The 259730-nt window shown below is 43.2% G+C and overlaps 8 protein-coding genes across 14 annotated transcripts; 4 read left to right on the top strand and 4 right to left on the bottom strand.

Annotated features, from left to right (window-relative positions):
• The first annotated feature begins 84554 nt into the window (after positions 1 to 84554).
• On the top strand, positions 84555 to 129066 carry tmem121ab (transmembrane protein 121Ab). The gene is made up of 2 exons (XM_035144180.2): positions 84555 to 84989; positions 126141 to 129066. Exon 2 carries the CDS (start codon positions 127028 to 127030, stop codon positions 127970 to 127972), a length of 945 nt encoding a protein of 314 aa, XP_035000071.1. The 5' UTR covers positions 84555 to 84989; positions 126141 to 127027; the 3' UTR covers positions 127973 to 129066.
• Positions 129067 to 140835: 11769 nt separating this feature from the next.
• slc24a4b (solute carrier family 24 member 4b) lies at positions 140836 to 176710 on the bottom strand. Of its 2 annotated transcripts, none has more exons than XM_035144703.2 (17): positions 175747 to 176710; positions 168600 to 168707; positions 157527 to 157603; positions 155285 to 155359; positions 155104 to 155188; positions 154882 to 154985; positions 154399 to 154473; positions 154272 to 154297; positions 154095 to 154148; positions 151512 to 151606; positions 149254 to 149423; positions 148908 to 149043; positions 147245 to 147411; positions 146420 to 146534; positions 145214 to 145326; positions 144997 to 145062; positions 140836 to 144176 (listed from the first exon to the last, which is right to left on the bottom strand). In XM_035144703.2, exons 1-17 carry the CDS (start codon positions 175907 to 175909, stop codon positions 144027 to 144029), a joined length of 1779 nt encoding a protein of 592 aa, XP_035000594.1. In that variant the 5' UTR covers positions 175910 to 176710; the 3' UTR covers positions 140836 to 144026. The 2 variants fall into 2 exon arrangements, with proteins under 2 accessions (XP_035000594.1, XP_035000593.1); XM_035144702.2 differs by having other exon boundaries at positions 148908 to 149049; positions 175747 to 176703.
• Positions 176711 to 189505: 12795 nt separating this feature from the next.
• cpsf2 (cleavage and polyadenylation specific factor 2) lies at positions 189506 to 197333 on the bottom strand. 2 transcript variants are annotated; one of them, XM_035144138.2, is made up of 15 exons: positions 197175 to 197333; positions 196663 to 196829; positions 195944 to 196103; positions 195750 to 195855; positions 195525 to 195654; positions 195329 to 195444; positions 194784 to 194971; positions 194389 to 194679; positions 194192 to 194292; positions 193638 to 193841; positions 193405 to 193557; positions 192792 to 193014; positions 192188 to 192502; positions 191293 to 191427; positions 189506 to 189935 (listed from the first exon to the last, which is right to left on the bottom strand). In XM_035144138.2, the coding sequence occupies exons 2-15, from the start codon at positions 196809 to 196811 to the stop codon at positions 189843 to 189845; spliced, it is 2364 nt and encodes a 787-aa protein (XP_035000029.1). In that variant the 5' UTR covers positions 196812 to 196829; positions 197175 to 197333; the 3' UTR covers positions 189506 to 189842. The 2 variants fall into 2 exon arrangements, with proteins under 2 accessions (XP_035000029.1, XP_035000030.1); XM_035144139.2 differs by having other exon boundaries at positions 196663 to 196826.
• A 124-nt stretch (positions 197334 to 197457) lies between these two features.
• Positions 197458 to 199424, top strand: LOC118099489 (NADH dehydrogenase [ubiquinone] 1 beta subcomplex subunit 1-like). Of its 2 annotated transcripts, none has more exons than XM_035144142.2 (3): positions 197458 to 197604; positions 198654 to 198798; positions 199260 to 199424. In XM_035144142.2, the coding sequence occupies exons 2-3, from the start codon at positions 198659 to 198661 to the stop codon at positions 199294 to 199296; spliced, it is 177 nt and encodes a 58-aa protein (XP_035000033.1). In that variant the 5' UTR covers positions 197458 to 197604; positions 198654 to 198658; the 3' UTR covers positions 199297 to 199424. The 2 variants fall into 2 exon arrangements, with proteins under 2 accessions (XP_035000033.1, XP_035000034.1); XM_035144143.2 differs by having other exon boundaries at positions 197497 to 197604; positions 198651 to 198798.
• A 96-nt stretch (positions 199425 to 199520) lies between these two features.
• Positions 199521 to 204546, bottom strand: riox1 (ribosomal oxygenase 1). Its single transcript, XM_035144140.2, has 15 exons — positions 204418 to 204546; positions 203382 to 203537; positions 203114 to 203307; positions 202854 to 202953; positions 202209 to 202322; positions 201790 to 201896; positions 201450 to 201557; positions 201338 to 201372; positions 201049 to 201227; positions 200831 to 200935; positions 200608 to 200749; positions 200276 to 200396; positions 200023 to 200122; positions 199847 to 199933; positions 199521 to 199661 (listed from the first exon to the last, which is right to left on the bottom strand). The coding sequence occupies exons 1-15, from the start codon at positions 204502 to 204504 to the stop codon at positions 199602 to 199604; spliced, it is 1695 nt and encodes a 564-aa protein (XP_035000031.1). The 5' UTR covers positions 204505 to 204546; the 3' UTR covers positions 199521 to 199601.
• Positions 204547 to 205390: 844 nt separating this feature from the next.
• On the top strand, positions 205391 to 231706 carry extl3 (exostosin-like glycosyltransferase 3). Its single transcript, XM_035143815.2, has 6 exons — positions 205391 to 205617; positions 222136 to 224754; positions 225727 to 225854; positions 226905 to 227049; positions 227175 to 227303; positions 228228 to 231706. Exons 2-6 carry the CDS (start codon positions 222619 to 222621, stop codon positions 228435 to 228437), a joined length of 2748 nt encoding a protein of 915 aa, XP_034999706.1. The 5' UTR covers positions 205391 to 205617; positions 222136 to 222618; the 3' UTR covers positions 228438 to 231706.
• A 237-nt stretch (positions 231707 to 231943) lies between these two features.
• Positions 231944 to 246324, bottom strand: LOC118099911 (synaptotagmin-14). Of its 4 annotated transcripts, none has more exons than XM_047338226.1 (10): positions 246286 to 246324; positions 242287 to 242334; positions 239003 to 239070; positions 237554 to 238543; positions 237182 to 237319; positions 236275 to 236531; positions 235758 to 236195; positions 235388 to 235568; positions 235010 to 235066; positions 231944 to 234667 (listed from the first exon to the last, which is right to left on the bottom strand). In XM_047338226.1, the coding sequence occupies exons 4-10, from the start codon at positions 238485 to 238487 to the stop codon at positions 234351 to 234353; spliced, it is 2322 nt and encodes a 773-aa protein (XP_047194182.1). In that variant the 5' UTR covers positions 238488 to 238543; positions 239003 to 239070; positions 242287 to 242334; positions 246286 to 246324; the 3' UTR covers positions 231944 to 234350. The 4 variants fall into 4 exon arrangements, with proteins under 4 accessions (XP_047194182.1, XP_035000602.1, XP_047194183.1 ...); XM_035144711.2 differs by having other exon boundaries at positions 236275 to 236528; XM_047338227.1 differs by lacking the exon at positions 235010 to 235066.
• Positions 246325 to 247268: 944 nt separating this feature from the next.
• Positions 247269 to 252512, top strand: LOC118099836 (cytosolic 5'-nucleotidase 1A). Its single transcript, XM_035144614.2, has 6 exons — positions 247269 to 247519; positions 247621 to 247788; positions 249208 to 249337; positions 249461 to 249583; positions 250439 to 250623; positions 251147 to 252512. Exons 1-6 carry the CDS (start codon positions 247406 to 247408, stop codon positions 251510 to 251512), a joined length of 1086 nt encoding a protein of 361 aa, XP_035000505.1. The 5' UTR covers positions 247269 to 247405; the 3' UTR covers positions 251513 to 252512.
• The last annotated feature ends 7218 nt before the right edge of the window (positions 252513 to 259730 follow it).

The following is a 259730-nucleotide window of genomic DNA, read 5'->3' as shown; positions in this document are numbered from 1 at the left end:
ATGGTTCATGGACAAAGACAAACCCGGCCTTGTAGATCATGACATTATTCACCTTTAGCAGACTGGCAGTAGGCTTATCGATTTATATCTATGTTCATATCATGTTTCTCCACTTGTAGTAATCACACAGTGGGGGAGAAACATGTGGTTTCCTGACATTAGTCTTGGTTTTTGGGTGAGGTTTGTGGTGAGGCGTGCAGTCATGGTGGCTGAAGATAAGGCATGGTGGCAATAAAGATGAACCACTCTCAGCAATGATGGTGGTGAGATTGAAACAATGATTATTTTTAGTTCTAAATAGAGCTTTTTTTTTCAATATGTCCACTCTATTTCATTCACTTCCATTGTGTTCAAGTGACGGAGGAAATCTCAAGACCAGATTTCCTTTCACGCAGCCAAGAAAAATCTAAAGTCTTGGCAAGGTCAGGTACTTGTTGTTAGAGCAGGGAATTTTTTAATTTTTTTGTCTGTGTGTGATGTTGTTGAACAAATGCTTTATTAGAAAAAAGAAACACGGAGGAAAATATTTGACACAGCCACATTTGGTTGCAATATTTGAGTAAACTCAAAACCATGTCAATTTGCATGTACAAAAATACACTCTCCTTTGTGAACATTTGATTTGCAATACAAATTAGATATATGCATATATATATACAACCCGTACTGTTCGTGTTTTTTAAATATTCTTTTGGGTGTGGTTTTCATAGATGCCATTACTCGTTTCTAACACACCCCACATATATTTCTACATTTCATTTATGTATTTTGTATTTATAATATCTTTATTTATATAGCACTTCTCAAAACAAAGTTACAAAACACAAAAACAAATAAAAACACAGTCATAAAAGAATAAATGTGGGAACTAAACTAAGCTAAACTAAAACATAACCCCAGTGCAGTAAATTTCAGTTCCCAGCATAATTGAAGTGTGTCCTAAAGTCGACTTTTTACATAACTACACACTAAACACTACAGCTTTTTGAAAAGTGTATCCATATCGTATAAAATTGTTGAAGAAAACTCATCTATATAGCACATGTGAGTTGATGGGGAGGCCAGACCAGGTCATCAATCACACAGCCGTCACAGCAGCAACCGGCTTCTCCAGTAATTCAACGTTCTTTAATTTGAGATTACTCAACTGTTCCGCAGAAATTCATCAACTCGAAACTGACTGAAACTATGACACATTTCTCAACACGCTTCTTCATGTGAAGTATACGACTGTGTTTGAGTGCAGCAGCTGCTATTTAGTCTGCATAAATATCCATTTGTGACCTGAGTTGGGGTCAAGTATGTCTCTGAGCAGAAGTAAAGAGAGGCCAAGGCCTGTGTGTGTAAATGAGTGTGAATGGCTGCTGTGTGACACATAAACAGGCTTTCAGGTAGCACTTTGTTGCCCTTGAACATGTAATTTACTGTCCCACTCTCTGTGTATATGGACGTTTTCAGGCACCCTCCCCCCTCCTGGCCCCCTTTTTTTCAGAGTCACTTAAGAATTAAGCCACTAAGTAACTCGCCAAAGGCTTTTCGTTTGTTGATGCCTCGCCATCCATCTTTGAAAAATATCCAGCTTGCCTCTGAGGAGTCTCACTCCTGTGGCGAGGAGCTGAATCACAATAACAACCCCCACCTACATTCAGATTACAAATATTTTCCGTCTTGCTGTGAGGCCCCTAAAAGCGATGCAGCAGCGCCACCATGTGTTGCAAAGGACGTAGTGCAGTCTCCACAAGAGGGAATGAGTCATGACAGAGGCATTTTCTTGGTTGTGCAGAAATATGACTCAGGGGAGCTTTTAGTTTTTTGTTTCATCAACCAGGCTAATCTCGTACACGTGAAACTTATCTTTATAATTGGCCTCATTAAAAACCTCCCACCACACTCCCACCCTTCCCCACCACACGCTAGAGGGTTTAATCCGTCAGCTGTGATATCGTCATCAGTGTTGTTCTCAGCAGGGTGGAGGCAGCTCCATCACTCCTGACCTTTTCAGTCTCGGCCGACCTTTTCACATTGAGACACTGAGGTAGAGTTTCTAAAGACGAACATGTGAAGTGAAAAGCTGCAGTGGGAGGACACGGAACCAGAATAGATTTGATAGAGCACAGAGGGAGATACTGCCCATCTGGACAACATTATTGCTCCCCTCTATATAAAAAATGTCCTTTTTTGCACAAGCTGTGAAGTTTTTAAACATGCACAAAAATTGGTGATGTCCAGCTGGTCAGGACCAAATGTCCAAATGTCTACTGCCAGAGCTGCTTAAGGTGCAATGAATGTACAATTGTTGGTTATGTCTGTTGATGGTTTTTGTTGTGTTGGTGTGTGGAAAATGCTTCGATATTATTGCTGCAAACTAATTTCCCTAAGGAGACGAATGGAGAATGTATCATTCTTTGCAGGTAAAAGTTTCCTGATATGATAATAAGACTGGACGACTATTTAATTCTTAGAAAAAGTCTTTGAGATGAGCATTCTTGCACAAATGCATACTGGAGCAGGTTTAATTTTCCATGCCAGAAAAATACATCTCATGCTACGAAACAACCAAATTGGAACAGAAGAGTAAAGTAAAGTATAATTAGAGTATCATTACTTCATTAATCTATATTACACTTGGGGAGCAATGCATCTTTGTCGTACTTAGAAAACTTTGTGGATGAAGCACATATTGGGGGATAAATACATCCCATGCATTCAAAGCAGACTGTATTAGAGCAAAGCAAGATGATGGTTCAAGGTTGATGAACTGGAGGAGCAGCGATAGACTGGAATCTTAAATAGGATCCAACTGGTTATTACCTCCGCTAAGGGGGTTATGCTCTCACCCCTGTGTTTGTTTGTTTGTGAACAGGATTAAGCAGATAGTACAAAACGGATTTCTACAAAACTTGGTAGAACAATGGGACATAGGCCAAGAAAGAACCCTTTAAACTCTGGCCTGGATCTGGACAGAATTATGGATCCAGGAGTATTTTACACTTTCTTCAAAATTGTGGGATAGGGCATTTTTTCCACCATTTTCTGATATCTATGAATGTGTGGAATTTGGCTCAGCTTGAAGGAATGTAAAGGGGTATGGCCATTCTAGTACTATTACACTGATTGTTGAAGGGCATTAGCAAGCAAGCAAGGCTTAGTGAAAGTTCATTCAGGATCTCTATCTCTCATTCATTCACAACTCTCTTTCACCCTCCCCACCCCTGCTAAGCAGCTGACTGTGGGTGTTTACGGTAATCCAATAATAATAATTCAAAAATAGACTCTCATTTATATCACATTACTGTCATCTCTTATTATGCATGGCAATTAATTTTGTTCATTTTCTACTGAAGTCTCTTCAGATTTAAATTCTTTTCTGTGAGCATGCAACAATTTGTCATTTCGGTAAAGTATAAGAGACACAGTATCATGGACTGGTTCGATGCCCTAATTAACATAAAGATTGGCCTCTACAGACCATATCTCTGCTGCTATGACTGCAAACAGCAGCAGTGAAAAGCTGGACTGGTAAAAACAAGGTAAAATAATTACGCCAGGCAAACTGAGCTCGTCTTGAACAGCCTAGTGGTGTGTGAGCTCTTTTAAAGATGTAAAAGTAAATCAGTGGAATAAAGATTTCAGGTGACCGAGGCCCTAAAAAACTACTGCACCGTTTTTTGCTGAAGTTCATCTTTCGAGAAATTAGAAAAAGATGGGGGCTGGTTTGCCCAGACGGAAATTGCAAATGAAAAGTTTTAATGAATTCTGGAATGAAGTCAGGAGCAATAAGAGCCCTTCAACCTCTGGTACTGATGGTGTGAGCGGCCCAGACGATATTGGTAATCTATGGCAGAAGCTTTATTATGACTCGTTTAATTGTGTGCTGAGTAAAATGTCAAGTCTGCTGTTAATGATGTTGACTTCAGTCGGGGTATGAGAGGGAGAGGGGTACATTCAGGGCATGTGGGAAACTGTCCAGTCTAATGAAGCTGGCAGGCAGGAGAGTGTGAATTTGTGAAATGTGCAGAGATAGTTTTAACATACGACTACGTCAGACATTTGCAGGTTCAAAGTAACACAAAGAAAACTGGACTGGCCCTCAGCAGAGCGCATACCTCCGCCAATGTTAAATACAGTGATCAAACATTCCTGGAGCCGCTTCTTTGTCCACAAGATGTAATGGGTTCTATCCACGTCCCTAACCCTAACCCAAGTTTCATGGAAAACTGTTCATGGGTTTTTGTGTGATCCTGCTGATCAACCATTCATCCATCCAACCAACCAACCAGACCCACTCACCAACCAACCAACCAACCAACCAGCCAGCCAACCAACCAGCCAGCCAGCCAACTAAACTGGTGAACCCCTGTGAGAGCTGTTTGTTTTCAGGTTGGGATATTTGACCCAAACTAACACCAAGACAAAATGTGCTTAGTGGCCCAGAATTACTTCTAAACAGAGGAAGGAGAAGAACAGACACCTGCTTCAAGGTAAGGCAGCTTGCTCAGTTATGGTCTCTTAAATGTTTATTGTTGGTTTAATGAGCAGTGAAGCAGTTTGTCATGCTGTATCAATGCTTTGCTATTCGTATAACAAGCACTGGCCTCTATTTCGTTACAGGGTCAATTGCTGCTGCCAGGAAGTGTAATTAAGACTGTGAAATTATGGCTTCGGTTAAAAAAACACATTTTTCAACAAGTATTCATCATAAATGATCACAAATACACTCCCTTGTGTACAATGTGCAGGACTCCTGCAGCTGATTATACCCTGTGTTGACTACTGGGTGAAGATTTACCTGTAATGTTGTACAATCAGCAGTGTATAATTCAATGTTTCTGTAAAATGATTTTTAGCAGAATTGTATTATGATAACATGTTAATACCATATTTTATATTAGTTGGTTATCAGGGTCCAGTGTGAGGATGTAGGGGGATCTACCGGCAGAAATGGAATATACTATTCATAATCATGTTTTAATCAGTGTAGTGTATTATCATTTCAAACAAGAGTCATCGTGTTTTCGTTACTTTGGAATGAGCCCTTAATATCCATCATGGGAGTGGGACCTCTTCCACGGCTATAAATAAATATACAACAGTGTAAAAATATAAATAAACATTTATGTGTGTTTGTATTTAGATGTAATAGTAGTGAGTGTGACTTATTAGTTGATTTCAAAACTGTCACAGTTTATTTCTTACACTGGTTATATAAGACAGCTTCATAAATGAATGGCTGCTTTATGGCAATTTTTTTTTTTTACATGACTTTAATATCAATGCGATAAAAGTGTTTGATTTGTTTGTTTCTATTTCCATTTTGTTGGATTAGCATCTCAAAAGTCGCTCAGTTTAGTTTTATGCGTGTAAAGAATTTCATGCCACATTTCACGGTAAATGCAGCATGTGATTCTCGCATCTTCAATTAAATAAACACAAAGACCTGTGAAAAATCATCTTATAAAGTCCAAAACTGATATAGAAGATGTTGATCTTATAATTACCCTGCTCTTTAAATTGCTGCCAACTCTTTGAATCACTCTCACTGGGAGCAACATGTTTAGTTGCACTAATACAACCACATTGTTAGTTTTGGGAATTTAAAGTGCTTGAAATTTAGGCCACAGGCCACACGTTTGGAAAGAGAATTAAAGGGAGGTTAAGGATAAATTAAGAGATAATATATACTCATTATATTATACTAAATGCTCAGGTTAAAGGGGGGGGGGGGTTGTTGACATCACATGAGAGCGATTCTGCGGCGACAGTCATTCAAGAGTCATCAGAGTCACATGAAGTGAGTTTCCTGTGCAGGTCATGTGAGAATGGCACAGTAAGTAGATAATAATTGGAGTCACACCATGTCCCTCTGTTCAGGGACGGTTCTTCCACACTGACTCACATTGTCTCCTTCTTCCTTCTCAGTCCCCTTCTTGTCCGTCCCTCTCTGAAATGAAACAGTAAGAAGCCGAATCTTAACCCTGAGGAGGGAAATTGAAAACCACATTTTGACTTCTGGAAGCATGGATCTGTATTCATTGTCCATTTGATATATATTTAGTATTTGGTGTAACTTTGTGAATGTGTTTTTAAGTTGTAAGAAAGCAGTATTTGATTTTTACTGTGTTGATACATGTAAAAGGTCCGCATCTATATTGCGCTTTTTAGTCTGGATGACAGTTTTGCCATTCGCCCTTTTACACACACACATTCGAACAGTGCATGAGTGTGCAGCACATTGTCTAAAAAACATGTCAAGGTAACAAGGGTGCAAAGAGCATACAGTAGAGTTCAGTGACTGATATAGATGAATATGATAAATAATATGAATATTGCAAAGTGTATTTAAGTGGTGTAATAAATATGAAAGTTATTGCACGGTATGTAAAGGTGACATGATAGGTACGGGCTCTACATTGACCTTAAATGCAGTTGTGAGCCAAACCACTCAATCTCCCTGACACTAAATCTCACAATATATCGCCAGGGAGCAATAAAACAAAATCTTGGACTTCGGGTGTAATAAAAATCTATGATCTATGTCATGTTCCAGATCCATTGTCCATTCCTGGGCCCTCTGGTTCACTCTGGGTTTTCCCGACAGGCCTCCTGGCGTAGCGCAGCAAATTTTTATTAGGTCACAGTCCCCATTTATTCTAATTACACTTGTAAAACCGCTGTCACATAAAATATCAACGTTATGAACTTTATGTACAACAAACTGCTTTTGGATGTGGAAGCGACCTTTAGGAAGGTTAATATTCACTGACATTTACCTTTACTGTAATTCAATGCTCCTTTTTGCACACTAGATGGCGGAGTTACATCACATGTGCACAGTGTCTGTGTACAGGAGACGGTTTACAGGAGATGGTTAACTGCAGCAGGCCACAGCAGCAGCCATACATGTTGGTCATTAAAGTGCATGTTGCTGTGGGCCTTGTGCATGGATTGCACTCGGTGGAATCCTTAATTTTACGACGTGGATGCTGGAATCCCTTTGCTATTTTATGTCACGCTCGCCGTCTCACAAGGGATATTTAAATTAGCCCGGTGGTTAAAGTGAGTGTGCAAAGAAAGTGTCATCGTACTGTTGATGAAATTTAAATTAAATACTGTGATTACAGATTACAGCTGAGGCTCGTTGTGCTGCCACCAGGTGTCGCTGCAGTTTCCTTCGCAGAGGAAGTGGCTGAGCCTTAACACAGAAGCTCTCACTGCAGTTTCCACTGTACCTCTGAACATGCCTTCATCTTTGTCCACTGTCACCATCATCATCATCATGACACATCACCTTGTTTTTATAGCATCAAACAACAAATTGAAACCAAACTTACTGGAGACACGAACATACATAGGTTTGATAACTACCTAAAATCACAGAAACCACCAGGGGGCGATCAAGATAATTTGGCTTCACTTTTGTAGAGATGCCTTTTCGTCCTTCCTTGTACTTAGTCTATGTGTTAAAATGCAAGTGGCCTTAAACCTGACTGAAAAAAGTCCAGTAGTTGTTTAATCAATGACAAAATGAGTTGAAGTCGATTCTGATAACTGATTTAACTATCAATCAATCAAATTTATTTGTGGAGCCCATATTCACAAATCCCAATTTTACAAATGGGGCTTAAGTAGGTGCGACATCCTCTGCCCTTAACCATCAGCTTCTGAACTTGCAGGTTAAAACTTGTAAAACTTGAGGATTTGTTGCTTTTCTCTTTCGTACCATTTGATCATTGAGTTCTGGTCGAAGAAAACCAACTCGGGTAAATAATAATGACAATTTGTTTACTGGATGATAAAAATGATTCAAAAGTCTGTCACCCCCACTGTATTAATTTAGTAAAAAGCCGTGTACACTTGTTGTGGAGCCTGTCAGACACATCACCACTCATCCGTAAGGGCTCATTAATTCCACCGACTTACTGCGAGCTCCCAGTATTTGCTCACTTTCAGCGCACACTTATTCCCAGCACTTCCGCTTCCATCTCTGTCGTGTGATTCACACCTTTATTTCTCATCAGAGCTGCTGAGTCACATGGCGGCCGTTGCACTGCGGGGCTGCAGTAAATACACTGAATGACTGGGGCTGCATCTTCCAGTATCTCAAAGTAAATGGAGAGATTTCAGGGTTTATGATTTGTGATTTAAACAGCCCTGTACTGGCAGTGAAACGGACATCTGCTCGCAAATCGTGGCACCTACAGTTTCATGCTCGACGGCGAAAGCTGTGTTTACCGTCACACGCTAGTTTAAAGGACTCGGGCTCTTCCATCTGTGCCAGCGCCTGACATTTAGACTTAATGAGGAAGTAAAGCTGTGCAGCTACGAAACCCATCAGAAACCGCGCTCGGCCTGAAAATGTCTTTTGACTACATTGTTAAACAAACACATGAGGTCAAGCCTTGCACATATAAGGGCATCTCCACATCTGACGCCGCGCTCGGCAACCTGGACGTTGGTGGAAAACTCCTCGTCTCCTCTGCAGGGAAGCTTGTTCAGAGGGAAGATCTCACTCTCAGCTTGTCAAGTGGAGATTCAAATTGAATCCCGGCAGTTGAGACTGTCACACATCTGCAGCTGTCGAAGAATCTGCTGAAGAGGAGCTGCCTGAGTGACTATTCTAATTCTTGAGATAGTGGGTTATCTGGGAGATCTCTCGCTGTAAATGGGAGGTACAGCAGCAGCAGTGAATGGTTGGAGAGATACGGTTTACGTTGTGTGCAGTGTCTGTGTGTCTGTGTGTGTGTGTGTGTGTGTGTGTGTGTGTCTGTTTGTGTGTGTGTGTGGCAGGCATCAGCGTTTACTGCATGCCTGTGCAGGTTGAAGGCTGCATGAGGAAATTCCAAATCACACAGAAAGCAGTGAGCCTGGAAACCAGAGCAATTAGCGAGCTCCCATTCAAAACAACATCTCGGAGGTGGTCGGACTAATCACATCCATCCGCCACTTCCTGGAAGAACAATGAAGACGGCTGATGACGGGATGTCTGTCGATTGTGCTGTCAAGGCAGTGGGCTATGAAACAAACTGGAAGGGATATCTTGTCACTTCATTGCAAGTTTCGTGTGTTCGCGACTGTTGATGTCGACCCTTTGAAATCCGAAAAAGTTCCAGACCCATTTGCAAATGCCAATTGGCGACGCCACACTGAGTGGGTTTATGTTTATTCTCCAGAACTTCCAAAATGCCCTGTTTTTGGAAACGAGAGTGTGAGAGGATTAAGGCAAATAGAGATTTAAAAGCTAACACTCTGCAACATCAAACAAAGACACAAACATCTGAAATCTATTGGCAGAGCGAGCTCGGGGTTCTGCAAGATACGAAAACAGAAGTAAATAACAACATCTTCACCACTCAGACATATGTTGCGTGTGGATAATGATCAACAAATCAAAGGTGCATCATGACAGAACTAAAGTCAGGAGCTGAAAGTGTCTTTCATCCTTGTGTGTGTGTGAAGCTGAAAACAAGCGGCTGCAAGGTTTGTGTTCGGCCAATTAAAGAAGCTCAGCCCTGACGGATCCTGATAGAAGCTACTGGAAAGTACCTCCACCCAGGACAGGGACTGTTTGGTTCCACTAACTAAGATTGAGACACTTGATTTAGAACGTAGATCCTGTTTGTAAACACAGGAGCTGTTTCTTACTGAGAGCTCCTGTGGTGGAAATGATGCTGTAATTAAAAAAACACATCCACCACAGGCTCCACCAGTTTGATGGCACAGCGCTGCACCATGGAAATGAAAGCTTGTAGCTCAGTAGAAACGTGAACATACACAGTGCAGGTTTCATTTATAATGATGATAATGGAGAAAATCTGCTTTTCAAATGTGTTATGATGAAAACTAGAATTGCACAATACCTCGGCCAAGGCCAAACAGTCACCTTCAATTCAGACAAGCCTGAAAGCTAAAAAGCGACATTACATTTCTCAGCTAGCTCAGTTTACATTGTACATTTTTCTATTTTTTATAGTTACTTGTGTATTTTCTAACTTAAGTGGAGTAGGAAGCAGTGTGTATTTTTAAAATCCTGGATCCCTCCATAATTGTTTGGGCTGACCCATCGTTCCATCAAGTTTCGTACTAATCCATCGAGAGGTTTATGCGAAATCCTGCTAAAAAAAAACGAACAAACAAACAACATAACCTCTTGGACTACAATCCGACAGGCCTCAAGTATCCACACAACACATTCTGATAGAAGAACTGAACACAAGTAGCTGTGAGAAGAAAGCTCCACAGGGTATATAATCTGTATGTACAGGCACCATCTGCTCTCACAGTATGAAAACCTTCATCAAAACCCTCGTGCTTTAACTAAAGGAGTTCTGAAATAACTATATCTCTCTCTGGATAAAAACAGCTACTAATCCTTTAAACCTGACGACAGCATCCGCCGCCTCGAGCCCTCTAACCTGCACGAGGCCAGCTGAGCCTGAACAAACAGAAAATTAACTAAAACTGCAAGTGATTTCCTTCCTGCGGTGCAAACAGGATAAACACACTCGTGAAGAAATCCTGCCCGCTGCTTATCACGCAGTCTTCAGCAATCTGAACACACACTGAACTCTGTGACACACACACACACACAAAAGAAAGAGTTTCTGACATGGAGCGGGAGAGACAGATGCCAAATCGACGGCCGAGCGGCCACGTGTTTCATTTCCTCCCCGCTATCTGCCTTCCATTAATGATAACACACCCAGAGCGACGAGCTTGGACGCAACGGTGGCCCTGCCGGCTCCGGTCGGCTAAACAGCAGGATTGGAGACGGGGGCTCCTCTCCCACTGATATGCTATGCTAAAGAATAATGATAAGCCGCCCACCGAATATATGCAACGACAACAAAGATAGGGAGGTGTGTGTGTTCTGGGTTTTTAGTCCTTTTCATTGATTTGAAGGGAAAGTGAAACACAGGGAGATGATCAAATTATCAAAGGAACTCAGCCGACCGTCGCTTGATGTGATTTCAGAGCCAAAAACAAAGGAACAACAAATAAAAAGATGAATGGACAAACACACAACTCACCTCCGGCCCGCCATGACAAAACTAATTCCTGGTACCACCATCACCACCATGACTCAGCACAATGCCGTCAGTATGTGTAAGCGTATGCAGAGTCAGTGGAGGGTGAAGCTGTTAAGATGTCGATGGCGGCCGTCAGTGTGAAAGCCTCGTTTGGCGAGGTTGTCTCCTCCCTCTAAATGAGGAGAGAGAGAGAGAGAGAGAGAGGCCGGTCAATAAAGCTGAATGACAATCTGGAGCCTAAATTGAGTCGTGTCCTGGCCCCCGACGAGATGAACTCGCTTAATAATGGCAGCATTTAGGATTAATGGGTAACGGCGGGGTGAGCCCAGTTTCTCAGCGGTCACAGGCTCCTAAATCCACGGCAATATGCAGTGACTGGCGCCCCCTCTGGACGTCCACAGTCACACAAACAGGCCTCTTGCCAAAAAAGCAAGACGCTGGAAGAAATACTTTAACGGCTCTGGTAGAGAAATAACTCCTCTGTTGTTTTTTCAACTTCTCCACACTTCACGGTATCACAAAATTAGGATAGGTTCCCATTTACTGGCTCGCTAAATATATTCAAACATTGATTTTACCCTCAGGAGATGCATTTGGCCTGGAAAATGTTCGTTCATGCCCCAAAAAATAAAGTGTTTTTCCCCCGGAGGGATAAATCTGAGAAGTAGAGGAGACGATAAATAGGACTAGAAAGCATTAAAAACTTTAAGCAACACAAAATTTAATTTATTTTTCCAGATGTTAATTAAAACTCACTGGATAACTGTGTGATATCAAACATCTATCTAACAACCTCCTGTCCAAAGGTGAAAAAACGAATAGTTTTGTGTTCAGGGTCTAGAGGAGAGATTCCTCAGAGTGAAGACGACATCAAGGAAGCTGAAGGAGGACTCATCCTTTTCATTAATACACATAATAACCAAGTCATTTCCACTGCAAAGCTTCTGCTCCACATAATGACAACCCTCTGTCACTGTGAATGAAAGAATGCAAACACAGCAACCGCATGAAATAAGACCCTTATTACCTCCGCCGAGGGGCTTATTACCTCGCTGTTTGTTTGTCTGCCAGAAGAAATAGGTGGATGCAGGATTGTTTTCTTCACTTTCTGGCCTGGTTGTTTTTTTTTATTTGGCCTTTGCTGAGGTATGAACTCTCAAATCTAACTCAAGGTGAGAAAGAACCTCGTGGTCTGTTCTGTAAATATGTCGCCGCCGTCTTTGGTCTGGGTTGCAAAGTAAATGACAGAATATAAACTTTAAATTTAGAGGTTCATCCATTGACCAGGGAGGTCGGTGGTTCGATCCCTGGCACCTCCATTCATTCCCGGAGCGTCCTTGGACAAGATGCTGAAACCCAAATTGCCACTGACAGCTGTGCCAAGAGTGTTTGGATGGTGTGTGATTGAAAGAGAGCTGTGCTTAGATACAGGCCCTGTATGAATGTGTGTGTGAATGAGACTTGTACTGGAAAGTGTTCTCTCGTTATTATTCACGCTAACTTTTTGGAGTTTTTCTTTCACGCGGGTCAGACGCGGTCACAAAAACAGGAAAATGTCGGCAACATTCAGGTGAACGGTGGCGTCTGCGTTGAGCATGCAGGAGGCAGGACATGATGTTTACAGCACACCGACACCTACGTCGGCCCTTATCGCCAAAAGCTTGAATCTCTTTTCCAAGTTGACGTCTCCTGGGGCGTCTTCTGCGTGTGACGCCTCTTTTTCATCCTGAGAAATCTGCATTCTTCCAGTATTTGCTGCTGTGTTTCTGCTGCATTCTCACATGGGCTCACTCGGACATCGTGGCGCAGGCGGGAGAAGCTCCGGAGAATGTCCCAAAGCAGAGTTCTCAGATACAGCCCCTGAGGAAAATTTCAGGGGAAAATGTCTTCAGCGCATGTCTGAAAGCAGCTTTGAAAAGGAAATATAGCTTATTCCACCCCCCCCAAAAAAGAGATATGCTGAACTACTTCTTCAAAAGGTTCAGAACCAGTGGCTCGCAGGCTCCTTCACCATCTTTGAGGTCGAACAACAGAAGCTTCTCTTTTTGTTGCTTCCCCGACTTTGAGAAGAGATGTTAATATTTAAGGTGTATAGGAAGAGGCAGGGAGGCCACAGCAGGATTCTTCATTCATTACTGCAGCCCGGCCAGACAGGATTGGTGTTTGCTGTGAGCGGAGCGTCTTCTTCATCACATCGTGGCCCCAGCATGCACATTTCCTCTACGGCTTCACCCCATACTGCTATAAGGCGAGGCTTTGTGCTATATATAAGACAACGAGAGGCGATGAAAAGGAAATAAGACGCACTAGAAAGGATCCTATGTTGATGTCGCGGGAAATTGATGAATAATTCTGCGTTGTGAATACCGAGGATTTCATTACAAATAGATGCTGGGTTGGAGTTGAAGACTGCGGATGAAAGCTGCGGTTTCATTCTTTTTTTTTTCTTTCTTTGGCCGAGCTAAGTGCAGCTCACCCTGCCTTAACTATTGTAAATGAGTTCTCGCTCACAAAAGAAGGCCGCCCCGCCGCTCGGCCTCACCAGGCCCCGCCTCGCTCCACTGGCCCCTGGACTCGCCACTCAAAGCCTCCTTTTTCCCATTTTCCAATGCGGCCAGGAGCCAGCCGGCTTTATTGGAGTTTTTAAAAAGCTATAGCCTCAAACATTCATCCCCTCCGTCTCGACACGTTCTAGACAGCTTCCCCTTTTTCCTCTCTCTGCCTCGCTTCATCTTCATTTCTCGCTCCCCTCCTGGATTCCCTCGTTCTCTCTCTTTTTCGCAAACTTCTTTCCGATCCTCCGCACCCCCCTGCCCCCTGCCCCCGTTCTCACTCTTTCCCTTAATCCTTCAACTCATCCCCAGAGCTCACTCCACTGGTTCGGTCTGGCCTAGCTCCTTTCAAACCGCCCTCTCATACAATCAACAATGCCGGTTTCAGCCATATTAAATTCTGCTCCTTCCTTCTTTCGCGTTGAAACAAAGTCCTTTGAGTGTCGGGCTCATCTACTTAGATTTAATTTAGCTGTTCACAAAACGATACGATTCAAACTCTGCTTTCTGACTCATGTTGAATAAAAGAGCTGAGACTCCGACAGGGTGACCTCAATTCCCTTTTTCTTTATTATTTTTATTCTGCTGGCAGTTTGTCCCACATTGAGGTTGTGGTCAACAGCTCTCTGCAGTGCCCCCCCAAAAATAATGACAAACCTCAATCGACGGCAGATGAGGTGCAATAGACAGTTGATGTTTCAATTCACATTCAGTGACACTTTATCCATCACTATGGATCACTCCAATCCAATCCGGTATCGACCACACGGGGCGTCTCTCCTCCAATTGCAACGTAATTACCGCCGAACTTTGAAAGTGACATAAGGGAGAAGTGAGTCACAGAGCCTTGCACATATAAACAAAAAAGTCTCGCCAAATGAGACAGGCTCTGTCCCAGAAGAACTGCTTAGGCATGCATTTCTATATCATTAGTGGGGAATGTGTCCAAATTCTGTGCAGAGGCATGTCATTTCCCTATTGCCTGGGGGAATGAGCACATCTGTGGGGAGGGGGGGTGGGGGGGTTGTGTTCGAGGCAGTTGGCGAGGGGAACGCCACAGCATCTGTGTTCTCGTGGATGCATGTCCGCAGAAAACAAATACAGCCCCACTTCAAAACCCCACTTGAATCCCCTGCAAGAGAGAAACGAATCGGGGACGGCATTTGTAAGATAAGTTGGGACGATAATTCAGTGGCAAATTAGCTTAATGCAAGTGTGAATCAAAGCTTTGTGACTAATTTGGATTCCTTTTTTCGCTATCAGTGGTATTACACTGAGATGAGTGGTTGCCATGGTTGCTTTTCAGCCTGCTGTATTACTGTCTCATCGTGAGGGAACAGTCTTTTACTGCTGTCGCCCTGTCACTGAGATGAGCCACCGCTTATTGGACAGGAGATTCAGACCCCGAATGGCCTCCATTAGTTTTATCCTGCCACTCGTTAGTATTCTTTCATTAGCACTTGTATTTTTACTCTTCATTTTCACCATTAGTGATAATCATTCCCTCATTACATCATTTACATACCCTCAATGTATCACTTTATCATATAGTAAAAGTATGGATGGGCAATAACGACAGTATCACAAGATCTGGGGCCAAATGACCCAGTTAATAATCTACCGTAGTTTAGTGGAGCTTTCAGGGGATATTTACACAAGTAAATACTGACACACAATCACAAGTAATGCATTGTTTTATAGACAAATCCAGATTAATGGCTTGGGAAAACAAGCCACTGTTACTGCAGAGACGTGTCACTTGTAAACCTGCACAATAACTCTACTGAGTGTGAGTGCTTTGTGTATTTGTTGAAATATAGTCGTCAAAATGTCATTGAGGCAAAGTCTATATTAAAACCTGACGAGGGGGATTTTTTTGGGGGAAATCGGCCAATGTGTAAAAATGACAATGTTTCCCTTCATCTTGTCAACCATGATCAATCAAAGCCTCAAAAATAGCCCAGGAGAAAACACTCTGCCTCTCCTCACTTTGCTGCAGTCATGCTCACTTCAAGTTCCCAAAATACCAAAGCGGTGACACATGAGACAGAAATCTGCTTGTGCTGCACAAACATTTGACTCCTCGGAATAACTCTCATCCCGAGCTTGTTATTGTTAAAACCTTATTACCACTGATAACGTCATCTGAAGCCGATCCGTCGCCATAATTACCCCGACGGCACATCATCATCATCTGCATCAGCCTCATCGCGGCGGCCGCCATCATCATTATCATCATCATTATAAGTGTCGTTACTCCCGCTGTAACATCAGTATTATTACATTGTCATCATCATCAAACTATTAATATCCTCACTGCCTTCATCGCCGCCGTCGCTCGGCCAAGAAACTGACCGACTTTAGGAAATGACTATGCAATGTGCAATATACGGAGCGGCAGCGGCGGCACGGGAGGTGGAGCGGGCCGATCACCGGTTGAAAGGTTAGCAGTTTGATCGCAGGCCCCTCCAGACCATATGTGTCCTCGAGCCAGACTCCCAGATGTGTGTGCGTTTGGGTGAACGTGACCTGTAGTTTGAAAGCTCTTTGAGTGGCCGTTAAAAGTGCTGTATAAATGCAGACCATTTACCATTTACATTTAGATTGGAGGTACAAGGCTCTGTTCTTTAAGGGAGCAGCAACAAGGACTCGGTTTAGAGCAAATCCTCCAATGAAAACATGTATGAGCATCGAACCTTGGACCGGCAGCAGCAAACAGCATTTCCCCCAGCACGGTATAATGGCCGAGCTGCACACCGGCAGTAAATAAGCTCAGGAGTGCAGGAGTTTCCCAAAAGGGACCTGGGGAGGCACGTCCCAATACTGTGCAGACACATAAATATGAAAGTGGAAAATGAATCTGCAGCTATTCTGACAATCAATTCATCTTTTAGGTAATGTTTTGACAGATTAATAATCATGAAAGTAATAGTCGCAGAGCTAATCTGATTAAAATGTCCACATTATTAGGTCAAGAGAGCAGAATTAACCTTTGAAAAAAAAACTTTTAGGTTCAGTTCACACAAACAACAACAAAAACAACAAGCAGTCACGTAACCCAGCAGATAGCTTGGCTACTTTCTGCCTCTGATATCTGTTGAGTGACGCAAGGACACAATACGGCTGTTTTTGAAAGTCATTCTTCAAAGCTGTGAGCATCACAACACAAAGACATGTATTGAGTTGGAGGCCGACATCTCGGAGAAGGATGTGTCCCTCGAGACACAAAACCAAAACTTTCTGCACATCAGCTACTGGAGGCCACAGAAAAAAAAGATAATTTTTTTTAAACTGAATGAATCGACACATCCATTCTTCCTACATTAATGCTGTCAACATTGTTATGTTACCGTACACCATTAACTTTACCATGTTCATCATAATGTGCTCATCAAACCATTTTTTGCTATTGTCCTGGTCCTCGGGCTCTTCATAATCATCATCATCACCATTATCGTCGTCCTCGCCATCGTCATCATCATCAACAACTCCGGTATTGCTTTTGACAGAAGGTGCTGAAGAAAATAAAAAATGGAATGATTTTTCTTTCCTGCACCATGTAACAAGGATAGTGGTGGAAATGTCAAGGTAAATAGCCGGCGGGGGGAAGAGAACAAAACAAACAGGGGTGATAGCGAGTTTGATCTGCTATTTATGAGGAAGTGGAAAAACAAAGCAGCACTATGAAATCGATAGCTTCCTAAATCACATAAGAGATGGTGAGCCGAGGCTCCCGGGCAGCCCTCCAGCTCTGGGACTCGGGTTTATGGATCCGCCGTCGCACGCACGCATGCACACACACACACACACACACACACACACACACACACACACACACACACACACACACACACACACACACACACACACACACACACACACACACACACACACACACACACACACACACACACACACACACACATACAGTATATGCAGACACAAGATGAGCACTCACACACACGACCTTGAATCCTGGAGAGACGCATACCTTCATGTACTGTATCTCTCCAGTAAACACACACCCACATGAAAACCAAGGATGCACACTTTCTTTCTCACAACCACACACAGGCACAACAATTTATACACACACACACCACAGACACATGCAGTAATCCCCCTTCCTGTCACACAGAAGCACGTCTCTCTCTCTCACAACACACACACACACACACACACACACACACACACACACACACACACACACACACACACACACACACACACACACATGCTCAACTCCACTTTCACACAGAAGATCATGAATAAACAACCTCTCACTCTCTATCATTTCCTCTGTCACACACCCGCAGTCACACAGCTACACTCGCTTTCACACACACACACACACACACTCACACGTAAATACTCACCCACACAAAATCATGAGTGCACACATGAGTGCTCACACACTCACACAAACACCATCTTAAACACCACTCCAACTCGCACACAAACACAAAACCCTGCTGAGATTGAGTCAATTCAGTAAAAAAAGAAAAGAAAAAATCCAATTTCACCGGGAAACTGTATCACACTCATATTTTTAGGTAAAAGCCGCGTGTTGAAATAGGACACGGTGAAGCTGCTGTAAATACACACAGTAAAGTGCAGCAGAGATATACCGAGCAAATAAAAATGATGCTTTCAACTTTTGATTGTAACTTGTGTACTGTTTACTCATATCCCAGTTATAAATAGCTCAGCTGCAATTTTTTGTCCCCTAAAGTACTTTTTCCCGCTTTGCTTCGACGCTGCTTCAGAGTTTCTAGGCAGAATGAGCGCAAAGTTGAAGAAATATACCAACATGTCAACCTGTTCCTTTGTTTGAAGTATGTTTCACTGAAGCTGCTCTCGGACTCCACTGGGGGTTTCCTCTTGTGTTGGTTTGTTTATGCCGTTCAAGTTCACCGGAGCCGCTCACTCAGCGTTTTGCGACTAGTGTCACGGAGCGGTTAGAGTGAACGCCTGGTCAGCTTAGTTCAGCGCCTCCACCGAGGGGGAAAACACTTGGTTCCTCTCCGCAGCCTCATCTGCATAGATTATCATGATGAGGGGTCGACGCGCAACCAAGCACATGCTTCCACACTCCCTCAGCGGGAGGTGAATACAGACACAGCGCTTGGAGAGACGGGAGCGGAGCGACAGGTTAGAGAAGGCGAGAGGAAGGAACTGAGGCAGAGGGACAAAAAGAAAACTAGAATTAGAAAAGAAAGAAAAGAAAGCTTGATTACACAGGGAAATGCCATTCTACATAAAAACAAATGACCTTTGACCAGTGAAATCTAATCAGTTAATTTTGTGACGACTGATACAAATTTTAAGAACTTCCCTCGAGGTAGACTAGAGATGTCATGTTCAACAGGCAAAACATATGTTTTGTGAGGTCCCCGTTGCCTTGACCTTTGACCTTCGACCACTCAAATCTAATCACTTCATCCTTGAGTCAAATTGAACCAAATTTTAAGAAATCCCTTGGAGGTGTTCTCGAGATAATGTGTTCATAAGGCAAAAACCCGGGTTTGTGATGCCAGAGCGACCTTCACTTATCAGTTTGTCTTTGAGTTCAAGTGAACGTTTCTGCCGAATGTGAAGACAAATCCTTAAAGGTGTTCTCGAGATATGATGCTCACAAGAATGGGACGGACGAAAGGACGGACGGACAACCTGGAAGACATAAAACCTCGGACCTCTGGCTGTCGCTGGTGCGGAGGCATAACGATGGAAGGAAAGAGAAAGAAGGAAGGAGAGTCACAATAAAGCGAATAAACAAAGGCGGAGGCGAGGTGTTTGTTGAGCTGAGGAGATGCTGAGGAGAAAAAGCCAGAAGCTGAGCCTGCATCCTCCACATTATACAGTATACTGTCAGGTTTGTGTGAGGGCCCGCTGATAAAAGTGCAACTGTGAATAGGGAAAGGGGGGATGATGATACTGAGAGAGAGAGAGAGAGAGAGGGAGAGAGGGAGAGAGAGAGAGTTGTTTTCTCCTGGGCAGGAGGCAGGATGTGAATGCGTAATCAATAGCCATCAGGACTCAGGAGGATTTACTGTCTTGTGCTGCAGGACTCAAAGCACCCCAAGGCAAGTTGAGCGCTCAGACCAGAGCAATGGAGCACAAACGCCGTGGAGCAGGGATGTGATACAAACAGGGAGGCGGGTCCACAGAGGACGGAGAGGACGATCAACATCATCCGTCCAAAAGGGTTGTTCCAGGACACAAACAATTTGGACTGCAGCCACATGTCTTCTGTCTTCTTGAACGTTTCTGGGATATGAAACCTTCTGAATACAAAACACACTGTCGGCCAACCAGCCTGAAAACAACCTCACTTTTAGGGATCTGTCGTGTTTACGTCTATAATCACACATCAGATTTGTTTTCATGTTTACTTTCATCAGAAATGTCTATTGATAACAATTAAGTTTTGTAGGATGTAGTTAAATGATTACTAAGTTGAATTAGTCGTAGTTTGAATAAATAGTTCTGGGCGACTTTTTTTTAAGGGTGGCACAGTGATGCAATGGTGAGCACCGAGGAACCTTCTGTCCCCACAAGGCCTTTCTGTGTGGAATCTCCATGTTCTCCCTTCGTCTGTGTGGGTTTTCTCCAGGTACTCTGGTTTATATCCACGCAGCCCCCCCACCCACCACGTTCAAGTCTTCTGCGACAAAAACAGACCCTGGAAGAACTTATCTTTGGTGCAACACCAAATAGAGCAATGAGGGGGGATGGATCCAAAAGGTTCTTCTAGTAAGGTATGTTTGTTTGTGTTTATGCATCCGCCCGGCTATACGGTGCACGGCGACCCGATTGGCTGCGGCCCCCCCTCGGGAGCCTCAAAGGATAAGATAAGAAAAGGCGTATAAATAATGGATGGATGGGACTGGGTGTGATCACTAACCTGATAGCCAAACACTGCGGGCATTAATCAGTGGGTGGGTTGTCAGACAGTGTGGTGTATCTGCCTGGAGGCATGGAACACAATGAAAAGTTGATCAGAATTTAAATGAATGGGATGATTCCTTCGTGTGGAGGAGGAGGAGGAAAGGGGAAAGTGCATTTAAATAAAAATGAAACGGAAAAGTTTTACACATTTTCTAACAAAGTAGTTAAAAGCGGTGCACACACACACACACACACACACACACACACACACACACACACACTCTCATATTTAAATGTCATCTAATTAGCAGAAGACAAAGAGCTGAGCTGAGTCGCTTCATGGAAACGTCTCCAAACGAGTCAAACCCAGGTGTAAATAATACGTGCTGCTTCACTCATGTGGTGCACGAGCGCACGTAATCAGGACGCCATCATGTTATTAGTTACACTTGCGCTATTCTGGCTGAGACTAATCACAATGTCTGTTATGGGGAAGGTCAATTTAAATCAACTCACATACTCATATAATCAATTATTTATACATTCAGTGAAGTATTAGTGTCACTCAAAGGCAAAACAAATGTATATCTCATAATTTTATGAGAGTAAAGTTGTAAAAATTACTTTATTCTATATTTTGTCTTTATTCTGGTAATATTAGGATTTTATTCTCTTTGAATTACAACTTAATTCTTGTAATACGACTATTTCTCGACTATTCTTTGAATATAAATTATGACTTTTTTCTTCTCTTGTTGATTTACAAATTTATTCTAGTAGTATTATGTTTTTTCTCATTGCAACTTTATCCTTGTAACGTTACAGCTTACAATTTTGACTTTATTCTATTAAAATGTTTTTATTCTTGTAGTATAATGATGGAGGACACCATAACACCTCTGATCATACTGTGTTTATGTGTAGTTTAATTTGTTATAGTCCATGTTGTAATTACAATGATGAGACTTTGATATATGAGAATAGAGTATCTGGAAACAACACATAAATAGATGACACACGTTGGTCTTGTGTAGTTGTTCAAATTTAATGAATATGGAGTCAGATCTTGGAGGCACATTATTCATCAAACCTGAGTTGCCTGGAGACACAGTCACACACACAGGAATCTTTACCACCTCTTACATCCATCACATATTCTGTTTCACATTCCATTCATGCAACACCATCCTGAGAACAGCTCCAATTACCCAGCATCCACCTGCAACACGGATTAAGTGTGAGACCTTTAAAGATAAAAGATCCTCGTTACTGCCATTAAAGCCCCGGGGACACGAATCAGTGTAAATGAACGTGTCATTGTAGAGAAAACACACATTTGTAGAATTGTGATGTTTTAGGGCAGAAAGCCTTTTTCACTGTGACTCCAGATTTCATCATCATCATGAAGGGAAAGCTTTTATTCTGAGTTTTAGGGTCAGACACAAGAAAAAAAATGAGAAGAGAAGATTTTGTATTATTTTAAAAAGTCAAAAATATTGAGAATAACATTAAATTAAGTCAGTGGAGGAAGATTTGTTTAATTTGCATTTGTTGAACTAATTCAGAGATGATTTACTTTTTGTGTGGATGAATGAAATTGTACTTTCACAGGGATGTTTTTCTCTTCTAGTGCATGAACACAGTCACACAGACAAATGCAGGGACACACCAACACATCAAGGATCTGACAGACCAGAGGAGTTGACTTTATTCATCAAATGCAAAACATCACAAAACTTCTTCTGATTTATTTCAACTTTATCTCTTTATCATCAAAGTGCAAAAAACAAAAATAAATATTCCTCCTCTCAATATTTTGATGCCTGACCTTAACTGAACCCTTTTGTCTTCCGTGTTGAATATCAGGGTAAAGCAAGAATATTGGGATTAGTCAGATATTGCGTGAATGTTCATGTTTTTGACAAAAGTATTTATTTAAATGATCATTTATCATCATTTTGCAAACACATTTTTTTATAAATAATGGTTATAGATTATATATTGGGCCTATGCTGGAATTAACTGTCAGTAAAAAACCTTTTATTTTGAAAGCTAAGTGAACAAAACCAAGGAAAAATAGACCCACACTACAGGATATTATCTGGAACCAGCACACGTATGTCATTATGAAACTGCAGAAGAAGAGAAAACCTGTTGTTATTATGGGCTGCACAGCCGGGCTAACACATGGGTGATAATTCTGAGTAATTACAGACAATACTGGCTGTCTTTGGTTGTTTTGCATCATTTTAAGAGACCCAAAGCTTCTGTTAATTACTCTAGATTAGATCCTCATTAAGGTGTATAAAATATAAAATATACAAATACATACACACACATATATTTGTATATGTATGCACAGCGAAAAATATAAAAAAACTGGTAAATGGATTGAGTTAATTAAGCTTTCGAGCTTGATTCATGTTCACAGTTTACACTTACAACCACACACTGGCAAATGTGTATCACACTGCAAACACACACACACACACACAGACACCACATCCACAGGCACACACACATGCAGCTCTCCCAGCAGACCCCTCAGGCCATGCCAGAGTGGCCCTGACGTTTATGCTGATCCAGCATGGCACCGGCAGATATTGCTCTACACTCCCTCTTCATATTGTCTGTGCTCGGCCCGGCACGGTTCACTTACTCACCGCTGCACAGCCTGGCGGCAAATAGACTGTGAACATCCCGACTGTCCATCATGCAGGGGAGTTTGACAGTCCTCTGACAGCCACGCTGGATTGATTCCTCAGGCCTGCTGTTTATTTTCGCCTGCCGCGCCAGCCCCGTTGCTCGGCTGGGTACGGTCCCCCGCTCGCTCGCATTCAAGGTCCAACGACGCCCGCCGCCTCCTCCTCCGCCACCTATCCCTGTCACCACGTCGAACAACTGACACTGACAAAATTACAGGGGTGCGCGTTTCCCTTCTCTGTTTTCCAAAGCTATTTTCAACGCCATGCAACATGACAATGAGTTACGAATGGCAGCTGAATGCAGCACAAACTGGGCTCCCGTGCTCAGACATGGACAAATGCTGTTCACTTATATATCAGCCCAACACAGAGTGCATAGTGTAAACACGTATATATGGAGAGGACAGGTTTATAGAACAGGAATTTGCAAACTGGTCACGTGCGCGTTTGTTCTGCTAACACCAACCCTCTGCTCTTCAGGGCTCCAGCACTTTACTGCTTCCATCTCCCGAACCTCCTCCAGCATTTTTTATCAATTTAATTTTTTTTTTCTCAGTGTGGTCGTGATCGTCACAGTTGAGGTTTTGCGAGACGGACATTTGTTTCTGGAGCATCACACAAGCTGGCTAATTCAAAAGAGCCTCCACATCATACTGAAGTAAAAAGTAATAAAACTGAATTTATATACAAATTGTGCTTCAACTAAGTATTTCTGTCTTTGTAAGTTTATCTACTTCATGTTTTTGATAAATTGTTTTGTCCCAGGTTTCTTATTTTTCCTCTCCAACAATCCAAAATCGATTTCTATATTTTACACACCCCCACGTTTGAGAAGCTGGAAACGTTTGCAATTTTTCTTTAAAACATTTCTCATTCATATTCTTTTTAAATAATGTGTAATAAATCATTTGTGTGTATTCCTGTGTATTTGTTGTTGTTGGAACATATCTTCATTCTTTCTACTTCGTTTTCTTTTTCCTTCTTTTCTTCTTAATCGTCACGTAAAGCTCACACGTACATTTTCCACGGCATGAAATGTGTTATGTAAACAAAGTCTTTCCTTTCTTGCCCTGAAAATGAACGTTTTGTTGATTGGCTTCTTGATTGATTGTTTCAGCGGCAGTTTACTGCATTCTCTGCTCCTGGTAACAAGATGGTGGCTTTATGGTTTCGTTTAAGTAAATCAAAACCCTTAAATATCGTTAACGCTGGGTTAGGGAAGTACAAACTGTATTATGGTCTGCAGGATGTGAGCACAAGTTTCTGTTGAATCCTTGTGTATTGTACACGGCTAGTGGCTAGTCTGACGCACCCCCTGACAGAGCCAGTTGAAGTGATGCATTAGCTTAACATTAGAGCGTGAAAACCTTTTAAAGGGGACATAGCATGCCCATTTTACCACAAGTTGATATGGTTCCTTGGGGTCTTAATGAAATGTCTGTAACATACTTTGGTCAAAATACCACAAGGATCATATAAAACAGCACCCTTTTACCCTGTATAAAACAGCCCTCCACAGAGTGACCTGTTTTGAGTGCCTGTTCCTTTAAATGCTAATGAGCCAGCTCCCTCCCCTCTCCCCACGATTTTAAACGATATAAATTACATATTTTATATGATATAAATTATCAAATATGCATCCCATACTTTGTATTCCTCTGTTGTCCTGGAGTTTTAATTTTCCCAATCACATAATTAATGTCCCCTCTGTCCATCCACTACAAGCACACAAGCAGACAGACAGAGAGAGAAAGAGAGGGGGGGCTATGAAGACCATCATTTACCCCCGAACCCGACATTCAACGGGTACAACAACAAGCGGAGAAAGCAGAATCGCGGGCTGACCTTATATATACAGTCTATGGGGCTGACCAGCGGAGAAATGCACGCCCTGTGAACAGCCAGGCGGCTCGTGCTGGAGAACGGCGCTGCGCTGCCTCGCAGCGGCGCTCTCGCATCCGGTGTACCCAGCGTAACTACTGTAACCCGGCGTAACTACTGTACCTCGGCGTAACTACTGTACCCCAGTACAGTAGAGCTGAACACTGCGGAAGTCTTTCACACAGCTGGCAGTGTGGAAGACCGCTGCGAGGCAGGGCAGCGCCGTTCTAGGCCGCGAGCCGCCTGGCTGTTCACACGGGATGAGCATTTCTCCGCGCTGGTCAGCCCCATAGACTGTATATATAAGGTCAGCCCGCGATTCTGCTTTCTCCGCTTGTTGTTGTACCGTTGAATGTCGGGTTCGGGGTTACAGTAGCGCTGAACACTGCGGAAGTCTTCCACACTGTTGGCTGTGTAGCGCTGACACAAATTCCAGCTCACGCACGGGAGAGCGAGCGGTCGCTCCCGAGCAGCTGCTGCAGCCTCCCAGTCCCAACGATCCAGACAAATGCCACATGTGAGTGAATCGCGGGCTGACCAGCGGAGAAATGCCCGTCCGTGTGAACAGCCCGGCTGCGTGCTTGGGAACGGGCGCTGCGCTGCTCGCAGCCTCCGTAAACCCGAAGTAACGAGTGTGGGGGACGGGGAGGGGCCAAGACCATGTAGGAGACTTCCAGTTCCTTGTTACGACACAATACCCAGGAAGCGCAATCGAGTCGCCAAGCATGACGTTTCTGACTTAGAGGAACTATAACAAAACGCTGAGTGTTTTTTCCCAGAGTTTTGGGTTGGTAGACATGCCAGATACCCACATTAACCTGTAGAAGCACTAACAAAGTGGAATTTGCATGCTATGTCCCCTTTAAAGTAGTAAGACAACTTAAAATGATGAACCTGAACCTGAGCAAAACATGTCTCCTTTTTAAATCTTACATGCAGAAAGTAAATTTAGTTCTGGCAATGATAAAGTCAAACACACACACACACACACACACACACACACACACACACACACACACACACACACACACACACACACACACACACACACACACACACACACACACACACATCCTTCCCTCATCCACACAGAAACACACCTCTCACACATTTTGTTCTTTCCTTTACACAGAGAAATACAACTAAAATATTAATAGAAATACTGTATATTCACATGAGGTCTAGACAATTCACTGAACAATCCATCTCTGGCCTTCTCCCACAGTATCAGGGATGCATGAGTCATAAATACTGTATCAAAGACAGCACTCTCCATTCAGTCAGACCAGTGGTAATCAAACTTAAGGGTCAGTGCTGCGTACGACAACACCACCCTGACCTCACACTCGCCTCATGCTGCCACGGGCATGAGATCATACGTCTTCATTAGTCGAATCTCCGAATAATAAAACACTGGAGAATTTATGTTTCACATCGATGACATCACTGCGAGTGTTTGATCCTGTCAGTCTCTATTCAACCGTTGTAAACCTTATTTATTCGGGTGGGTCCATTGGAGGTAAAGTATTTCTGGCGTGTGACGGTTGCACGTTCAATCGGAGACAGATCATTTATTAATAAAGCATTTTATTTGTTCCCAGGCTGATGCTTATTAGAGTACTACACTCCTCATCAAAAAAGTACATGTGAAAATCATGTTTTCTCAGGGGAAATATTACAATTAGTGAATTACAATAAATCTCTTTTTGATGTTTCGCGACGTCTTATGTTTCACATGTGCCTGCATTAATTCAATGTATATATTTGAATAATGTCAAATGAGGTTTGAAGACTTTATCAAAAACTCGTGAATTATGAGAATGAAACGTGAATTATGGAATAGATTATGAAATATTACAGAAGAATGCTGACTTCTTTTTGTGGTTGTGCCTGTTGGGTCATTTTGTTTGGGTTATTTAAAGGGGGTTGGGTAGTTTTTGTAACGCAGCTGCAGGTTCAGAGGTCGTGTCAGGAGAGGTGCAGCCCTCCTTCAAAATCATGTTATCCACCCAGCCGCTGTGTCAACTCTGCGGTCGACTCTTTTTGGTTTTTAGAGACTTTAGACAGGACCATCAATCTGGATCTGTATTTAACTGCTCACTAGTTTGTAGTATGTGCAGTTTGAAAGGAGCGACTGTGGCTCAGGGTCAGTGGTTTGATCCCCAGCTCCTCCAGTCTGCACGTCAAAATGTGCCCTTGTACAAGACACTTACCCCAGATTGCCACTGACAGCTGTGGTGTGTGTGAATGACGTGTGACAGAGAAAACACTGCATACTGATTAGCTGTGTAAATGGGTGAATAGGACTTGTAGTGAACGTTTCACTGCAACAAAAAATTAAATCTATAAGGTAGTAGTGGTAGGGTAGGTAGGTGGCAGGCAGGTAGGAGGAGTGAGGGGTGGGTAGGGGTAGGTTAGGTGGGGTGGCAGGTAGGTGGTAGGTAGGTAGGTATATGGATAGGTGGATAGGTGGATAGGTGGATAGGTGGGTAGGTGGATAGGTGGATAGGTGTAGGTAGGTAGGTAGGTGGTAGGTAGGTGGTAGGTAGGTAGGTAGGTAGGTAGGTAGGTAGGTGGATAGGTGGATAGATGGGTAGGTGTTCCATTTTGGTTTCTTGTTCCCTTCACATAGCTACAGACTGAAATTGGCTGTGAATCGCTCTCTGTTTTGGGGCCTTTACTATTTTTACCCTCTTATCCATTCAAGCTCCGGTGGTTTCTGGACATCAGCGCTTCTATCCTGCAGTTGCAGCTTGTATTTGCTGTCAAACCTCTGTAGATACACCCCACCTATATCCACCAACTACTGCCAATACACACACATTTCTTCTTATATGATCATTATCATTAAATTGTAGTTTTCACAGAGCCTTCCCTCTGCCCTGATTTAAATAGATCTGCTGAATAAATCCCTGAAACTTCTTTCCCCCGTGTTGAGATTGGAGGACTTTCTCCGTCTCTGTCTCGGTCCCACTGGTCTGAGTCTTTGTGCTGCCTAGAACAATATTCTTTGATCTAACATCAGCTTTAATGTCTGCTCTCAAAGACTGCCTCCACTTCTTCTCTTCCCCACCTACCTTCCTTTCTTTCTTTGCCTCCCTCTAGCTGCCTCCATTCATCCTCTGCCTCTTTCCTCCTGCTCCCTTTGTTTCAGAGCTGCAGAAGAATAAGAAGTTGGGTTAACATTGAACTAAACTTGTCAAGAAATATACTGAGGAAGCCACGAAAACATACTTATACTTGTATTCAGTACCTAATATACACTATACACTTATAAATCTTTAATGTTGTCAAAACTATTGCTGATATAGCCATAGATAGTGACTCTTCGTAGGTTTAAACGTAGTTAAAACTTGTTTACTAAGTTGAGATTTAAGCATCGCTAAATTATAACCAGTTGACCATATGATCTCTTGCATAAGCCATTTTCACACATGTCCTGCGGATGAACTCCAAAGAATCGGGTCCAGACTTTCTCCAGACTTTGCCTTTCCGACATGCACAACGCAGTGGGGCGTTCTCTGCACAGACGCGTTCACAACAGCAACAAATCTTACGAAAAAGACGTGTTTTACTTGAAGATTACGCTGACGAAGATGTTGACTTGGAAAGACGACGAGATTCAAGAGTTTATGGTGCGACATATGTTCTGCTGTTGTGAAATTTCCAGACATTTTCCAGACAGCATGTCAAATGGTTTTTAATGTAGTGTCATTTCATGGGTTTAACACACAGCAGATATACCTTATATACCTTAGAAGTAGGAAAGGTTATGAAGGCCAAATCCAATGACGCGTCTCACTAAGAGCAGAGGAATCCCTGTCTGACCGTCTGTCCGCATTTCATTATTCTCGACAGCAATGTGTCCGATCAACTTCGAGCTTCTCAAGATGCTTCTCAAGTTTTTTTGAATGAGCGCTTCTGGAGAAAGCTTCAAACATTGCTAGACGTGAAGAATGTGGCAGAACAGCACCAACATACCAGGATTTGTATTTCCTGAGCTTTTCATTCGCAAAGTTTACGTGCAAGATTTAAGGGTTGATTTTATGCTATGTTCTGTCACAAACCGGGTTGTTTGAACACAAAGGTTTTTTTTTGTGGGGTTGTTGTGACACACACCATAACACCTTCGCTGTGTGTCGCCTTTAAGATACAAACCGTTAAACTTGATGGACTCAAATTGTCCCCTATTCGAGTCCATCAAGGAACCTTTACTGTGAGTCTTTATCCTCTCGCTACATTGAATGTTTCTCACTAAAGCTGAATGTCAAACAAAGGTAAAATGCTGAAAAGAAAACGTGTCCTTCTGCTGCACACACACACACACACACACACACACACACGCACACACACACACACACACACGCACACACACACACACACACACACACACCAGCATGATATTAAACCTCTTTCCATAATTGCTTTTTTTCCCTGGACAGGCCCTGATGTAAGCCTGAGGTAAAACACAAGCCGTCACATCCACCACAGCCCGATTCAGGAGAAAGCAAACACAGACTCAGTAGCCCGCATGTTTACAGTTTCTATACGTGACCTCTGACCCCTGCGTTCCGTCTCACACACACCTGTCACCTGTCTCTCCGGCGGCAGCCTCTTCATTTGTCTTCCGTCTCCCTCGCTGTCACACACTCCCCAGAGGGAGGAAATACAAACACTTCCACAACCTTCTATTTGACCACCTCCGCATCCACCTGCCATTTGATATGCCGCTCACCAGAGTAAACATTGCCCCCCCCCGCCGCCGCCCCCACACCGGCTCATGAATATTCATCAAAGCTCATTTTGTGGACTGTAAGAGTTGGACACCTTATTCTCAGGAATTAACACTTGGTTCATTTCGGTCTGGCTGTCCTTGCCTCAGTCTGACTCGCATCTTAAGAAATATTTAGTAGTGTGTGTTTCCTGTGTGCTTTTGCATGTTTGCTGTCAATTAGGCTAGATCTGTTTTTATGTCGCCAATGTGTGCCTAGGGACTAAACTGTACATGTGTGTATGTAGGAGTGAAGCAGTGGCTGTCCTCGTGTTTGAGCCTGCAGGTTTACTGTGGTTACTTATGTGTGTTTGCTGTGAAGTCCCAGATAAAAGCCCTTATTCACATTCATGGTTGTGTCTCAGAAAACGCTGAGGGGGTGAGACTTCCTGTTGTACAACAGCTCACAGCACTAATCTTTATGTTCAGATCCTCTCACGGTCTTTGTGTTTGAGTTCAGATACCCGATGTGTCTCAGCTGTGGGGCGGGGGGGGGGGAATGGGCAGCTTGCACATGCAGTACCACGACCCAGCTTTCACTGCCAGAGCGATGCATGTGTAGGCACAAGTCCATTAAAAGACAAGATGATGCACAAGCAATGGAGTCAGACCCAGGCACAGCGGGCGGATGCAGACTCCATCCATCCTGCTATAAGCTGCGCCACTTATCCTCTGAGGGTCACAGGGGACTGGAGCCAATCCCAGCTGACATTGGATGAGAGGCAGGACAGGTTGCCGGTCAATCACAGAGCGGACACGTAGAGACAAACGGCTACATCCACCCACGGCTAATTAAGAATCAGCATTACACCTAACCTGCATGTTTCTGAACTGCAGGAGAAAGCCGGCGTAACCAAGGGAAACCAACGTAGACACAAGGAGAACAAATCCAAATCCTGAACCTTCTTACCGCACAGCCCATGCAGACACGTGTACTTTTCAAAGTAAAGTTTCATACTTTTCAAAGTATGACAAGCACGAGCTTCATAAATACATTTTGGACAAATGTATGGCCATTATATAATTTGTCTCATGATTGGCATGGACATCAGCAATGTGTGAAATTCTCTTTAATCACTGATCACAGTCAACGTAAGTGTTAATTAGCACCAGCCCACATGTTTACATGTCAATCTTCTTCCCTGGATTTCTCTTGTTTTGGTTTAATCAGGACGACAGAGGAACTTTCAGGAAAGGTCGAGGTTCTATTAACAGAAGCATCAATATCCACATGAAAACAGAAGCAAGACAAACAACGATTAACGAACAAACATTATAGATTATGTTTATAAATTGGTGAAATTCATTCTATTTCACATGTTTTTCTTTAGTTTCTGTGGATGGAACATATGCTAAGTATATTATTTTGGCCTTTATTAACTCTGCCAAGGAGGTTTTGGTTTTGTTGCCGTTTGCTTGCTTGTTTGCAGGATTAAGCAAAAATTATTGAACCGATTTCCATGAAATTCTGTGAAGGACCCAAGGAGGAACTCTGTGGGGCTGCATCCCCTGATTCCACTGGTCATGAGCCACTGACTGTTCTTCTGCTTTCTTGCTGGCAGAGCTCTGACACGCTGCAGGACCGGGGCAAAGGTCTCCCTGTTTTCCTCTCAGCTTCCCACTGTAGCCTGTGGTCTCTCACACCTTGTGATACTGGAGCTGGCAGTGAAATGCCCGTGCAGACTGCAGCTGCACTGTCTTCTAATCCTGCTACAGCATTCACTGTAGGAGCTGCAGCATGAAACATTGCATATAGCTCAATGGAGCGCTAATGCCATCACTTACAGGAATTACACTGCAGCAGAACGTCTGTGTGAACAATGGCCGCTTCTGTGCAAGCCTCCCACCTACAATCATTACCTCAGCACCCTCATTCCACTCACTAATATTAATGAGCCATTTGCTAATAGCAGTCCATCCTGAGAGTCTTATATAAAACATTATTCCTTCTTTTTGTTCGTCGTCACCATGACAGAATGGACTCATAGCTCTTCTATTCAGCGCCACCACCTCGCCTGCCCTCTTCACTCCTATTGTCATCCCTCTTTTTTTTTCGCAAACTCCCATCACCTCCCCAATCTCACCATAAATTGGATGGCAGGCAATTAAGTGAGTTGTCGGAGGGCTCGCTGACAGCAATTACAAGGTGTGCAGGAATTCATGTGGAGACGCAACACCCTGCACTTTTGATTTCTAGACGGTTTTGTCTCTTTGTATCTCTCTTATCCGCTGTGGAGAATAAGTTCGGGAAGGGGAGGAGGAGGAGGAGGAGGAGGAGGAGAGAAGCCGAGAGGTTCAGGAAGGTCTCATCAAGATAGGGCAGGGGAGGGAGGGAGGGAGAGAGAGGAGAGAGAGAGAGTAAAACAAAAGGAGGGGAGGAAGGCAGAGAGCGGGGTGAGGAGAGGGGAGACAGGGAAAGTGATCAAAGCCCGGTCAGGGTTTGTCAAAGACTGGAGGGCAAAGTCAGAAGAAGCTGGAAATAACCCCCGCACACACACACACACACACACACACACACACACACACACACACACACACACACAAACGAAGGCTCTCATAGAATATGTGGGCAAACACTATTTTTTAACCTTTGCTCTTTAGGGAGTTCATGCTGTTTGAGAATAGTTAACCAAATGCTAAAAAACACTCAGACACCCCCTCACATCGCACAGTTATTCTCAAGGCTAATGGAATTTTCCATTTGAGTCATATTCACTCTGAGGACCACCTCATTTCACTATGATGATTTGAAACAGATTCAGCCGCTATCCTGTTTAAGAGAAACACACACACACACACACACACACACACACACACACACACACTCTGCCAGTGTGTCTACATGCACTTAAGTAACGAGGTCGGCTTTCTCCACTAAGCTGATTTCTTAAACATCAACCTTGTCGAGCAGGAATCCTGGTCACTAGTTAATTGGCTTAGGGGGATTTGAGAAACCGTATTTCCCAAGTGAGGTTTCTCATGGAGAATTATTTGATCCCTGTTTGTGGGTTTTTAATCTGATTTTTAAACGTACCCCGGTGCATGAAAAACACTTCAAACATGGAGCGACTGAAGAATGAGAGAGCACGGATGAAAAGACAGATGATATCTCCTGGGGATGCTTCCTTGGATTTCAAACTATAAAAAAATCAAACTAATGCCAAGTTCAGATCGACTTGAGAACTTTGAGAACTTTGTCTGAATGGATCTGTTGCCGTGGGGGAGCAGGGGAGCACCAACAGGTCGGGCTGAACCTGTGGGCTGAAGGCAGGTTTGACCTGGCTCAACTTTCCATTCAATCATCTGGTAAGAGACTGCACATACATGGTGGTGCCAGCCGTGATCGTGCAAAAAGGTTCTTGGTTCGAATCCCTGGTTCTGCTGGGGCCTTTCTGTTTGCATCTTCTCCCTTTGTCTGCGTAGGTTTTCACCGGGTACTGGACAAAGACATGCAGACTGGGGTTACGTTAACTCTAAATGGACCATAGACGTGAAGGTGAGTGTGAACGGATGTCTAGTGTCTCAGCCCCCCGCCTCTTGCCCCAATGCCATCTGGGATTTGCTCCAGCTCCCCCCTGTGACCCTCAAAGGATAAACAGTACAGATAAATGATGGATAGATGGATGTCACGATCACAAAGATAAAAATGTTGCTGCAAAGATAACCTTCCCGAGCTGTAAGATCCTGTCAGTATTACATCAGTCTACACACACACACACACACACACACACACACACACACACACACACACACACACACACACAGAAATGTTTTTGCAAAGCTCGTGGATTTACAATAACCACACAATACAAGTGCATGTCGACCCAATCTCCAGTTACCTGCGTAACCTGATTCCTCACAGTAACCTGGTTACATCAGTGCATGTAGAACTGTGATCGTTAAAAAAACAAAAGCCTCATCCCCAGACAGCTGTCCAAAAAAAAAAAGAATCCACTCATCGGTCCATTAGTGTTTCATTAGCATTGCGATTATCCTCTTAACAAAAGGTTTGTTGGGCCGAAGTGGACGAGCTCCCCTCCTCCGCTCCCCCCGTCCCGACTGCTTCGGGATACGCAACACATCAAAGGATTAAAGGAGCTAATTGATATTTGTTTTCTGTCCATTTGGAGCCGTGTCAGAGATCGGCTAACACTTTCATTACCATGTAAATCACGCTGCGTTTTTAATTTCGGTAATAGCGGCTAAGTTGCTGGTTCATTAACGGTGCCCTTGTAGCCACGGTCCACAGTTGATGAACTCAAGGCCGACACTCACGGGCAGTAAAAATTAACGCGCATGCACGGTGTTGTAAGGGGCGCTCATTTATGTACGTGCAGATGTTTTGAACAGCTTTATTTGAAATCAGTGTTGAACAATAGATTCACGCAGATACAGAGGAATTCCTGATACACCCCCCACAGAAATGCTTGAATCCGGTGTTGAATAATACATCATAAACACGGTTTAAGGACATGAAGAAGAACAAAGCAGTGTCGTAACCTTTTACGCCTGATTACATTCTGCAGCAGCAGTAACTCACACGCAACTTAATGTCCGTACAGCCTCATAATTCTTACACTCCACACACTGAAATAAAAGTGCCGCCCAGAGTAGAGAGTAAAAGTATGAATATGCATGTACAGTAGAATATATGTAAACAGTGGCAGAGGTGAAAAATAATAATCCCACCGAAAGTCCTCCGCTGGCTGATGAAGGGTTGAACGAATCCGACGTGGGCTTCATGTGAGCGCGTGTGTCCTCTGGGTTTTTTTTTTTCATGCAGTAGCATCAGGGTCAATAAAACTCGACAAAATAACGACAGAACCTCCTCTGTATTTATTCACAGTCCGTATACAGGCACCATTTTCTCCATTTTTCTTTCCACGCACACCGTGTGGACAACTCACATACAGATGGAAATGAAGGTGAAGGGATCTCAACCCTCATATTTATGCACGTTTCTCAACAAGTGAACATTTCTTCGGTTATTTAATGGATGTATATGAGGCAGCGGTGGAGTGGTGTCAAGTAGGAAACTCGTAAACTAATGATATTCCCATTAGCCTCAGCTGTAGTATCTTGTGCCATCAACAGGTTAAAAATGTAATGATCAACATAAAGATGAACGCTTCAGACATTTTAAATGTATAAATTCACCTGCGTCCTTCTTTTTCTTTCTTTCTCTGTTTTTAAAATGTATTGACTCTCATTCATTTGTGTTCTTTGTGTCTTTAAGATCACTCGTCATACTCATCATTGAACCCAAGTTCTTACATCTCACATTGTAAATTGGTAACAGTGCAATAGGGTCAGGGTTACTTGTGGGATGGATTTTTGTAAAAAGGAATCAAACTGTATTTCAGATTGTCAGTGAACACAGATTTCTGAACTTAACAAAACATATTTCAAATCGGTGAATTTATTTAAAATGTTACTTTCCAATATTTCAGAATCTTTTTCACCAAATCTGCGATGTTGGTGTTTTGGCAACAGACAATGTAACACAATGGACCTGACGGTTGCGAAATATGTTCTTGGGTGTGTGTGTGTGTGTGTGTGTAGGCGCAGCTCGGATGATAGATTTACTGAGCCACAGTAAATGTAAGCTGACAGTGACCTTAACCAGGAAGCAAAGCTTTGGGCTACGAGCTGGAACAGAGAGAGTGAGGAAGGGAGAGAGACTGCACATGGTAATGGAGAGAGTGACATCGAGGAATGGAAGACAGAAAGAGGAGGAGAGGGGGATAAAAGGAGAAAGTGCTAAAATAGGAAGGAGAGAGCAAGGAGAAGGAGAGGAAGGTAACAAGGTGACAGACATGTGGTCAAAACTTCTTGTTCTCGTTTGAACCTCTTTCATCCGAATGAAGCTGGTTATTCAGTTTTATTTTGGTATGATGAATGTTTACATGACAAAAAGAGTGTTTTTACATCATCTTCTCGTAAAACAGTAAAATATTTAGTACTCGTACATAATTGTATCCAATTAAACTTTATCAAGGATCAATCTAAAATGTAAATCATATTTTCATTACACGTCATTCTCATCGCAATGATGTCATGTGTAAACACGTTTTTGTACAGTAGGAGGAGGTGGAGATGTGTCGTCCATCTTAATATAAAGTTTATAATTTTGACGTGTCAGCGTCCCGTGTACAAAACAGCATCCATTAAAGCTTGAAGAACATTTTTCCACATGTCGTACATTTACATCAGAAACAATTTGTCGTTCACGGACCTGCTCAAGGACAAACGTGGAGCCAATCATCAACCTGATCTACAATCTCATCTGCCTCCACACTGTCCTGCACACAGGGGAGGACCCAGGGGTGGGGCCAGGAGGGGCCCTGAAGTGCCCAGTAGTAGTAAATCTTTTTTTTTAAGAACACAATGTGCTTAAACAAGGAACAATATTCAAAATGTACCCAAAGCGATGGGGCTAACAGTAAACAGTGAATTACTTTAATGTGCACTTGACTGAATCAGGAATTGTGCATGGATGTTGAAAATATAATTGACCCTTTTACGGCCCCTTAAGTTAGAAAAATCTTGAATCTGCCACTGCGCTGCACATTGCCCTGCCCTCAACCCCATTTGACACTTTTGGATTTAGTCACCCAGGTCTTATCACCCAACAACAGTACTCCGCCTCAGTAAAGCTCTTGGGGCTGAAATGGGAGAAAATCTCAACAGCCAGGTAACAAAATATTGTAGAAAACCTTCACGGAAGAGCACTGCTATAGCTGCAGAATGTTCAGCAATACACATCCCGTCCACACACTATTGGCCATGTAGCGTTTTTTTAAAAGAGAGCAGGGAGGGGGAGAGACGTGTGAGATGGTTTGAGATAGAGATGGAAGAATGAAGGAGATTGTAGGAGGGGGGGCCTCCAGGATTGTTGGGGAGAGAAAAGAGAGAGGGGCTGAGGAAGGACGGGTGAGGTGGACGGATACATGGATGGATGGAGGGAGGGAGAGGGGGAGGGAGTGAGTGAAGGCGGTGTGTGTGTGTGGCCCTGGTTGTGTCACTGCCGGGTGTAGTGCTGGGCAGCAGGCCAGCCGCCGGGGGGGGTGGACCAATCCAATCAGCTGTAATGGAGTCAAAGGTCACTGTTCACTCCAGCAAAATTGCTATGGCCAACTGCCTGGGCAAGAGACATTGAGTGAAAAAGTGCGCGCCCACACCCACACCCACACACACACACACACACACACACACACACACACACACACAGCCACTGTAGTATTTCCTGATAACAAGAAGTGTACGTGTGTGTGTGTGTGTGGGGGCAGGGAGGTGTGCGTGGGTGTGTGCTTTTGTCCTTGTGTGTCCTTATGAAATATAAAGAGGCAGCAGAGATGAAAGCGATGGTTTATGCCTTTGGTCTTGTGTGTGTGCGTTCACGGGCATAAAATGTACAACCAGGAATTATTGACGATTATATCGGAGGTTAAGAATCGAGGTTATTGAACTTTCCGCTGCAGAAACGAGTGTGAAACATCAGGGGGTCAAAAAAGGAAACCATGACGTGCATGAACGGGCAGCATTAATTCACACCACATGTTGAACTACACTTGTTGATTGTATTTTACAAAGCGAAAGGAGACAAAAATTGTTCCGATTAATAACCGATGAAGAAGCACAAATGAGCCACGCTGCTGCCAGGAGTGTTTTAAGGGACTTTGGGGGCCCCAGGCAAAAGGGACCTGGGGGGGGGGAGGGGACCACACTGATCCAGTCAAAACTCTAAACTACAAATATTTGGAGGAAGATCTTCTCTCGGGAGAAAGCTGCAGTCACAAGAATGTAAGCATCCACAGTAGATGTATCTAATAGTAGTGGATTAGTTCTCATGGTCAAAGCCCAATTTACCTGCAAGCATCTAATTGCAAAGGATTGTGGGATACTTGCTGGAATCACACGTTTTGCATTGTTGGGACGAGGAAGAGTATTACTGCCTCTTCATCATATGAGCTGAAGTGGAATTTCACTTGCTTTGCTGATACTTGCATCAGATTTTTGATTCAAGAGCTAAAAGGGAGAAAAAGACATTGTTCACGCAATCAAATGTCACTTCACACTTTTATTGTTGCTGTTGCCTCCTTCTCAGCGAGTATTGACATTTTATCGAACTTAAATTTAAATTTCATGTACATTAAAAGAGCAAAAAACATTGACATTACAAACTAAGCCCTCTGTTATGTGTATTTTTTATGTATTTGTAGTGACAAAATTCCACTTTCAACTAAATGTGTGCAGGGGCAATTGTGATGTTAAAAATTTGCGTTTAATTCAAATTTTCCATTCTAATTTTCAGAGTATATTTAAATTCAATATTTGAGTAGTGGGCCACTGTAGTACAAATGTATTTTTGAGTGACTGGTGGAGACTGGACAGCCTTACAGTCAGAGGGCAACTAGGAAAACCTTTTAAAATAATACACGTGTTATAATCATTACTCTTACCCTGGGGCCGACTGCACTGTAAAAATAACCCTCGTCAATAGTCCCTGTCCGGGCCACAGCCTCTATTCTCAGTCTGAGTAATGATCACTGAGTTGCAGAAAAAAATCATATAGCGTTCAAACCCAGAGCGCAGAGGTGTCAGGCAGCGGGTCGGCCACGCTCGCTCTGCCCTCATCCACTTTTCCTCTCAGGGTTCAAGAGTCACAGATTGTCAAGCAATTGGATACTACACACTGGCAAAGTTGTGCGTCATCTCTGATCATTATCTGGACACCCTTTGACAGGCTGATTAATGCCTGGGCACACTGCTCCCTTTAGTTTCGTGCCTTATCTGTGGCTCAGTTGCATCTCTGGTTAATCTCAGAGAGCATTTCACGCATGAAATATGGCTCCTTTACTGTTTTTTAATTAAAAGCACATTTTGCTTAATTTCCCCTCGTTACCACATGCAGGGAAGAAAGGACGAGAGCCTTTGTTTTTTCGGAGGAGCAACCAGGACCTTTGCGCTCAAGGGTGTCAATTTGTGGTGATTTAAAACTACTTTTGGATAAATGTGGGGAAAACAACATTAGAGGCTTTTTTTATGAGGTGCTTAAGGGACAAATGGTCTGTTATTTCTAACCTGTCCTATCATTTAGCAAGGAGCTAGTCCTTGAAGTACCTCAGCAGGAGCACTCACACAAGACATCACATCAACACCTTGAGACTCCCTCCGGCGAATGTGGAGGAAGGCGCCTCAATGTCGGGCCGCACCTGGCAAATTACACTTTTTTAAAATTAAATTCCAATATTCAGCGTAATTAATCTCTCCATCGTTGACCTGAAAAGCCCCCCCCTCCGCTCGTGGCGTGAATGAAAGAGACGGTGAGAAGTTGCCTGGATGAAAATCAATAGGTCTTAGCATCTATTACCAGGAGAGGAGAGGGAGTGAGGCGAGAGAACGACGAGGCGAGAGGGACACGGACGGCGGACGCAGACGCTGCAGCGAGGAGGCGGAGAGGTGGCGTGAAGCCACAAGGAGATTGGCTTCCGTTTATTCACCTCACAAATTTAAGGTGGTCGTTTAAATCGTGACACCTTGAGCGGAGGAGTGGAGCTCATCAGGTGTAATCATTGATTTTAACCAGAGCTCTTAAAGCAACAAGTCCTCCAGCTTGAAGAACCACCGCAGGTAATTTATCGCTACACACTCTCATATGTCTCGTTGGAGCGTTTCCTGAAATAGCCACTTTGCAGCAGTGGTGAACCAGACCTTCCTCATCCAATTATTGAGTATTTGAAAATTCTGTAGCATACTTATTCTGTCTGAGGTGTAAACCAGTTTGAGATGGTGCTCCTAGTTTTTGTATCCTGGAGCTGTCTTATATGATTTATAATATTCTTCATAAGCCGTAAAGTCTATCTCCTGCATCAGCGATACAGTGTGTTCTGGGAGCAGGCTAACGAGGGACGGAGAGCGGCTCCACAGAACGAATCCCTCCCTGGAGATGTGGCCGAGCTGAACAGATGATCCACAAAAGGTCAGAGGTGCGGCAACAAAGGTCAGCTCCCTCAGAAAGCTGGGTCTGCTCCTGTTGCTCTCCTCAACCACCTCGTTGACGGGAGGTTCTAAGCTACTGGAGCATCAGAGGGCTGAGGCTGCTGCATGCAGGGACATACGTGTGTGTTTTATCCCCTCTGAAGCTGGCGTGTGAGCGCCCGCGTCCGTGCACTTGTAGCATGTTCACACACTGAGCCTCTGCGGGCGTGTATGCGCAGTAGGGCTGAGTCTTTGTGCCCGTGCAGCCGCTCTGATGTTTTCCAGCTTCTCCTCATCAGCATTCTGTCCTCCTCGCTCCTGCCACCTCCTCCGGTGCCCACCGGTGTGCGTTGCTGACATTTCTGGCAGCCTGAGGACAAAAACCACACATCTCGCTGCTCTGTCACCCCACTGTTAGGGAAAAGGTGAGTCTGGCTGATGTTATTATTATTTCGCCCCCATCTCCCCCCCCTCTCTTAAACAAACACAGTGGGGTCTTCATTTGACCAGAAAGCCCCACTGTGGCTACATATTAGCAGGGGACAGGTACAGCAGTAATTCTCAGGTAGGGTCTATTTTAGGTGTGCTTGAAACAATCAACAAGCCATGACACGAACAAAGTCCGCCTGATGTTTCCATGGCAACAAAAACACGGTGCAATGACATTTAAATCAAGGCCAGTCTTTATTAGCCTCCCGTATGTTTTCATTCCAGGGCACAATGGAGAAAGTGAAACGAGGCAACGGGCTTATATTCTCCACAAGGTTTTTTTCTGCAACCTCGCAGTCTATCAACGCTCGATATTAGGTCTAACAGTAATTTGTCAGCGGCGTAAAGCTCATCAGGAACGTGGGATCCACTCATTACTTTCCTCTCGACTGTTTCATATCCGATTTGAACCTCATTTGTCTCCTCAAATCCCGGACGCTCCCTCGGGGTTTGTGTCTTAAAACGGCGAAGCAGACTGATTGCCTCTTAAACAAGACGATACAGTGGGAGTGGAGTAGTTAAGCAGTCCATTCGTCATGATGCAACGTCCCCTTCTCCGTCGCCGCCAATATTGAACGACTGCTTCCTTCACGTCGTTCCACAGCGGAGGCAATAAGATTCTCTTCTAATACCAACCAACCTGAGGAAGTTAATACGCCACAGAGCCCAACACGGCAGCCACTCTCCTCCCTCGCTCATCTCATCATTTCCTTTCTACTCGCCTCAACTTGCTCCCTTCTCTTTATTCCCCCACGATTCTTTTTTTTCCTTTCTACCTCTCTCAAGTTGCTCCCACTAAATCTGTGACTCAGCCGCTGAAATCATCTCCTTTCATTTCTATTTCGAGGAGCTTCCCTCTTTTCATCGAAGGCGTACACGGGGAGCGATGAATGGGAAGGTTATTGGGAGCGGGCTGAGATGGAACCGTCTCTTCAGATTAAGATGCCTGCTACTAGGGAACGTGCGGTGAATGAGAAAATGTTTTGAGGCTGAGTTGGCGCGAGGGGTGGGGGGGTGCACGAGCTGCGAGATGCGGCAGCTTGCTAGATTGAGGGCATGTCTGTGAAATATCAACAGCGATTCGGCTGTAATTTGTGCTACTTTATCCTTTTTCAGCCTGATACCCACTTTTTGTTTACGGCAACTTTCAGAGCGCCGCCGAGTCCACCGGTAAATGTCAAGAAGTAGAAGTGAAAGGCAATGTTTCACACAAAATTTAATCAAGGTGGGTTATTTGGCAAATGTGACTAAATCAAGACGGGATAATGGGGAGTGGGAATTGAGGAGAAGCAAACAAAACACTTGAGGAATGCCAAGGTCAACCACAGGTGAGAGAGACGGGAAAGTTTTCCTCTTGAACTGAAATTTAAGTACGCACTCGCGGCTTCGATCAAACTTCGGTAATGGATCCTTTACACTTGTGTTGACTTTTTAATGATAGCAGATGAATTCCATCAATCCTGGGACAAGTACAGCTGCTGTGACTGCCGCCTCCTTGGATGAATCACCGCTTTGACAAATGGCGTTTCCCTCCTCGTTACAAGTTTGCTCCGGACCAATCACAGCCCCGAACACTTGATTTACTCACCGGTGCGCAAGTTAACAGACTCCACCCCCCCGAAAAAATTGTTGACTCTGGTTTGAATGTTCATATAGACCATATGCTCGGGTTGCTTCGCCCACTGCTGCCTTCCTCGGGGGAGAACCACACCGCTCCCACGAAACACCGAATCCGAGCTGCCACCTGGTTAATGAGTGAATACTGGAGGAATGATTCATGGCAGCTGGATACAGGCGATCACTCTCTGACTTTGTGCGGCACTCCGGGGCTCGGGAGCCGGCTGACTGATGGATTCAGACGCATGTAGGATAATAACAACAAAATTCTCGTGTCTGCTATAAATTGTTTACTAATGGTTATGGACAACGTGCCACAGGAATTTATGACATTTGGGCCCTCGTTTGTAAGAGCGGGTGATAGTTGCAGGAGACATTAAATGCGTCCGGCTGCAGCTCACATTAATCATACTCTTGGAGTCAGGACCTGTCAGACCGGATTAGGAAAGGGAGCACAGCTAGCTTCATTACGCCTCTCCCTCACTTTTGGATCACGGACAGTTAAGTGAGGGAGCGTGGGGTTTGTGGGTTTTGGTTCGCACGGCGATCCCAGCCCACAGCGGGCACACGTACGCCGAAGATTGAGCGGGTGACTTTGTAAGCCCACGTGCTTGCCTCTGTTTATGTCTTCGGTAATAAATTGTGACAGATGCTGGGCTGTTGTGACACGAGTGGCTGGGTGGGTTCGGGCCTCGGCTGGTCACGCCCGCTGAGACGCGGGAAGGGCGGTTGACTTTGGTGGCAGTTAGCCACAGCCAATCAGCGGGGTCACCTTACCGCCGCTCTGTAAATGTCGCAGCTGTTTTTCCAGTATCATAAAGATTATATTTTAACACCAGATAAGCTGATAAACAGTGACGCCTCATAAACTTGGAGGCATCAGATAAGCCCCTCGCTGCAAGCAAGACATGTTTGATACCCAAAAAAAAAGTTTTCTCTTAAACAGAGTTCAGTTTGATTGACTGCAGGGGAAATGGAGTGTCAGCGGCATTCTTCTCGGATACAAGGAGTTCGGCCTCATCCTCAAATACTAAAAAGAATTTCTAGTGCAGTTCTGACAGATGTGGTGCAGTACACAGTGTTAAAGAGAAGAGGATGATAAGAGAAGAAGAAGAAGGGACGGAGAGGAAGAGAATTGGAGAAACAGAACAAGACAAAAGCCGAAACAAGATAAATTCAAAACTTCATCCTAACTCGCTTCTTTGTCTTTTCTCCTGCATATCACTCACTGTTGTTCAAATACCCTCCTGCAATCGATGAGCCATTCATGTCGTCAAACATCCCAAAAAATTACAGCAAAGGGCTTTCGCGCCCTCCTCCTGTGTCACCACGATGATTCAGCAGTGGGAGCTGACAGATTGGAGGAATAATGAAGAGCGGCGTGCTGGGTTCATGCGGGTTTAAGCACGTGCCTTCTTTTTGCTCTTCAAACTTCTGTGTTGCAGCTCGAGCGGTGGCAGTCCATCTCCCTTCCTCCACTGCTCCTGCTGTTCTCAGGGACGGTAGATGCTCATGCATACAGGAACTCTTCTGAGCGAGTACAACAAAACAAACAGCTATGAAAACTTTGTCTCCTTCAGAAGCCCCAGGTGACTTTACTGCCTTTGTGTGATCGGGGCGCCTTTCTTGTTCCCTCATACTTTTCTTTACTTATTAATCCATTTCCGTCTCGCTGTTGCTTTGATGCCGCTGACGGTGGAACTGTCCTGATTCTGTCACCAAAGAGCCTCCAAAGGTGGGTAACAGTCATTGTGATGGTACTACCAGGGCCTGGGAGAATCACAAGTGGCGAGATGAGAATGTGCTTAACAGCTGCGAGACCACGCAAATGATTTCCAGAGCAGCGTGGGATCTCTGAAGGCCTCCCTGCGACAAAGACGAGGTACATTAACTGACAAATTGTCAGTTGTACATAAAATTGTCAGTTAATGTACAGTGCAGCACTGCTGGGCTATTTGGAGCAACAAGGACATTTGTGGGAAGTCACGCAAAGGCACACACACACACACACACACACACACACACACACACACACACACACACACACACACACACACACACACACGCACACACACTTCAGTCAGAATGCCAAAGCAAGGTACACTAGTGCATTAGAAGTTTCTCCTCTGCATGAAATCTTTGTTCCATCCACCCCCTGCAGATAGAACAGGCTTCCCGTTGGTGGATCATGTGGAAGAAAGCATGATGGAAGCCTGGCAGGACGGAGCATATGTACTGTAAGAAGTGGCTCAGCTGTAGTCATGGAAATATGCCCCCCCCCGGGTGGATCAGCTAACACTCACTAACTCCACAGAGAGGGAGGCCTGTCATAGCTCCCCTGATGACACGGCACCTTCATGTCTGTGCACGTTATTGAACAGGATGTAGGAATAATTGATGAGGATAAGTTGTAAATGATTAATAGAGATTATTTGCTTTGTTTTTCGCTCACTGCCGACAGACAAGTCGCCTCTGGCTGCGGCTGTGTATGCCGTTTCTCTTCCAAACAAACCAAGAGGCTATTTCAGAGATGGCCGCCATCCCAGTTGTAAATTACTTTGGAGTGGAGTCAAGGGTGAATGTGTATTTGTGTGTGTGTGTGTGTGTGTGTGTGTGTGTGTGTGTGTGTGTGTGTGTGTGTGTGTGTGTGTGTGTGTGTGTGTGTGTGTGTATGTGTGAGTTTGTGTTTTGTACATGTGCGGGTAAGTAGACCGGTGACAATGTGTACCCTTCATTTAAGCTATCATACAGGCGGAAATCATTTGCTCAGAACGTGAACAGCTGTTTCTCTCAATTTACCCTGAGTTTTGCAAAGGAATACAAACAAGTCATTTGATATGATGAGTGAAAGCTTCTGCGTTTAGTTTCCCTCATAGTGACTCCACAGTTATTACACACTTCTCATCCTCAAATGCATACTATAGGTACTATTCGCAGAATGCAGTATCAAATACCTTAAACACAAGCTGTTCATCCTGGTAACTTGACTTCTAGGCAGGAAATCTTTCGTTTGGAATCAGGCTTCAATTTTCTCCATGTTAGTGGATGGGACATGGAAGTAAGTAAAAGTACAAATATACACATCAAATAAAAATATTAGTACTTTGCTCACTACTTTACAGCCACTTTTTCACATTGGTTTGATTAAGGTAGTGTACATGAAAGTATACGAAAGTGTACAGAAATGTAAATTTAAAGTAATTTACAGGACCTACAGACATCCTGTGTCCTCTGTATTTATCCTTTGACTTCCCAAGAAGGGTTTACAATCCATAAGACAAGAGTGGCTTGCTCGCACATTTAAAGTGACATTTGCTGCAGTACATGTAGTAAGAGTGGTTAATCTGGTGGAGACTGACTGACCGGGCTTGGCAGGGCCATCAGCTTGTAAAGGCTGCTCATCCGTATTCCGGGACTTAACGCCAGGTGTGCTCAAAAACTCTTCAAGAGCTTAGTCAGGCAGTGTGAGAGTGATCAAGGACACGGTGTCATGGATGTGAGGCACCCTGCAGCTGATAATCCTTCCTCGAGAGTCAGAAAAATATAAAAGAATCAAAAATCCACTAACTGCTAAAGGACTAGTATTAAAGAGAGGGGGGGAATTGGATGAAAAGAAAATGACTTTCTTTAGAGCTGAGCCACAACAACACAAGTCTCAAGTACTTTTTTCTTGTTTAGAAAAATAAGCTGCACCAAATAGCACACACAAAGATTTCAGTCTCGTAAATATGTCAGATGCTTTCATTAAAATCCATGAATTACTCCCTAGGAAATTGGTGAATATGTTAACAACTTATCTTACAATAATAAAGAAAGTGGAATTATGTTCAGTAGTTTTTGTGTCATCCTGCCAACCGATCAGCCCACCTGTCAACCAACCGACCAGCCAACCAACAAGCCAACCAACCAACCAGCCAGTCAACCAACTAACCAATCAACCGACTAGCCAACCAACAAGCCAACCAATCAACCCACCAGCCAATCAACCAACCATTCAACCAACCAACCAACCAACCAACCAACCAACCAACCAACCAACCAACTAGCCATCCATCCAACCAACCAACCTAACAGACAGTGAAAACATAAATTCCTTGGCAGAGATAAATATAAACAACCAAATCTTTAGAAAGATTAAACAGTTCAGATAAGACATTACGATTATGCATGCTAAAAAATGAATGCGGTCATGCGCCAAGATTGATCAGGCATTGATGTTTCTGATGCGTACAAAACTTGCTATGTTCTGCTTGCAAAATGCATTAGGTGCATTAGTTAGTGTGTGTTTAGTGTCCAAGCCCATTTACAGTCCTTTCATCGTGTAGTTCATCTGCTGTAGATTCTACATCAGGCTTCTTTCTCCTGTCCACTGATTTCCTGCTCATTCTGAAGTTCCCACAGATTCTCTTCTTGGACCCTGTTTCTTTCTTCTCAACCTGAGAGACACCAGCTGTAATTTACTTTCAGCTGCTGAGGCCTGCCTGCCTGCCAACACCATCACAGCCTTGTCTCCTGCTGCCACTATCAATGAGTCCACGCCTGCCGTGAACATTTTTAACTCCATGCTTGTTCTTGCAGATCCAGGCCCCATGACATGCACCGTGACTTTTGCCTGTCTACCCAGCCCAGGATTAAATAACTTTTTTTTTAGCATTCCTACCAATTGCAGCCCTTATTTTTCTCTCCATCATTACAGACATAGAGCCCCATTGTGTGTGACACCATCCATTCCTCTTTGCCCTGCCTCAGCCCCAGTGACTCACCAGCCCTGTTCCTAACTCCAGTGCCTCAGTTCCCTCCGCAGCCTGTGGTTCTGCTGCAGCAGCAACAGCCTTGGAGTCAGGTGAAACCGTCAAGCCCCTTGGATCCAATCAGGCTGCCCCTCTTAATTCATTTGGAGAGAGATGCCAAGCAGGCACAAGATGAGGCAAATTATGAAGATGCACTGTTTGCCAGAAGCCCGCTGCCAACTCATAAATGGCTCCCACTACAAAAGAAGCAGACGGTGAAGTTGATCATTTAGCAGCTTCGTTTTGACACTTATTGCTTGTAAGTTTAAGTAAAAAAAATCGAGTTAAACCAATGCATTCAGGTCAAATTTAAAACCCAGTACATGAGACATAGACTGTATATAAAGATGGACGACAAGTTTCCACTTCCTCCCCTTCCTCCCATCCCAAAAATGAAGCTAAAACATCCCAGATATTGACGTCATTTGAAGCCAGACGCTGTGCCGTCGTGATCTAAGTATCTAGGTTCCGGAAAGTATGTATGTTGAACAAGAATCTTAAGTGTGCTCCGTAAATTTCAATGTTAAAGCAAAACTAACCAGATCCAATCCAAACATGTTACAGTGACATGAAGCCTGGTTCGGACTTTCAGGTGTGAAGATGCCCTTACACCAGGTATACGCAGGTTTTTAAAAACCTGGGTAAACCAGCTAAAACAAGGCAATTGACTCCTTTTCCATTGCCAGAACAAATAAACTGTGATTTATGTAACCAAACTGTTTTTCTTCACGCTGCTCTTGACAAAAACTCTGCAGGAACGACATGAATTGCCCATTCACTGATTTTATTATACTGAGGAATATTAAAGTAGCAAATTGTTGAGTCAGTGGCAGCCTCAAAGTCTGTTCGGTCTCATATTTGGAAGAAATTTACTTCTGGAGTTCTTGTCAAAGTAACAGAAAATGAATTATGTATTTTATTAAAATATTTTCTACAGCTGAAGCAATATTCATCTATTATCTATTATACCACTACTGTGAGAAATAGGAGCGAAATGACGGTTAACACAGAGAAGTAAATGAGGTTATTGATGAAATACATCGTTTCCTGGCTGTGCTTTACCTTTTGTTTTCTCTCTTGTTGCAGTATTCATCTATCAGTCCTGCCTCAGAGTGTGAACAGTATAGATGACTGTTTCACACCCTGTCTTTTCCATTTCAGTCACAACCAGAGGCACGTACCTGGCATTAACACGCGTTTTGTGTGATATGATCACAAGTGGATGGCTCTAAGTACGTCAGCTGGCAACAGAATGGAGCTCCACATGAATCTCGAGTGAATCTCACTGCACTGCTCTATAGAATATGATGAATATGATGTTTTTAAACGGCGGGAGGCAGCAATTCACTCGCTGTTCCTGCTCTTCTGGAAATAAAAGGAAGAAGGAATCAGAACATGACAGAGTGGGTCAATTTCTTGGCAGGTTCCAGGCAAACAGCACCAGCCAAATGTTTGACACACTTGTAGTATACTGTACCTCTATGGGCTTTGAAATGATCAGATGTCATGGACAAAGCCAGTTGATGTGATTTGAGAACACACAGTTGAACACCTTGAATTCAATTAAGCTGCATCAAATTGCACACACTCAGATATCGACCCCCTAAATATGCCAGATTTCTTTTCAGCAATATCCATGAATTGGTCATTCTGTGAAGATGTCAATCACCACGTCATGCGCCCACACTTGTATCTTTCTGCTTGTGATCAGACAGTGAAGGGTTCAAAGTCAATTTCTTCGTGACTTGATTTTCAATTTAATTGGTTTGCTATCTAGACTCTCACAGACAAACTCAAAGTAATTATTTGTGATATAAGTCATGCATGAAACATCTCTACATGAAGGTAAGAATGAGTTACCTTGAGATGTAGCGGGTGAAAGTAGTTCTGGTCTATTATCTAATAACATTTCATTGGTTGGTGGCCTTGTGAACACTGAGCTCAGAGAAGTAAGGGCTCTGAAAGAAAGATAAGACGTCAATGTACTCATGTTTTATTGAGTTATGCCTGAGTTCATCTGTATTTACATAATAAAACAAGTGGGAAAATTATTATCTCAGTTGAAAATGTGTCCATCCATAGAAGTGCTGTAAAAATGTATTTCACATGTACTTGGACATGGAAGAGGGAGGGTGTATGACCCATACTGCGGCCAGCCACCAGGGGGTGACCAAGATTATGTGGCTTCACTTTTGGAGAGCAAATGAACACTGTGACATTAATCAGTGTTAGCAGAAACTAACTTTATGAAAATTTGATTAGTCATGTAATTTGACTTTGGAGATTGGCCCATGTCCTATTCACTAACATAGAGATGATAGTGGCAGGGTTTATGACTGCAGCCAGTCACCAGGTGGTGATGGAGACACTTTGGCTTCACGTTCATGACGTCCATCTTTATACAACCAGTACTTGTTCTCTGTACACTCTGGTATAGAAATGTAACAGTATAAACTCATCAAGTTAATCTCATGGGGGGGGGGGGGCATGTCCCGGATCTTGAGCTACAACAGTAGGTGTTGGAACTCCCAGTGCTTGAGGCTGATTAACACAGTGTCTCAGCATCACTCTGATTGCCAGAGGCACAGACATCATTGACTTGGAAGCGGTTGTTTGCAAATACAACAGCCAAGAGCATGATGGAGCGGCTCCCTTTGCAGTTGTAGAACTGCGACCGCAAGTATGTTGGAGCCCGAATGACAATGTGCTCAGTGTCTGTAGCCAACACAAGTGGTAGAGTTGCATCTCTCCAAGAGGCTCCCTTTAGAACAGATGGTTCACATGGTCAGTTTGTGGTTTGACAAGGCTGTGGCTCAGCAGCTCCATAAATCTATTGGCAGTTTAATCATTGCTCCTTTCCATGTGTCCTTGAGCAATACATTTCAGTTAATAACCTTATACTGACCCTAACCACGGTGGCGTCAAACCATAAAACAGACTAATCTTTCAACAACGGCTTGTAATACTTTTGGCAGACACAGATAAATGATGTTGTCCTTCAGGTTCAGGGACAAACAACGGTTGTTGTCTTTACTTTCAATGTTTTATTGCAAGTTTAGAAGGTAACTCATGTGGATTCTAGTAGCTTCAATACACCTTTTAATTTGAATAATGTAATATTGGTCCTATGATAGCCTGTTATAGCATATTGAATTTTCAGTGATTAATATAAAGTCATTATATGGAGTGTTTTGTTAATAAAGATGTTGGTCCAGACTTTATGAGATGGTCTCAGAAACACGGCCATTGGTATGGTTCAGGTCTTTTACAAGCAGAGGGCAACTCTGGGCTATGTTACATTAGAGCTACAATTACCTGGGTGAATATGTACTGGATCCTCCCTGCTTACAGCCCTCTGACGGCCGGCCGTGGCTGTGACCCTTATTAACCCAGCCACTGTACCTGCTCCTCGGCTCATATCAATAACCAGCCGGCCCTCACACCTCACAGTAATGATGTAGGACAAAGACATACAGCAACTGCGGAAAGTATATAACTCAGAAGCAGAAAATGAGAGGCGGAAAAGTTAATATCTCATCTATACCCAAATATTTTCAAAATCAGGAAATGCTGCAAAAACCTGCAGGCAATGACACACCAAGGACTTCATAATCTTTTAATTTCGTCAAGAAAAAGCTAAACTCTGAAAATGAAAATTATCATCCACCCACTGGCGGAGACAGATGGAAAGCAGAAAGAAAGGCCGACGGCCATTTACACAAGCGGAGATCGAGAGTGGTAACATTTTTTGTGAAATAATCAAGCAACGGTATGTGATGCATCATCCGAGTTCTTAGAAATGTCCAATCATTACCTCCACCAATGGGTTTTCACCCCATGTCCATGCGTATGTTGGTTGGTTAGATCACAGAGAAACATCGAGACAGATTACCATAAAAATGTTACTAGATCGTGCGGTTTTCCCAGGGAAATTATTTGTGGTCCTAGCTGAAAAAAGAAATCAGGCATATTTAGGGGACTAATATCTATTATTGTCTAAAATGTGGTGCAGCTTGATTGAATGAAAGGGGACTGATGGGCCTTGGCAGAGATACAGTATGCACTCTACTGAGTTCCATTCTTGTTTTCTTTTTCTGCAGTATACCATAATGCTCCTGTGGCTACATTTCTTGAAATAACTTGACTTGTATTCTCTCTATGTTTCAAAACCCCTTGCCCTTATCCCAGGGCATCTAATACCTACACAGTTCTCACAATAATATTTTATATAAAGTGTTTTACAAGGCCAAAAAAAGACTCACTGTCCAAGATGAAAACCAATGAAAACTGTTTACCTGCGCTCACACTGACCCGTAAATACACCCCGACCGCTCTGTGGGTCGAATCTCACATATTACATAATCCGTAATCAGAGCAACCATAAAAATCAGACAGCTGAACTCTTGTACAGAATAAATCCATTAGCTGCAGGCATGACTGAGTGTGAAAGGGACAGATGCAGGACAAAAAAAGCGAGTTGGCTGTCTGGCCTCACATTCTGGGAATGGATGCCCAGAACATGAGCCAGTGGACGATAGATCACAGGAGAAGAGTTGCCAGTGAAGTGGGCAGTCGCTCTCTTTTTAACCCCCACCATCTAAATCTTCCCTTCTTGTCGTCATCCCCCCTTTTCTGCTCCTCCACTGTCTCTCTGGGGTTTAGATGCATCTGCCTGTCAGTGTAGAGTCAGAATCCATCTGTACCTTCACACTGTCTCCCTTCTCTCTCCCTCTCTCTTCCTCTGACCCCCCTGGTTACAAACTCAACAGTCAGGAAAGCAACATCTGGCTTTTTGAAAGTAGCCGCCTCTGCATCCAAACGCTCCTGAATCATGACTGCAGCATTTCCCCAGATACTGTGTAAAGATGGCTGCCACGTTTCGTCTCTTCATTCACCGCCCCCAGCTGGCCACGCAGAAGTATCGGAACATATTCAATTAAGAAAAATAAATTAAATGGAGGATCTTCTGCCCATTCCCCCGAACAACGTGACTGTGATCCGATAACACAAAAGACTGGGGGGAAGAAGGGACTGTTGTTTATGCGTAACAGGCTCTTTCAAACCAGCACAATACAGAGGAGATGTGGTCCTTGACCCAGTTAATTAAAGTACCGGTGGAGATGTAGCACAATAATGTCTTTGAAGTTGAACACAACAGTCCTACTCGTGTTTTTTCGAATTAGCATTTCTCTCCTATAGTTTCATTTGAATTACAGAGGACTAAGAAATAACTCTTCATCTGGAACATACTGTCCCTTTGCCGCATCGAGCAGTTCACGATAAGTAGCCAGAACAGCTGTAATTACAGATGAACAGAAGCTACACTTAGTTAAATTCAGCTCATTTATTCCGCTGCCTTTATGGAAATCCATTTCAACGGATGTAACCGTCTCTGCACAAACACTTCCATGCGTCGTGTATGTACGCATGGTTGTTAGGCAACAGCATACTTATCGATGGCGAGGGAGGTTGTGATAACGAAAGGAAAGAGGCAAAAGCGTCTGTTTGTCCCTTTGCACGGAGCAGAGTGACATCATAAAGCCCAACTTGCTAAGTCTCTCCTCAAAAGGTACGGCCATCGTTAAAGTGTACTTACTAACTTACTTCTTCCAGTAAGTTTGGCTTCAATTTCTTGTTTGAAGTTTATTTCATTACTCAGCTTGAAGTTGTACATGCAGCCAACATGTGGGCTTGAAAAATGTGTCAACATTCGTAGCAGATATGACATGTGGCAGTAAACAGCGCACCATCAAATTTGTGTTTCTCTCAAATGTCTCTCTTTAGAATAAATACTACAATAGCTGCAGAAGGCTATAATAATAATCCTCTATTTCTTGAGACAAAAAGTGATGGGAATTCAAATTTCAATTGAACGTCAAGTCTCCACATGATTACCTGCTTCGGAAACTCCGAGTAATGGCACATCTATCAAACACAAGCTCTTTGTCAGAGGAAATGACGGGGTGTGGCGAAGACTCACATGACAGTGGAAAGCCATAGTTTCCCAAGCATAAGGAAATTCGAGAGGGAGTGGAAGTTGCAGCCAGGTGACAGGACTGGGGCTCAGAGCAGATAGATTTTTTTTGTCTGACAGACAGCGGCCGGCCCTCCGCCTCTCCGCTCACAGATAAATAATAGGACGAGGCAACGAGCGAAGACAGCCGGGGGAGATTGAGTCTCTGAGAGCGGCTACTCAAAGTGCAACGCCATTTATCAGTGTCACAGTGGACAATTCATGCCGGCCAAACACACAGCAAACACACAAAGCGTACATATACACAAAATGGCACGGGGCAACAAACAAGGACATACATGTAAGAGATGTCGATTTTGGCTGGAGGCAATTTCCACACCCCGAAAAAAACAAAAAAGGACCGGGCCTGGTTTGAAATGATTTCAGCACAGAATTTATGTCCTCGGGTAACCCAGATTTTTTTTCAAATCTCCTGCTGCAAGAAGACTTTCAGTATCAAAGTGAAAAAAACGAGGCACGGCTCAGAAAAACCTCCAGCAATAGATAAGGAAGACAAAAATGGAGAGAGAACCCAAATGAGCCGCTGATTATTCAGTCCCCGAGGTCAAAGAGCGTTGCACTAGAGTGGCATTTTGAAAAATTCAATTTCATATAGTTCTTGAATCAATGAGATTTTTTAAAACAGATCTATTTAATTATTTTTTATTATTAAAAGAATATTGTATCTACACACAGCACAGTGTGAATCACCCATACTTTTACAAAGTCACGGTCAGAGATTAAAATAACTTAAATTTGTTTACTTCATTCACAGAACTCAACAACAGTAAACAAAAAAAAGAAACCGACTTTGAAACACATGTGCGTGCCACACACTCTCCTGATAATAAGATAAAAGTAAGTTTTGTCCTGTATACAATGAATTATGCACATAATGGAACACTTAGCCTCCCGAGCATTGAGATCTCGATGTCAATCTGAGCTCCGCTAAGTGCAGCCTCCTGTATAGTGTGTGAACCTGATGACAGAAGTCTTTCCTCAACACGTGTGACAGCTCAATCCTCTGTGACACCCTCCTGTCTCATTGTCTTTATATGTCTACCTCCCCAGGCAACCGGGTGACAGCTTCGCAGCGGTTACAAAAAAAAAAAAAGCACAGCAACCGCACTTTGTCAAGCCAGTATGGCAGCCACTCCTTCCTCTTCGCCTGACACCCAAAGCACAGAGGAAGATTGAGCGACAGTGAGTGGAGATGGGAGGAAGGGAATTTATAGACATATTGTGGGAGTGGGGTGGGGGTGGGGGGGGGGTGTAATAGAACTTCAAGTAGGGTCACCATTTGTCTTGTGAACAGCTTCTTTGGTGAACTGTCATGTGATTCTCCACCAGCTCTTAGAGGGTAAAGAATGTGGAAATCTAACTTCTAATCAAAGTGATTATAACGCATAACAACGTCGAAGGATGCTGACGGGATTATTGTGTTGCTTTGTGGAATACAGGAGCATCACAGGGAAACAGAGTTTATAGGCTGTGACTGTTTCCTTGGCCACAGACGACAGACCGGGGGCCTGTAGAGAAGCGGTTTGGCCGACTTAACTCTAACCTGGGACCTGTTTCACAAAAGTGCTTTTCAAACTGTGTCCTCATGCTCATCACAAATGGTGGTGGGGACAAATCGCAGAAACCTGTGCCAGTGTAAGAGTTCTCACGTGTGTATATGTATGTATGTTGTTTGGATTGATGAGTGAAAGGCGTGACAAAGACTCGGAGGAAATTTGTAAATTCGATGAAAATGGCCTCTGCTGTAGAAAAGGTTCAGTCCAGTGATTCCTGATTCCTCAAGAAACTGAGGCATCTTTCATGCAGGATTCTAACATAGGCATATTGTTTACTATACACAAGTGTTTATGTGGTAAATATACCAGAGAAGTAACGAAGACCTCAGCGAAACATGACCATTCATTCTTAGATCAGTAAAAACACCCTTTTTTTACACAATATTCATATCCAAACTATTTGCAGCCCAACCAGGTGAGATCATTAGTCCACAGCTGCACATAAACAGCTGGATCCTAATCTCTTTTTGTTAGATTCGGTGGCTGCAAATAAAAAAGTTTTTCCCACTACAGGGAATAAATTAAGGTAAGAGAATGTAATATCTCAAAGTTTCAGTCGGATAAGACGAGCAATTTTCATAAACGAATCAATGAAGTAAGAAAAGATCAGATCAGATTAAACCATAATGAAACTTTGTTGCACCAGTATAAATATGCACAATACTTTTAAGCATCATTACAGGTTATATTTTCCCACACAAAAAGAATATAAAGCATAATTTCAAGTCTATTTGAATAGGCACACACTGTACTGAAGGTAACACCCACTCTGTATCTGAGTCACTGAATTACAATGAAATGTACTTGCATAAAAAGAGGATACAACATATAGAGGGAGCCTGCTGCAGACTGTAATATGCTCAGATGCAAAACCAGTTTCTGAGAATCCAACGTGAACTTCAACACCAGTAGCGTGAAGGGGCTTTGATTGATTGAAGGTAAAACACAAACTTACTGATCTAATGACATTTGACATCTGTAAGAGACTAATAGGGCCTGGGATCGTCGCAGGCATCACAGGGAATCTTCAAACAGCGAATATGCTTATTAGCGTGTCGCGGTTGTTCGGCAGGCAGGGGAGCGGTGTAGACACACAGCTGTAAGGACACTGCAGTGTCACAGTCGTTCTCCGTCTGATTTCTGGGTCCCCGTTCAGGAAAGCATCCAATTGGGAATCACTTATGAAGTGTCTGGTGATAACAAGCGAGGCTGAGGCTTCTATCAGGGCGCGACAGATCCGCACTTGAAGTCGGAGTCCAAACACAAACCCCCCGATCTGCTCAGGGAGGGGAGTGGATTCGAGCCACTGGCAGTAAAGATGGTTGGCTGGAGGGGTTTTATGCACTTGTGGAGGAAATGAAACAGAAAATCAGAGGAAAGGGATCAAGAAATGAAAGAGAAGACAAGTAAGGACAAAAAAGAAAAAAGAAACGAGAAGATGTAGAAAATCAGTCTCATGACTCATGGAACATATAAAGGAAAGGGGGAGGCTTTTATTCTTTAGAACTAAACTTCATTGCAATTATATATCTGAAACCCTGTTATTAGACTTTTATTTGTATCTTTTATGCATAAAACTACAGATCAAATAGTGATGAGAGTTGGCAGGGCCCGTTAAGGTACATGATATGTATTTTTCGTTTTTGTGTAATTAGAGCTTCGCCAAGTCAAAGTGACGGATTTAGTGCCCCCTAGCAGTGAAGATGCATATTGCATCAATATGAAGGGCTCAGTCTAAGACATTAAAAACATTAATCCCCAATGACAACACAATTATGAATATTGTGTAACACATCTGCCAATAGATCTCTCTACACAATAGACTTTTAATTTTTAAGAATCAAATCCCTCTCACAGCGCTACATACGACAGCTTCTGCTGTTTTACATGGCCGCTAATTAAGCCATCGCTTCTTGCTGTGCTTGTTAAAGAGAACAATTTCCCATGGGGGCTTTTATTTTGAAGCAACGACATAAAGTGTGATGCGTTTGTAAGTAAGTAATTTATTTATATGGCGCTTTTCAAGAGCAGAGACAAAGTGCTTTACAGAGGAGATACAAAAACATTCATACAGACATAAAGCATGTTAAAAAGAGAGTCAATGGAAAAATCTTGCTAAGTGCAACATGAGCTGCTTTTAGAAGGTTCCACAGTGTCTATAGATCTTAATTCCTTGAGTTTAAAAGACAAGGAGCCACAAACTCGTCCTTTAAGACGACCTTAAGACTTTGGCAGCAGCATTTTGGACGACTTGTATGTCGTCTGCAAAGTAATTGAATGCTACAGTTAGCCGCTGTCTCATCGTAGCCAACGATCAAGCTAAGTATAAATGTTGTTTTACCTTGAAGCATGGTTCGATATCCCAACTGATTCAGTCGGGATGCTGGAAAATCAGTTTTTTTTCCCGGTTTCCTATGAAATGAATGTGACAACAGAGGATAATGTCTCTCGTGTGAATACAGCGAATTGTCAAGTACAAAATAAAATGTGGATTAATATTTCCATCTTCGCTTTGCCGTGCTTCTCAGCTGGAGGAAAGCATTAGCAAATCACTTAGCATGCCGGTCCAGATAATTGCCCGGTCCACGTAACCCAGATTTGGGCTGACACATTATTTGTAACCACTTTGTGCCATACGAGAGCTTTTAGTGGTTTCTTCAGCACAGCTTGTCCGTTTCAAATGTTACAGCGAGGACTGTAACACAATGAGCACAGGAGAACAACGAAATCTGACTGACGATGCTCACAGCAGGACGCAGCACATTATTATAGACTTGGAGACCCCCTGCTTTTTTTGTATTTATTAGTCTTTTACAGTTGAACGTGTCTATTTAAGGCTTATGTTGGGAGCAGGGCATGTCTTTTAATTCATGCTGTGTTTTAATTTGTCTTTGATAAAATTGTACATCTTTTATGTGGACATGGAAATTTATCTTTGGTTGGAAAATGCGGGTTGTTAATCATGTACAGTACTGTAGATTAATTCTCCACAGATTTCAATAAAAAGGTCCAGTGACCAGCTGCAACAGTTCAGGAGTCAAAGTAACTAAAAAGAACAAATCTCTCATATTTCACACACGTGTTCCTGTTCTTGTCACGAGAGCCATGTTTGACGGCCGCCTGCCAGCCTGACCCTGGACTGAGCCACAGGCGACAAAGAATCCTGAATAAACTGATGGATGAGGAGACAGCGAGCTCGGGATAGATGTGACCGAATTCTTGATTCGAGCACATCACAACGAAGGAGTTTGGATAAATAGAGACGTGAAGAAGGGGGAGAGGGAGGCGATGCGAGGAGACATGCCAGTCTTGGAAACTCTTGCATCACAGTTGGAAGTCCATCAGAGCAGAAAAGACGAGGCGGTTTTTTTCCCTAACGCTTCCAAGGGAGACAGAGAGTTGAGTTGTAAGACGAGGTGAGGTTCGGGGGCAGGGGGTGGGGTGGGTGAGCATGACTGGGATGCATAAGTGAGAAAAGTTGTGTTCGGCATGCTAAAAAGTTGCGTAGTCAGCTTTTGCTGTGACGTTTATGAAAGCTGTCAGTCAGGAGAAGAAGTATTCTCTGAGAAATCTCCCCGAAGACCAACAATGCTCGTCTCTAAGTAAAATGTAAAGTCTTACACATTCAATTCTTTATCTCCCTGAATGGGGGAGGGAATGTTTTCTGAGTGCGAGGTAGACCATAAAAAAAAAACACTGACCATTAAAAAAAAAAGAAGAAACAAGCAGCACCAGGGTCCTGTCACCACTGAACACCACTTATCCCGACTTAACGCAGTGTCGAGCCTTGTCAAGCACCTCTAGTCCTCGTCTGAGTGTCGGAGGGCTGAGACTGGAGTGTCGGTCCACTCGCACAGCGCAGCACTGTCTAAGTGGCTATCTGGTGCTTCATTTGGGAACACTTAAGACTCTCCCTCTGCTAATTACGTAGCACTAATTAGCTTGCGGGTAGAATTCACTAAATGCCTAATTGTCTATTGACATTATGCAATGAGCTGCAACCAAACCCTCTATCTCAGTTATCGTATCGCCTCGACAGCGGAAAAAAAGGCCGGACTGCTGAAAGTGTCAGTGTTTGGGATTCGCAGACACAAGTGCACAATGAATACGAATATTCATATTGAGAATTCCGATCAGGGCTTCTCCACGTAGGCGGAGAAGTGAAAGACTGATGTCTGTCAGAATTGGCCGGACGTTGTTTCTGCCTCTGAATCTTTCTTTGTTCTTTTATCGAATTCAAAAATAAATGAGCTTTACTGAACTAAAATACGTACAACACAAATACCAAAGCAAATTAATGAGCGACCGAAATGCCATTAGTCAAAGACAAAACAAGACATAACAAGACATAACAAGACATACAAATGTTTAACAATAACAAACACTCATGCAGTGTTTCCGTCGCAGAAGCCCAACAGATCCCAGGAGTATTTCCAAGATCCTCAAAAACTTACATTTTCTGTGGAGACACACAGTAAATATTAAGTATCTGCACATTAACACCCTTGGGACTATAAGCACACATTCAGTATGTGTGTGTATGCCAACATTTACTCTCGAGGCTTTTGATCTAATAAGAATTAACACACTAACAGCAGGAATTGATGCATGCCATTTTTTATGCCTTTAATCCCGTCCTTCTGCTTTTGCAGGTGGAACATTTGAAGCCTCAGCAGCAGCAGTGCAGTGACTGGTCAGATTTTCAATGTGGAATTGACGCCAAAAAATCCTCTGAGGACTTAACAGATGCCTCAAAGTGGACTGATGTGGACTGAAGCTTTATACGAAGGCAACAATGGCCCCATTTGAGATCCCTTCCCTGCTGTCTAATTTTTGTAATGAAAAAAATTAAAATATCCAGGGAATAAATCCTGTTTAGATGCAATTCAAGGTTGTAAAAAAGAACAATGAACGCTAAGTATTGTGACTCATCTAATGGTAATATCACTCATTTCCTTTATTAGATGACAGACACATGAAAATGACATATTCCCTTCTGTGATGAGCGTACTTTAATTACCAGAAACTGAAAATTGTTCTGCTGAAAGAGAAACATTATTCGCCTCCTGCAGACTAAAAGCCTCCGATGACGATGATGAAATGTTACTGAAAGACTTAAGAACGTCTGCCCACATGCTAACTAGCTGGTGATCGGAGCTGACAGATGCACTGTAGGGATTTACATCGCTCCTCTTGTTGTTGTGGTCAAAGCAGTGGTTGCTTCTGAAAATACTGGCTTCTCTTGACTTGTTGTTTTTTTAGCACAATAACACAAGGAGGCTGTGAATCACACCCAGTGCTCCACAGAGGAGCAGATACAAGCGATAATGTGCTGAGTCGACTGTTAGCTGACAGGAGCTAACATTAGCTCATAAACCTGTATTTTTTTTGTACACAGCAGCGACAGGCTGTGCTTTGGTGCCAGCGCTCGTGACGCGGCTCGCCTCTGTCTTGTGGGACAAATCTGAGAGGAACAGCTGGAAGGAGCAGACTTCACAAACACACGCTGCCGAAAAACTTCTGAATACAACTATTCAAAGTTGTTTTTTTTCTGCCACTGCTGTCATCCTTTACTGTTGTTTTCAAGCAAATCCAAAACCCAAAGTTTTACCAGGTCATAACAGAAATAACTTCATTTAGAACTTTTTCACAGTAGCCTCGGCTTTACTGATATGCTAATTAGAAAATGTTAGCATGCCAATAAACCTTGATGGAAGAACTAAGGATATTCAAGTTGTATAGACATGTATCAGGATGTTATTTAACAATAAACACATTGATGAACATAATGGGGATTATTAATAATTTGTAGCTTTGTGAAACTTTCTCCTGGGAGTTGGCGGAGACCAAAATCAGAGCTAAAAGACGGCGAACAGGCTACAGATACAGCTCCAACGAGGTTAAGTAGTTCTGTCACAGTTGGACGTGTAATTACTACACTTGTTACTGTCACTGCTTTTCCGTTTGCTCTTTCAGATAAACTTTGTGATGTATAACTCAAACAATGTCAAATTTGTTTCCACAGCAGGTTAATGTTCAGAAAACTTATAAAAGATTATAAAGTATTTCTAACAACTCACTTTTAATGTCCTTGCTTGCCCATCCTATAAACCGTCCACAAGTAAATAAGCTTAACTATATTGCCATGGACGTCTCTTCACATTTATATAACTCTTCTATTATGGGTTAGCAAATACCCCCTGTGGCCAGTTACTCAATTCTGGAGTTTTATCGACCTCTTAACCATTCTTTCTCACAGAGCCTCCTTAGCAAGCGAAGACTCTCTTCTTCCCATTAGCATGTAAAAGCTGGTTATGTGCGATAAGAGCACTTGTAAAGTTACTATCCGCTCCTCCATCTGCCCCCACGTGCACGTTCCATCAAAGACTATTCAAATGAGAAGATGTCAATCTGCAAGTTCAGAAAGTCCCACACAGAAGCATTAATTAGCTTCTGTATACACTTAGTTAAATTAATGACAGGTAAACACACTTCTTTACATTTCACTCCTGCTTCCTCCTTCACCTCGTTGGCGAACCTCCAAGGAGAACGAGACGTTTTCGTGCTGTAAACACGGCAATTTACAGAATGAGTTTTTCATTTCACCTCAAACCCACTTTCCAATTCATTATTCACTGTGGCGACAAAATTAAATAAGACTATTGTCAAAAAGACTGTTATTGAAATTACTTATTGACACTCCGGCTGCAGTCGCCTGGTTTGCCCTGGGGTATTAAAAGATAAAAGAAAGTGCAGGCGTAGTTTTTTGCTGTTGCATGACAACGTGTGTGAGGAGAGCGAGTAACAAGAAGGTGTTGTGTGTTGCTCACATACAGCGGTGTGAGTGGAGAGCTGCTTTTCACATTTATTAAAGTCATTGACGTGTTTATGAATCTTTAAGCTTTTTCCTTTAAGGTTGAAAAGCATCATTCTTGGGTGTTTTGTGTGTTTGTATTTGTGCGTAGATGTGTGTGTTTGTATTTGGTATCTCTAGGGGCCAAAACACAGCAGCTCTGCAGAACCCAGAGGAGAAGTACTTTGCCGTAAGGGTTTTTGAAGATGTTGACAGCACTTTGTTCTGGCTGTGTGGCGGCACATGCATGTGTGTACTCTGCATGTGGAAGCTTTCCCATGTCTGTGTGTACATACAGTTTATGCATAACAAATCTGCATCAAGGCAAAGCTAGCCAGGATGAGCTTCTTTGCGCGCAGTGCAGTGTGTGTGTGTGCAGGGGTTGCGAAGCCGCAGGTGTTTTGTCACAGTTTGTCAGGCTGCACAGATGTCACCCGCCCTCAGGCAGCACCTACCGGTCACTCTTTACAACTTGGAACTGACAGCCCCGCTTTTATAGCCAATGCCAGCTCCTCGGTGCAGAGCACCTGCACACGGGGGGATTTTGTTAGTTCAGAGATCTGCCAAGAAGCCGTACGTCTTCATTGGAGAACGCACACCTCAAAGAAATTCCCATAAACACACAAATGCAAACACCAGGAAATTACCAGAGAGACGTCTGAAAACTGCCTTTTAAGCAGCTTTGTTTTTTCTGCCAAACACCAGATCTCAGATGTAATTAGAGGGATAGTTCACCCTAAAAATGAAAATTCACTAATTATCTGCTCACCACTGTGCCGACGGAGGAGTGGGTGAAGTGTTTGAATACACAAAAACACTTCTGGAGATTCAGGGGTAAACAGTGCTGCAGACAAATCCAATACAATTGATATCCTCCTCAAACACTTCACCCCGGGCCTTCATCGGCATCGTGGTGAGTAGATAATGAGTGAATTTTTCATTTTTGGGTGAACTATCCCTTTAATAACGTCAGGCACATACTGTTTGTATAGATTAAATATAATAGTGTGTGTTTATACGTGACGCTCTGTGTATTTTCTATACAAAGACACAAAGTAAATGGCTGAGTGAAGCTCTGATATTAGCAGCAGGTATGGCAGCTGCATGTCAAAGAGGTTGCCATGGTGACTGGGCAAAGTCAGCTCAGCCATCCCTCTCTCTCTCTCTCTCACTTTATCTCCTTCACTCACTTTTTTCGCCCCTAGTTATTTCGCTCATACCAGTGGATAGCTTTATATTACTGTTTGGACCCTGTGGACATAGGCAGGAAAAAAAACAACCCCCACGTCACATCAGAATATTTTTTTCGACCTCTAAAAGCGCATCACGACGCTCGCCATTAGCACGCGACATCAAGATCTGTGTCCCGTTCGCAGTGAGAGGATTTGTCCGCAGGAGAACAACGCAGGCGTCATGTCTTCGTGTCCTGAAGGCTTGTTTTTCGTTCCCTCAGAGCAACATAATTAAGGGGGAAAAAGACAGAGCAAACCCAGAGCAGATAATCACATCGTGACAGGAGAAATGACCATGTTCCGTAGCAGAGCGGGGCAGTTGCGTGTCTCACACACAAATGTCACACCGCCTTCTGCTTCCCTGCCTCACATGCTGGGGTCATCATGTGCCTCTGCGTTAATTGCTTTGCCACGGACTCTGCGCCTCTCGCAGGGTGCAGCGGCCCTTTCAAACCTCCTGGGATCACGGGCAGCACGGCAGCTCCACATTTCCTCAGAGACTTTACAAAGCCCCCTGGTTTTTCCTGACTAAATCCATCCCCTGATTCTGAGCCGGCCTTAACCCGCTCCATTTGTGCGAAGGCTTCCTTTCACATCACCGTATTCACAGGCCTGTCATTAATGCAGTTTACCATGGTCTTTAACCCACTCGTTAACACAGTCGATTAGCGCAGAGGAGCCGGGGCAGGATAGACGCAGCAGAATGGCTAAATGTCAGCCATATTCTGTCTGCAGTGAGAGTCTGTAATGAGAGCGAGGGAGCTCTGAAAATAGGAGCTATTGCTTGTAATGGGAGTCTCATGCAATGACTCAATGGCTTCTTTGTCTTGCTGAGCTCCCAAACAGAAGCAGGGGAAACACACATGCGCACACACTCACACTGGTGCACTAATGTGTTGATAGACACACACACACACACACGCACGGTTACATGCAAAGCTTCCGCACAAAAAATAATAATTATCCACGCACCCACACAAACACACACTTTGAAGGGAGTATGAATCATATTAAGCACGGCTTCCTCACGACACCAAATTAGCCCAGTTCACATAATCTGTCATTTCTTCCCTTTGGTGTAAGACGGGTGCAGCGTGCAAAGAGAAATCTTTTACAAATGAGGCTGTGGCACATAGAGGCCGACGGGGGAAGAACAGGAAGGTACACAGAACCGCCACAGAGAGTCTTTGGGAATAGATTTATTTATTTTCGCCGGAGCCAGCCAGCATTAGCCATCACTCCCATGTTGCCGGTGTTAACAGGCAGCAGCGTGTGCCGAAATCTTCCTCTGTGCCTCGGAGACACAATTTGCGCCTCGAGGACCCGCAACATAAAATGTTTGGAAATGTGATACGATGTCTCAAAGCACAAAAATCCGCGCTCTGAAAAGTTGCCCAGAGGATTAACGTCAGATCTACTAGACTGTGGCCTTATGGTGGATGACTTTATCAAAAAAACACCCGGCGGTATTTTTAGCGTCGGTGGCCGCGGCGAGATTCAGACACCGCCCCCCCCATTCCAACGATACACCTGAGATATGATACTTGGCACTAGGTTTTTCTGCACCACTGCTTTGAAACGTTTGCATTTTCTTGGACCAAAACCATTTTCCCACTTCAGACAGACTGATTGGCAGGCCTGCTGATAAACAGAAAAACAACCCAGCACTGAATATAATTATCTATGTTCACTGTGTACAAATACTGGAACAGCAACTTTTGTCGAAAATTTGTTACATTAGGAAGTTAAAAAACATGCCTATGATCAATGTTTCAATTTAACTTAGTTTCCAATTATTAACACTTAAAGAACAAAGTTTGTATATTTCATATTGGGTTATTATTAACGCTACTGAGGTGTGACCAGCAGTGATGATTAATAGAGTTTATTAATTAAATTCAACCGACAAGTCATTTTATTTAATTATTCATAAAGGTACATGTCTGTGCGGTGTCTCCTCAACTGAACTAACTGTTAGCTAGTTTTTCCTGCTAATGTCTGTAGTTTAAAGAGGCACAGACATGATTCGTATGTTTTCTGTGGGACAGATGCATTTTGAGAAGTTAATCTGTGTCTGTTATGTATGTCCTGTAAGTGACTGTAGCCTGACGCAACTGCACTTTTGCATATTATGATTTATGGCAGTGTTTTAATAAGTCACTAGATTCGTGGAGGGGAGCTAATAAATCGACAACAACTACTGAGTATATGCTAAGTGGGTTCACACACGATGCTTCTGCACGTTGGAGAAAGTCTTTTAGGTCTCAAGCGTTTTATGATACAAGCAACTTACACGGCTGAAGCTCCTCGCCTGTGGACATAGAACAACTTTATACCTTCCCACCACCAGCTGGAACATCTCCAGCCCAGCATGCTTCCCCCAAGGAAGAGCATCCACACAACATGTGAAACTTGCCAAATTCCCCATGGGCAGCCATGACAGGTAAGGGGAACAATGGGGGAAACAAAAGGGGAAAAACGGGAAAGAGATGCAGCTGGTCCGGCGACTCAAATCATTTCCAAGGAGGTGACCAGATTTCTTGGCCACAACCACCAGCTCAGCCCCCTTTCTACTCAGGGTTTCGTGCAGCCCACCTGCTTGAACAGATGCCCCGCTGGGAGAACATGAAGCGGTAAGTTTGGTCTCTCTTGGGGGCCTCCACATCAGACGAGGTCCCACACTGAGACCGCCACGGGTTCCATCTCTGAGCCATTTCTCCACAATTGCCCCCCATACTGGGTCTATCGGATTTCTCAAAGTATTTACAGTGTGAAGAAGCAGGAAAAGCAAAAAAAGCTTTATTTGTCAGCCCTCATGAGTATTAACAATCACCTATTAAACTTCACTATCTTTTCCCTCCAAAGTCCTGGGCCTGTTCCCCGTGCGAAGGCTCAGAGCTGCTACTTTAAGCTTTGATTGTCAGATGGACTGATAACCCTTCTGCCTTCTTCTCCCGGCATCCGTCAATCACCGCGGAGCCTGCGAGCCACAAGGGGCGTAAGACACGGCTCGGCCAGAAGGGAAGAGAGAGAGAGACACACACACACACACACACACACACACACACACACACACACACACACACACACACACACACACACACACACACACACACACACACACACACACACACACACAGAAAGAAAGAACGAGAGCCAGGAAAGCACAAACACACACAGTGAAAGAAGTAGACACCTAGTCTGGAGCCATTAGAGACAGAGCAGGGGAGGCATCGGCTAAACTCAACTGATGCCTGTTTCAGCTTTTCTGATCATTAAACTAATGCCCAGAATTAGGGACGGAGCCCCCTGTTGTCTCCATTAATTTATTAGTTTGTATTGACCGGCTCTTGCTCAGAGATAATCGTGTTTCCCCCGAGCGAGCCCCATTTACCCGTCCTTTCTTTGCTGATTTGACAGAGCTGCTTGTTGCCGAGAAAGACTAACATCCCCAAACTGTCACCCGACGCTTGTTCATCCTCCGCTGAGGCTTGGCCCGCGTCGTCTGCACACATCGCACTAAACACCATTTGATGAGTGTGTACCGAGCCTCGTCTGAGCTGCTTAGCAAAGATGATTTAACCAATACAATGCCTCATAATGGGGAGTGATCAATAAGTTGTTAAGATTTAATTCAGCCAAGCAGTAAATTGTAATTTCATTCTTGGAAAGAAAAAAAAAAGATAATGCTGCTTTTCATCACTTTCATGGTAAATGCTTAATGTTTAATGTTAATTAGACTGTATTCATGTGTTTTAAATAGAAAGCCTATTCAGCAGGTTTCTTCACTGTCATGGTTAATTACTTGAATAAATAATGTTGACTTGACTGTAACGTAATTTGGTTTCATTCATTGCACAATACAAATAGATTTTTTTTGCTGCAAATTAATTGAACATGAAGTAAAACTCAACAAAGACCAGGTTTATTTATTTTTTAACATTTTGGACTAACTGAAGTTATAGATAATATCTAATGAAGAATGTTTACTGGGTTCGAACCTGACAACCTTACTTACTTCCCCACAGTCCAAAGGCAGGCAGAATAATTAGAGACTCCTCGCTCACCGTGTGTGTGAATGTGAGTGTGAACGGTTGTTTGTCTCTATACGTCAGAACCTGTGATGCACTGGAGATCTGTCCAGGATGAGCCTCTTGTGCCCTTTATCTGCTGGGATTGGCTCCAGCCCACTTTGCAACCCTTTAAGGGTAAAGGTATAGGAAATAGATGGATGCATGGAGCTGTGAATGAAATGTATGCAGTGTTTATAACCGCTCGTGGTAACGGATTCACGCAAAAATATCCAAGGGTGGGGTCCAGGGGGCACTGGCCCCAGCTGGAATCTGATTGGCTGCTGAAGTGCCCCTGTCCTGTAGTCTCTTTTTAAAAAAAATAAATAAATACGAAAAATTTGTTAAGAATATCTATTTTATAAGGTTTTTTTTTTAATTAACAATGTGCCTGAACAAGGACCCATTTTCAAAATATATTCTGTGATGTGTGGTTTTGCTCAAGGCTATTGAGCTGTAAACAACATAACTGGCCCCTCTGCGTAAACGGGGGCCGCTCCATGGCAACTGATTAAAATCTGAGATCTGCCAGTGAAAATATAACATCAATTCAACAGTTTCCCTCATGAAATTCACCTTACAAATATGCAACGTGTTTTTTTGTTGAAATTAAACCTCGGTGAACTTGGACAAACAGATTTTTGCCATTGAGTTCATAAGAGTCCTGAGTCCTAAAACATGCACGTGCAATGCACTGCAGTTAGCAACTTTCTCATGAAAACATTTTACATACAGCCCCAGCAGCAGCAGCAGCAGCAGCAGCAGCAGCAGCAGCAGACGGTGATTTCTGCAAATTAACGGTTGCATGCTGCCTTCATGACGCCGGCCCCCTTCATCAAATTCTAATGACAGGATGGAGAAAAAAATCCAGACAGGATTATACAAACAAAGGGTGGAGGTGTGATGAGGTGTCAGCGCCAAAAGAAATAATTGTCAGCAGGTGTCGCCCACCGGTAATTGTGCAACTGTAAGTGTGTGTGTGTTTGTGTGTGGACGCAAATGCATGTAAATGAAATCCGTTCACATGCGTATGTATACTTAGGCATACGATTGTGTTTTATTGAGGCGTGTGTATGTTTTTAAGAGGATTGTAGGGAATCCGTGCATGTGACGGAATGTGTGTGTGTGTGTAGGAGACAGTAATAAATGTGGGGAGAGGGAGGTGGCAGCGGAGAGTGATGGAGATCATTTGTGTGCTGCAGGCTGAGTCTCCGGGGAGGGACACGGCTGCATCCTACCGGGAGGGGCGGGGGGGACAACTTAGAGTAATTGGGTCACTGGTACTTGGAGGAGAGTTTCCACCGAGCTGTGCTTTTTAAGTGCGAGAGTGACACAGACGGTGAGGAGAAAAGGGGAAGAGAGCGAGGATAAGCGGCGAGGTAGGAAGAGTGATAAATAAGGCGAATGCGGTGTACGTGAAAGGAGCCGGCAGAGGTACAGCAGAGCAGAAGAGTAGAAGAAGGAGCAAAACAAAAATAAACAGGGAGCAGAAGCACATTTGTAAAGAAATAAGCCGCTATTTTTTTTTTTTATACCTCCTTAGAAAAGCTGCGGTGATTACAGGAAGCGGTGGATTTGAAGTATGTGCAAAAAATAAACTGTCTGAGCCAACTCCTATGTGCATCCTCTTCTTCTGCAGCAGTTAAATCAGATCAAACTGCCCTTTAATGAACACAAAGACATACAGAAGACCTGTCGGGGGCGGCGGGGGGGGAAGTGCAGAGTCTTCTGGGGTCTGAGAGGGAGACTCAAGGGAATGAAGATGAAGTGAGAGGAGGAGATGGAGGGAGTGAGACAGAGAGAGAAATGTGGGCGTCCTTTGCAGCTTTGGCAAGACTGAAAGGTCAGAGATTGAGTATTGTGTAAATCTATCACTACAACGCTGCGAGGCTAATACAGCAGAGCCGGCTGCCACCCTGCTGGTTCCAGGCTCGTCTCCTACACCAGTCGGAACAGGTCAACTGGTGCTTTTTTTTAAGTTTATGGAGATGCTGTGTTTATGGCCATTTTTCATTTTGTTGAATTTGCATATTTTGTCTGGGATTGCGTGTTTTGTTTTATTCTGTATCTGCAGCTGCGTCAGCCTCTGTCCTCTAGACACAGTCTAAACACAGGCAGGTCAAACTAAAGTGCGAAGGTGTTTTATTGAATCTGAATAAAAATATTAAAACCTATGATTAAATTTGATGTTTAGAGATATATATATAAATTATAGAGCATCGCAGATATAGGCCAAGATACTTATAGTTTGTCAAGAGTTGATACATCTGTCAATTTACACTGATACTCATACGTGCAAAAAGCCAATTCTAATTAAATTGCCATCGCAACCTCCTAAAATGTTGTCTGACGCAGTTTGAGTTTCCAGCAGCTACATCATTCAATAACAATGAACCACCTTTGATAAACAGACAAAAGCAATCCACCGGTTACCATCAGAAAGGAGGACATGACCACAGTGGACACTCTGACATGTGATTCCTTGATTCAAGTACAGCAATAAAGCAAACATGTCACTAGAAACTTTTCAGCCTTTTTACTTTTAAACCAAAGTTCGGTATCTGTCTCTACTTTGTGTCTTATCTTGCTCCTAAGTCCTTTTTTTATCTTCCCCTCACATCTCTGCTTCCATTCTGTCTTCTAATTATCTCACCTGCACGTCTCCCCCTCTTGCGACACTATCTTAAATCTGTTCAACCAGTCCCCCCCGGCCCTTCACACCTATTAACTGTGTCCTGTAGGACTGCTCTCCTCTGGACGGACACTTCACGTGTATCTGCTGGAGACACTCTCCCAGTTTGTGGGGGTCAAAGCTCCTATTACCACGGGGACCACTTCACCTTCCACATCTGTTCCAGTTGTTATTTCAGCCTCTGGTGCTTCTCGATCGCTACATCGTTACCGTCTGCTGTGATCGCCACATCCATCACTACCGATTCTAATCCATACTCGGCACAGACGCACCTTTACACAATCACAATCTGCCTCTAAGCTTTGCCAGCTTGCTTCCTACAACCTGCCCTGCTGGACTCTCACAGGGGCGTCTCCGCACACTGTCTCCCATAATATAAGACAAGTATCTCCTGGATTACGGCTGCAGTGAAACTATGTGTAGAGATGGGGCTTTGGCAGTGAGCCGGGAGTTGCATCCTCAGGTCAGTGGATGCAGCTGTCATGACTGGGGGTGGGGGTATCAGCTAGTTGTTTAGCGCTGCTGCCCTGCACTGCGAGCTGCAGGCAGACAGTGCTGAGAGTTTTGCAGTGTAACAAGCCAACTAGTCGACGTGGGCTCGGTTGGATAAAATATACGATGGTGTCATTTCTAAACATCTTTTTTGATTCATGAGCCGACACCGTTATGTGTGTTTTATAGGCCGATAACAGTGGACTGAATCACAATGCAGATTTCTGTGCCTCATTTTAATGCCTGACCTCTGTACTGAAACTGAATATATTCTACAGGCAACCCACACATCCCCACACGTGTCCGGTTGACATTACACTCAACTCTGGTGGCAACACGCTTTCCACGCGGCTGCGGCAGCACGTAACGTTATCCTGCAGTTAGCAAGTCACTAACCTCAAACTCCTGCCTGAAGGGAAACCGTCGAAAGTGCGGCTGCATCTCACACGAGAGGAATCCAACACTGGGACATGCAGCGAATGTTTGAAAATGATTCAGCGTGAAGGAAGGAACATGACAAATTTGGCACAGTTTAGGCACCGGTACTGTTTTTAAAAGTAAGTGATAAGTGATACTCAACCCTATATACGAGTCGAGCTCTCTAAATATGATGACAAGCACAAAACATATCGCCCTGATGAGCTGTGAAGATTTACACATGAAATGAATTGCAACACTGATTATAATAACTCATAAGTCACTCATAACAAGTTACTTCATTTATTACTGAGGTGCGTTGAAAACAAGGCTCCACAGCAACAACACGTTTTACAGTTAAATTACTTAAAAGACATTTAAGGTCTTTTCTGCTCTCAAGCTGTTTTATTTATGAGCAGGCCGAGCAAATGCTAATTGAATTTTCTATAAAATACATTAACCTATGACTTCTGGACACACATTGACTTTGTGTCTAAGATGGAAAAAACGGCTGTCAAATGTAAGAGGCCTTCGGTTTAGAATATTCATGAATGAAGGGAGGAATCCAATGAAATATATATTTAGCAGGTTGTAATTTTTTATCCAGTAAATGCAATTAGTCTCTGTTGATTTGCTTTTCTAATTTACGAGTGTGCGCGATTAGAAAATGTACTTTTAATACTCAGAAGCATCATATCTGGATGTCATTTTAAATGCAATTTCCCACATAATGTATTCATTATTAAAAAATACACTGTCATGCTGGACTCCAAAGTACAAAACAAGTTTTAGACAAGAATAACTTTTTATTTCACTCTCTCCTATATTTTGCTGATAATAACCTGGTATAGTCGACCATTGGGAGTGAGACGGTCCCTCCTATTGTTGGAGACAGTCCTTAGTGTCGCTAGTCGTTCTGGAATAAGTCATCTGCTGCGTCTCGTGTTGTTTCTGACACACTGAGAAGATCTGCGCTGCCTCATCAATGCACATGCATGTAGGAAAGAAAAGAAAAGAAAAGTTTGAAGATGAAGGTGTTTCTTTAGGGGGATTGATTCCATGTGGGGGTCCCCCAGGTCCCTTTTTCCTGGGTCCCCTAAAATCCCTGAGAACGCTTGGACTTTGGTCCCCAGAATCTCCAACAGCCATTTCTCAGATGCTGAGCTGAACTCGCCAAGGCAGCAACAACAAGGCCTGCTGAGCTCGGAGTATCTCTGAAAATGTTGATGAAGCCTGCAGCACTCAGCACACCGATGTATGGCAGCGAAGCGTGAACTCTTTACTCTCACCGCGGACGCTGACTCAATTACCTCCATCGAAGTCGAAGCAGCATACCAGGCATCACCTGGCAACTGTAATTCAAACAAGAACATTCAGACACATGCTTGCACTGGCGCGGTCGTATCAGACACATGCAGGATGTACCGGGTCCCTAGGGACGTACTGTATGGTTGGTTTTCCACTGGCTCCAGACCCGCAGGAAGGCTGCAAGCGACATCGACCCGGCAGGCTGGGGAGCTGTTGCTGCAGAATGCAACAGATGGAAGCTCGCCATCGAGGGAGGCATCCAGAGGAGTGAGTAAAGGAGAGAAGACCTGTGGGAGGAGAGAGTGCAGACGACAGACGGCAGAATCAGCACCCGCAGACTCATACACCTGCAGAAACTGTAACAAACTGCTGTGTTCAGCCACGCAGACTAACCCCCGGTGCACACGGAGCTGTCTTATGAGACAGAAGGAAACCAGCAACACCTGATCAGTCTTGTACAGCCGACAGCAGCAAGTAGCACAATGCTGTGACTGGCAGTTGTGAGGGCTCCAAATACCTGAAATGCTTCCAGCATCACTCCAGGCATAGTGATGTCAGTGGGTCTCAACCACCCTGGTTCTGAGTGAAGTATCTCAACGTCTGCTGAATGAACTGCCATGAAATTTGAAATAAAAATTATCTAAACCACTGGATAGACGTTCATATTTTTTACTTTTGGGCTGTAGACTCTGAGATCTGTCACAAAAGTGAAAGAATTAAGTAAAAAGTAAAAAAGGAATGGTGTAAACTTAAACCAAAATACCGGGTGTAAAAGGTTCTTCATTTCACGGTCCAGACAAACGGAACAAAAGTTTGTCCGACAACATTTAACCAGAATTAGTTGGATGAAATGTAAACAATGTAACGAAGACAACAGCCTTCAGCGTTAAATGATGCACACCAGCTTAAATGTGTCACATGTCACACGTCTTGTGCACCTGTAACAACTTGGGGGGTTCGGCTCTGTGCCTGGGAGCCGCTCAGCTGCCGAAATGAAGACGGCATTAATTACATCCAGACCAAAGTTATTAATCAGTGTTTCTGCCTCCAGGCAAACACGCAATCGGAGAGTGTCAATCCAGAGAAACAGCATCAATCCAAGGGAGATGAAAGCCTTGTAGAAAAGCTCATTAGTATCAGTGATGGCGAGAGTTTGAGTCAGTTTTGTTACAGGAGATTTCATCACATCTCGGTCGGCTCTGGAAGGGGACGACCGTATCAGACCTCTGCACGCCTTCCGCTCGGTGTGGCCTGAGCCGGCTTCACCGTCACACCACTGGTGGCGGATCTGTGTGGTGCTCCAGGGTTTTGTGTGAAGTTCCAGAGAATATAGAGCAAAGGAATCCTAGTGTAGAGGAACAACAACTGTTGCATCGATATATTGTTTCTGATGCAACGTTATTTGCTTCCAAACCAAAGAAAACATAAAAAAACTTTGACTATCACTGGTAAATTATGTATAAGATGGTTCTTATTATGCGTCTCTAACTGCATTTGAAGCCATATACACAGTGAAAGCAGTGAAAACACCAGTCAAGGTCAAGCGGTACAGGAATCTGTGAAAAGACTCAACACAGGCAACACGTGTTTTTTATTTAACACGCTGTGGCTTGTTTTTATATAAACACTATTGCTTTCTTACAGGTTAAAATAATTATATAAAACCAAATGCAGAAATCAAAACGCGAACAATGAAGCTACAATAATCTAAATGATCTGTATCCAAAACCGCAGGTGTCAAAATAAAAACATTAAATAAAATGAAAAAATCAAACAGATAAATGATTAATTCCAAAGAAAGGGTAAGATATAAAGTGTTGACACAGTTAATGGGCGTCATGCAGCATCACATTATATCCAGCTCTGTAGTGGTGTTGCACGGTGATTTAACTACTTCAAAGCTAAAGATAACTCTACTCTTCACGACTATTGACGAAAGAATGAAAATACAGAGAGCAACAATCATGTTGGATTAACACGTCCGAGACGCCTCTGTGCCAAAGAGCCGACATACACCGTCTGTAATCTTAAAAAATGTGTATCTTCACTAAAATAAAGATATGCAGCTGCAGCACAGATTTTTAAAAATTCTCTTCCACTTAAATATGTCTTTTGCTTACTGTGACCTCACTTGAACATTCACTTTACTTTGCTCACTGGCCCTACGCAGACTTTTTTTTATAATTGACTATTTTAACGTCTCAAGCTCAGGAGCACAGGTGCATTCAGGCCGCGTCCAAATCCACTTTGGAGAGTTAAACTGCAGTAAATACAGTCACTACATCAGGTGCATGGTCGGCCTTGGTCTCCTCATTAATCATGGGTGTGTTCGGGAGTAACAGGCGATAAACCAATCGCCATGTCCTTAAAAAGCCAGGTGCCTCCGAGCTGGTTGCTATAATAAAACTACACACCAGATTCCAACATCAACATGTATAAACATACATAACAATGTAAATGTATTTATAAAGCACTGTTCCAGCCTTATCAACCAGTCAAAGCATTTTCAAGTCGCATTCACAGACACATTCTTGCAGCGATTGAATACACAACGCTTTTACCATCACAAATCATTTACACACTGTCGCCACAGCTGTCAGGAGCGGTTTCGGAGTTCAGCGTCTTGCCCCAGGAAACTTAGGAATGCAGTTCTGGAGGAGCCAGGGATCAAACCACCGACCTTCTGGTTAGTGGACAACATCCTGAGCCACATCCACCCAAAGTGTGGCCAATTGTACATCTAAAAAAAAGCCCCGGGTGTATTATAGAATCCTAAAAGACTGTTTCCATATTCATCTACTAAACAGGTGTTTCTTTGTGTTCACATTGAATCCAATCATGGTCCAATTTACAGAAGTGAGATGATGGACAGTATGTGCCGCCAGCGCACATACTGAAGGAACCTCAGTGAGGGAGGACACATATTCAGTCTTGTAGTTAAACTTTTAAAATGCTGAGCAATATTTGCATATTCATAGTATTTTCCAATGAGGGAGAGAGTTCATGTAATATTAATATATCTTAACAAGGTAATTGAGCTTCTTTTGTGGTAGAATTGATCAGACACCTAGCGTGTTTCTTTCCTTGTCTCAGAACGTGGCTGGAGGGGATCTTTAAAGACTCGCCTGCTCAGTGGGAACCAGCGGCCCTGGGGCTAAGTACCACAGACGAGAGGCAGAATCAAAGACAAGGAATAACCCCATAGTAGGTTGTGTTTTCATGGTATTTTTATAAATGTAGGATATTGTCAGATCCAACCTGACAAGTCCCTTTTCGATGAGGCAACTTCCTGTATATTGCCTGTGCCGTGGGCTGGTTGCAGCTTTATTCCTGCTACTGTTAAAAAAAAAAGACCTGCTGCTAGACTCTGAACCCTGAAGCCTCGCCACCGCTGCTGCACACAGAGCTGTTCACCTGTTTATTCAATGTTCAGTGAAGATCCACTCAGTGCGCAGAACCCAGAACTGGAGAATCAGTCGTTATCGTGTACGCACCCATGTCACCTACAATGATAAGTCTCTATTTATTCAAAGTTTATTAATATTGAACGTATCACGTGTCTATATCGCACAAAGTTTGACAACACACATGCCAAGTGTGAAGCCGATAAGATGAACCGTAAGAAATGTGAACCACAGCTCTACAATTTGTAGATAGATAACAGCTTAAATTTACTTGATAACACATTACAAACTTTGACAAATACGAAAAACAAACTTGTGAATTCGGTCTCAATCACATTAAGTCAGGGCTTCTTTCATCCGGAAAAAGTCTTGTAACCTCACATTTCCTGACCAGAAATTCATCCCCAACCTCCGTCTTCTGTGCTGCTGTGGCTACAAAAGATTAGACCGGGGGCTCAACCCCTTCTCTCCTCATCCAGCCTCCTCTCAATCAGACCCGCCGCTCCCATCCCTCACCTTTCCATCCGCCATCATCATCCATCAACACCCCTTCAATCAGCCGCCGCCCCTATCTGCTCAGCTACTTGTTTCAGAACATGCTGATCCGCTGTCAGGTAATGAGGCACAAACGGACGATCGGTCACTATGGTGATCGAGCCCCCCATCGACCTATGACCAGTCGGTTATAATCTCTGAAAGCTTTGGCTCACCTCACGGCTCACCTGGCAGAGCAATACTGTTTCCCCTTTCACTCCCTCCTCCACTAATCCCCTCGATCACCCCCACCCCAACTTTCCCTCGCTCTAAGCCCCCTCTCTCTCCCACTCTCATCCTGCACGTCCATTCAATTCATCTCTGCCATTCAATTTCATTTACTGCGTTAGCGCTGAAATAATTATCGTGCCAAAAAAATGCACGCAAGGAATAAATGGGGGAAAAAAAACATAAAACAACAACAGGCCATAAATATGAATAAGGATTAAAGTTGGGTAGGCTGCAAATTTACTCACAGCCAAAAGGAAGTTCTGCAAAAACAAAGGATTCATAATAATGAAGCCACAAGAGCTGGATGTTTGTCCCCTGGAAGCAGGAAACAAGCTTAGTTTTTACATTCGGCATTATCAGATACACAATCAATATGCAAATGATTGTAAGGCAGACAAATCTGTGAAAAACTCAACATGCTGATCTAAGTCGAGCTTCATCTTGGAACAGGCCCCTTGTCTCTCCACGGAGCACGGGGCAGGCTCTTAATGTACTTCACCTCGTCCGTGTGCGCACACACAAACACAGCGTCTCAAACACAATACGCTTCAAAGCACCCGGGCTGGCTTTCAAATGCCAAACCTAATAATACAAAGGCGTTAGCACACACATGAATAATAATGCAGCCATTTCCTCCCACATTTACACATTTGTTGACTGTACACAAGTCGAAGATACATGTGTCACACTGAGGCTTCTCCAATCCAGGTCACTGACCGCGTTAAACTGGGAACCAATATGACCACTATTGACCTAATTCAGAATAAGACAATCATATTATTATTGCTATGGAATATTCCATTTATAGTCCATATTACATGTTACAGATCATAGCCTGACGTCACCAACGCCATTATGTTCCACCAGTTTTAAAACCTGACAAGGCTGTCCCATCAAATAGAGCCGACAAATACGTCCTTCCATCCCCGAGAAACAAAGGCTCCAACGGGTGAATCTTTCCCAGCATTCATTGCGCTTCAGGGACGAAAACTTACTCAAAGTGGTAATGGCACCGGCAAATGATGAGGTGTCCAACATTTGAGTATCACGTGGCCCCCGGTCTTCATGGCCCCGGTCTTTTTGGCCCCCGGTCTTTGTGGCCCCTAGTCTTCATGGGCCACAAAGACCACATCCTCCGAAGGATGCAACCAATGAAAGTACACACAGCTCTTGTTTAAACACGTACGTTGACGTCGCAAAAACACTATGAAAAATCCAGTGGTACGTTATATTGCAATTAAGATGTATACATATCTACATATTGCGACTAATTGCGATGGTAATTAGAAAATATTCAGACTTTTGGCTTAATCGTGTTAATATCGGAATAATGTTGCAGCATTAATCTTAACATATTCTTTCCTTTCACCTGGACTGTGTCTGTGCTTCACTCTGGCTCTTTATCATCCCCCTGTACTCCCTCCAACCCCACAGTCATATCCTGCCACCTGTGCACTGCGGTCTGGAGCCGCTGTCCGCACGATGTGCCGACGCCCTCGTCCCTCCCTGCGCCGCCTGGCTTAATGCCTGCTGCAGCTGGGAGGCAAGTGATAGGGAGACTTTACAGGTATGAGCTTTGAAATGGTAAAAAGCTCTGTTTACAGTGGCAGCGCAGATGAAAGCGAGCCGCGAGGAGATGCAGGAGGCCGACAGGGAGACGGGGGCGGCAGGAGGTGGTGCATACGTGGCTTCTTTTGGCAACCTACACCTCCCCACCTCTCCTACACTACCAGCTACTGTTACCTGGGAAGATTTATTCTCTTTCCACTCTCATCTCACCTTTTTCTATCATTCATTTATGAATGGATAAAAATAACAGGTTCATGTCGGGGTGAAAATGAGACGTCGAAAATGCATGAGCAGCCGAACATGAGTCTGTAAATGACCGTGTTCAGCACAAATCTATATTCTCCTCATGTTGCACTGGCGTCGTTATGCATGAGATGTGGAAACTTAGCTACGTGCATTATGTATCTGTGGGAAGAAAAGGGCCGAGCGCTGCAGCCTCCTTCTCTCGACTTACATTGTATTGCTAGAATTTGTTACACTGCGCTTCTCCATCTCCCCATGGGAATCATTAAAGTTTCAAGATTTCACTGTACCTTATTAGATGTCCTCAGTCACAAGGAGGAAACGGAGTCCATGGTGATGTTTGGTGAACGACGATTTTAATGAGCTAAAAGCTGAAGTACGAGCACACTTCAAAAAGGTTAGAAGGGGGATTTAGAGGTTTCTCTATATTGATTTTGGTGTTTTTATGTTTTCATTATTTTACTTGTCTCTGTTCTGAAGTAGTTAAAATGTTCAAATGTTCCAACACATAATTTAAGTTGTATATGTATTTGGTGTATTTCACATGAAAGAAAATTGAGTATTGAAGTTCAGCTGAATTCAAAGTGCTAAAAACTCTTAAAGAAAGTCAGAACAAAATCCCCTGTTCACCTGGTCCAGACAGCTGGGCTGCGCCGGCACCCCCGACATCAAAGCACAGCTCAGAGCAAACACAGAAGGGAAAATATTTTAAAAAAACTTAACATGAGAAAAACTCTGAAAGCGAGAAAAAAGCAAGTTGTGTGCGTGGAGAAAACATGAATAATGGATTGCCAGTAGAAATAATGCAGATGAGAACAAATAGCAGCATCCCAATAAGCACTGCATTAAAACAGACGATATTACACCCAGTGCTGAGGAAGAGTTTCGTGGATGTGGTGGCAGGAAGGGATACACGTGCACCAAACTGGGAATCCGTCTTCTGATGTGTCTGACAGTAATGAGGCAGAGGCAGCGTGTTGGGTTTGAGAAGCAGCAGCCGAGCGTGTCGAATCACCCTTATGTGGGACACAATCATTATGTCACCGCGTGCAGAGTAATCTGGCGGCCACAACATGCAATTGGTCTTTTGGCAAAACAAGGGTCAGTGGCAGATGGGTGGAGGCTGGAGCTGCTGGCCACGCAAACACGCCGGCTAAAACGCGAACCTCATTTACACCAGTTTTTTCTGTTTGGCCCCCGAAGGCGCGACCAAAGTTCTAAGCCAGAGTAAATTTAGGCCAGGCCAAGGGAGAGCGCGGCTCCAGCGGCCCCCCGGTCACCGGAGGGTCGCTCGCAGCTGTTGCACAGTGTGCATGGGAGCGTTAAAAATGCACATTTGCTGCAGAATCTCAAGAATATGAAAAGATGGTGAGTGCAGAAAAAGCAAGGGCCTGGAGGTTGTGTCCAGATTTGTGGTGCAGAGACAGAAACAGAGGCAAAAAACAAAAACCTGAAGAGAGAGAGGCTCTTGTTTCGTCCTCCTGAAACTGGCACTGTCGTCTCTGTATTTCTGCAGCACGCTCTCGAAGCACGCTCTGAACAAGTCACGATACTGGTGACGGAAGAATAAATATTTGCGATCAAGCTGTGAATAGACTCAGTGAATGTTACATTTTCTACAGTTCAACAAACGCCTTTAAAAAACAGGGAGAAAGTTCTGTAAACTGTGAAGAAGTTTGACTGAAGTGACTTTGGATCAATGAAAACTGTCAAAAAAAGTATTCGTTAATTATCATTATTTCAAAGAAGCGCATAGTAAATATACCAATTTATTTTTATTAAATACCATCATATGCTAGTTTGAATTAATAAAGACCAATTTAGCAGTGAAATAAATAGATAGCTGATATCAATACGTGTTAAAATTCAGGTCTGCATGACTGGGTTCAATTTTGAGTCTGGGAGAGAGAAATTTGGAAATATGGTAAAGACAATTGATTTTCAAGGCATAAGACTTTTTATTTAGTTCATGAACTTTTGCACACAAGTTTTTTGAAAACGTTGAAAAATGTATGACGTCAACAGCTTGATTCCTCAGTTCTCCAAGGTTTATAACGGATTAAACAATGAAGCGTCACTTAATGTTACAAACTACAAGTAAAAGAAAACAAGATGGGCTCAAAGATTCCTTTAGCTGAGAGAGGCCAAGGAAAAAGTTAAGTTCAAACACAATTACAGTCCTTTTATTTTTCGTTGTGTAACACTGAAATCTTTTTGCATGAAAACACTTTCAAAATTACCTTCAGCTCCAAATACTGTGTGAAGGATTTTCTTCAAGTCCACATGACCACTTAGAATTATACCAGTGGAATCTAACACATTATTTTAACTCAAGTAGAACGATTAGTTGATACACTAATATGGGAGTTTCTATTTTGTTTTATATTATGTACTTCTACTTCACTTACTGTCAGCGAGAGCTATTCATATATATTAATACATGCTAATTCTTTCTTCTAAACCATTATACATGAAGAGTTTTATAGTATGAATAGTTCATAAATAGGTTATATAATGATACAGCATTCACAGGGGGACATTTTCTTATTCATGTCAAGTACTTTTACTTTTGATATTTGAGAAATGTTTCTAAAATATCTATTTCTGATGGATTCTTAGTGGGCAGCGGAAACAAGTTCTGAACACATCATTGACATCATCATCACCTTTTATGACATCTCAAAGTGTGGCCTATTGACTCGTCCTGCAACGACAAAGCAACATTAGAATTCATTTGGAGACGTGTCTCTGTAAATCCACTAATCTCTCCCTGTTTTTGGTCTCCACCAGCCCCCGAGGGGAATGACTGTTGCTACACGTTTCTCTGTGTTCAGGAGCTAGTGGCTAATCTGGGTCTGTCTGCCGTGTGATGCTGAGCAGTCAGAGGACAGCAGAGCCTCAAGTGAAAACAGCTGCCTCGCTGTGGCAGAAAATGACCCTTTGAGAGAAGGGAGAGAGAAACGAAAGAGTAAAGTTGCAGAACGGACGACGAGCAGAGACTCACTGCAAAGCTCCGGAAATCCAAAGAGAGCTGCAGATCAGGATGATTATCCTCCGTAGGTTCATCAACACAATCGACCACTTTCACTTTGTCAAAGCACAATTTAATAAATTGACTCGCACCAAGTCAGGTAGCAACAAATGAAGTATAATCTTAATGCTGTTGCAGTGATTGTGAAACTGAGTCCGTTACTTTATTGGCTGCTTTCACCCTTTATTGTAAAACATAACATATACAAATAAAATAGATGTTATTGGATGTAGCGTAAATCACCAATATAACTAACAGGCGTCAGTTCATGCTGACCACAGATGTTGTTCTCTTCCCAATATGGATTCCCACACCTAGACTTTGTGTATCGGCCACTAACAAGTATAGAAATTATAATAATAATAATAATGTTTTGGAGCAGTTGTATATACCAACAACAAGTAAAACAGGGACGTGTAGCTTATGCAGTTTGCAGCTTTATTTGGGTGACACCAACAAACTTTAAAGACCTGGTATCACATCAGTTTATAGATTTTCGTCCTTGCCGATGCCCGACTTGGCATCTTCTGCGGCACTGGAGGCCTTTCTGATGCTGGTACTGGTATCCTAACATCTCTAATGCCGACTAATTGAGACTAATGAGGAGCCCAGAGACAAGTTCTTCCACGAGGAGGAGGGAAAATGTAAAAGCTGGATTTTTGAAGTACAATTCGCACTGCTGCTTTCTGTTACAAGACATTAGAATGGAAATAGTTTTCATTTTAAATGTGGCTGGAGTCGCACAGGTAGCTACAGTGGGCCGCGGTGCCTGGGCCCTATATGATGAAAGCCCACATCACACAGTCAACTTCCCCTCCCTGGCAGCCAGAGGACAATCACTCCCACAGCCCAGAAACATTAGAGAGAAACGTTGCATTAAGCTGGAGCTGGAGCTGGAGGTCTGAAGGGGGGGAGCGGAGAGGGATTCCTCAATATTTAACACCTCTCATCCCACATTCACTTTGACTCCGACTGAGGAGTAACCTTCTGATCTCGCTCCATCAAAGCCCACTCAGACAGTCACCTCACATCTCCCTCTACCCCTGAGTCTAATCGCCGCTGATTGGCTTATGAAAACCCTAATCATTGGAAATGACTTTTAATGCGATGCTGGCATGTGTGGGTTCTGAATAACTTTAAAATGACGAGCGGCTGCAGGAGGGGGTTTTCTGTGCCTACTCGATCTTTAGGAGCTGTGCGCAGTCACTCTATGTGGATGTGGTTTTGAAAGCTAATGAGACAGAGCAGGCGCCTCTCCTCTACGGAGAAGGGGGCAGCCAAATCCCCGGCAGAAATAAATAAATAAATACAGGATTCCTGTTACAACCCTGGTCAGCGGCGTACTGCAGCAGGCCTACAGACTGTGTTTGCTACTTCAACTGTGACTTTGAATACGCTTTTCATCTCCTTCAGCATCATGCAGTACGGAATAAATATTCCTATACTGTCTGTTGATATGGAGTTAGTGACCTTATCCATTTTCACTTTCATTTCCTATTTCTACAATACTTCAATAAGATAGCCACTTATTGTGGGGGCAAGGCATTCAGCTGTAAACGTATGACCACACCCACACGATGGCAGTTTAATCTGTTGTGGGATTGTGTATAATAAAGATTATATTTGTCCGGTCTCACACTGTTTCTGCTATTCAACCGTGGGTATAGTGGAAATATAGCTTTATGTTTTAAGCCATAGCAACATGGCTCTATGGATGGAAATGTCATTACATTCACTGGATATGTTTAGGGATTTATGAATTATAAATTATGTTTCACATATTCATGGTTTTTCCAGAGGTTGAATCCTAATAACTCTGGTGATCCCCTGACAATTTATTTAGCATCCCCATGAATTACTGTGGAATTTTGTACACGTATTTGTTCTTTGTGATGAAGTATGATGACCTCAGTGATTCCTGGACTTTTCCTCATGAGGCTGACCTTTGTGTTTTTAAGTAGAATTCCTCCACAACTATTACAATGTATTTTTTAATGAAATCTGCAACAGACATTGTGTTATCATCCGGTCAAATTTTGGTTTAGTCCAGTACTTGCATTCTCATGAGCTCTTTTCATTGGTCGTATTTTGACATTAGCTTTTAGCTCAAGCCTCACAGAGCTGCTAGCACGGCTGCACATTCTCAGACGTGTCTTATGACCTCATCTCCCATTAAAGCCTCTGAATCATATTGTATCATGTAATAAAGATATTAACATTAGCTTCTCCTGCTTTGACGCAGGTTGATATATTAACTGCACTTTCCATTTTAATCTCCCGTAGACTCGCTGTGTGAGTTTTTACCGACCTGACCCAACATGATGTCGCCTCCCAGTCGACGTCACTAATTCTTTTTATATTGCTTTTCACATACTGTCGTGTTTCTTCAATGGCGCCGTTTCAAAATTAATTATCACATTAGTTCTTTTCTTTAGACACTAATCCCTCCGCCAGTGTTGCTGACTGTCATTTACACACAGCACATTCTGTAGGAAACTGTTCAAAACAAAAGGCAAAACACACTAAATGACTGGGCAGGAGGTGCCATGAAGCAGATGGCTGCTCCCTCTACATAAGTAAATTGACCATAAATTCAATTCATTTCTCCTCGGTGTGTGTTTGTGTGTTTATATAAGTGTGTGTGTGTGAGAGAGAGAGCGAGAGAGCGAGAGAGAGAGAGATGTAGTTTATCTTATAGCTTGTATGCAGCAGAGACCTTTTTTTGGCTCAGTCTGAATTAAATCAAATTGAATGTTTCTTTATCACATCACTGCCAATAAAGCTAATGCCAAATGACTTCTGTTAAAACTATTGGCAGCCATTTGCTCGTGTCTATTGTAGCCTATAGGATGCACGAGGCGTCTGGTTTCCCTCTTGTCACTACCAACATATTTGAATTGAGCAGTGATTGATGAGCGAGGAGAGAGAGGGTGGAGGAGGGCACTTTAAGCTACGTGGAGGGAGGAACTCTTCACACAAGTTTGAAAAATAGTGCAGTGATTTCAAAAGTTTGAGACGAAACGAGACATGACCTTAAATTCTGATGGAAAAGTTAGACTGTGTAGTTTTGGCTGCCAAATATCATGAGCTGTCACACAACAGACAGATGCTGAACAATGTAGTCACTCCATCTCCATTTGTTATTTGTATGTTTATGTAACTGACGATGTTTCATCTGTGTTTGTTTGTTATTTGGCAGAATTATGCAAAAACCAGTGAGCGGAAGAATCTGTTCATTTTTGGCGAAGATGCGGATCAGGGGGCAGATCCAGGAATTTTCTTTCACCACTTTCTTTAACATTGTGAGATAGGGAGAATTCTCAGAGAATTATATGTGAATCTTGATAAAAAAGAAATCGGCCTTGATTGAATTTGAGGAGACTAGAGAGTTTAACAGAGATCCCAGTCTACCCCATTCCTTATGCCGGAGTGTCCTTGGGCAAAATACTGAACCCCAAATTGTAAAGCAACACTAAAACAGCGAGTGGCCATCAAGAATAGAATAGTTATACATGTATAAATTAAGGATATCTATCATGATTTCATGATTTCATGATTTGATGATGACTGATGATTATAACTCGATCACTAGTATATACAATATCCCTGCAAACTTATTCTACAATTTACTGGAAATACCACTATCATTACTTACATACTTAATACTACATATGCTATACTCATGCATGTTGTGCACTTCTGTCCATCCTGGGAGATCTATCACGTTTCTTCCATGTTAATATGTTTTTTTATTTAAGTAGCTTAAGTAGTTTTAGTCTAAGGTGAAAGGCAGAGGATGTCGCACCTCATAGTTTTGTGACGACCCTCCCACTCTGCCTGCCTGTGTGCCTCGCTCTGCTGCTGGTTTCAGATACTGGGCCTTTTATAGCTGGTGGGTGGAGCTGGGACGATCACCTGCCCCTACCTGCCCGTCTGGGCGGGGCTTCCAAGAAGGCATAAATCACTGCCCTGCTGGGAGTCATTTGTGCTTTGGCAACACATGCAAATGCCATGCCAATAAACCTCACTGTTGAATGGGAATTGAGGGAGGGAGAGAGAGAGAGAGAGAGAGAGAGAGAGACAGAGAGAGAAAGAAGCAACTGGAGGAGAGGGAGAGAGAGAGAGAGAGAGAGAGAGAGGAAGAAAGAGGCAACTGGAGAATAGGAGAGAGAGAGGAAGAAGCAACTGGAGGAGAGGGAGAGAGAGAGAGAGAGGCAACTGGAGAATAGGGAGAGAGAGAGAGAGAGAGAGAGAGAGAGAGAGAGGAAGAAGCAACTGGAGGAGAGAAGCCTCTCAGCAGTAACAGTTGCCAAAAAGCTGCTCCATCATTCAGCCAGCGGGCTTCACTTCTCACATCCCCTGCGTGTTCGCGTCTGAATATCGGATCCGTTATTTTTCCCTTTCGCTCCGTGTGTGTCGGTGGTGTGTCGGACACGCGGCTGGAATGGGAACGTAACTTAACGGCAGCAGCAGCAGCAGCTGTTGGAGCCCCGGCGGTTTTCAGCGGCTCCTGGCAGCAGCAGCAGCAGCAGCAGCAGCAGCAGCAGCAGCAGCAGCAGAGGATTATCCGGAGCCTGCACGGGTCTTCAGCACCGTGGACAGCGACCGAGCCCCGGCGTGAGGTGAGAGTTGAACTGCGGATCTTCTCCTGTGTTTCATGTTAGAGCTAAAACAGCTGGATAGAGAAATAACGACTCTCATGTAACATGTTGACTTGTGTCAACGCTGCTGCACACGCCAGATGTTACAAATGGGAATAGTCTGGGCTGATGGGGTGAATTTCCTCATAAATAAGTTTAAAGATTGGAGATGATTTATCAGTTGTGGCACTTTCTGCTGGTTCCGTTTGAGACTCTCTTGACTGGTGTGTTTTAGCCCTCGATCCCTGAATTCGTGTGGTGTGATGTGGCGATAGGAGGTTGGAGAAATGGCTAAACGTTATTCTGAGTGTCATCGTCGCTGCTGCGCATAGGTTCAGAAGAAGAAGAGCCTCCGTTATCCGCTCGTGTCAGTTTTTATTTAAAGCAGCTGTCTGTTCTGAAGAGTCAGCGCGTGCCCCGGCAGCAGCGGCTCGTGCCTCCGGTCTGCGCACAGTCAAGCACACACACACACACGTTTGTACTTCTATCTTAGTGAGGACACTCATTGACATAATACATTCCCTTTCGGCCCTTTACTCTAACCTAAACCCAATTCTAACCCTAACCTTTAAAAACAAGTAGTATCCCTCAAACAGCCGTTTGAAGAAGTGAGGACCGGTCAAAATGTCCCCACTCTGTAGGGTCTATGCTTAAAATGGTCCTCACAAAGGCATAAGCACAGGAACACACACATTCACAAACCTCGTGCTTCTATCTTGGTGAGGACACTCATTGGTGCAATTCCCTACAGCCCCTCACCCTAACATTAACCATCACAGCTAAATGCTTAACCCTCATCTTAACCCTAAACTACACCTGGCTCTAACCCAGAAAACAAGTCTGAACCCTCACACAGCCCATTAAAAGTGAGGATGAGTGTAAATGTTCTCACTCCTGAAAGTCCAGGCTAAAAATGGTCCTCACAAAGATATCTCTACCTGTACATACACACACACAACCTCGTGCTTCTATCTTGGTGAGGACACTCATTTGTATAATGCATTCCCTTAGCCCCTCACCCTAAACAATAGTTGTTAATTACCATTATCATTTATTTATTAGACCTTAACCCAACCTAAACCTATTTCTAACTCTGAACATTTAAACAGCGAGTGAGGACCGGACAAAATGTCATTTAAAGCCCAGCCCCAAAATGGTCCTCACAAAGATATCTGTACAAGTACATACACAGAGATTTACACACATAACCTTGTTAGGACACTGCATTGACTTCCATGCATTGTGGTCAGCCTAACAAAAACCTTACCCCCCCGACCTTAACAATGACAAATCCAGGCCTAACCCAAACGTTGACCTCGCCACTATTCACCTCTCAGCCCTTAACTTAGCCTGGACCTCAGAAATAGTCTTATGTTGGTTCCCATGACAATGTACCAGGAGTCTTTGCTACTTCAGGAAACATGGCGGCTGCATTGCTGCAAGTGAAAGCAAAAGTTGATTTTGTTGAATTAGAGCTTTTATAAAACTTTGGAGGCCGAAAGAAATGAAACGTGCTCGACAATCTAACAAGATGTTTGATTCACTAGATAATACAGTTGTTCAATGAAATAGGATTGTGTGTATGAGTTGTTCAATCGATTGGGAGAATAAAAGATGATCAATTACGACTATTTCTTTTTTTCTGCTTGAAAAATGTCCAATAGTTCTTCTTCAACATCTCTCTAAATATTTTATCGTCATCTTATGGGGAAGTAAAATTAATATATGGAGTTTTTGGATTCTTTTCAAATCTTGAGTTTAATCAGTTAATCAAGATAATTTTCAACATACTGATTGATAATTAAACTAATAATCAGCTGCATCTATTATTTTATTATTTAACATCCATTGTTTGTGATACTTTTCAAGCACAAATGCTTAAATTGGACTTAAATTGGACCAACTGTGAATATTCTGTTTGTCTTTATCTTATGGGAAAGTAAATTAATACAAATCTTGATCTTAGTCAAGAAAATATTCAGCATATTGCTCTGTAATGAAAACAGTAATCTACTTCTGTTTTATTTATTTTACAGCCTTGTAATCCCAGCTGTACATTAGCTGTTGCAGGGATTAAACATGTGACCTTTTGTTTTTTTCCGCTTGAAATTGATGTGGCCACCCAGCCTCCACTTCACACGAACTGTCTGCTTCAGCTTTTTTTTTTGCACGAAGAAATTAATTCTCACAATGTAAAGGATGAAAAATGCCCCTGTCAGGTCTGCTTTGAATAAGAGGTGACCCCCGTGCTTTTTTTGCCTGTGGCGCTCTAACAGGCTGTGATGGCTCTTGACAAACACACACACATTCACTCTGACTGTGTGAAGCCTCCGTTTGTCAAGCCTTGATTTTAATGATGTTCATTAGGATTTTGATTACACTGAATGTGTGATAACTCTCTGCTCGGCGTTAAGTGTGTCTGATATGTCGGCTCAGGCCGTGAGTGACGAGAATTTAGTGGGAGGAAGCAAGAAGGCTGAATCATAGCGGAGATGTTGCCATAGGGCCCCGCTCTAGTGTCCTTGAAAGAAAGGAAGCACATATTGATATGCCAGTTTTGCCTCTGGGTTATTAAACTCTGGGCGCTTCTGTATAGAAATTGCTGCTCTATGTCATGGGGATGATGAACTAAATGCAAATTCATCTTTCATGCTCAATTTATTATCCAATAAACAGACCGTGAATTTGAATTTGAATAGCCGCCCTACAGAGGGTGGGCCACACAATTGTCTGCTACGTCTCTAAATTGTCTTTGTCTTGTTAGGAAATGAAGCTCCCGGAGTTGAAGGTCAGGAAGGACTCTGCACTTTAACGCGTTTCTCTGTTCTTCTCTTTCAATAAAAGACCAGTTTAACAGTCATTTGCTCACAGATGGTTACCTTTGAGTGGATCTCTGTCCTTATGCAGGGTGACTGAAAATGGTGCCGTACACAGCCTTAGGGTCAGCAGTTACAGTCGGGTTGATGGCTTCTGCTGATGATTTCCTTTTTCTTTTTTTTTTTGCATTTCACAGATTGCAGAGCGAGTTGCTTTCCGTGCACTTTTACGTGCACGTCGCACAGTGGATCATATTCCCCTCATGACTAGAATCCCATGTACGGCGTCTCAATTAAATTCAATATTTGCTATAAATAAATGACGGTCCGGTCTGTGAGCCGGAGAGCAGGCGGCGGCGGCCGTGAACGCCCACTCACCCTCATCACGCCACAACCACCCCCCCACCCCCTCTACCCAATCATCCCAGGCCTCTGAACCCCCCCCTCCCTTCACCCTGCCGCACTGTGAATTGTGATCAATTTGAATGATCAACTGAAGACACTCTGAGAGACATTGGCTGTCGAGCAGAATATTTCGCGACAATGAGTTGCACCAGTAAAAAAAAAAAGCTTGTGTGTCCAGAATAGTCGATGTGATTATTCGCTCCCAGTGTTTCTATGCTTCCTTTGGCACAGATAGAAAACCAGAGAGAGGAGAGTGCTCCCGTCTTTGCTGTGCTCTGCTCCACTCTGGGCAAGGTTGTGCCATGCTACACTGAGCCGTGTGCCTCTGTGCTGTAGCCGCGCTCCGCTCTTTGTCATTAGCTGAAACACAGCTGATGCTGCATCTGATGCAGTGAGCACTCAGCCCATCTCATCGGTTCTCTGCCACCGGTTTTCCACTTCAGAATCATTGTGCTTCGAAGGGCTATAATCTCATGGACATAATGGCGTCCACTCCAATCAATAGCCAAATGGCACGGCGAATCAATAGCTACCATACTATACAAACACGTGGCCCGGGAGTGTGGGGGGGAAAGAAGCAACCGGCAGCCATCGGATGTTTTTAACCCTGTGCACGCTTTGAAAATATACTCCTTAATTATGGATCAAAAATACCAACCTTGTTAACGAGCCATGTATTATGGATTGCTGCATGATCTATGCTAATGTAAGCACAGCAGTTGGAGAAAAAAAAAGCTGGCCCCCCTTTGCTTGCTTGCCTCTCTCTCACTAATCACCACGAATACACACACACACACACACACACACAAACACGCACAGAAACAGAGTATATGCTGCAAGAAGCACAAACGTAAAGCAAAAACTGAGATGAATATCCACGAGTTTTTAAAGAACCGTTCGACTCTCTCTGGATTAAAACTGCACTTTTATCAAAACAACCCGTCTTGACAAAAACGTCTCCTACACCAGAGGTTTTCACTAAATTGGGCAACAACGTGGTGTTCACACATTAAATTAACAGTTTGTCACTGGGAGCCAGAAGATTCGTGGGCTTTTTTATGTGTTCATCAAACTTTTATCCAGGCCATGGCTAAAAGAACTAAGGTAATTTTATATTCAAGGCAGTGGTAAAACATTCCTGCAGTTTTGCTAAGAGAAAACAGGACTCTAAATTATCGAGCTTTTTGAAATGTGTTATCTGCAACAACCCCTTAGATAATGTTATTCAGAGCAAAAAAGGCATAATGGTTTTGGCATAAGGGGAAATTGGACGGGTCAGAGCTAGAGCTCAGTAGTTCCCCTTATTCCAACAGAGAATCAAACTGCCCTGAATGGAAGATAAAGAGTTTATCTTCCTGTCGGCTCCACACTTTAACACACTCAGAACTGTTGTATGATTAGATCCAGCGTTTAAAAAAAATTACAGCCGACCTAAACGACATTCCCTCTGTTTGGTAATTTGGCAATTTGCTCAGAATCTCATAAGGCAGAGCCGCAGTGACTGGACACGTATAAATCACAGACTTCAAATATGAGAGTGTTGCTGGAGGAGAAAACAAATGTGCCGACGTGGATTTTGACGAATCACTGGCAGGATTGAATGAGATGGGTCGCTTGGGATGGTGTCGTAAAATTCTGCATCATCTGCACGGCGGTTAAAGATTTCTCTCTTCCCTCGTCTTTGTTTTGACTCTGTGTATTTTCTGTTTCCCTCTGAAGCTAATTTGCTTCAGTGGAAGGATTGTTGACAAGAAAAACAAGACGTGGAGCGGGAGCAGAATGCAAAGTATACATGCAGAAATGTTTGGCACGTCATTAACACAAATGTCACAGTGTCACTGGCTGCTGCAAGTACACACAGACACACACACACACTTATTTCCTCTATAGTTGTGAGGACACTCATTTGACATAATGCATTCCTTAGCCCTTTACCCTAACCTTAACCATAACTCTTACTCTCACTCATATTCAGGGCCCATCGGCTATGGTCTGTGAAGCCACTGGGGGCAACGGACAGTATTTGTGGTTTCTAGTATAGACACCAAACTGTCGGACTAGTTTCTCTGTTATCACACAAGTCAAACGTTTCTGCACTCAAAAGCACAAACAGCAATACTTTCTGTATGTGTTGTATGTCTAGACAACATTTAGGCTAATCTCTATTAACAGCTCTAGGGATGCAGATACATTTAAAACCCTTAAGGTCAAAGTTTTTTATCTCCTTTGCTCTCTGCACGGAACTGTTTACCTGCAGGCAACTGAAGCCTGTCCAAACGGGATCGGCATAACTAGAAACAGAAACCAGAAGACTTCCGACCCCAAAAAATCTTGTTCTTCACCCACAGACTCTACACATTCACCTGTAGAATCTGTTTAGAGATTAATCTCACCCTGATCTAAACCTTACACCAAGTCTAAACCCTTAAACTGCCATCTGAAGTTGTGAGGACCAGCTAAAACATTCTCACAATGTCAAAATGTCATCACAACTCTAACATGTCCTCACAACAAGGGTTTTGAACCAAAATTGGTCCCCAAAGCTATAGAAAGTTCACACACACACACACACAGAAAGATATAGACAGACCCATCCCTGTGGACACATACAGCTTCTCATTTACCATCCACACCCTCCACACACACACACACACACACACAGAAAACCGTGCTCTAAACAGAGCGTAGCTGAGCGGGTATATAGCAGTGAAATATTGGAGCCATTGCAGCCCTCCAGGCATGCAGTTATCAGGGATACAGAACTGATGGGAAATCAATCAGCTCAAGTGGAGTGGCCTGGACGATGGCGCGGAGAGGAGTTCTGCAGATGCACGCCTTGATGTCTGCAGCTCACTGTTCTAACCACTGAACCCAAACATACACGCATGTAGCATACACACACGCTATCTATCCATCCTGTCGTGCAAAATACCGGATGTTCTGTAGATGATGTTTTACATTAGTATTTTTTGTCTTTTTAAATACTTGCTCTCTGAACACGGCAGCTCCAGTGTATTTATGGTTAAGGAAAGCCTGTCATTCTGGGGAGAGCATATTTCTGTTTACCACGACGAGACCTCTGCAGTGAGGGGGTCAGAGTGGATGTTTGGGCTTAGAGAGTGTTTGACTTTGAGAGCAGAGACTGCAGCTCGTCTCCACGTCGCCATCGCAAGTTAACATTGGTTCATTTTACCCATGACCTCAATCTCTTGCTAATCTTAAACCAAGTATTTTTGAAACTATGGCTATAGGGCTACACAGTGGATCTTACTAAAACTGACATAATCAGGCCAAGTCCCGGCCACTGAGGGACAATAAATAAAGTGAGTAAACGTTTTAATTTGGATTTTCTTTTATACTTCATTTACTGTGCAAAGTGTTTGGTTTTAGTGTCTGTAAATTTGATTTTTATCAGATCCACGTCTTCGTCTTGGTTAAATACTGAATCTTTCTGGTTTTAGGGTTGTACAACATCCAGGAAGTGTTGCTCTCTCCTTGAGCCAGATGAAGCATTGAGGGATATGTGCTTAATGAAAGACCCCTCATTACATTTTTATGGGTTGAGGGTGTGGTTTCTACCACTGCTGCTGCCAGCTTTCCACCAAGGTTTCTAACAACCTGGGAGGAAATTAGCCGGGAAAAAATCCACAGGACACAACCTCAGCATCAATGGTGATGGGTTCGGCCACCTCAGGGGTCGGTCACAGATCAGGAATTTAAAGCTGCCTGTTTGTTTGGCCTGTGTTGAAGCTCCGGAGCTACTTCAGAATTATTCCTTGTCATTCCACTATATACTGTTACTTCTTTATTATTCGTGTGCAGAGCTTTTTATGGTGCAGAGTGAAGTTTGTGTTAATCCCACCTGGTTTATCTGCAAAGATTTTAAAGTCAATGTTTTTCTATAGTTTTTTATTATTCACATGTGTGGGTTATATACAAGTTTGAATGATTGACTGAACTAATGTTATTTTTTCATACATTTCACATCGGCTATTGCAGAGGTGTGTTAAACAAACAACACAATCTTATGAGCCAAGTTCACAACTTTTCAAAGTAAAAGCTCTGTAATTCAGCTGGCTATGCATCATATATAGCAACAAATGAACACTGTGCATTTAATTTGAAGACAATTTGCTAAAGACAGGGTGATTCTATGAATATCATGACGTAGATCAGCATCCATGACACCTGTGAATGTCTGCGTCAGTCTGATGTGTTGAGACGTGTGTTCCACATACAGGCAGAATGACGTTTGTGGAATTGGCCGGTGAATGGCACTGACAAATCACCGTTCACTGTAACAGATATGAAAGACTTGTTGATCTATTTACCTTCCTGCCCGCACGTTTGCTCAGTACAGTGTGAAGTGATGCAGCGTGAAGGCAAACAGCGCACAGATCCGTTACATCTCTGTGTCAACCTCATATCTAATTCATGCACTTTATTGTTGCTCTGCAGCAGCACATATGTCCTTTGAGGTGCACTGGCAGCGGCTCCGGCCAAAACCAAATCAGAAGCAGAAACGAGGCTGTAAGACACTGTAGCTGGAGGCTCGACAGGGTTTAAGTGTCTATAAACATTCAGATGCCGTATCATCCGGAGATTGTCTCTTTTATAATGATTTCAAGTAGCAACGTAAAGCTGTTTTCCTGCAGAGATCTCAATGGCTTCGTGTTGACGGGAGACAAGGAAAACAGCTTACAACAAGTGTAACCTGGCTGGCTTAAATGCCGGGACTGTCAGTACAACAAGCCTCCGCATTAATCTATATCAGCGTGTGGGTTTGCGCGCATGTAGGCACACTTCCATGCATAACAAGGGCACCGCAGTCGGGCTCCTGTTTCTGATGTATAATACTATTAGACAGTCACATGTTTTGATCCTGTGTACATGTGTTTGCCTCTCATTTCATCATTACCGTATCATTACTGCATGTGCACCTGTCCAGATGCTGGGTGTAATTTGCGTGTGTGTGTGTGTGTGTGTGTGCATGTTTCCATATGCATGCACGTGTGTGATGAGCCTACTTGTGTGTGTCTGTGCTTGTAGCGGTTTTGCCTTAGCTGTCACTGGTAGGGTGCTGCCTACCCTCTAACAAATGCACGAACCAGACATTTAACAGTTTCGGAGGGCCGTGAATCACTCCGTGCAGTAAACAGCTTTTCATTTAACATCTCTGAAGGCGAGGCAAATCAACTGAGCATTTCACACTGAAATGCTTTATGATACTTTCCATTTTTGTGGCTTCGGAGTTCTGTTAGTCTGCCAGAGAAAGATACAGATGGAGAAGGTGAGAGACTAAAAGGTAATACGGGAGTAACTGAGTGAGAGAGAAACAAAACAAGTGCAGATGCTTCCAAGGACTCGTTAAGTATTAAAATTGAGATTTAAAAAAGAATGTTTGTAAACATCTAATTTTCATTAAGGTCATGGTTTGAATGCTTAAAGGGCAGAAACCAGGAAACAGAAAAAGAAATAGAAATAAAACCCCACTGCGACTGATTAGAATGTGCACAGATGAGAATATTACTCATCAGTCACACATAGCAAAATTGTTTTGTCCCAGATATGGCCGACATCCCATTTCCCACACAGCCCACTCCTGTTTGCCAGATCTAGGCCACAAGGAAGCTGTAGCAATACCACATGTCAACCAAAGGTGCCAGAGGTGGCCCAAATTAGTTTTGTGCTGTTTGGGCCATATTATGCAGATTACACGTTGCCTGGAGCTCTGCATGATTGCCAAAAAAGACCCATTTGGATATTTGGGCCACATTTGCTACTTCAGGCTCATATCCATTTTGTTTGGGCCACAAAAAAAGGCCAGAAGTGCCAGATCATTGCCTGAATTGGCACACATCCATATGATATCTGTTAGGGCTCATTTCAGGGCTCTGGGTCTGCGATGGGATCAGATACAGATGACGGTTCAGGTCCAAACATAGGTTTAGACTATAGACTGTATATATAGATGGACAACGCGGCTCCACTTCCTCCCGTTGTACAAAAATGAAGCAAACTCCGCTTATGGTGCCGCCATTTTGCACCTTTAATTTATATAGAGCCAGAGTCTGTGCAGAAGTGATCAGAGAATGAAGCAGTGGTATTGAGGTTTGCGAGTCTGTCTCAGCTGTCAATCATGCGTTTCCACTTTCAGTTTTTATAACATCAGATAACTAATTAAATCCAGATTTATCAGAAAATGAACATCTGGACATACACCAGTGTGATAAGGACTATTTTTAAATTCGGCACCTGCAGATGGACTCACAACACATCACGAACATAAGATGCGAAGAAGGAACATCATTGATTTACCTGTTTGTTATCTAACACTGAGTCATGCATTGTCAACACTTTGAGTACAAAAACAATATTTTAGTCGTGTCCTGTCTTTGGACGTGCAATGAAGTGCTGGAGCTTATATAAGTGTGTCGTGCAATACTGTGACAACCAACAGGGGGATCCTTCTCGGGCCAATCTGTCCCAGGATTCATTGCTCTTCGGTGAGTAACTGTTTCTCAAAGAGATAATGGCGACAGCAAGTCACTTTCAAATGTAAGTGTCACGCTACAATTCAACCTAATAGCTAAGGATACACACGTTAGAAAACAAAGGGGAATTAAAACTTTGTCGTCATAACAAACTGCAGCTCTGTTGCTAGGTGACAGCGGTATGGGCGGGACAAGCTGGTGATGCAGATCACAGAAATCTATAGACCAGACTGAGACAAACCAAAAAGAAAATATGGGCGGCAGGAAAAACTAACATGGGTTTTGAAATGTTTTATAAATTTGAGGAGTAGGACGATTTTCTCAACCCACAAAGGAACACTTAATCATCTACTTTATTAAAAAATGTCAAAATTGGCAAAACGCGAGGTACATACCATTAAACCTGCGAGCAGGCAGAGTCTGACTCTCACATGGTGTTCTGCTCTGTGTTCCCAGCATATAACCAACGCACCCTTTCAATCACGCCCCTGTACTTCAGTGCTCTGCTCATTCTTTCCTGCTGCATCACTCACCTGAATGTTACGCTGCCACCGCTTGTGTTCACATAGCACTTAAAAAACCCCACATGTAAGGTCGACCTGTGAGGAGCATCCTCCTGTGAGGGTCTGCGGGTCCATGTCTGAGTGAAGTTAGTATTCCTCTCACCACTCCCTCCTGTGCACAAGGTCACGACCAAGACACCAAACATGGCTAACTGAAATTGTTTTCACTGGACAACGATTTTCACTCATCACCTCTCAACCCAAATTAGCATTTATAGGAGATTTTACGGCGACGTGTGAGACGGTGCTTTCTGATACTATCATTAAAATAACAAATGCGCTTTACTTTGAAGAGCAGCGTTCATCCCTCCAGTGGGGATCCGTCGACTTGTTGAAGAAGAAAGATGTTCTTGAAACACCTCCTGCTGGGTTTTACTTTAAAGGAGACATATGATGTTTTTCCTTTTACTTTAGAGTCTTATAAAAGTTCTGCAAATTTAAACAGCCCCAAGTCTGTGGTAAAGGGACAGAAACACTGCTCCTGAAGCTCCTGAAGCTCCCGAAGCTCCTGAAACGTCTCGTCATTATTCCCGCTAGTCTGGCACGGCCCCTCACAAAGCCAGGTGAAGCAAGGGCAGAGGCATCAAAATGACACAGTACGTTTTACAGTGAGTCATATTTATTTATTTATATATTCGATTAGCCGTCTTCGTAGACATGACCCTCCGGTGACCCCGCCTGTGGGCTGACGTGCTGGTTAAGAAGCAAGACGAATGGAGATCATCTGTAAAACGAGCTGATCTGAGGCCAGATGCAGCTCATTGCTAAGTGCACATAAAATGCCTGGATGCGTTTGTCTAATTGTGAATTGAGTCAAGTGTGGCTCTTTGGATGATGTGCACGTCTGTGTGTGTGTGTGTGTGTGTGTGTGTATGCACGTAATTACGGCGACCATATGTCTGCCTGTGCAGCTGTATGCTGCTCAAATTGATTATGGCGTGGTCCAAAAAGTTGAATAAAAGGTACGTACACACATGTGACATATTCCGCCCAGCTGGAGGACATTAAAAGATATTATCTTAATAGCCACAACATATTGTGCTGACAGTCTCCTGCTGTCCTGTTTATCCACTTGTTAAGGGAAACAAACAGCCGAGAGAAGGTTACACCAGTTAAAGCGCTGAATTCATACAGCAGATAATTTGGGGAAAGTCACCGGGGTCGTCCTTAATAGAGCAAAATGAAACTGTTCCCGTGGAAACTATTGTTTGGACGACTTCTGTCAGAGCTGCTGCTGTTGTGCAGGTGTGTGTGTGTGTGTGTGTGTGTGTGTGTGTGTGTGTGTGTGTGTGTGTGTGTGTGTGTGTGTGTGTGTGTGTGTGTGTGTGTGTGTGTGTGTGTGTGTGTGTGTAATTACAGTGCGTATGTTTGCAGGTAATTAAGTCGGGCCCAGCGAGTCAGCACCAGAGCTAGTCTAGGCTACGAAACCGAGGCGCTCATGATTTAATTACCGCACACACACACACACACACACACACTGAGACAACAGAGCGTCTCATACCCTCCTGTGCAGCCCTCTGTATTCCCCTCTCGTTTGTCACTTGCCCTCCACAAGCTCACTGGCTCTGTGAGGTGCAGGCGGGTGGCGAGGATGGCAGGGAATTAACCCGGCTGCAACGGGGGCCACCCGACCCATCCTCGGGGCTTTATTGTGTGTTGTACGTTTCAGCCCAGTGAGCGCGGTAACTATTGTGTATATCAGCGTCGATACTGATCAAGCCTGACGAGGGGGAGAATCCAGACTCCCTCAGCCGTGCCGTGAAGCTGGGACCGGTGGACTGAGTGGTGGCAGTTGTTGTTGCTGTGGGTTTAAACGCTGCTTCGTATGACAGCGACTGTGGCTCTCAACGGCAGAAGCAGCTGCTGCTCTGTCACTGCCCCTGGGCTGTGGAAGGCAGAGGGGGGTGTACACACTGGAGATACTCCCCTTCTTCTCCCAATGCCCTTTCTGCTTCTACTCCCCTCATCCTCTCTCTTCCTTTCTTTCATTCTCAGCTGTACTTTAACACCAGCACCAGGAGGCAAGAGATAATGCAAGGACACAAACACTCTCACGTGTGCTGCTTAGTTTTCTGTGTGTGGGCTGGAATACAAAAAGTCCCTCTTATCTTAGCCTGCTGTCTCTATGCCTGTGTGTGTGTGTCTGTGTGTGTGATTGTGTGTTCTCAGAAGAAAGTAGAGTCGAAATCATCTTGGTTGGAATGTGTGTGAGTGCTTGTGGGTTTTTCTCTTCTTTCCACTGGCCTGTCTTTCAACTCAGCGCAGCTCTAATAGGCATTCTGCAAACCACTCTGCTCTGCAATTAGCCAAGAACCATGGGAGAAACATTGATAAACAAAGATGAAACAATTCACGCCTTGCTCGTCGCAAAGCCCTCAATCGAAGTCAACTGCTATTATCATCCCGACGGTGCATTTCGGCAGGTGAAAGCAGGCGCAGCCAAACAGACTCCACTATGCCCTTGAAACACATCACACAAAAGCAGATGCAAGAGCCTGTTTGTTCAAACACTTATTAAAAGCCCATCTAGGCCATTTGTGTGTGCGTTGTAACTGGAGCCGGAGCTAAGGCGGCGGCCGCTTCATCCTTGTCCACACAGCTCTCTGGCAGCGCTGGACCCCAGGCGGCTGCCCACAGTTTCATGTCAGAGCCAGAGACGGGGGACTGCAGCCGCCACCAGGCCTGAGAAGCTCCATCATCCAGCAAACATGCTCATCCATCCCGAGCTGGCTGCAGAGCCGAAGAGATGGCTCCAGGAAGAAAAAAAAAATCCACATGAATTGTTCTTTTTTTTATTCTCTCTCTCTCTCTTTCTTTTCTTGTTGGCTTTCTATCTCTCCCTCATCTCCCATTCCCTCGATTTCTCTCATTTCAGGGCTATTTCTTTCTTGAAAATGTTTACACGGAGTGAAACCCCACCGGCCTACTCCCCGAAGCCCGCTGCCTTTGAACATTATGCATTGGCCTCAGCAGATCAATATCAACTAGCTTCCCCGTCCGTCTGTTCGCATTCACTAAAACTTTGTAGCAATAAATAATTTTTCCTTCGTTTTTTTTTTTTATTAAAACTTCAAAAATTGTCTGATGAAACCAGACGCTTCTGGGTCCTCCAGCGAGCTTTTCCCTCTGAATGCTGTCATGCCAAATAATATCTCTTGTATCTCACACGGCTCTTAATCTGTCGCCAATTATTGAAGTGTGATGGTAACGAGGCACTCACATTCCCAATCAACAATGATGCAAGCTGACAGAAATCCAAAGCACGGGCTGAAATTGGACAAGGGGCCGAGTTGCATCACGGCAGCCAACAGAAGGCATATTGTAGCGGTCAGACGAGAGCTCTGCCGGCAGTGTGCATACATCAGAGCCAGTCAGCGGGAGCCGTGGAGGTGAAGCGGAGGTTGACTGCTGCCTTGCTCCGCTGGACTCAGTGAGTTTTACAAGGTCTCTGTCAATAGCCGTGACAAGTTACAAGCGACGTTTCCGCAGTCTCGACTGCACTGGGGGTTCTGGGGATCTGAGGCTCAGCGGGCAGAGTCGAACACTAACGATTCCCACCGAGCCCGCAAGATTGTTTACAGTGTGTATTTGCACAGTGATAAAAATACAGGAGTGAAAACAGGGATACGGTGCAGGTAAGGGAGAAAATGCACCAATTGGGATGGAGAAAGAAAAAAAAGAGCTTGTTATATGAGACTAGAAACAGCACACGGAGGCAGAGGCAGACTGAAAATGATAAAAACCAGGCACCAAATGGGATTTTACTTACGTCAAGCTCAGCCCACACAGCAGGATTCAAGATTGAAATTCAGAGTTTGAGCTTCTCTGTGGTGAGGATTCGTTTTTCTTTGTCTTCTATGAGGATAACTTTTTTCAGTTTGGGATTTTTAGTTCTGAAGATGCCACTGTTTAAAATATTTAAAATGTTTCCCATTAATCCACACACTGGCAGCTCTTGTATATATACCAAGGTAAATCCAAATTTCTGCTGTATAGGTAAATTGTCAAATTAAATGAGGCAAAAATTTACATTTTTAACTATAATTCAATTTCAAAAATGAAGATCAAACCTAAGAAGCAATATTCAAGTTTAGAAGACATTGTTTGGTTTCACTTCATGTGGGACTCATAGTCATGGTGAGACTAATATTCTGGACATTATTGGAAGTATAATTGGATTATTGGAGTAAAGTGTAGGTGACCTCGTTCTTATAGAGTGGAAATCGCTTATAGTGACCGGGGTGCACTTAGTTTGGCTTGATTCAGTTGGCAGTGCTCAGCACAAATCATAGAGACACAGAGAGGAGCAATAAAAACAGTTAAAAAAATTACTTCTTTACGATCGAAACATGTATGAAAAGACCCAAAATGAACACTCTCAGCAAACTACCTGAACACTATAACCACAGTATTTAAACAGCATTACCTCAAAGGAGATTATGTTTTCATTGGAATTTGTCAATACATCAAACTTGATCCCTAAACTTTTTTTTCCTAGCAATTTACTAAGAGCTCAGATCTATAGGAGGAGAGCTGCTGATAACCAGCATGTCTGATAGTTGCACTTGACTCAACAGGGGGTCAGTTAGGTGTTTTATCAGCGGGAGTGGGATAAGCGCTTAGATCTCGGCAGTTAGAAGCTAAAGCGCGTTTCCTCGCCACCAGATCAATTACTTTTGCAAACTTTATTAGAGTAATGTTCTTCGAGGCTGCAGAGTCTAATGCTCTAATTGGAGAACGGGTCCTGTGCTGGGTTAACCCTGGGATCTAACAGCCTGTATATAGGATTACGTAAAAACTCCTGCACCAATCATCGGAAAATTTAGTGGAGGGGTGGGACATGACCCAATAGGAGGAGCCAGTTCAAACTGGGAGCAGATCTCCGAGCATCCTCCTAGTTAAAATATGTGCTTATTACTGATCATACTTAGTGGTGATGTTGAACTGGACTGCATGATATTGACATGGATTTCTAATCTCCTCCACCCTAATGTTTGTAATGTAAATGAAGTGAATAAAGTGGTCCACTTCAATGCCACTAAAAACTACAGGCTCAATAATGAACATGCAGGTAAATGAATATCACCCTGAGAGTGTCAATCAAAGACGCACATAATTACCTTTTTAAAATGTAAAATTTCTGGCTGAGTTGTTTAATCAGACAGGATTAATTTTAACGAGTGTGAATATTGTGTGTTTGAACGTCGTAGCACATAGGAACAGAGCCAAATGAAAATTAGTTTCTCTTCCTCTGGCCTTTGAATTCTCTGTGTCTGTATTAGGAACTAGTTTGCACAGATACAGCACAGCTCCCCCATTCTTCATTCCACAGCAGACTTACATGATTCACGATTACTGTCCGACAACAGCCCTGCATTATGCTCCCCTCCCTATTGCAGCTCCGTCTCCACAGCTGTGGTTTGTGCCTGATCAATGTCTGTTCTAAGCAACTCCATCTCTTTCTAATTAAGATATTTCATTGTGTTCACCTCGAGACTTTCACAGAAAGGTCACGCCGACTATTCTGCCATTTGGGTCTCGGAGCGCTCACAAAGGTCTTGTTCGTGATGATGACAATCCAATCCCAGCATTTCTACGTGAGGAAAAAGTCAGCGACTGATGACTTCTGGGAACTTGGGAAGTGTGCGATCTTGGCCCGTGCCTTGTTCAACCGGCTACGACTTCCGTCAGACTCACTTCCTCGCGTAAGCACCTCATGTTTCATCAGAGCTTTCTAATGGGACAAATGATCACTATAAAATACAAGGAAACAAATTAACCAGCGGTGTCAAGATTTTAATGGTTCCAATTAGTCAAAACTTCGGGGAATGCACATTATTAAGAACAATAAGGCGTCCCTTCCATTCTGCAGATTCAGCCTCGTTCTGCCGCAGTCGAAACAAATGTGTCTGACACTCTTTACATTGGTCCAAAGGGACGCCATTACTGTAAATAGTGTTGATTAATCACACTGTGCATGATAGGAGAGCTGGGTATTCAGTGGGACTGACAACGTGGCCCTAATGAACGAGCACACAGACACACACAATCAACAACATCACCAAGAAGCATGCTGTCTGCCTGCTGAAATGATAAAAGTTCGACACTTTTCTATCGAGTTTCTGTTTGTTGTTGATGAATTGCAGTCAAACATTCCACATCAGGAAACACTGCAAGGGATTTGTGCCCCTACATCTGGCGCAACCGTTCACACATGTCTACAAGGAAGATCAAAACGAAAACTGTGACTGGTTTAGCTAGCGTGTAAAGTAGTGGTGGGGTTTCTGATGCCAGTAGGTCCAGTCCCGACCCAAATAACAGGTACACAGAGAGCATCGGTGTTGTGCTGAGTTCGGGCTTCCTGCTGAGAAGTGCATCGTTATCACAGAAATGCAGAAACAACACAATGGAAACTACTGGTGTCAGACTGCCTGTTGATGACGGTATTGGATAATGGATTGCCCATCAGGCCATCAACGCAGCGGGAACTCTCCCCGTGCACTTGATGGCCATTCTGAGCTTGACAATTGCTCCGCTGGGCAATTGTTTTCCGACAGTGGGCCAGTTGGAAGAGCTGAGCAAATCAATGTGCTTCGTGCAGCTTCACAACGAAGCAACAGCAGAAAAAATCCCATGGGATCTTTGAGGTTGTGAGTATTGTACATTTTTTGTTCTAGTTCATCATGAAATAAAACTGACAGGCTGACCCAGTCCAGGTTTTTAATAGGAAATATCCATCATCTTCCACTAATCTGAGCTTGGGTTGCAGAGGTACTGTAGCCGGCTACCTGGGGTATCCCGGACATCCCTTACACCAGTCTGACCTTCTAGCCCTTCCCGGGGGACCCAAAGGCATTCCCAGACCAGATGGGATATGCAATCCCTCCAGTGAGGTCTAGGTCTCCTCCCAATTTGACCTGCCTCGTAAAAACCCAATGGAAGGCTTGATTAGATGCTATAACTCCCTCAACTATCCCCTTTGGACATGAGGGAGCAGCGGCTCTACTCCGAGCTCCACCCTCGGGTGTTTGAACTCCTCAACCTATCTCTATAGCTTATCTTCTGTTCTGCAGAGGAAGTTAGTGGAATTCATCTTCTGAAGTCTGTGGATTTTAGTTACTGATAGTTACTGAGATATGAAAATACATATAATAATACTCAAGATATTTCAACAACCAACGCGGGCATCTTTGGAGCCACTTGCTTTATAAAAATATAAAATTTAAGTGATATGTAAAAACAAGGGAAGAAATGAGCAAGTGAGGTCAACATTACTGATATCATGGTCTTACAAGAAATAACTATAAATCAAGACAGAAGAAAGACAGAAACAAACTACAATAACTACAGACAAACTAAATGAGCCGCCAGAGCCAAATTACAACAAGCTTGCAACAAGGGGAAACAAATAATGATATGCAAACAGAAAAGGTGGGCAGGGGACATCAAATTAATTTATTCCGTTTGCCAAACTAAATCGATCCAAAAAATATCTTGTGGGACCCGACTGCATGACATTGAATGAGTCTGCCAATTTAAATGTTCTGTATTCTCTGGGATCTGCAGGAAATATGGTCACAATCTCTCCTACTGCTCCTGAGTTATGGTGTTAAATAAAGGCCAGTTTCTGGAGAACAGCGTCATGTCATAGTAAATTTGACCTTCATATATAAACATTATCACTAGTATTTTATTCTGTTAGACATTGGTGTGAAAATGTTTCCACAATCGGAGCAATAAGGAATGAGTTGTGGCCAAAGTGTGATGTTGTGAGGAGACTCTGACCTGTGACCTTCACATCAGTTCATCTTTGAGCCCAAATGAACACGTGTCACCAAATCAGCTTCCAACCAAATGTCAAATAGGTTCACAATGTTGAATAATGGTCAGGAAAGTGTTTTACAGAACATTAATAAGTCAGTGAAGTCGACCTTTTGACTTTTTGATAATAAAATGTCATCATTTTATCATATTAGGCACTTTTAGGAATTTTCGGTCATCATTAGCATATAAATTCTTGATTTATGGCCCAAAAATGTGTTGTGAACGTCACTGTGACTTTAACCTTGACGGATCAAAATCTAATCAAGTCATCCATATGTCTGTCAGTGGATGTTTGTGGCGGTTGTAATGAAATTCCCTTTGGGCATTACCAATAAATCTCATTCACAAAACATGAGGTCGCTGTGACCTTAACTTGTGAGATTTGGTCCCTCAAATCTAATAAATTCAGTTTTGAGTCTAGATGAAGGTTTGTGCTGAATTTGAAGAAACTCCCTAAAAGCAATCTTGAGATGAAAATTCACAAAACTGTGACCACGAAATCTAATCTGTTAATATAATTGAAATCTGAACCAAGGTTTATATCTTTGTTACATTGTTTAAATTTGATCTGGGTAGTTTTGGTTTCACATTGAAACTTGTATGACAAACGTACGTCCTGGACCAGACTGTGGACCGAGGCACCTTTCACACCAGTTATTTCTGTGTGGACTAATTTGAAAAGTCAGAAGATCCGAACAAAACAAGATCTGTGTGAACGCATCCTAAGTGTACAAGTGACCCTTTGTACCAAAGTTGAAGGGATTCCCTCAAGTTATTCCTGAGATATCACGTCATTAGAGCCAAACATGGGCTTTGTGAGTGACCTTTAACGACCAAAATCGATGCAGTTCATCCTTATGTATCAGTGAACCTTTGCACAAAACTTTAAGAGCTTCCCTAGTAGCATTCTTTAGATATCACGTTCACAAGCGTGGGGCATAAAGACGAATGCATGGACAACCCGAAAACATAATACCTCTGCCCACAGCGGTCGCTGGCCCAGTGGCATAGAAATCAACACACATTCATCAGACATACTTGGCCTCTGTCTGCAGAAAGTAAGAAGCAGCAGCTGCTGTTTGGAGCAGATGTTACACACCACAGGCCCATTAGCCGAACGGCACCAGAGTGAAGTCTTCTGCTCCACAAAGCGTCAGTTGGACTCAAACGTCCCGAAAATGGCTGGACCTCGGAGAATCCGACTGAGCCAGCCCATTGATTGTCGAAGAGATGTGCTCTTCCACATCTGGTCTTAAGGCAAAGCCCCAGCTAAGAGGCCAACCTTGTGCCCATTTAATCATCAGCTTCCCTGTCGTCCCCCCGCCGCACGCCATGGCTTACGGAGCTCTACGCCTCAGACAACAGACGGCAGACGAGGGCTCTTCCTGGCCCCCCCTCTGCTCATATTGATAAACAGCATTACCAACTTGCTGTGTCATACAGGGGATTCTAGAGGGCGGCGTGCCGCTAACACCCCCTCACCCTGCCCACACCCCCAGCCCCATCCCAGCCTCTCCTTCCCCACCCACCTCTGCCTCCTCAGCTAAAATACCTTGAGGAAATTGGAGAAGGGCAGAGGAGACAGGCAGTTAAGCAAGTTTGTGTGTGTGTGTGTGCGGATGATAAGGAGGATGTGGGTCTGCATATTTGTGTGTGTGTGTGTGTTTGAGACGTATGCACCAACTGAGAACATGTGTGAGAACTTGTGTTTGCCGTGGCGTGAAGCAGCAGGAGACTTTAAGTAAAAACTGCAGCGAGACAGAAGCAGAGACTTAGAGGCAAAGTGCCGCCGCCGCTGGAGACGTGCGGCCGTGTGTGAATGGTGAAAACTCTTGTGCCGCTCATCGTCTTTCTGCTCACGGCAGTGGTTAATTATTCACCGGGGTTGTGCTGCAGAGATGAACTGAGGGGCTCTGGGATAAAGGCACTGGAGGAGGAAGATGAAATTATAAAATCCTAATGACGGAACTCTGGCTGAATGGTAATTTCTTAAATAGATTTTGAAGAGGTGCCCAGACAGAACGGACAGGGAGAGACATTGAGAAAAAGGGAAGAGGGAGAGGATTCCTCCTTCGCTCCATCCTCTCCTCTCCACATTCTCTCTCTCTCTCTCTCTCTCTCTCTCTCTCTCTCTCTCTCTCTCTCTCTCTCTCTCTGGACGTTTTCCAGCCCTCGTCACCTCTGGCCTAATCTTCCTTTTTATCTCACACTTAAGCTTCATTGCCACACATCTGTCCTTTTGTTTCGATCCACTAAACCTCAACTTCTCACCACCGCTTCACCCAAGTTATCTCTCCAGGTATCTGTACGATGTGATTATCGTATTAACCGTTCTCTCTTCAATGATGTATATTCTCAACCCTGTGAACTGCAGTGGGGTTTATTTGGACAGAGATTGAACCACCTACAGTAACTCTAACCCTAATAATCATAGTAATCATAATACTGCCTTTCAAAGTAGTGAAGGCCCCATTACAGAGTAAGGACAACAAAATAAATCAGACCAAGAACAGAAAACAATGAATTTATGAATAAGAATATTTGTTTTTGTAAGAACTTCCAGGAATGGGAGGTTGTGGATCTCTGCAGGAAGACAGTTCCAGAGGGTGGAGGCTGCCTCACTGAATACCCTGATGATGCCCACTGTAGCGAGCAGTCTTGTGTCCCAAGGACCACAGGTTCTGGGATAAGCAAGCACGAAGGCATTTCAGATACAGGAAAATGAAAGTTGACGTCTGATGGCCAGCGGATCAAAACCCAGAGCAACTCGGCTGTCATACTCGAGTTTAGATATTTCATTAGACATTTACAACTGGTAAAGGAGGTAAAATAAAAAAGACTGCAGACATCCATCATGTGCAGAAATCCAGTAAACTTCAAAACAGTTGTAACTATTCCATTAAACAAATTACTACGAATATATAAGCCAGTATACATATTTTTAAAAGACAAATATTTTACAACGAGAATATCAGTCAGTTGAGCAAACAACTCCGGCAAATTGCAAACACTCATAGATGTCAGTCTTCTTAAATATGCCTGACTTGTTTTTTCCATCAAGACCCATGAATGATTCCCTGGGAAAATGTCAAAAATAAAAATGCCCTATTTTGCAAAGTGTCAAAAATTCCTGAAGCCACATCAGGTAAATTCGTTCAGTAGTTTTTGCTTAGTCCAGCTGAGAATCAAACCAACCAACCCAAATCAATCTAATGGACAGAACACATGGATAATCACAGCAATCATTGTCTGACTTGTAGCTAATCATCTTAAACATGTAAAACATAACATCACTTCAAAGCCAAAGCTAAATATAAAACATTTTTACATCCCCTCTTTATATTGGACTCTAACAGAAAATTTAAATAGCATATTTACTCTGGTTGGTTGCCCTCTCCATGCACCGATCTGTATGTACATATCATACATATATATCGTTTTCATACATTTGTGCTCCAGTTGTCAGGTTTCAAAGTCGGTAAGTCCCAGGTCTTAAGCATCATTCCTCTTATTATACAGTGGGATTCAGTATCCAGCAGACTTCTGAATGGATTTTAAGATTTTACCACTTGAGTTGGAAGTGATCGCCAAGGATAGTACCATCATTAGCATGTTAGCCGGAGCCAGTGTCTGAAAAGCTTGTGTGCTCCTCCCCCAGTTTTCATCCGTTTACAGCGATACACTTCACGTTCCGCGATTCTATCATTTTATTCTCGTGCGCGGCGGCAGCCTCACGGGAGATAAATGGTATTGTGAGTGAGAACCATCAATAGAAGCAGCTAGAAAAACGTGGGAGGAAAAAGTAAAAGCATAATATCCTCCATATTGTGCATTTATTTCACCCTCCCACATTTTTCTAGCTGCTCAATCGCTCTCAGTGAATAGCCACTGTTGAGTTACCTTTGAGCAAAGCACTTAACCTCCAGCTGCTCCAATGGAGTAGCTCTCCGGTTTGTGTGGACGAGTCGGCGAATGCTGAGTTGACTTGAAGTGAAAAAGACATTCTCACAGCCTCCCACTTTGAGTCCGCTCTCACAGTTTACCATCGCCACCGTTTATTCACGCTTCAGCACACGAGCAGAGACGTACAAACACGCCTCTTTGATGCTCCCTCTCCAAATATCCCTCGCCTTCTGTCAGCTCCCTTCGGCGCTTCTCCCCCTCTCCTCCCCCGTCTATCTTCGCCCTCGTCCTCCGTGACCAACACGCCTCCCTGGCCGGGGCCCTGTTATCCGTGCAGCGGGCCGCAGAGGAGAGCGAAAAAAGGCACGCTGATTGACAGAGATAAGGCCTCTAATTAGAAGCAGTGATTGGGGGCTCTGGAAGGGGCTTTGCTTCCTGGCAGGCAGAGACAGAGACGTATCCTGGGCGTCCAACCCCTCTGCAATTAGACACACATCTGCTATCAGCGATATCAGCGGTGTCCCTCAAACGGCGAGGGGCTTTGCTGCACGCCGTCAATGTCATTCATTGTACCTTTTCCCCCATCCTTTGTAGAACCCACCTCCACCCCACCTGATGGTTTGGGGAGATACTGAGAGTGTGCCACACAGAAACAAATAACACACAGTGAGAGAGAGAGAGAGAGAGAGAGAGAGAGAGAGAGAGAGAGAGAGAGAGAGAGAGAGAGAGAGAGAGATGAATATTCATACACAGTTTTAAACAGGAGGGCTGTCACACATTCATGCATATACGGTTTATAGGGCACACACATGTTCAGGCCAGGCTGAGAACACTCATGCAGAAAGTTAAGATGCCCAAATGCATCTTGTGTTGGGTCTCGTAAATGGTGCATGCAAATTCGCCCACACATCACGAGAGGATGCGTTTAAGGACATCGACCCACTAATTCCACAAACGTCTGTCTGTTCGTTCATCTCATTGGCTTCACACTTGGCATGTGTATTATAAATTGCCAGAGAAAGTGCCATACTAACTTATGAAATTTGTACATAGGCAATATTAACAGAAATTTTATAAACGGGTGACCAGTGTTCTGTAGCAGCATTGGAGAAGCGGTCGACAACCAATTCAATCGGAATCGCTTCCCCTTTAGGAAGTCGTCTTCAAAGCAAAAGCACAACATTCGTTTTTGCTGTAATACTTTATACCAAGAGGAACTACAGATTTATTTTGTAAAGTTTTGAAATTGGAGCCGACTGAAAATTAATGAAAAACAAGACCAGTTAAGTAAATCCACCTGAACTGTAATAAAGCAAATTCAGTTTCATTTTACCAACATCGACTTTAAAATCTTGATTGCAGATAAACCAGGTAGGATGAAGTTTACTAAACCATAGACTCTATATTTAAAACACTCTGCACACAACATCCAGCACAGAAACAATAACAAAGTGACATTATATTGTAGAACTGTTTGAGAAGGACTCACTAATGATAAGGAACAACTCTGAAGTAGCTCAGGAGCATTAAATCAGGGCCAAGAGAACAGATCAATCCAAACAGGCAGGTTTAGAACGGGCACTGCACTAGTGTGATAGATGCATGTTCAAACCAGCACATAGAAAAACCTTGTACCTACTGTATATGCGCACAGTTAACATACCGTTAGCATGCACAAGCCTGACTCAGTGCTCTTACTGCCAGCTTTGAAATTACTGTACAAAAGTACCATCAGCCTGCAGAGATTTTACAGTCTGGGCAAAATGTCACATCATCTCAGCGCCAAGTTTTATGACTGTAATCTGGGCGGCTGACATGAAAAACAGCACCCACTAGCATGTCCAAAATGGAATAATAGTACATCACGACACACAAAAGCATACATCACAGTGGTTCCTTGCACTTGGAGTGTGTAGCCGGATCGAGCCAATTTATGAGCCGATATGTCTACAGCCTAATTCCAAATATGAGGGAGCTGTCATCTGAATAATCTACACCGAGCGAGCGAAAGGCTAAGGGATATTTAACATGACGAATAAGCCTGAGCTGTACAACTTGCACTATCCACTGAAGTCTTAAATCTAGAGTCCTGGCCCGGGAGGAGAGGGGGTGTAACTGAGGATAGAAAAAAGTCCATGTCGGTCTGAGGTGTTAAGAAAGAGAGGAGGAAGAAAAAAGAAGAGAAAGGCCAGACAGTTGAACAGAAATAAACTTCAGGAGTGAGACACAGGGGGCCGGTTACGCATAGTCTCTGACTAAAGAGATTTCTCAACAGAGACCTCCACTGAAAAGGCAAATTAGTGTTAGACCAGGAATAATCCATGTCTGTGAAACTGGCCACGAGTGTTTTCTCTCTGGGGAGCCAGGTCTTCATTATAGCCTCGCTGTACATTCTCAATATGATATCCCAGTCTGCACAGTCTCCTTAGCAACAAATACATTTGCCTTCAACATGCTCCGTTAAACAGGCCATGCTATCGGCTTCACACTTCACATGTGTAGTGTTCTGAGTTTTATTTTGAAAAGTTGTGTACTTGTGTCCAAAGATTGTGTCGCTTGATTAACAGACCTCTCAACATGCAATGTAATAAAACAACAGCAGTTAAAATCATTCACACTTAATATAACCGACACATGTGAACAATAATAATGCAAAATCATTCTAATTTTATGAAATACATTCACAAAAAAATCTTCATTGCAGATAAACCAGGTGGGATGAACACAAAGTTTTCTTCCATGCACCATAGACTGTATATAAAATACTCTGCACACAAACGATAACAAGTGAGAATATATCGATCTGTTTGAGGAGGACTCGCTAATTCTGAAAGTAAACAACCCATTCCAAAAAGGCCGGTTTGGAAAGGGCACTGCACTAGTTGTTAAAAAAATGTGTGGGCTCAATTCTGAACACAAGCACTTGTTCATCTTGCTCTCTTTGCTTTGTAAACATGAACAGCGTGAGCTTAGCCTTGAATAAGTGACCTTGAGCGAGGTGTGTGCTGCAAACGCTCGGCATAATGGGGAGCAGGAGAAGACTGTTAGCTCTGTGTGGTGAGGGGGGGGGGGCAGAGTCGAATCCCCTCAGCGCGGGTCAAACAGGTTCTGCCAAACAAGGGGGAAATCAGGACAGCGAGCGAGAAGCTGCAGGGAGGGAGCGACGGAGGGAGGAGAGCGGGAGAGAGGGGAGAGATCTGTGAACTCGCTCAAGGAGAGAAATGGGAGAATTGGAGCATTTCCCCCTTGTGGATACTCAACATTTATGACCAGACTATCAAACTGAATACAGAGAAGGGGGGGAAAAGAGAAGAGTAGTATATGTATTCTTTATGCCAGTGTTTGGGAATGTCACTCACACTGATTTCTCTGCAGCTTTAGAGATGCGGGCAAAGTCCCTCTTCGACAGGAGGCTTTGAAGCAGAACTCGGGTCCAGTTCATTACTAGAATTGGTCGAGCTTATGCCTCCATCAAGTCCCAACAGTCCCTTAAATTCAATCAAGCCTTATAGCTGAGCAAACAAAAGAATTCAGGTCATAAAATCATGGTCTCCAAAGAGGAAGAATGCTTGAATTATCCTGAGAAATCTGTGAAACCGTCAAAAAACATCTTGCAATGTTAAAAGATTTGCCCCTTTGTCCGGAACTGCACCAAAATTCAATAAGTTCTGTCTTGGCCCACGTCCCATCCTTCAACCAAGTTTCATAAAAATCCATTCAGTAGTTTTTGCGTAATCCTGCTGACAAACAAAAGGACGAAACCAACCAATAAACAGAGGGGTGAAAACGTAACCTCCTTGGTGGAGGTAATAACGTAGAACCAGACAGACCAGTTGGGAACACACACTGCAAGACAGCAATAAATGCCACGGAACCCAAAACCTATTTCTAAACCTCCTGTTAGACCTGAACGCCAATGTTTAATAAATCTGCAAAGTTCTGGAATACAATCAATGACCATATTTATTACTTTATCCTCAATGCCAACTTGGTCCCTATATTAAATTTAAGTTAGGGCAATATAGGGATATTGAGGGGTCTGATTTCTCTGTGCGAGTGAAATTTGGTGCAGCTTGATTGAATTTAAGACGACTGTTGGACCTCGGCGGTGGTATACATTCTACTGAGTGTCATTCTATCAGGTGTGTCTGCAAAATCCTGCATGAAACGTTGTTATTCTACATGACTATTCCCCATCTTAGGTCTAAAACCCCTACTCTCCAACTGGATGCATGAAGGGCACGTTATTCCCTGCACTGGCTCTGAAGGCTTGGCGCTGTATACGTAAATCATGAGGTGCAGAATCATCCTTGGATTTCTGGGTTGGTTTATCTCCCACTGTGCCGGTCCGTCGAATCGAGTGGATTTATAAAACAATGTTTATTTTGTCAGCAAAAAAAAAAGTCTTGCTGAATGTCAAAGCCTCACGGGAGCTGTAGTTGCAGAATGATTTATTTAATTAAAAAACAATACAGTTAAATAATTGCAGAGGTAATTTCACAGGACAAACATTACATACTATGGATATGTTTTGTGACACAACAGAGAGGGGTAGAAACTCTTCTCCTAGGAATTGAGACACCACTCGCTACGTCATCAGCAGCCAACCAACGTTATTAGTGACAAACTATCAACTAAAACAAAGTGTTTACATCAGTTATTTCAATTTAATGTTGAAAAATAGTACGAAAAAATATTATTTTATCCTCCCTGTCTGGGATTAACCAATTAACTCCATGACATTTAGTGAGAAATACATGCAGTTGTATATGACCATGCAGAAGCTACTTCAATGAAAGCTTCGGCAGGTACAATCTGAAAATACCTTCCTCCTGCATCCAAACTGAATACGGCAGCTCTGTAAATGTCTCATTACACAGCTTCTTCCTCTTCAAGCTCCAGCCCCTCTTCTCTTGTCAAGATGCATTTTTATGTTTCCATCTTTTAGTGTTGTGATAATTTAAAGCGTTGCTTGTGTTATATACGCTGAGGCGGTGGAGTCTCTGTGAATCGGAGTGAAGGCTGGGTATTTATGAATGGCTTTTAACAGCAGGGGAGAGATGAACTGCGGCTTTTTCCCCTGCTCCTGTTTCTCTGTCTGCTCTCCCCTTTTCTGCCCATTCTGTCAGCCCCCCCCACCCTGAGTCAGTGTGCAGTATCCCACTGTACGTGACATTCAGCCCCAGCGTGAAAATCAGCAGATGGGTAATTGTGTTTGTGTGGTTGGCGGGATGTGGGTGCATATGTATGTGTGTTTCTGTCTGTGTATGTAGAAGGAGAGCCGGGCGAGGGAGAGCAAAGGAGCGGGGACTAATTTATGACCGCTGCACCCTATAATTAGCAAAAACTAAATTGTGTGTCAATGAAGGAGGCAGTTAAATAAGGCTCCGTTCTGTCAGAGGACATTACAAACCTCGGAAAAAAAGATCTACAGTAGCAGGCAGGAGTGGCTTTCGACAGAGTCCCGCTCGGAGCTGAGAAATGGGATTGCAAAAATAGAAGCCCATGGCCTGAATGATTTTCAGACCCAGTTTGGTGAGACCGAACCAATAACTTTTTTGATGAATTGCTAATTCTCAATTACTCTTTGGCTTTTAATCTGTTAATAAAGGCAGCAGCACGGCCCAAAGGCAGAATCACACTTGGAAACACTGGAGCACGTTCTGGAGAAAGACGGGAAAATTGCTGTTTTTTTAATTCTTCCTCTAAACACTCTGCTGTAGGGTAGCCTGAGGTCTGAGAGTGTGTGTGTGTGTGTGTGTGTGTGTGTGTGTGTGTGTGTGTGTGTGTGTGTGTGTGTGTGTGTGTGTGTGTGTGTGTGTGGAGCACTTCCACAGAAGGAGGGTTGTTCTCATTTCAAAAGGCTGACAGCGGTTGGCTGATTGATCAGATTGACTTATTCGCTCACAACAACGCCCCCGAGCTTCATCTGAGACCTTGACGGAGAATGAGACGAGATTCAATCCCCTCACCGTTCGAAACTAATTCCCGATGCAGCTGTTCCCAACACAACTCAAGCACCATAAAGAAGTGATAAAACTTTGACAACAAGGGGTAATTAACCAAGATATTACTTTTAGCTTCAATTTCTAAAGAAAGGGAATAAACATAATTTAAAAAAATCAACTATGTTATATGATAGATTAAATTGTGTTATAAGTAAAAACACAAAATATGTTCTTGAAATGCCTAAACACAATCTCAATATTTGGCACCGATGTATCAGTAAACAATTTCCAACATATTCAGATTAAATCAAAATTTAACCATAAAATGCAGAAACTCATTCATTAAATTTTCATGTGAAACTTTAAGCAGTTGAGGTAAAACTTTTCCTCACCTATTTTCCATCATTGCAGCTATCCGGGGTTGAAGCCAGAGGCCACAGGCGTAATATTTTATTTTGCAAGAAAAATCGGACATTTTCGATTTTCCATATATAAATTATTTACCCACTTTTGTACGGGTTCGAGTCGTAGCCTTTTGGTACTTAAGTCACCAGAATGTGCGTAATAAGCAGAGGTGCTGACCTCCGGAAAGACGAGCCCACATCAACTCCGACCTCTGCGCCTGCAAAAATTCCCCGGCTCACAATCCCCCCGCTGGGAAACCGGTTTTGAGTATTAAAGGGCTGCGCACAAGCCGTGCATGCTAATACTTCACCCCAACCCACTGGCATACTAATAGTCATCTTAAAAATCTTAGTGGAGTCGAGGAGATTTGTTGAGCAGAGAAGTAGATGTCTGGATCGTTGTCGTATCGGAGCTTTTTATTTGGATCTACCTCACTTTTGACACACTCATGAATATCAGTCCCCTCTGAGAAATCAACTAATAAAGCCGAAAAAACACCCTAAATTTAGATCTGTGATCCAGATCTGCACCAAAACATAAGAGATTCTTCCCTGAACAATATAAAGTTTTGTGCTAATCCGTCCTGTGGTTTTTGGGTTATCTTTCTCACAATGAAACCCACAGACAAACACAGCCTCCTCGATGGGGGTACAAATACAAATGTAGGCACTGGTGGACCATTTTTATGGCAGAGGTCAAAGGGTTAAGGTTTACAACACAATATATCATAAGATCAATACTTTTAAAGGCAGAGCACAGCCACAGACCCCTTTGTTCTCAGTGCCATCCTGAAATCTCAGCACATTCCTGTTATTATTAGTTACATGTAAACGGACATGTTACATACATTTTATCAACAGTTTCTACAAACGTCTTTCTGCATCTCTTCACGGTTTAATTCTTCACAGTCGCATAATTACAGCTTCAGAGGGTAATTGCTTCAATGGCTCTGCAGCATTGTTGATTGTGTGTAAATTGCAGAGCAGCATTGTTTGAATAGTACGACAGAACAGAAGTTTATTAGTGTGCCCCACCTGCTTGAGGGCCCCTGTAGGGTTGATTGCATTAGACAAGCTGATGTTCGTGTCAGTCTTTGATGCACGGCCTCAGATCTGCCTAATTGATGCCTGTATTAAGAACAACAGAATGATCCATTTTCTGTAAGTGGGTGTGAGTGGAGCTTCATGTCGGTGACAAAGCACATAAAAGGGTCTTTGTGGCACATTAAGCCTCGTGTACAAGAACTGTTCATTACTTTTACCGTTTATATTAATAACTCAAGTCAATTGTGACTAAGACATCTATGATAATAATCTATTTTAATCTGCATGACATGATGATATCAGAGCATTGTCTTTTAAATGCACATAGAGACAGGCCTGACGATTATAGGTGAATATCCTGAAATATCGGCTCTAAAGCTACGGACCACTATCTTTAACTACTGACCCTTTAGCTTAGATTGTGGATCACTATCTTTAACTACTGACCCTTTAGCTTAGATTGTGGATCACTATCTTTAACTACTGACCCTTTAGCTTAGATTGTGGATCACTATCTTTAACTACTGACCCTTTAGCTTAGATTGTGGATCACTATCTTTAACTACTGACCCTTTAGCTTAGATTGTGGATCACTATCTTTAACTACTGACCCTTTAGCTTAGATTGTGGACCACTATCTTGCAGCAGTGCAGCCGGGAAACCTACTATCAAACCTGGTGTCCCCCTCTTGTCCTCACTGTGAAGACCACAGATCGTATATAAAGATGGACAACGTGACAGCTCCCCAAAAGTGGAGCCGAAGATCATAAACCCCACCTCCTCCACATGAGCAGATGGGACATGGACCAAACTCAAAAGAAATCACAAGTACTTGTCAATCAATTCTTCTCAAAGATTGTCATTCTGGATAGTGGGAAAAAAAATCCTAAATTTATATATAAATCCTTTTGTCTTTATCGACAGTCTGTGTTCTTTATGTATGCTCTATGGAAAAAAAAAAACTATGGGAATACAACTTGCAGTCACTTAAAGTATCAGCTGATGGTGGAGAAACAGTGCTAGTCCACAAGAAGAGAAAATTTGTCTTCTCGTAAATCCCAAATAATATTATCTAAATGCTGTGTTCTCTTAGCTGACTATCTAGCCAATTGTAAAGAATGGAGGGTGTGTGAAACCTGCACATTCACTGTGGGGCTCGGACAAATTATCCCATCAACATCAATTACCCATCAAACCCTGCACACTGCCGAGCAGATCCACAACAACTTGCCAAAAGCTGCAGCGGTCTGTTCAAAATGACACAGCCAATAACTGCCAGTAAAACCTTGGTAGACAACACCACTCGTAATAAGGCCTGAAAGAAATTACCACTAGGAGCCTCATCAAAAGCCAGTGGTGAAAGGATCACAGCTGTACAGCAACACAAATCCTTCGCTCACAGTTGCAAAGAGTCCAACCCACCCCGCACCTCGGCACAAGCCGGTGCCAAGAAGTGGAACCGTCCTCAGCGAGTTGTGCGGTAAACATCTGTCTAATCCTGAGTGAAATATTTAATTATCCTGAAAAAGCAGGTGTTGCTTTCAGCAAACATTCGGCCCGAGAGACGCATTCAAAGTTTTTGAATGTTTTGTCAAATACCAGGTGACACAAAGCACGGGTCCTTGTTCGCTGCCAGACATCCCTTAAGGTAAATGATCTTGTATTCAGTCTTAAAGAGCGATCACCTTGGAAATGGGGAACGTGTCCCACACCATTTCTTCACTTGCTTCATGGGAAATAGGTTTTAAAGACTGAATAGAAGATGAAATGACTTGTTGTAAAAGGGGACATCTTTTCTGCTCCTTTCTGCCTGTTTTTCCCTCTCTCATCATAAATCCCGGGCTGCTAATACAGTATTTAATCTGTATCCTCTGCAGAGCTATCCATTTTAACTCCCAGCTCATTAGCCGCACTTCAAAATCCTCCCAGTATCGCATCTCTTTCGCCTTTTATCCAATCACGTGGAAAAGCAACCCTTGCTCTTTCGCATCAATCCCTCTCTTCCTTCTCCCTCTGCATTTCTTCGCTCGCTTTTATCCTGTTACTTTTTCCTCCGAGGATGCTGCATGAAGGTGAGCGGTCTTGCCCTTTTGCCCGGCAGCGCACACATGTTTATATGCAAACCGGAGGGGAACGGCAGGACGAGTGAGCCTTTCATTCAGATTCATTCGGAGCTTTGGTGATGAAACTCTATCCGGCAGAACTCTTTCTCCGTTTCCATCCAGTATTTGCTGCTTTGACATAATGCAGATATGATAAATATTGAATGGGACCTCTGAGGTTTCGATGTCTTTGGGAAGTTATTTTACCCTCAAGTGGGATGCAAAGCAAAGAGAAGTGCAGCGTGACTGGAATGAGGTACTGACGCCGCCTCCCCCGGGGCGGCCAGATTAGAAATGGCGACAGTGAACACAGGAGGAGGGATTGCAAAGCATGGCAAAATAGCAAGCGTAAGAGGGAAGGAGAGGGGCTGAAGGGGGAGGGCTGTTATTGACACAAAGATTAAATAGATCTCCCTGTAAAACCGCTGGATAAAAATCACTTCTGTCCCTGGGTGATCACACACACAGCCAAGTCCTCATTAGGGAATGAATATGAGGGCTGGTATCACGTGAGCAGATCGATACGCTTGTTAAACGCCTGCATCGTTGCATGGGAGAATTAAAAGCTGGGAGGAGTGTGTAATAGCATGTTAGCATGGTGCCGCTTCATGCCACAGATCTTGTCTTAGTGTGTGTGTGTGTGTGCGTACTTGTTTTTGTTGCCTCTTTAGGACCTTTTCCAGCATACACACTGATCTTGTGAGGACCAGTAGACCTCAGGGGGACCTAAGCCTGGTCCTGATGAGGCAGCTCCTGGTTTAGGTTAGGGGTAAGATGTGGTGCGGTCAAGGTTAGATTTAAGTTGGTCACGGGTACGGTCAGAGATGAGGTTTTGGTTAGGATGTCCACGATGAATGTGTGTGTTCTCGTACAGATATCTTTGAGAGGAACATTTTGAGCCTAGACAAAGTGGGGACATTTTGTGAGGACAGGAGACACCTAAAGTGTTTTTTATATGTATATGATGATTATATTATGACCTACAGATGGTATAGGAGGATATCCAGATTAATGGAAGGTCTTCAGTGATACTTGGGTCCTGAACCAATGCGGGTAGAGAGAGAATCACCAACCCTGGTTAGGGTAAGGGGCTAGAGAATGCATTATGAGTGTCCTCACTAAGATAGAAGTACAAACGTGTTTGTGTGTCTTTAAAGATGCAGTATATTGGTAATCACTGCACCACCTCAGGCTCTTTTGTGACCCTCATTTTAAAAACATTAATTGGCCGACCAGCGAATTGGAGAGGACAATCCAATTAACAGAGTAACATTCTGTGCATGAAGGTGTGTTTTCTCACCATAAGCGATTAAAAGAACAAGACGTAAAAAGAAAAGGAGTAATTATTCAGTCGTTCCTCATTGTTATTACTTGGGTTTAAGTCGTAAAACTGACAACCAGGGACAAAGCAGCTGGGATTTATATGTAGTTATAGTTCACTGACTCCTATCTGCGAAATTTGGTTTTAAAAAATGAGAGGAAATGAGGGGTGTTTCTCTTTTATAGGATCCGTTTTGCGCAGACATCCTGCAACTTTAATGTTTTTTATTCACTCTCAAAACTCAACTCGACCCCGCTCCCAGCAGATGTTTGTAACAAAACACCTTCCAAGGATGAACCCATTACGGTAACTACCCAGCAAAAAGCAGTCGACTGACAGAGCTAAACGTCTGGTGTGGAGGAGTTAAAGAGCTAAGGAGTCGGTGGCAACCAAAACAGAGCTAATAGGAGGGTAAATACCTTAATTTGTCATTTTGTCATAGTTCAATTTTGTTGTTGCCTTGGAATGATTTAAATCTACTGCATTTATTTATCTTTTATCGACCACTCAAAGCACTTTGCAGTAATAGTTGCATTCATCCCATCACACAGCACTTCTATACGTAGCACTTTTTCCTATCACACACTGTTCATACACTGTCAACACAGCTGTCAAGGGAAAATTCAGGGCTCAGTATCTTGCTCAACAGCGCTTCAAAGAGCAGACCAGAGGAGTCGGGGATCGATCGACCGATCTTCTAGTTAGTGGACGACCCTCTGTACCTCCTGAGCCACAGGCACTCACAAGCGGTACTTGAGCTATATAGAAAGCTAAAAGTGAAATCAGAACTAAAAAGTGAAACTAAGCTAAAAGGGAAATCAGAACTTTCTGAGTTTGTTGTTTTTTAACATCACAATGACCCTGAATGCAAAATACTAACAATTGTTGCAGCCCCACATGACTTTGCACAACAACATGCCTGCTAGATAGCCTCAATCTTGAAAGAATAAAAACATGCAAATATGCCTCCTTCACAATTTCTTCACCATTTCCCAGAAGCCAAATGTCACCAAATTGACAGACTGAGGCCAGTTGAGTGACGAGTTATTGGAGTATGACGCAGACAAAAGAACAGGCTGACGTTTCTCAGACTGCAGAGGTTACGGCGTGGGTGGGAAAAAGAATCCTTAATAGGGGACATATTGTGAATGCTACACAAACTAATCATTGTTCGAGTCTCATAAAAACATAAATGGTGGAAATCCAGTGCTGTAGCAGGTGCTCACTGATAGTGGAGTATGGATGTTAAACCCCAGGATACACTTTTTCAGAGAGGCAGATGAAAGACACCCTCGATGAGCGTCTGCACTGACTTTAATGGAATAGAAGCACGGGCTCTCGGGACAGGACTCTCTGTGCAGACGAGTAACTCTCTCAACTTCTTTGATATCAGCCTTGTGCAGGCTGCACATTAGGAAAAGAGAAATTACAAGCTGCTCACACAAAAGGTTAAACTTTTCAGTTACATTTAAGGGGCTAACATGCTTTTTAAAGTCGTCCTTTCTGGACGGTAGCTCAGGGATGTCTTGTCTCATGCCTCGTATACGTCAGGCGACCAGTCATCCTCGCCCCGTGTGCCAGTGATTAACTGCCGGGTGGGATGTCAGAGGGCTGCTCTTCACTTTGATGATGACTCACTGTGGCATGGCTCTTTTGATCCTCTCCCCAGCTTTGTGAATAAAGAATACACTTTGATTGACGCTGTGCACATTATGGCCGTTTGAGGGTTGGCAAGGGAGAAAAAGACGCGTCTGTCATGTTGAAAAGCCCGGTCTCTGCTGCTGAGGGCCAAGTTGGAGGGAAGCACTTTTTGAGCTGCTGTACAATGACTATTATGAGTCATACCCTGCCCGGCAGCTATCCGTCCTTTGTCATGTGCAGCATGTTTGATTTCAGCTGTGTTTGATCAACACCCACGGCTATTTAAAAACACACAGAGAGCCCGAATACAGATTGGGTTGGTTCCAGTTATGTGCTGAGATGAACAATCGCTGCTCATCACGCACTCGATGTGACATGCAAAAGTAGAGTGAGCATGAGCCTTAATCAAACGTAATTGATGATAAAATGAGCTAAGCCACTGCTACAAAACACGGCCCCCTTCTTAGTTTCAGATCCTCTTCAGTATTCTACACCCAGTGCAAGCTCATGAGTAATTACCAGCATATACTGCAGGGATAACAAGAAAACAAGAAAATTGGAATCTAAGAGCAAGAAACATACAAAACCCTGGGAATTGTGTTTCGAGTAATTGTGTGCGCCTCTGAATTGCACAAACTAGGTAGAAAGGACTGAACCTGCCGAAAAAAATAATGACAAACAAAATGTAAAACAGACGTGTTTAGAATTCCAATGCGCCACCACGGTGATCCATTAGATACAGTAGATATACACTGGAGTAATGCATCACAGACCAGGCTCAGCCCCGTGAGAGAAGCTGAGGTGGTTTTAATTCAGAAAAAGGAAATTTACTGAGCACCTTAGAGATGTCGTGCGCATTCGTCAGTGCGGCTGGTAGAACCGAGCAGACATCTTCTTGGTTATTGTCCCCAGCGGGGAACATGAGACAGGTCTTAACATGTATGCAGGGATTTGGGGATATAGTGGCGTCCTGTGTTATAATCAGATGTATGTGTTCAATGTGCGGTTAGAGAATGTTATCAGGCTGAGAGAGACGGGATAAAGACGTGACCCTCAGACTGCGATCCTGTCAGCAACCTTTCAGGCAGGGGAAAATGTGGGCGTGTGTGCGTAAGAGCTTCCATACGTGCACGGCCATGCGAGTGCACGCGTGTATGTGCTCATTTCGAACGTGTGTGTTCAGTTTGTGTGTGTGTGTGTGCAAGGCTTTGTTCAGCTGAGCTGTGCTGAGCTCTTCTCTGCGCATTGGGCAAATTCAAAGCAATCTGCCACCGCTCCCAAAACTAGCCAAGCGCTGACTGTAACACAAAGGACGGCGCAGAACACCTGCTGAGATGATGGAGATGGCCGGCATCCAAGACCACATATGGGCCTCATTCTGGCCCTAATGAAGACAACCTGACATAAATATCGGACAAAACGGCCCCGCTCGGAAAACCTTCACTGTCCCGCAGCAGTGCTGCTGACATTGACGTAAACATTTGATCATCCTTGGAGTGTCGAGGTGGGAGGAAGGAGAGTGGAGCGCATAGGAAGAAAGCACAGTCGGGAGAGTTTGATGTAATACAATTCATTTAATGCATAACAATTCGGCTCCGGCAAAGCATAAACATCTCAGTCTCCTTTGAAGCCCACAGGTAACGGAGCACATCATCCACAGGCGAAGGATGAAATGATTTTTGCTGCTGTAAACAAGCGATAGCTCAACCCTCATGAGGTGCATCAGCTGTCAGGACACCGCAGTGTTAAAAGAAAAAGCTTCTCGGAGGTTGAAAGACTTAACTATTCCTAAACGGAGAGGTTATGTCAAAAAAGACAAACATCAATCTAGCGAGGAACACAGGTAATAAACAGTTTGTGCGTGTTCAAAAGCAGCACCACCACGCGGCTGTGCTTAAACAACTTATCAGCTTTTGATTAGATTTTTTTTTTATCCCCTTCACACAGTCGAGTGGAAGGATCCTGTGCAAAAGAAAAAAAAAACGTTTTTCCAGTGGCATTGACTAGAGATGGTCTGATAACATGTTTTCGCTTCCTGATACTGATTCCTGGACGATACAGAGTACGGATCCGGTACCAGTGCATTTAACAAAATTCAATTATTGTATAGAAATGATGATTGCTATCATTGTTATTCAGCCTTGCTCAGGTTAGACCCACTGAATAAGGAACGCATACAAAGAACGAATGCCATATAACTCCTTTTGTTATCCACTCTGACAGTCATAACTACGGTTCCGAGACGTTAATGGAAATCGTGAATGCAAAAGCTACAACGCAACTTTTTGCTTTTGTTTTGTTGTTCTGTATTTGTGTTTTCCGCTTGTGTGAGACAAAACTGAAAAAGAAGATAAATAGGTCTGGGAATACACAACAACGAACTTGACAGGTTTGTCTGTTACCTGTCTTGCTCAGGGACCGTCTTTGTCAAGTTTATAGCGACGTTTGAATGCCGATTCCAAAGTTTGCTGTAGTTTGTCCTTTTTTCCTCTTCGGCTTGTTGAGCCCCCCCCCCCCGTGCTCTTGCATTTGATGGTTTATCAAATGTTTCATGAGATTTATACAGTTTTGCCTTGAAACCAAAGTCTTGCATACGGTGCACGTCGCCATTTTACATGTTGGACCTTCCAGCGACTTTCATTTGCTGACATTTTAGCAGCTCTGGCTAACGATACACTACCCGAAACCACTCTAACAACATACTTGCCAGTAGCAATACAGCACAACTGTTGTTTTGGAGCAGTGAAAAAGAAGACATTTCTGGTAGAGAGTGCAGTTTTATCTGGGTTAAACTAATATACTTTAAAGAGTTGGTATTGGATCGATACATAGATTTGCGTAGACACCAACCAGGCTGTATTGGCAGTGTTGGAGTCATTTCTGATGCTGGTGTTGATATCAGAACGTCTCTTGTACAGACTGGTTTGTTCTTTGGCCCAAACAGACATTCTGCACTGTGTTCTTTGGTACAACTTGCAAACTAACAAAAAAAAAAAGATGCATCGATGCCACTTTCTTTGTCCACGCTGTGATCCGTATGGAAGCCTGCAGCCAGACAGGGAGGCTAAGTGTTAATACAAGTGCCCGACAAGGAAGCTCTGGCTATTCAGAGAGATAATGGCCTGGGCCACAGACACAGTAATAGCCTCCCTCTGTGAAGAAATGTTGTGCTGCCAGTTCACAGCCCTCCGTGTTGCCTATTTATAGTACACTATAATTAATACGCTGTAATTGAAGCATATAAGCACAGCTGAAACGTACAGGCAGCTGTACACAGAGGCCCTGTGCTCTTGCAGGAGAACAGCCAGGCACCGATGTGAGATGATGGTCGTCACAGCTGTCAAATTACATATCAACCAGCATTTCTTTGACGTCTTTTTTTACCCCCAATTCAGCGGCGCAGCCATGTCCTAATCTGTAGCCTCCAGTCATATATTGTAAGTGATAAAGAGAATATGCTAAACAGAGCCGTGTGTCATCGTTTCACACAGACAAAGGCACTTTTCTATTGTATATGACAGCGAGGATTAATAATCGTCCATTACTGTCAACGTTCATCAGCTTCCTGTTTCATGTGGTACCCATGTAGTATCTAATCATGCCTCGAGATCCGTGTTTCACGGCAGAAGTCATAACTCCTGGAGGTCCAATTTAGCACTTGTGCGTTATCACGTCGGCGATAATCCGCTTACTACGGAAACAATCTCCAAGTCTTTTCTGATAATTAATGGTGTTTAAATGAAGACATGATGTACCGTATACATGAGAGCAGTCGTCCTTACAGCACATTAATGATCCATAGCTTTCTGCTAATCAGTCATTTAATCACCATTTTATGAATTTAATGTCTTACTTAGGCCCCGTTCTACATAATGGGTTTTAAACATTTAAATCCATGCTCGGGTTACAAATGAGACTGGTTGTGGTGGTTCGCTCGTCGTTAACTGGGCTTCAATCAACAGCCTTTGATTTGAGATGTTATTTGATGTAACATGTTGTCCCCCTCAACAAACGTGTATGTTGCAAAGACAGCGAACAATATATCCACTGAAAGTCATGAAGGAAGCTATTACATGTAGTTTTTCCCTTCCATCCTTTCAGGGAGTGCACACAGTTCATGTTCTCGGAGGTTGGGATTTCTCTGATGAAAAATAACCTGTCCACACGCTTTTGGGTCTCATTAAAAAAAACTGCTCAAAAGCCCATTTTGCTCTGTTAATTTCACACAGCGCGCCTGGAAAAAAACAACCAACAACTCATGTTTATTTATTACTTACTTAAATTTGCCATATGAAGAACCCAGTTGGTCAAAATGAGAGTGACTTTGACTCACAACAGTAGGCAGAGTGATGGAATAATTTTGCAACACATTCCTGGATTGGCTTTTAAAACGAAGTCAATCAATATCACTAAAAGGTTTGCAATTGTTTGACTAATATGTTGAGTAAATGGCCTTCAGACTTCAGTCTAAAAGTGCTGTTGTTGTTGACATCTCACGTTTTGTTAATGTTGTTCCAACCTGTGTAACATTAACTAATTAGACACCCTTCATTTCATTCATTAAGAGTTTGAGAAAAAGACATTAGTGAGAACAACGTCTGGGTGACTAGATGGTGAAAACTGGTTACACTGTTTGACCACTAGAAAAGACCTGCTCACAATCGATCCATTCATCAACAACATATTGTTTATTTTTGCAATTACTCGCTTAATTGTAACAGATTTATAAATGTTAAATGTTAATTAACCATCGATTAAGTCATTAGTAGCCTAATCTTTTTCGATAGATACATTTCACATCTATATTAAATTTGTAGCCATGCTAGCAAGGTGGCTTAACGTCTGACATATTTCCCAGAAGATGAACCCTGTTGTGGTTTTATATGCAATGATGTGTGACACATATTCATGTTCCTGTTCATGTTGCAAAAAATACGTCATGATTGACAGCGGAGACTGACTCGTGATTGGTCGAGCGTGTGTATTTGACGGGACTTGTTGCTACAGCACAGACTCTGGCTCCAAATGGGCAAGATGTTAATATCAGGAATATTTTTACTTCATTTCTGGATACTGGGGGGAAGTGAAGTAGCATCTTCCATCTTTATATCCAGTCTATAGTTAGCATTGTCATTGTTAGCTCGAAGTATCATTGTGTTTAAGTATAGAACATGTAGCATGGCCGTGTTTACTTGTTAGATTTCAATCTTATTGAGATATTTTGAAAACTACCTGATTCGCTGTGGAAACCCGAGAGGTTTGAACGAGTGCATGTTATTGGATTCTGTCTGGGTCGTCATGACATTGACTCAAATAAAAGTTGTGGACTATTTTCGGGATACCTGCATGACAGTTCTCTGGTCATTCACCTGAACCCAACAGCTTTGTTTAGAGGAGCGTTGGCTGTGCTCTCTAAATAATACAGTCGTATCTGGACCTGGAGTTTACCTCAGCTGACAGAAACACTAATGTAATTTATTCCTGTTCTGCCTGAAGGATCCAGTGACAGGGGGGGAGAACGACAGATAAATTCAAGTTCCCCTTTTAACCCAAACTTAAACCCAGGGAGACGTTTCTGCTCAATCAACACATTTCACTTCTTCTTTCACTCTTTTTTTTATTTTTTATCCACGCTATTTAGACATGCTGTGTTATTTATGGATGAGGCCAGTGCACGAGGTGGGCTCCTGCTGGCGAGTAAAGCACTCAGCATCTGTACAGTTTCGTTTTGTTTTTTTAAGGATGTGATGTAAACGTCAGACTGTTGATGGGAGCAGCCCCCCGCCTGTCACTCGCCTCAACGCACACGTCAGGCAGATTACTAAAGGGGTCAAAACAGAAACACCTTGAAACGTCGTTTAGCAAAAACAGACTGTAATCGGAGGCTGGAAATGGAGTCTGAGCTGAATATAATTATCAATCTACTGTTTGACGACTCTCGTAGAAGAAGAAAGAGTAGTGACCTGCAGGATTGCTTGTGGTCTTTGCCTCAGATGATGTTTGAACAACGAGGGATGTTCATTTGAATAATGATATTATTATCAAATTGATAACAAGCCGACAGATGCACCACAATAAAACCTAAGCAGCCTCATATAATTTAAACTAAATCTATTGCATACCGGGCACAGTGCAATCGTGATTTCCTTGTTGCAGTTTGGACGAAAATATATGCAGGAAGTGAACTCCGCCATCGTTTTTCCCATTTACCCTGGCTTTTACAAGAAAATGTTGTGCCGAGTAATGCAGAGAAAAAGAAAATGAGCTGCCAACAACTCAGCTCCTATACGAGACTATAAAATTGGGTTCTACTGTTTCTTGTAATAAATCCGCGATTAATTTAACGCCCAAAATGAAAACTAGTGGGTATTACCCCAATATGCTGAATGTAATAATACAATGATCAGGGCATATTGAGTCATGCATCCAGATGTCTCGAGACAATATACAAGAGAGGTAATGACATCCTGAAGCAGTTATACTGTAACATGCACTGTGTTCTGTCCTATCTATACTAAAATAGGCCATGTTTGAGCCAAGCTGACACATTACTTGGCTCCTCATATGTGGAGGGCTGTTGGCAATGAAATCTATGTTATATGGCCCAGTAGTGCTGACAGGTTTCTTTCTCCTTCTCCTCCCCCTCTCTTTATTTCTCCTTCCTCTAGGCTGAGGAGGAGCTGGCACGTGGCAAGAAGAGTTACAGAGAATGGATCTTCAGCCCGGTGTAAGAGCCTCCCCCCGGGGAAGCCGTCGTCGGACGCCAGGCCTCATGGGCCGTTGACCTGCTGTCTCTGTGATTTATGGCGGCTGGAGGCCTCTGGCCACTGCAGACTCCTCTCCTCCCTCTCCTCCGTTTCCCCTCGCACACGCTGCACGACCGCAAGGAGCCACACACACTGCACCACCTTCCACAGGAGTATCCAAAGAGGAATTCCTCGCACATGCAGAGCAGCGGCACAGGCGTACGCACGGATATAGTCTCATGCCGCGCTGTTACTTCCTCCACAGTCTCATACAAAAATAAACACCTCCATAAACATTTCCCCACCGCAGCACAGTGTCCCGCAATCCCATCACATGTCCATTAGCCGGAGCTCACTCAGAGTATTCTCCATTTGACTACGTGTGGATTACTATCAGTCATGGTATGTCAGCTGTAGAGCCCTCGGTGTAGCTGCTGCTCAGGGGCAGGGCTGGATCAATGGAAGTGCGCTGAGTAACGAGGTGATGTTCCCGTTTTCCCATGGTCTGAGAGCAATCAGCAGCCAGCAACTCTCTGCTGACTCCACACACGGCTCTGCTTTTAAGCTGAAATAACCTCCACCCCCTGAATGGACTATTAGTTGCAGTGACTTATATTATTTTAATACAAACACACAGTAGGTTGATGTTTGCACCTGTGCACGCCAGAGCTGTCAGACCACCTTAAATTCCCTTTTTTCTTCGACTATAAAGGGTTTGGAAGGGGCACAGTGCTGCGTTTACCCTCCGGACTTTTTCTTTTTTCCTTTGAAAGCTGTAGACAGAGTGAGAGCCAGCCGGTGACCTCGCCATGGTGTTACCGCCCCCAGACAAACGCCACGTGTGCCTGACCACCATCGTCATCATGACCAGCATGGCCTTCATGGACGCCTACCTGGTGGAGCAGAACCAGGGTCCCAGAAAGATCGGTGTGTGCATTATAGTGCTGGTAGGGGACGTATGCTTCCTCATCGTGCTGCGATATGTGGCGGTGTGGGTCGGTGCCGAGGTGCGCACCGCCCGGCGAGGATACGCCATGATCCTGTGGTTTCTCTACATCTTTGTTCTGGAGATCAAACTCTACTTTGTCTTCCAGAATTGCAAAGCTGACAGGAAGAGTCTAGAGACCGTGGCACGGAAGGCTCTGACGCTGTTGTTATCTGTGTGTGTGCCAGGTTTATACCTCGTTCTCGTGGCTCTGGATAGTATGGAATATGTGAGGACTTTTAGAAAGAAGGAGGACATGAGGAGCCGCCTGTTCTGGGTGGCTCTGGACCTGCTCGACCTGCTGGATATCCAAGCGAACCTGTGGGAGCCTCAGCGGACGGGCTTACCCATCTGGGCCGAGGGCCTGATGTTCTTCTACTGCTACATCCTGCTGCTCATCCTGCCCTGCGTGTCGCTCAGTGAAATCAGCATGCAGGGGGAGCACATGTCGCCCCAGAAGATGATGCTGTACCCGGTCCTGAGCCTGGTCACCATAAACGTGGTCACCATCCTCATACGGGGCGTGAACATGGTGTTGTTTCAGGACAGCCGCGTGTCCACCATCTTTGTCGGCAAGAACGTGGTGGCCATCGCAACCAAGGCGTCGACCTTCCTGGAGTACCGCAGACAGGTGAAGGAGTTCCCCCACCCGCAGAACGCCATGGCGCTAGAGATGCAGCAGAACTCCGTCAGCCACACGCAGCCGCTGCCCAACACCACCAGTTTGCCACATGAACCTTCGCCAGCGCAGGACGTCATTGACACATGACCGCCAGCGCCGGACACGGCACCAATAGAGACCGACTGCTTTTGTTTATGAAAAGCTCCCGGAGCAGAGGTAGATAAAGAAATCAGCTGCATGACAGGATGATATTCTGCTCTTGTCAAGCCCACTTGAACTGCTGTGAAAACCATAATAGAGATTTTCAGCATTACCTGCCTGTCAGAACATACTGTAAACCTACACTTGACTCTGAGGGCAGACTTTGAAAAAAAAAAAAATCTAAGGTTTTTATCGTGTTACTGTGTTTTTAATTGTTTCACATGTTTTAAAAAGTTCAGACTTTATCAAAAGACAATCTCCACAGTGCGCAGCCCGGTGACATTACATTGTGTAAAATGGACGGTTGGTTCCCCCTCTGTGAGTATCTTGTTTTTGTTTTTTTTTCTTTAAAGGTCACTTTTTTTCTTCCCCCTCCGATGGTGCATCTGTGGCATTTCCTTTGAATTCCAGCACCAAAGGACGTAGCACTCAGCGTGAAGCACTGATGGAGAGGAGGAGCAGAGAGAGTCAGTGAAGAGGGGCTATCTGAGCTGTGCTAGAGCGAGGCTGGTGGCAGACGAATGCTTTTCCCCTCTCGCGTTTGGTTCTGCTGAGAATGAAGCCGCTGCCTCGGTCGGTGTGATGCTTTATGGCCAAAGGTCTGATTAAAGCACTGGAGCTCGGCGCCGTACACGTCCACCGCAGCCATTCAGGCGTGCGTTTTACCATTTGTTTGACTGTACGTGAGCCTGAGAGAGTTTGTGCGTTTGCCACTGGAGGTTTGTGCTATTTCCAAACCCTCTGGAAGATTTCACGAGCAGTTGATGTGAGCGATGACTTGCAAATGAGACAAAATATGTTTGTGATGTCAGAAGATGAAAAAAAACAACCAAGATGATGGGGGAGAGATAATTTTTGATTCCTGTACTATACATTCCTCTAAAACTAGCTCAAGCCTTGAAGTCAGAGAATGCAGAGATCCAGTGAATCGACAAAAAGAGAAAAAGAGAAACAGAAAATACTTTATTCTGATGTTATTCAGTTTATTATTATTATTATCATTATTATAATTATTATTATTATGTACATTCTTTACTTGTTGGAGGTCAATGATGTTTTAATAAAAGATAATATAAGAATAGTGATGACAGCATGATTTCTTTTTCCACATTGTTGATAATGATTAAACTCAATTGTATTTTCTAAGTATTAAGTGCTCTTGTTCTGCTTCCAAAGCCACAACTACATGACAGCGAAGTCATTTCCATTATGTTTCGCATGGAGGAATCCACACAGCGCATTAATATTTAGGCTGAGCTGCCTCCTCCTGGACTCCGGCATTAATTTCCCACCCCTCAGGCTGCATTTGCAGGAAGCCAGCGAAAGATTTATCTTTAAAATGTGATAACAATGTATGCAGCGTTTCTCAAATTGTTTTTCTCCTTTACGTTACCCAGTTCTCATTATCACCTTCCGACGAGTTTTGTTTTTTTGTTTGGTTCACACTAATCTTCTCTGCAGCATCAGTCCAGCATCGGTTATTAAACAGAACTTTTACAGCAGGTGACCGGTTCACGTTCCCCACAGAGAATTTTATTAACTGACCCGAGTGTTTGTTGCAGGGATGAAGAGGTCGGACGGGAGAAGTGGCCTCACTTTCCGGAGGTTAACTAAAGGTTTACTGCTGATCCTGACACAGTCAGACCCTGAACGGCCCCACTTCCGATAATTGTCAGCTGCATAGTGATAAAAAGACGAGACACTTTCTCTTTACTTTTAATGAGCAGAACATGGGACATTTTTTTTCATTCTGAGGTCTTGTACTCATTTCATTCATGCTTCTGGAAGTAGTGTCTTACAGAGGTTTTACTATTTGAACCACCAGAACCAAATCACATTCACCGGACTGTAACAAATATGGGAAGCCAAAGTGTCTTGATTGCCCCCTGGTGGCTGGCTGCAGTATAGCTCACAAATTCTGCCTCCTCCATGTTATGGCTCATTTATGTTTCCTTTACGTAAGAAAAGAGATATGTCCGTTTCTCTGCAGGACCTGAGGACCATCCCCTGACTGCTTCTGCGCAAGATGGCAGCATTCATATCTGGGACTTTTAAACTTAATTTCTAGACAGTAGGAGGAAGGGGATGACTCTATAGCTTTGTCTTAATTCAGCGGCCGCACCTCCCGCCTTTACAGCCGTCGCCTAGCAACAAAGCTACAGACAAAAACACGTCCTTCGTCGGCCGCATTCAGAGAAGCCTTCAAATTGGGACGGTCTAGTTCCCCCGCTGTGATGCAAACCGGCCCCTGAATTGAGACACAGTGAAAGTTTGGATGCAAGCTGTTATTAATGAAAACTGTCATTTGCTGCAGTGGTAAAAACTACAATAAGGTGAAACACCTGTTTGTCTGCTCTACAAATATCTTCAGCAAAGCAAAGAAGGCAGACGAGGCAAAAACATATTTATATCTTCAATTATATTCAGATAAAGGTGTGCATGCTGTTTCAGTGCGTTTACCCTCGAACCAAGGAGGTTATTTTGAAAAATAGAAGAAGTACAGGGCTGACTTCATTCCCCATTTCCACTATATATATATATTTTATTCTTCAACCTCATCAAACAACCGATCTCTGAACCGAGCACCAGGATGAGTTTGGGACTCACAGATTCTGTACAAGCTGCCAGTCTCTTCTCTCGGATTCTCCTCTGTAGAAACATATTGATTGTTCTTTCTGGTGGATTATTAAATATTTCTCAGGCGTATCTCTCGAGGTCCAGGTTCATTGTGTTGTCTGTTTTCAGTGCAGCTCCTGTCTCAGCGTAGCTCTCCACCACCAACTCCTAATAACCAACATGAAATTAACAGAATTAAGTAACCCTGACAGTAACAGTGAAAGGTTTTCCTACAATTTACTATTGTGGAATTCTTCGCCGAGCTCTGTAACTGCAAAGAACTTCAGAACTGAGGGCTAACCACAGTCTTTCATATGGTTATACATATTTAATATGAGTTTTATTTATTTATTAATACATTGGTGTTACTGGAAACTCAGCAGTCAAAACTGACAGAAGATACTACAGAGACGAGAGAGATGGATTGAAGGACAGATTTGATAAATGAATAAATCAAGATTTGTTTTTTAATCAATTATATATATATAAGTTTATTTTATTCATCGAACAAACAAAACAATTGAAATGGAGACAAAAAATCTCACATCTTTTAATGAAAAGGAGCAGAACAAAGAATACTCCCATATATTCTGCCATCTTTCACAAGACATTAATTAACAAAGCAAATATTTCAATCAAATTTTAAATTAAAAATGTAAATAGCTGCAGGCCGACACAGCCCCTCACATCCCTCTATTAGTTCCTAAGTCACAATTCATTTTAAACCATTCACAGGAGAAAAATGATTTATCTGTCACAGCAAAACAAAACAGAACAAAACTTAATTAACACATTTCACTGTATTTCCTCAACATACCGGCTTTAATAGTGTTTTTGAATATAGTGTTTGTGTTAGTTTATTTGTGGAGATTGTTTCACAAATTGATTCCTTCAACTGTAATTCAACGTTCCATCAGTTTGGTCCTGAATCTCGGTTTTAAGTAACAATGGCTTTCTCTTTTTTCAAATCTTGACTGGATGTTGGCAGGCAAAGTTTTTCTTATGAGTTTTATACATTATTTGTAGAATAATGTGATCTACTAGTTCCTGAAATTTCAAAACTTTAACTGAATAGATACTGGATCTGTGTATCGACTTCTACTGATGATTCTTATGGCTCTTTTTTGTCAAATGAAAACTGAATGTGTTCATGTTTTGCCCAAACTTCTACACAATAGGTCAGATATTATTTGATCTCTGCAGCCAACATGGTTTTACATATACGCCTCAACAAGAAAACAGCAACAAGGCTTTTATGTTACATCACAAAAAACAGATGAACACTGATATGAGCGGATGTATGAAACTCAGAACATGTAAATTTATCATAAATCACTTCATTAATCATTATTATTATTATCAAGATTGTTTTATTTATCAGCCAAGCCCTACCCCCAGGTAAGTTCATCTTATTTTCAAGAGAAAATAAAGAATACTCGTAAAATTATTACAGTGATGCAATTATTTCTAATTATGGCCCATGGTGGCACACACACACACACACACACACACTCTGCACTGACTCAACACCAAGGTCGGCGACAGAAAGTGATTCAAAGAAGTGAATTTTTAATCAGACCTTCTCACCTCCACAGCGTGTCCAGTGGATCCAGGCCTTGACAGGAGGTTCAAGTTGTGACAGCATCACGTTCACTGAGAAGTAGAATGAGGTTAAAGTTAACGTAGGACATCTCACAGTTGTGCAACTTTATTCCACAATCCCTCTAAAAGTGCATAGAGCATTCGTTCAGGTTTGTAGTAGCATGCGCTCTCTGCACTGCCTCGTGCAAACTGTGTTGCCAGCTTGACCCAAACATCCACCGAAGCAAACATCCATCACAGTTCACAGACTATCCAGGATCAATTTGGACCTGCTGCACTCACCACATAGAGCAGACAGTCTTCCTCTGCAATGAGAGATTAGGTTACTACCAACACTGTGGTCACACTCACTTTTTAGCTTTACCTCCAGGGCTGTGTGCTACGGAGCAGGATTTGGGTTTAGCAACTTCAGGTAGGAAGACCCAGGGTTAACTGAGTCAGCTTTGGAGTGTAGGTTATCAGGACAGACAATGTTAGGTTTAGGGAAGACGGATAAAGAAAAACCCTCCTGGGTTTGTTGCCCTTGCTTCGTAGTGCAGGCCTGAGGTGGTTCAGGTCATTTGGCTTAAACTCCATGCTTAGAATCAGTGCGTGTTAGTTTTGTAGAAAGCAGGAGCACCACCACACGCGCAGAGAGAGAAAGTGAAGAAATGTCGTCAAACATTCTGGCTTACGGTGTGTCATGGCAGGGCGGCAGGCAGGTGGAAATCCAAAGGGAAATAATCCAAACTCAGAACTCAGGAACGTGAACCAAGCAGAAAGTTAAGTAAACTCCAGGTACTGAGACTGAGGAGCAGAGTGTGGACACACAGGCAGGTGGTTAAGATTTAACACAGGTGAAACATGAGAGTGAGGACAAACAAGCACAGAGGAGGGAAACCAGACAAACAGAGAAAGCAAAGCAGGTGACACAAGGTGAGGAACTTCAAAATAAAACAGAAATTAAAAAGGCCAAAATCCAAAGAATTGAAATGACACAATCAAATCCAAACCATAAACTGTGTGTGACTGTATGCCCAGACTTACATAGTGATATTTTAATTTGTTCTGGTATTGTGTAATTTCCTGTAGATAATATTTCTACGGTCTCATACTCTTGTTTCTGGTATTTAATAGTGGGTATTGTGGAAATACAGCTTTATATTTCTAGCTATAGATGTCATTACATACACTCGATGCATTATGAGATTTATAAATCGTCCACAAAATCAATGAAAAGTCCAGAGCAGTTGCAGATCGTGACACTGGAAGAACTCAGAGACGCGATGTTTCTGTATTTTTTAGATTTCCGCATTTAGTTTGGATGAAAGTATTAAAAAAGATAAAAGTCCAAAGCTGTGATAAAGCAGAATCACTCTTAAAATGTGACAAACATTGTCCTCAATGTCCTCAAACCAAGGACGTCAGTGTTGCATCCTTACATAATATGCTCCTGGGTTCTATTTTTGCTCTGCCTAACTTCACTACTTATGCAAAAAAGAGCATTACACTGTTTACTGTAAATCAACCATCAACAGAAAGTCATATAAATCTCCTCTGATAAACTCTCCCTCAAAATGTTGTCACTTTGCATATTTTACTGTCACATGCAGGTCTCTCATATTTAGAGAAATCCTTATTAGCAGTTAATCTAGGTTTGACAACGCGCGACATAAAAGAGTAGATTAAAAAAATATCTAATTACACACCTCGTGCACCGCAAACTGATTTGTTAAATTTAGACGAGCAATAACTCTGAATGGTGAAGTGACACCGGTTTTATCTTCAAACTCTTAACGGGTCCCGGAGACGCAGCGACGTGAGGTGACAGCAAGTCTGAGGAGTTTGGCAGCGAGCGCGTGATGCCCTCCTTGGCTCCGTGCTGCAACTCACATTATTAAATCCCTGTTATGCAGCACAAAGAGTAGACTCAGCAAAATGCTATTTATAAAAAAAAAAACAGGAATCAAATCCAGGTCGCACATCTAATTGAAAAACGTCCTCATGTATGAATAAGTCATTGGGGCTACTTAGAACATTTTTACGTCTGCGACTGAGACCACATCTTTGCTCGGGTTTGGATCACAGCTCATTTTTGGGGACTCGCAGCATAATCACACCACTGTTTGAATAATTCTTGTTAGCGCGAGTGGTTGAAGTGGAAAAAGAAAATGGCAAACTTGGGAGCAGAATACATTACCTGCCGCTGCCTCTGCACCGCATCACCTTTCCGAGACCCTGCGAGCGAGAGATTCATCCATAAATCACCGGGGCTGCACATCAGCAGCGTAATTGTGCTCTCCGTGTATAATAAGTCAGTAAAAGCACTTTTTCTCTCTCTGCCTGTGTTTTGCTGTTTATCTCCGACTTGCTAAAGCACCTAGTCTCAGCAAAATTAAATCAGAACCGGGCCGAAAGCAGGGCTCTTCAAGTATCTCTCTTGACCACCTTTGTATTTGCTGACTTGTAGGAGTTTCTTGCTTCAGCGGGTTGCCTCCTACTTGTTAGTAAATGCCTGTGTTCTCGCGCAGTAATCACTCTGCTGACTACCTCACCCTTCCACAGTAATATATATGGAAATGGCCTCTCTGTCTGTGCTGCTCTCATAAACCCGCAGTGTAGTTAATGTCCACTGAAGGCTCTGTCAACAAAGAACGACCTTCAGGCTGCACAATGATGCTAAATGTCAATTAGTGGATTCCGACGAGAAACGATCGACTCTACATAAAGATGGACGACACGTCTCCACTTCCTCTCGCTATCTAGAAATGAAGCCAAAATATCCTGGATATGAACGCTGCCATCTTGCACATCTGGATCCAGAGGTCCTGTCCTCCAGAAGACAGCCCTCCAGAAAACAGGAAGTACATTGTTGCCATGGTTTCAGTAAGTTTTTTGGCTCCAACTTGACTCAGCATCTATCTGTTTTGTCAAATAGGTGCCATTAAAAGTAAGCAGATAATTACATGTTTCTGTGTTTAACAGTATTAATCACGTGTCTCTCTTACTTTAAGTCTAAGCTCATTAGATGCAAACGAATCCCTCAAAGTATAGAGATTTCAAACATCACAGCATTACCATCATTCTGCGTTCATAAAGCAGAAGAATAAAAAAGGGCAAAAGTCTGGTACATGAAGTTTGGTCTAAATCTAAACTCCTTAAGTGCCTAAAACTTTTGTGTATATGGTGCAGAGATTAATCACACGTACACAAAGGAATCCTCCCATTTTAACTGTCAATACTACACTGAATCATCTCTGTGGGTTCTGCTGAAAACCGAAAGCAAAAAAACGTCTGAGTCAGCTTCACTGTTTTATTTTGAAATGAGCTTTGATTCTGAGCGTGAATCCATATTGCAGGCGACAATGAATGCAAACACTGGACTCCCTCCAATGCTAATGTGCTCCTGTAATGATGGATGTCTGTGGAGCATCCCGACAAAAGTCCACAGCGGCGCTCGGAGATCTATGAGACGCGACGCATCCTCACTCTAACTTTGATTAAAGGGCTGCGTGCATGACTCGCCATTAGCGGATTTTTTTCAAATGGTGTTATCAGAACTATCTGTCCCCGGCTGCACACTGCTACCTTCACCAGGGCTGACTGCTTAATATTCATACACACATATAGATAAGACGGTATTGTGTTACCTTCGTGAACTGTGCAGCATGTGCAGGATGGATTAATCACTAAGCCACAATGCACTGGGGGAACAGACCGCGGAAGCTGTCATAAACAGATAAGCATAAATGAAAGCTGGGCGTGCATGTGTTTGAAAGTCCTGCTGTTTGTGGTGAAAACAGCTGACTGTCCTCCGAGTTTGTGGCTTCATTCCTGTGCTTCTATCTTCAAAGTGTCTTTATTAACGTTTGGGATGATAACAAATTTTTAAAAAACTCCAAGTAGCCAGTGACCGCAGCCCACGGCTCTGATAACGTCCTCATCACTATTCAGTTTCATTTTAATTTTATCAACTTACAAAGTTTGCAGACGTTTTAAATGCCAGGGAAAAGGTCACGTGGCGGCAGCGGAGAACAAGAGCAATGAACCACAGGGGGATTGTGGACTGTGAGCTCAGGGACTTTAAATGAGCTGCGGCCAGTGGAGTGTTACAGTGAGGGAAAGGTGAGATTTAAAAAAGAGTGTGTGGGCGAAAAACAACAGAAAGAAACAGCACGACAAGAAGAGGGTTAAGAGCACAATTCACAAAATGACCCGTATATGATTATGTACTACATCGTTAAAGCATCATGTGCTTAATTTATGCAATTGACCAATCACGAGTCAGTCTCAGTTGTCAGTCGTGACGTTTCACCTCATTTTTATGGGTTCAAATAACTAATTAAAACCAAACTAATCAGAAACATGAAAATAGTTTGATCCATGTCCCATCCACTAACATGGAGGAGGCAGGTTTTATGACCTATACTGCAGCCAGCCACCCGGTGACGAGTGAGACGCTTTGGCTTCACCTTTGGGGGGTTGTCATATCGCCCATCTATGGTTGGGCTCTTTAAATAGAGTCTATCAAAGAAACCTAAATGATATTTACAACTGACCTTCTCAAAACCCCTTGAAAATCTTGATTTTGCTGACCCCCGGTGGTTTAGCTTCTCTTTTAAAGTATTTTTTGCAGCATTTTATTGCCTTTATTGACGAGTTAGATTGTAAAGTGGGAGGAAGGTGGGTGTAAAAAGGGGGATGAGAGAATCTACAGCTGCTGCAGAGGACTGGAGTTTCTGCAGTGATGTACCGTTGTACCCCAGGACTTTATGACATCACCGCGCGTGGGGGGGGGGAGCACCTCTACTACCAGGGCTGACCCAAATGATTTGAATCCTCAAAATCATCGTGCAAACGCTGCGTTTTACCAATAACCCAATGAAATAAGAGACTGTTAAACCAACATTACTCATTGAAAATGCATTATTATTAGTTATTGTCAGACATGAGTGAAACGTGACGGGCACAGGAGGTTAAACAACGCTAGCAAGGTTTTAAAAAGTCAAGCAACGGGAATAACTTTGTGTGTGAAGTGGCAGAAGCAGACATTATATGCAGCTATTATGCAACTGTCAGGCAGTTAGGAAAAAAACAGCAGTTTCAGTGAAAGGTGCTCACAGCGACGTCTGCGGGGGCCGTCAATGTATTTTGTCTAAATCCGATTCACTTCTATCGAATCAGGTCAGAGGCAGAAATCCCTCAAAAACCTGAACAATATTCACGGAGACTAAATAACATGGAGTCAGTGCGACTGAGGAAGCCAAACTAATTCGCTAGTTAAAGACACGGGGCCAGGCCTGTGTTTTCATGATGCCCTTATGAGGGACTGCAGCAAACAGCAGCAACCCAGTTTGTCCACCATCCATCACTGCAGCACAACAATTTACCCACGCAGCGGAGTCGTGTCAAGAAACACTGGAAAGGCACAACCAAGGAAAGAAAATGTCCCCAAACTGCAGCTGTGGGGGCGGCGAGTGAACAGATAAACAACTTTTCAAAGCACGACTGGTGCTGCCGTATATAATCGAGGCCGTGATGTGTGGGCCCTGTCTCTCAATGTGACACAACAAATGGCGGAAGGGGAGTTAAGCCGGCGCTCAGGGGGGAGACAAGCCGCGGCTGCCCAAACGGCCTTGTTAGGGGGCAGGGAGGGAGCTCATCAGTGGACGGGGATCAGCGCTGACAGAGAAGCTTGTTATCGGCGGCACTGTGGCCAAGAGAGTGGCTCATTAGGGAGAAGCTCCGGTGGCCTGCACGCGCCATGCTGCTCTCACCAGATGGTCGGCTGTCTGATGACGGCGATGGACGTCCCGTCATTTTTAACTATCGTGCATTTTTGTGATTTGAAAGCATTCACTGCAGTCACGTTTTGACTTTGCCAAAAGTTTAAGTTTGCAGAGTCTTATTCCTTTAGGCAAAGAAGGTCCATGTTCAATCCATACTGAGTCGTCTGTGATGCCGCGTGACACAACAACCCTGCTGCAACATTGCCCCCTGCTGGTGCCGCACACGGGAAATCCAGGTTGATGGCAAGATGCAATCAAAACATGAATTTTCCCATCATCCCTGGGCTCTCGACGGACCCTTCACAAGCTGCCAGCTGTCACGGTAAATAACAAATAGTTTGCAATCACCCCTGTCTGGATAAGTGCAGCACTTTTGAGCTTGATTACTGCACCATACTTCTTTCTTTTTTTTTTTTCTCGCTCTCCCACAACGAGAGGTCCAATAAATCATCATTCAACATTCACTCAGGGAGAAATAGAAGCTGCCACAGAGCAACATCAAAACCCAAAGTGGGACTCGTTCATTCAGATTCTCCTTTCAGCTGGCGCTTCAGCCAAACGGTTTCAATTCGCTATCTAATCTCGCACATATCGCAGAATTAAAAGGTATTGTTGCATGGTATTACTTTGAGCTGTGAGCCGAGTGTCAATTCATCCACCGCTGATGTGATCGGGACGACGCCGGAACTTTTTAATTAAAAATCTGTGAATTCGGTAGTGACGAGGAGCCGGGGCCAGCAGAAAGGATGCAATCACACCAGGGTGATACGACCAGAGGAGCTTGTGGAGAAGTAGCGTTAATCACAACAGAGAAGTATTAAAACTCATTAACTTCACCTTAAGGTCATTTCACCCAGAAAGATTGATTACGTGTCTTAAACTTCTCATATTTTGCAAAAGAAAACAATGTAAACTTTATTTGCCTTGACTCAGCAAGTCTGAAGTTGTCCCCGATAGTCTGGTCGCTTTCTGTTAATTAAATGTTGCATTGATAAATTAGGTTGAATTACAGATAAGAAATATCTGAAAAAGATATAAGTTGTTCTCTTTACTTTCAGAAATTAATCAAACTTTTAAAGTCAGAGCACAAATTTATACAGAAACTAGAAGATAGATACATAGATGACAGATAGATATACTGTAGATAGATAGATACCTTCCTTTATTGTCATTGTAGAGAAGATTGAAATTAGTGGCACAAATAACAGTTTTATCAAGATTTTAGTAATAGAATATAAAATATAAATATTTTAGTCTTGTAACAGTCCTGAAAAGGTAGCTTTACTCAAATATTAGATCATTCACTTAAGAATAAAACACCAATAAGATAAAAAATACTCCATAACAAGTAAAAGTCCTGCATTTAAAATCCCACACAAAGAGACAACAACAGAGACTTCACACATTTCAAGGTCTGTTTACTCATCATGAATACGTGTTCTGTAGCTTGAGGAGACTAAAGATGGAAAAATCACATCGTGGGAAATGTAGAATCTTATGTTTGAGAATTGTTTAATAGCAGGAAGTCCTCATCACGTCTTCTCCTGCATCAGATTTGACCGAGAGTCTTAAAACCAAGTCACAGATCACCTTCAAGTATCAGAAAGTGAAAGAAGTCATTCTGCAGAGAAAAGGCTCTTATGAATGACGTGTTGTTTTATAGCATTAATGATTAATATTGATGAATAGGTCTGTAAGTGTTTTACTGTTGCTGCTGGTTGAGATGAAGCCAGTTTTTACTACTTTACATATTTTATCCCAGTGATTCATAAACCCTGTTTAAATGATCTCAATGAATCTGCAGGATTTGAAGGTGATTAATGCAGGAAAGAAAAGAAAATATTCTGCTCCTCAAATTTGTCTCATTTTAAAGGGCTTTTTTGAGAACATTTGATATTTTTAACTAATTTGACCTCCAACATGAAATCGAGACTAGATTCCAAAAGCCGAAATAAGGAACTTGAAACACCATCCTGCAGTTGTACAAACATTTTTTTCCCAGACTCAGGTCACTGTGACCTTTGACCTTTGAGCACTGAAATCAAATCTGTCAGTCTCTGAGTCAAAGTGACATCTGGTCAAAAGTTAAAGAAATTTCCTTAAGCAAAACATTACAATTGTTCAAGAGGCCCAACTTTCAGTACTTTCAGATATTCTTAAAGTAATACAAATAAAGTACTTTCCGAGCATAACTTAAACCCTAATGCAATGGTCTACTTTCCTGTGTTTCATCTTCACCACTGATTCGCTTATTGTCGTTATTGATTACTTTTAGAAATATAAAAAACTAAGCATGTAACACCTTGAACTGAGAAAATGTAGTGGATTCGAAAGTACAGGATATTTACTGATACATGTAGAGGAGTAAAAGTTGAAAGTACCTGATAATAAATCTACTTAACATGAAAAATTTAAATACAAAGTGAGTGTACTTTGTAACATCCACAGATCCCTTCCCAGATCCAATCAGTTAATTTGAGTGTAAATGAACATTTCAGCCAAATATGACGTTTTCTGAGGTCAAAATGATAATGACTTTTGACCACCAAATTCTAGTCAGGTCCTCCGTGAGTCCAACTGAACGTTTATACGGAGTTTGAATAAAATTTGTCCCGACATTCTTGAGAAATAATGTTCACAAGAATGGGACGGACGGACAAACCCAAAAACTGCGGAGGCATAAAATTGGAGCAGATGTGCGTGGTTCCTTTCCATCACAGTTTCAATCCAAAAATAATGGAAAAGATTCAAAAGTGCATATTAAATAATTTCAAAAGACCATCAGCACATGCTGTGAAAAACAAAACGGCACAAGCAAACAGATGCATGTACAAATGGCTTCATTTAATTTCCGTCTTTCACAAACAATCCAAGAACTTATGAGACAAATGTACAGGAATTATTTTGCCATTTTATTTTTTTTTCTTCACATTATTGCTTTACAGTAAAATGCATTGGTTGGATATGTCCAGTATAGCAAGACAAATACATTCATATAAGTTATACAGATTTCCTCAATAATGTTTTATAGTAACTAACTTTACATTAAATATAATTATTTTTTTTGAATCATTTATAATTCTTGACAAACAACTCCCACGTCACATTGAGCTCACAGTGCATCAGGTCGCATTCAATCAAGAAATACACACCGGTCCTCTCTCGTGCTCAATTGCCATTTCTAACGCGTGTGTTCTAAAGTGTGCGCTTATTTTCTACACATGATTTCCATACAATCTGAATTTATGCAGAATTACGACAAGTATGGCATCTGATCTCTTTTTTTATTGTATTTTTTTGTGTATTTGAATCCCCCAACGCTCTGCCAAAGAAAAACTAACAAAAGATGTGAGCCAGACGACCAATGAAAACATATGCTGTGTGTCAGGATGAGGGCAAAAAGAGGAGCTCAAACCTGGCAACCCGGGACATGACCACACAGAGCGACCTTCTAAATAAATAAAACCTCAACCCTGCACATTCTGAATCAACTAAATTACAGTAGAAATGTGCCTTCCCCATGAAAAGAGTCAAAAACATGGGTCCTGTTTGTACAGAGGGCCCAGTGGGTGAGGAAGGGCGGCGTACAGGTGGGTGTGCGTTGGAGTCTGCGGGCCCTGTGTGGTCACCTCCATCCAGTAACACAGCTATCTGAACCCAGGCGGAGGAGCAGTTTAAGGGGTCCAACTTTTTAAAAATTCCTTAAAGTCTGCTCTCACCCGGGTCCACCGAAAAGTGAGTCCCGAGGTCGACGGAGGGAAAAAACTCATCCCTCCATCCCTGTTTTCCCCGCTGCTCCTTCAGCTAGTGTTGGCGGAAAGTTAATGCCCTTGTGCGAGAGGGGACGGGAAAAGAAAAAAGAAGTGTGTGCGTAGGAGGTGAAATCAGACTTCCCACAATGCCACGGGTGCAGAGAGGTCCATACTGTTGGCTCGGTTCCACACACGCACACACACCTGTGAGCTCACACATCAAGTACCACGAGACAAACTGACGTCACATCTCCACGGGGTCTTCCGTCTTTGTATGGCAACCTCGCAGGGGCCTTCGGTCACATAGATTCTTTACATTGAGATTGCATATACAAGAGTGCCTGCTGCCGACGACGCGGCAGAGGAATATTTTTAAATCATCTAAACACGTCCCCACGCGCTTTAGTTTGTAGTCTCTGCACCGCACTGGCGGACTCGTCGCAGGCCTTTTTGCATGATGTCAAAATGTCTGGATTGCAGTGTAGCACGTAGCTGCCGATTTTTGTAAAGTGGGTCGGGCGGTTTCCATGGAGACACCCAGAGGCCCTCAGCCTTTTTCGCTGTGCTGTGGAGGAGCTGCGTTTCGGTGTCCCAGCATGCACTGCAGACAGAGGCGGGTGTGCTCATGGTGTCGACGAGGTTCCAGTCTGCTTCGGAGTCAGGAGCTCGGTGTGAGAAAACACACGCATACACACACATACATACACACACACACACGTTCTCTCAGTCGCACAGACATATACACTGAAAATACACACGCACAGAAGGAAGCACTAGTTGATTCAGAATGAGAGGATGGCTGTTAAAGTGCAATATCTACATGTAACTCAAAATCAAGAGACCATCACCATCGCCACCTCTTGGAGTTGTGTCCATTTCCAAGTTTCCCTGATAACCGACAGCTGTGGTTTGCACCCCTGCCCTGGGTAGAGAGGCTGCAGTACCCCCTACTGGCCAAAGGGTGTTATAGCAGACAGTGCTGAGAACTGCCTGGTTTCTTTGCATTTTTTTTTGTTGAAAAACGACTTTCTCCATGCTGCTGCTGCTGTCTCAAGACGAGAACAAGTCTCCATATGATGACAGAAATCTGACGCATCCCACGTATCTGGAGACAGTTTTTTTTTTTTTTTCAGAAGTTGTGCAGAGGGAAAAGTGAAACAACCCATCACTGAATGAAAATCACGCTGCGGTGAAGTCGGCGCCACGGCCGCCAGCCTGAAAGCCCCTCAGTGGTCCAATCTCCTTACAGCACAAAGCAAGAAAAGCATTTCCATGTGCAATTTGTTTCTGTGAAAAACAGGCAATGTCCTATATTTGCAACAAGCGCTCCTCCATATTTCATACAAGACAAAGACCTTGTTTTGAAAAAAATAAATACAAAAAAACAACAAAAAAAAAAGTGTTTACAAGTTTTACATTGTGCAGTGCTGCATATGCATAACACCCTCACAGTCAACTGATCCGGACTGTGGCTTATCTCCACACAAACTGTCCTGACAATGTCCTTTTTAGAGGAAAAGAAAGCCGATTTGACCGAGCAGGTGAGGGTTGAGAAGAAATATACGCCGGGTGAGTGAAGCACGAACAGTATCTGCTCCCTGATGCCAAAGGCCATGCCGGGGGAGTCAGGTCCAGGTTGGAGGAAGGGGAGCTGCCGGGGACAAGACCCTCCTCCTGGGGGGTGGGGAGATAAAGAGGAGGGTGCTTTTTTTCTTTGGGTGCTGGGGTAACTTGGTTCATCTTTTAGGAATCACTTCAAGGAGACTTCACTCTACGTGGGGATTTTGGTTGTTTTCTTTTTCCTTCACAGACTCGGGTTTGGTTTGTGGAAAGGCTTTGAAAAATGGTGTGTGGAAATCTACAATGTGAACAATGAAAACACACACCAACAATCAACAGGGGCACTTATGATTCTGGAGGTCCCCGACATCTAAAGGCATGCTAGATGGGTAGAAAGTTAACAGGTGCACAGAGGAACTAAAGAATTTACTGCAGTAACAGGCCACGCCTGAAATAATGGGCATTAAGGAGCTGCACTGAGACCAGAGGAGAAATAAGAAGAGACATAGAATGGAGTCCTCTGTTACAGTGAACTCCCCCCGGAGGAAATTGGATTCATATTTGGGACTTAAAGGATTACAAGTGGAGCACAGGGGAGGAAAGAGTCTGCAGATAGGTCCAGTATTATTGAACAAAAGAAAAATAGTTTGGGTTTGCTATGGGAGCATTGAGGTTTTGGTGTCCACGACATGCTGCTGTGCTCTAATCATCTATGCACATGGGCAGGTTGACGAAGGTGAAGACGTTGTACTCGATCAAGATGGAGAAGCAGAGGAAAATGGCGTAAAGGATCAGGACGTAGATTCCCAGCTTCATGTCCAGCCTCCACTTATTTACATGGATCCCCAGAACCTGCACACACAGAGTTGAATTAATCACTTTTCTGAGAATAATCTCAACACCATGACCTGGACAGCCATTTGGAGCCTGGTCGATAAAAAGAAGCCGATCACAGACATGTTTTTACCTGTGTAAATGTTGTCTGATGGGAAACTCCAAGTTTTACATTTTTGATTGTATTTGTGTTTTCTTTTTTATTTAAATATATTTATGATAAAGTTTGATAATGACATTTTGGGGATGACGGCCGATTAACAAAGAAAATATGGTATCAGAAATTTCCCTAGATGTCCCCAATGGTATCCCCCGGTAACGGCCAATAACTGAAATTCCTGCACTAATAAAACTAAAAACACACATTGTGCTTTTGTGCATTATGTTCATTTCATGTTACACTGTGAAGGGATAAAATGTGTGCGACTTCCTGAGCAGCACTCTGAATTTCATGAGGGGTCATTCTGGTTTATTTTCCGTGGTAGAAGGTCTCATGAGTAATTTATCATGGAATGCAGCGGAACTAGCTTCTCCCTGAATGTTTTTTCTGTTCAAGAAATATATATTATTACTGGATGATTTCTCACAGGAAAAGCAAAAAGACACAAAGTGCTTACGATACAGATTTTTACATTTTTATGAACCAATTACATAACCTGCCTCAGTCACTGCTGCATTGCAGTGCATGAGTTAGTGATGACAGCAGGCAAACAGGGGTGTTAATAATTCATATAAAAATACTGTGGGTTATTACTTTAAGGTACACTACAGGTCGCTTTCCTGGAAACGGTCGACATGTGGCCCCAGTGAAACGTAAACATCATCAACTATTGCTCACCGTTAGGCCCACGGAGCCCAGCAGCAGCACCACCGAGTACAACAGCCCCCGACTGTTAATCATCACCTGCAACACACAGACGGGGACAAAAGATCAGCAATTCATCCGCAGACGTTTTTTTAATCTCATTTCTCAACGTGAGATGTCAGGACCCTCTGGATTCTGTTGTTCCTGATAAAAGGGGGTGAGGCTGCTGCAGAGCAAATTGGCTCCTTACCACTGATCCGTAGCTGACACACATGGTCTGTATCGCCCAGGGAACCCCCAGTCCCACCAGGATATCAAACACGTTGCTGCCAATTGTGTTGGACACGGCCATGTCTCCCAGACCTGCAACAAAACACAGCAAATCAAGTTAAATGTGAAGCTCGGACTGAAGTTTTCCCTCATTAGGCAACACTACACAATGTTTCCACCAGTTACTTACAGACCCAGACAATACTCTAGTGTCTCTACTAGGTGTGAAAACACTGATTGAGTTAGACTATCCTGTTCCCCGCTGACAGTTGTCATAGCAACCAAGGACAGATATCTACACTTCAGACTAGTGAGGGTCTAGACGCCCCCCTCCCCCCCAGCTCAGGGACAGACTTATAAAACATTGTGTATGAACCCCAAAGAATCTTCACACGTGTGGAGAGGTGTTTAAATTCTCCCTTGGAGGGAGGACAACCTTCAGAATCTCTTCCTCTCTTCTCCTTGATGCCTCAAGCGTCAATAAATGTTTCTGCTGAAGCCGTTTCATTCCCATCACATCTTCTTGGATTTCAGGTCAAATAAAGCACTTTATCTTCCAACTGATGTTTTACATTTTGCCGTTCTGCACTTTCTGGTATTCACGAGGGCCCTAACCTTATTCAGGTGGGAAGATGGCGACGCTGTAACGTCTATAAACAGCTCTGCACTACTTTGTTGTTCCCGTGCTTTGTATTACTGTGCACTCTCTTACAATTTATACCCATGCACACAGGGGACAAAATACTTCTGGCTGCATCTCTATATACATTATGTTATGATGCACTAGATCTGAAGAAATACATATTATCTGGATGTCTGCAAGTTTCACCGATTATAGGGAAAGTGCACAAATGCACGTAAACTCCATCTCTATGTAAACAGCTTAGAATACATACTTTTCCAGATAGACATATTTCTCTGTTTAGCCACAAGGAAAAAGGAAGACCTCAGAAATCCCTCTCACCTCAAACTACCACAAAGCAGATGCATTTGTTATGTTTTCTTACTTTGATAATTCCCCCCAACTAGACACCAGGGATCACAAACGTGTACGGATTTTAAAGAAATGAGAATGTCCCCGGTTGACTAGTCCCATTAAATTCAACTTTCTCCTCTGGCTCTCTGCTGCATAATAAACCCTAATAAAACAACAGTCCATATATCTTTCAGGGGGGGGGAGCCGCACCTTGCCGGGCCACGATGAGACTGGCTATGCAGTCTGGGACGCTGGTGCCGGCTGCCAGGAAAGTGATGCCCATGATGACATCAGGGATTCCCAGAGTGTAGCCGATTACAGTCACCTGAGAGAAACACAGCGTCAGGGCTCAGGAATATCATCATCCGTTTGTATGAGGAAAAGCTAATTCAGACCCTAATGTTTAACGATCCCTTAAACAGAACTGAACATTACTCAAGATTTGATATAGAACTGGTTTGTGATTTGTTAATTTAGTAATCAGTTTAACGCTAACCAGGATAGCGCTAGCTCAGGCCTTATACTTTTACTTTGACTGTATTTATATACATAAGCACATACATAGAATTGAGTTGTATTTAAGTACCTCCAAAATTGTACCAATTCATTTTCATTGTACCTTTGTTGGTTGTGCTTTTGTCAGGCTTTCCTGATTTCTCCCTTTAAATTTAGGGCTGTAACTTGAGATAATTTATAAATATTCCAATTATTTATTTGTATTCATTTTTTAAATTGATTTATCCTTCGTCTCAAAAATTTGTAAAAGTCATCAAATTGCCCATTTTGTTCAACCAACAAACATAAGACTAAGAGAAGCTAAGGGTTAGAGGACAAGCTGGAAATAGTTTTGTTGACATTTTCACACTAAATATTCAAGTCATTAATACACTTTGTTGACCGATTGTTCTGTTAATCCACTAATGGTTTCACCTCTAACAACCTTATGTAAAAGCAAACATTAATATGTCCCTGTAGATGCCTCATTCTGAAATGTTCGAAGTTCAATCTTCCGACACAAACAGCGACTGCACTCACCATCCAGACCATGAAGTAGGAGAAGACTGCGATCCAGACAGTGGACAGGATGAAGGAGAGCATGAAGAATCTCTCCCAGCGCGGCTTGGCACAGTTTGGCACGGTTAGGTACAGCAGCAGGAGCAGAGGCCACGAGATCAGCCACTTAAACCTGCTGCCGATACCCGCTGCGGCATTAACACACACCGGCAGAAGAGATTAGCTCCTGTTCACTCAGATGATAAGTTTAAAAATACTATAACCAGGAGTCACTGTCACATTCATTATGACTTTAATCACTGTCAACAAAACAGTTTAATGTTATTGCTTCTGTTCAGACCAATTTTATCATTTAATTTTTCACTTTAAATATCATTTCTCCACAAACTATGTGGAGAAACCATTATGTCAAGCAAGTGATTGCTGGATGCATTTCTATTTTACACGTCCATTCAAAAGCAGCATGAGGACTGAAGAGAGCTCAGCCCACTAGCACCTTGAAAACAAGCAAAAACTAAAAGATTTTCATTCAAACAAACATGTTCATGCACGACTATCGTAACAACGTCTTCACAGGTCGTAGTAAAACAATCCCCCAAACAGCAGCTACCAGGGTCCTCACTAAGACTACCACATTTTTACCACTGCACTGGCTTCCTGTGTGTCAAAGGATGGACTTTAAAAATAACTATACTCGTCTACAAAGCATCAAAAGGTCTCAGGCTCAAGATACATCTCTGAGGTGCTCGTACGCTACAGAGAAATCCAGACTACAAAGAGCATTTGGCACCGATTTAACTCCGCGTCCTCCTCAAATCGAAAACGAGCAGGATGAAGCAGATTTGAGTTTCTTTGCTGCACCTGAGCTCTGCTAAAGCTGTCGGATCATTTAAATCAGTTACAGTTTGCTGCAGATTTACAATTAATTCAATTAAAAAAAACTTCCTTTTAATCTTTAATCTCTTTTCAGGTGTTTTATTGTGTAATTGTTTTAGTGGATGTTTGTCAGTGCATATGTGTGTCTTGTTTTTTGTCGCCTAAACCAAATTGCCTTTGGGATTAAAAAAGTTGTACAGTAACCATTTGTGTCTCTGGTTTTATCGTCTTTTAAATTAAAGTCTCATTAATGTTTTCTATGCGTCTGTGAAGCTCTTTGAATCGTCTCGTCTTGCCTGAGCCAATAAGCTTCCTTCATTTTGCTTACTAATCTTGTCCGTTCTATTTTTGCAGTGCACTCCTACAACATCTCTGTCATTGCTGTCAGTTCTGATAAAGTTGATTGAAATGGGATAGATGAATAAATAGTGCTCCAAAAAAAAAATTTGTTGCAAATGTTCAGATGCAGAGGAACATTTTATCCTTCTCACTGAAGTCAAAGCTTTTACTTTGACGGCCCTCTTCCTGTTTTGTGGCTCGAGCAGCACCTCAAACACCAAAAACCTGAGCCTCCTCCCTTCCACTTCCTTTCTAGTCCAACACCCCCTCCCACTTGGATGGATTGGTCCGATTGAGCAGAGCTGTCCAACCAAAAACTCTCTTCAACAATAATAAAACTTCAAGTCCTTATAATAAATATAAAGAGGTGAAACAGAATTATAAATATGTCAAATATGTCTAATATATAGTATCCAACCATGTGCGTCAAATCACACGCAGTCATCAAGTAAATACATGAATCACATACTTGGAAGATGAAATGGTGAGATGGTTACATTTTCCTCCGTCTTGGTGGGTTTGTCCTCGGGCACGTTTCCGTTCTCGATTTCGACCTTGCCGTCAATCACTTGTGTCTCCACGCCGTTGGCAGCTTGGACCAACTTCTGGCGCTTTCAGAAAAAAGAAACTAAGTCAAAGAGCACAGGAGCAGATGCGCTGCTCATTTCATTGCTGATCCGTTGACATTACGTTCAGTGCAATTGTGTCGGGGTGTAATCAAAACATCTCAGTAATGCGAAGCTGAAAATACAAAAAAAAAAAAAACGTAACATTCTACGTCAGCTACTTATTGGAGCAACAACGCGCTGCTGTACCTCTGTGATGATGAGGCGACTGGCCATGCGCAGACGGGTCTTGGGTCCAAAATGGCTGGTGACCATGACACGGAGCCCGGCCTCTGGAAACCTGAACTTTGAAGGGCTGTCGTGCATGATCTCGTCCACCATCACCACCGAGCCACGGCTGTAAGGCTTGGTGGGCTTCACTGAGGGGGTGCAGGGACACATTTTTAAAATATAAAAAAGGTAACAAATGGGCGCGCTGTGCATCAGTCGAGCAGAAAATCACACAAGCTGCGTTTTTTTATTCATTATAATTCTGTTTTGTGTCATTCAAGTGAGTTAATTGATACCTTCCAGCTGAAGTGCTTTGTCATGCTGGTTAAAAAGTAATATGAAACAAGTTTAATCATAAGTCGATTATGTCCCATTAGCAAAAGTGCCAATTAAAACTTTATGAGACTAAACAGAGCAAATTTTTAAAAGGGGAATAACCATCAAGAGACACTACACTATAAACACTTGTCGTTTCATTTTTTTATCCTGTAGTACTACAGTTTCCTGCGCCAAGTTATTAAGGAATATTAATGGCTGCTGAATCAGAGACATTTTGTCACTCTATCACAGTTAAAGCTGCAATACGCAATGTTTTTTCATGTCAAGATATATTCCTATTACCCTAAATCACGGCGAGTCATGGATGTGGACGGTTCAATATCCACACAAATCACAACCTGGGAGTAAAAACGTCCCCTAAACAACCGCAGGGATGTCGGGTCTTGACAAGTTGGAGGTTTTTCCAAAGCTCTGGAAATAACTTCTCCTTTCACTTCAATCCCTCATTTGATCCTCTGCAGTTTATGTCTGTGCCTTCCTGATGCTTGTGTCCAAGGGAAGGGATTCTGGGTAATAAAGGTGTGATTGAGGGTTGAGGTTTATTTTATGTAATTAAGATAACTTCAAACCTGCATATATATGAAGAATGTGGCAGGACAATGTAAAGTTATGTGGAAGGTGACTTGCAGATCTGAAGAAAGGCCTTCATCTTTTTTAGATTTGAACAAATTCAGTCATAACAGGACCAGTTAATAAACCTATCTGGTCTTGATGGAGTGGCAGATTAAGAGTCCTGCTTTCCTCCACTTCCCTCTATGCTCATGGAGGAAAGGACGAGTGTAAACTCTGTCACTCCAGGACTCAGCAGCGTTGAATCTTTGGCCCGCTCAGTTCACAAGTTCACATGATATTTTTTTTTTTACCACCTAACTTCAAATAACCTTCTGAAATTGCCTGGTGCAGCTTTGAAGTTCCTCTGCCTGTTGTGAATATTTATGGACTGACTTGGAGATTGATTTCAGAATCTGTGACCTCTTGCATCCTTGACCTCACAACCTCCGACTACTATTCAAACCTCCACTTCAGATAATCTCTGTTCTGACAATACATACTGTACAAAGATTTTATTGGCATCACATAACTCCTCATTTGCAATGAGATACAGTATATGGGAATAATAAGTTCTACAGTATGCTTATTATTTGATCTCTGCCTTAATTGGACTTATGCATGCAAGAATGCACATAAATTAACTGTGTAAACAGAGCTGGCATCAACATTTCCTCTTGTGAACTTCATTACCACTTCAGGAGTGAGTGGGTCTACGCCCCAGAGACCCGCAGAGATAAAGAAGTGTGCGAGCAGAAAGAATTGGCGCACACAGCAGCACAACACTGTTGACAACAAAGCAAGACAAGTTTTAGTAAGGCTAAACAGACAGGCATGTTAGCAGTAATGCAGCCAAAGTGGGAAGAGTTAAACGTCTCAGGTTAAATGTCAGAGAAGAAAGTTTTTGAGAAGTCAAAGGAAAAGAAGAAGAGGCGACGAGGAGGTTAAAGCCCAACATGACATTAGAGACAGCAAGTCCCTCTCAAGTTCATGAATCTTGTTAATAAATTCATACAAAATCCTAAATGTAATAGTATCAATCAAAAGGTGATCGGTATCAATCGTCTCCTCTGTCAGCAAGGAAGCAAATTAGCTTATTTCCCAGTATGAGCTGAGGCAATTCCAGTTAGTTCAGCAGAAAGAGGCAGAGGGTGAAGCCACGATCTTGTAGAAAGGAAACAGACTTCCAGGGAAACAAAGCCAAATCATCCCATTGATTTCAACATATGTCTGATTGATTCTCTGGCAGAGAACAGTCTTGGGTACCCGGCCTGTCTGGTTAACCTTACCTGTTGAGAGTAAAGGCAATGACGGGTCGTCATCCCAAACATAGTCATAACTAGTATTACCATCCTCCATCTCACTGCTGGCCGCAGCGTTACCATTGGCCACGTTCTTCTTCTTCTTCGTCCCCATGAAAAACCTCTGCATGCTGGAGTTGAATCTAGTAAACAGATGGAACATAATCCCAAACATTAGAGACGCTGAAACTGTTCAGACGAGAGTCCCAGAAAGACACAAACAAGATTAAAGAAAAAGTGTCAGGATTCAAATTGGTAAAATAAGGTTTACAGGATGAGCTGCAGATGAAAAGGCTCCCGCTTGTTTGAAATATAGCGTGTATAAATTAGTTAAAGTACAGTGTTTACACGCCATACTGCTGTTATAATGAATGTACAGCTAAGGTGGCCTAGTTTCTGAACACCAGCATCAGCATTAAAGAAAAAAATGGCTGAAATGTGCTTTTTCTGCATTAGTATAGAAATCTGAAATGCTCACAGAACCAAATCAGAAGACTTTCATCAGTAGCGTCCATGAGACCATTAGAGAGCATCACATGAAAAACACCGAGCTGCTGCCTTTCAACATAATGTGCTGAGCTGAACTCGGCTTCCACCATCAGAAGCAAACATTTTAACTGAATGTGCTTCAGTGCACATATAGAAAGATTCACTTACATCATTTTAATTCCACATTTTACTTGATATTCACTTTCTTTGTGTGAACTACAAGTCTAAGCATTGAAATTGTTATGTTTTTGTACAGATTTTAAAGTATAGAGGCCAAAATACAGCAAAAAACAAAGATTAATAATCTTACTTCACATGAAGAGAAAGTTCAAAAACATGGATTTTTTTTTTGCATAATTTAAAACTTCCAATTCTAATCATAATGTCAATTGTCCATACATTGCGCAGCATTACTATCTGTGGTAACAGTCGCTAAACCATGTTGTTAGCTAGGTAATGCTACTTAAAAGGTTTGTTTTGCTCGTGAAAAATGACAATGAATCTAATTATTCTTTAAAATGTAAAGTCATGAAAAACAGACACTTGCATTAGAAGTTGGAGATTAAGAAACTGCTGTTTTACGGAGTACATTTATCAATTTCGGGTCCAATTAAACTTAACTAAACTTATTTCTGCACTGTATAAGCCGATTTTTGTAATTAGGTTGCCATTTCGTGTCGTCACATTTTGCCGCATGTGAGCCTTATGCTTGGAAAAACAGCCGAGCCCTGGAAGGTCACCTCAGAGCAGAGCTTGTGTTGTATTGAACCCACTCTGCTCCATTTTGAACGGCCCCAAAGTGTCGGTGGATATTTTGGGACAGGGGAGACATAACAGCGTTTCCTACAGCGGGCACTTTTTTTTTTTCTCTCCTCCAAATGAGAAAGGAGAGGAGTGATCCGGTTAAGCCTGTGCTCTTAGCCACTGCAGAGGGAGAAAGATTAAACTCTTATGGCAGCGAGAGAGCAGACTGCTGCTGAGTGTAACACAGATTACCAGCTGGACAGTCTGGACTGTAAAGACACAACGTGATGTAAGAGGAGTCTGTGGTTGCCCCAACAAGCTCAATGTGGGCAGATACAGTAAAAAGACAGGGGAGCAGATTGTAACCCCCAAAATGATTCAGGTAACCATGAACACGATTTCACTTCTCATCGCTTTAATCATGATCAAAACTAATCAAATAAAAACCCTCATACTTAACTATGACAAATCATGTTTTATGAGACTAAAGTATTGTTCACTCCACCAAGAAGTTTATGCTTTCACACGTGTCGATTTGTTTTAACAGATTTCCTTGACAGTTATTGAAACGACATTTTCACAAGTTCCCAGGTGAAAATTCATGGATCTTGAGAAGAAACAAATCGGGCATATTAAACTGCCAGTGTATAAGATTTAGGTGAAAGGGATCTATTGGCAGAAAACTAACATAACATAAGCCTGGTGATCTAAATTGCACAAATTAGTCTTTTCTTTACCCTCGAATGGGCCCTTTATAGTGAAATACTTCATATTTACGTCTGTAGCAGGTCCTCTCTCTGGGGGCTGACATGTTTTTTACAGAACCTCAAACTGGACAAACTTTCATGTTTGGAAGGGCAGGGTGAGTTGAGGGGTATTCAGCTGTAACATGAAGCTTCACCACTAGATGTCACTAAACTCTACACACTTAACCTTTAAGGGGACTGACATCAATGTGTATGTGCAGCTTGATTTAATTCAAGGGGACTGTTGGGCCTTGGCGGAGTTATGCCCTCTACTGAGGACCATTGTAGTACACATAATGACTTTTAAAGTTAATTATTAGGTGAAGTGAACTGTAATTTGTCCAAGTTGATCAAAACGCATCGTAGAAATCATACTTTGCTGCAGCTTGATTCAGTGGAGCAGCAACACGTTTCACCAGAAGTGCTCCCGAGTGGAATCTGCTGCAAACATCTGGACGGGGACGTGACTGAGACACTCCCCCTCCAGCTGGATACCCACCCTCCTCTCGTTGGCCATCCTCAGCGGCTCACAGGTGTTAGTGTGTGTGTGAGCATTTCTCCCCGATGCACACACTTACACGCTTCTTATGGCGACGCGGTGTTACTCGACTTGCCGAGAACCAATTTAAGAAAATGAATGTGCAGAACTCACTTCATGACGAGGATGTATCCAGCGTACATGACTACCAGCACCAAACTCTCCCACCTGATGAAAACAAAAAGTAAAGGTTGAGGAATGAATATACAACAAACTACAAATTAATAAGAATATCCTAAATATTTTAGATTATGCAAATGTTAGAAATTAGGGCAGAAGAGCAAAACTTACCAAACTATCTTCCCGTCGTAGATGAACTGAAAAATGGGAAACACTTCTCTTAGATTAAATGAAACGACATTCAAAGAAGAAAGTGCCAGTTGGTGTCCGTTGTAAATAATGCATGTGTTGAGCTTACTGCAATCAGAGCCAAGACGGACAGGGTGTAGTAGAAGGAATCCCTGAAAACAGCCCACCAGGTCAGTATCACCACCTGGGATTTCACAGGGAAAAGTGCAGACATTTATTATTCTAAGTTTGATGGGGGTACTTTGATAATTACACTATAAACAGCATATGATACATATATATTGGATTGACTGTAGGAGAAGGGGCAAATCTGAATTATTATCAGTTTATGTCTCCAGAGTTTCATTCTCCATTTCCACTTAAACCAGGTCTGAGAAAACTAACTGAGGCAGATGGCTTTGTTTCCCCTCAGCGAAAAAGAACTTCTGCTACACATGTGCTATAAATAAACAGGATGATGCAGCCACAGCGGTAAGTCACTGCCACACACACACACACACACACACACACACACACACACACACACACACACACACACACACACACACACACACACACACACACACACACACACACACACACACACACACACCTGTCCAGCGAAGATCCCGCAGACACCAATGATGCAAAGGATGTTGAAGACTGCTGAGCCAACGATGGTGCCCACCCCCACGTCTCCATGGGTGATGAAGACACCTGCACACAGGGAGTCAGCCAATCAGAATCAGCAGTGACACCAACCATCTGGGAATGTCGTGCATGCACACCCGGTATAGATGTGTATGCAGCAACGTGTGTGTGTGTGTGTCTTTACCAATGACAGATGCAAAGAGCTCTGGTGCAGAACTGCCAGCTGCCATGAAGGTGGCTCCGGCAACATCTTCACTCAGATCGAGTTTCTGCGGAAATAACACAAAGACGGGCGTCTCATGCAGACAGACCAGCGTTGTGTTACTCAAACACTGAAAGATTAAAGACTACAAAGAACCCTGTACCTCACAGATCTTCTCCAGCGCTGTCACAAAGTATTCGTCGCATGTTATTGCGAGGGCCAGGAACATGTAGAGGGTCTGCGGACAGAGTTAAGTTTGAGTGTGAGAGAGAGAGAGAAGGGCAAAACAGAAATGGGGGTAAATGTGTGTGTGCATGTTCAATAAATCAGTGAATAGAGACTTGGCAGAGCAGAGATGTTCTTGAGCTAAAGGACGAGTGAAGGGGAATTTAAAGCACAGCACCCACTTAAATTTAAAACGGCATTAAATTAAACTGTCAGTTCAGTAGCGAGAGGTTTTCCCTTACAATGTGAAAAACCTACGGGACCTGCACATCACTGCTGCTGTGTGTGTGTGTGTGTGGGAGGGAAGGGGGGGGCTATTTCAGTAGCTGAGGAGAGAGATCTATAAATTATAGATCAGCTGTGACATCATCAAGGCCCGGCAGCTGTGGCAGGCGTGCTCTGCTCTATGCTATCCACAGGGGGCAGTGCAGGACCGCAGTGCACACACACACACACACACACACACACACACACTTTGTCCTCTTCTCTGTATTGAAGCCAGGACAATAACTCATGTTTGTATTGAGTCATATATTCGATTGTGCAGAATAAAGTCTGGGGCAAGGTTCAGGTGAGAGAACAGGATCTTTAAAATCTCAGCTACTTGCATTAAAGAATAAACAAACCTGAACAGACTACGAGAGGCTGTAGGGATCAAAACATTTACTTTGTGGTTGTTTTATGAGCAGTTTCTCATATTAGAACTTATTTCAATTAAATTCAAGCATATCCAAGTGTTAAAATAACATTTAAAGCCATTTTATTTTCTATATATTTTTCGGTTTTGTTCGTAAGGTGCCATGAAGAGACTTCTTCCTGATGCACTTTTTGCTCCTTGTTATGTGAAAGAGTCTTTTCAGTATGAAATTCTCTACTTGTCCCTGTTCAATGTTTCCTCTGCAGCAGCGAAGGGATCGTGACAGAGATTTTTTTACAAAAAAGTCTAACTTTTTACACAGACTATCCTTTACTCCAACAGTAATAATACATTACAAAGCTTCAGCACTTCTCCAGCAGTAAAGTGAAAGCTTTGAAACTGTAGAATTTCATTTTTGGGGGAGATCAAATTTCTATTCATTTACATTAGATTAACGCCGCAGTGAAGTTTGTTTTCCTCTGCGTTTGTGTGTTAGTTAGCAACGTTACCACAGTCGGTACGTGAAAGTCAGAAGAGCTTAACGTGAATCAATATAAACAAGGGTTTTCAGCACCTCAAACTCCTTTTGCTTAATCCTCACCTTATCGGCACTGTTCTAATGAGTCAGGCGGTTTCAAACAATACTCCATACACCAAGAGAAGCTGTGCCATATTTATGATGCTTTCCAATTCACTCAGAGAGTTCAAGCTCTCCTTTTAGAGACCATCATCATTTTATGACACTCCAAGTAATAAAATGAAATGAACGGCTGCTTACGGTGCCTCTGTTGTGATAATGTGCGTTCAGACCATGAGGCTGATCTACAGCATGAATGCACTTACACAAATGATTTACATCAGCTGTGCGGTTAGGTCAGTAAACCTTTGTTGTTGAGGATGTTATCTTAAATGCTTTATTCGCTTGTTATTCTTTCCTGATGTACCTTTACGAGTCAATACGCCGCTGACCTCCAGAGAGGATGTCTTCATTGTTGTGTATTGGTTTCTCGGTTTGGTTTTTGCAGGATCACACAAAAGCTACCCAACAGATTTCCACCAAACATGGAAGGATGGTACAGAGACCAAAAAATAAAAAAACAGAATTTTGGCGTAGATCTGGACAAGGGGTCAGATACGAGAATTTATTTTAATCACTTTCTTAAACATTGCAAAATTGGGCTCCCCCCCCCCCCATTCTTGCTGATTTCCCAGAGACTGATTTATGGATCTTGATGAAATACATATACGTATATATATATACTTTTAAGGGAGTGATATCTATGAGTGTATGAGCATGATAGAAATGAAAGGGAGTGTAGGACCTTGAATAAGGTTTGTGCTGTGCCAGTATAGGATATTGTTTTCACAAAAACCTGGGTGCATGCTGGTTTTAATAGGATCATAACTTTCTCATGAGTTATCTTTAAAATCTGGCTTGGCAGAAACTACTCTCATAACTCCAATTTACCTTCCAGGCTTCAAAAGCCAGTAAAGCAGTTATTAGCTACGTGAAAAGCTTCTAAATCCAACCAAGTATTCTTACCGCCACAATGTGCAGCATAACGGCCCCGCTCTTTCGTTCTGCATTGGTGAAAAGGTCACCGGGGAACTCGTGTATTGCTGCGAAGAGAAGGAAACGTCAGGGTCAGCACACATCAGCAGCATGACAGTGGAGTACATGTTCCTGAGAGGACTGTGTGAATTCATAACGGATGTCGGGCTCCAGGGAACAGGCCTGGGATGCCCCGAGGCTCAGCTGGCTTAGACTAATTTTGTTGTGGCACCCAAGGCACAGTTACTCCTTCTCTAATATCGCTTTCCACTGGATTATGTATTACAGCAAAAGTATCTTGTTTACCCCAAAAAAAAACAGGGCATAACAGCCAGAAAGGGTCAAATGCAAATCAAATAGCTGCCTGTGATCGTCATCCAAAAAATGTCTTGAAACGCAGACATCAAAAGGCTTTGAATTATCAAAAGGACTGAAATGGTTTAAAATATTCACTTCAAATCCATATTCTCGTTGCGGTATGTCACACCCACTAACAACCAATGACTTCATATCTATTCATGGAAAAGAGAGAATCAAGCATCTAAAAAAAAAACTAAAAAAAACCTGTTGTAAAAATCTTGAGCTATATTAGGGGCCTGAAGTCATACAGAATTAAAGCAGGGGGCAGAAAAACGTCCCATGCCGAGGACTCGTCATCCATCATCCAGAGCTCCAGCTGGAACACAGTGTGATAGTGGTACCACCAGACGGCTCAGATCTCTGGGAGCACGGCCACACCGCAGTGCACCTGGCTGGGGAGCAAAGCTGGCCTCCCCCCCCCGGCCCCTGTGGGGAACAGCCTCTGGCCGGCCGACCTGTCCCCGTTGGGCCCGGGCTGCGGGCTCTCATCTCGTCTTGCTTTGTAACAAGCCGGCAACATTACCGGTATGTTGCTTACATAAGCCACATCTATCTAAGCTACAGTTAGCCTTATACAGCAGCCAGCTAAGCTCTTTGAGGCTGTTGTCAGGCATAGCAGAGCTTTGAGCTAAATGCCAAGATCAGCATGCTAACATGCTCACACTGACAAACATGTTAGTTCAGTGTATTAGCATGCTAACATGTGTCAATTAGCACAAAAAACTAGCTAAAGCTGGAGGCTACTGGGAATGTGTTTGGTTTTACAGACATTTGGTCACAAACCCAAAGTATTTGACGAATTCACCCGATGAAGGCGCAAGATGAGAAAGATCAGAAGATAGAGGAAAAGGGAAGTGATTATAAAATCATCCTGAGCAACTTGGATATTAATGAACAAATCGAGACTCAAAACAAAACTGATAAGAAACTTTGGGTTTCTTGTGGCTCTACATGTGGATCCTCAAGGTCACTGGGTTTCCTCCTCTGGGGACCATGAATGTGTACAAAACCTCATTGTAATCCGGCCAAGAATTACCAGTTCAGAATGGACACAAGTCCCTAGAGACAAACACAAACATGCCAATTCTTAGAATGACAAACACGATGTGACCAATCAAATCTCTTCATTTCATCCGACATGGAGATGCATGGTTTTTCTCTTAAAGGACATTCCCCTGTATTTTGCCCCACATACCATCAGATTAACAATGGAACAAAAAAAGAAAAGCTGACTTCATGGCAAGGATTCAATCAGTCATACATCCGAGTGTGAATCGCGCCTCGGTACAATGGCAATTTAACTCTGTTGATCGTCAGCTGACTCCTTCACAACATAACATAGCATCACCATCAATAGATCGGTTACTAAATCTACAACGTTCATTTTCCACAGCTGCTAGAACGCAAATAGATTTTAAAACACTTGTTTTCTGTTCCATTTATGCATAACGAGTTGGAAAAACAGCAAAAACAATGCTGTTTACAAGATTTGGGCCCTTGTCACATATGGACCCATGAAGTGGAACAGTGCTCACCTGAGACCTCTCACTGCATCTGTCCCGACCTCACCGATGCCTGTTTTTATGATACTCGACGATGTGCACGCACGACTGAGTCGGCGCAGCATTTGGAACACTGCACAGGCAAATCAAATACTCCACAGGATGCAAGTCCAGGTCCACTTAATCAACGTGCATGCCTCCTGGATTTCATTCAATTACATCACGTGGATGGAAATGTGGCACGCGGTGCATCTCCATATGTCATCAAACACATTATCTCTGCCGCATAACAAAGAGCCACGACTACAATGCTATTTGTGGCAGTGGGAGACAAATTAATCCGACCTTGATTTGGAGGAGATTTGGTATCTTACAGGCATCGCTGCGGCGCTTCGCGACAGCAATTGCACCCGTTTTCATTACGGGACCGAATAATAAAAAGTTGAGCAGACAAGTAATGTGGATTATGACCTTAATACACAAGGGTAATGAGAAGCTGCAGAACACCTGGATGACATTGAAAACACCAACTGTGGCAGGCAGCTTTAGCTCATTTCATTTCTGACGGGTTTATGGGCTGTATTAAACGTGTCAGAGAGCCGGCGGCCTCAGGCAAAGGCACAATCAATTACAGGATTTGTCAGCTGTGCCCTCAGAGGTGACTGAAAACAAACTGATGCCAATACAGAAAGCTAAACTCCCACTGATACCTCGTCCACAAACACCACAACTGTATATATCATTCTCGCTCCAATGGCTGACTGTTAAACGGGAAATATCCTTTCTACGTCTGTTCACCTCCTGCTTTCCAGCCATGTAGTGCTTTCAATTCAACTATTGAATGCCATAGCCACCCATGTTCTTTAGTTACCGTTTAGCCCCATGCGACTGTGCACAATCAGCTCCGGCTGCGCGGGCGTTAAAAATAGGTGTTCACAAAAGGTGTTTAAAGGGCGCCAGCACTGAGACAGCCGAGAGATGGCGGGCAAGCAGGGGTCACCTCCCAGTCCCTGTAAACACTCAACTCGACAGCGTCTGCAGGGTTCGTCTGTGTCTCCTCAGCGTTAGAGGTCAAACCGGACATGCACATGCTTCCACAGCCATTTCACACACAAGGACGGGACAGGACGTGCACACAGGAGCAGGGGGACAGACGGAGCGTTTCAGTGAGGCATCTCAAATGAGGCCCATAAATAGAATCATATATAACATGTAGCTCTGTCGGGTCAAATGCCATTTTTACAGAAGTCAAATAAAATAACTGAAGACACATTATAGACATATACAGAGGATATGTTATTATGAATTGTGGGCAAAGTCAGATGTGTGCAATGTGGTGCAGAGTAGTGAATTTAAATGTGGTTTCATAAGGGGGCACTTTACTGAGTGTCATTCTAGTTAATCCTTTGTTCAGTAAAACGCCCCATGTCATTTAAAACCTATCATGCAGTACAGCACTGAGATATACAGACATCTAAACATTGGGCACCTTGAACCAAAGGACATCTTCAGGTAAATGTGTTGAAGGAATTGTGCCAAGTTAACCGCTTGCAGAATAAACTGCCGCGTGCTGAACAAAGGTTTTGTGATCGTACACTTCTGAAAATACAACTAAAACCTTTATCCTGCTGTTGTCCTGTTTGTATAGGACTGCTGTCTGTTTCGGAGCCAACGAGGGAGGAAGGGAGCGAACAAAAGGACGTCAGGACTGGCAGGGCATGCAGGAACTAAAAATAAATAAATAATAAAAAGTCCTTTTCAGAAGCTAAGCCACAAATCTATAAATAAACCCTGGATTCTCTGTTTGGACACCTGACTGGGCCGCTTATGCAAGAAATTACTGGCAAAAAATGTTTTGTTCATCCGCCCCCCAACCCCCCGCTCCTCATCTTATCAACTCCAGAAGTAATTACAAGGCCACGCGGAGACCTCACAAGAAGTGTTGGGAGGATTTTACGAGACGCAGCGCTGCCACAATCCACATTAATACTTTTAACACCATCACGGGCTACACTGGGGTCAGTTAGGTACAGCACAAGAATTATTGGATGGGTGGTTTAGTGTGCACAGTAGGCCATTAAGGAGCACATCTATTTGCATGTGGGGTCGTCTTGTCAAGCTCAGTAATGCCCATCATAGTCCGCTTTATCTCAATTAACAGTCCTCAGTTCTTTAAGTGAGAATAGAACACATTAAACATTATTTCACAAAATGTAGTAATTTAAAAGTTAGCCGATGACATGTTAGAATGTAAATAAAGATGGCCGACACATCTCCACTTCCCCCCATTGAACAAAAATTAACCCAAAATGATCTCGGATACGAGAACTGCCCAAGACCTAGTTCTTTCACTTTGTTTAAATTACTTAAATCATTCTGGCAAGAATCTTTTCCGTTATTAAAAAGGTGACACCTAATTTTCACCCCCCCCTACCAGTATAATTTTTGCACAGATATTTCAGCCGGATCCTGCATTCAACTCATGTAAAAAGTATTTTCTACGTTTTGCATCACTGCTGCGAGAAGTGTGATTTAAAATGAATAAATAAATCTTTTTTAAATCTCATGTCTCATACTCCTTTTCTACACAGGCTACTTTCCACAGCTTTAAGTCTTAGTTAATATACGGAAATCCCCTCAGATAACCTGAATATATTGACATATTAAAGTCAGAGCATGCGAGCCATTCTTTACATTTGCACAATTATTATTCCATAATCTGATAATATTTCAGATATTATGGTGCCGTTACATAATGGAGCTCAGTATCGGGTGCCGTCTGTTGTCCCAGACGAGGACTGACAGGACAGTGCACAGAGGAGGCCGCTCTCTAACACAACACTCACACAAATCCCCCTTACAGATGAAGTCCTGCAAACACCACATTTCCTTAAAACGGTGTCGTCTACTGAATCTTAAAGTCGTTCTGATGCGGAAAATCACAATGACATCTTTGATTAAAAACAGCCACATCAAAATATAACTACGCGAGTGAAATGTTTTGGCTCGACGCCTGGCGCTACCTTCTGTCACGGCCTGCACTCACACACCAGTCAGGCCATTAACGCCACACGAGCGACACTTCAGTACAGTAATGAAGAGACTCTCGAGAGGAGAACGGCTCCTTTGGGTCATTATTAGCCTATTAGATAATTAACTTGCTCCAGCAGACATGAGCGGGCATCATGACATCGGCCCTGCTTGTAAACACGATGACGACGTCGCAGGTCGCCTTGTGGGAAAGTCTGAGGGGGTCACACAGAAACAAGTCATGAAATGCGCAGCGGCTCGGTCGACACGCACGATTATCCCTTTGTCGCTGGGTCAATACTTTCCCATGCTCACACGTCACATGTAGAGCTCTTCTCTCACGGCCGTGTAAGCACTTAAACACATGTGATTTCACCTGCATGAACACACTTGCGTACCTATCGCACATATACATTTAAGCATCAATTCCCATCAGCCCATATGTGACGTGTGTGTGCATTGCGGTGGACCAGAAGACTCCTGGTTCAATAACCTTAAGGGGACACCACTGTCAAACATATGCATTCAACTGTGCACAGGAGAAATAGGTGAGCAACTCCCTCGGGGGGGTGGGAGGAAGTATGAATCTGCAATAACAAAGAGAACAGAGCGGCTACTGTGGCATCACAATTTGAAACCCATCACGATGTGCTCCCTCTCCTCAGATTTAATGAAAAGCACTTCTTGCTTTATGAGCAGCAAAAAGGCAGCAAATCTCAAAATGGACAGAATGACGAGGAATGTTTACATAAAGGAGGTCAGGCGTGTTTGATCTGCACAGCGTGGAAAGTGCAGGTGCTCGTGCCTGCGCTCGCCTCGCCGCATTGTTCCACTGTTGGCATGCAAGCGAGAAGCAAAGCGAGGTCAGTTTCCATTATGCGCAGCAGCATAATCCCCCTGCTTGTGTAATTCCCTTTTAAAAAGCCTCCTTCTGGTGTTTCCCTGGAGTTGACGAACCTGCAGCATGGCTCCCCGCTGGCGGCTTTACTCCTCGTGCTCCCGCCAATTGTTTTTGCCCATGCCACCCCCCCCCGTCCCAGAAATAACTCAGCATTATCAAATCCTGCCTTTTCTCTCGCACACAGACGTCATTAAAAAAAACTACACTGTGAAAAAATGACAAGAGTAAAAAGTCGTTCAGCAATGACATGCAGTTGAATGAATTAAATATGTTAGTTAGTGCTCATATATCTCTAGGTGGGTCGTCCTGTACCTGCTTTGTGGTATTGACATTTATAATTACAAAATATCTCCAACACTTACTGTCAAATTTTTGGGGTACAAAAACAAATGCATACAGCAATATTCAATGTAATTTATCATTAAAGACGATTAAGCAATTGAAGAATTAGTGTAATTTCCTGTTTTATTCATCTACGAAATATTATAATCTATTCTAGATTTGAAAAAAAAAAGGTATTTACACTTAATTTAGGAAAAATACTATTAATAATTATACTCAGTGTACAGCACCTGCAGGATTGGTTCAACAACAGCTCCTCCTATATCCTTCCTCTTGCCTAACATGCAACATGTGCACCCCCCCACCCATGAGCAGATTAGTGCCACAGCCACAGTTATATATCTAAAAACCACCATTATCAAATCACATCAGATGAATTCATAGCACAAATCAAGCCATTGTTGTGCACGGCCAGCCACTTCATCCAGGACAATTATACCACTCGAGTGGGAGTTGTCAGTACATAGCATTAGCACCGTCTTTATTAAAAGGTAAATTATGCCTCCTACAGTACATTAGCCACGGTGCTCTGCCCTCTCACCGGTTCCCTGTGCTCTTCAATCTGTATCGGTGGGTCCCACATGGGAGGGGATACATCGGCTATAAGAGAGAGAGTATAATCCAACACTCTCCATCCCTGTGTAAACCTACGAGTTGTTCTCAGCAAACACACGACTGATCACGCCCCAGGAAGCGCTCATAATGAATTATGAGTGTAACTGCTGCTCGTCAAATATTCGGGAAAAAGTTACAAAAACCACATCTATTCCATTTGTCGTGGAAATGGAACCATGGGTGGTGTGACTCAAAGTCTGCATGTGACGGCTGATGAAAGTATTCAGGAGGTTGCATCCCACAACAAGCACTGTTACCCAGCAGGAGCACAACAAACAGTTTGGACAGCACCTTTTGTTTTCCAGGAATTAATACTGAACGGCCAATAAAAGATGTGCTTATGATGAATGGCCGCCTGAGCTGCACAAGTCTCAGGACGCAGTAGAACAACATTAGTACCCCACGAACTCGGAGAAGGGCTCCCCCGCCGATCAGAGAAATAATAATGAGGGAAAGAAGGCGTAGAGACCAAAGCTGGCCGAGCGTAATCTACGCAGCCCACAAACAGCAGCCTAATTAAAACGGAGCGCCGTCAGATGCTGCACACGCTCAGCAGAAAAAACAAAAAAAAGCCTCCGGTAGTTACTGTCATCCGAACCAGCCTGGGTCCATCCACAGTTACTGCTTCACCACCCCCGGAGGAGGTATAGAGCAGCGCCGTCACTGGTGCAGTGCTGGATCATCAACTCTGGACAAACAGCTGCACAGGGAATCAAACACACGGACATGTGGCACAAACACGTGTCTCACTCAGTCTTTGCCGAGCTCAGAAGATACATATCATTCTGGAAGCCGTCTGGAAATCAACTTTGGCAACTATGGGGTTTTTCTTCCCACATCTTCATGCAAGAGTGGCGTCTATCGGTTTGAGAGTAGGACTTATTGATTTCACGTTCAGATTCTTTTCTGCAGATGTTTCCCGTGTGCACAGAAGCAGCGTGAGTGCGAGGAGAAGAGCAGAAGCTGGAGCGCGGGAAATCGAAGCACAAGCGCTGCTACCACACAGTGTTTAGAGTGACACCATAACAAAATCTTTACGCACGATCAATAAGTTCTGCCCTGCAACTGAGGGACCACGCTCTAAAAATGGGGGGGGGGGCCATGGGTAACCACTGGATGATAATAATCCATGATCAACTATTTTACCTTGTATTTTTTTTACCGCTATAATTAATTTCAAACTGTATCAACGTCGTCCTGAATAAAGGCAGACCCTCTGAAGTTCATATAAAGCTAATATCTCTGTTATGTTTAGAAGTGTCTGTGGTCCATTTATTTAAATGTTAGCTCCCTCACCATGAACCAAGATGTCTGATCACTTCCTTATGAAATACGAAATCAGGCAGGGAGCATGACACTTTTTCCAAAAACAACTTGAACATCCAGTCTGAGTCATTCCACTTTTCATTAATGATAATTCCTCCTGACAACAAGTTAATTGCGTTCATTCAGAGCTCGCCACTTGTCCGACGGCTGGAAGCAGTTTCACCGAGTGTTAGATAACATTATGATCATATTAGTCACCAGGGCAGCAGCAGTGCAAGGCCAGTTAAATAAGTCACATCAAGAGTTTTTGGTGAGTAGAAAGCCAGCGTGACCCAAGACAGCTACAATCTGAGAGTCAGACGGCGAAACTGAGCGATACAAGAATCTTTGTCCAGGATCACAACATGAAACAGAAAACTTGGCTCTCGGAAGATCACGTTAAAATTTTCTTGCGGATTCGGATAAGGGGCGTATCCAGTTTATTTTTTCATTATCTGTAACATCACATCGATTTCTCATAAAATTAGTCCTGGATCTTTACGCAAACAAAAAGAAAAAATAAATCACACGTTAAGGAGACTGATTCATTTTGAGTGTGTGCAACTAAGTGCAGATCGATATAAAACCAAGTGATGTGGTTTCATAAGTGGACCGTTGAGTTCCATTGTAGTAGACATTCATTTCTACACCATCAACTTCCACTGAGAAAAAACGCTCAACAGAATTTATTTACTTTAAACTGCTGAAACGAGAAAAATATATTGTAAAAGGCAAAACTAAAAAAAACAAAATACATCTGTATAATAGTCTTACCAAACATTCAGAACAAGCCCATGCCCCCAGAACTGACCAGAACAACCTGTCAGCTGAGGTGCCTGCAGTAGGACAGGGTTGTTCACGAGGCCAAGCCCCAAGAACAAAGAGTCATATGATCAGGTCACATTGATGAGGCCGAGCGGTGGGTGGGATAAGGGCAAGGAGGACTAGAGCCCATGAGAAATGTTTGGAATGTGAAGTCTGGTGCCTCCGCTGCTGCAGACATTTGAATGGGGGGAGAAAAAAAAAAAAAAGAAAAAGAAAGAGGTAATCCTGGAGGATTAGGAGGAAAACTTCCAGCACATAATCTTGTCATTTGGCGCTCGTGTCAATAGAACCCCACTGTGACTCTGAAATACAGAAAGTTCACATTTAAATGCTTCACAGTGCTGAAAAAGTGTTTGTTTGGCTTGTTTATATGTGAAACAGCAGATTCACTGTCCTCCAGTCCTCAGCCCCAGTGGGTCACTCACGATGCTGCAATATTAGATTTAACCCTTCCAATGATTTCCAAAATGTCTCTGTATGTCCATCTCATTCAGCTAAATAACTACTGTCAAGGTTAAAAATCTTTGTTTCATCTATGTTTCAATGTTTTTAATAATCAAACGAGCAGGTTTTTCCCCAAAATCCTTTACAACCAGTTGATATCACAGAACCAGAAGTTCATACGTGTATCATGAAAGGGCCAAATGGGACTAAAACTCAGACCCGTGGTTTCTCCACCGTGTCACAGGATCACAGAAAGGGAATCATAGGTCGCTTCCACACCTACTGTTCTACAGCCTGACCCATGTGATGGAAACTTGGTGGCTGGTGTGATACAGATATTAGGGAGTAGAAAATGTCACATTTTCTGCATTGTTTAAAATAAGTTTTCATATGGGCACATATCGACAAACACAGCTACGGATTTCTGTGAAAGGTTTATTGTTATCGACCAACCAACAAATCGCTCACGCTCCAATCTGATGTGTGACAGGTGCCTCGGACCAAAGAACCAAAGTCTGATCAAAAGAGGTGGAACCAGGGTTTGGTTTAGTTTGAAGCGTGAAAACACTTTTTTTAGTGTTGTTAAACTTTTCAGAGCAATTACAGGAAGTGGAGGTGGCTCATCATCAATCAACCAGTAGAAGATAAAAATAACCGGTGGAGAAGTAAAGATGATGTAGCACATGCACGGGGGAGGAGGCGATTAAATATTTAGCTGTAATGTGCTACGATGATAAAAATAAAAAAGCCATCATGACAATGGTGTAGCGGCAACACAACGAATCAAATCATTATTCTCCATGAAAGCAAAAAACGCTGTTAAACTAATCACACCAACGGAAAAACACAAACCTTGCTCTGGACGTTCAGCTGTGAAAACACTAACAGTGTTTGTTAAAGAAAATGATTTAAACTGAGGCACAGACACGAAATAACAAGAACAGGGTCATTTCTCGTCATCACTACAGTTTCAAACAATAATTTCACGACATGCAGACTATGAATGTTTTTCTATAGTGCAGATGTCAGCAGCTGTCAACACACAGTCCAGAGGAACTAATTATAGAAAATGCTGCTTCCTTTAAATGTGCCAAAGATGCAGTGAAATAATCAATACCCGACTCTTTTAATAGAGCTTAGTACAGCGCGACTGATCCAAACTGAGTCAGTGAAACACAGACTCGGAGAGGAGGTGAGTTCAAGCAGCAGATCAACTCAAACTACACAACCACAACTCGTTACCATCTTCAAACTGATAGTATTTACGACACAGTACTGGATTCCGAGCTGCTGTTTTCAGACATGAACTCTGGAAAAATGTTTCAGACTTTGCCTTTCACGTATGGAAAACGCAGCAGGAGTTTGTCTGAGTCGGACATGTTCGTGACGACAGGAACATTCGGGTGAGGAGTGGCATCTTGGTAGAGAATGCAGGGGTCTGGACATGACGTATAAATTCTGCTGAGGAAATCCCGTTTTTGACACCAGCGTCTGCTCTTATCAACAGAATCTCTTGAATCACGTCGTCTGTCCAGTTTCCCATCTTCCTCCACTTCATCCTTGTGTAATATTGACATTATCACATCATAATGGACTTATGGTTAAATTAGCATGTACATTTAATTGTGAGCTGGGAAAAAAAAACAGAACAATGGGCCAAAACATACTAAAAGTGGTTCATCCCCACTAAAAGACCCTTCACATTACACCACTGTTATAAGAAACATGAATTGTACGTACCTGGCTCTGAACAGTTCCTTGGCTCCGTCTCATTGTCTGGAACCGAAGCCATTAGTCGTCTTCCCCAGTATTCCGCGGTTGGCTGTCCTTCCACGAGCATCCCGTGACCTGCCACAGAAAAACGGATTTGATTATCAGATTATCACATAAAATCTGCATCTACGCCTGCAGCCAAGTCGACGGCACACAACGTGTTGGAGGTCAAATGACTTAAAATCCTCCTTTTTGCTGCAGGGAAACATAGAAACTCCAGTTTTACACATTTCCCTCCGACAAGGCGGTTATGTTTTCACCCCTGACGGTTTGTTGGTTGATTGTTGTCAGCAGATTGGTACTGATCTGGACAAAGAGGAAGATCAATGAATCACTTTAACACTGATTTCCCAGGGAATAATGAATGGATCTTGATTTTTAAAGGTTTAGACAACTATGGAACTGATACCTATGAGTTTATGCCATTTGAGGCAGCTTGATTTAATTTAAAAGGGACTGTTGGGCCTTGGAGGAGATATGCGCTCTACTGACTGATATTGTATTTTGATCACTACAGAATATGTTTCACGACATGAAAGATCAATGATCACAATCATTTATCCAAATGAAGTTGCTTTTCCTTTAGTCCCTCTAAGTTTTTTGTTTGTGTCTATATGACACTTTCATCCTGCAGCAGCAGTAACATCAAAATGCAGATGCTGTGTCATTATGTTTTGGGACGGCAGAGTGGGAGGTGCAGTGTACAACTTTCATTTTTCATTAAACTGCTCTTAAGCTTCCGTAATGAGGACATAAAAAACCCAGCGGTCCCAAACCTATTAGGTAAAATCATGCCAATGAGCTGAGCAGCATTTTTCATGATGATTGAACTGTATTGTTGTATACACACACTTATGAGCTGCTCTATAGGGAAAACCCAGGATTGATTTGTGATGCGTTTCTGTCCAATTGTTCATCAGCGGATCACCTCTGTCGGGCTCTTAGTTGTCGGTTTCACAGTGGCTGTGAAAAACTTTCTAGATTCACATGATCCGAGTGTCTCCTGGAACCATGGGAATATCTGCGTATGATCGCCCAGTCTCGCCAAGCTCCCTTCTGGCTCAGTCTATGACCGAGGAACGGTGGAGACAAAGGAGACGACCAACACTTCAAGGGAAATAAATACAAAGTTGGCCAATAAAGCAGATTTATTAGACAATGGGTTGACATGTAGGAACCATTTGCTCCTTGAAACGCTCATTATCTCATTATATGGAAAAACTAAACCAGTCAAATGAGAGATATTATCTTACTGCACATGTAACAGGATCAGTGATCAGCTGATAAGTAACGAGATGTTTGAGGGGAAATATCAATTTATCGGCCCCTTATTTTTTCTTGTTGGTCCAACTTATTCAAAATTATACACGTTTGTTTTCATGAGAAGTATTGATCCTGTGTAATTCTGAATCTAATGAGGTAAAAATAGTATTTTGTGTGATTGTGGCAGCAACACACTAATAAAGACAAAGTTTACTAAAGGCCCGATGTGATGCTGCCCAGATATGGACGCCACCATCTTTTGCCATGTTTTTTAAAGCATTGAATAACACATTAAAGCCAAACTTAATGATACAACTAACACATGAACAAATACCAGTTTGATAAGAGCTACTTAAAATGGCAGAATTCATGTTTTAGAAAAATGTATTCGACCTAGACTGTGGCTCATGTCCCATCCATTAACATGGGAGAGGCAGGGTTTATAGGCTATACTGCAGTCAGCCACCAGGTGGCGATCTAGACGCTTTCGTCTTTTCGGGAGAATGAGAAGAGACGTCCAGAAAATAATCAAATTTGGGAAGTTCAAAAGAATTAATGTGTGAATTTTGTTTCCTAAACGACTTGAATGATTCATAAATTAATAAATAAAAAGCCCCTACACATCTGCTCTTCCAGCATCGTTTTGCTCTCTGCTGAGAGGCCGGGGTAAATATGTGGTCCCTTAGCAGCTAAATGCTCTGCTGTGTTTACCAGCAAGTCGCTAACTGTGTCAGTTTGCCATTTGGTTGCTAAAGAGGTCAGTCTGCAGAAGGTTTGTCAGAGCGCTTTGCTCATAACAGCTGCCTCCTGCAATTTGAAACAAAGCTGATGGGAGTGGAGACTTAAAAACACGATGGCTGCAGACTGGAAAACCAAAACAACTCGAAGGTCAGTAAGTAGAGCTCACACCTCCGCCAAGGCCCAACAGTCCCCTTAAATCCTATCAAGCCACAGTGTTCCCCTAAATGTGCCTCATTGTTCAATGTCCATGAACTTCTCTCAGGGAAATAAATGAAAAAGTTGAAAAAAAATGCCCCATCTCGAAATGTATAAAGGGATAAAAAGTCTCTGGATCCGACTCCTGATCCGGAACCGCACATTTAATGGGTTCTTCCCTGACTCATACCACATCCTTCCACATAGTTTTATGATAATCCGTACAGTAGTTTTTGTGTAATCCTGCTAACAAACAAACAAACGCAGACGAAAACACAACCTCCTTGGCGGAGGTAGATATTACAAGTAGTCCTTTATTTCATTGTGGATATAAAACTCGACCTGATTGTATTTTCAGAGGCACAGACATGACTTCATTAAATTTGGGTTTTAATCCAGCATAGTTGGGACAGCCTGGAGATCAGCAGGCGCTGGACAAACAGATTGTACACAAGGCGACTGCAGCTGCTTCCCACAGTCGTCCCATCCAAAAGACCAAACCCTCCAGTCATCGCTCCAACCTGTTCCTCCTCGCTAACCAGCTCAGCCGCCTCTGGTCTCGCCACTTCTGTTTAATTCTGTTCTAGCAACGCTCACTATAACAGCTCTGTCCGTTTTGATGTTAGGGGGAAGGACGTGGATAGGTGGAATGTATTGTGCTTGACAAGAAATCAATTGTTTAGGGAACTAAGGCGACTGTCGGGTCATCACGCTGATTTTAAAAAGGACATTTTGCGTATCATGACGAAGCATTTAGTCATTGAACGCCATTTAGTCGCCATTATGACGAGACGTTCAGTGGTGGAGGAGGTATTCAGATCCTCCGCTACAAGTAACGACAGTCAAAACCTTAAATTAACGTATGCATCAGCAAAATGTAGTTTAAGTATGAAGAGTAAAAGTTCTTGTAGTGCAGTAAAATGTTTTACTGTTCTATCTGATATTGTTGGATCATTGGATTTGTGATGATGCATTTTCCAGCTAATCAAAGAGGCTTTTTAACGAGTTGATTCAGAAACTTGTACAAGTACCTCCAATGTGTATTTATTACTGTCCACCACTGGAGACTTTACAGACAAATTAAACATCTCGGTAAAAAAGGGTTAGCTGATGATGAGGGTTAGGGTCTCTGCACAAAAGTCAGCACAGCCTCCATGACAAATGCAACCACAAACTTCAGGGTGTCGTTTGTGGATTATTTTCCGCGTTATAGATAATTGTGCACAATAGTTCATCTAGCTCAATTTAATTTCTCCAGCCAGTCATGTGTAAAATCACTTGACCACAACAAGGAAATCGTATGGGTTTAAAACCGAGGATCTACGAAATCAATTTTCACCGAGACAAAGCAGGACAACAGTGTGTGTGTGTGTGCGCGCGCGCATGCAGGGGACGTTCAGTAACTGTGCTCCCTCTGCCAAGCATTTGAGAGGGAAAACAAAGGCGACGTGATCCTGTCAGTACTTCTACGCAGGCTGGATCTGGAATCAGGGCTGCAGTCTGTTCTTCTCCATGTTGACTCACTGACCACTGGTCGTATTTCACTGTGTTCAATGACCAGAGTTCTGCCGTCACAAAGGAACTCGATGGTTCTGTAAAACGGATTAATTCTGGTTTTTGAGACGACAGGAAATCTCAAAAGACGCCTTGAGCCAAGATCTCATCGGATCCTAAAATAATCGATTAGTCTAGTGGTTAAATAATCAGTGGATTTGTTGATTCATTTATTTACATAGCCAAAATGGACCAGTTCACTTTCTGCTGCTTTCCTGTTTTGAAACTTTGTAAATCTAATCACTTTAGGCATATTAAATGTCTGACATTTTATGGGTTGTAAACGAATAATATTATAATTAATAATTAGTTGCCCTATCAAATTTAGAATTTCATTCATTCCAAACAAAATTGAGGAGACCGATTTAGACAATGTTTCAGTACTTGAAAGAAGTCACCTCCTCTTTGTAGGCCAATGGGCTGTAATTGCAACATTTGACTTTGCTCATTTGGTGAGTTGTTTGCAATCTGTACAAGTTCAAGTTACTACATCCGCCATGTTTTGTTAGCAGTATTACACACAAACTGCTGGACGGATTGCTACGAATCTTGGTGGAAGGATAGGATGAGATATGGGTCAGGAGAGAAGCCATTGAATTTTGGTGTGGATCCAGGATTTTCCTTTCCCACTTTCCCATTTTCTGACTTTTCACAAATTTCCTCTGGAATAATTAATGGCATGTTTATGTGATTGACATCTATGAGTTTGTGCAAGTTGGCTTGATTGAATACAAGGAGACAGTTGGGCCTTGGCAGAAGTATGTGCATGTTATAGATTGCTTGGTTTATATACATATACTTGGTTTTAATATAGAGGAGAGAGACCGAGCTGACATCTTAAAAACTACAGGGAAAATAGGGTTATATTAAAAAGAGGTACCGCATCTGCTGGGCTATTTTGGAGAAGAAACAAATGAGCTCTGATGGGATTTTAAATAAAGGCTGTGACTTCACCTCCATCAGACTGCACTGAGCAGCAGAGGGACACAGAACGGGCAACGACAGCACAGTCGTAATGTCCTCCCTGCAGCTCTGCTCAATCAGCTCAGCAAGGAGATGGACCAAGGACAGCCATCCATCAATCTTCCCCGTGCTGTGAACACGCGCCCTTACACGAGTGTTCACCCTCCCGTCGACAGAATCATCACCAGCAGTCTGCCGCCACCCCCTCGGCCATCCCCGCCAGCCCGCTGCAGCTACCTGTCAGAGCTGGGCCCTGCCCTGCCGTTCAGAAACACCTGTTTTTACAGTCTCCCATGCCGAGCTCCATCACACATGCAGCCCGATCGGCATGCACGACAGCATGTTGGGCACCACCCCTCTTTATGGAGATGTAACCCAAGAGTAGTACATCAAATCCCATCCATCTGGACCATTCGGCACATCAACGCTGCCCCCACCTCCCGTTACACTGCCATCCATCAAATGAGAGGCAAACACGCGGCACAGGTTTGTGACTGTGACATGTTCGCTCCGTGTTGTGATGGCTGGAAGATGAGAAGGCTGCAGCAATTCACACGCTATGGTTGGGCTTTGTGGTCTCTTGGGTTCATGGGGGGATTTTCTGCTTCTCCTTCATCAAACACTTCTCATGCATGTCACCTTGAAACCACCAACACCACCACCACCAGAGCTGCTGCTGATGCTGCTGCTGCTGGGCCTGAGATTCACGAGAAATGCCTTCTGTCAAATACCCACACATGACAATCACTGTGTGGGTCAGGCGAACTTGATTAAATGAAAAAAAAAAAAAGGGCGAGCCATTAGAGACGGACTTACTTTGGCTCCCACAGCCTGCCTTTGGAGATAAGAGATTTGCACTCGCCTGTATGATATCATTCCAGAATAATCTTTTAAGCCTCTTGTTGTTTTTAATGTAATTAATAAAACTCCCGATACATCCGTTAGAGATCTACAGTCAGGCGAATAGCTGTGGCGAGTTTTAGAGCCGCGTGTCCAGCCTTCAGGCCTAAGTGGTTGCAGATGGACGGATCCCACCACAGGGTCTGGGGGGGCTGAGGCTTTGGGCTAGAAGAAGCACTTGCTCTTTCTCACACACACACACACACACACACACACACACACACACACACACACACACACACACACACACACACACACACACACACACACACACACACACACACACACACACACACACACACACACACACACACAAAAATCCTGATTTAAAAATGCAGCTGGAATTAAAATTATATAAATTCATGTTGGCACTGGCAAAACTGGGTATGTGTGTGTGTTTCGTAGTTGCCCCCTGATCCCAGTGGTGTGTCAGATATCATTCTTCACCAGCAAAATGTCAAGGTTGGTGGTTGGATTACATAAGCGTGTGGGAGGCTGTGTGGGATGCTCCGAGTGTCAGTGTGTCCACGGGCCTGAAGTAAGAGTTTTGACACGTGTGCATGGAAGGGCATGTTGTTGTGTAGTGTGTGTGTGTGTGTGTGTGTGTTTGCATGGAGGCATCACACGCGTCACGCATGATCAGCCGGATCTATCGTTTGCACCGCGCACACCTCGGACACGAACTATGAATATTGCAACATGGAGCGAGCAGAAAGCATCCCACCCTCCCCGCGTTTGCCCAAATGGCCTCTGCGTAAAAATCGGCATCCCCCTCTCCGATCACCCTGCGGAGCCTGGCAGCAGCGTGATGATGGTGCACGAGTGTGATCGAGGTGAACCACTGTCTCTGTGTGTGTGTGTGTGTGTGTGAAGTCAGACACGATGACAACCACAGCTCCAGTGTTGTGTGACCGAGGATTTCTGCGCCTGGCACCAGAGAGAAAAACGCCACCATTTGGATTAAAAACGCGTGAACAAGCCAAAACCTGGGTTCGTTGCGGGGTCGGTTACTTTTGGATCGGTGCGTGTGCGCATGTGGAGCAGGAGGAGGTGTGCGTGTGAGCGCCGTGACCATGAGCCTGCCTCTCAAATTAAAAAACGTGCCGCTGCCACAGCGCGCACACTGCGGCATATACACACTGACAAACAGGCGCGTTTATTCTCCAAATAAAATATAAACCCCTGCGAGCTGAAAACATGTGAATTTGACTTTTTTCTGCTGAGCGACGAAGCAGCGGGGTTAACGCATCCTGTGATAATCTAACGCGAACTACACACGCGTCCTAAATGGGGCAAAAATCACTACCAAAGGCGTCACATGCGCATTTTGGACAAGTCGGAGACGTCTCCTGCTCCAAAATGCGCACGGATGCAATGTCTTCCTGGCGTGTCCTTGACACCACTGGGTCGTACTGATGGAGGGCAGGTGTAGCTCCGTTCGATTCCCCCGAGCATGTGTGTGCATGACTCCACCGCAGTCTCCCCCTCGCGCACTCACCTGTCTTGGTCAGCAGCGCCGACATGCTCCACGCCACGAAGAGGACACTGCAGATGAAGCACACCTGCACGAAGAGCATCTCCCTCCGCTTGCGAACTTTAAAGATCCTCGCCATCATTGTCTTTTTGGACGAGCTCACGGTGTCGGTGTCGTCCCGCTCCATGCTTCGCAGTTCGGGCCGGCGGGCACTTCTTTCCCGTTTCCCCCCTTCTTCTTCCTCCTTCCTCCTCCTCCTCCTCCCCTTCGCTTCTTTCCCCCCTTTTTCCCCCCTCCGTGCGTCCTTGAGAGCCGATGAAGCAGCCGCCCCTGTCGCCTCAGAGCCGGGATGTGCTCCTCATTTCACGCCGTCCAGGACAGTTTCTTTCCCCCAGCGTCCTCCTGTGAGGTCTCCCGGAGCTCGAGCCTGTCCTTGCTGCTGCTGGGACCGGGCGAACCGGGCAATGACACGGAGCGGTCAAATTCCGACGCTCCCGGATTCGGATCTTGCGAGCGGCGGAGGAGCTCCCGCTGCAGCGTGCATCCTGTCCCGTGAAGAAAGAAGCGAGAGAGAATTAAAAAATATATATATCTCTGCTGTGATATCCTCCCTCCTATCCGTGGAGTTTTTTTTTTTTTTTTTATTGCGTGAGATGCGTCAGTGTCCGGTGATCAGCGTGGAACCGCTCAGCTGCGCCGCGCCGTGGACTCCACGCACCTGCGCCTGTTGAGTGAAACCAATCCGTGCTCATCAAGGTTAATTGTTGGATGCGGACAGAGAGTCGTGCCCACTCGCTCGGGCGCCTCCCCCTCCACACGAGTCCCTCCTCGGTGCAGAGGAGCCGTGCTGATGATAGAGAGACACACAGAGAGAGAGAGTCCGAACAGTCAGCTCCCTGCGCCTCCAGCTGCCCTCCTTCTCATCCTCCTCCTCCTCTTCCTCCTCTCTGCCCCGCGTTCCCTCCACAGAGACCCCGGCCTCCTTGAACTTGCCCGAGCTCATGCATGTGCAAACAGCTCTTAAATAACCCCACCGTCCTCCCTCTCGTCTGTGTCTCCACCGGCTCCTCGTCGATGACTCCGGACCCTGCGGAGTAAAATCCCAAAACAAACAAATGGCCACTTTATTTTGAAAAGATGGATTAGTGCAAAGAGGCGAACACCGTCTGTGCGGTTGCCCCGCAAGTGCAAAACATATACACAAAGGAGAAAACGACAAATCACAAAAGATAAGAAAAAATATAACCAACCGCAGATAAGCAAATGGAACACCTGAACACAAAATATCACAAAACACAACAGCCAACAAGAAACTAACAAATTACAAAAGATAACGAATCACGAAAGACAACACATAAAAACAACAACACAACAACAAATAAGAAGATGCATTGGCAAATAAGGACACAATGGCAACTGGGCCCGAGCCCATTCGAACTCTGCTCTGTGTTGCGTGCTTCACTTCCTGTGTCCCTCACGCAATGTTGAATAGCCCATTAATCACGCATTATGGTCCACGCCATCAAGTGAAGACCACACGAAATTGAGGAAAAGACCATAATGAATGACCAACAGCTGATACATTTTCCGCATGACTGTGTCTTCGTCCACGTCAGACATGCTGGTCAACCAGGCTTATTTTCACAAAATACAAATCTTCAGTGCACCCGTATTTCCGAGTTTACGTTAGCTGACTAAAAATGAACACAACTGTCTAGGTTAGCTAGGCTAGCAGTACTTTATGTGACCGTGGCGAGTAGCAACTACATCTTACCTCAGTTTAGTGACTTCGCAATACAACTACAACCATTAGAGCAGCAATTTCGTGTTTCACGGCGAGTTGATGAACTTTGACGCCCCGCCACTAATATGGCCTTTGACGAATACTCACAGTAAACATATGCCTGTATTATCAATGTCTTGAGACCCATTTGACACCGTTTGACATGGTTGCGGTCAGTGGATGAGGAGGAATACTTCCAAGTGTAAGACGTTCCAAAAACAAGACATTTCCTGTTGCCACCAGGGGGCGCTGTGAATTTAAGTAATTTCTGTGTAGATGACATCAGGCCGGGAATCTTGTCTTACATGTCTAGTTTGGACTCAATTGGACCATGTATGTCCGAGATACACAACCTCGTGTTTTGATGGCGTGTAATCAAACTTTGACGCCACGCCACGGTCACACCGTGTGACGAAAACGCGAAATTCGAGGTAGTTTATATCTCCATCTTGTTGAGATGACATTCATATCAATATGAAGTTGATCTGATGAAAGCCCTGGGACAAGTTCGTCAAAGTAAAAATGTGGAAAATGTGGAAAATGGCCACTAAATCCAAAATGGCGTGCTTCCTGTTGTGTTTTTCACAATGCACCTCTAGACTTTTTTGTGCGTCTGGTCATGATACACAGGTGGCCCAATTTTTGTGAAGATCGGTGAAAGCTAACTGAGGGGCTTTTCCTTAGATGGTGCTGTTGAGCCATTTTGCGACGCCCATTTCAAATTACTCCAGAATTCAAATACTTTTTAGGCTCTTGAATTTCCTGCAAACTTTGGTGAGAATTTGAGCAGGTCTAGGCCCTGAAAAAGCCCCAAAAGGGAAATACAAATCCTTCGAAATACAATAGGGCCTCCCACCGTCGGTGCTCGGGCCCTGAATATAGAAATGCTAAAAACAAATCACAAAAGATAACAAATACGAAAGCACAACTGTAAAGAAGAAAACAACGTCATATCAGACAAAACGGCAACATTGTGTCAAAGCCCAGTTCCCAGATCAAGGGATGAGCTGGAGTTGTGTTTCTTGTAGCCGTTAGCTTGGGGCAGAGCCAGGCCTGATCCTGGTCTTTGTGCTAAGCTAAGCTAAAGATAAGCTAAGCTAAGCTACCAGCTGTAGCTTCATATTCACATTGCAAAGCACATCCATCAGCCTTCTCCCTCGACTGTCTAACGAAGTGAATGAACAATTTTTCCAAAAGAGTCAAACTTTTCCCTTTAGAGCTTGAGTGCGATTTAGTCTTGAAATTAAAATCAGCACACACACACACACACACACACACACACACACACACACACACACACACACACACACACACGTGTTGGGGGACATGAGAGGCCACAGATCAGAGCCGGCTCTCGCTGGCTCCAGGCCGGCTGCGTGTCACCTCAGCTAAGACAACAGCACAGGATCTCTGCCACAACCTCGTCGACATCTACGGGAACAGGCTGACGAGGCTGAAACAGCATGTCCACTTTTGACCGCCGCTGCCCACATAGGCAAAAACTGAGCAGCATGCAGGGGTCAAAGGCCTCCCACTCCAGCGCAATCTCCTGCAGACCAAGGTTACATAAGATCAGGACCGTCTCTGTCGGTACAGTGTGAGGCAGACCTCCAAAAAGATTGACCCCATCTACTCCGAGAGGCCTGGAGACGCTGTGTGAGGGTCGCTGGTTAAGTGTGGAGGGCGTCACAGGTTATTAGTCCGGGCTTTCTGAATCTGTCGCCAGGTCTTGTGTTTATCCTGCAGCTTGGGTCTCCTGCGTGCACACACACACACACACACACACACACACACACACACACACACACACACACACACACACACACACACACACACACACACACGAACATCAACATGTGTGACCCGTGCCCATGCCAGGGCATTAGTCCCCTCCGGGCCCCTGCCCACCCAGCAGGCAGGCAATCGGGGAGTGGTGCCAGCGCCTGCTTACAGAGATTTAGCCGCTGCTTTACACTCCCTAGCTAGGTCAAACATACACACGGTCGTCTTTGCCTTCTGCAGGAGCCGGTGAATGGCTGCTAATCTGCAGCAGAGATAATGTGTGTGAACTCTGCTTTCAGCCGCGGGGAGACGGCGAGCGGCTGGCTTCTGCAGGAGTGTTTTAACGTGGGCAGATCTCAAAAGGAGCAGCCAGTGTAATGTAAATGTGTTGTTTGAGACAAATGCCAAGTATGTGTCACGTCCTCGCTCTGCAGATCACTAATGAGCAAATGTGAGTGTTACACAACAATTGCCATTTGACACAGCGCTGCTCACTTCCAACTCCATTATTGCCGCGATGATTCATGGGGTTTGTTCGCTGGTTCAATAGTGTGATTAAGATCGAGCTCTCCGCTTACACAATGTTTTTCTGATTGTGTTGATATTTGTTTTTCATTGTGAAATTCACAACGTCAGCTCCTGATTCAGACACTGACTGTGCAGTGCAGATGTATTTTCTTAATGCTGTTTGCATGTGGTGGTTTTGCACAGAATTAGGCTGATTAACAGCACTATGTCATCAGACAGTCAATGATCATCTGCTACTTCTAGTTGCTGTGATAACACACAACCACAGCAATAATAAAAATGTGACATGAAGGATTGATATTGCCCCAAAAATGTCCAATTCTGTATTCTCGTGTGGGCAGCACTAAAAAGATGTGTTCCAAGAATCTTGAGATATTAATGAACATTCATCACATTAAAGGACACATCTGATCTGTTGTTTGATTTTGTTGTTTGATTTTGTTGTCTGAAACCGACACGAGAAGCTCTGGTCGACAGAGGATTTCCCGTTAGCGTCACAAGCTTGCTCAGGAAATGGAAGGATACATTTGTCTGCTGCATTTGAAATAGGGAAATTACCCCAGTGTGAAGCAATGTTGTGACACAGCCTTCAAATGCAACCCCCGAAGGATGCCGCCCTTGAATTAAGACACAACTATAGTGTCCTTCATCCATAGTGGCTGAAGCAACCCTCCAGAAGCCGGAGCCTTAAACGTACTTTATTCTAACTCCACAACTCCTGATTTCTTTTTCATTTTCCAACTTCTAGTCTTCAGACCCAAGTGGCACTGACTCAGGTGACATCCCTTGACGACAGATAACTTACACCTGTGAATTGATCCAGTATTTAATAGTGCCATGGCTACACTGTGTTGGCGTATCGCATGTGTGAGGGGGCATGATTCTGCTGAGTCGTGTTTCGTGATGTGTCCAGGTGACCAGGTGACACTGAGCCAGAGAAAGAAGCGTGACACCTTCCATTAACGCTCTGCTGGCATCGTAACTAATGTTCAACTTATCTGAAGCAGGTAAACAGATGGAGGGATAAATACCTCCATCTCTGAACCTTTTTTCCCCTCAACCTGCCAACTATCGCCGAGCCCACTTTAGACAACGTCTGTACCTAACAGCACAGTGCGCGTTGGGTTGTGCGTGCACACACACACAGGAGATGTCTCTGGAGACCTGCTGATTTCACTTCTTGCAAAAGCTCCTCAGTCATACGGGGAAAATAAAATATTCATCATGAGTTTTGAGCATTCTAGGGCAGCACCGCAGGTTTATTTGTATGTCTGCTCAGGTGTGAAGAGTAAACAGGGCAGAGGAGAGTCTAATCTGTGTTTTCTGGAGGCAGCAGTCATCTCCTGCTCTGCTCTCTTCATCTCCCGCGACATGAAAAACTCACCCGTGCAGCTGTCGACAACACGAGGCAACTCAGTCAACCTCAGAGTCAGCATCCGAGCAAAAAACGCCAGGAATCATACGCTTCTCTTTATACGAGACTCAGGTTTATATGCTCCAGAAAACAGCAAATTGATCAATTACGTGTGTTTTATGGCGGCTTGTTTCTTCATCTAAAAAAAAAAAACACACATTACATAACACATACCGGAGTGGCATACAATCAGAGCTGCAACCGTGGCAACCTTTTTCATTATTGATCAATCTGCTGATTATTCACTTCACAAGCAATTTAATCACTTTGTCTGTAAAACATCAGTGAATAGAGAGCCCGCTAATTTCCCAGCACCACAGGTAACATTTTCAAATAAACCTCCAAAAAGTGTTGTGTATACATAATGAATAAAAACATCCAATCTTATGTCTGTTAGGCTGGAAATAGAGAATATTGTTAGTTTTTTGCTTGTATTATGCTTGAAATCATAATTAATGATGCTCAATGGTTAATTGTCTGTCAACTTATTGATCAATGAATCAATTTATTTTACAAAACGTGGCCTCCGAGGTCTAGAATAGACTCAGGAGGCAAAACTTGTTCATTGATGTACTGTATATGTACACACTTGTAATGTGCATAGTAAAGTCAATTAGCCCTGGCCGAGGTCTTTCCTCCCACAGTCTAAAGACGTGCAGGTTGGGATTAGGTTAAATGGAAAATTGTTGTTAATGGTTGTTTGCCTGTGTTGGCCCTGTGATAAGCTGGGCCACCTCTCGACCCTCAAAGGACAAGTGGTTGGCCTGTAGATAATGGACGGACAAATTGGTGCTGTGATTTGTGTTGTTGCATTTATATATGCTTGTGCTGCTCTAGAGAAAATATCTCTTCAATGCTGCTGATTAAATATCTCAACACGTCACTTGTTATTATCTTTCACTGCGTTTTCATTATTCTGGTGACAAACTCCCATAACTACACCTCCTCATTTTCTCCCTTTTCTTTCCTCCTTCGTACAAACTGCCGTCTACCTATCAGAACATCTCCCTCCTCCCTTGGGCCCAAGACATCAATCCCAAACTTTTTTGGCGACATTTAATTCATTTTTGTGCTTGAGCATCAGGACCGCGTGAAATTGGATGACAGTTTTCACAGTTCGCGGCGCTCTCCTGTCAAGCGACAGGCAGTCGCTCGGGGAAAAAGGTTATATCTGAGAGTCTTTGCCTTTTGGTAATGAGCTGCACATAAATAACTTCATTATTCTTTTGTCTGCAGAGCAGTAGAGAAAAGAGCAGGCGGGCGAAGAGCAACCTTTGCTCCTCGCGAAAGAACAGTGGAGAGTCCCATTCAGACGGACCACAGAGGTTGTGCCAGCAGAAATATGAAGCCAATTCATACGATAGCATCAGAGCTGCAGAGTTTATATTAATACAGCAGCAGTACACCTGAGAAACAGAGGACAAGCGAGGGTGAGGTCTTCATTCACTTGGAGCTGAAGGTGGGGGGGGGGGGCAGCAGAGTCAATGAGCCAGTAGATTTCCCTGCTGCGCGATTTCATCACCCTGAACACCTCCGTGCTGGACACAAAAGTTATAGGCACTGTGTGGTGGGAGGGTGAGTAGGAGTTGTTAATGTCATAAGCTTATTATTCATAAGCAGGCACGAGGACAGCAGCATGATTTTCTCCTGGAAAACTTATCAGAAATTTTTTAAAGAGCACTGCACCAAAGAAGTGTGGAAAAGAGCTTTTTGTCTGAGTCTGAGCAACTCACCCAGAAAATTTGATTCATCTTACTTGAAACTGCACTGTAAAAAACTGTAAGAAGATTGTAAAGAGTCTGATTGCTTTTATTTTAGTTATTCTATGAAGATTTTATAAATGATTCAAGCAATTCAAGAAAATCTATAATTTCCCGTTATATTAATTAATGGATTGCCCTAACTTTTATTTTACTGTATTTTTATGGCATTTACACTTAAAAAAAAGTAAAACAATACAGTAAATTAATTAGAAATATTAACCATAAATAAAAGTTGTAATGCCTAAATTTATATAACAGGAAACTATAGATTTTCTATATGATTACAACATATATTTTATGATTGTTATTTTCTATAATAATTTTCTATATTTTCATGGCATTTATACTTAATAAACAACTTTACAAGACTAGAAAATAAAAGTCAAAATATCTTGCTACAGTGCTGATCTTTCTAATCTAAATCTGTTTCTTGTGAGTCTCTAGCTTAGAGAGAATAAAATGTTTAGTTGCTTGAGTTCCCCCTTAAAGACCGAAGTCAGTTGAGAACAACCAGTCACATCTGAAGAAGCCGATCCCTAAAGGGCAACTAAGTTCACTAGTCTTCATGAACTAAATGCACTTCAGTCTTCCAGGTCTCTGAATAATTCAAATGATACAACGTTTAATCACGCTCCTCTCAGAGCTGCTGTATGAGCACGTGTGATGAGGTAAACTTAACTCAAAGGTCACAGGCTTCATCTGGATGTCTTAATGTGCATCTCGTGGTCTTCATCAATGAACAGGGGTCAGAACCAAGCGGTCGCTAATCAACCAGGTCAAGTGGTCGACTGCCCTCGAGCACCAGAGACTCAGGGTGTCTGAAGGATCCAGGATGTGGTTGTTTGATTAAAAATGTATTTGGTGATAATGTGTGCATCTCTACACAAAGTGTAATGATGGCGACCCCTAACATTACATCACATAATCTTGAGGCCCTGTTTTGAAGACAGGCCCAGAGTTCAATAGTTAAATTTTAGTTATTTTAATCAGATTACCACAGACAGATGATCATTTAGAAATATTTATGCAATGCACAGAATGGGAAAACGTGATTGAGGGCCAACAGCTAAGTTTTGCTTGAAGGCACTAAGGGTTTCTGGCCTCGGGTGAAACCTTGTTCACATTCATTTGCTGATAAAGACTGAAGAAACTTCAATGTGTCAGAGACCTGAAAACTCTGTCTCAAATCTAACCTTCTACTCTGTAACATTAAATATTGGTGACTGAGCATTACTTAAAAATGTAGGTCAGGATCTGCGTCTAAATTCAATGGGTCCTTTCTTGCCTCATGCTGCATCCTTTTACCAATTTTCATAAAAAATATATTCTGTAGTTTTTGCCGAATCCCGTTCACAATCAAACTAACCATCAGACCAGAGTGATAACATGTCCTCCTTGCCAGAGGTCTATATCATCTACGACCATTACAACAGTGTAAAAATACTCCATTACAGTGAAACTCCAACGTGTCAGGTACTCTGCAAATCCCAGAAAGCATTGGACTATTTACAAGAAAATGTATTCTTGTTTCCAGTGAACGGTCTGATGCAGAAAAACCTCATTATGTTGTGCCACAAGTTAAAGCAAGCAGAATAATTTGGACTTGCAGTCTGACCGAGGTCTGCAGGCCCCGACTCAGAGCGCATCTCAACTGAACTGCACCAAGATAAATGGTTGTAGTGCGGCGTCACCGAGTCCTCGGTCTGGCACCTACTCATTTTCACATCAACATCACTCCCCGCCAATGATTCAGCCGCATTACACGACCCTGTGTCATGGAGTCATTCTGAGTTTAGGAGAGACGTCTGCAGGGGTAAACACAGGGAGCTAATCCTCATCGTGTTTCCCGAGCTAAAATTAATCATCGGCAGGGTCTCCTCGCAGCTCTCAAGGTGGTGTCAGCCGTGTCACGTCAGATGAAGCCTCTTCCCTCTGATGTGCTGAGCGGAAAGAGCAGGCCGGCCAGGTTGGATTCTGCTGACTGGCTGCAAGCGCAGGTCAGCCGGGATGCAGTTCTCTAAGAGGCGAATACTGCACTCGCCCCAGGAGCATGTTTCCTGAGCGCATTGCCCGCATCACCTTCAGTTACAGACAACCACCCGCACAAGACTGTTTTGGTCCAGATGGAGAAGAATGCACCGTTTGTACTGGAGCCAAGCAAAACATTCTCATGTGATCTGCCCTAAATATCCAGTCTCATACACATGATCGCTAAGTCATCCACATGTCTGCGCCTGAGAGCCAGCGAGGATAAGTCCCAGCCGTGAATGCGACCAACAAAAGGCATTGTTTCCTCAAAAAGGCAACATGGCAGCTGCAGCACTGTGGACAACGGATAATACGACAGCGAGGGCCTTTGTGGTTTTGTGCTCGTGAGCAGTCCTGCTTTGTGGACAGGGTGTGAAGAGCAGGTTGCATAAGAAGATCTCCTCTGTAGTGGTGTAATTCAGAATTCATGCTCAATGCAGCCTCACTGTGTGTATTTCAAAGGAGTGGGTGAGCTTATAGGTTCCTTTACTCGAGGACCATAACCACAGGAAGATGCTGGCTCACTGGGATTATATATTGATGGAGGAATAAGGGAAGCGATGGAGGGAAAAAGCAACCGAGGCCCTTGTAGAGAAATAGGAAGTGTAGAAAATGAATGAAAACGGGAAGGAAACGTTTCAACTTACTTCCTCAATAAACAGATTTTTACAAAATCTCAGGAAATGCGGTTTTCACTTGCTGGCCGAGAGTTAGTGTAAGAGATCAATACCACTCCGATATCTGTGTGCTGACCACAGAGCAAGGAGCTTAATTTATTATGACATAAAGAGATGTAGCATACGATACAGTTAGCTCGGCTCTCTCCAGAGTTCCAGAAAAAGAGTAGCGACACAACTGAAACTCATTAATTCGCACAATGTGTCTTAATCCTGAATACAAAAGTGGAAAATTGTGGTTTTACTAGGAATGAGCTGAATTAATTCTATCAGTGTTAAAGATTTTAATTTAGACGTAGCAGCCATTTTGCTAATGGTTCGTTTACAATTCTGCAGCTTTTTTCACTAAGAGGGAGGTGGCGTCATATATATCAAATTTGTGATACCTTGGTCTTGGAATTAGAAATAGGAGGATGATATTTCTGTTGTCTGTAATCAGTCTAAACTACGTACGTGAATGAAGTTGTATCTTTATTTCCCAAACTATCAAACTCTTCTTTAAGCTTCTTTTTCTAGTTTCCTGAACCATATTTCTTCCTGTTATCTCTTGTGGAAAATATCATAAAATCTTTTGAATTTGTTTTTCTTGTGCTTGGAAAACAACCGTGATAAAGCTCCACACATTTCTGCGTGAAGTCCATTTGGGCCGGGTGACACGAGCAAGTTCCATTTTTAGATATCATGGGATTTTTGTGCCTTATGCTATGTTTCATAGAAATTCGTCCCCTCTTCACATTATTACACTGATGTCATTTACATTAAGTGGTCTGCTTAGCGAGGAGGCCGGGAATTCAGAAGGGATTAAATTCATTCATCCTCCAATCCACACGGATGAATGGACACACACCACCAAGATGCTCTCTTTCCGAGTGCAGCTCCTCGCTGATGAGTGCGGTGTGAAAGGCGGACGGGCGGCCACCCTGGAGCCAGGTTACCGATTTATGACTTGACGCGGTGCGACAGATTGACGGGGCGAGGTCGGCGGGAGCACTTGTTGAGCGGGAGAGCAGATCTCTCGCTTGGCCTCCAGGGGGCAGAGCGGCCCGTGTGGCCCCCAGGGCGACTTTGCCCCCTGTGCTCTGGGCTTAGCTGCTCGTTACATTAAAACAGGGGCTTCTGTGACAGAGTCAGCATTATGAAAGCTAAGAGGATTAGCTGATGGACATTTCTGGCGTTGCCGGTCAATTATCAAAATGAAAAGCAGTGACTGGGCAGGGCTGGCATGCTCTATGGCACAGAAGAGCTCCTCTCTCTCCCCTCCTCATCTCCACTCCAGCTCTGTGTCGCTCGCCCCGGCCTCAGTCTGTCACAGGTCACTGTGGTTCAGGGTGGAAAAAAATAAAAAATAAAGAAATAAAGGCATCACTGGTGTGTTTCTGAACATGAAAGTTTTTTTTTTTTTTTTTTGAGTGTCTGTCTGTGTGAGCGACGGATTAAAAAAGAGCATTTAAATTTTAATGTTTCTAAAGTGCAAGACTGTACGTTATGCAACTGTGTAAAAAACAGGCCTGCACGTCATCCGGCCATCCATCCGTGCTCAAGTCTCACTCCTCCAACCATGTGCATGATCACCCCCTCACACACACACACACACACAACACACACTTTCACAGCTCACTTTCACTGTCCTACTTGCGTGTGTTTATGTGTGTGTGTGTGTGTACCCCCTGCTGTGATTGCTTAACAGGCTATCAGTGTAGGAGGAGACTCCATCACCGAGCGTGTCGTCACAACTGTGGGCACGTGTGAGAGCTGGAGAGCTGGGGGGGGGAGGTGATGGAGAGGTGGTTTGTTTTGGTGTATCCAGATCTAACACAGGGATTCAAACACAACACTGCAAACGTAATCATCCGAGTCGAGGTGCCACCACGGCCACGCTCCCTCTTATCACCCAACTTTTCTAATGCTGCAGTTCCACCTCACCAGGGCCTTGCAGAGGTGAGGCCGTTTATCCATGTGTGCCGGAAAGAGATAAGAAAATAAAACTGCTGAACCATTTTTTTATTTCATTTATTTATTTTATTGCAATGTCACAAACGCTGCAGTTAGAAACATAAAGAGGATATGGTAATCCGAGCTCACAACACAGCAGGCTGAGCTACATTCAATCCCAGTTATCACTTCGGGGACAATGTCATCTCGGCCCCGTGTTGCAGATGGTGCAGCTGCACGGGCAGATTCCATGTGGTTTATTCAGAGGCCGCTGAGCTGGAGCTGCAAAATGTCTCCATCTGCTGTTAATGCAGGAACTAGTTGAGCTGGTATCAGTGCAGCTTGTGTGGTGATAGCACATCACACCTTGTGTAAACAGGGCTGGGTTGTATTACGTAATGTTTGGTGTTTGGGCGTCAAGATTATACTTTTTGATACTTTTGTTTTAGGAATATTCAATTTTTCCTCCCTTTTTTACATTAATCAATATATTACAAATGTATTTCACCAATTTTACACATGAAAATCAGTTTACTGGTCATGGGGAGGCCTGTTTTGACACTTTATTTTTTGTTACAGCATTTTTAGAGTGGAGTATTTTTATTTCTAGTCTTTAGTCTTTATTTGGCAGATTTAAAATCCTGTTAGATTAGATATGATATCTGTCCCATTCTCGTGAACACGATATCTCAGGAACGCCTTGAGGGGATTTCTTAAATTTCGTGCAAATGTTCATATGGAGGCACGGATGGACTGATTAGAATTTGGTGGTCAAAGGTCAAGATCCCTGTGACCTCATGATAACGTTTTTGCTTCATGGACAGTTTATCTTAAAAAACACCTTGAGAGAATCCAGGCACAAATGTTACTCCCAGATTAACTGATACGATGTTGGTGGTCAAAGGTCCAAGGTAAAGAAACACGAGATCTCAAGACAGACTTTAAGGAGTTTCTTCAAATTTTGATCAGTTGATTCAAAGATGAACTAAGGTCACGGTGACCTCTGCAAAAAAAATGTATATAGACTGAAATTGCACTGGTTTTGTTGCATCTTACATTTTGTGTTATTATTTGGGAGGTGTTTAAAAACCAGATGACACAACTGCAGTGTTCTATCCTGACAACATTTTTTTAATGTATGTGAGCACACGTCTCCTGTGACTCTGCAGGAGCTTTAGGAGTTTTAATATTATTACTCTGCCAGACAGAAATCCTGCAGTCTGAGCTGTGGAAGAATTGTCCAGAAAGGGAAAGTTGAACCTTAACGTAATGGAGGATGCTATCGAGCTGCGTTTTAGACAGTGTAGGATCCTCCTTTTTTCAGCCTGACCTATATAAGGGACAAAAAAACTCAGCATATCTCTGCTGCAGCATTTCTCTTTTTCATCCGTCTCCTGCAAGTTCTCTGACTTAATGGAAAACGATGATTAATAGCTGGTGTATCTCTAATGTTCTTTGAGAAAATAGCTGCAAACTTTGTCTAAAAAAACAAGTTTTATGATTAATCTGGAAATATAGTATCAAAGAATATGTTAACATTGTTAATCATCATAAATTCAGCCTTTATAATGTTCGGTTTCTGGTAACATGGCTGGAAATGTGTAAATGATTAGTTTTTAACAGAGGTCATAGTTAAAGGAAGGTATTGCACTGTATTACAGAATATGCAGAGGTGTTCATAATTTTTTGTTTTTCCTACTTACTTAAATGAGGCCTCTGAATACTATGCAATCTATCACAACACATGACTTCACTATGACCTAATTTCTTAACTACTGCTAATTGGTTAAAGCCACATTTTGAAGGCAAGTATTTAAACTTCAATACCCAAACCAAACAATGGACCCCTGAGACAAACCTTTCACAACGACGCACATTTGAAAAAGAAAAATCAAGACTGCTTTTAATGACAGAACATGAGTCGGCAGCCTTTCCTCGTTACTGTTGAACGTACATGAGATTCAGTCTGTGAACATACAGAGAAACAATCTGCCTCCAAATCTGTGCAGTAAACTAACAGCAAAAAAAAAAAAACATTACTAACCTGGAAAAAAAATATATAAAATGGAAAATGTACAAGAAGGTCTGCAGTAAAACAGCTGGAACCGCCCACGGGGGCAGAGGAAGCCGGAGTGTGGTACACTCTTGTCCTCTGGGTAGAGTTCTCATTAAGGATTGTCTCTGTATCGCCATGGAATAGTCTGCTGCTGCTGCTATACCACGGCGTACTGCTGATACAGCAGCTCCCGGATCTTGTAGTAGTCGTCACACAGGCAGCCTTCCAGCCCGATGCGTCCGGCCTCCGTCTGGACAAAGAGCACAAAGGTCATGACGGTCCTCAGAGAACATTCATTTACACTTTGCACAACATGGTTTCACCTTTAAAAGTGGCTGTAAAAGCCTTGTGCAGCACATGGCTGACCTCTAAAACTAAATATCAAGACATGTTCCCAATTCCTTCTTACTGACTTTAAAAAGAACTGCCTAACAAATCCAAAGCCATCCAGATTATACACACACACACACACACACACAGACACACAGACACACACACACACACACACACTCTTCTTTAACGACTTGGTTCTCTTTGATTTCACTTTCTGGGTTGCATCTATTTTTAGTTCTTGTCAATTATGCATTTTGTTGTTGGTATCCTGGCTCACTCCGTCTTCTCCTTTTACTTTCGTCATTACGTTCTGCCTGGGATTCGTTTGTGTGCATCTGGACTGAGGCAGTGTTTGTTTCTCTTTGTGTTTAATGTTCCATTTTATTTCATTGTGTAAGTAAATTGGAAATTTGGTAATTCTCTACTAATTATAGTTGCAAATCGTTTTTGTAAGACGTTTTGTGAATCATGGTGAATCAAGTTTTTATCTCAAACGAATTGAAGCTTGATTTTGGTTTGTTGTCTACATCAAAAACACATTCACATACATTCAATACAACGAACTGTATCTGCCTGAGTTTCTCTGCAATTGCTCTGGATGCACAATCCTCATCAAACAAAGGGAGACTGAATGTGTCACGTCGCTTTACAACAGTATTAGTAGGTCTTATGGGGACAACATTCAGCTGTGCGGTGCTACTTCTGATGGCTCACAGTCAACAGAAACTATAAATGCTCATGTCTAATAGAAATGTATTCATTCCGTCTGTTTGATGACATAAATGATTCCTCTCATTAGAGGTGCCTGAACTGACGAGACCTTTAAAAGACCTTGAAATTTACTGTCGAAACCTCTACAGATCTTATCCCAATACCAGCATCTGAACCGATCCAGCCGAAAATGTGAGGACTTGCATCCGAAAGTACACAAATCTATGAACGATACCAGATAAAAGTGCAATTTTCTTTTCCCGGAGATCGTGCACTGTAAGCAAGACTTAACTTTCAAGCTATTTAAAGGAAGTAATTGTGATATATTTCTAGATATATTTATTTGGGTTGTTTTTCAGTTTTGTAAAACTAGATAATAAAAGAAGTTCTATGACATTCATTCTCTGTATGTATTTGTTTTTCAAAGGGTTTCAACCCGAGCCAGGACTAACAACAACGATTAACAATTCCATACAGGGTTAGTAGCGTACTATTTTCTAAATGCACTGGTATCTGTGGCAGACGGATGGTGCGCTCAGGGAGCCAGGGAGAAGGACACTCACCCTGCGGACGGCCACCATGTTGTTGCACACCAGAACTCCTCCCACAAACTCGGCCTGGATGCCCTCTCTCAGCAGGACCTGCTTGAAGTCAGACAGGCGCGGCTCGTTGATGAACACCGACTGATGCCCAGCAATCTAGAGGGAGAACAGAGGAGTCAGACTCTTTCTTGGTTTTTTGTGAACTGCTTTCACAGGATCACGTTACAGTCGCTGTCAACGAGTTCGTCCTTTGATAAACTCTACTCTGTGACTCACTTTGTGGAAAATGAGCTGAGGAAAGTTTTCTTGAATGAAAGACAAAAGCAAAACTCTCTCTCTATTGTTTATACTCTAATTTAACAAACTTTATTAATAAACGTTCCTCTGACGTACGACGTACAAAAGAGCAGCCTGTTTGGCTCCAGCCTTCCAGTTTGGTTGGTAGAAAGTGACTCGAAATATGTCTTACTCTTTAGTTTAAGCAAACTTTTTTTTGTTTTGTTATCCCTGCTAATTGTCTCTTCTGCTACTACTTGTAATTTAATCCTGAGTTTATGGTGTGTTTGTACAACCACATAGTGCAATATCCTAAATTTCCCTTGGGGTCAATAAAGGAAGCGAGCATGTAAGTCAGTGAGTCATCTATCCATCCGTCACACAACTAGTGAGCCCATCCTGATCCAAAATGCAACTGTGCCATAAAATGTGATACGAAAACATGAAACTTTCATAGCGCAGATCCTGAGAATTGACAATATTTATAGATCAGATGCACGTTCACAGATCCTGAATTTTTCTATGAGGAAGCAGGAGTTGAGGCAATTTTGAGAAATTCTAACTGGGTAATTTTTTTACTGGAAATCAGCCACATAGCTACAAATGCTGACAGTGAAAAAGTCTGTTTGCGTTCCCTCACCTCGGGTGGAGGCAGCGGCTCTAACATGGGAATCACGTCACTCTCTTCAGACAGCTCCTTCTCGTCCTCTCCAAACAGGCTCTTGAGGGCTCGCTGTGCGGCCACCGCTGTGGCGTTGATGTCGATGCCGAGATCGGGGACGACGTCCATGGCCAGGTCGCCCTCCTCGACATCCTCCTTCACTCCCTCCTCGAGCATCACGCCGGTGTCCACCTTCACCACGCGCATGTCCAGCACGCCATCAATCCATGCCAGCTCCGTGTCCTTGGCTTTGCAGAACTGCAGAGAGCTCACCAAGGAGTCCTTCAACCGCACCTTTATCATGAGAAGACGAGATTGAATGAAGACACGGGCCTGTCATGGAAGGTTGCTTTTATCCTCTGACACAGTAATAGCTAAATAAATCAACCCTGCGGCAGTTTAACTTCTTGGCTCGACTGCCGAGGAAGTGAAAAATGCAAAAAAATGACCTGACAAAGACGGATCCATCAAATGTTACTATTTCACAGCATCAGAGTATTAATAACACTTTGTTTACTCGATCTAAATGAGGCAACTGAATTCACTCCAATAGAGCAGCATGGCCTGACTGAGGCGTACATACCTGGTAGATGTGTGTCTCACTGGTGGCGTCTATGGTCTCCTGCAGTTTGGGTGTGTAGACCTTGATGTCCTTGCTGAAAGCCTTGCAAGACTCAGCCAAGTCCAGACTGGCTTCTGGTGGCCCGTGAACGATGGCGAGCTGCCTGGGCTTCATCTGATTAATAATCTTCTTGATGGAGTCGCCGTCAGAGCGACCTTCGTAGTCTATGTATGTTATTCTCGCTCTGTAAATGAACAAAGACATGGTTTTTTAAATACTGCAGATTTGACACAAACTACACAAAAGATAACAGTGTCTACTGCAGAGTCATATGAGCCAGGAGTGAATGCTGATTGGATCCACCCCCATAGCAGAGAAGAGCCAGGTGTTGGTGGGTGTTAGTGGGTTTTATGACCAGTGGAAAAGGAGGCTTGAGCTTCACTTTCAAACATTTACACTAATTCACACCGGGCGGCCATCCAACAACTACAACACAATACTGTACTGTTGGCCACCGACCAGCTGTAAGGGCAGAAGATTCAACTACACAGTATTATGTGAATTAAAAACCTACACAGACCCTGATCTCATTAATATGATTCCCAGCGGTCAACAGCTTTGGATGGACACTCACTTAATTTCGAGGTTTTCTACACTGGAGATGCATTTGGTGGGAACGACAGAGAGATCCTGGTCCATAGGTTCATCACCGTTGGTCATGCCAGATTCAAGTTTGTTTTTCTCCTCCTCTGTGGCTTGCAGTTCGGGAACCAGAAACTCCTCTAGCCTGTGAAAAACGCAGAATTAGTTTACTGTTAACAACAGGTTTGGACAATCTCATGTGTAAATGCGTCAGTGTTGTAGTACCTGATGATTTCCCCATACTCGTCCCATTTGATCCTTTCCTCGTGCGTGGGGAACATTGGATACGATTTTTTGGCTTGTTTGAAGAAACTGCCTTTGCGGCTCCCCTCGCTCTTCATCATCAAGTCATGGTGTTTGTTTTTTACTACTGCAGGCTGGTCCAGATCATCGTCCAAGTCACTCTCATCGCTGGAGTCCACGTCCACCCTGCAGGAGCATCAAAAAACACATTAAAACGAGTACATATGAGTTACATCTTTCCAAGGGCAGAGAAACGTTTTTTAGACTTTAGTTTTTATAAACGTTGTCTTCATTATGTCATGACTCATCCTCCATTTACAGATTTGCATTTAAACAGCCCGTTTTAGACTTGGACTCTAGACCACCATTAGCATTTCTGATGGCTTTTTACATAATGAGCTGTTTTAGTTTTCATCAGACTGTAAAATTACGTGAAATAAGGGTTTTGTGACACCAACCAGCAAAACACATCATCGAGAAAACAATTAACCCATAAACCACCAAAATGAATGTAGCGTCTCTGTACTGGGACTTACTCTTTTGCTTGTTCAAGTTTTTTAGCTGCTTCTTTCTTTTGTTTGTCCTTTTCCAGGAATTCTTCCAGCTCCTTGCCTTCGAGCTTCACTCTTTTCCTCACCTGTCATAATGAAGAGCAAAGAATGACATATTTTGTTGTTTCTTTAGCTGGGGCTGAATGTGAGGAGTAAATCAGCATCATGACCACTGGTCTCACCTCCAGATCCAGCATCTTCTCTCCAGGGTTGTCGATGAGGTAACGGGCCAGGGTTCCAGGTGTAGTGCGGTAGGTCAGGATGATGGAGTTTTTGGCATCTTGGCACCACTGGATGAAGAGCTCTCGAGAAAAGCCTGACTCGAGGTCTGGCTGGCTGCAGAGCACCACCTTGGGGCTGGGCACCCGGGCCAGGTCTGCCAGACTGTGGCACAAGGTCAGGTGACGAAACTGGAAGGGGTTGTTTCTCTTGTCCTCAAAACACCTCATGAGTTTGTCACTCATCCACTCCACCTACGAACAAGCAGTAGATTATGAGAATGTTATCATTAGCTGCTGGTATCTGCACCAAGACAGCTTCTAACAATATACTCTCCATTGGGGTCAGTGAATGTTACCTGGGACTTGGAAAACTCCACCACGTTATAGCTGACATTGTTTAGCAGAGCGAGTGGGTAAACCCCCAGCCCAGCATCCTTTGTCCTCCAGATCTGGTCCAGGAGCTGAGCCAACTCCAACACGCGCCCTGCTGTATCCACAGCAATCAGGACATTACCGTCACCTCGGAGGGTCTCCATCACATTAGCTTTGAGGAAAAAACACATAAGAACATGTTTAAAAATAAGAACCCGCATTATTCACCTATTTCTTCAAAAATAAAAGAATGGCAGAGAAAAATGTAAGGGTAATCTAAGGTAAAATATGATGCAGTTTCATTCCTGTCTAACAGAGCTGCAAACAAACATCACGTTATTTACTGCACATTTATAAACAAAACTGTCTAAAAGGACAGAAATATGAGACTTTCAATGACAATATTCTTTCTGAAACAATAGGGTTCATTCGTATGACGACTGGAATGGGTTATAAAATGATGAGTAACGAAATAAATGAATACACAACCATAATGGACAACTATTATAGTCTTCAGGAATATACTTACTAAGGAGCTGCTCATCTCTTTGTTTACGACGTGGCTGCACATATGTGGCATTGAAGGAGTCTGTAATAAGTAAGGAAGGACGACTGATGCTCTCCAGTGTGCAGCCATTCAGGTGGCTAGAAACAGAAAACAGGAAATTAATTAACAGCCCAAAAAAGAATCCCTGTTTACATGTTTATCTTGTGTCTGTGCTTACATCTCTCTCTTGTGGTTGAAGTCCACGGCGTAAATAATCTCCTCCTCCTCGTCTTTCACAATTTTCCAAATGGTGCCTCCTATCATGTGACCGGCCGAAAGCGGCGTGATGGAGAGACCATGTCCTTTGCCTGTCAAGTAAAAAAGAAAGATGTCAGATAATTTGCTGGTTGTGATACATAACCCCAGGCGACTTCTGGCCTATACAGATCTGCAGCTGTCTCACCTTTCAGGTGGACAATCTGAGAGTATTTCAGCTGCTGAATTTTATCAAAAGCACAGTCCACATCGTCGAGAGTGAAGAGCTTGAAATCTTCACTGTTGTTTCGAGACTAAAGAGAGTGAGAAATTATTAAGAACACAATTGTAGCAATGCAACTGAGATCTACATGCACGGCATTTTTGACTACTTCTCCTTACCTGATAAAGATCATACATGAACATCTGACCCATCTTATAAACAGGAATTGTGGCATAAATTGTACAGTTTAGACCCAGTTTGCCCACAGCGTAGGGCAGGGCTCCCAGGTGTAAGGGGTCAGGGTGGGAGAGGAGCACAGCATCGACCTGATGAACATATCTGAGGAGGAGAAAGGATATTTACACTTATTTATTTTGCAGATGATTTTGCCGAGACCGCACGTAAAAATATAAACACGTCGTACTATCCAAACTGCAGTGGATCAAGGAGAAGTCTTTGCATATATGTATATGACATTTAAGTGTCAACAGTGCACGACAAGAGATACAGAAGGATCAAGAGATAGAAAGAGAGAGGATGAAAGGGATTCTACTGACTGAGTCAAGACACATTTTCAAGTCACCAACAATCAAGTGCTCATTTGAACACTGAAACTGGTTTTATGATAAGGTAATATGCACATGTATCGTTCCCCCTAAGAGGAAATGCACTTTTACTTGCTGTAATAGTTATTTCTGTATGAACTGGTTATTAAACAATCCACTTGATTTGATTAATTTACACTGCTGAGGCCTATTGTTAACATAAAATAAAACTCTGCAGAGGTTTTACTTAGATTAAGAAAACGAGGAGACCAGACAGGACTAGTGTGTCATATATTGTTATTATATCATCCCACTTGGTTCAATCCAATGACAGAATGGAGCATCCTAGTCACCGTTTCATAGCATCGATGATGTCCATGGAGAAGTTCTCATCCCAGCCACAGTCCAGGAGGAAGCGGAACTCATCCACCTGCAGCAGGTAACAGAGGGCGGACTCCTCCTGGACCCCCGACACGGCGGTCAGCTTGATGATGGACGTCATTCTTCTTCAGATGTCCTGCTGAAAGTTCAGTGGAGCAACAGGCGGATGAGACCGAGATGAAACACAAATCACCACATGGAACTAAACAGGAACATCTCGGGTTGAATGCTGTGCTTCTTCACTCAATTAGCAACAAACCTCCCCCTCGGATCATTCAATTAAAACAATGGAGCTGCTTTCAAGTGGAACTTAAATCATATACCAACAGGTTTCAGAGGATTAAATGAATTAATTAGAATTTAATTTGGATGCTAGTAGCCGTTAGCCCACACACAATCAACAATGGTGCGACTTTAGCATGCTAGCTACATGCTAGCGTGGGGATATAAGTGACTTAAATAGCAAAAGGAACGTGCAACACACCATTCAATGTGAAACGGTACTAATTCTCTGTCGGTGGAATAGAAAAACAATAAAGTGGCGTCTCTGTTATTCCGACTTTAAGACATTTTTGACTCGCGGCTTCAGGAAACACTCTCCACTCGCCGACATGTTGCCGCTGCGTCAGTGTCAAAGGGTAAAAGGGCGTACCACATGTAGAGATGCGACTAACACCGGTTTAACAACAAAGCACTATATTCTCCTTATTTAATCACGCAAACATGAATTAAAAAACACCTAATAGATAATTTATTGAGTTATTTTCATGTGATGCTAAAAATACATTGCGGTAGTAATTGTGTCTGCAGTGTCTTTCCTGATTAAGCCCCCACGACTTGGTTGCGCAGTTGGTACAGTCCAGTGTCCTCTGTTGATAGAAGAGCTAAAGGCCGCAGCTCGGTGTGAGAACAAGGTAAAGTTCAACCATTTAAAACCCGTTTAAACTTCATTAGTGTTTGATTACTTGTGCTTTAACGTGTTTACTGTACTAAAGGCGAACTAGCTATTCTAAATGAGACACGGTTCTAAACGTAAAGCAGACATTTAAAGCCGGATGCTACATGGCTGTCCAGCTAGCTAGCCAGGCTAGTGGGGGGTGGTGACAGTCTGTTAGCGGTTAGCATGTGTTTTTAAAAGTGAGCAAGAGTTTAACTTCACTTTGTGCAAATGGCGAAACGACCCCAGTAAATATGTGTTGAGGCAGAAGCAGAATTTACTGTGTTTTCATTTAAGAAGCTGCAAGTTGAGGCGATGTTGAATAGTATCAGTGAAGTGTTTGTTATTCTGTTCACAGCATTCAGACCAGTGATTTTAGGCTTAAGTTAAAAACCTGTCATTTTATTATGTAATAATACATTAATTACATAAATCTAGCATGATGCCACCTTTTCTTTTTGCTAAGGAATATCTCCACTGTCTCTGGGTAGTACTGGGTAGTAAAGCAATATCCAACTATCACAATATAATTGATCAAAATATATAAAGTGAATAAATATTTTAAAACCACATCCTTCACCCAGGAGTTAAATCCAGTCTTTAAACTCAAAAGAAATAATGTTGCATTTATTATGATTACATTTGATCATATCTCCAGATCAAATCCCTTTTTAAAATAAATGTGTTTTCATTTAGGTGCTGACAGAACAACCGAGTAAATATGGTTTAGAGATTTCAGCAAATGTAGGGTAAAAAAATGTGTCCTGGTCTCGTGAGTGTGTTCAGTTTCCTCAACATTTAGTTTTTAGGGGCTGTGATAATCAAAATCACAGTGTAAGGCCGTTATATTATTATATTGTATCTGTTGAAGTCCTGTTTTCACATCAAACTAATGAATCCATCAGTTATAAGTGTGGGAATGGATATGTGACAGCTTTAATCACTCTACATTTGTGCTAATATAAACATGTTTGATCAGAGAGTAAAACTAATGTTGTATTTTGGCTGTTTTTATTATTTCAGTAGGAACCATGGTCAACTTTGTTGGACTAGCGCGTGAACACTGGGTGAACATGTTGGTGCCCATGGGTTTTGTGATCGGGTGGTACCTCGACAGACAACAGGACCAGAAGTTGACAGCATTCAGGAACAAAAGTCTTTTGTTCAGCAGGTAAGAAACAGCTATTACCTACCTGCATGTTTAATCAAAACAGGCCAGTGTATTAAATATCAGTTATGATTCCTGCTGCTCTGTACTAACTTTGTACCTTTTATATGTATTAAGTTATATAGTTAGAATATATGCAGTTGCACATGCATCAGCTTCTCAATATACAGTCACTCCCCAACCAAATATTTTAGGTTTTCATGAGATGATACAATTTCAGTCTTATCAAAACACTGATTGCAGCCTGTAGCTGTGATGAAGAATTAAAAAAAAACTGTAGAAATGATTTATTTGTAAATGTGAAACAGTTCAAATACGGATCCTACATTTTCACAGCAGCCTCAGTGTGTTGAAGTGAAAGCAGAAGATTTATTCTGTAATGCACTGCTTTAAAAAGGTCATCTAATGCCAGCAGTGGTCGAGGCACAAACGTTACGTAACTGTCTAATTTGTCCTCTCCATAGGGAGCTGAAGCCTGGTGAGGAGGTGACCTGGAAGTAGACGACTCCCGTGTCCTGTGGTGTGAATGAATGATGGGTGTCCCTCGAAACAGATTATTTAAGAAGACTCCTACACTTTTGCTTTTGAGTTGTATCAACCAGTAATAAACATGCCCCTTTCTCATCCAACTCAGTTTCATTTTCTTTTTAATGACGTTCTTTCATAAATGGCTTGTTCGGCACAATCATTCCAGCACAGCTAATGAATATATTTGGGACAAGAAGTGGTTTGAATCAAAGACTGTATTTTGTACAAAGGCAGTTTTAATCGACTCATAGTCGGCATGATTAAAGAATCTTAGGCCATTACAGAGGTTCTTCAGTGTGGATGATCCCCTTCTCAAATAGCAGCTCGGCCAAGGCAACCTGGACAAAAAGGGAAAATATAACTGGTCAAAGACAAGCTCAGATATTTATTATCTAGAATTGATATCTTTGCCAAGATGGGATGTTTTTTAGTCTTTAATGCATACATTTCCTAAAGCAAACCCCGTAAAACAACTGTACTCAGAAAAACTATTGTATAATGCAGATCATATGTAAAAGTAAACCTTGTCCTCTGCAGCATCGCATGGGAAGCTTCCTACTTCCACAAACTCAGGATAAGAATGGATTAGAAACTCAACGGCGTCCGTGTGCTGCAAGAAAAACAATTATTAGTTATTGACACCGTCAGCAGAACGCGTTGTTCTACACATGAGATTTGCACAGATCTTTCAGTGTCTACCTCCGTTTGGATTTCAAAACTCTTGGGCTCCTCTTTGTGGTAAACTCTGGAGTTGTCTGTGGTGTAGTAAAGATGAACGGCTTCTCCATCACTGCATAACCTGGCAAGAGAGAAAGCTTGAGCTACCTACTTGAATAAATACATTTTTAACATTGTTATTTCTGCTAAGCCGATCATTGGAGCAGGTAAGACACAAAACCCATTATTGTCTGATGCGTATGCACCGATAAATGAATTTGAACAGTTCTATTACCTGGCACATTCGGCGCGGAGGACTCGGACTCGGGTCTGCATATTGATGCGTCCACCCACATTCACAACTTGCCCACATTCCCACTTAACAGAGGCCCCTTGAACACTGGTGACCAGTTCCTCTGTAGAAGATTCAGAGAATAGATTGATCAGTATTTATTAGTCACAAGTCGAACAACCTTCTAATCTCCAGGTGGACTAAAAAGAAATAAAACTTGCTGCAACTCCTAATAAAGATGATAAAAGAAAATATTAAATGCAAACAACGTCCATTGAAACCAACCAAAAAAATCAGGCATTAAATGTCTGTCCAATAAAAATGTGTTTCCATACCTGGAGTCAGCATGGGAGGGAGGCAGTCATGGAGGAAGTCTCTGGCTTTCTGATCCACGGCGGCGTCGACCGGGGCGAAATTTTTAAGCCTCTTTATCAGATTCTCGATCCGGGAGAAGAATTTTATCCTGCGTGGGTCTTCCTACACGGGAAGGACTGGAGTTAGTAAATGGTGAAAGGACAAAGGAGTGTCGCAGTGGCTGAAAAAGAACGGCCTCACTACCTTGTCAGAATTCTGTACTCCCATGTACGAAAGGTAGTCCAGAGGTAAACCCTGTCTGAAGTCCACATCCTCCTCCATCGCTATTTCCAGTGCAGCTGGAACAACCTGGAAAGAGCAGTTGGTGAATTTACAGAAATATTCAAGATCTGTACCCACTCCTAGCAGAGCCTCTGGCTGAGAACGGAATACAGCCCTCGTCTTCATCAGTGTGTATTAACCTTCTGCAGCAGATCGCCCCAGCTGTTCTTCTGGTAAGAGGAGATGGTGATGTGCAGGGAGTGAGCGTCCGGCAGGCAGTCGCCCTGGTGGATGAATCCCCTGGGAAAGTAGAGGAGATCTCCGGCTTCCAGCACAACCTCCAGGATCGGCCGCCCGATGTTTCTCTGATCGAAGTTCTCTGGAGAGGGAACACAAAGAAGTCGGCTCTGAGAAACGTCGGTTTATCAGCCGAAATTAGAAAAGTACTACATCACAAAGTGTAAAAAACCTGTTAAATATTTTACTCACTGCTTGAAAGCACAGGCAGCACCTCGTCGTCTGTCCTAAAAAAGTAAGAGGAACAACTCAGAGTGGGTTCCTTCATATCTGTGTTGAGTTTAACTTTGTCGCTGTATCTTACCTTGGCTTGTACACTCTCCAATGTTTCTTCCCTTCCAGCTGAACCACAAACGCCTCAATGTCGTCATAATGTGGAGCAAAGCCTTGTGTTCCAGGTGGTGTCAGGTATCTGGTGAAGGAAAACACAGACATTTAATACCAAAACAAAAACTACAATGACACAAGGTTGTCATCCCTCGACAGTCCCTTGAAATTCAATCAAGCTGCAACAAATGTCAAACACTCATAGATATCACTTCCTCAAATATGTCAGTTTAGTAACATAACCTTTGTTTGGAGGTCAAAACTGAAACACTAGATCTAAATATCTCCATTGACGGGTATTTGTCTCTGCTTCTTACACGTTGGCTCCTGCCATGCTGCCGAACTGCTCCTGAAGGATGGACAGCACGTTCCACACGGTGGAGGAGAAAGACTGAGGATTCAGCAATCGGAGGGAGCAGCCACTCTGGAAAAAAAGAAAATTGAGATACAGTAAGTAAGTATGATGATTGCTAATCTGCTGTGAGAGCGCTGTGCAGATGGTGCACTGATTTGGTTAAAGCGCAAAACTGTTTCTGACTATCAGCACAGAAAATGTGTTCCTGAGTAGATAAACATGCATTTAACTGCTGCTGCACCTGATTTTGCAGCCAAGGGCCCAGTTATTAGGAACATAATCAGAACCATAAAAATGCGTAATTACTATAATATTGCATTAGAAATAACCACATTCTGTATACATACAAATCGACTGCCTGCATCACAGCATCCTCTTTACCTCATAGAAGTTCCACACAGTGAACGGCAGAGCTCGCCCTGGAGGATTGTGCGTCTCCCTCTTGCCGTTGGTGTAGCTCGTGACGTCCAGGTTCACGCCGTACTGAACAACCTCCTTAAATTGAAAAAAAACATGTGATTTTTGTCTTTATATCAACTAAACAATTAGATGAAACTTTAGCAAACTTCCCTTGAGAATTATTAGTCAATGCAATTAAAGATTCAAGAAGCAATATTCGTGATAAATGTGGCCATTCATAAAAATCAAGATGTGTCCCGACCTGATCAAGTCCAAGTGAAAATTCTTGTTTTACGTACGTACATGTTTTTTACATTTCCAGGTTGTGCCAATAAATTTCTCTCTGGGATTACAAGACATCCCCTTATTTACAATAATTACATCTTCTTACAGAATTATACATACAAAACATGGAACGTAGACAAAATAAAAAGAATACACACACACTAAAGCAAAGAAAGAAGGTTTTGAGACTGAACTGTGTACTTCCATCAACGAAAACTAGATATCTTTCACTGACTGCATATAAACTAAAATACTGTATAAATATATATATAGAAAGTCTATGATAAATGCAGTATGATGCAAAGTGATGTGTTATATTTGCATTATATTCCAGATTCTTACCTCTCTTAATATACGATCGAACTCTGCTGTGGAGAACAGCCCCTTGTAGTAATGTGGATTCTTTCGTTGAACCAGAATGGGCTTCTTTTCCCATGTGTCCCTTATGGAGGAAAAAATATTTATAGGTTGAGAAAATGTCACTTCTTTTACTTCCTTTGTCAATCATCATTTTGAAGATTTGTAAACACATCTCTTGTGGTTGTAGTTCTCTATATTTCGAATGATCCTAGAAACGGAGAAAGGAAGACACACATCAGTACCTGAAGAAAGCTTTGACAGGAACAGGGTGAATGAGCCACCTGAACAGTTGGCTCGCTCTCTCCCTGCTGTTGTTGACTCTCGCCAGCTCGGCCAGCAGAGTATCAACCATCTCACTGCCAGCCTCGCCATCACCATTCACACACTCCTCCTCTTCCGCCTCCTCTTCCTCCTCCTGCTGCTGTTGCTGCTGCTTCTGAAACATAAAGACTCTGATCAGGTTGAGAAGAAGAAGATGTGTTCATCAACAAGGCATCTATCTCGTCTTACCTCTGCGCTTCCCTTCGGTCTCTCCCCTCTCGGTGCAGACTTCTGCAGCTTCTTTCTAATCTTCTTTTTCCTTTCAGACTTCAGTTGAGCTTTAAGTGCGTTGGCCTTATTAACTGCGACTCCATTTTCCTTTCTCTTTCTCTTCTTGGTGACCACCTAGAAAAAAATGCAAGGAAACATAATGTCAAACAGCTAGGACACAAACGCTAGATGATCTAGTTTCAGTTCTGTTCCCTCTGCAAAAATTGCATTTACTGTATATAATCTAATATAATCTCCCGTTTATATCTTTACATAGTCTGATAAAAATGTGTTGAAACACTGAGGATCAGTTATGTTTTATACCTCCTTTTCTCTGTAGTAGCATTATATTCTGATATTATTTCATTGCCCAGCCCGATATCACACTTAATACCTTTTTACATTATGAATATGTCCATCCCATGTTAGCTTTGTATCAAACCACACAAAAAAAATCTACTTGTTCTATTCTTTGTCCAGACTTTTTTATCTATGCATCATCTTTCTCGTAAGCATGTTCTGGTTTGCTCTATTGAAAACTTGAATGACTTAGAATGGGACCATTTCTCAACCACATTAACTACCTCTTGTATTTTTTTTTTTTAACAAATTATGATGATACCTACAGTTTTCCCCCTTTTTTCCACAAAAAAACCCCATAATATATCATAATAGGGACAAAATTCTGGGCTAATGACACTACCCTGTGGAGTTCCACAGTCAACCTGATGAGGCTGTACTTGTTATAACTTGGATATATGTATAAAATAAAAATCTATTAATCCTATAATGTGTTCTTCTGACTATTCTTATCATATTAGATCAGGTCATTAGGTGTTTGGAGTGGGATCAGGAACATGAGAGGAAGCAGGAGGGAAAGGAAAGATGAGGGAGGAAGAAGCAGTATCTGATGTGGTAGTAGCAGCAGTAGCATGGTGGTGGTAATAGTGGTAGCAGTAGCAGTATTAGTATTTGATGAAGAAAAAGCAGAGGTGTCATGTTTATGGGTTCCTACCTGAGGGGGGGTCTTCTTCAAAGGTGGAGATTCGTCTGTTGGCAACGTTTGATACAAAGCAAAAGCAGACATGTGTTTTCTCTCCATGATCCAGGAGGTTCACGTCATCACCCTGCGACTGCAGCAAATGCAGCCTTCTTCTTCTTTACATTTAGCGGAACACTGGGCTCACTACCGCCGCCTGTAGAGTCACAGTGGACATCACAGCCCAGTCTGAGGTGGATGGATTTTCTGCAACACTCAAAAAACCTAATATACATTTTACATGCATTTTAAATTTGCTGCATGGATACAAAATAATTTCTTAGGATAATTCCCTTCTACTGTTTTCCACATTTCCTTTAATTCTATTTAATTTATTTACTCAATTATTGACTTACTTATTTGTTTCTCACTTTAATACCTGGTATTTTATATCTCTTTGTTTAATTTTGTCTTTACCCCTTTCCCATCTATTTTAGCATTTAATATTCAACTTTATTCTTTTCACATCTCTTTTAGCATTTTATAATTTTGTCCTCATCCTTTTCATACCTGCCTTTGGTGTTCCCTCATTCAGGTTTTTATATATACATTTTACTATTGCTTTTATTCCTTTAAAGCACGTTGTGTTACATTGCTTGAATGAAAAATGTTTTACAAATAAAGTCTAATCGATTGATATCGCTGCATTTATTTTCATACTTTCCATTAAAACAAATTCTACAAGATTTTGAGTTGGAAAAGTTTGCAAACATTTTGAATATTATACAGTGTTACATGAATATGAAATAGCAGTGTATGTTGTTGGAATATTAATTGAACTAAATTAAATAAATAAATATATGATCCACTTTTTCCAGCACTTAAAATAATCAGGTGGAATTCACGTTAAAAGACATTAGTACAGTTATCGACCACCAGGTGTAGCATTTAGCCCCTTTTCATGAATCCCCCTCGAAGGGTCCGCTTCATAAACACCATGTCCCACAATGCTCCGCGGCGGGCTGTCGGTGCCGTTTGTCCGTCCGTCCGTCGCTCCGACACAATGCAGCTTTTAATGGAGCTGAGGCTGTGAGCGGTGCGGGGCTCGAACACGCAGCAGCACAGCGGGCTCGACCGGACACCGTGAGCCTCCCGGACCCGACCCGCCGAACCGTTAACGGCGTGACGCAGCCACCGAGCGGCCGTGACTCGGTTTATCCCCGGGACTCCGCTGCGGTGAGTAGCTACCGAAGCTAACAGCGTTGTGTTGTGACCACTGCTGGCTAACAGGCTAGCTAATTGACCATAGGAGACATGTCCCCGTGTCCCTCTGCACCTCAGCAGCTCCATGTCCTCTCTTTATACGTGACACTGTTGGAAATGTAGTTTTTTGTACATAAAGACTTTGGAGTCATTTTTTTTTTTTGCAGCCAATGAAAGTCGTGAGTGTTTTTGCTTTGATCTCGGCTGAGGTACACGTCAACCAGCCGGTGTTTCACCCGGAGACGGTTCCCCCGGTACGGGACTCCCCCGGTACACATCACGGTTCGGTGCACATTTCGATTTGATCGTCTCTGTCCTCAAACACGCCTTCAGTGTAGAAAGTAGAGTGTCACACCGAATTCCATTTAATAAAGTGACAATTTAACGTCGACCTCCTTTAATGGCAGGCACACACACAAGCGTTATGATTCACAATGATTGTAAAGATCAAACGTGAGCGTCCAGGTTAAGTGAACATGCTTGAATACACCGAAAGTATGTACTAGTGTGTACTGACTATCGTGTTCCCAGTAGGCAGCAAACATGCATGTCTGCGGTTATTGCTCATAATCCAACTGTAAAATTGTAGATTTGCTAATGGCAGTTCTGTTCGGTGTGTGTGGAAGGTTTTAGATCTGCCCTGTCAGTCATGTACTGAATCCTTACCTTCAAACTAAGTGCCGAAGACCTGTGTACATTAGAGAGTATCCCCAGACATTGCTGGCACCATCTAACACTTAATTTAATGTCTTTTCTTTGATGAAACTTACCTTTTGATTCTGTAGTTACCATCCTATTTCTTTATTATCTTGGTTAGACCTAAAATCTCTTGGTGTTACGTAAGACGGCAACCGTTCACTCTGCAGCCTCCTAAGTCAGTTGTACAACTCTCTCTCTCACTCTCTCGCGCATCAGTCATTGTTTGATCACCACAATGCAAATCAAACAACGTCAAATTACACAAAACGTGTGCAGAGTGATCAGTTTATTAGGTACACCCAGCTGAAACTAATGCAGTCCAATACAACCATCCTGCAATTAAAGTAGGTTGCTACAGTCAGATATTGATGAGATAGTTTAAGAGGCGTTGATTACATTTTCTGTTCATTGAATAATTTGCATGCTGGTTGCATGAACCTACATTCGTTTTTAGCTAGGTGTACCTAATAATCTGACAACTCCATACAAATGTAGTCTCATTTTTATTTTGGTTATCAACCAATGACTCACTGGACAGGGTGGTTGAGTAGTGTCCTCTTAAAGCAGCGTCCACTACACTGTATATGAGTTGAGTGTCGTATACACCAGCCTCTTGCAGTTTGGTTAAAGTTACCACCATTAAGACGAGGCTCAGCCTGTTTGTGGGAACAGTAAAGTTACTGCCAGGCAGCACTGCTTTTAAATCACATTTCACTAACCAGTAAATCAGTTTTCACTTAAGATTTCTTGGCTCAGAGGTGATCACTTGATAAAAGCCTCACCAGAGTTGTCGGCCAAGAATGTGGTGATTTTTTTTTTGGCTGTCTTCAGAGTATTTGTGCATTGTTACTCAACAGGAAGAGGGTTTTGTCAAATCAGATGGAAAGTCCTTGTAAATTAGTTGAAAATATGAGTCAGATTTCCGTTCGAGTACATCGTGTTACTTTTGTGTCTTTTCAAAGTCTGAAACTCGGTGGAGAAACAAAGTTGCTGAGCTCGTACATACGCAGTGTCCACGAATCTGGTGATGCAGAGGAAACTAAACAGGGGAGTGCAGTGAGAAGTGCATAATATTTACCTCAGGTATAGAGGCAGGAGAAGTTAGAGTTCAGATTTCACATTGGGACCGTATCACCTTTCCTCACTTCCAAGCCATTATCCAAATATCAGGTTGTGAGGTATATTCATCATGTATAACTAGATTTTGGCATCTTTGTGTGGGATGTTGAGGACGGGGCACGTGGTTGTTTTTGCAGGTCAGTTGTCTTTCACCGAGTAATTGGGGTCAGTGAGTGTATCACAGCAGATCTATGCTCGTGTTGGTTATGAATTGGTGTTTTTATTTGGAAGCCCTTTTCCATCGTTGATATTTATTTTCTGTGCTCAGATAAACAGCTGTATGTCATTTCAGTATTTGTAAACTGGGAACTGAACAAATGAGGCTGTCAGATTTAAATGTCAGTACAAATCTCTCTGGAACTTGAGATGCTGATAGGAATGTTATGTTTAGATAATGTTGTGAATATAAAACTTCCGCTTGTTGTGGTCAGATTGAACCACAACACGCATTGATATGACTGTACAGGGTATTCCACTGTGAACACTGATATTGATCTTTTTTTCTCATAGGGTGGCTGTTGCCACACTGTTTTTTATTTTTTTATTACAGTAGATAAGTTGCCTGTGATGTCTGGGAGTCAGAAATCATAACACAAAAGACAAATAGAGAGCATGGTTAGAAAATACAGCAAAGCACCAAGTGAAGCGAAGGAGATATTCAGCTCATGTTGCTGAAGTCAAGTTAGCGCTGTTCTTACTGAACACAACAACAGATGTTTTTCACAGCAACATTTTGAAATGTCATTGCAGGAGAAGAACAGATGGAACTAATAACATGAATGAAATTTTCAGTTTTATTTGGGCTTTCAACTCCAGAGTCGTGGTGTTGTGCATGCTGGCTCATTGGCTGTCACCTTACTGAGTGGAGCCCTCTTTTATGTTAGTGGTTACACATGTGCTTTCCCTTTATTGCATTTTTACTATTGTTACAGCCTGTAGAGTGAAAACTATTATTAATAAATGTATCTGGCTTAGGGCTGTTCTACTTATATCAGGGATGGAGTATGCTTCTTCGTGGCAGCCCTGAGTTATCATTACAATCTGGTAAAAATGTCACGGGCCAGTGTGAGAGAACTTGGTTGCATTGTTAAAAACACTGAGGCATTAATTGGCATGTCCTTGTCAAATGCAACCACTATCTCTCAACTTCCATTCTGTCCAAACTGTCCTGCTGTCCTCTGGGGTTTAGCTGAATAGCTGAGTGTTCTCGGTATAGAGGAGCAAGCTCTTCTACCCCTAATGAACATCTGCTTTAAGAGGCAGGAGAAGTAAGGCTACAGAACCCAAGGACAGCTTGTTCTGTGTGTTTATTGAATAACAGCAGAGAGAAGAACAGATGTAGCAGCTCGAAGCTGTAAGAAGAGACACTGGAGAACGAGAGATGGTATGACGAGTTGTACTTTTGGCAAAGTCAGAAAACAGCAACTCTCCATGCCATGCTCACTGTAGGATTTCTCAGCTAATTCGTTTTCCAAACAGAAATACTTCCTTAAATAGAAGCCCAGTTTTCCCTCCTCCACTGGACCTTAGTTAGTGTAAGTCACTGTCAAGCTCGAGGTAAGTGCTGTGTGAGTAAAGCAGTTAAAAATAAATATGATGTGAGGCGAGAGTGAATATTTGATTGTCAGTCCCCCCTTTCTTTTTTTTTTTTTCAAATCACACAGAACCTGTTGTCTTGTGAAAAGAAGGCAGTCACTGTCACAATGAGGCCATTCTAGAGTGATGTGTTTGATCTGCGCCCCCACACAATTTTCCACTTGTTGTTCTTGACATGCCGAGATCGAGCCCTGTGCATTTGAAAGACCGAATGGGCACTAACAACATGACTTAATGCTGTGTGAGTGCCCCTTGCTGACACTCAGGTGCAGTCTCTTTTGGGGAGGTACACTGCAATAATTCTCCCATGTCAGGGGCTAATCACCCTGGCTCCCTTCCCACAATCCATCAGTGTCTGGAGTATGAGGCTTGCGGGGTTCTGGCAGCTGTTGTCGGGTTGAGTCAATCTGTTATGGTCTACGCCAGCCTGCACAGGAGGGGGGGAGAAAGAGCTCTCAGGAGGACACAGCGAGCGCGGCTGCTACCGCTGCCACGGCGAGATAACACAAGGATTTATTTGTTGGGAGGGCGGGATTTCAGGGCTTGTGTGTTAATTTTGCTCAGTTAGCCGCTAACTTTTTCCTCTGTGAAATATTTAGGGAAGAGCCAGGTTTTTATCATGTATGACTAAAAGGGGAAGGAATTTATTACAATTTTGTACTCAAATTTAAGGTAACGGGATTGAAATGATTAGTTGATAGACAAAAATGATTTGCCTTAGTCCTTCTATAATTGTTGAAGTCATTTATAAGGTAAAAACTAAAAAAAGCTTCTGCGGTGAGGACTACATGGTGGAGGTGATGATACAGACAATACCATTCAAATGCTGATTAAAGTGCACTAACATCTGTCTGTAGCTTGATCGAGATGTATATATATATCTCGATCTACACAGGAAATGTCTTTAACTTTTAAGATATTTGTGCAAACAAACATCAAAGTGATCTATGTCTAAATTGGTCTTATTTTGGGAACAGGGACAGCACTCAGTGGATTAAAATCACTTAAATGTCTTAGCTTGACATTTTATTATTTTTGTGTAATTATCGTGGCTTATAAACTAGTCCTATTTATGGATTTAGCCTAAATGTTGATATTGCAGGGTTGGCACAGAGTGGTGTTGATGCTGTGAGTTGGCAGAGACCTCACAATTCGACTCAGTTGTCAAGGCAAATATTTGGAGTCATGCTTCCATTTGCACTCTGTTCAGAGTGCATGTCTGTTCACAACTTTTCGAGGGCCGACAGAGGGGAAAGTTGAAAACAATTGTAGATGTAATACTGCACTAAAAACATGGTCAACTTGAAAATGATCAAAACTAGGTGAAGCATTTTGATTCGTCACAGCAGGAAAAGCACCAACCTTAATGCCTCTGTTCATTCAGGTGTGTGAGTAAGCAAGAATGCAAATACCATGGTCCTGACATGTCAATGGAATTATTATGTTTTACTGTGTTAAGTCAGAATGCTTGCAGTATTTGTTAAATATAGCATCATTTAATTCATGAGAAATCCAAGCTAGCAATAGCTGTTGTAGTGAAAAGTTTAAGTGTCATCACCACTTCCTGTACTGAGTGAAATCAGTAGTGAAAGTAAGTTTAATTTCTGGCAACTACTATCCCTCACATCTCTTCCACTGGGCTCAAACAACATGCAGTTTCTCTAGTGTACAGTGTAGCAACACACGATGTACCACAGAATTCATTTAATCTATTCCTAGTGACAGGTACACATACGTGAGAGAGGGAACTGCATTACATTCCACTTGTGGGAACAACGACAGCTGAAAGTACAAGGTCTGACTGTCTGCATGGATGGTAAAACATTGTGGACAAGAGCGCACAAGCAAGCATTGCAAATGGTGCTACACACAGCTATACAGTGCAGCAAGGAAGCAACACATTAGAGATCTCATGTCATTATGAGATGTGTACAAAAAATGTAGGTTCATTATGAAACCGTAGTGGGACAAATTAGAATATGGTGGGCAGCCACAGTCTAGGTAATACATGGGAAACACTGTATGATGTAATTAGTTTAATTGGCAGAAATCCCACTGTGTATTTTGGATATTTTGACTCTAAGATGTTATTTTAGAGCCCAACTGATATGGAGTTGACAGGGCGTAAAAAATGAATATAGCTCATGTGTTGAACAGACTTCAACACTAATGTTTATAGGTTTGTCTTCAGGAAGTCAAGGATCAATTCAGAATCTGGAGATGTGGATGTAACAAGTGAACCTCCATGTTTTTCCGTCTCCCTAATGTGTACTTGTATAGAAAGTTAGGTTTCGAAGAGCAATGTGCCTCGGTGCAAATCACTCAACTTTACCCTCGAGATTGAGAGGAAGACCGGTTTCTTCTTACTCATGAGAATCTCTGCTGCAGTGAGCACCACATGTAATAAATCACTGAGGCAGCTTTCACTCTGGAATACAGAAAATACTTTTTCTGTCCAGCTCATTCTTCTTCTTGTTTTGGACAAACACTTGTAACACTGAGCTGTTGAAGTTCTTGTAATTATGATGACTGGACTTAATTTTTGCTTGATGATAGGTAAGGTGACTTATTCAGATTGGACCTGGCCCTAAAAAATATGACAGTTTGGCTTGTGAAATGTCTCAAACTCTTGATTGAGAGGAATTTACTTTAATTTATATATGAGTAGCTTAAACCATTTTTTCTTTAATTTATTATTGTTACGGCTTATCTGGTTTGAGGGTTACTGGAGCTAATCCCAGTCGGCATTAGATGTGAAGCAGGAAACACTCTGGAGAAGTCGCTAGTCTATCATGACATATAGAGACAAACAACCATTCACGCTCACATTCCCACCCACGGACAATTTAGTGTTCCCACTTGACCTTCACTGCATGTCTTTGGACTGTGTCAGGAAATTGGGTAGCACAGTGGTTAGAATTGTTGCCTCCAAGCAAAAGGGTTCTGGATTCAAACCTGCAACCTTTTTTTTTATTTGGTCTGAAATCATAGTACAATTATGAAGCAAATAAATGCCTTGATTCTGTTGCAAGAGGAGAAGAGTATTGATCCTTCAGTTTGGATATTATCATGATTAGTCAAAAATGTTTAAAGCAGCATCCATCTTAAAGCTGCTTTTGGTTTCTGTTTTACCTGACGATTTACTAGATTCTGTTGGCATGGACATGTATCCTCAGACTTTTCTGTCCCTTTTCATCTCTGTCTAAAGTAATTATGCAGACGCAAATGGTTAAATGAAAACCATGTGGCAGCCTGTAATTACATTTTCGGTAATGAATGGGTCAAATACCAGTTTCACAGAAATTCCCTCTGAAGATAGACAGAGCTCGACAAAAAAAATGGTGTCACATGAGACAGGGACCTGCCGTATAACAGCACATGGAAGAGAAGCTTGTTTGAATTTTGGTTTCCAGATTATATATGATGTTGGTGTTCCACCTTTAAAAGACTATTTAGATTTAAGAGACCTACATACGAGACTCCCAGAGTGTTGGAGCTGATAAGTCTTTCACTGCTTCTTCTGATGGAAGCGAGGATCTGATTTCACACATCCAGCTTGAAACGTTAGTCTGAGAAACACGTAAATGAAGCTGTTCACGCTGTGAAAATGAGCTGTTAAAAGATGCAGCATGTAGGCGACTAATTGATAGAAAATTAATCAGCAGTCATAATGGAATACTTATGTTTGGCATTTTTAAGTGCAAATGCCAATTTGATCCCTTGTCGTTCGTGATGGTACACTGAATATATTAGTTTTTTTTTAATATGGAAGACATTTGAATTTGTGACATTTTAGAGATGAATCAATAATTCAAATAATTGTTACCTGCAGCCCTAATGTTAACCCAAAGTCCTTTTTTAAAATGTTTTTACCCTGCAAAGAACTAATTACAAGCGTAGTCGATCCATAGTTTGGACCTTTAGGGAACAAATTGAAAGTATTGACATTGCGCTATGTGTCCACAAATGCCAGTGGAACCTTATCTGAATATTTTCAAACTGTGATATAGTCTGTGGCTACAGAGTCGTGTGGTTTCTTCTCTGATCAGTCAACGGTATCAGCTCCAACAGCTCTGATTAATTCAGGAAGCTCATCAGCAACGACTTTGCGGACTAATCAAGAAAGCTAGGCCAGCTAATTTATTTTCAAACTGCGACCGACACACACACACACACACACACACACACACACACACACACACACACACACACACACACACACACACACACACACACACACACACACACAAGAACATTTGCCCTTGAGAGAATCACACAAGCTTACTGTTTGTGACCACACATTAGATTACTCATATCAAATTTTTTTCATTTCTGCAGATGTTACTTTCTCCGTTGAGTTCCTTCCCCTCTGCCTCATCCTGTCAGACATTTTCTGCTCTAATGGACGAAGTGAAAACAGTTGAAAAACCAAGAGGGAACACAGATATGCATTTAGGTCAGTTCATCCTCTGGTACCACAGCAGTTATCCTCACTGAGGGGGGATGGAACATGATAAAGTTCAGGAAAAACTTTTCACATAGACACCTTTTGAGAAACATTGTGAATCTATAGATGCTCATAAGTAGAAAGTAGAAAAAACGTTTAAATAGCTTAATTTACCACCAGGCCTGGCAGGGAGAAAAAAGCCTGCGGAAACGGTCAAATGCTTCTTTTCACACTACATTAAAACTAGTCATGCATCTCGCCTGGAGTGTGCTCACGAGACCCCCGCATCTATTTGTATTTCAGCAATGCTCATTCTATAAACACATCCAGTCTTCTTCTCTGTGGACCGAAAAACTGTAATTCTGGGGCAACGACTTCGGCAGTGAAAGCCAGTGGCCGGAGGCAGTGTGTTTTCGAGTTGTCCGTCCTTCCGTCCCATTCTTGTAAACAGGATATCTCAAGGATAGCCCTTAAGGGAATTTCTTCAAATTTGTTACAAAAGTTTAGTTTGACTCAACGATAAAATACGTTTTTGAATGGTTTTTTTGGGCTCATGAATGTGTTGTCTTAAGAAACCCTCGAGAGAATTCTTTCAAATTTGGCACAAATGTTCACTTAAGCTCATAGATCAAACAATTAGATTTTGGTGGTCACATGTCAAAGGTCAAGATCGTATTGGCCTGACAAAACATTTGTCACTTGGACTCAAAGATTAATTGATTAGATTTCAGGGTTCAAAGGTCACATTTACCTCGTGATTCTGGAAAAGAATATATGTAGACTGAAATTGCACTGGCTGGAGGAGGCTTACAACCCGAGGGTGGTTATTCTAATTTTACATTAAATAGGCAAGTTTTGACTGCACCTTGGCTCCAGAAGTACAACTTAATGGAAATTAAACTTCAAATCCATACCAGTGGAACCCTAATTAAAGGAAAGCAAACTCTGTCCGTTGTTTTTGGGAGGAGCAGAGTAACAATGCTAACTAACCATAATTAAAAATCTGCCGACTGAGTGAGTTTCTTAAAATGTAAAGCCAAGTAAGAAATTAAAAACATTAAGGAAAATATCTTTAAAGGATTTTTAGAAGTTGAAGCTAATTAGAAAAATGTTTGAGTTGTGTGCGTGGGAAAACCTAACGGGGGGTCCTGTGTGTCTGTACATCTGCTCCGACTCTAATTGGTTGTCACATTCTCAACTCTCACCAACACAGTGAGTGTGAGTGGCTCCTCACCTCACCCCTGCAGGGCACAGTACTCGTGCCACAGCAGTTTTACAGCAGAGGCTCCGGTGACAGATTAGAGCTCGCTGCAAAGCCGGTGTGATGCATGTTGTTTATCACGCTCCCAGGCCTCGCGAACACAGAGACTCATCACCCATCAAGCTCAAAGATTGGTAGACAGATGCAGTCAAGTTGCCACAGCCCTTTCTTTGATACTCTTGAGAGATAGCTTTATCTTGAATTGTCTCTTAAAGGACGAACATGTGCAATCCGACAAGGGAACCTTTTTTTTTTTGGGAGGTTGGAAGGCATCCAGGTCCATCTGTCATTATGCACTCATTCCTTCTTTCCCTGGTTCTCTCTCTTGCCGTCTCTGGTATTCTGCAATGTTATAAATACACATCACACACGTCAGACAACTGGTGTGTGATGTTTGTATCCACACAGCGGGGGCATTGAAGGGTGGGTCTTCTGTCTGCCTCCATTTGTCTCTTCACTTTTGATGCACACACAGAGATAAAGGTCAACACGCTCGTATAGTTTGCAGTGAGTGGGAGGCGGTCCACATGGAGGACGATTTTAATTGCGCCTGCGCCAGGTCGTCACCGCGCTGATTGTCCTGATGATCATTACAGCCCGATTTTATCTCCTGCTCCGTGTTATTGGATCATAAAAAGAACAGCAGAAACAGCAGCTACTGGAAAGTTTTCACTGCTGACACTATAGACTGTAAATAAAAATGGACGACATATCTTCACTTCCTCCCGTCGTTAAAGAAGATGAAGCTAAAATGTCATGGATGCAGGTGCTGCCCTCTCATGAATTTCTCATTTGAAGGCAGGGTCTGTGCAGTAGTGACTCAACCAATTGCGAGTTCCAGCTTGTAGCATCAAAGAACTAATTTAATCCAAATTGTATTTAATAAACTCCTTTAATTAGGCCTGCATGTCGTTTTTAATATACTACCATATGGGTTGGATGAGGATATAAAAGTTAATTAACTTGTCTACTGTCTGAGGTTTTTATCATGGAAGCTAATGGAGCACGGTGGAAAATATATTGCTAATTAAGCAATTAATAACTGACCAGCACTGTTGTGTTGATCTGATTAAGTGACTTGATTTCTCATGTATTTTCTTAATAGGATTTGACAAAAACTGAAATTTAGAGTTTAGTCTAACAGTTTATCAATACATTTTCAGAAAATGTATAAACAATATATTTTTATATCCAAATAGAAGTTACAGACATAATGCTCGAGGATTTTATTCATGTCACACATCACTAAACCACGTTATTAGTCTCAGATTGGGTTAGAAACCAAGAATCCTTCATTTTTTGATTAATCTGTGAAGCACAGAGTATATTTACATGCACACTAACATCCTTTTTTAAATCTTATTTTAGATAATATCCTTTTTGATATGGTATTTTATATAGATTTCCAATTGTCTGCATGATCGCAGGCATGTCTCAGTCTCTTCTGCTCTGACACTGCAACAACACACAGGGGAGGACGAACCCAGTTTATTTTTCTGTCTTCCTCTGTTGGATTTAACGCTCTGCTGGATTTGGCTTCTCCGTCAGTCACTGAAGGCGAGAGCTACAATTTTAGTTTATTTTCTGCAGCACCGGTGTCAGATTTTTCATTTCATCTTGTTGTTCATAAGTACATTGTTCAGCAATTTTGTTTAAATAAATCTTACTACGACACATCATGATTCAATGACACCTCCAGTGACCAGAAGCATGGATAATGTTGTGTACATGTTACACCACCCTGGTTTAAGTAGTTAATCAACTACTTAAACTGCACTGACTAAGACCATCAGATGTTTTGTTTAAAGAACGAGAAGAGGACCTTTTTGAATTCCTTTTGCAAACACTCTTTTCATTCCCCCTTTTGAGTGCGACTCCACAGCCCTGCAGTCACCTCTGTAATTCACCAGTGAAAAAGATCCTTGAGATGGTTCAGTCAGCCGTCTGCAGATGAGCTGTGATCCATGGCTGCAACAGCTGCTCCCCTCACACAGCCCTGTGACTGTGCCTTCCCCTGCAGCTGCCTCCATCTCTCCTTTTTTTCTCCCTCCCCCCATCACCTCCACAGGGAATGCCTTACCTCCATCTCCTCCATGAAATCATAATTAATTATGGGAAGGCTAGTCTCTAAGCACAATGAGCCAAAGCCCTTCAAGGGGAGAAAATACATCAGGGTAACCCGGAGTCCCAGCAGGCACGATGGTTTTCTGAGGTGCAGCAGTGTCACCTCCAGAGGCCTGTGCTGCAGCAAGATAGAATTGTGCACGTTTGGATTTATGTCACTTCCAGGCTTTAGTTTACACTCATATTCCTTTTTTTTTAGCCTCCGCTCTCGACAGCTGTGGTCGAGGCATTATGTGTTTGGGTTGTCCGTCCACCCGTCTGTTGCATTCTCGCGAATGTGATATCTCAGGAACACCACTAGGGACTTTGTTCAAGCTTGGCACAAACATTCAGTTGGGATGAACAGATTCCTCTCATACTTTTGTGGTTTGGATATATGTTAGCATGCTGACATTAGCATTTTACCTCACAGCATCCCTGTCCATACACACATATCCTCACAGAGATGCTAGCATGTCTGCAGACTCTTGGGGCTCGATCTTACACCTGGTGCAAAGTAAAAGTAGATTTGAACTTGCCCTAAAAACACTTGCTGCCTGAAATTAAGAAATAGAACCCTTAGGGTTGCTCCCATCTAATGATTCAGACTTAACCCTTACAACCAGAACCCTAACTAGACTAATACCAAAGCGGCTGTCTGAGTGAGTAGTAGTGAGTCTTAAAGGGAATTAATTTTCACAACAGGTAAAACTGTATCAAAGCCCACTTCTGCCACTTTTGTTAAAAAATATCCTGTAAGTCATTATAATGACTAACTTGTATAGTATTCTTTCTTAATTGGGCGTCCATTAAAAAAGTGTCCTCTCAGTCATTGAACAAAACCTTTGATGGCCGCAGCATCTGACACAACCCCAGTAACCCCCAGCCTCTTACGTATTCAAATGGTTGTCGATGCCAAACAATTTTGAATTTAATGACATTATCAAGGCTAAGAGGAATGTCTCGCCGCCACCATGCCAAAATAGGATCCATCTTCAATAGTACTTCTGGTCACTATATCTTTTGGAGACGTGCTACCTAAGGTCTTATTAAAAATAGAAGCTGTGTGATCTATCCCTCAGTTGCTACCTGTCAAAAACTCCTCATTCTCAGAATCATCAGCTTTCACAGAGGCACAAGCTGTTAATGCCGTCTTTCCCCTACATGTGATGGTACCCTGCCGTTAACTCGATAGTGTTCGAGTGAAAGCCTGTTATGGTTGGATGTCGATTCTGTCTGTGCTGTCTGTTCCTTCATGGAGGAATTTCAGGTCGGTCTCAGAAAGCCGTGCCAGTGTGCAGAGGGACTGTTCAAACATTTATACAAGCGCTTTCCCTCAAATGTCTGTGAACTTGGAAGCAGCATCCTCAATCCGTCATTCAGCCTCTGAACTCTGCACCTGCTGCAGTTATTCTTTTGAATTTTTTTTTTGCCCGGAGCGGCTTGGTATTTAATCACAGCATGGTGCGGCTCCGAGTGCCCGCAAATATTACTGCAAATTCTTTCACACTCATTAACTTGGCTTAAGCGAGGAATTTGGGGTTTGATTGACATTAAAGTCTGCGCTCAAAATGTCTGTCCATTGCACATCGTCGGTTTTTATACCCCTAAATCAAATTAACACACTGCTAGACTACCGCAGACTGCGTTATTCATAGGCCCGGCCGGTAATTTGCTGACTGTGTTGCTGCTTGCTCAGTGCTCACCATGTGGAGCAAAGGGGTTTTATCTGGGTCATCAGTGTGGTGGTGGCAGCTGTGCCTCAGCTTCTCCTTTCGCCTGAGATGACTGCAGACAATTTTATCTCAAGTGTTGAAGGTTTTTCCTTCTGCAAAAGGAGCTGGATCATAACTGAAATTTGTGTTTTTCTTTATAAGTAATTAAATATAATATAAAGAGATAATTCAGCTGTTGGCATCGTTTTTTATCATATTATTTGTACAAAATAATTAGAATATAATACCACTGCAGCTACACAGTGACGGCTTTGTGTGAGTGTGTATCAGCAGGACGTGTTATGTTTGTATAAGCTGAAGGCAAAGACTGGCATGTTATAATCTCTCCAAGTGGAAGTGTTTTTTTTTTATAGTGCACTCTTACATCTGCTGCCTTGTACGTCTAAAGCCTACGAGTGAAAATGGCTCCATCGGCAGTCCTTTAGGTGCTTAACACCAAACCGCCTCACTGCTCAGTGCGAGGTAATGACGGCATTATAATTGATCCCTGCAAAATAAGTCCAGAGTGATCAATGCCTCACTGTGTGTTTTCCATTCGGACAGATTAAGCTGAGTGTAGCGGAGAGAAGACATTCTGCAGATTAGAAAACTACAACTGAAGAGATTGCAGTTTAGTTTTCCTGTGTATGTGTATGTGCGAGTGTCGCTCCATTTCCCAGATGCATCCACGAGCAGAGCTTTAAACCAGCATGTCTTTTGGCCCCAGATTAGGCCGAGCAGCAGCGTTTGCCAACATCTGCCCGCCATTACCCTCGTGACATTGGAAGTCATGCAGCAATTAATCAGACTGTTGTGATAGTTGTCTCTCGGTCATTCTGCACCTCAGGCTCATCACTGAGCAGCAGGATGGAGGTCAGCGATCAAAGGGTCGTAATTCCTGGGAGTTTCTACTGTACGTGTTCCCCTCCTAAATACACCAGACACCACTGGGCTGTAGTTACTTTGTAGAACCAAAGCATCTTGTCTAATTAGCCTGGGGAGCTTTGTTTCCGCATTTGTTAGCTCACTGTTTGCTCACCCGGCTACGAATGCTGCCGTCATGCGCCGATGACATCATTGGCAGCCAGTAGTAAGAATCAAATCCTCTTATATTTTACAATCTCATCAATCACTCATTTTTTTTTGTTGTTCTCCCTTTTCTTATTATAGCATTATAATTATTTCCACCATTTATTGGTGTATAAATTGGTCAATAGTAAATCGATCATCTAATATTTTATTATTTGACATTTTGCAATAAAAGTCAGCATTCTCTCAGTTTTAGCTGTTCATTGCCATAAATATTTGTTGTTGGTATAATCTACATTCTTTTTCAGAGAAATTAATGTAAAGGTGCTACCTCCCATAATTTCTTACATTTTATTGACAAAATAAATATATGTATTAAACAAGAAAATAGATTACAACATAACTAAATATATTTGTTATATATTTGCTGTGTATTAAAATGTTCTAACATTTAATGTCGATAGAAAACTCATTTGGTCTGATGGTATTAAAAGGTTTAAAGTGGTTTTACAAAGAAGGAAGACGCTGGATATATGTCATTTTTGTGAAGATGAAATCCTAAACCTTTTATCTGATTACCTTTCCTCGTTCCTCTCCCTGAACTGTGCACACGCGTTGCTGTGGGTTGTATTTCAGTCAGGAACCTCTGAACCTCTGAAATGTCAGTCCCATGGAGGCAGCAGAGAGAAATGATTATTTGATGCAGACGGAATGAAAGATGGCTTCTTGTTGTGTTTTTAAGATGGTATCTGTCAATGCTGTGATGAAAGCAGTGCAAACACAGAGGTTTGAATTCACTAGTAGCCCAGACATTATCAAGACAAGCTGTTATGTCATGGAATGGTAAACACCACCACCTGCATTTCTTCTGTGACTGTCGGTCTGAGCTGCTCTGCTTTATCAAGGCTCTCTCTCTCCCTCAGTGTTGTGTGTTCTGTAATGCATTGGATAAGGGCTGCTTGGCACTTGGCCTATCAGTTGCCATCCTCAGGGCTTGTGGTGTGATGTTACATGAGCTAAGAAAGCAGACTGCAATCTGTGGGGAAATTTAGATCATGCTCGTGATGTAGGAATCTTTATACTGTTTAAGTATAAAGATACGGCCGCTGTTCCTTTTCTCGCCTGATGCGACGTGCACCAGAAACAGCGTAATTTCCGCTGGCTTGCAGCTTCATGTCCGCTGATCACGCATCTCCTTACTTTTTTTTACTTGGGGCACGCAACACGTCTAGTGCAACATGGGTTGAGTTTGAGGCAAGATATTGCTATGCTCCCTTGTTAATGTCCTTCATGATATTACTTAATGTCATAAGTGTTGCAGCATAGAAATTGTGAGATTGCTCCAGGAGGAAACAAGCCAGTGTCAAAACCGTTAGTTTGTGTTTCCTCTTTTTTCTGCCTTTTTCTGGCAGCGTGATTGTATTTTCCTCAGTGCCGACACCTATCATTTAGAAGAATACACCAAATTGCTGCTCACCAAAGAGTATGAAAGGGAGAGGTGTCATTTTTGCATCACAGCTGGCGCATGCAATGACCAACCTGTCAAGTATAACTGCAGCTTTAATGTGACTCCCAGTGCTGCTTTGGTTTTTAGCCCAGAGCAACTGCATCTTTCCAAAACATCTGCAAACTGGAAAAGCAGCTCCTGAGGTCCTGGGTTTTTGTTGCATTCTTTGTATTTGAACTTACGGTGTAGGTGAGGCTGAAAAGGAAGATGAATCTGAAGCTATTCTAGCATCGATGTTAGGATGAGACCCAAACACACAAGCTCTCCTCCAGTGGCCTCAGGAACATGCTATAAACCTCTGAAGAAAGCTGGCAAGCGTCTGCATCAGAAGGTGCAGCTGATTTCCTTTGAGTCATTTTCTCTTCTGGACTAGTGAAGATAATTCAACATCACTCTGGAGAGTAATCAGGGATGCTCAGTAATTTGAGTCAGTGATGAGTGTGGGATGCAGGCGGAGGCCTTTAATGAGATTTGCTGATGGGTGCTGTTGGCATTGGCTCGCCTGCTGTGTGTAATTTACCAGTGATGGCTCTCCCTCGTTTTATGCTCTTTCTATGCAATTCTGAAAAAAATGGCATTGATATCCCCTGGTATTCAGCAGCACACTGCTTCTTTCCTCTCCTGGTCCAGGCTATCATGCACAGAATGCAGTGAAAGTAGGATGAGCTGCAGAGTCTTGTTCTTACATTGGCCGACTGTGGAAAGCCAGACTATAATTATTACAGATGTACTTTAATGTGATCTTGACTTGAAGGCCCTGCACCCTTTTGCCTCTTGCATTTCTGTGATGACAAACTGGGCTGCGTTTATAAGGGCAGGAGAAATAAAGTATCTTCATAAATTTCTCATATTTCATTAAAACACAATTTGAAATTTGTGAGGTGCATGAAAAATACAATAAATACAAAAAACATAGTTAGGAAAATGTCTACTGTTTTCACAGCAAATAGTAATTCTTTTGATCATAGATAATACTTGTCACTCATTGGCCTTTTTTTCTGTTCTTTTATCTCAGGTTGCTGTATCAAGACGACAAAGGAGAAGATTGTCGAAGCTCCACATCTTAAGGAACATCTGAAAGGGAGTAATAAAATGAGCACATCCCAGATAGAAACAACTGGCCCACACAACTATCTCACTCACCTGTGAGCAGACATGCTCCCCCTGCATCACTCTTCGAGGGGCACCCCTCCCCAGTTGCGGGACTGTTTCCTGACATAGATTTGGAAGAATGGCTCTACCTTGTGACAGAAATGGCATTAGGTTGTGTAGGCTATAACACATTAGAGTACATATTAGAGTACAGGTGAGGCTGTTGCCAATACCCACAGGACCCTAAAGAGGACTCAGATGACCTTTACACAAGGACATAAATACGCCCCAGCTTTGATTTAGTATCCATCTTGCTGCCTTTGCTGACAAGGTTGACTATGGCTGCTGTTGATCCGCATAGCAACGGTTCCATGATGGGGCGAGGAGCGGACTGAGGGAGTTGACAATGCAGCGAAACGGTGGTGGGGTGGGTGCTGGAGGCCAACCATGGGTGTTGCGCCGTGTGCGTCTAACATGGCTCAGTTTCATGCTCTTCTTTATCCTGGTCTTCTTCCCACTCATTGCCCACTACTACCTCACGACCATTGACGAAGCTGGAGGTCCCGATAAGCGTATCTTTGGGCCTCGGCCTGGCGGTGAACTGTGCGAAGCCAAACATGTGCAGGATCTTTGCCGCATTCGTGAGTCGGTCAGCGAGGAGCTGCTGCAGCTGGAGGCCAAGAGGCAGGAGCTCAATGGGGAGATTGCCCGACTCAACTTGCGCATTGAGGCATGCAAACGCAGCATTGACAGTGCCAAGCAGGATCTGCTGCAATTGAAGAATGTTATCAGCCAGACAGAGCATTCCTATAAAGAGCTAATGGCCCAGAACCAGCCCAAGCTGTCGCTGCCTGTAAGGTTGCTGCCAGACAAGGAAGACCCAGGGCTTCCACCACCCAAGTCCGCACGCTCCTGCCGTCTGCGGTCCTGCTTCGACTACGGGCGCTGCCCTCTTACGTCTGGGTTTCCTGTGTATGTCTACGACACAGGCTCTTATCCATGGGGGGACTATCTCGACCCACTGGTGAAGCAGGCTTTTGCAGCATCAGTTAAGAGCAACATTTATATAACTGATAACCCCAGCATTGCCTGCCTGTATATGGTCCTTGTTGGAGAGCTACAGGAGTCGTCCTCCCCTCCACCATCTCCTTCAGAGCTGGAGAAGCAATTAAAAGCTCTTCCCTACTGGAGATCAGATGGACACAACCATGTACTATTGCATCTCTCTAGAAAATCCATGACACAGAACTTCCTGTATAATGTGAGTGCAGGACGAGCAGCAGTTGCTCAGTCCACCTTTTTGGAGCAGCAGTACCGTGAGGGCTTTGACTTGGTTGTATCCCCACTGGTTCATGCCCTCTCAGAACCAAACTTTTTGGAAGTGCCCCCTCAAGTACCAGTCAAGAGGAAATACCTCTTCACCTTCCAGGGAGAGAGGGTGGAGTCACTGAGGAGCAGCTTACAGGAGGTACCCCCCCAGTCATTCGAGGAGGAGATGGAAGGAGACCCACCAGCCGACTACGATGATCGCATTATTGGCACCTTAAAGGCAGTGCAGGACAGCCACTTGGATCAGGTGCTGGTCGAGTTCACCTGCAAGGACCCTCGGCCAAGTTTGCCGACTGAGTGGTCTCTTTGTGGACAGAGGGAGGACAGGCTGGAGGTGCTCAAGGCTTCGACTTTTGCCCTGGTGATTGCTCCAGGAGATGGGCAGCTGGTGGCCTCAGCAGGCTGTGGAATGAGGCTCTTTGAAGCCTTAGAGGTAGGAGCCATCCCAGTCATGTTGGGGGATCACTCCAGACTACCTTACCACCAGTTTATCCGCTGGAGCGAGGCTGTCATTATAGTCCCCAAGCCCCGTGTCACGGAGCTGCACTTTCTGCTGCGCAGCCTATCAGACAATGATATGCTAGCTATGAGGCGGCAGGGTCGCTTCCTGTGGGAGACCTACTTCTCCACCTCAGAGAATGTTCTCAGTACCATCCTGGCCAGCATCAGAACCAGCATCCAGGTCCCTGCTGCACCCATCAAAGAGGAGCCCGCCCATGAGATTCCTCACAAAGCTGGAAAGCTGGCAGGAACTGATGCCAACCTGGCTGACAATGGTGATCTGGATTTGGGTCCTGTGGAGACGGAGCCCCCCTACGCTTCTCCACGCTTTCTGCGCAACTTCACATACACAGCTGCAGACACCTACAGAGCATGGAACCGGGCCCCGGGGCCTTTTCATCTGTTTCCTCACACACCTCTAGACCCTGTGCTGCCCTCTGAAGCCAAATTCCTCGGCTCCGGTACTGGTTTCAGGCCTATAGGTGGAGGTACGGGAGGTTCGGGAAAGGAGTTTCAGGCAGCTTTAGGAGGGAACGTGCCACGAGAACAGTTCACAGTGGTAATGCTGACATATGAGAGGGAGGAAGTGCTGATGAACTCTCTGGAGAGGTTGAACGGACTGCCGTACCTCAACAAGGTAGTGGTGGTGTGGAATTCCCCCAAGCCTCCTTCAGATGACCTGCTGTGGCCCGACATTGGACTTCCCATTGTGGTAAGTGCTCCTGCAGATTAAATCCTTACTCAACCAATGTGCACATATTAATCAGGTTAGTGTTGGATTATTCAGTAACGTATACATCTCTGTCTCATTCTGACTCTCTGAAATGCAAAACAGTAAATCTGTAATATGTGTCAGAGCTGGTGCAAAGTTTGCTTAAGTACTTTATAATGAAGTGTGCATCTTAAAAACTCTGCGGGAGCTCTTCCAAATTACCAGAAGCTTTTCTACAGGGATGTGAAGAAGTCTGATGTTCATGAATAATAGAATTTGTGCTTTTGAATTAAGCTTGAAAAGTATAAATATTAATCCATCTCATTTCCACACTATTGGTTTGTGACAGAGACTCTGTGGATGAGTGGTAAGCTGTGAGAGAGAAACTAAAGAACAGGACTCTGTTTGGTAGAGTTGTTGATGCAACATGGCACTGAAATTGGACAAGCTTGTATTCAAGTAGATTATTTGAAAATCAACTGGTGTGAATATTGATTCCAGTCTCTTGAATTTGAGGATGTGCTGCTTTTCTTAAGTGTGAGTCGTTGTGAACTGAGCATCTTTGGAGTTTTGTTGCCTTTTGGTTGGTTAAACAAACAAACAAACAAAACTGTGGGATATATTTATGTACAATATGTTCAAAATAATTATTCTACAAATTAATATATTGTATTGATTGATGAAGCCCTTCTTCAATAATTTATAGCCTAAGATCTTAGTAGAACTTAAAAGCACTTAACCACAAAAATAGTTTTATGCACCTAGCTGAATTTTAGTTTAGTCATATCAGTCATTTGCTGCCATATACCATTTACCTGTTCTTCAGTTAACATCTTTTATAGGGAAGCATACGAAATGCTCAGTGTGCAGCATCACGCAAAATGTTCTCGGCAGTACTAACCACAAGTAGCCGCTTCTAAAGTGCCCTCCATAAATGCTCTTGCCAAGTTGTGTCTCGTCTCATGCCTGCAGGTCGTCCGCACAGAGAAAAACAGCCTCAACAATCGCTTCCTTCCCTGGGATGCCGTGGAAACGGAGGCTATTCTCTCGATTGATGATGACGCTCACCTCCGCCACGATGAGATCATGTTCGGGTTCAGGTCAGTGATGGAGGATGAATGAAGCTCTAGGATTTTTTGGGGGGGGGGGGAAATTGTCAAAGGGAAAATAAATATCTAATAACACCTGATATTTTAAAACTTGTTATTGAATAAGTATACATTTTTTATTTAATTTCTTTTGCAAGCACTGTATAATAAAAAATAGATATACAGATTAATCGATGTGAGGTGAACACAAATATGCAGGAAAATGGAAGGAAAAAGCTTTGTAACTTCTCAGAGGGGAAACCAAAAAATGCAGAAGCATCACATTCCTCAAATCACTGAGAGAAGCTGAACCAACCACTAGAGACTGCAGCAGAGGAAATGAAAGGCAAACATTTGATCAGCATCTTGTATCGATCCCTTTTTCAATGTTTGGCTTAGATGAATATGAATGAATTTGAAGATCCCATTGAACCAATTAAAAGAAGCACGCCGTTGTGTTAATTTCACTCCTGCCGTCACTCAGACTCGTCTACACCTTAGTGCTGTAGCAGCTTGTCCGGACAGGCAAAAACTGTGACTGTGTGTGTGTATGGGGGTCATTTGTCAAATACCCACCTCGCAGAATTACCCAGGAATGTATCCACACCTTCAACTTCCCCCGAAGAAGAAAAACTACACATCATCCTACTGCACTTAAGTGGTTTCCTTTGAGCACATCTGAGATTTCTTACATCGTCTGCAGTGCTTGAAATTCATCTACTGAACAGAAACTTAGTAACTGGGCCTCAGCGTGTGTACATGTGAGCTAAGAACAATATTTTTGTTTTAAATAAATTCAGATTATAAAACTGTCATATGCTAATAGAAGGCGTCACAGTTGTAACTTAATTGGTCCCAAGAGGAAAAAATTGTTGCCACCTGTATTCTGTAGATGAGGAGCAGAAACAGATGGATGCAGTGGCATACGCTCAGACACACTAATAACTTCACAAAGCCACAGATATAGACCATACAGACCATAATCCTTAAAACATTTATCAGATGGTCGGATTTGTTCTTGAGGAATGTTGCTGATCATCTGTGCTCGGCGTTGTCTCACAGAGTTTGGCGTGAGGCTAGAGATCGTATTGTGGGCTTCCCAGGGCGGTACCATGCGTGGGATGTCAACCATCAGTCATGGCTTTACAACTCCAACTACTCCTGTGAGCTCTCCATGGTCCTGACGGGAGCTGCTTTCTTCCATAAGGTCAGAACCTGCACCTCACCCGCTCCAAGAAAACAACAAAAACTACCACGTTCATCAGATTTATTTTTTAACTTTATCTCAGCTGTGTCATACACGTGTCTCCCTGTGTCTTTGTGTACTTGCAGTACTACGCCTATCTGTACTCCTACGTGATGCCCCAGGCCATCAGGGACATGGTGGACGAGTACATAAACTGCGAGGACATCGCCATGAACTTCCTAGTCTCGCACATCACCCGCAAACCACCCATCAAGGTCAGTAACGTTCGGCCGTTCGGCTGTGCTCAGCTCCACGTCGGCAAACTTTGTGTCTCCCCCAGGCCCTGTGTATTTATATTTTTCCTCATTTAGCCTTGCCATTACTCAAACTGACACATCCAATATTCCACACAAATAGTAAATCAAAAACACAAGATCGAATTTGTGCGTTCTGCCTGGTTTTCCTCCTGGATTTTTATTGGAAGGACATTTGTTACCGGAGAGTTTATATATTTATGACTAGACAAATAATTATAACAATCAAGCCAGGGACGCTGCTGGAACTGAAATGTTGTCGCGGCCCTCAGTTTAGGTTCTTTTTGATTTAGAGGATGTTAATAGTCAGGGGTGTTTCAGGGGGAATTAAGGGCAGCTTTGATGGAGTGTGTTGCATGACAGCGTTTCGCTGCTAGGAATAAGCCTTGTGAATAATGAATTTGGGACAAGTTTGGATGTGGAGTCCTTAATAGTAAGACTACATTTCTATTTTAGACCAAAATCAGACAAATAAAGCAGAAAATAAATTGCTTTTGTTGTGCACCGTGAGTTTGTTTAAAAATCTGTGTCTGGCTAATTGACTGTTTCTGTTGTTTGACAAAAGCAGCTTCTCATTTCTCACCATCAACCGTGTAGTTTGTTAGTTAGAAGTTCGTTATAGACCAATTAGACTAATGTTAGCTTTCTGACTTCACGACTGATGTGTTTGGAGAATGAAACACTATCTTGGGTAATGATGGCTGGGGTTGCCTGAGTCCAATAAAGCTAATGGATGCTAACGGTAGCCGAAACTCTCACAGCACCCAGGATCCACACTGTTGGAAAATATGACACTTTAAATGGGAGGACATAAATGGGGCGTACGTAAAGCCACAAACTGACGTGGTTAGTTAATGACACGCTCCTTGACTTTTTCTTTCCTAGGTGACATCTCGTTGGACTTTCCGCTGTCCCGGCTGTCCTCAGGCCCTCTCACACGATGACTCCCATTTCCACGAGCGCCACAAGTGCATCAACTTTTTTGTCAAAGTGTACGGCTACATGCCGCTGCTGTACACGCAGTTCCGAGTGGACTCTGTGCTGTTTAAGACTCGTTTGCCCCACGATAAGACCAAGTGCTTCAAGTTCATCTAGCATTGGGCTGAGTGGCCCAGCGAAGAGCCAAAAAGCCAAGTGGATTGAAGAAGTATTTAAAGAGAGCAGCAGCTCCCACGGCGAGCAGCGATGATGGAGGGAAGGATGGACGGACTGCCAGATGCACACAGTCTTGGATTAGGATTTTGCCGGGGGGAGATAGACATATTAACCTTGTGGTCTAACCCACGACTACTGAGAATTTGGAAAGTGGAAGCTGAAAGGGGACCACTGCCAACAAAATAAGTCTCTTCAGTGGACGTCACTCCTCCTGTTTCATGTTCTTCAATCATGCTCAATCATTAACCACTACAGATGTCATTGGCACCTCCAGACGGCCTGCTGAGGAAAGAGGGCAGTTGTACCCCGTGTACAGAAACTCTCCCAGGAGACTCTACCTGATAATGGAGCGATGAGTTAGTGCATCACTGACAGACTGACGCCAGGCTGCGCTCAGCTCAGCAGCCTGTTGACACTTTCCCAACGGTGAGCAGAAGTGACACCAGCACACGGCTGCCGCTGTCTGTTTTCCATGTTACAGTTACAAACTGTACTTCCTGTACTTGTACGTGAGAGAAGCACTGATGGTCAGAAGTATTTTATTGAACAAACTCTTTTTTTTTTTTGGTTTTTAAATAATGTTTAAATGTGTACATCTCTATGTGGAGCGAACAGTTTCCAGAGCCTCTGCCTGTGGGAGATCAGACACAGATTCAGTCTGAGGAAGAAAACAGGAACGTGACCGAGGATTTAAATAACACGTAGGCCCGATCATGTTTAGCAGTGTTTCAGCAGTCACCATAATGCCTCAAATTTGTCATGAAAACCAGCCGCCACCTTGTCATTTTGTTATGCTTACAGGCGCTCGTCTCTGATGTTTAAAAATTGACCTGTTTTTTATGCTATAGGGTGTTTACTAATGTTTGTTAAATTTGGTCCGAGTCACGTTTCAATGTAATAATATCGACCAATCATCCGTTACGCTTTCCTTACCGAGAATCACAGCTGCCAAAATGAACAAAATAGGTTTTAATCATGCAGACAGACTCAATGCAGTTCAGTGTACTGTTAGATCACCGTAACAATGTTAGATTTAAAGGGACAATATGCTTATTTGTATTCTGGCAGAGATCTGGATGAGAATGTTGGAAGTTGATGTTCTCAAATCTGTTTAAATGCTAACAGCCAATGGCTTGTTAGCTTAGCTTAGCACAAAGAATGGAAACCGAGGGGATTTGCTAGCTTGGTTGTTTAAAATGCTAACGAAATTCGCCTTACAGTGTCTCTATGGAAGTGAAAATGATTCGACAAATGAGGTTTAAAGTGTAAATGTTTGATCCTTTGAGTCACTGGTACGTGAGAGTCAGGCTGTTTCCCTTAGTTTCTAGTCTTGATGCAAACTGGAGATGTTCCGATACCATTTGTCCCGTAGCTGTATAACTACTAACCCTGTATGGAAGTGATTATTCTCGTTGTTGTTTGACCTGACTCAGGTTAAACCCTTTGAAGAACACAAAACTACAAATCACCATTTTACTTTCTATACTTTCCTCCATGAAGTTTTGCCAAATTGCATTTTAGCTAGCTCTGGCTAACGCCAAACTTCGGGAAATTACTTCTTCGCTGATTTAGAAACGGTACTTGTCAGTTTTGGAGAAGCGAAGATGGAGAAATTTCCTTAAAAAGAAAATTGCAATTTTATATGCGTGAAACTACTATACTTTAAAGTTGTGGTAACAGATTTGCGTACTTGCTAATGCCCGCTGTAGCATTGGGGTCATCTCTGATGCTGGTATTGGAACATCTCTAACGCTAAGCTAAGTGGCTGCAGGCGGTAGATTTATATTTTCAGAAAATAAGAGCAATATCAATCTCCCCCAGAAAGCAAATAAAGGTAATTCCCATGTGTTTGAAACTACCTTTTAACGTACAGCCGGTGCTGGCTTTGCATCAGAATTACATTAGATCTACAGAAGCATCCCAGCTCAGACAAAAATGTCACTTTAGTGTCGCCATGTTGGTTTCACTGTTGTTTTTGTTTGTTTTTTTTACCATTGCTTGATGAATGTTTCCTTTGCCAAATAGGTACGATATCTGCTGCTCGACAGCGATGCTCAGTGCTCGGGATGCAGTCTGGTACACCGACATCCACTCTGCATGGTACTTTACCAGGAGTCAACCCATTATGTATTATAAATCCAAAGTTCTTTATTTGACCATGTCAGACTAAGTTTCCCTGTAATCTGAACAAAACATCAACCTGAAAAGATGAGTTTGAAAAGAAAGATATTTAGATTAGCTTCTCCTTCCCAACCAATTATGTTCTGTTCTACAAACACTCATGAAGTCCATGGTTCCTGTATATTTATTGAATATATTATGAAAAAAAGATTTTTTAAAGCTGATAATGACACATGCAATAAAATGAAAAGACATTGTAGTTTATTATTCCTATTTTCAAAGAGGTCCCAGCCTGAAGGAGCCAACAGCTTCTTTGTTTCCAAGGAAAACGAGCTTGTGCCATCGACCTGAGAGCAGACGTGTGTTCTTCTGTGACCTGGTTTTTCCAGAGGTCGGACTATAAGTAGAATGTCATTAACTGAGTTTTTCAAAGAGCCAGTGGATTCTGGTCGAAGTGTCTTTGAAGCCAAATCCCGACCTGCTCCGGTGGCTGCTGCGGCTGTGCTCTGACCCCCTCCCCCCCCCAGGTGAAATACAAACATATTCGGATGGAAATATTTTCCTGCGAGGGATAAAATTCAAGAGAATGTTTCCTAATTGCTGTGGTTTAACTTGGCAACACGGCAAAAAAAACAAAAACAAATCCAAATTTACATTTGTTGCTGCACCAGACTTGGAAAAAACAACTTTTTAAAAACCGCTGTCACATCCCAACAGAATTTTAATTGGAGCTCGAGGGGCCTCATAATTACTTGGCCGGCTCTAGACCTGTCCTCGGGGCACAGTTTGGGTCAGCTGGTATTTTGGAAGGTGAAAAAAAAACAACCTCCCCATTCCTCTCCCACCAGCCTCCTCCCCTCCAGGATCTGTGGCACAGCTGGTTTTCCGTGGCCTGAAAGCAGGAAGCGTTAGAAAGGTGGAACTATCAAGTGCTCCTGGGTCGGCTCCACCAGCGTGGACGGGGCTCCGGCGACCTGCAACGCTCTTCTGCAACGTCTGGCCGAAACCAGACTGGCTCCGGCGTCACGACAAACCATTGAAGGCCAGATGAATGGAAATAAAAACACTCAACATTGTTAAAAACTTGATCCGACTTTTGTCCTCATTCTTCTCTTGTGAGCACATTCCTGGATTTGTACTAAAATTAGAATATTGAACAGGGAACTTTATTTAAGCTCCTAAGATCAAAGTGCCCTAAGTGGTTGGATGGGTGTGAGAAACTTTAGTGTGTGTGTGTGTGTGTGTGTGAGATCAACTTCAAAGAGCAACACTCGAGTCGTCACATGATTGATCACGTGTTCGCTCACAGAGGGAAACACCCAATCGGAAATAAAAACCCTTAGTTTATTCAGTGGTATGATATTCTGCAAGAACATACAGTACATAACTTCTTTTTAAAAGCCCGTTTTCATTTGCTTACAATCTCTAAATCTCCTGGAATACTTCATATGAAAAATGAATATGATGTATAAATATATAAATAGGGATGAAAAACTAGGAAATTGGCTGAAATGGAAGTAATGTTGGAAGACGATAGAAGCTTAGAATTGAGACGTGCGCAGATGGTAATTACAAATGAAATGAATGCCAGATTTATTCTTCTTGATTCTTTACACTCCAAGAAACGTGTTACTTTGTGCGGTTCACAGGTGCTGTTAGGTGGATTTTATCGTCTACACAAAACTACTGCGTTTAATACGTATCATTTATTACATGAATAGTACTGAGAACCATTAGTACTGACCCACATACTCAGAGCATTAAATAAATACAACTGCCTTCCTGTTTTAATGGCCTACACTGCACCTTTTGTTTAGTTAGAGATGATTAACCCTTAAATGCACAGAGTACTTTAAAGGAAGTAATGGAACAACTCATATTAATCCATTAAATACGCAGCTCAGAGTGAGGTTGTGTCCACAGTTAATAAAATCTGCCTAGCAGCACCTCTGAAGCTCCATTATTAACACATTACATCTCGTTTATCTCAGGGAGGAAGAAAAAAGGGGACGTAAAAATGTGTGGTTTTTACGAGGGGGATTGTGTTTCAGCAGTAAATCTCTGCAGACTCAAAGTGACATCAAGACTCTAGTAGCCAGAGTAGCTGCTTCCCCTCCTCATCTCCCTGTATTCATGACGTGTATTTCCACAAACGTGTCAAAACTTAATGGTTTTAAATGCTGGTTTATGCACAAATTGAGGTGGGAGCAAAACGCGCCCAACTTGTGTTAGAAGCCCCCCCCCCCCCGGTGCCTGTTATTCCCTGTTCGGCCAATTGTTTATGTCGCAGGAATGCTACACATCTGGTTTTCATCAAATCCTCAGAAATAATCTCATAATGAATAAAGGGAGAGGACTGAAGGGACGAGGTGCAGCGTCTCCAACTCAGATGACTGCTGTGGAATCACAGGGGCGAAGAGAAAGAGGAGTGCATCCTCCGCTCCTCAGCTTCAGGAGGGGAGAGGGTTTGATTTTTACTGGTGGGTGTGGTGGTGCCGTCTTCACGGGGGGGATTTTCTGACTCATAGCTTTTTATTTGATGCCGACATTTTGTTCCAGGTGAAGGCGCAGATTTCTCACCGTTCTTTCTCGTTTGATTAAGTCTTTTTTTTTACTATAACATCGTCCGTTCACACGTGATGAGCAAATATGATTTACCCTTAACCTGTATTTTCATTTTTCCCACTTCACAGCGAGCGCGGGCTGATGCTGTCACCAGCGGCGCCTCAGAGAAACTGTCGGCTTTATGGGACTGCGCAGGCTTTTTGCATATTCCTCCTCAGCGGGAAGCACCGTGTTTCTACACGAATGAACATGGCTGAGTCGTCAGAAGGCTGGATGGTAAAACAGGCTCAATCTGTATTACACAGGCAAGCAGGCTGCTCTTTGATACCAGGGGCATGCAGAGCTGCTGCTGTCCAATCCCGTCGGACTCAGCGAGCACGAGACCTGGAGTTTGAGTCGTCTCGTTTAAAGTGGCGTCAGATGCATAGTGTACAGAGTTATGCAAGACCACGCCAAAAAACATCTGTCCTTGTGTAACACACACCCCCAACAACTGGTAAACGCTTTGACTGATCGTCCAAAAACATAAAATACAGGGGGGAACACGGATGAATGGATCTTGCATAATGTCATGTGCATGTAAACAAACGGTACAAAGCATAGCTTGTGAGCGTAGCTGCAGCATGTAGTAGGCCTTTAGTAACAGTCTTCTCTTTGCATTCTCTTCTCGTCAATGGCTGCGACTGCTAGAGAGATGTCTGGTGTGCTGGTGGCAGCTGAAGTCCAGAGATGTCGTTTGTTCGTCCTGGATCGAGCTCTTTGGTCCAAGTTTCACAGACGGGGGGGAAAAAAAGTGTTCTTTTAACATTGTCCTGTAAACAGTGAGTGTACATGCAGGTTCAGCTGGAGTCAGTGGAAAACGCCTGCTCTCGGTTAGTTCGGTCGTATTAGAGTCATTGTTTAGTCTGTTCCTGTCAATAAAGAGGCCGGAGCTGGAGGTGACACCCCCACTGGTACAGTCAGGAAGTCTGCCTCACAGAGAGGAGGCAGATTAAAGGGTGCTCGTCTCTGGCAGTGAAGATAGGAGCCCAAGCCTGTCCTCACACACACACACGCACACACACACGCACACACACACACACACAACTCACAAGGTGCCTCCAGCTCTGCCTCCAGCTCTGCGCGTGCAGGGAATGCTGTTAATCGGAGTCTCTGCGAATCTTCGCCCTATGTGTCGGTGAGCGTGTGCCAGTGGCAGACCTGCTGGCCCTCCGCGTCCTTCATCTCCGTCCAGTGGGCCTGCTGCTCCTCGCCGGTGCTGTTGAGGCCCAGGGACACGCAGCCCAGCCTCTCCCTGGGCTTCATGCTGCTGCGGCGGCAGAACACCGACACCACCAGGGACACCTCGGACAGCTGGAAGAGCGCCACCTGGAACATGAAGGTCTCCTTGTAGGTGGGGTTGGGCTGCCCGCGGCACACGGCCGTCTTGCACTTGGACATCTCCTTCCCCTTGGAGTCCAGCATGGTCAGCTTCACGTAGGTGTCTGAGGGGGGAAGAGGGAGAGCGGTGAGAGAGTGCCATCAAGTGGTGGAACATGAGTACTGGGGAAAATGGTTAAAAACAACTGTGGTTTGAAATGAGGCCCGAAACCCTTGTGATTTTCCCAGAGAGGCCACGTTACGAAACACCCTTTGACAGAAAAAGTGAATTCATGTGTCTCCTTTAATGTAATGTTATTATAGTCACATATTTTGAGGATTAAATACCAGCACAGTTTTATTTCTTATTTATGCAGCAATAGAAAAAGAAATATGTGTAATTTTAGGCTAAAATAAAATGTATGAATTAGTTTAATATTTTCATCCAAAGATTAAAAGAAACTTACCTCTCATGATATAAAGCTGTCCCCCTACAAAGTGTTTTATACAACAAAACAGACCATCTGTGACACACACACACAGACACACACAAGGTTGGGAAGAAGAAAGAGAGGCAGCAGTCAGATCCAGCAGTTGGAAGACTGTGATACAGACCAGAAAGTTTCGCTTTCATAGGAAACTCTGATAAGCAGCAATTGCTTTGGCATTGTGGTTATTTCAAGTTGTCGGGAAACACTTAATTTGAATTCTGCTTAACTTGTTTTTGTTACTTTGCTGCTTTGCCAGAACAATTGCCAGGAAAGTCGGAGACATTACAAAGGAGAAATTTCGCTCTGCACCTCGTTCGCACTGGCACAGGACCTCGGTTCAGCTTTTGCACTTACTGACGGGCTTATCGGACGCTGTGGTTTTGAAGTGGCTTCCCTGGATGACCTCAGCAGATAACCTTCCCGTGGCAGAGTTGTAGATGAGACCCAGGAGGATCTCGGGCAGGGACGAGTCTTCGGTGGAGCGGTAGGTCATAGCTCCTGCGCTGCGGGACACGCTCACCACGGAGCCGCAACCCTGAGAGACAAAGCACAAACGTCCCCCATGGTTCAGAGTCGTAACTGAAGAATTAGAATTAAAATCAGGTCACCAGCTTCCGTAAATAACTTTTTGACCATGTGAGCTGAACAGCTTTTGGACTGGAGGTCAGTGTGTCTGATCAAAACTGCGCACAGTGCAGAATATGAATTCACAAAGTGTTCTCACCGCGAGTTCAGAGCCGGGCTCCAGCGTGACAGGAAGAGCGATCTTGCCCTGAAGGTTGAGCTTAGTCAGGTAGAACACCTTCTCTCCCAGGACCTTCTCTTTTTTCATCCGCCTGATGCTGTAGAGGCGGAATCGAACGGCGTAGTCCCCCAGCGCCTCCTGTTCCACTCTGGAGAACTTGAATGTTTCCGTGAAGATGGGACACGGGCCCTTCTGTACGCCGGTCTTGGCCCGTTGCTTCTTGGTTGGCAGCAGCACCAGGTGGACCTGCCACGAGATGTTCCCCGTCTGTTTGAGGGCAGGGATGTCTGTTGCCGCGGTGACGGTGACGGCCAGCCACTGCTCGCTGGAGTCGTACTCGAAGGCGACGTCCAGCGTTCCGTATTTGGCAAGGGGCTCTGGCTCGTAGGCCGTGGGGAGCTGGAGACCACAGCCATCCTGGAGGGAGAGAGAAGTGAATGTGAAGTGATCTGATTGTGTTTCACAAAAAAAGAACATTCTGCAACTCTGATCTCACCTCAGGTCCCAGAACAGCTGTGCTGTCACTGGGTATATCCTCCTCACAGCCTTTGTTGAGGTAGCTCTCGGTGTCCTGGTCCCCACTGGCCTCACTGGAGCCGCGGGGGCTGTCGCAGCGCTGCGGGGGCGACCCCCTCCGGACCCCTCGCTCTGAGCGGGAGGACACGCGGGGGGCCGAGCCCTTGTCCTGGTACGGAGGAGGCTGGAGCTCGTTGAGAGACGAATCTTTCTTTATCCTCTGGATGCTGTTGGCTGCTTTTTCGTGACACGGAGGGAAACAGAGGAAGTAATGTGATATGGAAGAAGTGTCACTGGAGACGTACTGTGCTCGGCAGAGAAACTCATTATGTATGCAACATACTGTCAGAGTCACGTTAACATTGTGACAGACACAGGTCGTCCATCTTCACTATGTTGTTATTTGAAGTTCTTGTCAAGTTTCGTACACCATCACATGTATTGTTGCGTTCATTACAAATGTGGCATCTTGCATATTGTTGTACGATGCAATAAAATCATCTGTGCTAATATTAAAGACAATTAAAGGTATTTTATGTATATAATATAATTTTAAATTTACCATTGGTTTGATCGTCTGTCAGCAGGTTTATACAAAAACTACTGCACAGATTTCTAAGAAACGTGGTGGAACTTTGGGACATGGGTCATTTTCCCTGATTTCTCAGAGACAAATTCATGGATATTGATGTAACAAATTAGGGAACTGATGAGTGTGTGCACTTTGATTGAATTTAAAAGGACTGTTGTACTTGTTCTCCAAAAAGTAAATGATTACAGACGGACATACTGATCTCTACATCCCCCACGTTAAATGCCAGAGGGATAAACATTTTAGTCTGTACACTGTTTTCATAAATGAGTCCAGTCCATGTTCATACTCTCACCGTGTTCGCTGGAGGCCTCGCTGCTGTATCCTCCCTGCTCGCTGGACTGTTTGCGTTCGCTGCTCCACGCTGACGTTGTGTTCTGCTGGGCCGTCGCCTCCAGGCCTCTGTCCTCCTCGCTGTCTGATAAAACTCCCTCTGCACACAGCACACAGACGCTCCGGGTCAAACTTTACATTCATGTTGCAGAACCATAGTATGTGTGAGGCCTGAGAAGACCAGGAGCACGAGAGCTGAGGTACAGAGACTTTCACACAACACTCAAGGAAAAGTGAAGATTAAGGATTAAAGCTTCAGATTTCATTTTCACAACAAGAGGAGAAGAAGAAATCCAAAGAGTGGTGGTGGAAAAGAAGCGGCACGCCCTCTGACCTTGGTTGCCTTTCTTTTTCTTCTTGCTCTTCTTTCCTTTCTCCTTCTTTTTCTCCACATCTGAGGCTTTTCCTGGTTTCTTTGAATCCTCTTTTGCGTCTTTTCCCTTCTTCTTCTTCTTGTCGGACTTTTTCTTCTTTACCGTTGACGGAGGCACAGGAAGCTCAGCCTCTTCCTCATCGTCCCCCTCTCTCTCCACGCCGTTCTCCACCCCTTCCTCCTCTTCTCCCTCCTCTTTTGGCTTTTTCTCTCTCGCCCTGCTTTCAGTTTCAGGTGAATGGGGAGCGTCAGCACAGTCGTCCGCCCCCTGCTGAGCAGCTGATTGTTCTTCGCTATCACTCATCTTTCTGCCTTGTGCACGACCCTCATCCGTTTTCTCCTCAGCTTCTTCCTCTCCCTCTCGCTCTTCCTCTTTCTTTCTCTGAGCCTCTTTCTCCAGCTGCTTCTCCCTCCTCTCTCTCCTCCTCTGCTCTCTCTTCTCCTGCAGTTCCTTCTCCTCTTTCTTCTTCCTCTCTTCCTCTGCCAACTCCGCTTCCGTCTTTTTAACCCGCCAGCAGCCGTCCCTCCATTCCCACTCCATCTGGCTCTGCGTGCGATCGGCCTCTGCTGAATCGCTGGTCTGGTTGTTTTTTGAAGCCGTGCTGCTTGTTTCAGCGTCTCTGTTCATTGGCCACATGCTTTTCCCGCCGCCCTTCCCTTCCTGTGCGGTGGACGTCTGAGCGGCCCCCTGCCCGCTGCCGTTGCTTTCCCCGTCTTCCTCCTCGTGCACCTTCTTGATGACAGTGGTGACCTGCTCGGAGAGCTGGTCGCTGACGGCGTAGGTGGCATCGCTGACGGCGTTGGCCAGGTCGTCCACGCGACTGGTGACCGAGTCCAAGATGGAGGAGATGTTCACAGATGGGAGGTTCTGCTGGAAGCTCTTGAAGAAGGCCATCTCTCAGCCGGGGATCTCGTCACCACGCTGACCGCTAGATTAGCTCATTAGAGGCACTGACACGGACATGTGGTTGTTAGCAGCGTGCGGCGCCAGCGTCACACTGTGAGCTCAGACTAACACACACATGCACATGAATATTGTAAAAATATAAAACATCTCACACAGGGTCTCTTACATTTTTACAACTTGGGACAGCAGTTCCATGGGTTATGATAGTATTTTAATTTCCATGTTAAATGATGAGATACACACTGACAGTGCAAATGTGAAGTTTGCTTCTTCGTGTGGATTCTGTGTAGTTCAATGGAAAGAGTCACATTTTTTCGAAGTGTTTTCTATCATGTTCCGTTGTGTGAATAAATCAAATAACTTCAGGGTGATAAAATGAATTGTGGGTTTAAGTTTAACATTTAGTTTCGGTTACATTTGAGACATCTGAGGGTTTAAAGGACTGAATCTCACCAGTAATCACCCTCACGTGTGTGTAGCTGCAGCCACAGTGTGTTAAGTACCTGGCTGTGTGTTGTTATAACCACTGAGCTGTGACAGATCGTCGGGACTCCCCACTGACAGCTTGTTGCTGAGGTAAAGAAAAAACAGAGCCATCAACGCCATGAAGGCTGCAATGGAAGACAGGACACCCAGAAGCTCAGGAGAGACTGAGGAGGAGAAGAAGAACAGAAATAAAGAAGGAGGGATGAGGGGTGGGGGAAGGGAAGACAGACAGAAAAAGAGACATTGAACAGAAATTAGACAAAAGACAAAACTTAAGCAATACTGATCATGGAGATATGCAGCAGTTAAGATTGCAAAGTCAAACACAGAAAAAAATGTCCCCATGGCTGCAAATAAAAAAGAAAGAGAGACGGCTTCAAGATTTTTAAAAAAGACTATTTTGAACAAAAATACTTTTAAGGCTGTAAACAACTCTGCTTTGATTCCATAAATAATTTGGTTTGATGATCGACGTCTTATTTTGGAATCAAACTCCCTAAATGTTGCCTTGTCAGGGAAGCATTAGCAACGCTGTGGTTTTTCCACTTCAAAGACACATCCGATACGATCTACAGCGAACGCTGTATGTAGGCCAACCGTACTGCACGTAACCACGCAGCCCACCGCTGCTGCTGATGTGCTATTTTTACGACGGCCTCAAAGGGAACGAATCTGACTGAAACTCAGTATAAAGCCAGTGAAAACGCCCAGGGCCTGCACTTAATGGGCTCCAACACAGACACACCACCGAGCTGCACATGCAGAGGAGGGGACAATGAAGCACGGACGGTATTTCTAAAGAGCAAAAGGCTCAGTGGAAAGGGCGGCTTGGAAAGTAAAGGTTGAGCCACACGAGGGGTCAGAGTTTTCAGTATTGATTCATTGGTTGGCCCATTCAAAATCATCCATCTGTGTTTATGTTTGCTGATATGAAAACTTTTATTTTACAGAATAAACTATGCAGGAAAGATTTACATTCATGTTTATACTTTCACATTATTCATCATCATTTGTCTCATGTTCAGCTTTAAGGCGTCATGTTCGCTCCTTTCTGGGTTGTGATATTTTTGATATGTTTGTTTTCACCCCTCTGTTTGTTTGTTTTTGAGAAAGATTACAACAATAACCGTTTTTCCCAGGGAGTCATTTATGGATCCTAATAAAAAATCTATGAGCGTTTGAAATTTGGTGCAGCTTGATTGAATGTAAGGAGACTATCAGGCCTTGGTGGAGGTATGTATCTATATCTACAGTACTTCTAATTTGTGGTGTATAATTACATTGTTGTAACTCATTACTTTAGCTGGCCGTCTTAACAAGGATACTGTTGTTGTTTTTGGTGCATTTCTGGTTAAATAAAGGTTGGATAAATAAACAAGTACAGCTGAATTGATTAGTCGTTAAAAACAAAAACTTATCATCCATTATTCCTATAATTTTTCAAGTAAAAATCCCATTTTATAGTTTCTCAAATCACGTTTTCCTTTTTTTCTTCCTCTAATGTGATGCTAAATGGTTCATTATGGGTTTGTGGCTGTTAATTGGACAAAACAAGCTTTTAGAGGACATCAACTTGGGTTTAGGACAAATTGTGAGGGGAATTTTCCAAACAGTGAACTGATCAATGAAGAAAACATTCGGCCGACCAATCAATGATAAAATAATCATTGGCTGCAGCTTCTTGAAAAACCATGTTGGTACATTTCAGGTAGACGCCTCTGGTGAAGCAGAAACAGCCCAAACGTTATATTGCAACATGTTGTTTGCAGCAGGTGACAAGAGGAGGGGGAAAAAAACATAGTTTGTCAAACCTCCTCACTACGGACTGAACTTATTATGGACAGACTTGTTTCACCATGGCAACAGGCAGCGACCACTGCAGCCTGTCAACTGAGGCCGCCCGCTGCAGACTGCTAAGATGATCGATGCTCCGTTCCCAAGTATTAGAAGAGGAAGAGAAATGAGAGAGAGCGACGTGGCAACAGAGGCTTACCTTCTCTAAATGAACATCCTATTCACAAACAGCTGCTCCCAAAAAGCACTACTGCAACGACATGATCTCAGAGGAGGGAAAGACAAAGCTGTTGTGCTCTGGAATAATCCGACATGTAATAAATCCCTCACACTTAGCGGCCGTCCAGCACTTGCCAGGCTTACGTATCGGCTCTCCCGCTGCTGACTTTCTGGTCGATTGAGCCGGAATGACCTCTGCAGCCACAGGCGCCGCAGCCTCCTTCAGTCAGGAATGATCGGCTTACGGCCCCCGGTGCCCCGCAGAGTGATGACACTTCATACACGGCCCTGCTTCGTAAATGTCGATGACAGCTGAATAATTTAGACACCTGAGGTAACCTGACCCCTCCGCCAACATACGCTGGGAAGTAGAGTCGGGCCTGCTCACCCCGCGATCAGTTATTTTTTATGTAACACCCGTCATTCTCAGAAAAGGTCTGATGTTTCTCTAAGCGAAGCAGATTAAAGTGGGATTTTTTTTTCTCCCCTGCACTTTCTCTGCCTTTCAACTCCCCTCTTTCACCCCGAGTGTGTGCACGCACAACTTGTGTGTCTGAAATGAATCAACAAGAAAATATAACAAGAACAAAACTAAATAAATGTGTTTTCACAGCGTATGAACTGACAATGAACTGTTTGAAATGAGCCTCAGGAGTCAATCTGTCTGTTTTTTCCCAGGTAACGACTCCAGAAAGCTGACGAATAAACATGAAAACACAACCGTAGAAGCACGTGACGTGAAAACAGCAGATGATGAATAATGATCTCAGAGAGTATCGACAAAATATTAAAGCTAATCTTTACGTCATGTTTCTGGAACACAAACTACGCGAAAGTTCCTCATTAGGACTTTTAACCTGCATTAATTTATTCATGTGATGACTTTTTATTCCAGTTTAGGAGCGCTGCATATTTAACTCTGCTGTTGTTTATAGGCTTGTTTAAGAAGGAGGTGGCCAATCTGGAAATGTTGCTTACACATGGAGCTCTGATACGAAACAAAACCTCCACGATGAATAAATCATGAACACACAGCTGCCTACTTTTGCTGAAGTGAACTAAAACTTGATATGCCATGCATAATTCACCCGCAGACATTATGCTTTCTGGGATCTCTATAGAGAAACTTTGTGGAGCATCTGCACCAAACTTCAGGGAAGATTCACAGGAAATAGGGAGGTTAAGAGCTTTGGGTCAAACGGGGGCGTGCACGGGCGGGAAAAAAGAAGCAGAAATTCATGCTTACTGAGACGCTCGAGTGCAGGGACGAGGTCTAATGGGGCCTTACCTCTTCTGGCACAGATGAGCTCATGGACACCACAGTTTCGGCCCCCTCCTGGGAGAAGGAGACAGGTGTAAAGTCGGCAGTCAAGGGTTAAAATATGATTTCGTGGGCTGGAGAAACATATGCTCAGGCCTCGGGTAAGAGGAGCGAGCAGATGGTCATCATGTCAGCAAACATTAAAACTGATTAGCTGGAACCAACCGGAAAAAAACACAATTACATGGGTAATTTTGAAAATCCAGCTGACGTAAATTTACCACTACGGTGATGTGTTTGTAGAAAAGGATTGTACAACACACGATCAAGGAATTTAATTTCAAAGTTTGACATTTTGGGAAATAGTTTTTTTTGTTTTCTTGCAGTTAGATGAGAAGGTCGATGCCGCGACTGAAAAACATTCAGCAACAGACAAGCTAAGCTAACCTGGTTTCAGCTTCATGTTTAAAGCAACACTACGCAACTTGTTCACCTTGAAACAGCAGCTTCTAAATGAGTTTGATGATTCACTGACCTCATCCCCACTCCTCACCCTGAACATCTGTTCTTCACTATCTAACTTTGGTGAGCGGGGTACGATCTCCTGGGAGAAGAGTGGAACTGACTGAGAGTCACAGTGTCAATCAGTTAAAAAGACTGAGAAGTCATTAAAAAACAGCGTTTATCTCCAATACTCAGCGAGGAATCTTTTAAAATATCATGATTTCTGAACAGAGTTTGGTGTATTAGTTGTTTTTTCTCTAAATGAAATCCACCAAAAGATATAATGTGGAAAAATGTATCATTAAAATGTCCAGAAACGACGAGACTATGTTTTACATTTTTTTGACTTGTGTTCTTAAAATATCCAAAATGTTTCCAACAATGCTCAAACTTTTTTAGTATTTCATTTATACTTTTATTTCATGCTTTTATTCAAGGACATTTCATTTTGGTCATATCGACGTAGGACGAAGCAAAAACTCAGCCAGTCGGCTGTTTGTATTGGTCCGTCTTAATCAATCATGATTATTCGTTGCCGTTTGCTGCGTAATATGAATAAAAATGTTGTACTGGTGATACTGTAATAGTGATGAAGACAACAACTCCCATGATCCCACGCTGCTCATGATTGAGAGACCAAAGAAACATATTGTACATTTAACTGCTCGGACATGGAGCCCAACAGAATGAATCACCACGCGTGGCTGCAGGGGGCGCTGTTGCTCAGTAAACGTTTAACAGGGTTGCTTTAACAGGCAGATATAAGTCATTTTGAATCATCACTATAACATCAATAAGATGTTCTCTGTAATATAGGTCAACTCTGTGCTAAAGACCAGTAAGGTAATAAATTAAACCCAGAATCCCAGATTCGTACATCAAACGTACGCACGGTTTAAGCACAGATCTGTGCGTATGCACTGTTAGTGAATGAGGCCCAATGAGGACAAGTGGATTCACACTTTACAATACATTACATTTTACTGACATGCTATTACACGACCTGGTGGTTATACCAGTTTGTTGGTGTAAGAAACCCCACAGGTTTTAAGTTAATGAAGAATGTTGGCAAACACACATCACCCACACACACATTCACACACCCACTGGTTTTACGCACCTACACACATTACACATCATCAGTCTTGGCTTGTCTCTCATAGACAAGCCCGTCTCCAAAGTGCTGTGCCAGCACAGGAGAATGGTCTGAGCTGCACCCAGTATTTTGCAATTGGAGAAAGAAAATGCTCTGGTTTGTTTGTATTTCTTTCACCAATCACATTTGTCGTGGGCGGCGCTATGTCCGGGATGCAGCGACGGTGCCCCTGCAAAGTAGAGTTGGGGGGGAAGCTTGTTTTTCGTAAAATATTTGCACGTGGGGAGAAAGAAAGAAAGACGTATGTGGACTGTGTGATTGCACGATACAAAACTCGATAGAAAAATGAATTTTGTAAACAGTAACCATGTGGTGGTGAATCCTGATCGTGGACTATGATTACAACAAGACTGCGTGACTTACAATACACCTACTCTCATACTTCTTATGTACAAATACTTTAAATATTGACACGCTTTTCCATTATGTTACAAACTGTTTCTTCTGATCAATGTTGTAAATACTGTTATTTTGTTGATGTTCTCAGTTGCACGCAGCATATTTTATCCGTCTCTGAGGTTTCTACGTATTTTTCGCCTGTTAATAGTTTTTTTAGGGGTACTTTTGTCCAGAGAATGTTGAACCTTGTTAAGACCAATGAGACAAATTGTGATGTGTGAATATGGGTTACAAAAATTGAATGGGATTGACTGATTGAAGTGGAGGGGAAGGAGAGTGCTGCGTCAGGAGCCCAGTGGCAGGGTTACAATCCCAGTTATCTATCTCGCTCTGTCTCTCTCTATGTCGCTGTCTCTCGCTCTGTCTCTTTATCTCGCTCTGTTTCTCTCTCTATCTGTCTCTGTCTCTCTCTCTGTCTCTCTGTCTTTATGTCTCTCTCTCTCTATGTCTATTGATCTCTCTCTCAGCTCTCTATGTCTCTCTCTCTCTCTCTTGTCTTTCTCTCTGTCTCTCTCTCTCAGGTGTCTCTATGTCTCTCTCTCTCTCTCTCTGTCTATGTCTCTCTCTCTCTCTCTCTGGGTCTCTCAGGCTCTCTCTCTCTCTCTCTCTCTCGTCTCTCTCTCTCTCTCTCTCTCAGGGTCTCTATGTCTCTCTCTATCTCTCTTCTCAGGTCTCTCTCTCTCTCTCTCTCTCTCTATCAGGTCTCTCTCTCTGTCTTCTCTCTCTGTCTCTCTCTTCAGGCTCTCTCTCTCTCTCTCTCTCTGTCTATGTTCTCTCTCTCTGTCTATGTCTCTTCCTCTCTCTCTGTCTCTCTCCTCAGGTCTCTCAGCTCTCTCTCCCTCTCTCTCTCTCTGTCTATGTGTGTGTCTTGTCTCTCTCTCTCTCTCTCTCTCTCTCTCTCTCTCTCTCTCTGTCTGTCCTCTCTCTCAGGTCTCTCAGGTCTCTCTCCCTCTCTCTCTCTCTCTCTCTCTGTCTATGTCTCTCTCTCTCTCTCTCTCTCTCTCCCTCTCTCTCTCTCTCTGTCTATGTCTCTCTTCTCAGGTCTCTCAGGTCTCTCCCTCTCTCTCTGTCTATGTCTCTCTCTCTCTCTCTCTGGTCCCTCTCTCCCTCTCTCTCTCTCTCTCTGTCATGTCTCTCTCTCTCTCTCTGCTCTCTCTCTCTCTCTCTCTGTCTATGTCTCTCTCTCTCTCTCTCTCTCTCTCTCTCTCTCTCTCTCTGTCTATGTCTCTCTCTCTCAGGTGTCTCACAGCATCAACACTGCTGCACGCCTGGCTGCACGTGACACGATGAGCACAGTGACGGGTCACGCGCCTGCTCTTCAATGACTGCGTCTCTTTGACGGTGTCCCGGTCACTTTCAAACCCCGAAGAGACACATGTCCATCAACATGTCCGCCATTGTATGCAGATCACATTCATCCACCACCTGAGCTGTTCCAGGGACCATTAGAGCAGAGGGTCCACTGCACGTGCACATTTAGAAAGACAATAACAGCGCAGTGATTTATAACTGTCAACCTGTTACTGTGTGAAATCGATATTAATCTGTATTCATCCGCAAAGTTATCTAGTTCTTAAACAGTAGCAGAGCACAGTAGTTGAACACTGTTTTGATTTTTCCATCACTCATGAATCAATCACTATATTGCCAAGTGTGTTTTAATCGATTATTCCCCCCCAGGCGTGACCGGGAGCACCGGAGCACCGGGGCTGTGTGTGTGCCTCCTGCCCGCCTCAGCATCCTCTCCGGCGGCTCGGGGCTCTGAGCATCCCTGCATCAGCAGCCCCGCGAAGCTAGTTAGCTGCTGTCCCGGCACCGCGCTGCACCACGGACACGTTTATCAACACAGAACCACAAGAATAACAACAACAGACTGGGTGGAGACAGCTGCTCGTTTCTTACACGACGGTCTCAGTCCGTCCCGTTCAAAGTTTCACACGAGTCCCGCAGGACACCACGGTACTCACCGTCTATCGCCATGATGCTTCGTGTCGGACTCTACCAACTGTAGGGGGCGGGGTGGGGGTGGTGGGGGGACAGGTTGTGTAAGGGTGCAGCGTAGAAGTTATGTTATGATAAAGTGTTATGTTATGTTATGTTATGTTATGATACAGTATGATACATTGGTTTGTTATGTAATGTTGTGTTTTTAATGTTATGTTATTCTACAGTTTTTATGTTATGTTTTGTTATGTAATGTTTTTGATGTCATGTTATGCTACAGTATGTTATGTTATGTAATGTTGTGTTATGTTACACTGGCATCTTATGCAAGGTTATGTCATGCTGTTATGTTATGTAATGTTATGTTTTTAATCTTATGTTAGGTTACAGTATGTTATGTAACATTATATTGGCATGTTGTGTGATGTAATGCTATGTTGTGTTATGTTACGTTACTGTGCGTTACAGTATTTTTATGTTACAGTGTGTTATATTATCTTGTGTTTTGTTACATTATTTGGTATTTTATGTAATATAATGTTACATAATGTTACGTTATGTTATGTCACATTAAATTGTTATTGTTATCTTACATTATGTCACGTTACTTAATGCTATTATGTTATGTATTGATCTCTGTTGTTATACCTTTCTCAGTTGTAAAAAGAACCACATCAGCCAGCAGGGGTGATCCAGATGTTTTGGCTTCACTATCATGTCGTTCATCTGTATCTCCTGTATTATGGTGGGAAACTGGGTTTTTGTGCAGAGGGAACTTTCAAAGACAAACCCAGACTGTTGCATAAAGTATTGTGTTGAATATCATCAAATATGTGAACAGACCGTTTGATACTTGATGCACTTTTGGAGAGATGCTCTTTCTCTTGGTGAAAAGGTGAAAAGGTGAAAACAAACTACACGCCCCGGGGTGTCCACATAATTCTGTCCACATTCAAAACCGCCCGGGTGAAGTGATGCCCCTGAGACCGACCTGCCCTACGTCACTTCAAGAAGACACGCCCACCCCGGGGTTTTCCTTCTCGTACACTTCCGCAAAGTTTCCATCTCTTCACCTCCTGCCTCCTCTTCCTCCTCTTCCTCCTCCTCAGCGAGTCCAGACGCTCCGACGCTTTCCGCAGAAACATGAGTGAAATTAAGCCTCCGAGTCCAACTGGGGACGAGGACAGCGGCGAGGAGAAGGACTGGGCCGCGGCCAAAGCTTTCTTTGACAACCTCAAAACCAACAAACCGAGACCTGTGAGTATTTCCACCGGGAGGGAGAAACCTTCCCTCTGCTCCCAAACGTGTCTGGTTCTGCACATCTGACGTCCTCTTGTCTCCCCTCCATTGCCTCCCAGCCCAAACCGCAGTACGCCGTCACCATCGCCGTCTCCTCCCGCACCCTCTTCAACATGGTGGTCGAGAGGCAGATCTACGAGGACGAGGGGGTCGAGAAGTACGTGGCCTACCAGGTGGAGCACGAGAGCGAGCCCCTGAAACCAGGCGCCGCTTTCCCCTTCGTCAAGGTACAGTGGTCCGGGAGTCCGCCTGCTGCAAGTCCCCGCGAGGTGTCCGCAGGGTGGGGCCCATGTCTCACCACCCTGTGGACTTTGTGCATAGCAGACAAATTGATAAGTCACTTCACAAACATAGAGTACAATGAGTAGTGGATGATCTGCAGTGTGTAGTGTCTCTGTGTTGCACCTAGTGACACGCCCCAGTATGTTGTGTAAGGGCAGGTATTTGTCTCTTGGCACCGACAGATATACTATCAGATTCCTTTAAATATAAACTAGAATGGCACACAGTAGAGCGCATACCCCCGACAGCCCCCCTTAAATTCTATCAAGCTGCACCAAATTGCACACACTCAAAAATATCAGTTCATATTCATCAAGATCCATTAATTATTCCCTAGGAGAAACAATGAGAAAGTTGAAAAATGCACTATATCGCAATGTTAGATTCGAAAAATGTTTCTAGATCTGCACCAACGTTTGATGGGTTCCTCCCTGACCCATCCAGCATCCTTCCAGCAAGTTTAGTGGAAATGCATCAGGTAGATTTTGCGTAATCTTGTTCACAGTCTAAACTAAACTTTTCTGTTGCTATTGATGAAAAACCTATTGTGATAATTACTGATATTGTTTTATCACCCAGCCCTTGTCTCTGATGTTCTCTCCTGAGTTTCAGGCAGTTTATTCTGTAAAAGTCAGATATTAACCACCTTTTCATTTTCTTGTCCCAGGACAAAAAACAAAAAGACATCTGTCTTAAAAACCTTAACGCTCATATTTGCCTTCAGAGCTGCTTCACTTCGTCCTGAATGCTGTCAAACGAGCCCTGAAATGCCAACATTCCTCAGCAGGAAGCTGTGTTTTGAAGGATATAGTATTTTACAACGTCCCACACGGGTTGATCAATGTTCAGCGTCGAGCATTGTGCCGGCCTGGTGATGCTCACCAGAACACTACTTATTCATGAGCAGTTTCACTGGGGGATAAAGGAAACGACACAGCAAGAGTGATTGCAGCCGTTAACGCAACGACTCAGTGACACAACAGATCTGTCTCCTGCTGGTGCACAGCTGGTAACAGACTCATTCTGTCCTTTGCACCAGTGCTTTGTTCTGTTTGTTTTTATATTTTCAAGCAGTTTTTTTGAATGGTAGAGTTGCTCTAATTTCATTTTTGGCCATATCGTCCAGCCTTGCATCACACGACCAGTCACCAGTGTCATACATGTCCTATGCAAAGATGAACAGAACTTCCTGATGATGCCTGTTCTGTTGTTTCTCTGTTGTTTCAATGCCTCGATGTTCCCCTTTTTAGAATCTCTGTGACATTACTGACAGAAACATGTGGTAACGATGGTCCAGTCTTTGTAACCTCGTGTTGACACAACACCCGGGTGTCTGATGTGAATCTCTGCGTCCTCCCACACAGGCGCTGATGAACGTCAACGCTCGGCTGAGGGAGCTCTACCCCGACAGCGAGGAGCTGTTTGACATCGTCTTAATGACCAACAACCACGCACAAGTCGGGGTGCGCCTCATAAACAGCATTAATCACTACGGTACGCTTCGGGCTAAAACAAACATCGTTGATTTACTGATTTTTGCAGTCTAGTCACTCTAGATTCGAAGAGGAGCTGGGTAATTAGAGTGGGCTTTCTTCCACTTGCTTTTTATTCTTTCAGATTTGACCATCGAGAGGTTCTGTATGACGGGAGGCAAAAGCCCAATGGGTTACCTCAAGGCCTACTTGACCAACCTGTACCTCTCCAAGGACTCAGAGAAAGTGACAGAGGCCATAGAGCATGGTAAGCTGCCGCTGGATGAATAGTCAGAACTTCTATTAAACGAAAACCGTTTGGAATCTTAAATAGATCACGACATCAGCGTCTCTCAGCAGCCTTGAGATGTTTCCGTACCTCACTGATATTTACACACTCGCACGTTGACTTAGTGGGTGACTCATTCACACTGTTTGGAGAAATCCCGACCACACACTGTGCAGCAAGAAGGAAGGCGGCGTATGATTTATGGCTCCCTGTCATCTAAAAACTCAGCAAACAAACAGATATGAAGCGTAGACACAGAAATTAATTCATCTTTAAAAGGCCAATTGACAAAAAGTGATGGGGAAAAATCACTGGCAAATAGCGGTTGGTTCCAGGTTCTTAAAAATCCTTTATCTTTCACTTTTAACTGAATCTATCTGGGGTTAACAGTAGATTTGACTGATTAATTTATGTTTTTGTTGATAAAACTCACATAAAACATCTGAAAATGTGAGAAATCCGTGTCCAAGCCCACAGCCGCCCACATATAGTACACGTGATGCTATTCACACAGCCTGAAGCGTGTCAGAATTTCAAATGAGACGCTATCTGACCTGTACATGGACAGACTTCACACAAACCAATGTTTCGCCCGCGTACTTGTGTTTATAACAAGTTTGATGGACACCACCATCTAATGGCTCTAGATTTATTTCTAATGAAATTAACTTCAGGTTTTTACAGTTTCTGTTCCTTTCATTCTTGTCATGTTTAGGAAACTACTGTTAGAACCATAAATACACAGTGTAGTCTTTTAGGTGAGGAACTTTACTGAACTGTGTGTAAAAGATATCAAATTAAAGGTGAAGTAGTGACTCCTCTCCCCTCGCTCAGGAATCGCTGCAGCCACAATGTTTATGCCGGACACCCAGACTCAGCTGAGCGACACTCAGCTCAGGGTGGCGTTCGACGGAGACGCCGTCCTCTTCTCTGACGAGTCTGAGATCATTGTGAAGAAACACGGCCTGGACTCTTTCTTTGAGCACGAGAAGGAATTTGAGAACAAACCTCTTGCTCAGGTAACCTACACTTCCACTTAAATTATATGGGAACCTCATTGGGTGCAGAATAAACTGTATCTCTTGATAAAAATGCAGTAGTTCAAATGGACTTCCTAGTTATTATGTTTTACAGTCCTGTATATGAAGAGCTGTCAAGCAGGTTTAGAAACACGCTCAGCTGAAAGTAAAGACTTTACAACAACAGCAGAATTTGTGTGTGTGTGTGTGTGTGTGTGTGTGTGTGTGTGTGTGTGTGTGTGTGTGTGTGTGTGTGTGTGTGTGTGTGTGTGTGTGTGTGTGTGTGTGTGTGTGTGTGTGTGTGTGTGTGTGTGTGTGTGTGTGTGTTTAGGGTGTAGAATTAGGTTTAGATTAGAGTTAGGTAATTAATTTGTAATGGTTAAGGTTATGGTGAAGAGTTAGAGTACGCATTATGCTAGTAAGTGTTTTATAGATAGAAATACAATATTGGTTTTATCCTACTCTTCCCATTACCTCTGTTGAAATCTGTGTTGAAGTTAACTTGATCCTCTGACTGTTCCAGGGTCCTTTAAAGTGCTTCCTGGAGGCTCTGGGGAAGCTCCAGAGAAAGTTCTACGCCAAGAACGAGCGCTTGAACTGTCCCATCCGAACCTACCTGGTCACGGCCCGCAGCGCCGCCAGCTCGGGGGCTCGCGTCCTGAAGACCCTGCGCAGCTGGGGCCTGGAGATCGACGAGGCCCTCTTCCTGGCAGGCGCTCCTAAAGGGCCCCTGCTGGGGAAAATCAGGCCGCACATCTACTTTGACGACCAGATGTTCCACATCGAGGGCGCCAGGGATACGGGAACCATATCTGCACACGTGCCCTACGGGATCGGACAGAAGTACCACAAGGGTACACTCATCGAGCAGCCCGCTAAAAAGGAGTAAGCACAGGGGAGTACAAATATTAAACATACACTATGTTTCATCTGCAGTAAAAGAGATTTGTACTCTGGAAGATGATCTATTACACATTTTTAGAAGACTGAGGCAATGAATCGTTAATGCAGTCAAGGTTTACTTATTGGGGGGGTTATAAAGGTTTTTTTTTTTATCAGTGGGGGGTTATTTTCAAATCAAGAGTTACACCATTATGCCTTACACTACTTCACCAACTGCTGTTTTAGAAGAGAAACAACAGGTTCCTCACCTGTTGTGACCACATGTCTGTTCCTGTTTACCTTTTGAAAGGTGTGCCGTTATACCAATGTGTAGTTTATTTTATATATCTTGCTTTTGGCTTTTGGTTCTTGTCATGTAATACATAACCACGTTGGGATAATGCTGTATATCTGTTTCTTCTACATTGGGTCTATTATAGTAACATCACCAGCCAGGTTGTGGGTAAATTTCCAACTGCAGCCAACATTTTTTGTGTTGTCTCACATTTAATGGGTCTCGGGAACGTCAGGTTTTTATTTTTATTTTAAAGGGACGTTTATCAAGCTAGCATCTAAAAGGCTTAAAAACTGTTGCTGTCTGTTTTAGTAACTGTCTTTGCTGTTGATGCGCAAACTTTCACAGTCATGTCCTGTGAGTTGTTTACACTTAAAGCTGTTTGTACGTCGGGCACTGTAACCACACATTGCTTTCATGCTTTTATATGGGAGCGACGACACAATGTATGTAAGCTGGAGGCGTTTTGTGTATTTTATATTGCAAAAGCTCTAAAAATGTATAAATATCTGAATATCATCCAGGAGTTACACAGTTACACTTGATTGTAAATATATCAACACTGATAATATTTCTCTCTATTTTGCATGTATTGCTATTATGTTGCAGTAACACAGTAATATTTTTACAACATTTGACTTTTTCTATGCTCTGATGTGTGTGTTTTGAAAAAAAAATTATGTGGTAGATAAATAAAGAAATGTGGACGACACTTGTCTGCTTCTGTAGTGGAAAGTAAATAGGACACAAGTACAATCTTCAGGTACTTAATACTCGTGTACATTTCATGGCAGTGGACATTTAGTTGTACTTTTACTGAAGGTTGAGGACTTCCATACTTTTCCCCGCCTCTGGTCTTTGTACATCTCAGCAGTAGATGGCGCTGTTTATCTGTAATTGCCCACCTTGATGTCTTTAATTGTCTCAGGTTTTAACTTTTATTATTGTATAAGTTAACACAAGGTCCACGGTACAATGAAAAGAGTTGGACAAGAGGAAAGGTCAGCTCAGCAGTAAGGGCGGAGTTATAAAAAACATGAAGTAAGAAAAAGAGCAAGAAAATCAAATCAAATAGAGCACATGACAAATTCAAAAGTGGAGTGGAGTCACATCCACGTGAAATCAAAACTTCAGCAGCAAATCTCTCATCAAATCTGTTTTTAAACCTTTGTGTCCCCGTTCATCTGTCCAGTGTCAGCACTTTTCATTTTACATGTACAGAGAGAAACAAACCACAAGGAGCTGCTCTTGTTCAACCAGAAATTTGTTTTTTTCCTTTTTCCTCTGTTTGTTTCCACCGAGCTCCCACTCCGCACATTGTTCTTTGTGCTGAAATATCACCGCAAAGCAAAAATAACAATTAAAGTCAGGCCTAATTGGAAGTTAATGAGATATCCTGCAGTTCCAGATGTATTAGAAATATATGAGGTTTATCCTCCTGGACTAACACAACACTTGATATGAGGATTGTGCGTGCGTGTGCGTGCGTGTGCGTGTGCGTGTGCGTGCGTGTGTGTGTCAGGAAATAGCTTTGTTTTTAAAGGAAGAGATCAAGAACTCAAGTTATTTATGTGTATGGATGTTTTATTCATACTGGACATATTCAGATGCTTTATTTTTGTAACAGTAGAGTACCAACAATTCCATAGAGACTAATGGTTCTGCTTTTAAAATCCTTAAGTAAAAGTACAAAAATATTGAAAAAAAGAAAGAAAGAAAGAAAGAAAGAAAGAAAGAAAGAAAATAAAACAAATATTTGATGCAGAAATCTAAAAAAGTATATTATGGGGTCCTTAAGACTGTTAGGTCTGTAATAAAGTGTAAAATCTGAATCTCCAAAGGGAGTTGTCTAATACATGGAACAAGTCAAGTATAACTGCTATAACTAGTCAATTAATTGATCTCCATAAACTATTTTAGCCTTTGACAAATGAGTTTAATCGTTTTAAGCGAAACGTTTTCTGTCTTCCTGTTTCTCAGAAGAGAGGATCTGATGCTTGTTTTTGTCCCACATGTTCGTAAACTGAATATATTTGAGTCTTTACACAGTTAAGGGCATCACCACCAGCTCTGGGGAATTGAACAGGCATATTTCACTATTTTCTGACAAAACTCAAACAAACTAATTGATCCAGTGGAGCAGCAGAAGCACATGAGTTGCATAAAATGGAGAAGCTCAAGTAAAGAGGTCAACCTTCATTTCTAGGACCGCACTTGAGGAAATGTTTGAAGTTACATCACAGCCAAATGGTTTGAGTTCATCGTCGTTGCTTCTTGATTCTCTTTCAGTTTGTGCGATGCTTGGATTCAGCAACAGGCATCTTAACCAATTTGGTCACTATGGTGATGACTGTGAATATTATTCCCTGCCTTAAATTTACGAAGAGGAGAAGATAGTGAACGCCCGGGGGGGGTCCGGGTTTATTCTAATTTTATAATATTTTCCTCTTCGGTCGAATTATTCATCTTGTCAGTGGAGTATCTTCGCACCGAGGCGATGTTTTGACAGAGTGTATGTTTGTGTGTGTGTGTGTGTGTGTGTGTGCATCCCCGAGAGCTGGGACCAACTGGCTGTTGCCATGGATACTCGGTGCTGACACCACAAGAACTGTGTAGGCTTGTTGAAGATATAATTAATAACAAAGGATTAGAGGCAAAGGTAGCATGGGGCTCAGTGTGAGAAACCTCATCACACAGTTACTATAATTGGCATCTTTTCCTTGTGTGTGTGTGAAAAGTTACCAGCAGAATAACTGTGGAAACACTACTCTCATTCTCTGCCGCTGCATTTATCTTCTTGACAAGCAATTTGCTCTAAATATGTTTTCTTGGTTGGTGGCCAGAAAGTTGTAGGTAGATGTTTCGTGAAAGTCGTTTATTTGGACCAGCGTTACCTTGTTGCCCTTATGCCGACATGCTGGATTATCTCATAAACATTTATTTGACATAATTAGATAACTGACAATTATATAATAAATTATAGTTTCGGCAAAGAACACACGAAAGGTGTGTCTGATGTTTACATTGAATAAAGACCAGAATCAAGTTGTTGCCAGACCAGTTTTGGATTTATTGCCTTTAAGATAAGAACAGATGTTGTGTCTCAAAGTGAAACCTTAAATTTTCGTCGTGATGTCAACATTTTCAATTGTCCAGTGTTTTGATTTTTAACTAAATTATATTAAAACTAGTGTCAATCCCTATCGCTTTAGCTGTAGTTTGTGTTTAGTGATAGTGTAACAAAGTAAAGCTGCTTTCAGACAAGCACTGAACTCCAGATAATCTCCTGACATCCTCCAGATAATGTCCTGACATCCTCCAGATAATCTTCTGACATCCTCCAGATAATCTCTTGACATTTTCCAGATAATCTCTTGATATCCTCCTGATAATCTCCTGACAATCTGCAGATAATCTCCTAACAATCTCCAGATAATCTCCTGACATCCTCCAGATAATCTCCTGACATCCTCCAGATAATCTACTGAGATTCTCAGAGTAATCTCCTGAGATTCTCAGAGTAAACTCCTGACATTCTTTGGATATTTTCCTGACATTCTCCAGATAATCTCCTGACCTGCTCTTGATGGGCTATTTATGTGATCGCAAATGTCCAAGTGAAAGGCCCCGGAGTTTCTCCTGCCGGCTCCCTGGTAAGAGTTCTGGATAGTGTCCAAATTATTTGTTAAAAACCCAGTAAGAGGTCCTCCGCAGGAATCAGGCAAGCAAGTGGGCGTGTTGATGACTTTTTAAATATGTGGCAGATGCAAAAGAGAAAACAAGAAAAGCGGTGCCACACACGTAGAAGACACCAATGAAGATGTCACGTGAGCTTTTGGTGATAAGGGCACAGTGTATATAACACCTATCTAATGCATTTTGCACAGAGGTTATAAATAGTTCTAGGTGCATAACAGTAAAATAAGAAATAGCTTAGCTAATGTCTTTTGAATGCAAAACAGCCCCAAAAGTAAACACAATGAATCGGACTGTGCTGTGTGTCGACCCATGTGTGTGTTTTTTTTACATTAAGGCTCTGCTGACAGAATACTGTGGTTTATGGTAATGACATGTATTGAGGTCAGCTGGTCCCCCTCCCTAGAAACACATCCTTATAGAAATCAGGGTATATCCAGTCCAGACCCGCAGCAGTTAAAGCTATAGATTGAGATTCAGTCGTTGTGCTGTTCATGTGTTCACATGTTTACATCTCTGTGTCAAGTCTTTGATCCAGCACAAATGCTTTGGAATAGTCTGTGCTAACATGCTTCCTGTTAGAAACAGAGTGTAATTGCTGTCGGACGGATGTTGCAGCAGACCTAACTGCGTGTTCTGCAGGGATCCCAGGAAACCTATCTCCACACTTCCAGATTGAGCTGGCCCTCATTCAATTTAGCCCGTTCTCATTTGATTGCACAGTGTGCTCCGCTGAAAGCGACCCCACGAGTCCAGAGGCATTGACAAGTGTCTCCGCGTGAGATGGATTAGTAATGCCTCATCGACGTGTTGCTTCCTCATTTAGCTCTTCACACGTGCACCTGTTCTCCATTATTGACATGCTCAGCCAAGATACAAGATGCTGTTAGCAGGCTCCATACCCCGATACCCATTCTGCAGACCTGCAGACGGGAACAGGTTAAGTGATTCTCTGAAAATGCTTCTAACGGGTTCGAAATCAATCGCTGCTTTGCCTTTGAAAAACGAGCCGGAGAGGGAGGCAGCGATCTTGCTGATATCACGTCGCTTGAAGTTTTGGGTCAGGTTGCCCTCATGCACGTTATTAATTCACTGACACATTTTATGAGTTTGTGGGGTAAAAATATTAAATGGTGCAGCGTGAGAGTAGAAGATGACTTTTTCCTCCAGCGTTTTAAAATGTATCTTCCCTGTGTGAAAGGGGATCGGCTGCTCTTTGTCACAGCCATCTTTAATATATGTCCCATGCTGTTTTATTGCCGTTGCTGTAATTCAGTCACAAGTCAAACTGGCTTTTGTAATTTCTTTAGAAGCATCCCAGCGACCCCGTGTCCGGCCAATGTTTAGCACGAGGCTGTGAGGACAGATGGGAGAGCCTCCGCTGATGTGACGAGAAGTGCAGGCCGAGCAGGGACAGAAACTGCCATAGTAACAGCTGAGCAGGCCATACTTCTTCGTGGCTAGAGCGGATGGCATTTGGTCTTTTCTGCAGGCTTAGCAAGGGATGTAGAGCGTGGCCCCTGCAGCGGCAACACAGCGACACAAGTAGCCAGCGAGGGGAAAGCAGGGTGCGACCACTGGGCAGGCAAGCATCGCCAATTATCTCCATCTCTGTGCTGGTAGCAGGAATCCATTTCAGCACCATTACCTCTGGGCAGCCACGGACTGACAGTCTCCCCCATCAGGGCGATAGTTCTAAATTGGCTCCCACCCCTCTACACTTCCTGAGATTGAGAAGAGATTATTAAAGACATTCATCATAGTGGAGGCCTGAGCCTTCCTGCAAGGTCTGGAAATGGTGAGAAATGGCAGCACATTGGCGAGCACCTGAAGGAAAGATGAAGAAAAGGAGCGATGGAACGGAGAGAAAATGATAAAGAGATATGTCTGGCTGGAGGCTCAGTGCTGCTCCCCGGTAGCAGACAGGGGGGTCCGCTGGGGGTCCTGTGAGCTGGCTGGGCTGTAGCAGCAGCCAGGGTGTGCGGCCCCAAGTCGCGAAGGACGCATGCGCAGAGCAGGTCACCCTGTCGTGGCTAAAACCCTACATATCGGATTCGGCGCTAATGATATCCCCGGAGACTAAAACAGTCTGGCTCCTGCATGACAGGATGCACTGTACAGTTTATTATCCTCGTCTGATCCCGGTTGATTTCCTGGGGGAGGAAGGTAAAGGTAGGCCACGTTGAAGGTCTCCTGGTTTAGAGGTGTATTGTAGGAAAGACTGTTTTACATTGTCGCACACAGCACAACCCTAAAGAGGGCCGTTAGATGAAATGCTAGAATGTGAACTGTGTGGTCGCAGAGCCACTGCTGAGCCGGCAGTTTCACGTCAGATTTCCTATGAGCACTCATTTTAAACAGCTTTACATCATGGTTTGACTTTAAATAGACTCCTGTGGCCCGGGACGGCTTTGTGGCTTTCGATTTCTGTCCAACCGCTGCCACTCACTCGCCAGCCCTGATCTCTTACACTCTCCTCCCATGCACCAGCCGACAGAGGTGTTATCGATGCAGTTATGTAACCACCTGAATATTGATGAACGTCAGCGCTACAGTATGCCCATATGAATACACTGTTCAGTATGTGAACGCTGTCTTCATGATACAGATGGCATGCATATCAGTGGGTGGTTAAATTTAGAATCAGGACAAGACATAGTTGCAGCACAAAATGTGAAATGTGCATGTAACATGTGCATAGAGAGTAGAAAAGGGAACAAACACATTGCTATAATACTAACACGTCTTGGGTGGACGTGAGGTGAGCAATATAAAATATGTTTTCGCGCTAGATCGAGAGGATCAATAGCAGGTATGGAGCTGTAGCAGGGAGACAATTAGCTCAAGGGTTTTGTTGAGTAATGAATTTTGTGATCTCGTCAATATTGCTTAAGAAAAAGCTCTAAGCTGAAGAGAGAGAAACAGAGGAGAGTTTGTGATATTATTGACAAAGACGTAAAGACTGTAAACATTAGTTAAAACAGCCTGAACATTGTAGAACTCATAAAGACGGTGTTCCAGTTAATATTATGTTCTTGCTTTTTGCGTTTAGTGTGTAGCTGGAGCCAGGAGGCACTGAGCTTAGTTTGGATGTAAGACTGAGAGCAAAAGAGACACACATATAGGCATTTCTTCTGTTTGTGTTTATTGATTGTTTATTTTACACAATAAATAATGTAGAAAAGATGTTTACGTTTTACTTAAAAAAATTATTCTTATATCCTTTTTTCGAATTCTATATATATGGTTGTATTTGTGTTTAGGAATCATTGCCATTTAAAAAAAGAATATATAAATCGGTTAAGATATTGTTATCAATTTTCTTTTAACTCCCTATTATCGGCATCCTATCGACCCCCAAAAATCGATTTCGGTCGATGTCTATTCTGAAGTTAAAAAATATACCTATCAGCACCTCTAAAGCTTACTTTCATCAATCTGCTTATGTCTTCTGGGAAGAAATACTGTATTTTTCACCAGAGCCAGGTTTGCTGTTTCCCTCAGCAGACATGAGAGTGGTACGAGTTTTGTCATCTAACACTTAGCAAAATCTCGGAGTCTTTCCATAAGCTCCGCTCCTTTGTTAATGAGAGATATTGACGAGATTACCGTGATCCATATTTCAAAAAGCTCGTCCATTAGTCCGTGTGTCTGTGTGTCTGCTCAACATGTGCTCTGTTGGATCAATCCTCGTCTACAACCGCTGACCTGGAAAAAGCAGAAAAAGCTTTGGCTGCTCTGCTATCAATAGACAGTCTAATTACGAGCAGCACCTCGGAGTAAGCTCTGCTCAACTAGCAAAGACACTCGCTGTAGGACTGCATTCAAATTCCCTCTCATTAAAGCCCAACCTGAAGCTTCTGCAGATTAACAGCGGCGGTGATTTTCACTCTTGTTGACTTTTGCCTCAAAGTATCTGTTTATTAAAAAGTTATTATGATGTTTGTAGGCAAATATTACAGAACCGCTGATAATTTTATTCGAATTACAGTAATAGGAAGTCTCCATAATTCTCTGCATTAAACTTTAAGTTGTGGATGTCCTCCCTTATCTTAGCAGGGGTTTATCCTGGCACTGAAGGAGGCCATCTGTTCAGCCTAGAGTGAAAAGTATTGGCCCTCTACTGGGTCACGCTTGCACAATAATGACACAGGATTGGGGTAGAACTCTTTAAAATCAGAGCTTTCCACTGGACCATGCATTATCTGCCAGTTGCAACAATTAGAGAGTGAAC

Source organism: Hippoglossus stenolepis, chromosome 20 (assembly GCF_022539355.2).
Source record: "Hippoglossus stenolepis isolate QCI-W04-F060 chromosome 20, HSTE1.2, whole genome shotgun sequence".
NCBI lineage: Eukaryota > Metazoa > Chordata > Actinopteri > Pleuronectiformes > Pleuronectidae > Hippoglossus > Hippoglossus stenolepis.
This window is presented reverse-complemented; position numbering and strand designations above follow the sequence as displayed.

Coding starts and splice junctions, on each gene's coding strand:
- tmem121ab (XM_035144180.2), top strand. CDS start 127,028: ATGGTGTTACCGCCCCCAGACAAACGCCACGTGTGCCTGACCACCATC.
- slc24a4b (XM_035144702.2), bottom strand. CDS start 175,909: ATGGAGCGGGACGACACCGACACCGTGAGCTCGTCCAAAAAGACAATG. Junction 157,604..168,599: donor AAGGAACTGTTCAGAGCCAG/GTACGTACAATT, acceptor TTCTCTTCGCAG/CAATACACGAGTTCCCCGGT. Junction 145,327..146,419: donor TCTCATCGTGGCCCGGCAAG/GTGCGGCTCCCC, acceptor GTTTTGTTGCAG/GTCTGGGAGACATGGCCGTG.
- cpsf2 (XM_035144138.2), bottom strand. CDS start 196,811: ATGACGTCCATCATCAAGCTGACCGCCGTGTCGGGGGTCCAGGAGGAG. Junction 195,655..195,749: donor TCAGATTGTCCACCTGAAAG/GTGAGACAGCTG, acceptor TTTACTTGACAG/GCAAAGGACATGGTCTCTCC. Junction 194,972..195,328: donor AAGAGATGAGCAGCTCCTTA/GTAAGTATATTC, acceptor TTTTCCTCAAAG/CTAATGTGATGGAGACCCTC.
- LOC118099489 (XM_035144142.2), top strand. CDS start 198,659: ATGGTCAACTTTGTTGGACTAGCGCGTGAACACTGGGTGAACATGTTG. Junction 198,799..199,259: donor AAAAGTCTTTTGTTCAGCAG/GTAAGAAACAGC, acceptor TCCTCTCCATAG/GGAGCTGAAGCCTGGTGAGG.
- riox1 (XM_035144140.2), bottom strand. CDS start 204,504: ATGGAGAGAAAACACATGTCTGCTTTTGCTTTGTATCAAACGTTGCCA. Junction 202,954..203,113: donor CCTGTCAAAGCTTTCTTCAG/GTACTGATGTGT, acceptor TTCCTCCATAAG/GGACACATGGGAAAAGAAGC. Junction 201,373..201,449: donor TGGAGAGTGTACAAGCCAAG/GTAAGATACAGC, acceptor TTACTTTTTTAG/GACAGACGACGAGGTGCTGC.
- extl3 (XM_035143815.2), top strand. CDS start 222,619: ATGCAGCGAAACGGTGGTGGGGTGGGTGCTGGAGGCCAACCATGGGTG. Junction 224,755..225,726: donor ACATTGGACTTCCCATTGTG/GTAAGTGCTCCT, acceptor TCATGCCTGCAG/GTCGTCCGCACAGAGAAAAA. Junction 227,304..228,227: donor CCCGCAAACCACCCATCAAG/GTCAGTAACGTT, acceptor TTTCTTTCCTAG/GTGACATCTCGTTGGACTTT.
- LOC118099911 (XM_047338226.1), bottom strand. CDS start 238,487: ATGGCCTTCTTCAAGAGCTTCCAGCAGAACCTCCCATCTGTGAACATC. Junction 235,569..235,757: donor AGCCCGGCTCTGAACTCGCG/GTGAGAACACTT, acceptor TTTGTCTCTCAG/GGTTGCGGCTCCGTGGTGAG. Junction 234,668..235,009: donor ACAGCTTTATATCATGAGAG/GTAAGTTTCTTT, acceptor TTCCCCCCTCAG/ACACCTACGTGAAGCTGACC.
- LOC118099836 (XM_035144614.2), top strand. CDS start 247,406: ATGAGTGAAATTAAGCCTCCGAGTCCAACTGGGGACGAGGACAGCGGC. Junction 247,520..247,620: donor AAACCAACAAACCGAGACCT/GTGAGTATTTCC, acceptor ATTGCCTCCCAG/CCCAAACCGCAGTACGCCGT. Junction 250,624..251,146: donor AGAACAAACCTCTTGCTCAG/GTAACCTACACT, acceptor TGACTGTTCCAG/GGTCCTTTAAAGTGCTTCCT.